Source organism: Tachypleus tridentatus, chromosome 6 (assembly GCF_004210375.1).
Source record: "Tachypleus tridentatus isolate NWPU-2018 chromosome 6, ASM421037v1, whole genome shotgun sequence".
In the NCBI taxonomy this organism is placed as follows: Eukaryota; Metazoa; Arthropoda; class Merostomata; order Xiphosura; family Limulidae; genus Tachypleus; species Tachypleus tridentatus.
The window spans coordinates 57284436-57515383 of NC_134830.1; the positions used below are offsets into that span (position 1 = coordinate 57284436).

Here is a 230948-nt window from a genome sequence, read left to right on the forward strand (position 1 = left end):
AAGCAACGCTAAAACATTCTGAACACGCCTGAAGCAAATATAGTAATGCGTTGGGATGTTTCCTTCGTGTATTCTTAGGTAAATCGAATCCCTAAATTTATGAGCAGCAATAGGATCTCTAATCTGAGAGAATTGAAGAAGGTGGAGTGGGTGTACTTTAAAACAATGTGGAAGGGTCAATATTTATATATATATAGCAACAACTATGCACCACTCTATACAGATAACAAATGTAAGGACATTTAACAGTACTACATTTCTAAATGAAGAGAGCTCTAAATTGCAGAAAATCTGAAATTGTGAGCTAGACTAAGAGAAATAATCACTATAAATAAGTTCAACTCACCTAGAGTGCCCTTTCACTTAGCCATTCTAATGTAAAAAATAGAGAAATCAAATGCTTCAGATATTTCTAAAACTTTGTATAACTGATATTACTAATAAATTAATAGTAATATATTAAAATAGTTATTCAGATACAACTTCCATGGGAAAGTTCAGAAATACCAAAGGAGAATGGCCTATGATAATGTGTGACAAGTGAAATAAGGTCGTTACATCCATAGCTGGATTATCAGCATATGAAGTTCTACACATACACAGACACTTTTGGTGAAGAAAACTGCACCTTCCTAACCTTTCCTTTTTTTGGTGAATATTTAATATTGCAGAATAGTAGATGCACAAAGTAGATACAGGAGCCATGAATATTCAACTAGTGATGTTAATAATAACACTTATTTGCAGGAGTAAAAAGAAGGTGAAACCTCCTGCTAGGCAAAAGTAAGAGTGTATGGAAACAACAGAAGTTTTCCAAAGCTAAAATGGTCAGGCAGCTGTTCTTAGAGATCATGATTTTCTTCACAGAATGTGAACCTTCTTGGGTTCCTGAATCATTAAGGCTCTTAAAATCGGTTAATTCTTGAAGATATTTAAACTGTTTACTTCTTAATTCTTCTATATAAAAAGTAGGATCTTATAAAATTACAGTAAAGATTTCATCAAATCAAACTTAAAATGCTTAGATCAATGTGCTTATTATTATTTTTTATAAAAATGTAACAAATAAAGTTTAATAAATGATGACTGACCAGCAAAGAGAGAGGGGAGGACATGTTATGGCAGAGCTGTCACTGATTAAGCTAGGAGAAAAATAATCATGCTTGCACTCTGAGTGTTTGACTATGAAAAACACTTATTTTCAAATGTAAACTGAATACATTATTTTTTATATACACATATTTTTAGTTATTAAAGTTTCACAGCTCAGGTCCAGCAGTGGCATTTTGGCAGCACTGCACCACTAACGAGGACAGTGATTTCTCAGCATCCAAATACAACAGTTTAATCCACACAGAAATCCATAGGTTCTGCATCAAGTGACTTGATTGGTATGTCTTGGTATGGAATAGCATAAATTCCCCAAACGCTTGAGGTAGCACAGCAGTTAAAGTGATTACTTATGGAATCACTGATGTACTAGTGTATATTGTTACTTTTAGAGACAGAGTTCTTTTTTGGTTATGTTGCTTGAGGCATATGGAAAGCTTTTTCCAGTGCACTTTGTGTTTATAAATTTTCAACTGTTACAAGATATGGCACATTTATTACCATGATTGTAATAAGATTTTTGAAGATCTCTTTACGGACAGTCTTGGTGTCTAAAATTGATCCGTAATCCCTCATTTTCAAATCCTGTTTGTTACAAGGGGTATCTCAGCATTGAAAATGCTAAATCCACAATTTGAACATATATTTATGATCCAACTGTGTAAATATTTTGCAGGAAAGACTGTTAGATACCTTTACCAAAAGCAATCAGTTTTCAGTGACATCACTCCACCTATGAAATGCCAAACAATATCAAAATGTATTTTTCACACATTCCCTTCCACCATGAATTTATATCTGCTGTTTGCCAAATGACCTACTGATTTGAATATTCAAAATTATTTCAATATAATATACTCAGTTCTCTGTATAATGCTTAAAATTTCTTACTTCTTTTGTTTGGTTTTTTCTTAGACTGATATTAATAAACTGTAGATTGATGAAGACAGTCCAAGAAAATCATGGTGGTAATTGTTAATATCAGCAGTGAATGGTCGCCATTCATTTTATATAATATTATAATAGCAATAGCTTGTTGATTTGCCAGCTTTTCAGAATTATGAGTAAAGTTAGTTCAAGTAAACATTAATAACACTAGTAAATAGCTTATGTTGAAATAAATAGAAAATATTGTACAATTAAACCTTATCCTAATTTCTATCTATAACTCATGAATAACTGATAAAAACAACACTTCACCAACTTCATGTGTTTCACATCTCAGCATTTGTTGTTCATGTAAAATTGTAGTGTAAATAGGGTATTATCAGTACTGTATGTCATATTCCAGCCAGCCTGGATATCTTATCAAAAGTTAGTTTCCAAAATGCCAGTCCTTTAATGAAGAAAGACACATGGAATGAATAATAACAGAAGTAGAATCTGGCCAGGGCTTGTATACTGTTAAATTTTTATTGATTCTACCAAGTTAACTTTGCTGCTAGCTCCCTCTTACCTGAAAATTCCAAACAAGATTTTGACCAGCACATAACAGTAATCATATTTATGCTGTGGACAAGCAAGCCAGAAGGCAGGTGCAATGGTAGATGGAGATCTGTTAGTGTCACAAAGGAAAATATAGGGACAGTAATTATGCAAATAAACCTGTAGTTTATAACTCAAAATGTGTACATGCTTAAGTTTCCTCAGTAAGTACAAAACAGTGTTGGGAGCTTTTCTAACGTATGAATAGAAAAAGTGTGGGTGATACCAGAGTTCACTCTTAGAAATACAAGTTTCAAAACTAGATTCTTCTGTAGGTTATGATTAATTAAACTTTATGAACAAGTTTCAAAAATATAATGTTTTTATGTGTTTACTCATTGCTTTCTAAATGAAAAATGGCATTATTGATTTTGTTCCTAAAATTCTATTAATTGAATTCTATTAATCTTGATTTCGATTAGCTTTGAAAAAAAAAAAAAGTGTAGAAATTAGAATATTCATTACCAAAATTGTAATAAAAAAGTTTTCTACCCAATAAATGATGATTTTATAATTTTTTAAAATTATTACTCCAGCATTCATCTCTGAATTTTAAACATAAAATAAGGGCTATGCTTATGTCAAGTACAACTCTCATATAGTGGTATCAATGACTGAATTCCAAGGAGAATGTATACACTTCTTTCTTCTGGATAACACATTAGGCTTTATTGCAGACTTTACAGCAAGATGTCCTGAATCTACCTCAACCAGCTGAGAGCCACGACTCAAGCCATTTGTGAAATATCAAATGGGGGTCAGAGCCACCATCTATCTTACTGTTCATTTCCAATGATTATCACAGGTACATCAAAAATTTATGGTAAATATGTAAAAAGTATTACAGATTGCAAGATTGGTCATGTTAATTTCACAGCGTTTAAGAATGATTTTAAAATTCATTATTAGTTTTTTACTACTTTGCAAGTAACAGTTAAGTAATACAAATATATACATCTCAACATAATCATAGTATTGTGTGTGCCAGATATTTGTTCCCAGTTTTTAGGGAAAAAAGACAACAATTAGCAAACATGTCTAACCTCCTGTTTAAAATTGTTAGAGACATAGCATTATAAATACAAAACAATGCTATTCTTCCAAGGGTGCATGCACCACCAAGATGACTGTTGGTCATTCCTATTACAAAATAGTGGAGGTTATTTCAGGATCTACCCAGTAATAAATATTACTGTATATTTCTACATGGTATGCTACACTTTACAGAAACCTTTCTCATGGTAGTCATGTGACACCCGACTAGAATGACACAGTTAAGAAGGTAACTAGAGAGCGAACTTAGTTGTTCCTTTGATACACATTCTATATTAAAAATTAAAACTGCATATCAAGTATGAACAGAAATTATGAAAGTATTACATTAAATAATACAATAAGAAATGTGGTAGCACATTAGTACTCAGATAGTTTGAAAGACACTCAATATTTGTATTTAATCTGAATATTACCATGTAAATATAAAATAATGTTGAACCATTTTTATTTTTTATTACATAACTTGCAGTATTAGTACAAATGCTGTTACTTCAATTGTTGATTTCTGATAAATATATACATCAACACTAGTTAACATTAACTTAAAATGTATTTACCTTTAAAGGATAAACTACACTTTTATATTGTTTAGGCATCAAATGTCATTTGACTGCATTATTTGTCTATCTAGAGTCAATGTTACAAATACACTGTTGTATTTTTCAGGTGATAATACAAGCACAGTACTCTCTGTGAATGATGTGTATGTGTCTATCTGAGTCAATGTTACAAATTCATTGTTGTATTCTTCAGGTGATAATATAAGCACAGTACTCTCTGTGAATGATGTGTATTTGTCTATCTAGAGTCAATGTTATAAATGTACTGTTGTGTTCTTCAGGTGATAATATAAGCACATTACTTTCAGTGAATGATGTGTATTGGTCTTCAGGTGATAATATAAGCACAGTACTCTCTGTGAATGATGGTTATTGGTCTTCAGGTGATAATATAAGCAAATTACTCTCTGTGAATGATGTGTATTGGTCTATCTAGAGTCAATGTTACAAATGCATTGTTGTATCCTCCAGGTGATAATATAAGCACAGTACTTTCTGTGAATGACGTGTATTTGTCTATCTAGAATCAATGTTACAAATGCACTATTGTATTCTTCAGGTGATAATATAAGCACAGTACTCTCTGTGAATGATGTGTATTTATCTTCAGGTAATATTATAAGCAAATTACTCTATGTGAATGATGTGTATTGGTCTATCTAGAGTCAATGTTACAAATGCATTGTTGTATCCTCCAGGTGATAATATAAGCACAGTACTCTCTGTATAGGTCTATATAGAGTCAATGTTACAAATGCACTGCTGTATCCTTCAGGTGCTAATATAAGCACAGTACTTTCTGTGAATGACGTATATTTGTCTATCCAGAATCAATGTTACAAATGCACTATTGTATTCTTCAGGTGATAATATAAGCACAGTACTCTCTGTGAATGATGTGCTTTTGTCTATCTAGAGTCAATGTTACAAATGCACTGTTGTATTCTTCAGGTGATAAAATAAGCACAGTACTCTCTGTGAATGATGTGTATTTGTCTATCTAAAGGCAATGTTACAAATGCACTGTTGTATTCTTCAGGTGATAATATAAGCACAGTACTCTCTGTAAATGATGTGTATTTGTCTATCTGGAGTCAATGTTACAAATGCACTGTTGTATCCTTCAGATGATAATATAAGCACAGTACTCTCTGTGAATGATGTGTATTGGTCTTCAGGTGATAATATAAGCACAGTAGTTTCTGTGAATGATGTGTATTCGTCTTCAGGTGATAATATAAGCAAATTACTCTCTGTATATGATGTGTATTTATCTTCAGGTAATATTATAAGCAAATTACTCTCTGTGAATGATGTGTATTGGTCTATCTAGAGTCAATGTTACAAATGCTTTGTTGTATCCTCCAGGTGATAATATAAGCACAGTACTCTCTGTATAGGTCTATCCAGAATCAATGTTACAAATGCACTATTGTGTTCTTCAGGTGATAATATAAGCACAGTACTCTCTGTGAATGATGTGTATTGGTCTTCAGGTAATAATATAAGCACAGTACTCTTTGTCAATGATGTGCATTTGTCTATCTAGAGTCAATGTTACAAATGCACTGTTGTATTCTTGAGGTGATAAAATAAGCACAGTACTCTCTGTGAATGATGTGTATTCGTCTTCAGGTGATAATATAAGCCCAGTACTCTCTGTGAATGATGTGTATTTGTCTACCTAGAGGCAATGTTACAAATGCACTGTTGTATCCTTCAGGTGATAATATAAGCACAGTACTCTCTGTGAATGATGTGTATTTGTCTATCTGGAGTCAATGTTACAAATGCACTGTTGTATCCTTCAGATGATAATATAAGCACAGTACTCTCTGTGAATGATGTGTATTGGTATATCTAGAGTCAATGTTACAAATGCATTTTTGTATCCTCCAGGTGATAATATAAGCACAGTAATCTCTGTGAATGACGTGTATTGGTCTATCTAGAGTCAATGTTACAAATGCATTGTTGTATTCTTCAGGTGATAATATAAGCACAGTACTATCTGTGAATGATGTGTATTTGTCTATCTAGAGTCAATGTTATAAATGCACTGTTGTGTTCTTCAGGTGATAATATAAGCACATTACTTTCTGTGAATGATGTGTATTGGTCTTCAGGTGATAATATAAGCACAGTACTCTCTATGAATGATGTGTGTTGGTCTTCAGGTGATAATATAAGCACAGTACTTTCTGTGAATGACGTGTATTGGTCTATCTAGGGTCAATGTTATAAATGCACTGTTGTGTTCTTCAGGTGATAATATAAGCACAGTACTTTCTGTGAATGATGTGTATTCGTCTTCAGGTGATAATATAAGCAAATTACTCTCTGTATATGATGTGGATTCATCTTCAGGTGATAATATAAGGAAATTACTCTCTGTATATGATGTGTATTTGTCTTCAGGTAATATTATAAGCAAATTACTCTCTGTGAATGATGTGTATTGGTCTATCTAGAGTCAATGTTACAAATGCACTGTTGTATCCTTCAGGTGATAATATAAGCACAGTACTTTCTGTGAATGACGTGTATTTGTCTATCTAGAATCAATGTTACAAATGCACTATTGTATTCTTCAGGTGATAATATAAGCACAGTACTCTCTGTGAATGATGTGTATTTGTCCATCTAGAGTCAATGTTACAAATGCACTGTTGTATTCTTCAGGTGATAATACAAGCGCAGTACTCTCTGTGAATGATGTGTATTTGTCTATCTGGAGTCAATGTTACAAATGCACTGTTGTATCCTTCAGATGATAATATAAGCACAGTACTCTCTGTGAATGATGTGTATTGGTCTATCTAGAGTCAATGTTACAAATGCAGTGTTGTATCCTTCAGGTGATAATATAAGCACAGTACTCTCTATGAATGATGTGTGTTGGTCTTCAGGTGATAATATAAGCACAGTACTTTCTGTGAATGATGTGTATTCGTCTTCAGGTGATAATATAAGCAAATTACTCTCTGTGAATGATGTGTATTTGTCCATCTAGAGTCAATGTTACAAATGCACTGTTGTATTCTTCAGGTGATAATACAAGCGCAGTACTCTCTGTGAATGATGTGTATTTGTCTATCTGGAGTCAATGTTACAAATGCATTTTTGTATCCTCCAGGTGATAATATAAGCACAGTACTCTCTGTGAATGATGTGTATTGGTCTATCTAGAGTCAATGTTACAAATGCATTGTTGTATTCTTCAGGTGATAATATAAGCACAGTACTCTCTGTGAATGATGTGTATTTGTCTATCTGGAGTCAATGTTATAAATGCACTGTTGTATCCTTCAGATGATAATATAAGCACAGTACTCTCTGTGAATGATGTGTATTGATCTATCTAGAGTCAATGTTAGAAATGCTCTGTTGTATCCTTCAGGTGATAATATAAGCACAGTACTTTCTGTCAATGATGTGTATTCGTCTTCAGGTGATAATATAAGGAAATTAGTCTCTGTATATGATGTGTATTTGTCTTCATGTGATAATATAAGCAAATTACTCTCTGTGAATGATGTGTATTGATATATCTAGAGTCAATGTTACAAATGCATTTTTGTATCCTCCAGGTGATAATATAAGCACAGTACTCTCTGTGAATGATGTGTATTGGTCTATCTAGAGTCAATGTTACAAATGCATTGTTGTATTCTTCAGGTGATAATATAAGCACAGTACTCTCTGTGAATGATGTGTATTTGTCTATCTAGTGTCAATGTTATAAATGCACTGTTGTGTTCTTCAGGTGATAATATAAGCACAGTACTTTCTGTATATGATGTGTATTTCTCTGCAGGTGATAATATAAGGAAATTACTCTCTGTATATGTCGTGTATTTGTCTTCAGGTAATATTATAAGCAAATTACTCTCTGTGAATGATGTGTATTGGTCTATCTAGAGTCAATGTTACATATGCATTGTTGTATCCTCCAGGTGATAATATAAGCACAGTACTCTCTGTATAGGTCTATCTAGAGTCAATGTTATAAATGCACTGTTATATCCTTCAGGTGATAATATAAGCACAGTACTTTCTGTGAATGACGTGTATTTGTCTATCTAGAATCAATGTTACAAATGCATTTTTGTATCCTCCAGGTGATAATATAAGCACAGTACTTTCTGTGAATGATGTGCATTAGTCTTCAGGTGATAGTGATAATATAAGCACAGCTCTCTGTGTATGATGTGTATTTGTCTTCAGGTGATAATATAAGCACAGCACTCTCTGTGAATGATGTATATTGGTCTATCTAGAGTCAATGTTACAAATGCACTGTTGTATTCTTCAGTTTATAATATAAGCACATTACTCTCTGTGAATGATGTGTATTGGTGTATCTAGAGTCAATGTTACAAATGCACTGTTGTATTCTTCAGTTTATAATATAAGCACATTACTCTGTGTGAATGCTGTGTATTGGTCTATCTAGAGTCAATGTTACAAATGCACTGTTGTATTCTTCCGGTGATAATATAAGCACATTACTCTCTGTGAATGATGTGTATTGGTCTTCAGGTGATAATGTAAGCACATTACTCTGTGTATAACTATTCAATTTTACATTCCTTAATTAAATTCTCTAATAAGTTTGCAAAATTTTAGTTAAACTTATTTCTACTAGATGATGCTTATACCATTTGTTTGACAAATGTAAATGAATGTCACCTGTGATAGCCATTCCTAACATTAAAAGTGATAGGCAAAAGTCAACACCATCCATCAATTTCACTTTGGCTATTGCTGTCAGACTAAACAGTGGAATTTGATGAACACCCTTAAAAATGCACTCAACGTGCAGAATACAATTTCTTTTATGGTAATAACACACAAACCACAGATTCAAAGTCAAGCGTTAACCACTAGGATGTTCTGGGCCATGACTATATCAACTCTTGTAAATAATAGTTATCTAAAACTTATTTCCATTACTTCAAAAGTATTGGTCAAAAAATACTGTCCAAATAATTTTAGTCACCAACTACCATCTGTTTTATTAAATGTTTGAGCAGCTTCATAAAATGTACACATTCTTAAAAACAATTCTTTGACACATTTATTGCAACTTGGTAAAAAATACATACATCAAACAATTTTTCAATTATATGTCGTTTCAAGAATTCCAGTTCCTTTCTATTAATGATGGCTTACGAGAGCACTAGAGAAAATACACTGTTGTTTGTGATTTTCCTGTGCCATGTATTTTTTGAGGTAAGAAATATTTCAATTTATATATAATGTTATTAATTTTTAATACAAAGTACTTTTTAATTTGAGTATTACATTATATATAACTTTATAGTGTTATTTCTGGCTTTGGGTTTAACTTATTTCTGTAGATCTTACACACAGGGTATCTATAATTCATAACAACATAAGACTGAGCATATACATCTTTCAATCCCTTTTTACACCACCATTGGTGCTCTACATAATAGGCATTGTACTAATCTGCAGCTTAATTTTCATTCCAGGAAACTTGCATAATACACTAAGATCAATATTCTCTCTCTGCTTTTTACACACTTTAAAAAGTCCATCAAACATGTGTGGACAACTTATAAGCATCGATTTGAGTAATCCAACTGACCAGAAGTTCGTAGGAAATATTTGTAATGGAATTGCAAATTAATATTCATATTTACACATTGAAGAATAACTAGAATATTCACTTGAACATGCGACTGTATGCTTTGTTTAGATGGAACTGTCTTATTGATATCCAAGCCTTACAAGAATTGCATACCATCATGGTATAATGGATTTAAGGTTTAGGTTGATGGTGAGCAAATTTTGCTTTGAATTTTCTAGATTTTACACATGTTCAGCTAAACACTACAACTGTAATTTTCAACCACAATAAATCCCTTGGGAAAACCTTTTTTTGACAAGCTATATACAATTTTTTAAAATGCTACACCATAGCATAATGACAATAAATTGCACAAATTTTTTATATATGTGAGTAAGTGCTCCATTCAATGTGATGGCATTTCCATTTATCACCTCCTACATACTGCTCTCGACAGTTATTTTATTTAACTTTGGACTCTTGTAAATTTTGCAGACATTTATCACCTGCACCATACTGCTCTTGACAGTTATTTAACTTTGGACTCTTGTGTAAATATTACAGACACCAATACATGTAAAATTATATTGTTTGAAGTTCCAAGGGAGGTTTCAATTTTAGCTGCAGTAAACTGCTGTATTTGAAGGCTCTTTCTGTTTACGTTTCACTTTTTTCACTACACCTGGCATGTTACTGGTAGCCAGTCATAAATTATTGTCTTTTCCCAATTGAAATTACACTTTCCTTTGATTTATTAATACAGTTCAACACTAAAGACATTTCCTTCTTTGAAATATCAATCTCTCTGTCTTGCATGTTGTTATCACAATAGGTTAGGGAAATATAGCATCAAACAATCATGATATTTAATCTCCCAATCACCACACTTAAATTGCAACAAGAAGGTCAGGGGTTATAATCAGTGTAGTTCCAGACAATAGGCATAGTTACTGGATATACATGCACAGCATGTAATATGATTTCAAGATTCTGAAAAATCTTTCTCTCAGTCCTACCTAAACAATTCTATACTTTCAGGTATTTATGATGTCACTGAAGATGACATTTTTTTGTACAATTTCTATATCCATTCCCAAGGAAAGAAAGTCTACCAGCTAAGAAACCTTCAGGTTCTTTGTACTATGATTTATCTATATTCTAATGTTACAGGACTTACTGGCATTTTGAATAACCAGAATATATGTGCACATAAAACAAATGCATTACAATTTCACATAAAACTATAAGCAGTACAATACAGTTATAAGCATGAGGAAGAAATAAATGAATTTTATTACATACAATATCAGGAACAAATCATTTAATACACAAACACTACCAATTTGTGATCTTGCATACATATTATGTTGTTAGCTCTAGTTAATGGCTTATTCTGCTATTTTTAATTTTAAATAATTAAGTCCTTTTTATTTTTCACACAATTCTTTTGTTTGGTACAAGTATCTTCTATCCAACTTTGTTGTCTTCTCCTACATCAGAAATTACTGTAACATCTAACATACACCACAAAAAAACTTAAACACACAGTATAGCCTAACTAGGGATAGTAAACATCAGTGCAAGTTTGTCTTATTATAATCTCACTGTTTTAAAAACAATCTTATCCCAATGAGAGTGAAAGCTGACAAGTTGATGCTAAATTTGCTTTCATTACTTTGAAGACTACATTTTTGGAAATGACATGTTCAGTGTATGTCATGTAAATTTAAAAGTAGCTCTCATACATTGGTTTTAATAAAATGTTATTTTTTGAAAGTTAATGATGAATGAAGTATTAATCTAAAAATCATAACCATATTTGTTTTATATTCAAATATTCCAACAGCATAGTTTTTGTAATCTTTATTCTCACTATTTTGCACACTCAAGAATACTTCATGATACAAATTGTGTGAATTATCATAAAACATGCTGTCTATACATATCACACTGTGACGTTTCTTAAGTTTAATTATAATTAATTCCTCTATGCTTATTCACTGACAACAGATAAAAATATAAAAAGTATAAGATAAAACCTGTTGCAAGAGAGGAGGTCAGAGAATACGGTTGGAAGAGTTGCAACATAGCCTTATGTAGCTTATGCACTCCTTGGTTCTGGTTTTATAGCTACTTGCACATTTGAGTAGTGTATGAATTTCCACAAGTTAATCTGATTTTCCATCCTTAGTTTTCTTTCTTCAAAAAGCATAGGTGGTTTGAGATTCCAGAGTTTCTGATAAGACAGCATCTTTGGATGTAGACATCCAGTGATACATACAGGCTATAATTTTAAGTCATCTCACTATAAAGATGGTTTACATCATGCACATCTGTGTGTTGGCACCCACCACAAAAAGTTGACTGGTATATAAATGGAAACTGTACAATGATCTACAATGACTATTTGTTTTAGAAATTTTGCCAAAGAAGGGAGAAAAAAAAAGTATATGAAATAGAAAACATTTCCATTTATGTTTATAGACTCCTGGCCTGCATTACAAACTATAGACTGGCTTGATCACAGCAATTTTGGTATGGTAACTGGAAATTATTCAGTGTTGAAAGCTGCAAATTTACTCAAACTGGTGTACTATATATAGGTGACTGGAGATAAGCCTCATACAGTGGTACCAACATATGCATTTTAAAGGTTTTTAATAATATCTCATTTTTCATCTCTGTAGCTGTCTTCCATGTAGTAAAATCTAACAACTTGTAACAAGCAGAACTTGAATTTTCTATGTAAGAGTATTTTTTGGCTAATTGAATTATCAGTTATTAATTAAATCATTGTACCTTTAAGTGTTTTTTCTAAATGTTTAAATACATTTATGTTGACAGAAAGATACACAAAAACACACTTTGGTATTTATTACATGAACACTATTTAGGTATTAAAATATCAATATATTAATTTTAAAAAATCCTTAAATGAAGGTCTGTTTTTTTATCATTACTAAAATAGATCTACAAGTCAGAAACTATAAAAAATGTCTTCCTTTATGTTTTTGGGTAAATTAACAGATACTGTAAACACATAGTAATACATTTTTTTTTACAACACTTGAACTGCTGTACTCATGTTTAATGAAGATAATGCAGAAATTAAGAGTACATTAGAGAATATGTTCATATTTCAATCTTTAATAGTCCAAATTCCTGAGAAGATAGGCAATTACAACTTTACCTTCATGAAAGTATGACTAAAAACTCCAAGTGTTGATGTTATGCATTTTGTAATTCAGTTTCATGGCACAAACACTCAACTTATGGAAGAATGAACCAGTTAATTACATATCACTGCCAAACACAAAGTACAAAACTGTTACAGCCACAAACTGTTGTTAATTTCTTTGTCATAGATTTGTCAGTTACTTAAACTTTTATAAGAGAACAATGATTTCAGTTACACTGTACATGACTTATTTTTTAATTCTTGTCATTTAGGTCAAAGTAGAATAGTTATATTACATTTTTCACCCATGTTTTTATCAAAGCATTTATAACCAGATCAAGGAATTGATGTTAAACTAGTAGATATATAAAGATTATGATATTAATCCTGTATTACTAAATAACAGAACTGAATTCACTTTTTTTTAAATATAATGATGTTAATATCAACAACTGAAGAACACAAACTAAAGGCAGGTGAAGAAAACTCTCGACAGCAAATAAGAATAGATAAAAATCACTGAGAGTGCAAATCAGGATTTCATGTCACACTTATCATCATAAAAACAATGAAGTGAAATAAACTATGTCCACACATTCTGCTTAAAAAAATTAAGGACCCACTAAAGGCCAACACCAAATTTAGTAGTGGTACATTGTACAGTATATAATTAACTGGAATATAGAATTTTATTAATATTGAATTTTTAATATACATTGTGTTTGAATAATTTACTAAATATTTATACAACTTTTAATTTTAATGTATGTTATCAAATATTACTTCCTTTTGATAATACTTTGTTTGATTTGAGGCACACAGAAAATCAACAGAATATCAGGGCATTAATTTCATGAAAAAACCAAAAAAACCTCTTTTCTGTATAATTTTGAAAGAAAAAAGGTGTGTAAATTATAAAATTTGACAATGATTTTTTGTTACATTTTTGTCTGAATTTGTGCCATACTGTTGTAGTACATGATTACTGAACAAAGTAGACCAGATCTTTGCTTTTAGCCTTTGAAAAGATTGCCTGAATACTGGCAAACACAACATCAGGTTTCAATGTAGCATCAATTTTTGAGTGAAGACCTTGCTGTTGGTAATACTGAACTAAAGGCTGTGTCTGTTGATAATAAGACTCCAATCTCTTCTTCAGAGCCTCTGGTTTGTCATCTGATCTCCGTATTAAAGGCTCTCCAGTAATCTATATGGAAAATAAGTTTATATGATAAGTTAACCATAACACAAGTTATAAAAAAAAATTACTAAATGCTTATTAATATTCTCAGTTCTCAATATTTTAAGTTTGAATAATGAATTTAAAAGTATTTCACAATTAAAATTAATTGTATTAACAGGCTGGCTGGTTGTTTGACATTTAATGGCACAAAGCAACTAGGATCTCTGTACCAAATACAACCGGTAAAAAATTAAAAAGTAAAATTATTAAAATATGCAAAAAGGAATCACATTAAATTGACACAAAGTTCAATTCATGATTTAAAAAACTTGGAGTTAAAAAAGACCAATGGCACTTAAACATTTAAACATTTAAAAACACAACTGAGGTGGACTGTGTCACGATAACCAATGACACTGTCCAACATTAAGGTTGAACCCATGGTAAAATCATGTTTAAAGGAGTGCTATCGCTCCCAGTTGTAACGATGGCATGACAATAAAATGTGGGTTATTGTGACTTGAGTGTCACACAGACCATACATTGGTGGATCAGTCCCAGATAAAAGAAAATGATGAGTTAAAAACTGTGACCACTGTGTAGCCTAGCCAAAGAGCAACAGAAAGTTTGGTCTGAAAAAAAGATTGTTATCACATTGCTCACCCAAAGTCAACTACCAACTAGCACAGAGCCAAGCCTTAAATACAAAACTGTAATCCATGTATGGGACAGGCATGGCCATGGAAGCAGTAGAGCAAACAGTAGTGTTTGCTGTAGTGTTAGCGAGCTCATTCCTGCAACTACCAACATGGCCCAGTTTTCAGAAGAACTAGACAGAAATAGATGTAAAGCAGAAATGGACCAGTTGGTTTTGAATATCAATGAGAACAGGGTAACAACTAACATGAAGGGACTTCAGGGCCAGCAGAGAGCTATGTGAATTTGTATAAAAGTACAGTTCATGTACTGTATAGCTTCTATGTGATCTAGGGCAAGAGAAATGGCATAAAGTTTGACAGTGAACACAGAAACTGTAGATGGGGTTCTGAGTGCAATTATCAAACTAAAAAAAGTTTGATCCATGGAAGAGCCCACAGAGTCACCTGAGTTTGAATTATCCATACAAATGGGAATTGAAGGATGGTTCAAAAGATGTTCGACAAATAAAAGTTGGTACTTTTAATCAGAAGTATCCACCTTCTTCAGATGATTCAAAGAATAGTCACATTTGAGGATGGTAATAAGCCATGGTGGAATGGGCTGATCAGTGAAGACAGCAATGTTATCTACAAAAAGACCTAATGAATTCAGCCAACTGTGCCTCGATACAAAGGCCAAAAGGGACAATGGCAGACCATCTATTCTGAAAAAGCATGGCCCACTGGCATACAGGAAAGACAGTTGCAAAGGGCAGCTGTCTGGAGGAGGTTCAATGAGTCACAGTGTACAAACTCTGGAATGTAAAAGTGCAGGAAGCCCCTGTGCAGAGCCATAGTCCAGTTTTGATTGAATGAGGGCATGGTAGATTTTTAGCATAGAACATCAATCCAGTCCCCAAGAGGTTGAAAAGAGGACACAGAGGATATTCAGTGCCTTTGTACACTTGACAGGAAGATGCCTGATGTGTGGAATAAAGGTCAGCTTACAGCCAAAGACAAACCCCAAGAACTTTGCCTCAGGAACCAAAGAAAGAATGGGAAAGTGTTGAACCCACATGGACTTGGAATCACTGGTCCATTAAAAAAATGTTAAATAAAAATGGGCAAATGGCCACACAACCTGTATGAGTGGCGATCTTGCAGGATGCCATGCTTCTACATAATATCATAAGCTTTCTCAATGTCAAAAAGCACAGAAAATAAATGTTGTTGCTTTAGAAAGGCTTCCCTGGTTGATGTTTGAAGTCGAATCAGGTGGAGCACTGTTGTCAGAATCTACACTGGGTTAGCAAGAGGAGGTTGTTTTATTCGAGGAACCTAACAAGATGAGCATTAGCCACCCGCTCCAAGATCTTACAGAGACAGCTCGTCAAAGCAATTGGATCGTAGTTTGAAGGAATCTTGGGATCCTTCCCAGGCTTAGAAAAAGGGAGGACAATAGCATGGTGCCAAGCATCAGGAAAAGCATTCTCCAGCCAGAACCAGTTAAAGATAACCAGAAAAATAGCAAAATAGAAAGGAGAGAGAGATTGTGCAGCATCTCGTAGTGAATATCATCAGGTCTGACTGATGTTCAGTCAGATTGATGAAGAGAAAGCTTGCTTTCCACCAATGTAAAGGGGTGATTATACTCATAGAGACAATCTGCAAGAAATTAAATATGTGATAGCTATGTCTTGATGGCTAAGAAGGTGGGGGAATGAGGCAGAAGTCCTTGATGTACAAGAAAAGCTATTGCTGAGAGTATCAGTGATAATCTGGATATCAGCAACTTCCTGGTCATTGAAGAGGAGGACTGAAAGGGTGGCAGAAGTATAATGACCACAAACATTCTACATCTTGTCCCATGTGATTTTGGAACTGGTGGTAGAAGAGATGCTAGTTATGAACTTAATTCAAGATTCTTTCTGGCTTTGACATCTTACCTGCTGAAAAGTGATTGCAATTTGAAAGTATGGGATACCATGTGGCAGGCATGATTACACCATGAATGACGATACTGGGGAAAACGTGTTGAGGTTTCAGGAACAGACTGAGCAGCTGCTTGGACAATACAGTGAGTTAATGCTGCCACAAAGTTGCTCATCAATGCCTTACAAATGACAGAAGGATCAAGTTCTGAGAAAGCAGTGAAAGAGGGCCAATTGGCCAGGTCTAGCTTCCACTGTGGCATACGGGTCGGGTGGCATTGACCACAGCCAGTCTCCCTCAAAATGACAGGAAGATGATCACTGCCCCTTGGGTCACTGTCAATCTCGTAAGAGAAATAAGAGAAAAGTGAAGGGGAGCAGAAAGAGAGATCAATAGCTGTAAAAGACTGACTAGGTGCATAAAAATAGGTATAAGTACCAGTACTGAAGAGAGAAAGATTATGATCTGAGAACATATGCTCTACAGAACAATCTCTCCAATCAATATCAGTACCATCCCAGAGGGGATTATGTCCATTGAAGTCCCCAAGATTAAAAAGGGAGATAGCAACTGTTCAATGAGAGCATTAAGGTGTGATTGATCATAGGTCTTTCCAGGAGACAGGTAGAAAGAACAAACAGTGATGGTACAACCCAAGGAAATACAGATGGCTATGGCCTCCAAGGGTGTAGCAAACAGCAAAGACAGGGAAGGTACAGGCTGATCAACCAGCAGTGCAACCCCTCCATGCACTTGTCCATCACACAACTTACTGACTAGAAAATTAAGTTCTTTACAAAAAAAACTGCTAAAAGGTGAATGTATTGACAGGTTTCAAAAATGTTTCCTGTAAGAAAAGACATACAGGATGATAAGAATCAACCAGCACTTTGATGTCATCTAAATTAGAATGCAAACCTTGACTCTTCCATTATTTTAAAGGGGATATTTTTACTTATGTGAAGGAGAATTGGACAGAGAACCCTTCCATTTCCTACCACATTGTTTCTCTTTATTAGAAGGTCTAATGACCTCCATGGAACTTACCCTGCATCAAATTGGCAGGTCTCTATTGGTATATGAAGATTCCAGCAGCTGAGGATGTGAATGAATAATCACTCGGCATCTCGGAGCTGAAGAAGATGGATCCGAGAAGTTGAAGCCAAAAAAATGGGTCCAGGGAGCCATTGGAAGGAATGGTGGGGATATAGATAGGTGTTGACTTGTGAACTGTCTTAACCCCAAAGGGCAAAAGATTCTTCACATGATTTGAAAACAACTCTTAATTGCTCTTAATAAGTCAAATTTACGAAGAGACTGCAAAATCAAGAACTAGAATATAAATTATGTTTCTGTTGTATTTTTGGCTAAACACCCAGAAGCTGAAAGAACCAGAGTCAGTGAAGACACATTCTTTTGTGTCCGACCCTGTAAATGATATTTTTCTAATATTAAATGAACTTATTTTAAGTGGTTAATAATTAATATATGCTACAGTGTCAATAGTTTCTATGACCTTTACTTTTTGTTTGATAATTTGTCTAGTAAACTAAGATTTACTGACAACAAACAAAAAACATTTATAATTTGGCCTATTTTCACATCAAAAAGTCGATTTTTTACTTTTAGTTTCACACAACAAGAGACAAAACTTCAGGTCTTAGACTAAAATTGATAGCTTATAAAACATTTACAGCTAATTCTTATATATATATATATTAATTTATTTACATCATCTTTCATGTGCTTCTTAGGTGGGTTGAACTCTTCATGGTATGTTCGTCCACTAGAAGGGTGCAAAAGTCTTCCCGTTATTCGACGTACCAGTTGTGACTCGTTTATTCCAAACTCAATAACTGCATCAAGTTTCTTTTTACGTTTATCTAGAAGCTCATCAAGCTGTAAAAGAAATCAGAATTTTAGAGAAATATAGTTTAAAAAAAACAACAGATCCCTGTGACAAATTGTGCCACATGTTAAAGAGAAAATGAATATTTAAATAATCCTATTAATAATATGATGAACATCTATACAGGAACAAGATAATAGAAAGACGATGGACAACTCTATAGAGACAAGATGAAAGTTATAAAGTGGACATTCTAATAGTAAGTTCTATTTATATAAAACAAATTTACTGGAAGACAAAGATTAACTGGTAGCTAGAAAGTGGAAAGCCCGTTATCTTCTGATCCAACCACCTGTGATTCACAAGAATGCAGATTGAAGAACATGAGAAATAACAGTTTTTTTCCATACCTAATACAACTATCCAAACTTAAACAGCAGTCAACACACAGAAACAGTTCTACTTCAGATGTCTCTTTTACAAGACCACCACCAACTAAAAATGCAAATTACCGAGTTACATCTTCCACTTCCGGACAAGCCAACACTTCTATTAATTTCTCTTTTGCACCTTTCAGGATCACACATAAACACACCCTTATTTCAGAAATGCACTTCAGTATATCGGACAGTCAAAACTTTCCTACATTGTTCTAAAACACCTTGCACCGGCAGATGAAACAATTCATCCCCCTCTCCAGTCTCAAACAGATAAATGAAATCTGTTAATTTTTAAGATTAATTAAAACACTCCACCACACCAAAATGCTCAAGCATCTGATGTCTTTAATAAAATTATGGATACCACTTTAATTACAAAATACAACAATAAAAAGATTGTACAGACATGAAAAGAGGAATGACAGAAAAATATCTCAGCAATCACAGCAAATGCATACATAGACACACATACACACACTGATATTTTGAAAAACAAAAATAAGAGATTGGGTGAATGGAGTAAAGTTAGCTATACCTTCTGTGCCTGTATTACAGTACGAGGAAATCCATCCAGTAAAAATCCATTTTTACATTCAGGTTTCTCAAGATTTTGTCAATTAAATCAACAACCAAGTTGTCACCAACAAGTTTGCCTTGATCCATTGTTTTCTTGAGTGTATGACCTAGCTCTGAGCCTGAGGCTACTTCTGCACGCAGCATGTCTCCTATGGGATAAGCAAAACAGCAAATTACAACCACCACTGAAATTTCATGTTTTGCAAGTCTTTAGCATTTCTAGTATATAATATTAAAAACTCTGTCATTATCAAACACAATGGTAAAGAAGAATGTTTAATACTCAAAGATGCTAACATTTCATATTGACAATACAGAATAGAAGAAAAACAAGACAACTGTATCATTTATTCACAACTATGGTTTTACAAGTAAAGATACCATTTGCTGAATCATGGTCTTGAATAAATTATGTATTTGTGAAATATACAATCATCTTTGTTTTTCCTCAATTCTGTAATTATAAAGTTTCCCTATGTATTGATGGTTTCAGATATAATATGTAAAATTAATCTTTATTTAAGAATGAAAATTGAATAAAGAAAACAGTTGATTGTAACAAATTAAAATTGTGAAACCAAAGTGTGAAGTGTAGTTAAAGTTTCCAAACTGTGTTACAGCATGAAAGCATCTAAATAAAAGGAAAAACAAGAAAGCAGTTGTACTAATTATCTGAAAGTCTTAAAAACAATGTCATAAGCCTCACCTGAGTCAATATTGAATGCCATGTGAAAAGTGAGGACTTGCAAATAAAAAAAAAAAACAGACAATGGAAAACACTCACAGCACAAATATATCACAAAATATAAGCAAGTTGAGATTATAATGCACAATTGCAAAGGATTTGAGCAAATAAGGTAGTAAGGCAATAAATCAACTTATCTGTTGAAAATACTTGTGGTTAGAACTGATAAATGTTATCCCCATAAAAGATTTTTGACAAGTGACTAATTATGTAAAGGTGTTACAGCAAAGAAATGAGACAGGTCACGGAAATTCAAACACTAAAGAACATAAGAAAGTAGAAAGGTCATTAAAAGAAACAGAACACATGCATCTTAACTATTAGCCAAAATAGTATGAAAAAAGTTATGGTAAAACTAAAATGTTGGACATAAAACAATCTGTAGATGAAGCAAGAAAAACTACCTGTTGAAAGGTGGCATACAGAGTACTTCTCTTTCAGCATTGGAGCCTGGAAGGAAATTTACCATTTTATTTGTGTTTTCTTTACATGTATGTTTGTTCTTAGAAGTTGTAGTATTTGCATACGTGTACACAAAACATGATAAACATAGGTTTACATTTTGTTTAACCTCTACGAAGCACAATAAATAAAGAACCAATCAGTGTAAGAAATGTTACACTATGAATCGACTTACAAACTGTTAAAAGATCTTTCACTTGACAAGACTCAACTGAATTTAACTTAATTACATAAATGTAAAGCATGTTTAACTTCCTTTTCTAGTCTTACTATTATAATTATTGAACTTTCTTGAATCTCATTGTGGTTACTAATTGGTTACTACCAAATATTTTACTCTAATATTTCCTATTGTCTATTACTCATTTTAGTAACAGCTATTTGTTAAACTCAGAGAGATAATTGAGTCAGACACAACTCATAGTATATTTTATTTTGCTTGTTATCACACTTCATACAGGTAATATTTAATTAGAGTGCCAATGTCCCAGCTATATATATTGTAGGAGTTATTTACTTTCTTACTTATTATTTTGTATCTTCAAAGACATTAGTTAGAGATTTACTATTAGCACTGTCTTGCTATCTGACTTTGCATTTACAGTAAAAAAAGAAAAAAGAAAAAATGCTCCCTGTACATATATTTATCTCAAATGTCAGCTTCATTTTAAATTACAATGTATGAACCCTTTATTGGTCAAACAGATATTAGGGATAAAAATGGAAAATTCTGCTTATACACAGTCACATGAATTATGGTAACATTATATCTACATTTTTAAGGCTAATAACCAGTTTGTGTGTTTGTACTTTATTCTTTAAATATATTTCCCTTAGTACTACAAACGAAATAAAACCAGATATATTACTTTTAATACCATTATAAAAATTTTATTGCAAAGCTTATTTAGCATTTTTAGCTTAAGAAAATTAGTAACCTACGTTTCTTACGCCAACCAAACCTTACGATATATTTTTGGAATCACTGTTGAAAACATTGTTAACACTAATAAGCTGATGAAACAATGCATTCTCATCCTATGTGAATTCATGGTGTGAACTTTGTTTTTTCTCTTTGCCCACAAACTACTCCCACAGCTGAACTAACGGGTCCAAACTTTACAAGCAGATTAAGTGTCCTTATCTACATTGCATAACCTTCCTACCACGTAAAGCTAAAATATACCCAGAAGAACACCCATTCATGATGTATGTTTAGAAATTCATTGACGGGTTTATATATTTTCAAACATTTAATTTAAAGTCACTGCAGCCCTATCAGACATCGAGCTTATTTCAGTCACTGCACTAAAGAGTAGATATAGTACTAATCAGTACGAGCTCGACTGAGGCATTATGATTGAACCAGCTGTAAATCGTGTGAAGGTCACCATCAGTATTGTAGTTTGTATGTCAGTCTTGATAATCAAGAACGTAAGGAATGTATATTTAGTTAAATATACTTATAATTGGGTTAATACTTCATATATTTATTTAACTCTTACAAGTTAAATTGTTAACTTGTTCTGGTCGTAACGGAAATTAATACGAATAATCACAGCGACACTTACTTGAGTGCCTTTTCCCGCGCCCGGTGGTCCCAAAAGAATTGCATTAATTCCATTTCCAGCTTCATCTTGTGAAGAACTGAAACTGGAAGATTTAACATGTTTTCCTTCCGCTAATTTCAATGAGGTTTCGGAATCTTCTTTAACTTTAACAGCTGGAACTGGACCCATGACTAATCATCTAATCTGTGCACCAAAGAACGTGTTCATCTGCTGCCAGCGACGCTACGTGATTAGAAGTAATCAATTGAAGTATTAAATTAAATAAATATTTGAAAAGTTATTAAAACATTAAAACAAAAAGTTCTAAGTACTAGTGCACGTTTATAAAAATACCCCAATAATTCCTTAACATTATAACGAGATACAAAAAAGATAATGCCTGAATACAAAATAAGTTCAAACATGCATTAAGTACAAATAAACAGCCCAGTGGCGGCTCCAAGGGGTGGCTTGAGCCCCCCCCCACACACACACAAATGAGCCAAGCCCCCCTCAGCCTTCCCAATATTGTTACCTACATATATATTCATAAAATATGGAAAACACAATCGTCGTTGTTGTTTAACAATTAACATCTAAGAGACATAGATCTGTAGAACTCAACGTCTTCATTAAGACGGAAGTATGTGCCATTCTTCCCATAGCAACGTACTGAATGCACTGAAACTCATGCACTGTATTGCCACTCTCTGTGTAATGCCATTCTATCTTGAGCTTTGACGAAGATTAGACAACCATGTTGATTTCAAGTTACAACAGGTCATCAGGGATTTTACTTGATAAACCAAATGTTTCACAGGTATTTACCCAATAATTTTATTTATCTTTCATTGAAAAGTAAAGCATAGCATGCATGTATAAGTGTATTGTGTGTAAGTCAAAACTATAAAGCATTTAGCCGGTGTTGTGTCCTCTGTGAGATCATTTTGCTTGTGTATCAGCTATCCAAAATTTGCTACCAATCACCAGAACAGGTGCATTGTTTTGAAGTAATATTGACTGTAAACACAACATGACGAAAGATAGTTAGCCTGATAGTGACCTTACTTTTCCTCAGAGTGTATTAAATTCACATGGGATAATTCGTTTCTGCTATGTAAGCTATGTCTTTATGTTATATTTCTTCTGATTTGTAGCTTTACTCTTAATGGTATATTAAATGTTCAATCTAAGCTAATCTTGATTTACTTTATTATTATGTATTACCTTGGTTGGAATTGAGGTGAGCTCCTCTTTTTACATATACGCATATTTTCATAAACAGATTATTTCTAATTTGTAATAATGAATTATTAATCAGAGTATGAGTTTCCAATGAAAACTGCATTGAAAACGCAGTTCAAAATAGCACACCTTTCTAAAATGTACCTTGGTATTTACATTATTATAATTTACCATCTATACTTCATATTGATGGAATTTTGGAAAGGTCCTCCACAGTTTACCTCAGCTCCCCCCAACGAAAATATCCTGGCGCACCACTGAAACATCCCTAACCAAATTTCTTCCTACAGAATTCTACAATATTTACTTTCACTTATTTGTATATTATCATGTCAGTTCTGATATTGTCATAACAACTATGACACTAATGTTTTCTTTGCATTAAGTTAGTTTATAAGTTAATATTTAAAATGTTGTGATTTCCATACTTTCTTTTAGTTCCTGTCAGACGCCAGAGCTGCTTAAGTAAATAATTCAGTTTTACTTTTTCTACTAAATGGTAATCAACAGCGTGTTTTCACAGAAAATATAATTCACAGTGTTTTAAGGTATACAGTTATCTTTTCTGTCAGCGAAGCCTATAATGGCTAGAAGCTGCCATGGTCTTGTGCTCGAATTGCAGTAGATGAAGATCACGTATGCAAACTTAACTTTTGTTTCTAAAGTCAGATTTGCTTCTTAAAAGTTCCTTTTTTGTAGACTTTGCTTTTTTGTTTGATGGTAATTTTTTTGTAAAATTTGCCGTAATAAACTGTTAGTAGGTAGGTACTTTAGACCCGCGACTTTCAGATAGCGAGTTTAGTGTCATAACCCCCAGGCCATGCAATGCATCTGAATGAGTTAAAACAATTTATCTAGTAACCTTAAATTGAGTGATCCTAGCTTTCAATTTTTAACCCAACAGGAAATTTTTACTTCTTGCAATACCAGAGAAGCAATTTGATATACATTTTTGTGATGTATGTTTGTTTTGGAATTTCGCACAAAGCTACTCGAGGGCTATCTGTGCTAGCCGTCCCTAATTTAGCAGTGTAAGACTAGAGGGAAGGCAGCTAGTCATCACCACCCACCGCCAACTCTTGGGCTACTCTTTTACCAACGAATAGTGGGATTGACCATCACATTATACGCCCCCACGGCTGGGAGGGCGAGCATGTTTAGCGCGACGCGGGCGCGAACCCACGACCCTCGGATTACGAGTCGCACGCCTTTCGCGCCTGGCCATGCCAGGCCCTGTGATGTATGACCGTTTTACTCTGATATTAATATGATTTTTAATTTAATTAATGATAAGTTCGTAACTTTACATAGTTCAAAAATAACTTTTAAAAGATAGTTTACTTTTCTCGTATACTTAAATCATGATTCCTAGATTTTTGTGTAAAGTTATCGGTTTAGTGCATTATACAAAGCTTTAGAAGTAACAAATTAACAACCTTGAGGTTGGCAAAGATTATTATTTTTCTTCTTCTAGTGTGTATGTGTGTTTTCTTACAGCAAAGCCACGTCGGGTTATCTACTGTGTTCATAGAGGTGAATCAAACCACCGATTTTAGCATTGTAAATCCAAAGACTTACCGCTGTCCCAGCAGAGGACTTTCTTCTTCTTCAGTGAATTAAAAAAAAAACACATTAGTCTATGTGGATAATTCTGCTTCAGAATTAGAAAGTAATTTATGATTATTAAAATTTGAAGGCCTTATAGAGGGATACAAAATGGCTAGTGCACTGTTAGAATCCCCAGCTTTTAAGTTATTTCAGTTCTTCTATTTGAAGTCTATCAGAAAAAGATACAATTGACATTCATCTTGGAAAAAGTGGATATGACTGATAAACCAATGATGAAAACAAGCAGGTATTAACTATGCACATCATTGTTTCATATATATACATGTATATGTATGGGTAGTTGCTTCTGTAGTATATGAACTGGAGCTATCTGCTTAATAGAGAGAAACAGCCAAACCCAGCGAAACATTATTATTTCCTCATATCTCACTTTGTGGTTGGATAGAAAGTACAAGAAGTTTCTTTTGTTTATCTTTGAAATGGTTTCACTTAACAGGGATATAATTTGGCACTTTAGATGGTGAACTTATATATGTGAAATTGGATGTTTCACCACCTTCTACTTTATTTCTTTTTAAAAGGTTTGTAAATGTGGTTATAATTAAATTTCTATTTTACCTCTTTATATTTATTCGGCCCAGCATGGCCAGGTGGGTTAAAGCATCTAACTTGTAATCCGAGGATCGCAGGTTCTAATTCCGGTCACACCAAACGTGCTCGTCCTTTCAGCCATGGGTCAATCCCACTATTCGTTGGTAAAAGAGTAGCCCAAAAGTTGGCGGTGGGTGGTGATGACTAGCCGCATTCCCTCTAGTCTTACACTGCTAAATTAGGGACGGCTAGCGCAGGTAGTCCTCGAGTAGCTTTGCGCGAAATTCAAAACAAACCAAAACTGTATTTATTATACATTATTGTTTATATAGTTTTTTGTTCTAGTTTTTAAAAAATCGGCTGACTCCAATTTGACCTTTACAGTTTCCATAATAGAACTATATTTTATGTATCTTCACGAAATTTCGCAAGCTTTCAGTGAACATAACGAATAATTTGTAAACAAAAAGTCAAAATTTTTAATAAAATATTTTAAACGTGAACTTCTTCATAATAATATAGAGTCAAACCGTTGACTTCTCCAAGAGCAAATTGATTTTTATCGTAATATTAAATTACCTTTCTTCGTCTGAAAAATCTCAAATTTCAGTTGCGAAATCTCTGAAACGTATTAAGTAAATTTCAAGTGTTTTTCTGTAATACTTTATATATATTATCTTTTGTTTTATTTACTATAACTCTATATGAGATTGATCAGTTTGACCCAACTCGTAACCACAAAAAACTAAATTATTCTTTTTATTTCTAGAATGACTTCAGATTGCAACATGAAACTACATTTGTTTATCTTAAATAGCTTTATATTCGTAATACTATACATCTGTTTCTACTTATACTATATTGTTTTATTGCTCTTTAAACTATATCTAACTAATATTCCCGCCACACAAGTTGTAAATAACTTAGCAAATGTAAAAGTCATAAGATTACATAACGCGCTGGCTACTTGCGAACGTACCTCGTGAAAAATTATAATTATTATTTATTTTGCTTAATCTAATCTAAACCTTTTTACTTTTATAATAATAAATATAGAATACATGTGAAAGACAAAAATATAGTACTTACCTGGGTCATTTTATTGTTGTTTTTTGCTGTCGACTGTCAACGGTGTAAAATATACTAATATTAATTGTACTTGTCAGGTGATTTTCATAAACGGGTAGAAAGAGGAGGGTGTGTTAGGCTAAAAGAGAGTGAACTACGAGAGACTGTCAAATGACAAGAAGAACGAGAAAGAGAAGGGTGTAGGCAAAGGAGAGAAGAAGAAAGGTAGTGAGAGGTTTGTTTGTTTGTTTTGGAATTTTGCACAAAGCTACTCGAGGGCTATCTGTGCTAGCCGTCCCTAATTTAGCAGTGTAAGACTAGAGGGAAGGCAGCTAGTCATCACCACCCACCGCCAACTCTTGGGCTACTCTTTTACCAACGAAAAGTGGGATTGACCGTAACATTATAACGCCCCCACAGCTGGGAGGGCGAGCATGTTTGGCGCGACTCGGGCGCGAACCCGCGACCCTCAGATTACGAAGCGCACGCCTTAACGCGCTAGGCCAGGTAGTGAGAGGAAAGCGAAGAAAAAAAGAAAGGAAGAGAAAAGAAAACGAGAAAAAGAAATGACTAGAAATAGAAAGAAAGAATAAGAGCACAAACTGAGACTGCAAAGCTCACCCAACCTAAGGAAGGACCCCAAGAATGATGATGGAGTCAGAGACAGACGATCTAAGCTGTTCAAATTTGATTAATAAAAAAATGACATGAATGTTTTACAGAAAAATATATCAAAGATTTGTCCAAAGTCGAAACTTGGACGAAGGTGACTAAGCAGCTTGTCTCAACCCATTTCTCACAGGAAAAGGCCTGTAAGTATATGCATGCCTGACGTCAGAAGATGCCACGGACTATGACAAAATGAAAGTAGTTTTACTGAAATTATATGAAATTAGTGAAGAAGATCTTTGTCAGAAGTTCAGAAAAGTCAAACCTGACACTTAAGAAACTATATTTCTGTTTATGGCGCGTCTATTGAACAAGTACTTTGAGAGGAAGAAGACTTAATAGATAAAGCTGTTGAGGTACAGATGAAAATGAAGGTGTAGGTGTCATAGAAGCAGAATCTAAAGATGCTGCTTTCGTGATAGAAGATAAGGAATTACTAGACATAAGCGTATTGAGTGATGAGGAGACGTTCAAAGACGTCAGCATAGTGAAGAACTGTCTGATAATAATAAGAAATTATAACAGAATCTACTGCGTTAGATAGATAGGAAAGATAAACCCCAGGCAACACAAAAACAAGGTGAAGATAAAGGATCCTGTCAAGGAGAAGTCGTATTGGAGGTCCTATGCTAGGAAAAATAGACAAAGGACCCCCTTGAAGAGTGTAGGTATCATTAGTTTATTTAGTTGGTTGGTGAATATTTCATGATTGTTTAGTGTGTTTTTCATAACAAGAGAGTTAAAAACATTTATTTTAAAGGCGGTAGTCACGACAAGTTTGATTACTTAACGCTGTAAGAATCGTACGTGGTGTTTATGATTCATTGATGTCGAAGATATAAGAATTTCTAGATGGCCTACGTGTTAGACGTAAAATATCGGTAAGCAGACTAAAAAAAGAACATAAGAGAGTAAAGTCTCGGGAAGGAGAATTTCCGTGGGAGAAAAGTTAATCGTCGTACGAGTGAAAGGCCTAAGAGTTGATATATTGGAGATTAACAATTTCGTGAGGGGTAATAAGAATAAGTTGTTTCATCAAAGGGTATTATAAAGTAATTTAACCAGCCCGAGTGGACTTTGACAAAAGCAGACGATTATTGGAAGTACGAAAAAGATGCATACAATTATTTAAGTATAGGATATAATCGCGGTAGCGCAACGACAACGTAGGTAAATTGTTAATTAATAATACCTACACTAAATAGTATTTTATATCCGATAGTACTAATGCACTGAATCATTTAATATAATTAATTGATGCACCAAATAACACAAAATTATAACACGAGAAAAGCGAACAATTTCCTTCAACTATCAGAAATTTATTCTGGCTTTCTAACTATTCGACAAGAGCTGTTAAAAATTCATCTAAGTGCTTCGTTGTGTTTCCGGTGAGAATAAAGTTTGAACTGGAAGCAAAATAAACAATTTTCCCCAAAAAAGAACAAAGCAATATAGTATTCGTTTGATAGATTAAAACTTCGGATTTCTCTTGGTTATTAAACATGAGAGAGAACTAGTAGCGATTTGTGTAAGAGAGGACGTGACAGATGGGCGTGGTAAGAGGCGTCTGATTTTCTAGTTTATGGCTCTGCAACAAATAAGATTAGTCTATAAAATTATGCTCTGCCTGACGATGACAATATTATAATAAGTAATTTACGTTAAATTTTGTTCTTCTCGGAGGTGTGTTAAATAATTTAGATAATAAAAGATACTTTGAGAGCAAATGTCACAATTCTCATTCCAGGGAAAACTGAGTTTTTTAATTTTTTTTTATAAAAGTAAAAACTTAAAACTTATATAATATTCAAAATTGGCATATTAACTATGTCTTATTCCTATAAAATGATAATAAAGTTATTTAATTAGGTGTTAGATGTAAGTCACTAAAACCACATAATATGCGTAGAAGAGGAATTGAACATTTTTTCCATTGTGTTGTGTTATTGCTATACTTCAATTATTTTTACCTTTTTATTTTTAATAATGTAGTCGCATGTCAGGTGATATATCAAAATACATTGTTGCTATTTTAAATTACATAAACTGTTTTCTTCTATTACGACTAAGCATGTACTCAGTGCGGAGTCTATCTCTTGATGAAGCCTTAATGTGAAACGCTGATGAAAAACAAATTTAATGGGCATTGTATCTTTTCCTTAAACATATTTTAAACTCCAGCATACGGTAACCTACCTGAGTTCTTGTGGAGCTTTCTATTACGTATACTTGTCATAAAACAATCAGACATGTTTTTAACTTATTACTACGTTATTATTTTCCTTAGAATACATGTTAATGACCTAAATTGGGCTTATGGTAAGAAATATCCAGCTTTCCTGGTAAGTTAATTTTAAATTGTTTAAAACCCCCTATGTTAAAATGGGCGTCCGATGCATTTTATTTACACAACAAATCAGGTGCTGTAGAAATATATTGAAATCTTGATAGAGGTTTTGGTTTGGTTTGTTTTGAATTTCGCGCAAAGTTACACGAGGGCTATCCGCGTTAGCCGTCCCAAATTTAGCAGTGTAGGGCGAGAGGGAAGGCAGCTAGTCGACACCACCCACCGACAACTTTTGGGCTACTCTTTTACCAACAAATAGTGGGATTGACCATAACATTATAATTGCCCTACGGCTGAAAGAGCGAGCATGTTTGGTGTGACAGGATTCAAACCCGCGGCCCTCAGATTACGAGTCGAGCGTCTTAACCATGCCGGGCCTGATTTTATAGTACCGTTGTTTGTTTGTTTGTTTTTCATTTTCATGGAGGTAAAGAAGTACTGTTTTCAAGACGACAGTTTGTAATGAAGCTTTTTTTGGAATATGGAGTTATCTGAAAACAGCAGATATTTCTGACTTTGTTCTCAAACGTGCTATTCTACAGGCTCTAAGAAAAAAATGAGTAAATAACTACTGTTCTATCCAGTTCATGGCGGTATGAAAAGAAGCAAACATAATTTAAATAATTTGTTGGTTTTTAGTATATAGAGAAGATGAGCTCTGTGTAATTTTTCCAGTTATCGTTTTACTTTTCAACTTTAGATTTGATAGTGGGATGAAGGTGATTATAGTTGGTGGAAAATGAGAGCCCGGCATGGCCTGGTGGTTAAGGTGTTTTTATTGCCTTGCAATCTGACGGTTGCGATTTCCAATCATCGTCCAACCAGCAGCGGGAATGTTAGAACGTGACGGTCAATCCCACTGTTTGTTTGTAAAAGAATAGCCAAAGAGTTGACAATGGATGGTCATGATGAGCTGTCTTCCCTTTAGTCCTACACTCCTAAATTAGGGGCGGCTAGTGCAGATAGCCCTATTGTAGCTTTGCGCAAAATTAAGAAAACAGTTCTGCGCGAAATCCTAAACAAACTAACAAACTACTTCTTAACGGGCCAGTAAGTAAATAAAGTATTAAAATTTAATATATATATATGTATATTTACTTAAATCAATATTTCAATAATGTGGAGAAACATTCTGCTAACCATTTAGCTAATATGAATTTTATAGACCCCAAGGTATAATTATAGTCTAAAATACAGTCTCATTTTCGTGTTTAAGATAAACCGGGCCCTGCATGGCCAGGTGGTTAAGGCGCTCGACTCGTAATCCGAGGGTCGTGAGTTCAAATCCCCGTCACACCAAATATGATAGCCCTTTCAGCCGTTGGCGTCTTATAATGTGACGGTCAATCCCACTATTCGTTGGTAAAAGAGTAGCCTAAAAATTGGCGGTGGGTGTTGATGACTAGCTGCCTTTGGTCTTACACTACTAAATTAGGGACGGCTAGCGCAGATAGCCTTCGTGTAGCTTTGCGCGAACTTATAAAAAACAGAGCAGAACAAGATAGGTTAAGGAAATACACGTTTTAAGTTCTTTAACGAGTTTGGGTAACAAGCAAGAACTCTGATGATCTGTTGAAGTAAGACATTTTTTTGATTAAGGTTTGAGTCTTTGTTTATCACAGGTTCTTCTCATTTTCTTTCCTGTACATTTTTGTGAAAGATAACTACTTATTTGTTTTCTAAGATAAAGTGTGTGTTTTTCTTATAGCAAAACCACAAAGAGCTATCTACTCAGCCCACCGAGGGAATCGAACCCCTGATTTTAGCGTTGTAAATCCGGAGACATACCGCTGTACTAGCGGGGGGCCTAAGATAAAGATTTCGTTCGTTTCTTCTAACTTAAAGCTTATTACAACAATTCCATTCCAAGGTCACGCCAAACTAAACAGCTTTCTGACCGCACGAGCCAAAGTTCCGGGATAAAGTAGACATAGTTTGCTAGTTTTACTCAGCAGAAGATAACGCGAATATGTTGAGACTGATTGTGTAACTTACAAACTTCTGATTATTCTTTCCATCTGGTGTGTATTTGAACCAACCGCATTTGTTACATAGGCTCATTTTGTTAACGACTCTTTAACGTAACTAATTGAACTTGAGAAGACGAACGTTTATTTTATAGTTAAAATTTGGTCGTTATCTGTTAAAAACGGGTCAGTCATGGAAACACAATCACGCTCACTTTAGTGATGCTTATTACCTTGATCATGACTGTGGTTCTATTTCAATTAATAATAACCGCAATAGCAGAAAACCCCAAAGTGGCGCAGCCGGATGTCTGCGGACTCACTCTGCTACAAACGAGGTTTCGATATACGCCGTGGGTAGAGCACAGATATACCATTGTGTAGCTTTGTGCTCAATTCTAAAACAGAAACACAAGAAATGTGGTTTAAATATAAATTCCCGATTCCGAAAAAATGGGAAGGGGGAATCCAACACATAATCTTTATTAAAATCGAAACGATAAACCACAGAAGACTGAGCTATAATCAGAAAATACATCACTCTTTGAGTGGAGAAAGCTCTCACCAGATAAACCAAATGAAAGTTTAAAAAATACCGAGAATGTAAAACGGAAAAAAAAAAACAGTGGCGTTATTCCTCCCGAACTCCATGTTTCTGATGTCATTGGTCATTCAACCAGCAAATATTAGGTTGTTGTTGTTTTTGAATTTCGCGCAAAGCTACTCGAGGGCTATCTCCGCTAGCCGTCCCTAATTTAGCAGTGTAAGACTGGGGGGAAGGCAGCTGGTCATCACCAACCACCGCCAACTCTTGGGCTACTCCTTTACCAACGAATAGTGGGATTGACCGAAACATTATAGCGCCAACACGGCTGGGAGGGCGAGCATGTTTGGTGCGACCGGGATTCGAACCAAATACCATTGCTGTTTGTTTTCTCTACCTGTGATCAATCATACCATGATGCTCTCATTGAGCAGTTTCCGTCTCCCTTTTAAATCCTGGGGGACTATAATGGACATCATCCCCTCTGGTGAAGTGCTGGTGTTGATAGGAGGGGTCGCTCCATGGAGCATGTGATCTCTGATCACAACCTTTCTCTCTTCAATACTGGTTCTTATACTTATTTTCATGCACCTTATCAGTCCTTTCTTGCTATTGACCTCTCAGTTGGCTCCTCTTTACTATTCTCCCGTTTTTCTTGGAGGGTTGACAATAATCCACGAGGCAATGATTATTTTCCTATAATTTTGAGAGAGATTGGCCGTGATCAATGCCACCAAACCCACGTGCCCCAGTGGAAGCTGGATCAAACAAACTGTCCATCGTTCACTGCTCTAGCAGAACTTGATCCTGTCATTGTCTGTCAGCCATCAGTAGACTACCGTGTGGCAGCACTAACTGATTGTACTATCCAAGCAGCTGTTCAGTGCATTCCTGAAACCTCGACACGTTTTCTACTATATCCTCGTCCGTGGTGGAATTCTGCCTGCCACATGGCACGTAAGGCTCAAAAACGGGCCTGGGATACTTTTCGTAGGTATCCCACACTCTTGCATCGCATTGCTTTCCAGCAGGGTCGTGTACATTCTCGGTAGATAAGACGTCAAAGCCAGAAGGAATCTTGGATTAAGTTCACAACCAGCATATCTTTTACCACGAGTTCCAAATTCATATGGGACGAGATTCGAAAGGTCAGGCGCAGATAGCCCTTGAGTAGCTTTGCGCGAAATTCAAAACAAATAACCAATCGAAAGGGCAGCGGGCAGTAAAATTTCGTCCTCCACTCGATCTTGCTCTCTGATGGCCAGGAAGTAGCTGATACTCTAGGTGAAAGCTTTGCCGAGTATCTAGCACTTCTGCTTCTTCCTCCACCTTAGCCATCAACTCAGGCAGAGCAAACACCTTTATCCTTTCGAGCTGATTGTCTCTTTGACTATAATCGTCCCTTTACACTGGTGGAACTCAAACTGGTTCTTCATCTGTCTGGCAGTACATCGATTGGACCTGATGATGTACACTATGAAATGCTGCGCCATCTATCTTCTGCTTCACTTATTATTTATCTGCTTGTTTTCAACTGGATCTGGCAGAAGAATGATTTTCCTGATGCGTGGCCCCAGGCTATTGTCCTGCCTTTCTCTAAGCCTGGGAAGAATCCCAAGATTCCTTCAAACTACCGTTCAATTGCTTTGACGAGCTGTCTCTGTAAGACCTTAGAGAGGATGGTTAATGCTCGTTACATTTGGTTCCTCGAATCAAACAACCTCCTTTCATCCACCCAGTGTGAGTTCCGACGACAGTGCTCCACCATAGACCACCAGATTCGACTTGAAACGTCCAGCATTCCATATACATGGGTTACGTGGCCATTTACTCATTTTTATTTAAAAAAAATTGTTAATGAACATGAGATTCCAAAGTAGTGTGGGTTCGACACTTTCTCGTTGTTTTCTACATGAACTTGGAGTCCCTCAAGGCTGTGTTGTCACACTTTTCAGTATAAAATTTATTGCCATCACTGAACAACTGCCTCTTATTGTTGCAAATGGGCTCTATGTCGACGACTTTCATATCTCATGTCAGTTGTCGAACATGAGGTACACTGAGTGGCAGCTACAGACTGCCCTCAGTTGTTTACTGTAGTGGAACACAGCAAATGGCTTAAACTTCTCTTTCTCTAAAACCGTTTGCCGCACTTTTGTCACGAACAGGGTATTCACCCTGATCCTGAACTCCGTATCGGTGAAGTTGTGCTGCCTGTGGTCCCTGAGACAAAGTTCTTGGGACTTTTCTCTGACCGTAAGTTGATCTTTATACCACACATCAAGCAGCTACAGGTCAAATGTACAAGAGCACTGAACATCCTCCGTGTTCTCTCTTCCACCACTTGGGGAGTGGATCGATGTACTGTGCTAAAGATATATTGTGCTCTTATTCGATAAAAACTAGACTATGGATCATTGGTCTATGGCTCTACCAGAACCTCGGCCTTAAAGATGCTGGAACACGTTTATCATCAAGGACTTTGGTTCTGCACTGGGGCTTTCTGCACTTCTTCAATTTCAGAGCTTATACAGTCTCATGAACCTTCTTTGCACCTCCACCATTTATAACTGTCTTTACTATATGCTTCGAAACTTCGTTCCTTTCCAAAGCATTCCACCTGGGTTTGTGTTTTCCTTTTGCAGTGGCCATATTTTAATAGAACAGACGATCCTTCCATTGCTCCTTTCGGCCTTTGTATCCAAGCACAGTTGGATGAATTGGGTCTGCCCTTGGATAACATTGCTGTATCCACTGGTCAGCCCATCGAACCATGGCTTATTACAGCCCCCAATTGTGACCTATTTGTAAGTCTTCTGAGAAAAGCAGACACTCCAGATTGGAAATACTGTCTGTTATTTGCTGAACATCTTTTGAACCATTCTTCCATTCCTATTTATACAGATGGTTCGAAACCAGGTGAATGTGTGGGCTCTGCCATGGTTTGTTGTGGTTTGGTGGTTGCACGCAGAATCCCCTCTACAGTTTCTGTGTTCACTGCTGAAATGTATGCCATTTCTCTTGCCGTGGATCACATAGAAGCTAAGCAGTACTCAAACTGCACTAATTATACTGACTCGCTTAGTTCTCTGTTGGCCCTGGAATCGCTTCACATTAGTTTACACCCTGTTTTCGCCGATATTCAAAACCGACTGGCCCGTTTCATTTTATCATCTACTTCTATCGAGTTTTTCTGGATAGCGGGCCACGTTGGTATTCGCGGGATCGAGCTCGCCGACACCGCAACTAAATCTATTTGCTCTGGCACTATCACTGCTGTGCCTGTTCTGTACGTGGATTATGACCCTGCATTCAAGGCTCGGCAACGTGCCAGCTGGCAGTCGACTTGGAATGAGCAACACGAAAATAAGCTTTTCCAAATAAAACCCTATATTGAACTTTGGCCGTCTTGCTTCGTAGGGATCGGAAAGAGGAAGTTGTTCTAACTAGACTACGCATTGGTCACAGTTTTTTTAACTCATCGTTTTCTTTTACCTGGGACTAATGCACCAGTGTGTAGTCTGTGTAACACTCAGGTCACAATAAGCCACATTTTACTTTTTTTCACAGTCCATCTAGTTAGATTTGAAATTAGAAAATGGCCGTAACGTCAAATAACTCAACCAGAACTGGAGAGGCCAACTTCAGGTGACTGACACTGCTGTTTGAACTACCCGTTAGTCATCCTTGTGAGTTATTATTAAAATTTTGCTACAAGTCTTTTAAAACTTTCATTAATTTACTTACTGAAAATGGCCATAACGTCAAATAACTTGGAACCAGGACTGGAAAGTCCAACTTCAGGTGACAAATGGTGGTTTTTGTACTTACCTGTTAGTTTTCCTGGTGAGTTATGATAATTACAATTATGTTACAGAAAGTCCTTTATAACTTGTATTGCTGTAGTTTTTCTCTTACTGTTGTAGTCTAGATGTAAACATTGGTTTAATGCTATTTATGTTTTTTTTTAAACCTTTGTTTTACCTTAATTTCCTTTTATGAATTTTACTAAATTTACTTTAATTTTAACTTTTTTACCAGATGTTTAGCATAGATAGCCTAGCTGCTTTGTGCCATGAAACACCAAATCAACCTAAGATATATAAATATCTATTTCCACATTTGTTTATCTTACCTCCTACAGAATATTAGAACTCCTTTATTTTCTGTTTTATATCGTCTTTCCATGGAAAATCTTGAATGAGGAGTTTTATAATTGTTTCTAGTTCCTGGGTGTTAGCTGTAAGATTGAGGACTTATAACGCTTAAAACTGGGTTTCGATACCAGCGACGATAAGAGCCCAGTTATATAATTATGCAGCTTTATGCAGGCAAAACACTTTCTTTGTAATTACACATCTCTGGTAAAGATATGTGCTATGGAGCTAAGATTTCTTCTTCATGCACTATACCCTCTTTTCAAGGAAAATGTTTAATTTTCTTTACTGAATTTATCAAAATTACATATATTTGGCTAAATTATGTGCTCTTGTACTATCGTCTAGAATGCTTAAATCAGTTTTATATTACTTAAATAATTAACAGTTGTGACTACAGATCATCAGCGAACATTCTTCTTGAGTTATTAATTTTAAGAAAAGAGACAGACATTTCTCGTACCATTTAGAATTAAGTAATATGGGTATAATAGTCCATAGTATTTCAGGCTGTTGCACGTATGCTGTGTTTATCCTTTTTCTATTCTTAGAGACGAGATATGAGAGTAACTAACATACATTTGGAGTTAAGATTTTAGAATCATCAGTGAGAACCAGAACTATATTTTCCTCGAAAGGGAAGCCAAATGCTGTCTGGAGAGGTACTCAGTTTTGTCCACTCTCATCGCTATACAGTAGTGTGTTGTCTGTCAGTAAGTCAGAAGACACAAGAATGATGTCACATAAGGTAAGCCTAACATCGCAATTTGTACTGTCGCGACCTCAGTGAAAACTTGCAGATAGTCAAAAATCATATTCAACTGATGTCTAGAAAGTCGTAGATAAATTATTACAAGTAATTGTCATGCAAGTAAGAATTATAAAAAAAATTGTATAACAAAATCAAAAGGTATTCAGATAATCCATGAAAACAATTTCTTCGCTCCGGATATTAATCCACAAACAAACCACATGTTTAATATTCTATCCAGTGTCAGTTGAATAGTTAGCCGATATAACATTGAAACAGGTGGTCAAAGGGAGCCTGGAGGGATTACTTGTTTTGTTTGTTTGTTTTTGAATTTCGCACAAAGCTACCCGAGGGCTATCTGTGCTAGCCGTCCCTAATTTAGCAGTGTAAGACTAGAGGGAAGGCAGCTAGTCATCACCACCCACCGCCAACTCTTGGGCTACTCTTTTACCAACGAATAGTGGGACTGATTGTCACATTATAACGCCCCCACGGCTGAAAAGGCGAGCATGTTTGGCGCGACCGGGATGCGAACCCGCGACCCTCAGATTACGAGTCGCACGCCTTAACACGCTTGGCCATGCCGGGTCCCACTTGTTTTAATCACTCACTTCACTTCAGTAGTTTGTTGACATTCAGCCAGTAGAGACTAAAATGATGTTGCGTTAGGGAAGCTTGATGTTGCAATTTATACTGTCGTGACGTCAGTTGTACGTGCTCGTGCCATTAATGATAAGAATAATTACGCATTTTGTAGGCTGCAACTCAGCATGACATATAAACTTCAAAAGCAAGAAATAAGAATTTTCTTACTCTTAATTTTTGTTACTCTTGAAACGGAACACTTTTCGGGACTCTTTGGAAGTACTCTAAAATTAAAATTACATCCATATGGGATGTATATTGGAGAGATAAAACCCTCCAGAAAATGATACAATGAGAGAACGGTACAAAGAGCGCAATAGCGAAATATCTACTGTGTGGCTGAGCATATCTATTCCACTAGTCAGCGCATCATATGTGAAGTTACTCAAGTGTTGGTACAAAACTACTTATCGAAATAGAGGAACCAAAAAATCGGATTAATTCGAAGCGGATGGAAGTGTTCACAAAGACGGCAATAGTGGAATTTGAGTATAATATATTGATTTTGTCAATTCTGTTTCTTTATAGCAAAGCCACATTTGATAATCTGCTGTGTACACTGACGGGAATCGAACCCCCTATTTTATCATTGTAACTCCGTTGTCTGAAAGATGTATGAAACATTAATAATGTTTTATTTATATTTTAACTTTTCTCTCTAAATTTTCAATTGACTTTTGCTGTTATTGTAGACCTTTCTAAATGTCGTTCTATTTCGTTTCGTTCACGTCGAGTATTGTTCTAACAACAATGATTATTACACTATTTATTGTTTGGTTGTCTGTTATTTAGAAGATAGAGATGCTGACTGAAAGCTTGAGTATGAAAACATATCTTACTACATAGCTAAAACAACATGAAGAAAAAATGTATGATGACGGCGTCTACCTTCTAAAACGGTGTACATTTAATACAATGACAGGTTCTACCTTGTAAAACTGTGTACATTTAATACAGTGACAGGTTCTACCTTGTAAAACTGTGTACATTTAATACAGTGACAGGTTCTACCTTGTAAAACTGTGTACATTTAATACAATGACAGGTTCTACCTTGTAAAACTGTGTACATTTAATACAGTGACAGGTTCTACCTTGTAAAACTGTGTACATTTATTACAGTGACAGGTTGTACCTTCTAAAACGGTGTACATTTAATACAATGACAGGTTCTACCTTGTAAAACTGTGTACATTTAATACAGTGACAGGTTCTACCTTGTAAAACTGTGTACATTTAATACAGTGACAGGTTCTACCTTGTAAAACTGTGTACATTTAATACAATGACAGGTTCTACCTTGTAAAACTGTGTACATTTAATACAATGACAGGTTCTACCTTGTAAAACTGTGTACATTTAATACAGTGACAGGTTCTACCTTGTAAAACTGTGTACATTTAATACAGTGACAGGTTGTACCTTCTAAAACTGTGTACATTTAATACAGTGACAGGTTGTACCTTGTAAAACTGCATACATTTAAAACCATGACAGGTTGTATCTACAAAAACTTCAAATATTGAAATTATCAAGAGGGTGGAAATTGGGGAACATCAGGGTGCAAGTGATTAGCCCCCCGCTAGTACAGCGGTATGTCTCTGGATTTACAACGCTAAAATCAGGGGTTCGATTCCCCTCGGTGGGCTGAGCAGACAGCCCTTTGTGGCTTTGCTATACGAAAAACACATACACACACACGCAAGTGATCATTACTTTATTATGGGTGATGTTTTGCTGCATATGGAGGTAAGAAGTAGTGATATTTTGTTTACAGATATCAAAAAAGTAAATTTTGAATGGATTGAACAAAAATTATCTGTTGTGAATTGGACAGCTGAGATGTTTGGAGACACTGATCAAATAATTTAAAGATAAACTTTTAAACATTCAAGGGAAATGTATTATTTGTAGAAAGAAAAGGGTAGCTGCAAGAACAAAAATAGGTTAGCTCACAAATAGTTTAAAATATAAAATTAAAGAGAAGCATAATAATTTTGAGAAATTTATATTAACTGGTATGACAAGAAAATTAAAAGTTAGAGAAGACAGAGAAACGTGATGAAACAAGAACCCAGGACATCAAGAAGGATGTATGACAAAAGGTTGGCTGAAAATGTAAAAATGTAGGATTTCTTTAAATACATAAAGGTTAAACAAAATATTAGGATGGGGGTATGCACTTTGAGGGATGATAAAGAAAGGCCAGCATCTGATGATTGTGAGATGGACGTGTTATTCAATTTTGCTTTTCTTTGGTTTTTACTAATAAAGATTTAAGCAGTATTTCACATCTTGAACAGTTGATAAATGGAAATGAGATCAAGAGAACTACTGAGCTAGTTAAAAAAAAAAAAAATAGGGAAGTGTGAAAAATAGTGAGTCCTCTGAGCCTGATGATATTTGCCCAAGGGATTTGAAAGAGGGTAAAGATTGAATATGTGAGCCGCTTACTACTATTTTTGTCAGTACCTGAATAGCTGGCAGGTACCAGAGGATTGGAAGTTAGCTAAGGTAACTCCTCTTTTCATTGGAGGTAATAAAAATTGTCCCAATAATTAGAGACCATTTAGTCTTGCATCAGTTGTGGGAAACATTCTGAAAAGTCTGTTGAAGGATGTTTTGCAAAGTCATTTAAAAAGTTTTGAATTTTATTGGACAGTCAACATGGTTTTATTAAGGGAAATCTTGTCTAACAAATCTTTTGACATTTTTTGAAAATGTTACTGCATATGTAGATGAGGGTAAATGTTTAGATTTGGTGTATTTGGGTTTTCAGGAAGCAGATGACAAGGTACCACATAAAAGGCTTGTGAAAAGATATCTCTGTAGTAGGTGTGGGGATAATGTAGCAAATTGAACAGAAAAGTGGGTGGATGGAAGAAAGCAGAAGGTTGTTACAAATGGAGTTGTATCAAACAGGATTAATGTCACAAGTTGGGTACCTCGGGGCTCAGTTTTTAGAACATTTGATATTTTTCATTAACATCAGTGACGTAGATGAAGGAATAGTCAAGAAGTTACATTTGCAGCTGATATTAAGGCTTTGATGTAGCTGGCTATGATGAAGATGCTGCTTATTTACAAAAGGATTTAGATCATTTATTGAGTTTGGCAAATAAATGGCAGGTGGATATTAATTATTATAAATGGAGTGAGTTATCATAATTTTAATTATAAATTGGATGGGAATAACTATAAGAGTCTCATGAAGGAAGGGGATCTTGAATTCATAAGACAAATAGGTATTTAGGTTGTATCTACAGAAATACAAAATACATGTTATAATTCCATTGTACAGGCAACTAGTTAGGCCACATTTGGAATATTGTGTTTAGTCTTGGGCTTCTTACCTTAGGAAAGGTATTCAGTTGTTGGAAAGGGTTCAGAGAAGGGTTACAATAATGATACCATAGATGGAACAGTTATCGTACAAGGAGAGGCCAAAATCTCTCAAATTGTTTTCTCTTGAAAAAGAAAAGAAGGGATCTGATGGAAAGGTTTAAAATTATAAAGGGAATTGATAGTGTTGATGCATCATATTTTTTCATATTTAACAGTGAGAACAGTAGGACTAGGGAACACAAATGTAAATTTTGGCAGGGTAGGAGTCATCTTTAGCTAGGACAGTTTTATTTTTCTAACAGTGTGTTTGGAATGGGTTACTTTCAGATGGTGTAGAGACAGTAAATTTAAGTGAGCTTAAGAAAAAGGTTGAGGAGTATATGAATGAAAAGGGCTGGTTTTAAGGTTAAGAAAAAATTACTTTAGAGGATGGAACAGCCAAGATGGACCACTAGGTCCCATGTTGCCCTAAAACGTTATATTGTTAAACTGAGTACGTATAGTATGGTAATAACTTGTATCATCTAAAACCATGTGCATGTAGTGGTATAAGAACTCGTGCCTTTTGAAACATGGAATTTAAATAGTGTTTCCGCATATAAGATCCTTTTATTACCTGCAAGACACAACGCTTTAAGATAGCATTTGTAGCTTCAGTTCTGTTTTGTAAGATTATGTCAAAACTGAAACCTGCTCATAACCACACGTTTTATTGTTATAGGGTGTGCGAAATATGGCCCCGCAAAGTCCATTTCAGATGGATGTGTATTGCTTTTCTTTCAAGTTTGCGTGGCTCCCAGATGACACAGAATCTACGTTCAACCGGAATAAAATTAATGTAATTCAATTTTTCAGATCACTCCTAAACGAAAAATAGAAATAATCGACTGACCTCTGAGGCAAGTGCAAAAAAAAAAAAAAAAATCACCGTCAAGAATTGAGATAATGTTTATTTAATACAGTTTGAGGTCGAAATAATTGTTAAACATTTTCCCATTGTACAATAAACAGGCTAATTTCCAGATCTACCTTCATTACCGCCCCTGTTTCGCATCCATGATCTAAAAAAATTTGTCACTTTTTATGTTTGAATTTACTTCTGAATTGTTTTATGTTTTATAAAAAACAACAACAAAAAACATGAACTCTAAACATAGTAACAAACAAATTTTGTTTGTTAGAAAAAGAAATCTAAGAGAAATTTATAATTCGGTTCATACCAACTAAAATGTAGCCTGGGTCTGAAAATATTCGGTTTATAAATTATATATCAGCGTACCAAATCTTTATTTCGAACACAGTTAAATTATCTACTCTTTTAATCCGAGCAAAACAAGTGACTCTTTCTGGTCTCCCGCTAGTACGTTGAAGATAGTGTCTAATAATGGGTTTTCATGATGGGCGTGGTCCTACGGTTAGCGTTCCCTCGCAGTAAATCCAAGAGTTCGTGGTTCACGTCAGGCAGATACTTGAAGACAGGTACTAATGACTAACCTCTTTCCCTGTAGGATATAAGCTCAAAAGTAGGATGGGCTACGTGCTGCTAGCCCATTGTGTAGTGTTGTACAAAATTTCCAGAAACAAGGGAACAAATATTGTCTTCTTTCTTGCATAGAATGGAACAAATTATGTAAAAAAACACGTTTTATCTCTTAGAATCACAATTGGCCACCTAACTTGCGTCTTTGTCTTAAAATATTTCTGTGGGAGCATATCCAAACATTTCGCCAGCACATAACCTTTTAATGGAATGAAATATTTATCTTATTGTGGTGCTTGGTCGTAACTGTTAGTGTACCTACACTAGACACATTTATTATTTTACAGAATTAAGATCAAATACCTATCTTACCTTGGTGTTTGGTCCCAACTCTTGCTGTTTTATAGAATTAGTAACAAAGATGGGTTCAATGAGTCTACGTACCAACATATACAGCTATATTGTTATACAAGCTCATATTAATGGTTACCGTGCTGTAAAGTGGATCCGAGGGTTCATGGCTCGTGTCCGTTGGCTGCAAGACAAAGAATGTGTTTTCACACTTTGGGTATGGGAATGTGTTATCAAAAGTGACAGTTAAATCTTATTTGATGAGAGTGGATGATAGGTTCCATTGATTAGCTATCTTTTTTCGTTTCTATAGGGATGGCTACAAAACAGAAAACCCTTATGTAACTTTGTGCAAGTATTCGGAAGTAAAACAATACCAGAAAGTGCCCGATACACCGAAAAACTACACACTTTTAATTATAGTATGAACCAAATTGGTGAAGCAATGAAACCAACAGGCTTAATATTCATGATAAAAAATTCGTGGTCCTGTCATGACCTGGTTTTTAACTCGACTCGTAATCTGAGGGTCGTGGGTTTGAATCACTGTCGCTGAACATACTCATCGTGTGGACGTTATAATGTTTGGTGAATCATACTATTTGTTGGCAAAATAGTAGCCCAAAAGTTGACGGTGGGTGGTGTTGACTAGCTGCTTTCCCTCTGGTCTTATACTGCGTCGGTGGGCGACGCTAATTACCTTCCTTAATACGCGTCTGTCATTTCAAAATTAAAGAACGGCTCGCGCAGGTGACCCTTGAGTAGCTTTTCATAAAATTAACCCTACAAGCTAAACTTGTTTTCTAAGTTTTATTACACGAGAATATTGTTGGGAAAACGACGTTATCTTTTGAAAAGTGAACCAAATGAAGAGTTGAATCTTTAAATGTTATAACAGAGGAAAATCGTACGGAGATTGACGTATTGGGACATTGTCCTACGTATCACGTGAGACTTCCTGCTGAGCACCGATTATTGTAAATCAATACGTAATAATGGCGCAGAGGAACGTAGACAATACATAATTCATGTAAGTTTTCTTCACCCTTCTTGTAATGGTATGTTAATATAGATACCACGTTCTATCTCTAGCAGCAATATGATTTAATAATAATGAAATAAAGGCAACATTTTGTACAGGGAGCCTCAAAATTAATATACCGAAAATAATCTTGGATACATGTAGAATTTTAATAATTAGTGAAAATAAAAGTTACAGTTCTTCAGGTGATATTTGAAGGTTTGAATTTTGTTGTTATCTCATATTATACAAATGTTATTCAACTTTCTTTTTGATATATGCACTTTGGGACACCCTGTACCTCAGAGTACAAAGTGAAACTCTGTATGAAATGTTAGGTTGACTTTCATTACTTTGTTGATACGCTTCTTAGTAACGATATTCCAGGAGAAAGCTTGTTCCTTTGAAGTAACTAAACTTAATACTTATAGCACAAGTAAATCAACTAGGCCTTGCATGGCCAAATGGTTTGGACGCTTGACTCGTTATTTGAGGGTCGCAGTTTCGAATCCTCGTCACATTAAATATGTTTGGCCTTTCAGACGTTGGAGCGGTATAAAGAATGATCAATCCCACTATTCTATTTTTTAGTAAAAGAGTAGTCCAAGAATTGGCGGCGGGTGGTAATGACGAACTGCCTTTCCTCTGGTCTTAAACGTACTAAATTAGGGACGGCTAGAAATTTGAAACAAACTAAATTAATTAAGGTGTCACTCGTAACTAGTACCTAGGACCTCTCTTTCCATTCTTTATGACATATTTATATTATCGTATAAAAGCATATCAAAGAAGCCGATAATAAACTAATATTATCAACAAACTCGAAATCTAGCTTTCTGTGTGTATGTGTCTCGAAATAATATTTAAATTTTTTAAATCTATTGCCAGTTTCTTTTCTTTTTATACCGGTTCTTGGTATAATACGTTATGACATGAAACACAATCAATATTATAATTATTGTTAGTCATGAATAATTTTAAATTTAATTAGAGAAATAAATTCTCCTTTTCAAATTTCTATGAACCTTTTAAGCGATATCCCATAACGCGCACGCACTTAGTGTCATTCTGTTATTTTAAAGTTTGTAAGTTTTAACTGCGGAAACACAAAGTTAGTATTAACCATTCATCTTAGCGTAAGTTTAGTTTCATTTCACCAGTTTTCAAGATTCCATTTAAGAAGATCAAAACATACGAAGTCTTTGTAGTAACGTCAACTGTATTGAGTGGTAAATAAATATATGAACAGAAGTGTTATGTTTTCCTTTCCTTCAGATATCTTTCCCATTAAAAACAAAACAAAAGTTGCTGGAATTGTGTGAAGTTTTGGTTTGTCGGTAATAATGAACCGCCACCTAGTGGTACAGCGGCATATCTGTAGACCTCCAACGCTAAAAACCGTAGTGGGCAGAGTGTTGATAGCTATTTGCATAACTAGCTTTACGCTTAGTTACAAACTAATTAATGAAACTGACATCTATTATAAAAATACTCATTTTTGTGTGTGCTAAAAATGCGCATGCGCGCGCACTTCGTTTCAACGGATTTAAACCAAGAAGAAATGTAAATATATTTTGTAAACGTTGTGTACAACAGTATATTTTAAAAACTTGTGAAAAGGTTTTAAAAAGGTCTGACGTTAGGCAATAGAATGACATTGTAACTTTATTTATGGATAACAGTATTTATGGTAAAGTTTAGCCATAACTAAACCAAAGCGAAAAACATACACAACTTGCAATGTTGATTTATCTTTTTTTCCCTTTGTTTATCGAATATAGGCCGTACTTAATAAAGACTTAGCTAATGCTAGGCCTAAAAGAAGTGGCCTTACAAGTTTCAATGCCTGCGATTAGAATTAATTTGTATTTAAAAAAAGTATTGTGGTAATAAATATACTAATTTGACCGCAGGTATTTTGGAAGTCTCTGTTAGTCCTTGTTTATTATACTGTTAATGATATCAGGGGATATGCCTAGCTTGATTCTATATAACGTTTTGGGTTGGAAGGTTCTCTTTAGTGATCCATACCTTCATTTTGCTGATTTAAATGCAGCTGTAGGTTGAGTGGCGGCGCGATTTCGAAATTTCTTGATGTCGCAAACAAATTTCTCTACAAGTTTTCCGATTTCATGAAGAAATGGGATTTTTCTTTTTAACTCGGGGGGTTTAACGTTAAGTTTACTGAGCTGCAACGCTGAAATCCAGGGTTTGATTCTATACAATTGTTTTCTTCTGAAACACACGAACAATCAGTTATTGAAATTTTGTGCCCTTTGGCTTTGTTTTGTTTATCAATGTCGGTATACGAGTCTATTTCCTGTGAACGGACTGTGACAAATTTATCCAGGTATAAGTTCACCATGGCGGAATTGCATTTTAAAAGGTTGGGAATTCGTCACGTGCTAAGTATTTCTCTGGTGGCAGCACCACCCATGTTCGCGATAATATGCTACTACATTGGTATATAAAAATGATCACCAAAGGGTAATTTTTTTTCTGTATGTTTGTGTAACCTAGGATACAAATCCAAAGCTCTTGCTTAGTATTCTTCTACTTGCATTTTTATTTGTTATTTCCAATTTCTACATCTCTCGATTTTATCTAACACGTAATATATTACTTTTTGTCTGTTCTATAATTTGCTCTCTATTCTCTTTCCACCTCTCCTTGGTCCAATTTGTTATATTTCCTGCTTATCGTTTTAATTCGCTCATCACAGACTTACAACGGTTGAAATCGGGTTTCGATACTCATGGTGGACAGAGCACAGATAGCCGTTTGTGTGGCTTCGGGCTTAACGTTAAAACAAACAAGTATCTCATGTAGTTTAGTTTTCAGTATATCATATTTGTTTAAACGCTCTCTGATTTCGTTTTCGTTTTTTCATTTCTCCCTGCCTACTTTTTTTTTTATCTTAATCACGTGACGCATATTTTATCTATCTCCGCCTCTGTTTGGGTAACTGTTTTATTACAAATCTTGCCATATTTGGACGTTAACAAATGGCGCAAAAATGCTGATTTTTAAATTACACTACGACGAGTCAGGATGTCCATACTGATTTGTCCCCCAGTGGATCAGAGGTAGATTTACGGACTTGCAAAATTAAAATTCAGGATTTATGTTTGTTTGTATGTTTTTGAATTTCGCGCAAAGCTACTCGAGGGCGATCTGCTCTAGTCATCCCTAATTTAGCAGTGTAAGACTAGAGGAAAGGTAGCTAGTCATCACCACCCACCGCCAACTCTTGGGCTACTCTTTTACCAACGAATAGTGGGATTGATTGTTACATTATAACGCCCCAACGGCTGAAAGGACGAGCATGTTTGGTGCGACCGGGATTCGAAACCGCGACCCTCGGATTACGAGTCGAACGCTTTAACACGCTTGGCTATGCCGGGCCCAAGATTTATGATGGGCACAGCACGGGTATCCCCTGGTGTATTTTTTCACTTGAACAAATAAATCGTATTTATTTTTAGGTCAGTTTGTGGTCAGTTTTAAAGGTTTAATATAGCAACGTTAGAGAAATTCTAAAGTGCAGCGAGAGCAACAAGTGTTTATTTATATTTTCTCGAATAATGAAAAAACAACAGCTTTGTAATAACTTCGTTTCGTGAATATTGGTTCGGCGCTGTTTGAAATTGTTATTCGATTTCTTTCTCTGAATGTAATGGATGCTTCCTATAAATATTTTGTCTCCACGGTGCAGAATTCTCTTCCGAAAATGTCTCGATCATTTTTGCCCAAATTTCTTCTAATCGTGTGTTTCTTTGCTTTTGAATTGAGCACAGCTACACAATGGGCTTTCTGTGCTATGCCCAACACAAGTGTCGAAACCCGGTTTTTAGCGTTGTAAGTCAGTAGACATACCGACTTTCTCAAAGCAAATAATCAAGTCGTTTATTTTTAAGTTCCTTGTTTTTATTTTTCTTACACACCCCTAAGATAATGAATCAGTTTTAATTTTAATATTCTCCCCATGATGTTATGTTTACTTCGTTTGTTTGTAAGAGCCAGTCTGTTACTTGCTCTTTCGAAGAAATACTGTCGATAAGGTACGACAAAATATTCTTTATTTTGCAACTACCAAATATCGAAACTTAATACCATATTGTGGATGTGAAAAGCGATTTTTTTAAAAATCTTAATATCTGTTTTTTTTTGTACCAGTTCCCGTTATTTCAAAAAACACATTGTTTAAACTTTAAAGTGGTAGGACTACGTCATATAAATTGAAGAAAATATATTATTTTAGTAAAAAGAAAGTATTGAAAATTACAACCTACGTTTTATATTGAATTACGAATATTTTATTTTGTACTTTTCAGTACATGAGAGGGTACTAGAATTGTCCACAAATACATGTATAAATTGATTGAATTCCTTTATGAAACTGAATAATTTTATAAACTAGAAACAGGCTATTCAGTGGAAATAGAAGGCATATAACGCTAAAATTCGGGGCTCAGTCTCTGCATCTGGCACAGCATTATCGCCCATTGTACTTAACAACAAACAAACAAAAGACAGGCAAAGAAAACTATTGATAATTCGTGGAGTACTGCGTCGAGATCTTGCTGTCTGTTATCACAGTGTATTGTTGACATAAGATGCAGGCTGTAGCAATGCGAAGCTAACAATAACATCCGTTATTTCGTACCTCAAAGCGATTATCGTTGTTTCGAAGCGTATCCTTTTCACGGTGTGTGATAGTGAGAACAGTGACGTTCTAAGTGCACCAGTATGTGCTTATATTTAAGAAACTGCTGGAAAAACAAACAAGCCAGACAATAGACAGATGCTATTTTTGTACAAAACAGAGAAGAGAATTGAAAGAAAAGCTATTTCATCTCTCACATCTGTGTAGCCGTGTTTTTTCATTATAACAAAACTCAATATCCTATTATAATCAGGAGACCACTTGCTATTATATTTTCAAATAAGGATGTAGAAATAACGTGTTGAAATACTGAATAGTCAAATCATTGTAGACCGTTTTAACCTTATTCGCCGTGTTTCGGTGTAGTTTTTAATTGTCACTCGAAGGCTCAGTGGCAGGCCCGACAAGTGGAGAGGTCGGGAGGACTAGAACCCTGGGGCCTGGGTGTCTAGGGGGCTCGAGAAGAGAGTCTATGTATAATGCTTTTCCACTTGGTGTTGAGGGACCCAAATGCTTGCTGCCCTGGGGCCCGTAATGGCTCTCAACGGCCGTGCTCAATGGTAAGCTTAAGGGGTTATAACGATAAAATTCGGTTTGATGCGGGTAGACCATGGTACAGCTCTGACTTTATATATGAACAAAAACTTTTGCTAGGTCTAAATATGTACCTAAATTCTTTTCGATGCACCAGATGCTTAGCAGTCTGTCTACATGTTTAAGATAGAATGAAACAAATTTTGCGCGGGAGCTTTGAGCGACTCATCCAACTCGGTCCCCCGCTGGTAAGTCTACGGATTTACAACGATTCCCTTCGGTAGACACAGCAGATAGCCCGATGTGGCTTTGCTGTAAGAAAATACACACATTCATTCTCTTCGTGCTCGTATTATCCAAGGAAAGGGAGGGTATATCCTTCTCTTGAAGTTAAGGACTTTCCCTTTGCAACGTCGTACGAATCACTGAGTCTTAGTTGTTCTTTCTTTTCGAAGCCTTATTTTGAGTTAAAGCGTGGGTATCAGCAAACACACGCTGAGAAGAAACTGATATTTACACTTCATTATGCTATTCATCATAGTAACCATTGCCGGAATAATTGGCGTTTAACTAGATATCGTACATGTGTGTGCATCTACTGTATACGATACTAAATGCACACGTTTTAGTTCATAACTATTGTACTGAAATTTTCAAAGAAGCGTTATGTTTCGAGGCGAACGCATAAAAGAGTAGTTTGGTTTTTTTTTCACTAAATTTAATTGCCTCGAATGTTGAATAGAAAGTCGAGATACCTCCTGTTTGCCTTAACACCACTACCATGCGTGGGGCGCGCGACCTGTTAACTGTCTGTTTGAATTACTTTAACACCACGGTATGTTGTTTCGGCCTAATTCCAGATATATACAATTCATCCGTTTTCTTGGTAGTCACGTGCCATTTGTATCATAGACAACGTTGAATCTACGTAAGATTTCCTTCATTTGTGTTCGCTGAAGTCATTATAAGTATCATATGCATTTTGTTTATGATATTTTGAAGACTTGCTGCACTTAACGTATCAGAATCACTAAAAAAAATTAATCAGAATCTTCCCCAATCTCTCAAATAGAAGACTCGACGACAGACTGTAATTTAAATGTGAACTGTATATGTTAAGATTATTTTTAAAATATAAAGCTTACTTTGATGATTCCTTTAAAATAAGTGTTTCTGATATGGCCATTAAGTAACATTATTTTTGTCACTTTCACTAACAGTATTGGTTAGTATGTTTAATATATCTATTTATATCATCACTAATTTTTGTATATTTTCAGTGTAAACATTATATTTTGCTTTATTAGCTTACTATATCAACTTAAATTTAATTTAAGTCTCTAAATATGCCGAATCTTGAGAGATACTGATGGGATTACGACCGAAAAAGTTTCTTACAGTGAAGGTATTTAACAGATAAAATACTGCACTCTAATTTTTACAAATAATAATAATAACAATAATAAATAAATATCATAAGAACAGTAGATGAAGTTACATAAATGCTTTACGAGGATGATTTTAAGTTCTGATCGACAAAGATAGTTTGCTTTGATTAAATAATAGATAATATTGGCTGACTTTTGATATTTGGATTTCATTCGCCTTGTAAACTGTGTTAATTTTGCAATTGAGTAATGGCAGTAACTCCTACTGATACCAACAATTTAGTTTGGACTCGTATACATACATCCAGTCACTCAACTAATTCATTGTTATGGAACAAAATGTTATATCTCTGGAAGAGTTACGATACCATTGTCTTAAGGATCTAACATAATTCATTATATGTTAAGGTGCATGTACTAACATGATTCATTATATGTTCTGTGACAAGAGAAGCGATAAATAAGGGACGAGTTTACTACATTACCTTTAGTAACTAAACGAGTACACATCACACCTTTAGTAACTAAACACACACATCAACACGGATGAGTTTACCACATTACCTTTAGTAACTGAACACACACGTCAACAAGGACGAGTTTACCACATTACCTTTAGTAACTGAACACACACGTCAACAAGGACAAGTTTCCCACATTACCTTTAGTAAGTAAACACACACGTCAACAAGGACGACTTTACCACATTACCTTTAGTAACTAAACACACTTCAACAAGGACGAGTTTACCACATTACCTTCAGTAATTAAACATTTCTTTGTAACATATCGACAAAGGAGAATTTTATTATCTTAACGATAGAACATCACTTTAGTAACCTATATTAACCATACTTTATAAAATATGCCATTATATTCTACGATACGACTACCTTAGTAACCTATATTTACCAGACTTTACTAAATATTTCATTACATTTTCGATACTATACCAGTTTAAATGCCCTATATTTACCAGACTTTACTAAATGGGTCATTACATTTTACCATACTACACCAGTTTAAATGCCGTATATTTACCAGATTTCACTAAATATTTCATTACATTTTACGATACTATACCAGTTTAAATGCCCTATATTTACCAGACTTTATTAAGTAGATCATTACATTTTACGATATGATAATCGATTTAAATAATTACCAGACTTTAAGATTACAAAGAAATACTTGTGATTTACAAAAACAACCGTAACTGAACTTAGATGAATTTGTGCATTGCTTAGCTGCAAGATTAATAAAGGGGAAAAACACAATAAATTGTTAGTGTTTATTTTGTAACAACTGATGTATTACTTTGGATATCTTAAAGTAATTATAACACTTGCGAAAATTTTGGTTTATTTACTTATAATAATGACATTGATTATGGGACTAAATAATAATTTAATATTTTTCTAGATGTTTATTCTTAAGAAGATTATTTTGCTTTATTAACCTAATGCATTTATTTTAGGCCTAAATCTCATAGGTGGCCGAATTTTCTTTTAGTTACATCCGCTAATAACCAGGGTATCCAACTAATGATCCAATACACTTTAAGCTATACAGGTTTTGGTTTTCTTATGAACAGGTTTATGATAATGTACGCAGATTTAATTACTTTTTAATTAAGTTTATTATAATTATATATAGTTAATGCCAGGTAGTTCAAGCAGTTGGGCAAGAATGAAGCTTAAAGTGAAACATTTTGTCAAAAGAACCAGTAATTAAGACAACTGTAAAGGTGTAAAATAATCAATAACCAAGAAATTATAAGGGTTTAATTGAAGGTAAGGAATGACACCTAACGATATTGAGGCTAGACATGCAATACCATTAGATTACATCAAAAGTGGGTAAAACCACCATAAAATGTTGAGTATGCACTATACGATACTGAAGGTGGGGAATACCACATTACCATATTGAAGTTAGACATGCAATACTATTAGATGACATTAAAAGTGAATATCTCTACCATACAATGCTGTGAGTATGGGTAATTTTAGCATACAGTATCGAAGATGATTAAGACAACCGCGTTGCTTGTTAGGTATACAGTGACACTAAAAGATTTTAAAACAAACTTAAATATGATTCCAAAACTTGTGCATAAAAGTAAACCATAGTAACCGGACTCATAAAATATCTCCAGAAACTTATGACCGCCTTTATCTAAAAAAAAAAAAAAACAGTTTATATCGCAAGATTATCAAAAGAGAAAACATTTCGAACATCTGTGCTTTATTTGACCAAAGTCTGTGTGTGTATTTGCCTAAAATTGGAAAGAGACATAGGGTTTAATATTCGGACCTGACCCTTCTATGTTATCCCCATGACTTCCTTGCGTTGTGTCCACTTATAACTGGAAAGGTGATTGTCATTAAACCGTTTGTATATTTTTAAGACCCGCGAAGAGTGACACTGGGAAAGGAGAGGGTCAGTGTTTGAACCTACCCCCTGTGTCATTCCTAGGGACAACTGTGTGCTCCCCTTGCGTTGAAACAGTACGTTAGCTAGCAAGTCTCTATGGAAGCTGACAAACTCTCACAGAAAAGCGTTTAAGACAGAAACGGGCTCTGAAACCACAACCCAAGTCAGCCAGGGCTGAAACGTTCATCCGAAGAATGAAGATTGTTAACTTTCCATCGCCTTAAAATCCAGAAGGTGGCAAAGTTCAACAAACTTACGACACCTTGAAATCAGTAACGTTTTTGTAAGAAAAATGTCTGAAAATATTGAAATCCCATTGTTCGCCCGTCATCTCTCTTATCCTGACCCAAGACAAACTTTAACCAGTGCGTAGAAAGTCGTGCAAGAATAAGGAGGAGAAGAGGAGGGGGCTAATCCACAGCTAGAGTGAAGTGCGTTAAATCTGGAAGCATTTTAACACTGGGACTTTCTACCTGAAACCTGAAATTTTATCACAGTGAACACCAGTCTTTTATTTGAACCACAAAACACTCCGCACAAATCCTTATGAAATGTTTACCTTCCTTCCTCAGAATATTGAAGGGGGTAGAAGAAATGTATATCTCTCTAAAGCGTTCTCGTTGTTGGAATTCTTGTTGTGTGGTTTGTCGGAATTCTTTTAAGTTTGCGAAATTTTTTGTTAATATTATAAAACCAACATATTCTGTTTACTGCTTTCGAAATATGATAAAAACAAACAAGGCCAACAAAATCAACAGTTCCATTTCATATAAATTGATGTCTAAGCAGAAGTTCGTGTTAAAAACGGCACGGTCAGCTAGTACTTTTCAAAACACAAATTCCATGCCTTTATAAGAAGTTGTTTCTAGCTTTTTTGCTTGTTTTAGGCTAGAGTTGCCAGAAAAACATCCATAACTTGTTCGAATCCGGTCCATTTCTAGACCACAGTTGCCAAGGAGACATGAAGATATTATTATTGGAATCCGATATGGTTCAGCCCAGAATTACTAAAGAAACGTGCAGTAATTGTTACTGGAATCCGGTACGGTTTATCTCACTGTTGCTGAGGGAATTCGCAAATATTGTTATTGGAATCCAGAGTTGCTAAAGGAACATGCACATATCATTCGGATAGAGTATATTAAGAGTTTTAATGTACTTATTTTCTGTTTTTCACAAGAAGAACAAGTATCGACAAATCGTGAACAACTTGTTTTACTGAAAAATCGTTCCCTGATGGGAGATAAAACTGTGATTTGATTGGTCGTGATGGAAATAGCGGATGACGCTCAGTATGTAGTTTTACATTCAAACATAAAAATAACGACGAGTAAACTTTTAAGACTTGAAAAATCCCTAAATAAAGAACTAGTTGAGTTAATAGCACTGTTTTCAGATACATGGATATTCTTACAGTATTTTCCTGCAAATTGTCTGTGAAACAACAGTTAGATTCCGAGTTGATTGTATTGTTTGTAGATACGAATATATTACTGTACTTTTTACTAGCTGTCACCACGAGCAGTCTCCAGTGATAGTTACGATTCTGCAATGTCTGTACCCAGAAAAATAAATATTGATAAAGACGAATTATTTTTCTCCTTTGAAAAACAAAAGAATATTACAACAAACGTTACGTATTTGTATTTTGTATTTTATTACAAAACTATCAGTTCTGTATACCACCGCCATTAATTTCGAACTGTTAAGGCCCGCAGTGCGGTTTAGCACCGCTAAAAACCAGGTTTTGATACCCGTGGTGGGCAGAGCACAGATAGCCCATTGTGTAGCTTTGTGCTTAATTCCAAACAAACAAAAACAAGATCGAACTGGTAAAAGGGAAGGCAGCCAGTTTTTATGTTTTATGACAACACTTAATGCCATCTGCAGCCGCCTTTAATTTTCAACTGACAACACTGATGAAGTAGAGGAAACATTTTAGCCCAGTATTTTTGGAAAAGTTGGCAGTGGGTGTTAAGTTGAATAGTTGTCTTTTATTTAACTTACTCGTACAATAAGGCCCGGCATGGCCAGGTTGGGTTAAGGCGTGGGACTCGTAATCCGAGGGTCGCGGGTTCGCATCCTCGTCGCACCAAACATCCTCGCTCTTTCAGCCGTGGGGTGTTATAATGTTACGGTCAATCTCACTATTCGTTGGTAAAAGAGTAGCCCAAGAGTTGGCGGTGGGTGGTGATGGCTAGCTGCCTTTCCTCCAGTTTTACACTCCAAAATTAGGGACGGCAGCCCAGATAGCCCGTGCGCAAAATTCAAAAACAAATTAACCTACAACATTGTAAATTAGGAACGTTTAGCACATGTAGCTCTCGTATAGCTCTGTGCAAAATTCAACAAACAAACGAAACCTGTGGAAAAATGATGAGCCAAAACGTCGGGAGAAAAAAAAGTAATTCGTCTTGAAATTGGTTTCCATCTCCAGTCACCACTTACAATGTTAAAAATAATTAATTTATTACGTTCCGGAACGAAAGCGATGCACAAGGTTTAGGTTTTTATTGGTTAATAATGTTTTTGTTTCGTTCTCCTTCAGCTTCTCATCTTTACTTATTTTCATTGTTTTCAAATATGCAGTAACTTGAAAAACAAATACTTTTTCGTGAGTTATATTGTCTATTTAATTAAACAACTTTATTGTAATTTTATGTAAATAAACCTGGCTTTAATCGTAGCTTATAATTTAAGAGGCCCGGCATGGCCAGGTGGTTAAAGCACTCTACTAAGGGTCGCGAGTTCGAACCCCCGTCACACCAAACATGCTCGGTCCTGAAGCAGTGGCGGTGCCAGGATATTTTCGTTGGGGAGGAACCTGAGGTAAACTGTGGAGGGGCTTCCCAAAATGCCATCAATATGAAGTACAGATGGTAAATTATAATAATGTGAATACCAAGGTACATTTCAGAAAGGTGTGCTATTTGGAACTGCGTTTTCAATGCAGTTTTCATTGGAAACTCATACTCTGATTAATAATTCATTATTACAAATTAGAAATAATCTGTTTATGAAAATGTGCGTATATGTAAAAGAGGAAGCTCACCTAAACTCCACCCAAGGTAATGCATGATAATAAAGAAAATCAAATTAGCTTAGATTGAACATCTAATATATCATTAAGAGTAAAGCTACACAATCAAGATTAGCTTAGATTGAACGTCTAATATACCATTAAGAGTAAAACTACAAATTTAAAAGAAATATGATATAAAGACATAGTTTACATAGCAGAAACGAATTATCCAATGTGAAGTTAATACACTCTGAGGTAAGTACACCCTTGTGCAAATTAATTGAAACAAGATGGAAAACTACGATTTTTTTTATTTTGCGTTTTATTTCTGAGAATCCAAAAATTACTCACAAATTAATACATGATATGACCGCCTTTATTTTTCAAAAGATCATTAATATTTGGCATGGAGTCCACGAGTTGAATGCAATCTTTACTAATTTTTAGATCGCGGTACCGTACTTCAATTATGACCTCAATTAGCTTATCTTTTGTAGTACAGTCTTTTCCCTGAAGTCTTTCTTCACAAATCGCCCAAAGAGTTTCAATTGGATTTAAGTCCGGAGAGCTTCCAAGCCAGTCCAGTACTTTTATTCGCGTTGTAGTCATAAAATTCTTCACAAGTTTCGATGTGTAGCACGGAGCCAGATCTTGCTGAAAAATGTCAGATCCATCTGGAAATCTGTTTTTCAATTCTGGAACGACTCTTCTCTGCAAAACTTCGATGTACTGTGGTCCTCGCATCATACCTTCTGCGATATGTAAGCCTCCGACGCCACAGTAGCTGAAAAAACCCAAAACATCTTCAAGGGATGTTTTACGAACTGATTGATGTGAGATTTTCGAAGTTTCTCACCTCGAGATCTACGAACATGCAGACTTCTTTGACCCTGTATGAAGAAATGAGTCTCGTCACTGAATAACACCTTCCTCCATTGTTCTTGTGTCCATTTCTTGTATTTCAGACCCCATTGATACCGTTTTTTCTTCTTTGAGTTGGTAAGAAGTTGTTTTTTAACTGGTCTCCTTGCCCTTCTAACGCAATTTCGAATGACGTAATATTCCTCAAAATTCGCCATATATCCCAAAACTAGATCGAACATACAAAGCTAATGTCACCGTCTGTGTGAAAAAATGACTATTAAAGGAAATCAGCGGGTCCAGAGAGCCGAAACCAGTCGCCATGCTGAAAATATTGTAAAATGACCATTTGTTTCAATTAATTTGCACAAGGGTGTAGGGTCACTATCAGGCTAACTATTTCTCATCATGTTGTGTTGAAAGTCAATATTACTTCAAAACAATGCGCCTGTTCTGGTTATTGGCAGCAAATGTGTCTATAACAGTATCAATATCGAGTTGTTTTGCTCTCCTGGCGTTTACTGACATGACAGCAAGATTGCTGGTGCGGTTCTTACCACTACTGTTGGACAAGTATGTTTTGAGAAGCTTCAGACATGAGAAATTTCTCTCACAGGCAGCTGAAGTGACATGCAGGGTCACAGCGATACATGCAAATTTGTGGAGATCCCTGAAGGCATTCTTGTATGGCTCCAGCATGGTTGCAAACTCCCAATGGTGTGGATACTTCCTGCCCTTTGTCTTTCTTCCTGGCAATTAGCCTGTTCAAGTGGTGGACCTCGACTGCGAGGTCATCCTCTGCCACACCATAGTTTGCTGCCATTCCTAAGAGTGCTTGCTCGTCCAGAAATGTGGAGTGTTTGGGGTTCAATACAGTTGCACCTATCAGAACACTGCATGCATCAGAGGAGAATCTTTTATTCAGCTCGTTGAGCATCCTGTCAATGATGGCAAAGCAAGTACGTCTCCTGGCATCTGCTGTTGGTTCATCTCTTTGGCAAATACTAGATGTGATTATGAATTTGTCCAGGTGTCTGGGGCAGATCGCTGTCCCCCTTGATGCACCGTCTCAGTGCGTATTTCCACATACGGTCATGTGAAAAAGTTAGGACACCCTATGAAAGCCTGTGTATTTTTGTAACATTTTTGGATATATAGATATTTAATCTCAATTTTAACAATACTGAGAGAGTATAGGAATATAACTAAACAATTAAAACTGAAGAAAAGACTTTTCAGATCTTCTGTAAATGTCATACTAGAAAAATGCATATTCAAACTGAGGAAAAAGTTAGAACACCCCCACATTTATTCACACTTAAAATGGGTTAACTCACACACAGGTGTATCACACCAGGTGCACATGATTAGAAGATCGTTACTCAGTATTTTGAATGAGGCTCGCCCTATTTAAACCTCAGATATTTAGTTTGGTGTGCTCCTAACTGTCGAAGTGAGAGTGAGCACCATGGTGAGAGCAAAAGAGCTGTCTGAGGCCTTCAGAAAGAAAATTGTAGCAGCTTATGAGTCTGGTAAGGGATTTAAAAGATCCCAAAAGATTTTGAAATCAGCCATTCCACTGCCCAGAAAATAGTCAACAAGTGGAGGGCTTTCAAAACAACTGCCAACATGCCCAGGTCTGGTCGTCCAAGCAAGTTCATCCAGAGAGCAGACTGCAAGATGCTAAAAGAGATCTCCAAACATGTCATCACGGGACCTACAGCAGGCTCTGACTACTGTTGATGTGAAAGTGCATGCCTCTACAATCTGAAAGAGACTGCACAAGTTTAACTTGCATGGGAGGTGTGCAAGGAGGAAACCTTTGCTCTCTAAGAGAAACATCAAGGCCAGACTAAAGTTTGCCAGAGAGAATGTAGACAAAGACGAGGACTTCTGGAATAATTTTCTTTGGACAGATGAATACAAAATTGAATTATTTGGACACCAGAACAGAAGACGTGTTTGGTCTAAACCAAATACAGCATTCCAGGAAAAGAACCTCATACAAACTGTGAAGCATTGAGATGGAAGTGTCATGGTTTGGGGCTACTTTGCTGCAGCAGGACCTGGACAGTTCACAGTCATAGAATCCACCATGAATTCTACTGTGTATCAGTGTGTGCTTGAGGATCATCTGTACGAAAATTAAAGCTGAAGCGGAACTGGACCCTGCAACACAACAGTGACCCAAAACAAAGCAGTAAATCCACCAAGGACTGGCTGAAAAACTAAGAAATGGAGAGTCCTGGAATGGCCGAGTCAAAGCCCAGATCTTAATCCCATTGAGATGCTATGGGATAATTTGAAACGGGCTGTAATGCAAGAAACCCCTCAAATATCTCACAGCTCACAGAATTATGTTTTGAGGAGTAGGGCAAACTTTCTTCACACCGATGTCAGAGACTAGTAGATGGCTACAAGAAGTGTTTCACTGCAGTTATTTCACCCAAAGGAGGTAACACTAGCTATTAGGGGGTAGGGTGTTCTAACTATGCATTTTTGTAGAATTACATTTACAGAAGATCTTGAAAAGTTCTTTCTTCAGTTTTAATAGTTTAGTTGTATTCCTATAATCTCTTAGTATTGTTAAATTGGGATTAAATATCTATATATCCAAAAATGTTACAAAAATACACAGGCTTTCATAGGGTGTCCTAACATTTTTACATGACTGTATATCATCAGCAGACTCTTCCAAGTCTTTCCATGCTGCTTCATTTCTTATTTCTGAGAGACCAGAGATGACAGATTGTACTAGGTGCTCTTCAGAGGCCAGCTGCAGGTCAGGTGAGTGGAGGTGGTCTGATAGCTGTTTTGTCATCAGCAGTAGTTTTCTATGGCCACTGGACTGGTTACGAACTGCTGATCTAAGAGGATGTACAGGCCTTTTGATTCAGTGGCTCTGTGGACATTGTCCCCCTCCACAAGACGCTTTAGGGTTGTCACAATGGCAGGGAGGGTTCTTTTCACAGCCAGACAAGTTGCATGTTGGCAGGCTCATCTTGTGTAATGACAGTCGCTTCAACTCTATGTGCTGGTTCACGGGTTCAAACTTCTTCTGTACCTTCAGACATTCTTCATGCACAACCAATGTAGAGAAGAATTTGTACAGCTTCTGAATTGTCACAAAGAACTCTGCTGCAGACTGGACGTTGTGCACACAATCAACTTGCACAAGGTTAAGCCTGTGTGCATAGCAGTGGGCATACACAGCCTAAGACACCTCTCTCCTGAACTTTTTCTATACGCTACTGATGTGCCCTGACATGACCGCAGCTCCGTCATAGCATTGGCCAATGCAGGCATTATGGTCAATATCACATTTAGCCAGAGTCTCCATGATTTTCTTGAGCAATGAATCTGCATCCAGACCCTCAACACCTGTGAAGTCCAGAAACTCCTCGTGAAGGCTCTGTTGGTGGAGGTACCTTACCAGAATGGACAGCTATTCTTGTTTGCTCACATCCTTTGTTTCATCCACCATTAGAGCAAAATGCTCAGCTTCCATGACCTCTTTGCTGATATCCTTCCTGATTATTTCAGCTCTAATGTCAAGCAGTTCGTTTTGGATATCATGGTGCGTGTACTTGGCATTGCCAGGACCACTCAGCTTCTTCTTCACGATGTCATCATACCTGGAAATCATGTCAAGAAGTTCCAAATAAATTGCCCCTGTTATCTGACTAACTACCTTCCCTATGACCTCTTTGGGCTTCATTCTGGCAGGCTGTGTAGAGCAATGCATCTATCACTGCTCTTATGTAATGTCGGTTTTCCTTCACAGTTTTAGCATGGCTTGGATCGAGAGCATGTTGGATCCTTGCACCCTTTGTTTTCTGCAATTTAAACTCTGCTCAAGCTTGCATGGCAAATTTGTGTCTTGCAGAGTTATCATGGGACTTCAGTGATGTGGTCGCCTACTTCTAGTTCTGGAAGCCTTCATGGGTGATGGACTTTTCAGTTTTACTGAAGTGTGTGTGACTGAAAAGACGACATGCGAAACAGAATGCAGCATCTTGAGTCACAGAGTACTCCACCTATGAGTGCTGATCACGCCAATTCTTGTTGAATGACCTTGACTGGCCGCTGTATTCTGTGGTCTGGATAGGTAGGACCACTATCTGGAAGCTGGCTCAGGTCCTTGGGTCCTGGTGATAGTTTTTCACCCTGGGTGTGAGTGGTGCCCTCTTGCGGTTGGGGTCCTTCACTAGTCGTGTCCGCATTCTCACCATCACGATCACTACTGTCCTCCTCACTTGCACCACATGTGTTTGTAGGACCATCTACTCGCTGCCTCATCTTGGGTAGCAGGTAGTGTTGCATAATCAACCCTATGTATAGTATGACTGGTTTATGTTTTGGTGGGTGATATCTGACTCTTGTCTTGTGTGTTGGTGTCCTTGTTTGAAAACGAGTCGCTTATTTTGACTTCCCTTTATCAATCCAAACTGAGTGTTTGTTCCAGTGTGAGGCCGAGTACCAGAGTGAGCGAGAGCCGCGTAAACAAACATAACTCCCTTTTATACAGAGCGCGCGAACGTCAAAGTGACCCCCGAGCCGGCTGACTGCTAGTACCACTTCTCACTTCCAAGTTGTGTTAGTTTATATGAAACGAATGGGAATTTCTCTCCTTATATTGGCATTAGGGCTTACAAAGGATATTCATTTTAAACATCGAAATCTTAAGAAAAAGATATATCATACATACTATTGGATCATTTCATGAATAATAACAACTAAACATAGTTCAACATTACGAAAAACTGCTCTGCAGCATTGAAATCACCAAATTATATTAATAGCACATGAAAATCCAGAACATATCCGTAATATACTGTTAAAGAAAGTGTTTATTTTTAACCATATAGAATAAGTACTTAATTAGAGGGTATTGATAATGTGAAATTACAGGGCTAATTAGGGAACCCAAACACAGCTTTGATAGGGCATGTTGTAAAACTGCGAACAGCTAATGGGAGTGAGTGGGGGGGGGGGGTGGCGTGCGGCTGGCATCTGGATTTCGATCGGGGTGAGCCGATCGTTAGCTGTAAGCATAGCGTACACCATGGTCGGCGGCTCGGTGATCATACGCTTAAGGGGTTCGAGGCAGGAATCGTGCGCTCGAACAAAGCGAACCCGCGACCTGGATACTGAATGGTCATAGTGGCACCAAAACAAAATGTCTAAATTGCAGTTGACCTTCACAGAAAGGCTGGTTTCTTCATAAGTTCACATTATTCATACATGCCAAACTGTGTTTGTGATGTTGTTCTTATTATCATAAGTGTGACAAGCACTACATTACATTAAATTAGGCACTTCTAAATAGCCCAATGACAATTTCAAAATTCATTGTAGAATTGTTTAGAAATATTATTTGGTCAGTTAACATGTAAGGTTATTACCTAATCATAAGTATAACATTAATTGGATTGTAAGTCACAATTTTAAGTGTATGCCACAATCATCAGTACAATTTTGGATGGCTGATACACAATACAAAATGATCTTACAGAGGACACAACACTGGCTAAATGCTTCATAGTTTTGACCTATACACAATACACTTATTCATGCATGCTATGTTTTACTTTTCAATAAAAGATAAATGAAATTAATGGGTAAATACCTGTGAAACCTTTGGTTCATCAAGTGAAATCCCTGATGATCTGTTGTAAATTGAAATCAACGTGGTTGTCTAATCTTCGTCAAAGCTCAAGACAGAATGGCATTACACAGAGAGCGGCAATACATCGCATGAGTTTCAGTGTATTCAGTACATTGTTATGGGACGCATGACACATACTTCCGTCTTAGTGAAGAAGTTGAGTTCTACAGATCTATGTCCCTTTGGTGTTAATTGTTAAGCAACAACGACGATTGTGTTTTCCATATTTTATGAATATATGTAGGTAACAATATTGGGGGCTGAGGGGGGTTTGGCTCGTTTGGGGGGAGCTCAAGCCCCCCTTGGCGCTGCCACTGTGTGGAGGCATTATAATGTAACGGTCAATCCCACTCTTCGTTGGTAAAAGAGTAGCCCAAGAGTAGGCGGTGGGTGGTGATGACTAGCTGCCTTCCCTCTAGTCTTATACTGCTAAATTAGTGACTGCTAGCGCAAATAGCCCTCGTGTAGCTTTGCACGAAATTCAAAAAGCAAAAAAAACTTTCAACTTCTCAATTTGAAATGAAAATATTTAAATAAATTCTCAGTCTTTACTCGTCTTTGACACGACGTTCTATGTTTTGTGTTGCACGTTGTAGGTTTTGTCTTCCTTTACACGAGTTTTAGAATGCTCAACGCGTAAGAACATCAACTACATATTTTTACAAGCAAGAATTTACATTAAGAAAGTTCATCGGTTTTAACTTTTTAAAATAAATATGTTATAGCCTCAACAAAAGCGTCTCCAAATCTGCATGTTTTTGAAACTACTTATTTACTCGCACTGACTTGTCAGCGGTATATACTTAAAATCAGTAGAAAGGCCATATTGGTAACTACGTAATTATGATGTTTTTATTTTTAATCAATTTCGGTAAAATGCTGGCCGAAGTAGATTTTATTGGGGATTAACTGAAGTTGTTACTTTGGTAAATAATATATACTCTTCAAAAAAATGAAACGCAAAAGGCAAAATATCAGACAAATTGTTAACAAGTTTATTCCGGGTAGTTCTGTATGACATGTATGAAACTTTGCACATTCACTGCTGAACATCCAAAGTCTGCAAAGGCGAAGTCCACGCTCACTAGGTGAAGTTTAACGTCACTCAACGTCAATAACGAGTATGCCCTCCCCGTGAGTATCAATAACTGCTTGGAATCTCCTGCCCATGGAAGCGATGAGATGACGAATCACATCCTGTGGAATGGCTGTCCACTCAGCCTGCAAAGCTGCTGCAAGTTGAGGTAGAGTTTGCGGTTGAGGTTGTCGCCGTCGCAGACGTCGGTCCAACTCGTCCCAAAGATGTTCGATGTGGTTTAAATCTGGTGATCTGGAGGGCCAGGGAAGAATGTTGATGTTGTGGTGTCTCAAGAAGACAGTGGTGAGTCGGGCTGTGTGAGGACGGGCGTTGTCATGTTGAAAAACGTCGTTGACGTTCACCATGATGGGTTGCACATGGGGCCTGAGAATTTCGTCGACTTATCGTTGAGCCGTAAGATTCCCTCGAATGTGCAAAAGGTCTGTTCTGGCATTGTAGGCGATGGCAACCCACATCATGATGCTGCCACCACCAAATCTGTCAACATCCTGCACACAGTTTGCTGCAAAACGTTCACCTCAGCGATGGTAAACACGGGTCCTTCCATTCTGCCTATGAAGCATGAAACGAGATTCATCGCTGAACCAAACATGCCTCCTTCGTCGATGAGGCCATACCCGATGTGCCCGAGTCCATTGCAGCCGTGCTTCACGATGTTGCTGGGTGAGGATGACGCCTCTGACTGGACGTCGAGGTCGGATTCCTGCATCTCGTAGACGGTTGCGTACGATCTAATCGGAAATCCTACGCAGCCCTGGTATGGTTGAGGCAGTAGACGTCGCAGTGGCGGTCCTATCCCGAAGGTGACGTAACCGGATGTTGCGATCTTGTGCGGGCGTGTTCACACGAGGTCTGCCAGATCATGGACGGTAACGAGTTGATCCATGTTGTTGATGACGATTCCATAGCCTTGTGATGGTGCTTGGGTGGACATTCACAGCTCTGGCAACATCTGATTGAGATTTGCCTCTTCCAAGCGACCAATGGCGTTGTTGCGTTGTGCTTCTATCAGTCTTGGCGTAACTGTATTGCGTGTCGGTGGCTTAACACTGAGCTATGGAAACCGAGAACCCGTCACTTTTATAGGGATTTTGCACATGTTGCACTTGCAGAACATGCAGATCTCTCAAACAAATTTATTGGACACGCATGCGTTTTGACGAAAAATCCGATGTTTTCCTCCGTTTTCAAAGTGCACAACTTTTATTGTCATTTTGGTCTGACAGTCAGTGCCTTAACACGTGTAACATCACATACTCTGAGCTTGTAACGTTATTACATATATTTTTCTTTAAACTAACAAAAATATCCCTTTTGCGTTTCTTGTTTTGAAGAGTATATTTATTTTAGTTATTTATAGATTTTTTGAAAAGTTAGAAAACGAAGGGATTTTTAATAGTTTTGGGGTATTCTGTTTTACTGTTTGAATTATGTTTTGTGTTTTAGAATTCGTATTAGAAAGCTACATGAACTGGTTTTTTTAGAAACAATCTAGTTAGAAAACAAAATGGAAACGAAAATAGGTCACTCCAGTTCAAAGCTGCTTCATTGTTTAAAGTAGGTGATGAATGTCTGTTTTTATTATGCATTGTTTTAATATGGTTCTTTAGTTAATGGTTTTTATTTTTTTTCATTTATGTGGTTAAAATAATTCAATGGTCAATTCACATGACGAGAACAAATTATTTCCTCCTTTAATGTTTCCGCTGTCTTAAACACGTGAACACACTCGTAACTTGTAGGCCTACGTTAAAATGACATTTAAACCTCTTACTCAACACTAGGATATTTAGTTTGTTTTGAATTTCGAGCAAACCTACACGAGAACTATTTCCAGTGTAAGACTAGAGGGAAGGCAGCTAGTCATCACCATCCACCACTAATGAGTGTTGGGATTGACTATATCATTATAACGCCCCCACGGCTTAAAGGGTGAGCATGATTAGAGTGACGGGAATTCGAACCCGAGACTCTCAGATTATGATTCGAGCGCCCTAACCACCTGGTTATGCTAAGCCCACAGTACTAGGATTAATGAAAACAAACACGCAAGTTACAACGTTAAAAATATAATTATAATAGTATACTTTTTATTTATAGTTGTGTATTTTTCAAACAGTAACTGAAACGTAAAAAATATTACTCGATTAGATAATAAAAATAGATAAAATATCACTGCTAAGTATACACATTAACTGCTTGTACTTTATATGTAATTTAATACTTTGTTTACTATGTGTGTAACTTGTATTTTTTTCGTTCTGAAACTCAGTAAAATTGCAATTTGGATTTAGGAGTTAGTTAAATGTCAACATGTATCAAATTTATTATATTTGACAAAATGATTGATACAGCTTTCTTAACATAAATAGATTTTAATACATAAAAAGTAATATAATTTTAATAACGATTATTACAAATAGTTAATACAACTAATAATTTATATACAAAACTTTTATAAACAATATTGAGTTTCTATTTGATACGAAACTTCCTTGATGTCCTGTCGAAGGTTCACGATGAGCGAATTGATTTCGAGTTCATTTAGGCACAATGCATCTAACGAGGAGCTGATCACGTGAGTTAAAGTTGTATAATGCTTTGGAAATAATACTAACGTCCGATGGTAATCTGTTGAAATTGAACGGTGTTTAATGCTTGAAATTGATAAATGTTCCTGGTCAATATTTAAAGTTCCCGATTAATAACCGTTGATTAGTTATAGCTTCTAAGATTTATAGTATATTAACTGTAGCAAACCAACAATATATACTGTCATTTCCCGTTGCGTTGTTACCTTTTATAAGATTGAGAACAGAGTTTTTCAGAAATATCAGCTCGGGCAACAACGGTAATCGCTAGTATTTATGTACACACATAGTACATTGTTGAATCTTTTGCTCGAGAATCTTCTACAATTTTAGTGAATAGTCGATAATTTCACAGTGCAGATTAACAATACAATTTAAATACATTTATAAATACATATTTAACTGAAACAAATATCGATATTAACATAAATATATAACGGTAAATCCGTTACAAGTTGAAATGAGGAGTCTCGATTCCATTGGTGTACATCTAAAAATTCCATTTTTATTCCTGTTTTTTATTCGCAACTTGTGCACCTTAATACTAACGTGAGTAAAATACTTATAATTCATTTTCACTAATTTACAAAATGAAAGCATAGTAAAGTTGCACTTGTCAACACGATACATTCTTTGAATGCCTGATAGTAATGATAAATATTGCTGACGTGTGATTTTAGTTCTTGGAGAGCATTTTTGTTGAAGGATATTTTCCGTGAAAACTGAGAAGTTTCGTTCCTTTTAAGTTGTAAACTAGAACCAGGACAAATGAAACTACAGCAGAGAAAATGAACAAAACAACAAACTTATTAAACCGATTGTTGTAATTTTTGTTGAATAATGCAAAACAGATAGTGCTGTTTCTATAGGTTGGATTTACGTGGATTGTTTGGAGCAAATAGTCATACTGCTTGTTTTTGGAGTCAAACTGTCTTGTTTACAGTATTTAGTGCTTTTTGTGCAATGTTATTCTTGAAAGTAGAGACATGAACATCAGTGTAGTACTACTTGATTAGAAAACAAGAACTGAACCGGTATTAACTGGGATTTCATTTTGTTCGAACCGAAACAGAATAAAATAAGATTTTCAAACCTTTTGAAACAGGAATTGGAATTTTGGATTCTTCTCAGAGACAAACCGGAACGGCAAAAAATTCGGTTTCAATTACTGCTTGTGGCAACTAATCAAACACAGACACACAATTGATAAATGGCGTAAAAGGAAAGGATATAAATGGTGGCTGTAAAACATTAGACGTAATATGGATATTAATAAAGATATTACACGTTTCTATTGTGTATGTTCGTTTTTGCAAAGTAACATTTATTTCGTAAGCAGAATCTTTTTATTCTGATATAATCCTGACCGTAAAGCTAGAAGACTTAAGGATTATGATAATTTCTATCAGATCTTTTCATGTTTATAACTTATTGAATTATGTTGATTACATTCAGTGTTAATATTTTCATGGAAAAATGAATGATGTGTTCCCTTTTCGTGGAGATCATGCATTATCGATTTTTCTATTAAGGAAGTTTACCGATAGGTGTCGCGTTTATCGGTGTGACGAAAGAGAAGAATCTTTCAGTTGGAAAAGAAAGCAGTTAACAACCGACGTGAATGGAGAAGAGCAGGTAGTTTGTGGTGAGGGAAGTGGGAACAGAATATTGAGTTTCTAAAGTCAAAATAGAAGTTAGCACTTGCAGATAGGAAATATAGTCGTGCCTGTTAGGGTGAAGAAGTGAAATTGTTATGAGAAGCTGGGTATCTGTAGGAATAACGAAACATTTAAAAGCTTACAAATTAAACAAATATACCAGGTTTTGAATATTCCCTTCTCTACCCCACAGTGTAACACCACTGTGAACCGTAGACTACAACACTTATTATAAAAACTCGAATTATTTCCATTGACAGTTTTATGGGTCTCATTATATACAAGCTATTTTAAAACAAATGGTTAGAAAGGAAAACAATACATTTCAAAAGTAATGTTTATTTGTACACATTCTAGCACCAGAGATTCATAACAGTCAATGTCACTGCAAAACCAGATGTTCTGAAATTCGGTTAAGCCTAATCATCGGAGCGACAACATAGGCATGGACGTACTGGGGCAAGCACGACGATCCTCATTTTCAACACAAGTAAGACGAGAAGTTAGCCTAGACTCTCAAGGACCTGGGTCAGGTAAAGATAGTCTTTTTTTTTGTCGTTTTATTTCCTAACGAACTCGGCTAGGGTCATCACATCTGTCCTGTATTATGTGAAATTTTGAACGATCTAAAGCTAGAGATGTCGTTTGACTTAACTTTTAAATGTTGGCTAAAGCCAGATAGATAGTTTTTCAACTTAAACGGAATCTTCGCGGAGAAAACAGGTTTTCAGGCGTTTGACAAACAACGGCATACAGTAGAGCTCCCTAGATGCACAGCGGAAATGTCTGTGGACTCACACCGCCAGAAACCGGGTTTCGATACCCGTGGTGTGCAGAGGACAGACAGCCCGTTGTGTAGCTTTGTGCTTAATTACAAACAAACTTATAAAGCACAGTTTGAGAAATGAAACTAAACTCCACGCGTGATTTGTATATGGTGTATTTTCGTATCAGTACATATCACCTTATTATGTCATAAATATAGTATGTTAGAAGTACTGTTTATTGACACTACTTTAAAGTTTCTGTAACACATGCTTATAAAATTTAACATTGTTTACATAATGTTTAAATATAATTTCCTTATATTTCATTTTCCCGTGTATCCGAGTTAAATCTATGACTTACACAGTGGAAATATTAATCACGTAATTCTTTCGACAGAATCAGGTGTATTGATGTTGTTTATTCTGATTTTATTTTTCAACCATATATGTGGGACCATATTTCGTTTCATATGTTAATCTTATTGTTGGTTGTTTACAGTTTACTGTCTAACATTCTTTAACACCTTATGAAGCCGATCGTTCCCGTATCTGGTGTTTTACTACTGATTACGTAAGCCTGATAGTGTGTGTTTGTACGTTATGCACCAGTTTTTATTCCCTATGGTACAAAATGTGACGAAGTGTTCAATCAGATATCCGTTACAATGTCATGTCATGACAAATAAGTGGTACTGTGTGAAAGTAACGTAACTGTTTTGGTACCAAATATTTAAATAAACAAGTGACGAACTTACTAAAATAAACATCACGTTTGAGGCTTCCCTCAAATTAATACTCTGTATTAATCACTTTTTATACTTTTAAAGGTAATGAAACCCAGGTTCGTTTGTATCAATTTAAGCTAGAATACTAATGAACTTTTTAACACAGCTTTGAATGCGGTATTTATATATACAATACAATATTCAATACGTAGTTTCAAGAGGTACTATTATTTTTTGTAATGCATTTTAACTGGTTTGATGTGTAAAATATGCAGTTAAAGTTTAGTAGAGATCCAACTACGCTAGTAGTGTTAGGTATATGGACAGATTGAATCGGGGAGAACCTAAGAACCTATAAAAGCTAAGTAAGTGAAGCTGAAAGATGACCGAGAGGACTGTTAGTGAATGGTGGATACAGAATCATCAGAGAAACTATCGGAAAACAGAGATTCAGGAAGTTCATATTCCATTCGTGAAGCCATTCGATCTTTCCAAATCACAGCGAATATATCAACAGAACTATTCTCTAGGCGAAGAGGTTTTTTAATATTTTATTGACAGTATCTATCGTCCATCAAAATAAACGTTTCGTTTGGACTTCTCACGTCTCATGATTATTTTTGTTTCACACATACAAACCCAAGCTGGAAAAACTACAAGTATCATTTCTTGACTGTAAGGACCAACTTGAAGACACACACACACAAAAAAAAAAATACTAGGTCGTGTAGTTTTTGTATTTACGCTATTTTGATCGTCACTGTTGCAAAATAATCGTTTTTCTCGCAAATGAATAAATGAAGACATAAATAGAAGTTCGTATTTTAATTATTCGTGTGTTCGTTTTTCGAATGTGTCACGAATCATTTCGAAACGATAGATCGCGATTGTAACCGGAAAACTTCCTAACAATAATTAGCTTATTGGATATGCAAAGGAATGTGATTGGCTGCGTTATGACGTCATTCCGTTTTGCGGGAGATTTCCCTAGGTATGATGGCGATAGCGATGATTGAAAATGGCGGGAAAAAAACGAAAGGTACGACGGCGTTTGAGAAATTACTACGCTCTCTCATCGAAACGGTGTATAAAAGTTTGTTTGTTTGTTTTTGGAATTTCGCACAAAGCTACTCGAGGGCTATCTGTGCTAGCCGTCCCTAATTTAGCAGTGTAAGACTAGAGGGAAGGTAGCTAGTCATCACCACCCACCGCCAACTCTTGGGCTACTCTTTTACTAACGAATAGTGGGATTGATCGTCACATTATACACCCCCACGGCTGGGAGGGCGAGCATGTTTAGCGCGACGCGGGCGCGAACTCGCGACCCTCGGATTACGAGTCGCACGCCTTACGCGCTTGGCCATGCCAAGCCGTGTATAAAAGAAAAAAGACTCTGAGAAGACGATTGTAGTGTACGTTTTGTCAGTGAATGCGTCGATATTTTCTGAAACACACAAATGAAAGAAGTTGGTATAATTCGATTTACTTTATACAAATAAACGTTGTGTGACCACGCCGAGATAATGTGAATTTTAAAGTTGATATATAGTTCATTACTTTGATGGCTGACTTTGTGGAAGTCAGTGGAGATTTAGCCCATTTCAGAAAAATCCTAAAAGCAACACTGTATACACTATTTCGATCTCACAGTGTGTACTTTTTAAAGTTGTCGCTGTGTGGCTGTTACACATTACACTTAGAAAATCGTATTCTTTCTATTGTTTCGAAAATATCTTTTTGTTGTTCGTGTGGTCAGTTTTATGTTTTACACAATCAGATTGTTGCGTGTTGGAAGTATAGATTCTGGTTTTGGTTTCCCTAAATAAATTGGACAGAATCCTCAGAAAGGTTATAATTAAGAAACCTTAACAGATCAAAACTGACGAACTTTAGGAGAATTCTACCGAATTTTGATTTGTATAATTTCAACTGATCTTCCCCCTCCATTTTTATGTACAATTCTAGGAACTTATGAGTGAAAATAAGAAAGAATGCATTACAAAACGTTACCTGCACAACATCTGCAATATCCAGTGCCGACGAGGTCATTCGGAAAATTCCGTGGCTCATCCGGTCGGTTGGGATACGATAGACATGATGGTGAACTAGGTTAAATAAGTGACTTGTAATTAATATTAATTTTACAAGTCACTTGTAAGTCAGATTGTTAGGATAAATGTGATCATTTTAATACCTGTTATTTATTTTTAATTGACCTGGTTTTACTTTCGTTGAGAAGAATCAACCAACCAAGAAATTAGGTTGGTCACTCCGGTGAAGCGACATCCTGTGTACATTGTCCCAGCGTTGTTCTGCTGGTGTGTGAAGTGACTTGATGATGTAATATCGCTTGCTGGGTAAAATTCACCGTTATTGAGTAAACGAATATAATATAGTTAAATGATGTAGTTATACATTTATAATAAATGATTATATGACTTTGACATTCACCACCTTTTCGACACAATATATATCACTCATTCCATTTTCGTGATGTTGCTACCAGTTCTTGATATTGGATCTATCCTGCTTGGCAGTGTCTCCCTATGACTTCCAGGTGTCTGTGTGATAACTCACGAGTGTTTATTATTGATTACCTTATCTTGTGTTTCTTGGTCTGTCTTGTATTCCATTAAGATTTCTCCAGCTGAAACTCTCCTTTTCAGTGTTACGCGCTTGAGTATAAAACGCCTTTCTAACCGTAGCTCTGGTAGTTTGGATTCGTAGCATCATATAGCAAAATATAATTTAAAATGCCATTGGGATAATGAACATAAGCTCTTCAAATACGTTTTATAATGCGGAGATAGAATCACGGTTTGATGTTATGTGGTGATATTACGTTTTTTTAATACATTTCTTCTAGTGTGCTTCGTAAAATGCACAGTTAATGAAAGTTTAGTAGAGATCCATGTACCCTAGTAGTGTTAGATATAAAAGATGAATGAGGAAAATCTATAGGAAAAAAGTAAGAAATGTACATCAAAGTAGATGAGGGTGAAAGGTGATCAAGAGGACTGTTGGTGAATAGTGAGCATGGAGGAAAATCCGCGGAAAAAAGTAGTTCATAACACAGCGAGTATAACGACAGAACTATTTTGTGGACGAACCAGTTTTGTAATATTCCACCGACCTTATTTATCATTTCGTTTGGACGTTTTACGCATTTATTATTTATTTCACATGTATAACCCCATGTTGGAAACAATAGAAGTATTATTTCTTAAATTCAGTAGCTGAGTTAAAGACAAAAGTACACCATTTCATTGTTGATAGCCTATACACGTGATAGAGTTTTCGTTGTTTGTCCGTCGACGTTTTGTCAGAATCTTAGCCCTTTACATTTTTACGGATTTTATTTCTTTGTTTTGTTGGGTCGATTTCAAACAACAATGTATGTTCTTAATAATGACTTTTATTGACGTGGAGATGTTTGTCACAAGTGGTCTGGTCCGGCATAACCAGGTGGTTAAGGCACTCGCCTCGTAATCCGGGAGTCGCGGGTTCGAATCCCGTCACACCAAATATGCTCGCTCTTTCAGCTGTAGAGCGTTATAGTGTGACGGACAATTCCACTATTCGTTGGTAAAAGAGTAACTCAAGAGTTGGCGGTGGGTAGTGATGACTAGTTGCCCCCCCTCTAGCCTGACACTGCTAAATTAGAGACGGCTAGCTCAGATAGCTCTAATGTAGCTTGCGCGAAATTGAAAAAAAAAAAGCAAACCAAGTCGCTCGTGGTCTGCTGTTAGCACAAGGATCACGTTCGTCAGGAGTCACGAATATTTTACTTACAAACCGACTGTAGATGGTAAATGGAAGGATATTTTACGTTTTAGGAACAGTAACTTAAATTTCAATCCTAATTATATGTTTCGTTTTAACGTTGAAGTTCTGATAAGATAATGATACGTCGTTTTGGAGACGTTACAAAATATTGCTAGTCGATTGTTACCTGAAAAACGTTTAGAAAACATACGCATACGGTTAGAATTACACATTTCTCTTATTGACCTTTATGGCCAGATGTGAGCGTTACTTAGCGCGCTTGGACTGCAAATATGGGAGTTTATGGTTCGTGTCCCGTGGCTTAGGAATGCAGCCCGCAAACTAAGGCAAATGGATTAGTAAAATAGTTGGCGATTAGTGCTACTTGAATGCTACCATCTTTTCAGTCTGTCATTTCAAAATCTGAGAATACTAAGGGCATGTATTTATTTACCTTTTCGTTAAAATTATAAACATTACAACCACTACTCTTACTAATTATTGATCTAGTTACTAGAAAAGGAACCGTTTGAGAGCGTTTTCTTATAGTATGGTTGTATCATTATAAATTGGTTTTAATCAAAGTGAGTGTAAAATATAAACTTCACACACGTAAGTAATGCCAGACAGTGCAAGGAAGCTTTGCCACAAGACTCCGTAGAGTACCAAAATGTTATAATATTTTAATATAAAAACATTACCCCTCTAAATGTAAAATAATTTATTAATTACAGTGTAAAATTGTTGTTTAGCCGATAACCCGGTTATAATGTCGTTTATATGATCCGTTCCAACGAGTTTAAGTCTAAGATGAATCAGAAACCTATTGTTAAATTTTATTACTAAATTAACAAACCAGAACTTTTATTGTGGCGCTGAAGTAATTCCCTAGTGTTTTTGGGTGCTCGACCTGCAATCTGCGGGTTCCAGGTTCGAATTCCCGTCACCAAACATTCTCGCCCTTTTAGCCGTGAAGGTGGTTATAATGCTCCAGTCATCCCGCTATTAGTTCGTAAAAGAGTAATCTAAGAGTTTTTTTACAGTGGGTGGCATTGACTAGCCGCCTTCCCTTTAATATATCACTGTTAATTAGGGACAGCCAGCACAGATAGCCCTGGAGTAGCTTTGTGCACAGTTCCAAAGAAATTTAAAGTAATGACGTACTGTTGAACTCGTGCTAGATTAAACGAAACACCTTATTACAGAAATATGGAAAATCTTTGCTTGTTTGTGTGTTGTTAGGTATAAAGCTATACAGTGGGCTATCTGTGCTGTGCCCACTCGAATATTTTCCCATACTTGTCGCTGAGCAATTGAGAGCCACATCGAAAAGTAAAAGACGATAAAACTCGTCTCATTCACTGAATGATATTTGTTTATAGAACTCTTCAATAATTGAGCCGCGTTTAAGAGCCTTAAAACGTGATAGAACCCATGTTATTAGAACGAGAAGGTTCACTTGTTTTTACTTACGTAATAAAAGTGAATAAAACCACATTCTTTGTCATGGTGAGTTTCAAGCAATCGTAATCATGTTTCTAGATTTACCTATTTAGTTTAATTAAAAGTTATTTTTTGGAAGATCAATTCTACTATTTCGTAAGTAGAAAGATTATTTTTAATTACTCGTGACGCCAGCGTATTAAATCCGCTTGTGACGTATTCATGACGTCATACTGCACCCTGAGAATGAAGAAAAACAAAATTATCCGCGACGGGAAACGGAGGCGAAACTGGAAAATCGTGACCCCTATTGCAAATATACATGCACACAGGATAAACATTTCGTGAAGTTGGGGACTGAACATCGCGTAATAATAAAGTTTTTTCAGTATCATGTAATCAGAAGTTCGATTATAGTATGATGTTAGCCAATCACGGTTTCTCAATCTCATTTGTCACGGTGTGATGTAACTGTCTATAGCACAGCCTTGAAAGTTTTAGTCTGGTGGTTAAACACATAATAAAGAGCCTTTTATATATTTTATGACTTTGAAGGCTTTGAAAAAGAAAGTTGAAAGTGTTTTGAAGATTATGTCTGTGGATTTGTTAAGAAACTACATTCAGCGCGAAGAACAAGCAACTTTAACGGCTCTTCTCTCGCTAGGGACGAGATTTTGATAATGACCAGATGGAATACTTTGTTGCTTCTAAAAATGACATTAACAGTTTTTGTTTTTTCTGTTTCTTGGCGCAAGGCTTAATTAGGAAAGGTAGTTAAGAGACAGGAAAACTTTTCCTGTTTCTGAGAGGTCGCTCAGCTCATAAGCATGTTTTATTTTATATATATCTTGCCCTTTCTACTCGCTATATATTTTGATGTAACTAATATGTTGAGAAATGAACGTGTATTCTTATGATAAATAATTTGATATTTGTAACTCTGGATAATTTTGTTTAATATACATCTGTTATACGGATACATTTATTCATTTAAGAAAAAGGTTTCAGGTTATATCGTTTTAAATCCTTTAATCAGCTTATTTCGGAAACATTTAACTATGATTGAAAATCTTGCAATGAGTATTTTAAACTCTATTTTTCGAAACAACAACAGCTGTATTGACTTGCTTTAAAATCATTGCTAGTGAAAATATGTATGGGTATAGTTGAACTAATCTGTGTAAACCTTACATAAACAAACCACACGTTCTTTAGTTTTGTAATGCTCTTTGTTGTTGGAAAGGAATTGTTCAACTAATCTATGTAAACCTTGCATAAACAAATCACATGTTCTTTAGTTTTGTAATGCTATTTGTTGTTGGAAAGGAATTGTTCAAGTAATCTGTGTAAACCTTACATAAACAAATCACATGTTCTTTAGTTTCATATTTTTGCCTCACCTCTCCTGTAATGAGTTAGTATTCTACTTTACATGTACTGATCGTATCTAACATGCTCTGTTTTTGGTGTTACCTTCGTATACTAATATCTAAAAAAAATCTAATGCCACTGATTGAGTATAGCCCTAATTGGCTGGTTGTTGTTAACACAAAGCTACACAATGGGCTGTCTATTCTTTGCCCACCATAAGTATAGAAAGCGTTGTAAACCTGTCAACTTACCGCTGATCCGCTGCATAACCCTAATGACTGGAAATATGTCGCTTTTAAAGCTGTATTTTTGTTGTCAACGTCTTGTAGAGAGGGTTTAACGTTCAAGAATTAGCTTTCCTCTAAAGCTTACTGGAACATTTGTTTATATGCAGCATACAAATTATTATGACAGTGTCCTAGTTCGTAAGGTAAAGAACAGTAGTGATGAACGTAATTAAATTTTTGGTGGAATTGGGAGGCAAAAGTTGGCCATTAACGTCAAAAATGTTTTTCTTCTTCTCTTCCTTGTCTTGTAAACGGAAGTAGCTAAACCTGGTGGTTCCGAGTCTTCTTGATCAGGGTACAGTCATCAATTCTTGGATGTATAATGTTACGTAGGACGGTACGCTTTTGAAAATTTGTTATTGATTGCATTTCTGTATGGAAATGTGAATCCTTACTTTGTCGTTAGGTGACGCTGCGATTTTCTTACGCCTTAATGGTTTGTTTGTTTTAAAGCAAAGCTTTACAATGGACTATTTACGTCATGTTCCCAGCGGAGAATTTAACCCTAGATATTAGCGTTGTAAGTCTACAAAATTATTGCTTACCCATGAGGGGGGGGGGCGGCGGTGGATCACCTAAATGGAGTGACGAACCTCTTGCGGATAATGATTTGCTAGATAAGTGGAAATCTATGTGTATAATTACTACTTAGTTATGCACTTTTACCTAATTAATATTAAACAGGGTAAAATAAAAACGCACGATAAATCGCTATGAAACTAACATTAAAACTGTTGGATATACTTCAGCGAGGATTTTCTGCCTCCACGTGTATGCTTGTATCGGTGCATCATGTGTATTTCTACGCTACCTGGCTGGGTTCACAACGCCTCAGGGATGAAACCGCACCATTAAATTAAATAAATAAATACACAGATATATATACAAGTTCTGGTAGTTCTTCTGCACATTAGATAGACGTTTTATATGTTCAGTTTCGTACATGAAACTAGAAAAATAAAACCGTAAATTTTGATTTTGTTGGTTGAACAGAAACTTGAGTGATTTTATATTTCCTGAGTAAAATATACTGCTTAAACTCTCCACCCCACCAAGTACGAACTTCAAAATAATTATGAACAAAATAGTGCCGATAATTTGAGCCTTCATACTTGTCTTACAATAAGTCCGTGGTCTCACAATACTAAAAATTGAGTTTCGATACTCACAGTTAACAGAGCCTATTATGTAGCTTTGCGGTTAACAACAAAGAGATTTAACCACTGGTAATTTTTCTTATTTAATATATAACACAGATATTATTATTTGTCATAATATCATTATAGCATATACTATTTAATGCTGATACATGATATTAATGTATGGATATATCACATGTCTTGTTTCATATACGAGAATTAGAAAGCCAGAAATACGACCCTGGTAAATTTCTCTTGTCCTTTAAAAAAAAAAATCCCAATAAACACACTAGTTAAATTAATTTATTGGGTGTAATTAATAGAAGAATACGGGAGATATGAATGGCTGATAGTCTGTGTATAATAGTAGAATAAACAATATTAAGTAATTTGAATTAGCTTGAGCACTTGGTGTTAAACAAAACGTAAAAAAAATGCAAATATTCACAAACGAATAGAATACGTTCTCATTGTCAAGATCATAAGATCGTAAGAATACACTAGTTTTCAAGGAAGAATAGTACAGGAGTCAGGGGAAGGACTATGTAATGTAACACATACTTCAGACTGATAGATATTAAACATAGTATCAATTGTGAACATCTGTGAGAAATGTATTGGGGAATATTAATTGTGACCTTGTGATATATAATAGTCTGTTTTGCATGCAGGTCAGAGGGAAGGAAGCTAGTCATCACTACCCGCCGCCAACTCTTGGCATGCTCTCTTACCAACGAATAGGGGGTTTATCGCATATTATAAGGTCTTCACGGCTGAAAAGGAGAGCATGTTTGGTGGGACCTGGATTCGAACCCGCGACACTCACATTGCCAGTCGAGCGCCGGGCTTAATAGCATTCGTATCATGGTTTACTCAATCATTCAACTACAATGCAGAATATAACTGTCGTGAACGTGAATTCATTTTATTTCACCCTTCTTCAGAAGGCTGAGCACATTACGTTACAGTCTGCGTCGCATTCATTACTAGAAAAGCCTCCGTCGTACGATTGTCATGTCCAGAGCACACCCCTCCTCCTTGCTTGCTTTCTGTATTCCGTCTAGCATCTGAAGACTAAAGTTTCCTAGCAGGCCTGAAAATTGAAGAGTAGCGTACAGTTATTATAATTGATGAAAAGTAAAGGAAGGAAACATGAGAAATACATCTCTTTCTATCTCCAGGAGCACACAATATTTATAAAAATATTCAAGTTTATATGAGTAACTGGATTGTGTGGCAATTACGTCAGAGGAATTTCAGAGAAAGGCAAGGAGTGAAGACAACGCTATATTGTTTAACATCCGTTTAAGGTGACATAATTGATATCACAAAGCTGTATCTTGGTGAACCTTCTGTATAAATATTAATTCGTTTTATTTATCGAACGGGATATTGTACACCCATGTAGAGGTATTTATGAATCATTGAGAAATGTCTACTATATGAAAAACAATCGTATTTGGCTTAACTTTATTAGATTTGATGCACATCCAAAAGAGTTGTTACACAATTCTGCTCTCATATGTCATACGCGCCAATAAAACGTTTCGCTGTTTCATAATACTCGCCTGTTTAAATTGTATCAAGAATAACATGCGAGATATAGGCTCTTCTATTTGCAATACTACAGGACCTGACTTAAAAACTTTTAACGATTACAGTATCTAAAGCGTGTCAGAGTATCTATGTCTTACATTTTCCTAAACAAGTCTTCCTTGCTGCGCCATCTGGATGTAATCATAATTTTCATCAGCTAAAAATAAACATTTTTTTTATTTAAAAGCATTCTGAAATCTTTATTTCCTTAGTACTTAAAATGTTAAATTACTAGCTAAAACTATGTAAATTCATAGTCGATGAAATGTTATCATAGGACATGAAAAATTGCTTCCCTTATACGTAATTCAAAAAAAAAAAGTCCATTAAAACTGCAAAACAAAAATGTACCTCCGCGTGAACCAAAAACCTTCATGCCTGATTTGGTGAAGGTCCATGAAGAGGGGGCGATCTAGTGGAAGAAAAAAATATGCAAAAACATATAAGAAAACTGAAAATATGGATGTGCTTTTATCATGGGCCTATTGAATCTTCCTATCGATTTTGGTGACAATCTATTTAAACCCTGCGAGGTAGTTTCATGGACAACAGACAGTACTGTTATATTTATATAATTTCTGTGTAGAACGCCACACTAAAAACAAAAGGGCTGTTTCTGCCCGGCACTGAACTATTTATATGTTTTGCCAGTTCCGTCCAAAATGTAGAAACCACAAAGACATGGACAACATCAACAACAGATCTTACCTTGATCCGGATTGCCTCCCAAGTGGCACAGTAGTATGTCTGCGAACTTGCAACGTTGAAAAATGGGTTTCGATACCAGTGGTGGGCAGAGTATGGGATATAGTCCATTGTGTAACTTTGTGCTTAATTCAAAACAACAACATGATCCGAATTGTGAAAGGAGAGTAACAGTGGAGAAAATTAAACGTTATTTCAACATATTTCATGTTGCAGAACAATGCTGGATTTTTTTCTGTATTGTTGCAACTAAAGCACTAAATTTTATTTCATTCAACAATTGTGAAAATTATTATTATTTGATCAATCATTTAAATTGTGATACCTCCCAATAGAAACTCGCCAAGGAATGGATGGACCAGTGACATTAAAGATATTTAGCAACAAAAGCTTCAATGTGTCAAAGTACTCTCGACATGTATGTTTCTCCAGATGGTAAGCCCGGAATGGCCAGGTGGGTTAAGGCGTTCGACTGGTAATCTAAGGGTCGCAGGTTCGAATCCCTGTCGCACCAAACATGCTCGCCCTTTCAGCAGTGGGGGTGTTATAATGTAACGGTCAATCCCACTATTTGTTGGTGAATGAGTAGCCTTTGTGTAGCTTTGCGCCAAATTTAAAACAAACAAATAAGCTTTATTAATTTATAATATCATGTTTAATTAATAATGTGACTGTAATGAACAAACAGGATTCGTGTAACAAAGATTCGTATTTCTAATGTAACTTCAGCTGAATATATTATAATGTTAAGTGATCGTAACGTAACGTAACAGCTTGCCCTAACAACCTGTTATTTGTTGTTAAATATTTGACCTAGAGTGAGAAATATATTTTGGAGGGTCGCGGGTTCAAAACCCCATCACACCAAACATGCTCGTTGGTAAAAAGAGTACCCCAAGAGTTGGTGATGGGTGGTGATGACTAGCTGCCTTCCCTCTAGTCTTACACTATTAAATCAGTGACGGCTAGCGCAGATAGCCCTCGTGTGGCTTTGCGCGAAATTCAAAAACAAACAAACAAATTCTCCAGATGGCACAGCGAGTTGGTCAATGACATCTCTACTCATTGATTTTTTTACGCAAAACTACACAAAGGGCTGAATTTATAGACTAAAGGGAATACAGCTAGTCAGTAGTGCCAGCCACAAACACTCGTGCTATTCTAATTCAATAGTTGGTTTTTAACGTTACTTTTATGACTCATCCATAGTCCCAGAGTATGGGTCGCGAGTTAATTGGAAAGGAACACAAATCTTATAATTTATTATTTTTCTGTCGATTTTTGTACGTCAAAATAAACACATCTAATCTTCTTCTTTTACGCTATAAGTGTAAGTTACTTATAGCTTCTTCCATCCTATCAAAAACACACAATGATTGCTAAGCTCAAAGAATCGTGTGTTTATGACTGTGCTTTCGCAAACAGCGAATTTATTATACATCTGAGCTTCGTGAAATCACTTGTACAGAAAGGAGCCATTCTCCTCACAAAATTGACAAGAATGAACGAGATATACGTAACTTATTTCCCACGCTCACTACATGTGCCTTAGTCATAAATCGTGACATAACTTACCTCCATACTGAACTCCATGTGCTCAAGTATCGAATCAAGTATTCTGAAAGGGGATATCTTTTTCAAAAGCTAACAAGGATAAACCAGATAATCGTAATTTACCTCATCTTGACTCCACGTGTCCACGTAATTTACCACATCTTGACTCGTTGTACCCCTATATCTTACTCCATGGTGATTCCGTGGGCCAAATAATAGTAATTTACTTCATGCTGACTCCATGTGCCCTAGTGACCAGTAACTTATTCCATGCTGACCCCATGTGCCCTTGTGACCAGTAACTTATTTGATACTGACTCCATACGCTCACGTAACATAATCCATATAGACTATGTTCCCATATAACTTATCTCATGCAGACCTCAAGTGCCTATATGACTTACCCTATGCAGACTCCGTGTGCCCCAGTAACCAGTAACTTATTCCACACGCTTCAGTAAAATATTATTCATAAACCAACAGCTTTCGTCTAGGCTTGATGTCACAGTCATTAGACAAACAGATTAGTATATTTTTTTTACCTTAAAATTTGTTTTCGTAAGCGAAATAAAATAATCAAATACAGTTTTGCACATTGAAGATTGCTAGCGAAAAAGTTTACTTCCCAAGAGATAAAAGGTGCTAAATCACGAGGCATAAATATATGGTTCTTGCTCAAGTACAATGTTTGATTTCTCTTTATCTGCAGTTTTCTCGTTCATTCTATATTAACATAGTTCATTTCTACACACGAATGTATTGTTTTAGACGTCGGTTGTGTTAGTTTTTATTCCACTAAGCCTTTATGACACGTTTAAAAACATGACAAATTTAACGGTGTCATTTTAATTCTTCAATTTTTGAGGTCCTCATGAAAGCGTCCAAAACATCTCTATAACAAATTCTAACATAATAGTCAGTCTCGACGACAATACATATCTGAGCTCGGTTCAGAGTCATTTCATGTAACGAAATTTACTAAATATTTTTATCGCGTCTCGCTCGTTAATACACGGATTTAGCTTCAAAATAATTAAAGAAAACTTCCTGCTAGTATAAATGAAAAAAAGTAGACTTTAATTTCTGTTGTTTTTTTATTTTGTTCTCAACTGACAACCCTGACGACGAACTAAACAATTTTTATTTCTCCTCGTGAACCCTTGTCTACTACTAGTTAACTAGATGTTTTGGTTACACTAAGTTCTAGTACCAATTATGCTACTTTTCTGATCATTATTTACGTTTAATTATCGTTTTTATGATAAGTTTATAATTTTATTGCTTGTTCTTGCTTCCAACTCTTTCGTATAATCTTAAGCCTATTTCAGTTATACTTAGCGGAAATATCGATATTTGCGTTGACATCTTTCATGCTCAGCAACTACACGTTTTTATTTATACCGTTTCATCTAAAGAAGCTTATCTTATTGCCTGTTGAACAGTTGTGTTTGACAGTGAAGCCTGACAAAGAGCGTTGCCTGAAGACGAAGCAGGAAATAAATGTCTGTGTTAATACAGACGTCTGATATTTTCTCACCCTTTTTGGATTATGTACACCACTTTAAAATAGATCCAGGTCTGACGAGTGACATGAAATGGAAACTTTTTGAAGGTAGTTCTGGTTTGTTATCGAGCTTCCAGCAATTAAAAAACCCAAGAGACGATAAGAGTGCATTGTGTAAAAAAAACACCAAAAAAGAAGCATCGTTACTTTGAGAAGTCGCATAAAATTGCTGTCGAGTGAAACAATTGCGGAAGTAGCTGCATAGTTCTGCAATTAAACTAGCATGATCTCTGTCAACTACTTACTACCTGTGAACCTTAGTCAGAGCTCATACATTCCCAACTAGAACGTACAACGCTTCACTTAACAACAACATAGGAATAAAGTGTTGTATTTAACACAGCCACATGTCCTGGAGCTACATTAACCTCATATTTAGCGACATTCTACTACACTTGAAACGTTTCTAGGACCACGAAATTAATAAAACCAAATTCAGTTCTCTTACAAAACAAATGGTGACCGTACCGGAAAGAAGTTAAGCCTAACTTTTAATTACTTCCCAACAAGATCGATGGAGTGAATTATATATGCATATCGAGATGTCCACCTTGCTGCCCATTACGACGTCACTCAGGAAGCTAGAATTAGTAATAGTTATCACTGTCTGCTGTTTGTTTTGAAAGAACTTGTCGGAAATCATCTTTAGGATTTTACTAAAATTGTTGGCCTGGCATGGCCAAGCGTGTTAAGGCGTGCGATTCGTAATCTGAGGGTCCCGGGTTCGCATCCCCGTCGCACCAAACATGCTCGCCCTCCCAGCCGTAGGGGCGTTATAATGTGGTGACGGTCAATTCCACTATTCGTTGGTAAAAGAGTAGCCCAAGAGTTGGCTGTGGGTGGTGATGACTAGCTGCCTTCTCTGTAGTCTTACAATGCTAAATTAGGGACGGCTAGCACAGATAGCCCTCGAGTAGCTTTGTGCGAAATTCAAAAACAAACAAACTAAAATTGTTTGTTTATGAATTTCGAGCAAAGTTATACGAGGGCTATTAGCGCTAGTCCGTCCCTAATTTAGCAGTGGAGGGAAGGCAGAGCTAGTCATCACCACCAGCCACCAAATCTTGGGCTACTCTTTTATTTACGAATAATGAGATTGACCGTAATTTTATAAAGCCCTCATGGCTGAAAGGGCGAGCACGTTTGGAAGGTAGAGGATTCAAACCTGCGTCCATACTTCGGATTGCGAAACGAACGCGTTAACCACCTGGTCATGCCGGCGCCCTTCTAAAACAGATTAAACTTTCTTAGAACTGTGTTAGATGTGAAACCGTTATTTGATTATTGTACTTCGGAATATTGGGAACAAAGTCACGAGTATTTGTATTTAGTAATTGATGGTATTGCGCATGACAGACTGAAATAAAGTAAAATTATCACTTTCTAGTTTTAATTGTAGAATAAAACTCATCGTGGTTATCAAGAGAGAAATTAGAACATTGACTTAAGAGAACAAAAAGTCTTCAGGTAATGAGTCTTACAAGAGAACCGGTATAAGACTCTCCTTAACCTGTTTAGTACATATCAAATTTATAGTTGACTTCATACTCAACGAGCGAAGTGCAACGTTTCTTCTTTTCTTTACGTTTATAGAATTGCAGTGCGCTCATCTTCTGGTGACATCCAGTTTTTTCAGTTTAATGACAAGACATTTTCTCATTCTATGGTGTAATTCTTCACTGGAATGGAGGATTACACGAAAGAAACTAAAATCAGACGCGGCATCACAGTTGTTTAGAAAGTGGATGGTTGTTGTGGGTTTTAGTATTGCTAGCTCCAGATCTGGGAGACGATTTATCCAGAAGCTAATTTAAAATAGTTTAAGTAAGAACTACCCTTCAAGTATAATAAAAACAAAAACATCTGTGGAGAACTTCACCAGTGGCATTCAATGAGTTCTCCAGGGATATACTGGATAGTATTCAGAAAACTGTGCACTAAAAAAAAACCACCAAAAAACTAAGACTAAATCCTACAACACGAGTAGTATTACTAACAACTGTGTAAACCTAAAACACCAGTAATATTACCACCCATTGTCTAACCCTACGACACCTGTTGTACTCCCGACCATTGTATAAACCTACAATATCACTAACCATTGTCTAACCTTACAACATCAGTTGTATTACTAACCATTTTCTAACCTTACGGGCCCGACATGGCTAGGTGGTTAATGCGCTCGACTCGTAATCCGAGGGTCGCGGGTTTGAATCCCCATTACACCAAATATGTTCGTCCTTTCAGTCGTTGGTAAAATAGTATCCCAAGAGTTGGCGGTGGGTGGTAATAGCTAGTTTCATTCCCCCTAGTCTTACACTGCTAAATTAGGGACCGCTAGCGCAGATAGCCCTAGTATAGCTTTGCGCGACATTTAAAAACAAACCAACTAACCCTATAACACCAGTTGTATTACTAATAGTTGTCTGAACGAATGTGATGTTGCGCCTACCTTCCGCGTTCTCCTCCATTCTCGAGAAGAATTTCACCTTAGAATACTAGAATGTCTTGCATTTGAACTGAGGAAACCAGTTCTTAACCAGAAGATGAAAGCACTTCTACTATATCTAATAGTGTGAAAACGTACAGAAAAGTATATAATATGAAATTCGGTCGTTATTAAATACTACGAAGCTCGTTTTTAGCCAAATAACAGAATTTATTATTACTATTATAATGCATTTAATTTCGAAAATCTAAACCTTTGGACCTTTCTATCCGCAGCGGTGCATATTAACAGTTGGGTCACACCCTGTTCAAATAATTTATAGGAAAAGTGTCATAACGACTGTAACAACAAATCACAAGTGTTCAGCTACTTATTTCTGTATGCCTGGTATACAATTACAAACAGTTAGTTTTTCTGTTGAACTTTCATGTAAAACTAGTCGACGGCTTTACGCGCGAGTCATTCCTAAATATTGTAGTGATAGACTAAACGAACGCCGCCAGTTAATATTAACCACAGCTAATTCTTGGGTTACCTTTCTGTTTTAACATATAGTGGGAGTGCCTGTGTACTTAGGAAATAGATGTTTGTTTGATTGGTTCTTACAATGGGTATTGTAACCGGTAAAATAATAATTCGGTTATTTGATGAATCAAAGAAAAATCGTCTTCATTTCTCTTTGTGCTACCAAGGTAACAGTTTAAATGCCAGAACTAGCTATAAACGATGTAAAATTATTTCAGACTATCGATTAGATGCGTTGTTGCATTTAACCACTTATTTCTGTGATAGTTATGTTAGAATAGGGCGAAAATTGGGGTTGAGCTGCACGTATGTTTCCTGTAACTCTGATTTGTCTACTGTGTCTTGGAGGTATGCTTGTTTGTAATTTGTCTGTTAATAATCCCACTTGGTATTTATAATGAAGTTAAGATAAATGAGACAAAATATTTCATTAATTTTCATGGTACTCGGAGGTACCATTAGTTTTAACAAGAAAGGAAAAACTGTAATGATTACCGAAAATTATTCAGTCATTGTTAGAGCAGCAACTACTTGAAAGTAATTATTTTTACTTAACAAACGTTTTGTGTATCAGAGTAACAGAACGTTCGTTCCGTACATGATTCTGTCTTGCCAAAAATGTTTAACATTCTGTTACACCGAACCTTTTCTTTAATGTCGTAAAGGTAACTATAACATCGTGAAAAAAACTTTTAAAGCGCTTAAATCCTGATAGTAATGTGAAAAAACACATTTAACGTCCTTTATCGTTGAAGCTACTTTCATAAGAATTATCTAACACGTTATAGTATTGACACTGGTTTCATTAGAAATGTCCAATACGTTGTAACATTGTAGCTACTTTTGTAAGAAATGCTCAACATGTAACACTGACAGTAATTTTGTTAAGTAGCACTGATTATGATTCTGTGAATTCTTGTGTAACTATTAACCTCATGTAATAAATTAACTTATAACGATGAAGCTGTGTGAATAACGGCCCACATGTCGAAAAGTTTTGTTCGCTTTTTCAAGTTCATCGTTACTTCAGTATTAAATAGCACTTTTTGTTCAAGTAATCTTGTTTGATAAAGTATGATAAGTAACTGTCTTAAGTTGAAAGTTTCTCACATGTGTGTTTAACTACAGATTGTTTTAAACTTTTTTGCACAAAGCTACACACGAGAGCTATCTGTGTATAACTGTGTGTAATTTTGAAATGATAGACCAGAAGGAAGTCATTCAACAGCACCCACCGCTGTCTCTTGGGCTAATTTTGTCTGACCAAATAGTTGGATTTTTCCGTCAATCTTATAACGCACCAATGGCCTCAAAGCACAGACCACGTTTGGGAAGCATTGGTACACGACTCGCGAATCTACAGTTTGACAGTTCAGACACGCTAATTATTGGCCTACGCAAATTCCATTCAACTAGGTCCCTGTTTTATCAAAATAATCAACAAGATATCTCGGAAGAAGATATTCAAAAGTGAAACTTTCTGATAACGAAAACACGTGATCACGATTTGAATAACTTTGGTAAGTTTGTTTAGCACCTAAGTTAAACAACCTAGCTATTAAAATTCAGGAAGTCACAGCTTAGTGAGTGTGTATAAAAACACTCTTGCTCTAGGAATGTCAGTTAAACAATCATTCACTATACATGAAAACTGAGATAGCAAATCAGTGGTGTTCATGAAAAGGTAAACGATCTTATAATATTCCAAATTTTGAAGATGTTTTTGTAACTTTTTTTCTGTCGTGTTTCCATAAACGAAGTTTATAATTTGAATTACAGAATTAAAAACCGACATTTATTTAGAGAATTTTGCAGAATAGGAAAAAGGTTCAGAAAGACACGCACACTAAAGATATATCAACAAGGTTACAGTAGGGCTCGTCAGATAAGTATCTTAAAGTGAAAATATAATTGCACAAAAGTAAACAGATAAGTTTAAGGTTTTAGACATTACTTCCTCAAGCTACAAATCCCTATTTTGAGTCCATGTCTGAAAACTTTTGTTTTTTTCCACGTGTCGAATGCAAATACAAACATTGACTCTTCAGTAAGATAGAAAGCACAAATAAAAGAAATGAACGTGTTTTGAGTATTTCTTGGGTTATTTCTTTTGGGGGGATCCTAAACACAAATATTTTTCTGTTTCCAAGATGAGGAACATTCTGATAAATAATATTTAAACACATTATGGATCATAATAATTTCTTATTGACTTTGGGGCTCCCTCTCTCTTTTTTTTCACTTAAGATTAATATATGGAATAACGTTGAATGTAACCATAATGATCATAGTGCTCTACACATATTTTAAATCAAGCTAAATTGTTGAAATGAACAAGTTAAGTGACAAGCTTTACGATATTTGTTTGAAAGTCGAGATAATAAAAGGAAGTTCGAATCTTTTGCTCAGAGGTCAGATTGTGTTTCGTTTATTTGTCTGATTGGATGTTGCGGCCTGAGTCAAAGCACGATTGATAATATCAATACTTTATACAACTTGTTAAGAGAGATCTTACTTAGTTGTGTGATTGTATATTCGAGAAAAGTCACGTGATACATCAATAGATAGACTGAAATAGACTCGCGAACAACAACATTGGTCCTTCAGTACACACTGCATCAAAACATAGGATTATGTTTGGATAGTTTATCACTATCTATCTGTAGTATGAAGTAGTATGCGATATATGTATGTTCAATGTTTTCCACTTGTCGTGTGTTTATCAGTCTCACTATGACTACAGTTCATGGACTGAACAGGTCGCTAATCTTGTTTTGATTACTGTAGAACAGGCGTAACAATTCTATATCCGGAACCGGATACAGTAGAATTGTAGAGATAAAGCGTAAACAATGGTAAGAGTAGAAGGAAAAGTGCGGAGGGGAGCAGCAGGGGGCGTAAGATAGGAAAGCGGATACAAACATAGCAAACGGCGAGACAAAACAAAAACAAACCGAGAACAGAAAACAATGGGATAGACTATAGAGAATGAAAGACAGTTTACAGTTAGCGGGACTCGATCATAGCTACCGTATATCACATAAAGCTAGATATAAAATCCTTACAACTATTAAATTAACAACTCTGAATCCTAGATACAGTTTGTTTCCATACAAGTGTAAGTAGCTAAAGAGTGCATAAGTAGATGCATTATAGAGTTGCATTGCTAGTGTTTTCGTTAGTGCACAAGTGGGTGTGTTATAAGAGTTGTATTGTTAGTGATTTTGTAGTGTAAAAGGAGTGATTGTCCATAAATATTTCTCTGAGATTTGTAAAGAAAAACACGTGTTACAATTTCTACGTTAGGAAACATACTTTTTTGAAACTGCTAAACAGAATGTTAAATATTGTTAAGATTAACCCCTATGTCCGAGTAACCCCAGCAGAGGGCGTCATCGTTCAGGACAACGACCAATGTACTCCTCCGAGTTAGGTTTATAACACCTATAGAAATAATCCTGCACCAAACAGCCGAGTTGGGAAAAGTACAGAAACAACATAAATGTTTGTTTTAATTTGTTTGATGATTATGCACATGTCATTAATAAAAATCCTGTTAAGATGATGCCTCGCACAGCATTTATGTAGGTGTAATTTTGGTATTCTTCGATCTTGTATTTTCAGATTTTAACGCAATAAAATTAGTAAAAAAAAAAGCGACCTTTAGTTTCTAGGTAATGAAAGAAAACTTTAGTTTCGGACAACGTTTTTCGATGGCAGTCTAATTAGTTCTAATATCGCAAGATGTTACTGTACTGCTAGTCCAAATGAAACAGGACTGGTATGTATTAATATGTGCAATAACAAATTGTGCTTTATTTCTAGTTTCACGAACACCAAAAATATTTTCTTGCAGTTTTTAAGAATTTGTAGTATATATTGGAATACTTTAGACACTTTGGCAAACATTAAGTGAAAAAGCATTAAGTTACACAGACGCTATAAATGCTTAATATGTTGTCAAACAAATCTCCAATGCAATCTCCAGCTGCAACTTACCATTTTACATCTCGAACTAATGTTATCAAATAGTCAGTAGCTACAGTAAATCATAACGGATCGTACCGGCTAGCTGTTAGCTTTGTTGATTATCATTATTATGTATAAAGTTAGCTATCATATCAATTAATCCTTTGCTCATAGTTCAGCATAAAAAAGCCAGCAAATAAGATAAATAAAAAGTTGGGAATTTAAAAATCTTCAAAAATAGGATCGTAAAAAAGTAAGGAAACAAAACTGAAGGTACCGTAAACATTATTTATTCAGTTTACCAATTCCACCTAGTGTAATTTTGGGTAATAGCACGAAGCTAAATAGGGGTTTGTAGTTTAAGTAACTAATGTCTACAGTACCTCCAGCCTTGTTTCTTTACCTTTTTTTACGATCTCTATTTACAGGCTATAAAATTCTCCGTTTTTTATTTATCTTTTAACATGTTATTCACGCTAATCTAGTCTTTGGTAGAATTAAATGAATAGTTAGCTCATAATTTGGAAATTCTGGTAATGAATGTAGATCGGGAATTTTTTTTCGTGGGTGAAGTATACTCGACTGTCGTAGCTTTTAGCCTATTCTAGCTCAAAGATGATGTAAGATTTAAAAAGTGCACGATGAAAACTATTACCATGGTGGAAGTTTGAACGTGATTGTTGAGGAGTCTCTTTGGAGGTTTAGTTGTGTGCTGAAATGTACAAGAGCTAAGAGAAGGTTCACGATGAAAACCGTTGCCATGGTGAAAACGTCAACGCGATTGGTGACTAGGGAAACTGACATTTTTGCCATTGTAAGCAGCTAGATTTCATACAAATATCGTTGTGTATCACACACAGGGTTTAGGGTATGGTACCAGTTTTTAAGTGACACTAAAGAAGACGATGAAGGACAAGGACAAAAATAAAATAGATTCGTGTACCACACACACACACGTGTATTTCCTTTGACTTAACGTGTGTCTAACTGGAGTTTTTTATCTGAATAGAGCAAACAAAATAATTTTACAATAATGAGAAATTTTGTGATCCGATGTGGTAGTTTAAATTTTCTGTGACGATATTAGCGTGTTTTATGTTCAGTTGAGTTTACTAAACATTACTGTTAATTAGAATGTACATTGCACTATTCCATAAGGTTAAAATTAAGCCTGACTTCTAAACGGTTTCTAAACGTGCGAATCAGATGTGTTTAAGAGTTTGAATAACTACAACCAATAACGAATCTGTAACTAAATGGAGGAAGAAGCTAACCAAACACAAAAACAGTTGCACTGTAGACTAAACAGGTTTAATATTTAATAGAGCAGACTGATTAGAATTATTTGCGAAAGTGTAGATTAACGCTGGAAATATGGTTAACGTAGATATATACTAACTAAATGTATATTGTTAATAAAGATGTTAGCTTGGTGTATCTTAATATAATGGACGTGTATGTCAGTATCTATGTATGTGACCAAAATTCCTGCACCGTCTACTGAATGAAACTGCAAACAAAAATCCATTAAAAGCATTCGTACTTTGAGTTTGGTTTGATTTGTTTTGAATTTTGCGCAAAGCTATACGATGGCTATCTGCGCTAGCCGTCCCTAATTTGGCAGTGTAAGACGAGAGGGAAGGCAGCTAGTCATCACCACCTACCGCCAACTCTTGGGCTACTCTTTTTACCAACGAGTAGTGGGATTGACCGTCATATTATAACGCCCCCACGGCTGAAAGGGCGAGCATGTTTGGTGCGACGAGGATTAGAACCCGCGACCCTCGGATTACGAGTCGAATGTCTTGATCACCTGGCCATGCCGGGCCCGTACTTTGGGTATTCAAGAATCAGACAATAGGAAAATAACTATAATATCGGCAAGAACCATTTCTTTATAATATAACATAATTAAAATTTTAATTAAAAGTTATTTCCCCACAGCAAGAATACCACTTTTACTAGGACTGTACGTAAGGGTTTAATTATATCTTTATTGGTGTATTTTTTAAATGTAGTGTCGAGAAACTGGAGTTATTAAAAAAACTTAATTTTTCAATAACTGGTATCACTTTCAATATCTAAAAACACTACAATTTATATCAATACAATTTATTAAAATTTTGAGCTCTTTATATTGAATAATTTTGATGCTATGATTTTTGTGTAGAACACAATTCACTTTTCCTGTGCAGTACTTTCCAGAAAAAAAAAATCTCTTTTTTTCTTCAGAAAATGTTCACTTTTTCAGTGAAGTATGAATACCACAATTGGTAATCACTCACACAAACAGCCGCCTATAGAACGGCATTTCTACTGGTTTTGTTAATGCAGATATGGTTAATAAAGATATTGTTAGGTATTTAAAATTTCTCGGGAACGAGTCCTCGATTTATTGTGTTATGTACGATATGCATTATAATTTCAACCAGGCAAATTTTTTAACTTTAATTTAGAAGTTAATTAAGTGTTAATATGTATCAAATGTATATTTGCCAACAAGATTGATACATTATTTTCTTTCTTAACACAAATATATTTTAATATACAAATAATAATGGTTATTACAAATATCTTTTTATATATAAACAGTTTTACAAATTCACAAAAAGTATTCAGTCTTCTATCTGATCTGGAATTGAATATTTTATCGATTGTCCATATCCATGAGGCGTAAATTACTTATATCTTGATACACGGATACACTTCACCTGACGTGGATGCTTGCTAGGTAGCTCTCTTCTTCATATCGGGTTTGTTTGTTTTTCTGCTGAAGTTACGCGATGTCTTCGGAGAAATACTAACGTCCGAAGTTAGTTCTCTGAAGTTGAACGGTTCGTGATGTTCGAAATCTATAAACGTTTCTGTTCAAATATTTGTAGTTTTCCGATTAATAAGCGGTAATCATGATTGCAGCTTCCGAAGTTCGCATTATACTGACTGTAGCGACAAAACAATATTCTATTACTGTCTCTGTCTCTTGCGATAGCTAGCTTTTATATTCAGGCGAGGTTCTCGAATGTTCAACAATATTCGAAGATGCGCTAGTGTTTTTGTAAATACATATATTTTTGATTCTCACTCTCGAGAATCTTCTATAAATTTAGAGGACAGGCGACACTTCCGTAATATACATCGAACAATATACATCACCATGCATCAAACTGAAATAAACGCAGATATTAAAATAACTATATGACAGTAAACCCGTTACGGTATAAACTAACTGAATGTTGTTAATGAGTACGTAAATTAGCCATGTTTGTTTAAATATTAAACAAAAAGACTTGGACTGTATAATCAAATCCTAATATATTCAGTTATGCTTATCCAAACTATGAAACATCCACATCACTTTCTTTGAGGTGTAGACTAATCAGATACGGTTATTTAAATTGAAGACATCTGTTTAAAAGACTCATCTTAATTAAATATGTTTATTCAAGGAAGGTATAGCTAATTACATCGGTTTATCCAAGGAAGGTATAACTGATTACATCGGTTTATTCAAGGAAGGTATAGCTAATTACATCGGTTTATTCAAGGAAGGTATAGCAATGACCTCGCTTTATTCAAGGAAAGTATAGCTAATGATATTGGTTTATTCAAGGGATGCATACTTAATTAGATCTGTTTATTAAATGTATGTATAGTGTAACGAAATCTGTTTATTCAAGGGATGTACAGTTTAATCAGATATGTTTATTAATGGAAAGCATAGTCTAATCAAGTGTATCATATCAAACTGTGAATCAAGTACAATTGTTGTGTAAGTTAACCACAGACTAATTTGTTTTTATAATCTAGCTATGAACTTCCTACGCCCACAAACTCAATGTATTACTTAATCAGATATGTTGTTTTGAGCCACAGATTAGTCTGTTCTCTAGAATGCTGCTAACACCTTTCGAGACCCACAAATTTAATGTGTCACCTAATCAGATACCTTAAATTGAGCGATACATTTGTGAATCAGCTTTATGTAATGAATATGTCTGTCAAAAATATCAGTACATTCAGTCAGTATACCAACCATAAACCACATCAGGGAGTTTCTTTCAAAAATTGTTCTCGAAGAAGTACACTGAAAAAGTTATTTTTTTTTTTTTATAATTCTGTTTTTGACTAAACCTATCATTTGTTAGAATACATTTGTGGGCCAATAGATTCTGATTTGAACCAACGTTGTACATGTAATCAGTTAGCACAGGTAATGTTATTTTGTTTTTCGTATTGCCTGTTTATAGTTTTCAAGGTTTGGTGAATATCTTATTAAAAATACTCATATTGTTTTTTTTTATCTGTCATATACTTAACCGTTCGTAATAACAGCATTGTATTTAACCAATAAGGAGACGCGTGTGAAATATGACGTAAAAAGGGGTTAATTATCATCGCGTTCGTGTGCGCTTGCTCGAAAATGTTGTTTCGGCCAGCAGCAACAGAATAACCTTTTTTTAATGTGACAAGTTCGTTGCAGAGGAGAGTGTAAACAGTTATATAAAGTTAGTTTAAGATGTGCTTACAGCTAGCTGATCTCTGGTTTGATTAACTTGGGAGTTTCTGTTGAAATACGTGTAATTTTAAGTCGTGGAGTATAAATATGTATTTTTATCTATATTTTGGCTTACTAGTATTGTCGTTTTGGATACGAAGGAACAGTTAAAGGAACGGAAACATCGGTATGTTCTGTTTTCTGTCTTTGTTTTAATAATATAAACACGACTTAATTGTATTTTGTTATACTTTTATGATCTCGATTGTTAGAAAGTTACCACATTTTTAGGGTCTCTATGAACAAAAGAACTACTTGTGATCGGTGTTAGAAATAAAGGTAAAACACTTTAAATGCTATTAACAATTAATTGAAATGTGTTTTTCTGACTCGTAGACAGTAGGTAATGGTAACTAGTCATTTCAGTAGCAAAGCTCCCTCGGTGGTATAACGCCAAGATTCAAGATACTATTCCTGAGGTTTGCACATTATACACAGCCAATGTGCAGCATTTTTTATCCATAAATAAGCAAGTACACAACTACCACAAGACACGAAAATGTTTGCAAATAGTATTCATTTTAAATGACGAGAGGTCAGATATGTAATATACAATCGGCGCCCCACCAATGAACATGCTCTCCCTTTCAGCAGTGAGGGCGTTACAACGAAACGATCGATCCCAATATTCGTTGGTAAAGACTAGCCCAGGGAAATAGGGTAGGTGGCGCTCACTTCCCTAGCTGCCTTCCCTGTAATCTATCATTTCTAAAATAGAGACGGCAAGCGCAGGTAGGCCTTGAGTAGCTTTACTGGAAATTCAATAAACTGACAAACAAATTCAATCAGTGCTAGTCGTTTCTCTCTTGAAGTCAGATTACAAAGAATATCATTCTAAACAATGCTACCTGGACTTTCAGACGTGTAACATGTAGCCAGTCACTGTTATGGTATTTAAGTGTCAAGCCTACTTCGGATAGAAGTAGTATTACTGAATGCATGCGACTTAATAAATAGTTTAAGACTCACAACAATAAATATAATGAAACTATGATTTAATATTTCCGAAGACAGATAGAAAGAGAGAGAGAATACAAGAGATTTAGAAACTGAAATATTTACCCACGTGTAATGTAAATATTTTTACCTGTCTTCAAAGTTTGGTTATAAAGAGGCAGAAGACAAATATTTAATATTGTAACATTATTTATAAACACATTTATATTTATAAGTGCTGCCTATTTTAACTAGTAATTTTTATTTTCCTAAATTTAACAGTTGTTTAGAAGGGTCATTACGGGGCTGCCGAGAGCTATACCGAGCCCGCCCGGGGTTATTCATGTCCGTATGGCTTATAATATTAGTTAATTATAAGATGCAACTCTCCGAGCCTTTTTCACAGCAAGGCTTTTAATGCACTCTGAAAAGACAATTTAATGAGCTTTTTTCGGATCCCCTAGTGACCCAAAACTTGGAAGGTAATCCTCCGTTACCGCCTTCTCTTATTTGCGGTCTTGAACAATTCTTTTAAAATTAGTAGTTAATCTCAAGTGAAATGTGGAATTTTTAAACGTATTGAAACATAGGGATTGTTGATAAATCAACAAGAGCTTATAAATCAAATAGACACGACAAAAAGAACACGTAAAACGATAAAAATTAACTAAGAAACACTATCCATTTGGTCCCTAAATCTTGAATCTGTACTTAGTGAGAAACGTTGTTTACACCTTTTGACGTGTGAATGTGGATAAATACAAATAAAAATAGTTATAGCTCCGTGTAAATGTGGAGCATTACAAGAAATATTGGTTAACGTGTGAATTTGTAGTGCTATATAAAGTACGGGTTATTTGTGATGACGAGAAACCCACTCGAAGTAAAACTGTATCTCAAGACAACTGGTTTGGGTATTAACACTTTTACTGAAATAAAACAGATTTTTTGTTAACCCGAAGATGACCGAAGAAGGTCGAAACGTTACTTACTCTCTGCTTTATTTCGATAAAAGTGTTAATACTCATACCAGTTGTTCTGAGATACAACGTACGGGTTAACAGTATGCTTGAGCGTAGTGTAACATGTGCGTAACAAATATTTAACACTTTTATGTGAATTTAGGGTTACAAATACAGTGTGTGGTAACGATAAATGTAAAATAAAATAAATCACCCAGTGGTTTATTGGTAACCTTGAAAGTTTATATTGATGGAATGTGTTGCTCGATTTATACTGTAGACACAGAGCGTTTACTCCATTATGTAGATGTGCTCTAGAGTGAACAAATAACTCGTGTATAAACGTGTGGATCTGTTTATTATGAATTGAAAATAACACTAAAAATTTTGCGAGAATTTGAACAGAAACGAATGACACAAACTTCGAATCAAATCATGAAATTTAGCGTCAAAAAAGAAAATCAGTTATGTTAGTGTAATTTATGTATAACTACAGAAATACAATGAAGGTTCATCGAATATAATATAATGAATACTTGTACTATCTAATATTCTATCGGAACCGAAAGGAAAACTCTTAACTGATTCTGATAATTTGATCAGTATTACATCACAATATTTAGTCAACGATACACTATGTAAACGTAGATTTAGTTAACAGTAAATCTTGTAAACGTAGTTTAGTTAACAGTAAATCCTGTAAACGTAGTTTAGTTAACAATAAATCGTGTAAATGTAGATTTAGTTAACAGTAAGTCGTGTAAATATAGATTTAGTTAACAGTAAATTAAGTAACTGCAGGTTTGGTTAACAGTAAATTATGTGAATGCAGATATATTTAGTTATGCAAGTGTAGATTTATAGTAGTACAAGTTATAGTACTTTATATAAATGCACATTTACTTAACAATAAATTAGGTAAATATAGATATAATTAACAATTAGTTATGCATATGTAGATTTAGTTATAGTAAATTATGTGAATATAAATTTAGCTTCCTTTCTAAAGCAGTTATGATTAAGTGTCGTATAAGTTTCTGATAGTATAATTTATGTATAGCCAAAGAAATCCAATGAAAGTTAATCGAAGATAATATAATGAATACTTGTATTATCTAATATTCTGATAGTTCGAGAATATCTGTTAGTAGGTCAGCAGTAAATTTATGAATTTCCAAAACTAAAATCAGGGGTTCGATTCTCTAAGGTGTACATAGTACTGAGAGTCCATTGTGTAACTTTATACTAACAATTTCAGGAGATACATATTTTGTACATATTTGAACTAGATGTACAGAAAGTGTATATTAGCCTTGTGTGTGTGTCTGTCTGTATACAGGGTGGCCCGTAAGCCCCTACACATCCATATGTTATCATGTTATATTCAATTACGCATGTGTTATAATTTTTTTTTTTTTGTCAGAGAAATATGGCCGATTTAAGCCCATTTACACTTGAAAATGTCTCACAGAACATGGCGTCGCATAATATTATGCAGCGGGAATGAGGGACAGCACACAGATACACTGGATACATAAGATATATGGATGGGTAGGGACTTACGAGCCACCCTGTATATAGTCGAACAAGTAGGCCTTTACTGTGTTTTCATCTTGAGACTTCTCGGTGCGTTTAAAGTTGAATACAATTTTCTAGTATTTCTCTCGTCGTCAGAAAATGGATCGACTATGATCGTAAAACTTGGTAATTAAACAGAAAATTGAAAATACTCCAGTGTACTACAAAACATAATAATACTTTGTGCTGAAGTGTGTTTGTGTTTTCAAGTAAGTTCAAGAGGAGACTTGGCTCTGAACTCATTTGTTGTTTCGCAAGAAATATTCCAGAACCTTTTCGATATCAGAACCGTTACCAAACCAGTTTTTTTTTTGCTTGTATGCACAATTTTCAAAATAAAGAAACAAGTTACGAAGTGAAATATTGCGTAAAGAGATAATAAAAGTGAAGCATTAATGGGGGACACACTTCATATATCTTAACTTTTATATATTTTTACTGTTGCTAAGAGATCTAAGAATCGATACCATTTCATTCAACCTAATAGCCTGAACGAAGAAAGTTTACTTTCTGTCTATCATGTCACAATAACCGAGAAGTTTTGTCAAACTATATATGTTTACTTTTGGTGTGTTTGTTGGAAGTTTCATAGAAAAAAACAAACAAGCAAAAATTCATTTTTTTTTCTAATTTCTAGTCCATAAATATTTAAACGATATAGTACGCTATTCAATACTGAAGAAGAGATATATTTTTATTTCTTAGGGAATACTTTAAATGTGTATTAGGCGGAAAATTAAACGATGTGAAATATATTTGGTACGATATTTTTAAAGCACATGCAGTATGATACTGCTTTAACTGAGTAAAAAAACAAAACTTACACTTCTTTCAAAGAACATTTAGTGTAGATATTGTGAATTTCGTATGTAGCACGTGAGATCTTTTGGGGGAATGGTTCTTGAAACCAACTTGATTTGTTAACTTTTGAGGCGTGGTAAAATCCATGGATGGTTGAACTGACAGAGAGATGGTTTTATGGTATATATTTGTGATGACTTAAGGAAGTTTCTCTGCGGCAATCAACACCCAATGATAATGGCAGTTGATATATGTTGATATTACAGGTTGTCATGATGGATTTGCATACGCTTTGCACGCAATCCACAGCGAGAACTGTTCACACGTGGATCTCGGAAAGACCTAAATATTTTTTATCTCACTGAATCATGCAGAGATAATACGTATTATTCTTAGCTCCTGATTTTACAGTTTTTAAGTTATTTCAGTAATTTTATAGTTCATTTTAAGTTATTTAATTAGGTTAAGTTTCTGGAAAATAGTATAGGATATTAAATATTGAAACTGAATTTATTTTCAATTATGTAAATTAACTTTAGCATAAGTGAACTGAACTTGTTGACATTACAAAGCCTAAAAGATTGATTAATACATACGTAGAATAGCAAGCGAAACAAGTCGAAAACACATATACAAGTATATCTAAAAGAAGACGAAACGTTGAAAAATAAAATACAACGAATCAAGAAACGGTTGTGACAGTTACAGATGTAGATTCTGATAATAATTCAGAAGAAGATGGATGGTAAGTATTTGGAAAAACAACACACACCTGAAACCTGAACTTTAAAGGATGCCAGTCAAGAATTTCAGGCAAGTTAAAAATAAAAATGAAGAAAATACTAAGAACAGAAAACTTTTACACCCGATTATTGTGGGAAAATGTGCCAAGTGTTTATAATGACATTCACGTTTGCTAGGAATATTTCCAATGTCAAAAGACTGAGAAATATAAATGACTTTATGAAGACAGAACACTTTTTTGTGTGGAAAATTGTTGTAAAGTTGGTCAAGTGAAATGTTTAATATAAAATTTATAGTTCGGTCACCATATGATCTACAGAATTAGAAAGCTGTCGTACTTAAAGGAGTTAACCGTTTTATCAACCCGGAAGATATTGTAATGGAATTAAACAAACAAGGTTTTTGATTTGTTTGTAATTTCGTGAAAAACTACACGAGGACTATCTGCAAGTGAAAGACTGGAGGGAAGGCAGCTAGTCATCACCACCTATTGCCAACTCTTGGGCTACTCTTTCACCAACGAATAATGAGATTGACCATTATATAATAACGCCGGCATAGCTGAAAAAGCCAGTATATTTGATGAAAAAGGGATTAGATCTTACGCGTCGAGCGCCCTACCACGTGTCATTTCCAGGCCCAGAGAAACAAGCAGTCGAAACTAATAACGTAGAGAGAATTATAAGTCGTAGGACAAACGAACCTTCTACAACTACAACTAATAACGTAGAGAGAATTATAAGTCGTAGGACAAACGAACCTTCTACAACTACAACTAATAACGTAGAGAGAATTATAAGTCATAGGACAAACGAACCTTCTACAACTACAATTTTTTTTTTCAAATGAAGATGATGCAAAGAATTAATAGAATAAGGGTTTTAGGTTGAATATTTATATTTTAAAATTGAGATATATAGAAGATTGTGTTCCGGGTTATAGACGTTAAAAGTACGGTCATATGGCTGGCACCTGCAAAAATTGTGTTAAATTTGCAGGAGACCATAAAGCAAAACTTTTGCTGTTTCGGGAACAAACTAAATGTGCAAATTGTGACGAAGAGCAATATAAGAGTTCAAAAATGTGTAAAGTATGTAAAGAAGAAATCGAGGCCTTTAACACAGCAAAAAGTAGCAAGAAAATCTTATTCCAAAGTTCTTAAAGAATCAAGTACAAATTTACCAAAATGTAAGATTGAAGAAGTTTTGAAAGACATGAGAGTCGATTTAACGTATAGAATGTCTTTATTAACGTCTCGGCTATAATTAAAGTTGAAATATCTGAAGAAACGTTGGAGTTGTATGGTTAAACATGTTTATGAATCAACTAATAACTATACTAATTTAAAGTTGGATCTAAAACTAGTCTATCAAAAGGTAGTATCAGCTTTAAATTTTAAGCAAGAGTATAGATCAAAAGTCGATGACACTTAACTGTTAAAAAGTATGAAGTTTTAACTGTTAATACTCAAAAACAACAATAATAATAATATTCTTATAATAGGTATTTTTGAAACAAATTTAACAATTAACATTTTTAATCCAAAAGATTATAAACTCTATCGAAGTGAAAGAAATATGAACAAACATACATTAAGGGTTGGCAATTTTAGTTAATAAAGAGATTAAATCAGAATTAGTGTCATCTATTAATCCTAATTGCAATGAAATTATACTAATAGATGTATGGCTTAATAGTATTAAAGTTACAATTGTATCGCCAAAAAATTCCTAAATATGATATTCCTGGTAATTTAATTAAATACAGCGGAAATATACTGATCAAGGGCGATTTTAACAGTAGCTTTTGACTGCAAAGAAACGAATAAAATGGAAATTATATGTTAAATATCATTAGTATATATAATCATTATAACTGATAATCAGTTTACTCATACAAATAATGTAACTAGCAAATCAGATGTATTAGATGTTTTAATGACTGCTAAATTTTATATTCGTACTGGCAGCTTTGATACTGTGATCATTTACCTGTAAGTATTTTTATTGTGGAAGCTATAAATTTTGAGAAGTAATTGTAAAGTAGATGTTAGACGTAACTTCAGAAAAAAACGTTTGGTAGAAATTTAATGAAGTACGTAAAAGTAATCTAGATAAATATTATTTTGAATCAGTAGAAAATCTGGACCATTTTGTTTGTTTTTGAATTTCGCACAAAGCTGCTCGAGGGCTATCTGTGCTAGCCGTCCCTAATTTAGCAGTGTAAGACTAGAGGGAAGGCCGCTAGTCATCACCACCCACCGCCAACTCTTGGGCTACTCTTTTACCAACGAATAGTGGGATTGACCGTCACATTATAACGCTCCCACGGCTGAAAGGGCGAGCATGTTTGGCGCGACGGGGATGCGAACCCGCGACTCTCAGATTACGAGTCGCACGCCTTAACGCGCTTGGCCATGCCGGGCCAAAATGTAGACCAGCTAGAAGAATATAGTGATGTTATTTGTAATGGTTTAAAGAAAACAGCTAATCTTAATATATCAAAATATTATCCTAAAAAATATAAATTGAAATTTACAGACTGAATTGGTAGTTAAAGAAAAAAAAAGAAGTATTAGACGAATTATGGTTAGAAATCATAATTCATATTTTAAAACATTTTACACGTTAAAAAACAAATACAAAATATAAAAATATGGTAAAAATTAAATTAATAAACCAAAAGTAAAACTATTTTGATTTTTTGTATGGATTTAGATAAAGAAAAGTATATTAGTGAGTTTTGGAAAAAGTTTAAAAATTATTTTAATGATAATTCTGATCAATTTCTTTTGATATTAATTGGAAAGCTAGAAATGTAAAAAGTGAAAAAAAAACTTTTCAAGACATAATGGCTGAAATAAGAAAGGATAATCAATATCCAAATTTTAATAGTTAGTTGTATGAATATGTGAATAATAGAATCAATAATGAGAAAAAAATTGAAAATTGTGTTTTCTATTAAAACTAATTGTTTGTTCGTTTGGAATTTCGCACAAAGCTACTCGAGGGCTATCTGTACTAGCCGTCCCTAATTTAGCAGTGTAAGACTAGAGGGAAGGCAGCTAGTCATCACCACCCACCGCCAACTCTTGGGCTACTCTTTACCAACGAATAGTGGGATTGACCGTCATATTATAACGCCCCCACGGCTGGGAGGGCGAGCATGTTTGGCGCGACGCGGATGCGAACCCGCGACCCTCAGATTACGAGTCACACGCCTTGACGCGCTTGGCCATGCCGGGCCATTAAAACTAATAATCAATTTCAAAATAATGAAGTGAATAATCTGCATTTTAGTGATAAAACTATTACATCTGATGAAGTAATTACTGTTTTAAAATGTATTAAAAAAATAAACTCCTGAATGTGGCAGTATGGAATATGAAATGTTAAAGAATTATGATAGTTATATGATAAAATTTCCAATTTATTAATTAATATTATTATAACATACATAAATGTATTACTATATTCCAAAAATGTGGATATGAGGTGTAATTATAATGATTTTATAACGTAACAAAATGTGAAGTTCTCCATACAGCTATAGACCCAGTATTTTAACAACTTGTTTATTTAAAATAATTGAGAAAATTTTAAACAATAGACTACTAAACCAAATACACGCCAGTTTATTCTAAGAAAAACCTCAAACTTCTGACTATTTGATAAGTCCTACTGAGTTGGTAATTGAAGTGTTTAAGAAAATTGTTCCCTAGTGTTTTCATAATTAGACATAGAAAAGGCTATTGAGAAGATATGGCACAATGGATTAATTTATAAGCTAATGCATGATCTAACTTTGAAGTAAGAGTTACACAAGAAACTGTATTAAATCCCTTGTTATTCTATTTTTATACTAATGATATACTCTGTCCAGCTGTAGATAAAGGAATTATTAATTTTGCACAGTATGTGGATAACATATTAAATTAAACATCATTTTGTGCTAGTTATTATAAGAAATATTCAGTTGGTGTTAATCGACATAAAATTGTGGTGTAAGTTAAGGAGAATAATAGTTAATTCTGATAAAACTAACTTTATTATTTTTTATATGAGAAATAATATATCGAAACAAAATATTGAATTCATTAAAGATGCTCAAGTTGAATTACATAATGTAAATATTACACCAGTTGAACAAATGGAGTATCTGGGCATAAATTTTGGCAGAAAATTAAATTGGCAATAACATGTTAATTCTCTTGTGAAAACAGACTGGCATACATTTAACTTTTAAATGCAATAATAACAGTTTATAAAGTCTTGATAAGATCATTTAATAAATATGCTGCTAATAAGTGGTCGAGTATTAATATGCAAAAATTTGAAATTTTTACAGACTTTACAAAATATAGTGTTAGTTTAGTGACAGCCCCTTGCTAGTACAGCGGTATGTCTCCGGATTTATAACGCTAAAATCAGGGGGTCGATTCCCCTCGGTGGGCTGAGCAGTTAGCACTTTGTGGCTTTGCTATAAGAAAACACACACAGTTTGGTGATAAATCTACCTATTAATACATCCGTTGTTTTTGAACAAACAATTTTCGATTCCAACTTTAAATCAAAGGTTAAATTTTTTAACTGTTAAATATTATTAAGAATAAAAACTCTTAATTGTGAGAAATTAAAAATATAACAAATTATAGGAGAATCAATAAATATAATTTACTCTTAAGTTTATATTGCTAGGCTTCCGCTAGCCATTAGCCACATCGCCATTGGCGAAAAGAAACAGCCTGTAGCTGAAAAATCTAGTGTTGGTTTCGCCACAGTGGCGAAAGATAATTTTTCGGTCTTGGATGGTTTTCCTTTATTTATTCTGCTCAAGTTTCGGTCTTAACAACATTCGTGGTTTTTATCGCCATTCACGCCATTAATGATGACAAATGACCAGAGGCGCCCCCCAGCGAGTTGAAGAAACAAGAAACGTCTTTAAAAACTACCCCTTACTGTAATATATATTTTCTTTACATATGTATTTTTTATGATTTCAGGGATATGACAACTAACAAATTAAATTTAAAAAAAATTATTACTCAGCTGTGCTAATGATTTCTTTTATTTTCATTTCTTATGCTATATGTTTGATTCTGCCCGTGGTACACAAACAGTAATCAGAGAAAACCAGACTTTCGTCAAACCAACATATGGTCTGTATCAAAGTGGAAATCCCAAGTTTCATTTGACATGTGTTTGAATTGAGATCATGACAACTCTTAGATCATATAAAAAGACGTCTAAACAGTTAGATATATCAAGTTTTTTTCAAAAGAAGGTCGAAGCAACATCAACTGATGGTGGGAAATCCACTTCCAAAAGAAAAGACAGCTCTGAAGAAACTGAAGCTTGCAGCAATGATCAGACTGTCGGTGTGAAAAAATATATACCCGTGATTTTCACAGAATTGTTAAAGAAACTTGGTTTTCACAGTTTCCTTGGCTGGAACATGTTTTCCAACAAAATACATTTCATTGCAAATTATATAGGGACAACAAGAAGACAAATATTTATGCTACCAGTGAGAAAACTGCCAGTAAGCTTAAAAAAGACGACTTGGTGAAGCATGCACGGTCAAAAGATCATTGTAGTGCAGTAGCATCACAAGTTTTGAAGAAGGACATGTCAACTGCTGCTGTGAATGTGTATGTGGAGTGTAAAAGTGGCATTCAGGCACAGATGACCACATTATTTGTACAAACATAGGAAGCCATCCCAACTGTGAAGTTTCATTCCCTCCTTTCTCTACAAGTATTCAATGTAAGAATATTCTTCATTCTAGTATTAATAAGATACTTTCTGTTTTCTACTGTATTTTCTTAAAACAAAAGGCAATTTGACAATTTTCTAAAAGTGAAACATTTTGAAAATATCTATCAAAAATTAAGTAGCCAGCCAACTCTCCCAAATATCTTTGTTTATTACTTTAATTGGTGGTCTTATTTCAAAACACAAGTTCTTGTATATTTTTTAACAGGGAGTGACCTCTCTAAAGAAACTACAGACTTAGTCACAAAGTGGAACAGAGAGCTTCATATACACCCACAGCCAGTCTCTGGATGAAATGTAGGCAGACTTTCGGGCATCGCCTTCCCCATTTCTTGCTCTTGAAGCAGATGAAGCAACTGATGTAGGAAACACCTCTATACTGGTAAATTTCGCCTGGTGTCTTTCATCATTAGGTGATGTTACAAGTCGATTCCTTGCTGTGCGTGAGCTGACCAACACTGGGGCTGATTCTGTCTACAACACAATGCACTCAGTCATGGCAGATCGAGGATTGTTTGATGTTAACTTGGTTGAACTTGCAACTGATGGTCCAAATGTCATGGTGGGAATAAAAACAGGTGTTGCTACAAAATTTAAGGAGGAATTCACCTGGATAATAACAAGTCATTGTTTGGTACACAGATTACAGTTGGCAGCTGAAAAGGCAGCAAACCAGGTGCCATACCTTGTGAAGTACATGTCAGTTTTGAATCAGTTTGCAGAAAGCTTGAAATATTCTCCCAAGTTGTGTCGGGTTCTGGAAGAGAGCAAAGCAACAAAATCAAGCAAGTGTTCTTCACACGATGGATCTCTTTTAATGATTCCGTCCAAGCACTAGTCAACTGTATTGCATCTGTGATAAGCTGTGTGCAGGTCGTAGTAATGGAACGTGGTACTCCAGGCCCAGCCTTGCTACATGGTCTAGTCCAGCAAGTGTCATGTTACAGCTTTGTCATGATAGCACATTTTGTGGCTGACGCTATTGGCCTTCTTGGACTTTTGTCAAGATCTCTACAGAGAGCTGATTTATCTTATGATCTTGCTAAAGCAATTATTGATGGGTGAATTCTGTCAATTCAGTCGCTAGTACACATCCCTAGTCCTTACACATAGACTGTACTGAAGGAACTCCCACAAGCTCCTGATGCCAATAGTTACCATTCTTACAGAGGTCATGACATCAAAGATATTGATAAACAACGTGAAAAGTACAGATTAGCTGCTGAGTCATTTGTTGAAGAGGTGGTCTCAAGAGTACAAGTAGCATTCCCAGACACTAACATCATGTCATTTTTTCAATATTTAGCCCATGTCACAGCAGAGGATGAGGATGATCTGAAGAAACTCATCCAGCACTTCTCTCCTTTTGTCAATGAGGATGAGACACTGACTGAATGGCTGCTACTAAGGAACATAATGGAACAGGATGCTCACAAAAACAGAAACATGAAGAGCTTCTACAAGAAATGCATCCATCAGACCCGTCAAACTTTTCCAAATCTGTCTCAGCTTGCAGCAATTGAATTAATAATTCCAGTTACATCTGTTGACTGTGAGCGGGGAATTATCAGGTACAACAGCATCAAAACAGATGTCAGGAGTAGTCTGTCTGTGGCCAAGGCAGAAATGTTACTGAACTTATTCATGGAGTCCAAACCTTTAGATCATTTTAACTTCGACTCTGCATTCGCATACTGGGTCGCTCACAAAGACATATGTGGGTATCATTCCCTGTTGAAGAAATGTGCTTCAGAACCTCAGGTGTCAACTTTTACCACATCTTCTGTTGAGAATGATTTGGGTGAAGAGCTGCCATTGGATTTATCTACTTACTAGTCATGCTACCGTATTCTAGATTTAAGTCTTTTTTTTTGTTTCCGTGTTATTTTGAGAAATGTATCTTTATTTTCCTCTTTATCATGTTTATTTTGTTTTGGTTTTTTTGACGGGGAAGATTGCTGGGGAATAAAAAATAGTACAAAACTTAATGTCTTGTAAATTTTCACATAATTACAACTATTTTTTACTGGATGGAATTGATGCATATTAAAAGTCACGCACCACACAGTTTTCGGCGACCTAAAATTGTGGCTAAACAAATGCCACTATGGCAAAATATTGGCTAAACTACATGCAATAAATAATTATACCTAAATAATGGTTGTTTTTTACAGATTTGTAACGATTTTGCACACAGAAAAAGAGAAATGTTATTTTTTAAGTTCACGAGTTTTTGTGTTTGTTTGATTCATAGAATGTGCAATTTAGATGATAAAAAAGATTGGCTGAAAATGTTTGAAATACAAATAAAACGTTATATTAACTTGCATTGGATTACATATTTGTTTATTTCTGTCAAGTATTCAACAACTAATCTTTACATAAACTCAGAATTGTACCCAGTGGGTTAAGTACTTTATGTTAAAACAATCTTTATAATGTGAGTTAACAAGTCACGTAACAACTGCAAATTACTAAAAGTCGTCGTGAAATGGGCTGTATAAAACTATTTTAATATTGTTCGTTTCATAGTTAGTGCTCCGTCACACTATACATGTTCGCCCCTTTAGCCTTGGGGGCGTTATAATGTTATGGTCAATCCTGCTATTCGTTAGTAAAAAGTAGCCCAACAGTTGGCGGTGGGTGGTGATGACTAGTTGCCTTCACTCTAGTCTTACACTGCTAAATTAGGGACGGCTAGCGCAGATAGCCCTCGTGTAGGTTTGCGCGAAATTCAAAACAAATTAAACCAATCATAGTTAATGTGATTTTTCCGAAAATTGATCGTTTTGGGAAAGAATATAGATAAGTATGTGTTCATATCGAGGATTTTTAAATTATGAGACGGAGATATCCCTTGTACTTAGTGACATTTATAAAACAAAGGAATATGGATTAACTTGGGTACCAGGATTTTCTACAAATGTCTTTCAATAAGTCGTACCCCAACCGTGATAACCAAAGTGTTGTGTGTGTGTTTCAGACAAAGATAATAAATAAGAATATCTGTAAAAAAGCTCTATATATTATTTTCTATTCTATTCTATATAGAGATTATATTTGTTGAGACAACTCTTAGGAAACGGTTGTTATCGTACACTAGATGGATTGTGAAAGATATGCAAGGAGGGATGATGAGTTTTGAATGTATAACAACCTTATGACATATATTTTTTTTTCCTGTGTACAGTGTGTTACAGAGCTATTGTCATGATGTACAGCCTTCAGGTAGAGTATGAATGGACGTGTCATATATATCGTCGTCGTGGCGATCTCTTGAGGTCGAGGATGATGGTCCTCGAAATTCGTACATGGAGCTGGAGATGGCTAAGGAATCAATTCTTGCGGCACAGGTCTTCTGACAGTAAGGACAGGTCAGTTCAGAGGGTAGGAGAAGTTTCAGTTGTAGCTGGCGTTGTTTATTCTTGTCTCGCTTCTCTTAAAAGAATTTTGCTTCCTGATGGATAGGGATTTCCAGGTGGTTCGGTCGTGAGCAAGAATTTCCCACTTATTAACATCGATGTTGCAGCTCTTGAGGATTGTCTTCAGGCCATCTTTGAACCGCTTCTTCTGTCCTCCTCTCATTCATTTCCCATTTTCAGTTGACCATACAGGAGTTGTTTAAGAAGTTGGTTGTCATCCATTTGGAACATGTGGCCTGTCCATCGGAGGCGGCTCTTGATGATGGTGGCTTCAATGCTGCTGATCTTGGCTTCTTTAAGGACACTGAGGTTGGTTATGTATTCCTCCCATTTGATTTTCAATGTACTCTGGAGGTACCTTTGGTGGAAGTATTCCAGTTTGTTCAAGTGTCGACGATAAGTGACCTATATTTTAGATCCATACAGGATTTTGGGGATAACAACTGCCTTGTATACGAGCATCATGGTGACTGTCCTAATGTCTCTATCCTAAAAATGCTCGTGTTCGGAGACGTCCAAAGGCAGCTCCTACACATTTTAGACGATACTGGATTTTGCAGTTGATGTCTGCAGAGGATGAGAAATGGTTTCCCAGATAGCAAAAACTGCTGACGTTTTCTAGGAGCTGGTCTTGTAACTTGACAGCAGGCGGTACAGGATTGACTGTTGCAGGTGCTGGTTGATGGAGAATCTTGGTTTTGGTCAAGTTTATGGAGAGTCCCATTTCTTGGAAGGTAAAGTCAAAAGTGTTAAGGAAGTCCTGAAGCCCCTGTTCGCTGAGAGATGATACCTGGTTGTCGTCAGCATACTGCAGGCTGATCACAGAAGTTAGTGATGTTCAGTTCTTGGCTTTGAGGCGGCTATTCCTCAAGAGCTTTCCGTCTGTCCAGTATTCGATCACGATGTCTGGTGGTAGTCTTGGCTCTATGAGATACATGCTGGCAGAGATGAAAATAATGAAGAGGTTTGGTGCGATAACTCAGCCTTGCTTCATTCCAGAGTTGACAGGAATATATTTTGTTTGGCCTCCATTCATTTGAACTATTGCCATCTTTCCGTCGTGGAGAAGGCGCAGGATAATGATGAACTTTGCAGAGCATCCACTGGCAGCAAGGATCTTCCACAATAATCCACGAGACACGCTGTCAAAGGCCTTGGTGAGATCGATAAAGGCCGTGTAAAGGGGCTTCTGCTATTCTTTGCATTTCGCCTGGAGTTGAGAGGCAGTGAAACTCGTATCTGTTGTCCTTTTTGATGGTCGAAAACAAATCTGGGTTTCTGGCATGATCTTCTCAGCCAGAGGCTTCAGTTGATCATTGATTATCTTTGCCAATATTTTACCAGCAATGGATAGAAACGAGATGTCTTTGTAGTTTTCATGGTCCGATCTATCCCCTTCTTCGTGTAGATGGAGACTACCAGAGCATCTCTCAGGTCTGAAGAAATTGTCTTGGTTTCCCAAATCTTGTTGATTAGCAGGCGGAGCTGTCGTTCGATCAGAGGTCTCCCTTCCTTGAAGATTTCAGCTGGGATGTTGTCGATTTCTGCAGCTTTGTTGTTCTTCATCTTCATAATAGTGCTTTTCACTCTTTTTATAGTCGGGATTTTGCTGAAGATGTCTTCAACAGGCAGGTGTGGGGTTTTCTGGAGCACAGCATCTTTATCGACATTTGGGTGGCGATTGAGGATCTCTTCAAAATGCTCCCTCTATCATCGGTTGATCTCCTTATCAGTCTTAAAGAGAGTGTTCCCATCTCGACCATGCAATGGAACTCTATTATTGGTTGTTGTTCCATAGATAACTTTGGTGGCAGTAAAGAAACCCTTGATGTTGCTGGTGTTTGCAAGTTGCTGGATTCCTCGGGCTTTGTTTCTCCCTGCATTTCTGGTGCCTTGCGTGCTTCTCCGCTGAGTTGGGATCAGCTTGTAGAGCTCTGAAGGCTTGGTACTTATCGCCGATGAGTTGTTGAAGTTCCTCATAAATTTCATCAAACCAGTTTTGATGCTTCTTGGAGAGGTGGCCGAATTGTTTGGGTGCAAGTTGATATTATAGCGTTCTTCATTAATTTTCGGTTATCTTCATTCTTCTTTGGTTAGTCCTTTGGAAACTCTTCTTTGAGCCGTAATTGAAATTCTGTTTTCTTCTTAGTGTTCTTCCGGACTGCAACGTTGAATCTTGTTGCCAGTTTCCTTCAGAGTAGTCGTTTTGGTCTGATGTGAATTCTCATGGTGGAGCAGATGAGGTGATGGTTGGTCCAACTGTCGTCAGCACCAGTCATTGCTCTGGTCTGAAGAACATCCTTTTGGTCTCTGGTCCAGTATTTGGAACGAGGATGTTGCCACGAGACCTTGCTCTTGTTCTTTTGTCAGAACAGACTATTGGTGATGGCAAGATTATGTTCTGCACATTTGGACAGAAGGAGAGTTCCATTGGAATTAACATTACCATTGTCTTTCCTTCTAATGGTGCCTTTCCAATGGTCGTATTCTTTCCCTACTCTAGCACTGAAGTCTCAGAGGAGGATAATCTTGTCCTCTTTTGGTATGCTGGAGAGGATAAGAGTCAAGGTGGGCACAGAAAGCCTCTTTCATGTCGTCGGCATCGAGGGTGGGGGACCATAGGCACTGATACCTGTTGCCTTTTGGCTCTTGGCAAGATGGAACTGTAGGGTCACTAATCGTTCATTGATACCAACAGGTAGTTCCGTCAGCTTGGAAAGAAGAGTGTTCTTGATGGCAGAATCTACCCCATGAATCGAAACTCCTCAGGAAGACGACCTTTTCTGAAGAAAGTGTGTCCTCCATTTTCCTCCTTCAGCTGCCCCTCTCCAAATCTCCTGGTCTCACTGAGAGCTATGATGTCGAGACTGAATTTCCCAGTTTCGCGAGAAACTCACACTCTGCGTTTCCATGTCCATAAGCTTTCATTCATTCCAGGTTCCGAATTTTAGCATTTGTGTGTTTCGACTGCAAGATGGTGATCCTCTCAGACGCGGTTATCCAAGGCAGATGAAACGAAGCAGACTATGTTTAGGGCACCTTTTCCAGCCTGTTCCCCCTGTGGGGTGAGCAGAGTGGATTCTAAAAAGGGCTGCTCAATCGTGGATGTCACTGCCGAAGAGCTCCCCTGCTTCTGTCCAAGAGCTTAACGACTGAATCAGACATCCATCACTTTGTTGTCGAGTCTGAACTAGAAGCTTCCAAATTTACGATTCTGCCCCCGTCACTTATAGCCGATTGCTGCAAGACTTGACTTGTTCCTCATGCTCAGAAACCTTGTAAAACTTGGAAGACGCCTGTACGTGAGTTGATTTAACGTGTGAATGATGTTGCACACCAGCAGACACACTGTCCTTGACAGTCAACAAGTTGAATCTAGTGGCAAGGAAACCAAGACGATTGGAACTTGATGAACTGCTGCAGCTCTCCTGCCATTGAGGATGCCATGTATGGCCCTTCTTCCTTCAGGATTGGCCGTTGGGGACTTGAGGTTGGATCGTTCTTTGTTAGGAACTTCACCCTTGACATTGCCGTCATGGGTGGCCCTACCAGGAGCACAAAGCTCCAGACGGCATCGCTCTCATATATATATATATAAAATCATAAATATGCAGCGTATTTTATTTATGGCTTAAAAATCTATGGTTATAATATAATTAATCAGAGGTTGGGATTTGCTGTTTTTAGCACAGCCCTTCCTCATGATTTTGTTCACTTATATAACTTCATTTTAATGCAGTTATTTAATTTGACTGAAAGACGGTGTATCCCCACCACAAGGTAAGTCCTATTTCCACAGTCACCTCCAAAACCTAGGATAATTTCATAGTCTCACAGTATAGCTTGCATTCTAGGATCTTTTACAAAATATGCAGCGTGTTTTGTTTATGACTCAAGTTTATGGATATAACATAATTAATCGGAGGTTCGGATTTGCTTTTTTTAATGCAGTCCTTCCTCATGATTTTGTGTAGTTATTTAACTTCGTTAAAATTACATATTATTCGAAAATGTAATTATTCGAAATAATTACATTAAAAATATGTATGTATGTGTGTGTGTGTTTATATATATATATAAACACAATTTATAGGAAGACAAATGAAGGTTTAGAATGAAAAGTATTTATATTGTTCATAAAAGCACTGAAACAACCAGGTCTATTATCGCAGTCGTTGTTCTTTAAGAAAAAAGAGACATTATTGGGTTGGGTATATTTTATTTCTGTTTGTTTTTGATAAAACATTGTTATGAAAGTTAGAAGAGGTGTACACGATTTGACAATTATTTTTATGCAGAAAGTGTTCCTTGTTTTAGAGCGAAATCACATTGAATTATATGCTGAGTTTACCACGGTGAATTGAACCCCATGATGTTAGCGTTTTAAGTCCGTAAAGTGAAAATCGCGGATTAATAAAAATGTGGAGTGACTTGCCTTTTTTTTTACGAGATTTTTTTGAATCCTGCATGGCTCGGTGGTTATGACGCTAGACTCGCAATATGCGAGTCATGAGTTTGAATATCTTCACCAAACCTGTTTGCCCTTTTAGTCGGAGGGGCGTTATAAGGTGAAAGTCAATCCCACTTTTTGTTGGTAAAAATGTAGCTCGAGAATTAATGTTGGGTGGTGTTGACTAATCGCTTCCAATCTTTTCTAGCACTTCTAAATTAGAGTCTGTTAGCGCAGATAGCTCTCGAATAGCTTTACTGAAGCTTTTAGGAAATTTCATTGAAAACTAGAGACTTCTTCTAAAAGGAAGTGCTATAAAGGCAGTAGCTTTGCGATCTAAATTAGTTTGAATCACTTCAGAAAGTTATTTTATTGATATGTTTTAATTTTATTTTACAGTTTACTCCTTGGGAAATTCCAGGCTAACTCTATGTTCCAGCACGCCGTTGTCTTTCAAATCGGCTTCATTTGACCTTGTGGATGAAAGTATTCAAGTGGACCTGTCAGCAGACATTATTATCTATGATTCAGATGATAACATGGTGAAAAAGAAGGTTACTCTTCTCCGCAACAAAAAAGGTCATCCTATTTATTCCAGAGAGGACATCAGGGAGCAGTATTGCATTACCCAGAAAGAACTAGAAGTGTTAGAGAATGCTAAAGGAAATCGACTTTTTAGTTGTTTGGCAAGGCAGTCAAATATGTTTTGTGACAGCACTTCGATTTTTTCTTGCATTGCTAGGAATAGAGCCTCTAGTGAAGAGAAACTCAACAAATCGCTACCTTCTTTTAGGCCCAGTGCATGGTCGAATCATCATCTTGAAAACAGTTCTGGACTCTGTAACCCCAAAGAGGAAAAGTCTCTCAGTGGTGCTGTAAACTCTGATGAAGATGATGAATTTCACGAAACTAGTTTTCGTCGAAGACCTAAATCTGTCTGTCTTTCAGACTCCAAATTTCGGTTGGCATTGCTAGTTGGCGAGTATGAAAGGACAAATAGTCAGATAAGTAGTCCACATTTCGAAAGCTCGGGAAGTCTAGAGAGTTCTAGTCATTGTAGTGCAAATAGTAAACCCGTTAATAGAGGGCTAGATTTTACCAAAACTTGCCAGCTACAGCTGGGACGCAAAGAGAAATCTAGTTTCACACCATGTCAAAGTGTGGACGCACTGAGTGAAGAACTTCAGAAAAAACAAAATGAGCATGGACCTCAGGTCGAAGAAAGGACCTCTAAAACTCTCGATTTATCTGTGGATGAACGTAAACAGAAACATGTCAGTTTTGACTCGTCTTCTTTGGTCCGCAACAACACAAATGGTGAAGTAGAAATTGTGGAGAAGGAAGCCGTTTCTGTTACTTCCGCAGTAAATGCTCAAAACGTTACTTCACTCCATTCAGAACAAAATAGGTCAGATGAGCGTTTGTTAGATACTCCGTTGAAATTTTCGTTTGATGTGGGAGATGAGAGATTTCTAAGTAACCAGTCATCACAGGTTAATTCCAAAAACAACATTTTGGGGAGGCGGAAAAAAGCCCCCATGAGGGCGCAAGCAACACAAACCGATTCCTCTGTTAATATTAGTTTCACAATTCCTGCATATTTAACTCTATCTCCTCGAGCAGCTGCTCCGACTGGAAGATGGCGTCACGAAAGCCATTATAAAAGCGCTAGTGTACTGAATAAACCTCATTCATCTTGTGATAAGTTGGACAAAAACGACAGTGAAGAAGAATTATTAGAGGCGGATCTAGCAACTAAACAACATCGGTTTCTAAGGGTCTTTAAACAGAAGTTTGCTCAGGAAGAGAGAACCGTTGATGCAGAAAGTGAGGTAGAAATAATGGTGTCTTTCAAACCGTACTCTCCTTCTGAACATAACAAAGGAGATAAAGATACGTGTAGTGTCCAAGGTGTTAAGCAACATCATAAAACGCTCTGTCGCAATTTATCTCTTGAAAGCGCGAAGAGCGATTACCTGAAAAAGTTGTACGATCTCTATGGAAACTCAGTTGATCAATCTGTTCACAGGGAGTTTCGTGATTCTCTCGTAAACTATTTTAGAAAACAGTCTGTAGACCAAGAAACGTTTAGAGCTAGTGGTAAAAAGAAAAACGAAAGCGACCAGGAGTTAATCGGACAAAAGGAATTGGGCATGAAAGCGCTTCCAATTGTCTCTGCCAAAGAAAATGTCGATTTTATATCTGTTACTTCGGAAACAACTGTCTTCCCTGACAATAAACAGGCAGACTACGTTCAGGACAGCTTCAAAGAAACTACCACGAGGACTGATCCGAAACCTCTCAATCAAGGCGCTCGTGCGAAATACACTTTAGAAGAAGGTCAGGAGTCAATATGTGTGAGGGCAGATGCTACTTTTCTACAACGTGAAAATTTTCTACGGACATCTGACAGCGCATCTACATGTTCACTGTGTAAGAATAACATGCCTGAAACTGATAGCACAGGGTGTAGGACAAACAGTGAACTTTCTTATTCTAGAGACAGTATTGTTTCACCTGATAGCGATTCGTCTAGCAGCCATTTTACCGAACAAGAAACATCACGCAGCGACATGTCTACCAGCAGTTCTAACTTTGCCATCCGGAGCGAACTCTCTAACAGAAGTGGAACAGATTGTGAAGAAATCAGTGCAAGTTCTGAGTATATTACAGCGAATGAACATTCGAATAAAGAAAGGGAGAATCGTAATGCAAAACTCTCCATTATGAGTAATAATAACAGTTCATCATCCCCAAGGTGTAGTAAAACTGTATCTCCATTATTTTCTAGCAGTCGTGGTTTCCGTAGAAGAAAAAAACCTAAACCGTTCTGTGGAGTGATATCAGAACACGTCATCACGTATGTCACGGTAACCAAAAATACAACTGAAAAACTTTCTAGTAATCATTCGACAGATCATCTGGACTCGTCAGAAGAATCGACAAAGAAAGATTTTTCCAGTTCTGATTCAGAACTTGGAGAAATTCCAGAAATACCAATCTACGAAGCTGCTATTATAGAAGACGAATGTGGTCATACTGATGACGTAACTCCTGTACCAGAACCTTCCCCAGAGCCCTCTAGTATGCAAGATGCAACGACTGTAATTGAAAACAGAAGTGACGGGACTTCAGGGGACTTGGTAGGATCGTTACACGATTCTCTAGGATGTCCATTGGAAAGCATGACTGACTCTGATTCACAAGAGCTTGAACCAAACCAAGTGTCAGAAGAGGAATCGAATATAGATATTGATAACATGACCCAAAAGAGAGCTAAATTTTCTGAAGAAGTCGTATCACATACAGACTTAACAGAAAAGCCCTCCCAAGATGATGACAGATCCTCTGGCCAAATTAATCAAGACGATTACATCGTTCCTACTAGGAATGATGAAGTATCAGATAAGCTTCCCTCTCAAAATGTGGAGAAAGTTTCCACTTCGCCCAGTCTTGATAGTAGCACATCTGAAAGTTTCGTATTGGACAACGGCGTTCATCGTAAGGCAGAAGGGGATGCACACCAGTTTGACGAAATGAAAGAACTCGACGATAACTTTGAAGGTTTTATATTAGATAAATATCCTTCGAAACTCGACCAAATAAAACCAATATTTAGCGTTTCGCCGACGAAAAGTTCCGAAAGTATCGATACAGATAAAGATACGTCTTCAGAGGTGACGTCAAGGAAGACCGATTCACCAGCTCCAGCGGGTAACCAGATATCTTACTCCTCTTGTACTACTCACTGTCGTGAGAACGAAGGTGCCATACCAAAACAAACTTCTGTGTACCATGAGATGACGAGATTTCGACGGAGGGACAGAGAAAAGCCACTACGAGCTGTAGTAACATCAGGGGACTCTTGCACTCATCATTGTCTAATAGTGGAAAAATCACAGAACAGTTGCTCTGCGTTAAATACGCCATCATACGTTGAAAAAGCTGGCTCTAGGGGTGATTTTCGTAGCTGCATGTGCAACTATTGTGGTGATGAGATCTCTCAGCAGGACCACATTGCAGCGCCCTCTGTTGGTTCTGAAAGACACTTCCGAGAATCTTTTTCGATTCACGATGTTCAACGCATAATTCGAAAAGCGCGAAATAGAGAAACTTCAAAATATGCAGTTGGTGAGCAGTATGGAAGGCAAGGACATAGGTACATTTGTCAGCCACAGTGGGACAACGCAATCTCAAGTGTAGAAGTTGGGGTTCATGAAGACGAAGAAGAGGATAGTGGTAAAGTATTAAAATAGACACATTTGCAATAATTTGTAGCATAAATTACAGAAAACAAATAATTTCACAAATTAATTTACTTTTCTAATTAAACACTCACCTCTTCTGTAAAAAAAATCAACGTGGAAATACATAGGAGAGAGAAAACATGAATAGTAACGAACAATTTAAATTATCTGAACTCTCAATAATTTGTACAAAGCAAAATAACCAGATGACTGCTTAAGCTTTCTGAAGAACTTGAACCTAACGTTATTGAATGCCATGGTTATTAGGCAACTTTCTGTGTATGGAAAGCTTAAATGTTCATTGTTAATAAAATACACTACGATTATGGCGTTAAAAATATAAAACAGTTGCTGTCTTTCAGAGTGCTGCAACAACAGTAAGCTTGATCGTATCAAATAATGCAAATATTAACTTTTATACTGTTGATATAGAAAAAGCGACAATAATATACTTCTTGATACAAAGCATATCCATCCTCCCTGTTTATTTTCCATAAGCTATCTAATGTTGTAGGGCGATGGTTTTCCAGCTCCCGTTTCACCAGTTCAGTCTCGGAGAAATTTATTTGAGCGACTTGCCTGTGTAGAATAGCATGAATGCCTTTCATTATCCAATAACTTGAGGTTTGCGACAGTTGAATGGACACATCGTGGAAGAGGTTTGTGCACACGTAATTTGTATCGCTTTTATATTTTCAAGAGGGAGATTCTTCTGGATTATGTTGCAGACTATATCTTTTTATAGGCCTCTTTTTTTATGGTCCTGGGTTCCCAAATTGATCCATTATTCAATTTTTTTCAACCTATTAAACACATTTTTATGGTCCTCGTTTTTTGAAATATTCTGCACCAGAAAGAGTTTATACTTTCTTTACAAATGCGACCACGTTTTGATGCCCTCACACTATATACAACATGTCAAACAATGTTGGAAAGTAGTTCTGATACAATCTATTCCACTGCGAGCCCGGCATGGCCAGGTGGTTAAGGCACTCGACTAGCAATCTGAGGGCTGTGGGTTCGAATCCACGTCGCACCAAACATGCTTGCCCTTTCAGCCGTGTGGGCGCTACAATGTAACGGTCAATCCACTATTCAGTGGTAAAAAGTAGCCCAAAAGTGGGCGGTGAGTAGTGATATTTAGCTGCCTTCCCTCTTGTTTTACATTGCTAAATTAAGGACGAATAGCGCAGATAGCCCTCGTGTAGCATTGCACGAAATAAAAAAACGCATTTTAAACGACTTATATTGACGTGTGTATGTGTATTCATTCGAGTGGTAGAAAAATGTTGTTAGGAGACGTCGTCTGAGTTGGTTTAATGTAAACTTTGCTTTATCTACTTGTTCGTAAATCTTGAAAAACCATTTCGAACAAATTTATTACAGTGCATAATGTTCCACATGTTCATAACGATGAATCGAGACTACTGTAGGATTTTAAATGCACTGAACCATCGAAGATGTGGCTAAGCAATAAAAAAATTAAACAACTAGAAACAGCCAACAATAAAAGTAAATCTGAAATAATGTTTTTTGTAGTTTACGTGAATAGCATGCACAATATTTAATGATATGTGAGTACTTCAAGATTTCAAGAATCAAAGCTTCCCATAAATAAACGTTACAATAGTGTATTTGGTAATTAGGTTTGGAAAATTAAAATTTACTGGACAGAAACATAATGTCACATGAACGTGCTCCAGATTAAGGTACAACGATTGAGGCATCGAAACAAACTTTTAAAAGTTCCTTTCCACTTGAGTATTGTATTAATCAACTCGTGCTTGTAATAAGCTAAATATGACGCTAGCACTAATTACCGCGAGAAAATGAAACATTTTGAGATGTGTATCTGTTTTAATATTTATTTTCCTATGTGGGTCTTTTCTAATAATATTGTTGCATAATACATCCAGGACTTTACCTGGATAGCTATTGCTCCAATTTTTGGATCTACATCGGACCAACAGAAGAACTAGCTGTTTGGAACAAGTTGCTCCAGAAGAACCGTGAGTTTTTAACTACATAAACTGTTTTAGATTAGTTCATACTGTGGTGATGTTTATTGGTTGTAGTTTGGTTAGTCAATGTTGCTGTGATTGTGTTCACTGGTCGTAGTTTGGGTAGTCAATGTTGTGATTGTGTTCACTGGTCATAGTTTGGGTAGTCAATGTTGTGATGTTTGTGTTCACTGGTCGTAGTTTTGGTAGTCAACGTTGTGATGATTGTGTTCACTGGTCGTAGTTTGGGTAGTCAATGTTGTGATGTTTGTGTTCACTGGTCGTAGTTTGGGTAGTCAACTTTGTGATGATTGTGTTCACTGGTTGCAGTTTGGATAATTAACGTTGTGATGATTGTGTTCACTGGTCGTAGTTTGGGTAGTCAACATTGTGATGATTGTGTTCACTGGTTGTAGTTTGGGTAGTTAACGTTGTGATGATTGTGTTCACTGGTTGAAGTTTGGGTAGTCAATGTCGTGATGATTGTGTTCACTGGTTGTAGTTTGGGTAGTCAACTTTGTGATGATTGTGTTCACTGGTTGCAGTTTGGGTAGTTAACGTTGTGATGATTGTGTTCACTGGTTGTAGTTTGGGTAGTTAACGTTGTGATGATTGTGTTCACTGGTTGAAGTTTGGGTAGTCAATGTCGTGATGATTGTGTTCACTGGTTGTAGTTTGGGTAGTCAGTTCTGTGATGACTGTTTTCACTGATTGTAGTTTGGAGAACTAATGTGATAATTGTGTTCACTGGTTGTAGTTAGGTAGTCAACGTTGTGATCCCCTCGGTGTGGATTCCTGTACGTGGTGAGGGGACCTCTCAGGGAAGGTTCTGTTCTTTCAGTTTACCTTCTATGGGATCTAAACATCAACCCACGTGTTTGCCATGCGTGGCGACCCGTGGTGGGGAGGAGAGGATCCTGGTGGTTGAGGGGTCCAACCCTAACACACCACTTTGGCCTTGAAGTCCTGTAGTCGGGCAGCCTTGTGGTAGCCTCCTTGGTTCAATCGACTGGCCCACTTGGGCTAGGGTCAATCAAGTACCAGTGTTGGATGTTCTCAACAGGTGTTGTGGACATTGTAGCTGATGCTATTGTTTGGGTATGGTGCTCACGAAACCCTGGCATTGCTGCAGTGTCCTTGTTTGGCATTGTAGTGCGTCCCCTTGTAGGGCTCTATGGTGTGTAGGGTCAAGGGGCACCGAAATATACTTTTTTATTATGGATCCTCTAAATAAAAACTTAACTAAAACAGTGAAAAACAGCCCATAGGTAAACTAACACGTCTTGAAGATTCTGAGGAGCAATCTTCAACATCTGTAACACCTGTTGTACCTCATTTTCTTATCCTACATTCTCTTTCAGGCAAACCTTTAGGGCAAATGTCTCCCTTTTTTATTTAGAAGGGACTAAAGGGACTTGCTAGCTCTCCAAAGTCAATAAATAAGCTTCAATCTGGTGATATATTGGTGGAAACATCCACATCTCGGCACAGTGAACTCCTCTTGCATTCAAAGGCGATTGTGGATGTACCTATTGAGGTTACACGTCATGCTACTTTGAATTCATCACGAGGAGTTATTGTTGAGAGGAATTTGAAGAACATCCCCGAGTCAGAGATTCTCGCTGGTTTCTCCAACCAAAGAGTTTCTGAGTGAGGTGTATCTCCATTCACAAAGATGGAATTACCTCATTCTTACATTTATATCACCACGTCCATCTGCCACCATCGAGACAGGTTATCTTAATTGCAACCTACGACCATACATTCCAAACCTTCTCTGATGTTTCCAGTGTCAGCGGTTCGGTCACTCAAAGACATCATGTCGTGGCTCCCTGACGTGTCCTTGTTGTGGTGGCAAGGACCTTAATGCCTATGAGTGTGAAACAGACCCTCATTGCGCCAATTGCAATGTCTCTCACCCGTCCTACTTTCGTTCATGTCCTAAATGGTTGAAAAAAAGAGGTGCAGCATTTGAAAAATATCCAAAGCATTACTTATGTTTAGACTCGCAAGTTGCTGTCCACCACTTCATCTCAGATATACACTGCTGCACTCTATTCCACAACTACAGTGGGAGTGCAGACGGATCTCTTTGTGCCTCCAAAAGAATCACTCTCTAAACAAATGAAAGTCCTTTGACCTCCATAATTAAAAAGTTGATGAATCAACTCAACACCCATCTCTGCCCATCACATACATTCCAGTAAATTCAAAGATCCACATCCTTTATTTCCAGGTACAGGCATTTCCTTGGGTACACCTTCTCCCACAACAAGATGGAAAATGGTTATTCGTTCACGTCCTTAGTCACTGGAATCCTCTTTCAACAACAAAGACCTGCCCAATCGACCCAGGACAGGATCCATAGAGATCGATAGACCCCCATGAATAAAGACAGTAAAGAAAAAACAGGTGGTCGAAAACAGAAGGGTTCTCCACCCAGTTTACTTACACGTAAATAAAAATGGCCACCTTGATACAATGGAACTGTTGAAGTTTACGTTCTAATTTGGATGACATCAAAACACTGATTGCTTCCTACCATCCTGTATGTCTTTCCTTACAGAAAACGTCTCTAAAACCTGCTGATACAGTGACATTTCGGCAGTTTTCTTTGTGCAGAAAAGACAGATAACGAGTGCATGGAGGAGTGACACTATTGGTTGATCAGCATGTTCCCATCCTGTCTTTGCCACTCGACACACCCTTGGAGGTCGTAACCATGCATGTTTCCTTCAGTCATACCTTCACTGTTTGTTCTCTCTACCTGTTGCCTGGAGAGACATATGATCAATTAGACCTTGATGCTCTCATTGAAAAGTTGTCATCTTCCTTTTTAATCCTGGGGGACTTTAATGGACATCATCGCCTCTGGGGAAATGCTGATATTGATAGGAGGGGTTGTTCTGTAGAGCGTATGCTCTCCGATCACAACCTTTTTATTTTCAATAGCAGTTCTTCTACATATTTCATTGCACCTAGTGAGTCCTTTACTGCTATTGACCTCTCAGTTGGCCCCTCTTCACTATTCTCCCGTTTTTCTTGGAGGATTGAAGTAATCAATGAGTCAATGAACATTTTACTATAATTTTGAGATACTGGCCATGGTCGATGCCCCCGACCCGCGTGCTCCAGTGGAAGCTGGATCACGCAAACTGGCCCTCTTTCATTGCTCTCACAGAACTTGATCCTGCCATCATCTGTAAGTCATCAATAGACGACTGTGTGGCAGCAGTAACTGACTGTATTATACAAGCAGCTGCTCAATGTATCCCTAAAACCTCGATACGTTTTCTACTATATCCTCGTCCGTAGTGCAATCCTGCCCCACATGGCACGGAAGACTCAAAAACAGGCCTGGGATACTTTCCGTAGATATCCCACACTCTCGAACAGCATCGCTTTCCAGTAGGCCCATGCACATGTCTGGTGGGTAAGGCATCAAAGCTAGAAAGAATCTTGGATTAAGTTCACAACCAACATATTTTCTACCACCAGTTCCAAAGTCATATGGGACAAGATTCGAAAGGTCAGTGGGCAGTATAATTCTGTTCCCCTCTCTATTTTGCTCTCTGATGGACAAGAAGTAGCTGATACTCTAGGTATCTAGCACTTCTGCTTATTCCTCCACCTTCTTGGCCATCTAGACTCTGTAATAATTTAGAGAGCACTGTTAATGCTCGTCTTGTTTGGTTCATCAAATGAAATAACCTCCTCTTGCCCACCCAGTGTGGGTTCCGACGACAGTGCTCCACCATGGAACACCTGATTCGACTTAAAACGTCAATCAGAGAAACCTTTCTCAAATGACAAATGCCACACCTCCAATTATATGGGTTTACATGGCCATTTGCCCATTTTTATTAATGGACAGGAGATTCCAAGTTCATGTGGGTCCGACAGTTTCCCGTTTTTCAATATAAAAATTAATGCCATCACTGAACAACTCCCTCTCACTGTTGCAAACTGGTTCTATGTGGACGACTTCCACATCTCATGTGAGTTGTCGAACATGAGGTATATTGAGTGACAGCTACAGACTACCCTCAATCGTTTATTGAAGTGGATCATGGCAAACGGCTTTCTCTTCTGTCTCTCTAGAACTGTTTGCATGCACTTTTGCCACAAACTGGGTATTAACCCTGATCCTGAACTTCGTATTGGTGAAGTTGTGTTGCCTGTGGTTTCTGAGACAAAGTTCTTGGGTCTTATCTTTGACTGTAAGCTGACCTTTATACCACACATCAAGCAGCTATGAGTCAAATGTACAAGAACCGTCAACATCCTCCGTGTCGTCTCTTCCACCACTTGGGGAGTTGATCGATGTTCTACACTTAAGATATATCGTGCTCTTATTCGATCGAAACTCAACTATGAATCACTGGTCTATGGCTTTGCCAGACCCTTGGCCTTAAAGATGCTGGACCCCATTCATCATCAAGGACTTCGGCTCTGCACTGGGGCTTTTCGCATTTCCTCATTTCAGAGCTTATATATAGTCTCATGGACCTTCTTTGCACCTGCGCCGTTTGCAACTGTCTTTACAATATGCTTCGAAACTTCGTTCCTTACCAAAACATCTCACCTGGAGTTGTGTTTTCCTTCCTCGGTGGGCCAATTTTTTTTAGAACAGACGATCTGCCATTGCTCCTTTTGGCCTTCGTATCCAGGTTCAGTTGGATGAATTAGGTCTGTTCTTGGATAACATTACTGTATCTACTGGTCAGTCCAATCCACCATGACTTCTTACAGCCCCCAAATGTGTCCTATCTGTAAGTCTTTTGAGAAAAGCAGACACTCCCGATTAGAAATACTGTCTGTTATTTGCTGAACATCTTTCGAACCATCCTTCCATTCCTATTTATATAGATGGTTCGAAATCAGGTGACTGTGTGAGCTCTACCATGGTTTGTTATGGTTTAGTGGTTGTGCTCAGAATTTACTCTACAGCTTTTGTGTTCACTGCTGAACTGTATGCCATTTCTATTGCCCTGGATCACATGGAAGCTAAGCAGTATTCAAACTGCACTAATTATACTGACTCGCTTAGTTCTGGTCCTGGAATCGCTTCACGTTAGTTCACACCATGGTTCTAGCCGATATTCAAAACCAACTGGCTCGTTTCTGTTTAACATATACTTCTATTCATTTTTTCTGGATACTGGGCCACGTTGGTATTCGCGGGAACGAGCTCGCCGACACCGCAGCTAAATCTATCAGCTCTGGCACTATCACTGCTGTGCCTCTTTCGTACGTGGACTATGACCCTGTATTCAAGGCTCGGCTCCGTGCCACCTGGCAGTCGACTTGGAGTGAGCAACGCGAAAACAAGCTTTTCCAAATAAAACCCTGTATTGGGCTTTGGCCGTCTTGCTTCCGTAAGGATCGGAAAGAGGAAGTTGTTCTAACTAGACTACGCATTGGTCACAGTTTTTTAACTCATCGTTTTCTTTTATCTGGGACTAATGCACCAATGTGTAGTTTGTGTAACACTCAGGTCACAATAAGCCACATTTTATTGCCGTCGTTACGACTTTCAACGACGGCACCATTTTAAACATGTTTTGTCCCGAAGTTTGCCCATAACGTTAGACAGTGTTATTGGTGATGGTGACACTGTCCACCTTGGTGATTTTTTTTAGTTTTTAAAGGCCATTAATGATTTTAATGTCATTTAAGTTTTTTAAATTTATGCATTAAACCTTTTTTAATGTGATTCCCTTTTAAGAAACAAGTCCATCTAGTTTGATTTGAAATTAGAAAATGTCCATAGCTTCAAAAAATCGAAAACAGGACTGGAAAGGCTAACTTCAGCTGACTAACGCTGCTGCTTGAACTACTCGTTAGTCAAACTGGCGAGTTATAATTAAAATTTTGCTACAAGTCTTTTAACACTTTTATTACTTTCTGAAAATGGTCATAACGTCAAATAACTCGTAACCAGGACTTGAAAGGCCAACTTCAGGTGACTAACTATGGTTTTGGTAGTTACCTGTTAGTCTTCCTGGCAAGTTATGGTAATTACAATTGTGCTACAGAAAGTCCTTTACAACTTGTATTACTGTAGTTTTTCTCTTAACGTTGTAGACTAGATGTAAACATTGGTTTTAATGCTATTTATGTTTTTAAACTTTGTTTTGTTTTATCTTATTTTTCTTTTATGAATTTTACTAAATTTACTTTAATTTTAACTTTTTACCGGATGTTTGGCACAGATAGCCTAGCTGTTTTGTGCCATAAAACACCAAATCAACGAACCAACGTTATAATGATTGTGTTCACTGGTTATTGTTTGAGGAATCTGTGTTGTGATAAATGTGTTCACTGGTTGTAGTTTGCGTAGTCAGTGTTGTGATGATTGTGTCTATTTGTTGTAAATTTTGTAAGCATTGTTGCAATGACGTATTTATTGTCTGTAGATTGAATACTCTTGTGATAATTGTGTCCATGTATTGTAAATTGGGTAAACAAATTTGTGATGATGTGTTTATTGTCGGTAGAGTAAGTATTGTTATGATGATTGTGTCCATTTTTTGTAAATTGGGTAAACATATTTGTGACGATGTGTTTATTGTCGGTAGAGTAAGTATTGTTGTGATGATTGTATCCATTTGTTGGAAATTGGGTAAACATTATTGCGATGATGTATGTATTATCTGTGGAGTGAATATTGTTGTGATGATTGTGTCCATTTGTTATAGAATGTGTAATGTTGGAACTAAGTACAATTACTTTTGTTGATTACATACTTATATATTAGGAAAGTTTTGCGTGTATTGGGTTGTAGATAGAGTAATGTTGTGAAGATTGTGTTTATTAGCTATAGCTTAGGTAATTTTGTGGTGATTATATAAGTAGGTTAGGTGACTAGATGTTTGTTTGTTAGGAAAATGCAGATTTAAAATCTTTATGAATATCCTTTCTCTGTAGAGAATGATTTGTCACCGTTACTTAAATCGTCTGATAACCCATCTCTACAGCGTTCTGAATCCATCGAATCCACGTTGTCTGAGCGAGAGTTCCGAAGACAGTATAAAGCTGTTACTCATCGCTTGGTTCACCGGAAGTCCAGCATGGAGCTTTACAGTCGGTTGGCAATTCGGAAATTAGGTTAGATTTTTCTTTTGTAAATAAATATTGTTTTACTTGTTCGTTGGAAGTAATTGCTGAGTGGAAATTAAACTTTATTTTTAAAAAATTGCCATTAAATTTTTAGTCGAAGAAGGAGTTTCTACGTCAATCGGAAGGCAAACCTTAAATGTGCCCTTATGGGAAACGAGTAGTAATGAATTTTGGATTTTATTTTGAAAATAAACCAAAACACAAATTGCCCTACGTTTTGCAATTATTTATAAAATATTAATAAAAATTACATGACGAAATTAAAAAGTTATTGTATCGTTCACAACTGACTCTGAATACGAAACGCTGTCGTCAGGACACAACAGTCATACAATGACATTTATTAGATATTATTCAGTAACAAAGACCAGAACCATTTTGATCTAATATTTTTATTTAAGACGTTAAGAATAAATTGGAAAACCTTACGAAGTTTTCTCTATTTTGTTCATACTTAAGTTATCTGACAATCTCTTCTGGGATGCTTCATGATCCTAAATAATCAAGTGTATAACAAGATTTTCTCTGAGGTGTAAAGACATCAGTACATTGTTTTATACTGAAAACACATTTAGAAATGTGGAAAATGTCGATTAAGTATGCTGTCGAATCATCTACAGTGAGGTAGACATTTCAGGTTTAATGTCATAAGGTATGTTGTCGAATCATCTTCAGTGAGGTAGACATTTCAGGTTTAATGTCATAGAGTACGCTGTTGAATCCCTCGCAGTCTCTTGTAAAGTAGATTGTTGAGTCTGTGTTAAAAAGTACTGTTAAGCCTTTCTTTTAAGGTAGGGTGGTGAGATTTTGTGTTGTACCATATGCTATTGTTCTCTCTGTTGTACTGACTGTTGAATTACTTCGTCTGAAGTTGATTGTTGAATTTTTCCAGCTTACAGTTGACAGGAACACTTGCTTTTATAGCAGTCCATTAAACAACTGTCACTTGGTGACTATTTTGATTTTTGTAATTCCTATCCTTACTAACACTGCAGTTTCCAAATACATATTAATTAACTAATTATAACAGTTTGTCAACGTTGACAGACAAGAACACTAAGATTATTTTAAAAACTTCTGTCAACTTTTATCACTTTGATTAATTCACAGAAGTTGACAAACAAGTGACAATCCAGAGAAAAGACGGAGAATTTGGATTTCGTATCCATGGAAGTCGTCCCGTTGTTGTGTCTGCTATTGAGCCAGGTGAGAAATGTTATATTACATGTAGTAACATTAGTACTAATTTCTTTAGTTTTATTAAAGAGCGCAGTGATCCAATTTTAAACTTGGAAGGTCAATAAGTTCCTGTTACTTTCGGTAATCCATTAGATTATTTTAATGTAACTTTATTCTTCTTAACGATGAGTTGGAGATGTTTTAATATAACAAATAACTAATCAGTTAAAATGGATTTAAAAATAAAATGGTCTATCAAGTTAAGGTGTAACATAATAAATGACTGATCAATTTAATGCAATGTGATTTATTAAGGAAACATAATATTACCAGCGTATGGATACGTTGTTGACATATATTTATTTAACCATTTACTTGTATCGACAAAATACAAACATAATTTAACTTACTTGTAGAGAGTCCCGTCACCGATCTTGCTTGTCATTGGGGGTATTAACAACAACTGAAGATGACCTAGGAAGGTCGAAACGTTGTTCTCTGCTTATCATTAAAAGTGCTGATACCCGTACCAACCATTCTGAGACACAATCTCACTGTCCGTTGGTAAAAGAATAGCCAAAGATTCGGCTGTGGATGGTGTTGACTTAACTATCTTACCCTCTAATCTGTCACTTCTAAAGTTGGAACGGATGGTGCAGAAAACCTTTGAGTAGCTTTGCTCGAAATTTCAAAAAAAATTCAAACAAATGAACTTGTAGAGAAATGTGTGATAAGTAACGTTTCGACCGAAAGTTTCACTCTTTTCACATTCTACTTCTCACACTTCTATAAATATTTCAAGTTTTATTTGACATTCTGAAGCCCGAACAGGAAGCTGGTTGAGCTAATACTTCCACATAGTTACATAATGGCCACTAAATTCTGTAGATCCATTCAAAATAACACTTCTAAGCTCAACCAATAAAATCACCCTTGCACCTTAAACAAAACTGAAATGTAAAGTAATATCGTGTAAGAATTGGTTTTTCCTGAAAAAATAAACACTTCCAATGCGTAGCAAGAGTCAGTAAAAATAACTAATGATAAATAATATGTAAGGTCATAGTAATTATATCAGTATTAATCTCTCAAACTTGAACACGTATATTTAAAAAGATAGAACAATTTTATCAGACAGGTGGCAGCACTGTATGTAGGAATGGCTCCGATTGGTCATCGAAATGGTATTTTAAATGTCTTCTTATTAGGTCACCAGAACTTTACAACACTATACAGTATTTTATTTTATTTCGCGCAAAACTACACAGGGCCATCTGTATTAGATGTCCCTAAATTAGCAGTGTAAGACTGAAGAGAAGGCCAACTAGTCATCACCATCCACCGGCAACTATTTGGTTACTCTTTTACGAACGAGTAGTGGGATGAATTGAAACATTATAACGTCCCTACGGTTGAAAAGGCGATTATTTTCAGCGTGATGTAACTGAAATAAGTGTTCCCCTAAAATATTAATTTTCGGTGACATCACACTATCTATAGCACCAAAGAACTTCAGATCTAATTCGTAAATAATACTAATATCCAATCAGAGTAAAGTACCCACTTAGGGCAGATCCAAAAAATCAACTTGGTAAAAACACAGCTAATTAAATATACTTTTCTGGCGCCCTCTTTTACAAAGATTATAATGCATTGTTTCCTCAGTTTAGGTACTTTCATGTTAAAGGTCGAGCATGTTTGGTGTGACAGAGACGGGTGAAAATGCTACGTTGTACCCTTGTTTGTTTTTTTTGCTGGAAAAATTGTAGGAAGCTGCTGAGCAATCCGTTTTAATCTGGTACTACACCACAGTCAGAAAAGTGTTAGAATTAATATAGTTTAGGGAAAAAGAGAAAAACATAGAAAAAAAACATTTCTGAAATCCTAATTAATTATACGAAGCATGTTTTTAAGGGGTGTAAACTAAAAGTAGAAAAAAGAAAAGGGAAACAAGCGTATTGGATGATGAACAAATCACAACTAGTAAGATTTGTTTGTTGTAAAACATAAAGCTGCATAACGGACTTTTTATGTTATGCCGACCACGGGTATCGAAATCCGGTTTTCAGTATTAGAAGTCATAAGAATTACTGCTGAGAATGGAGGACAGTAAATTTGGAATTATTTCAATGATTCAAGTTGAAGTTGACAATGATGCTTTGTGTCAAGACATGTTGTCCACTGGTGGAACGAGGTAAGTACAAGAACTTACAGCACTAAAATTCTAGGTTCGATTCCCGTGGTGGGCAAACTAGACAACCTAATGGGGTTGTGCTTTAAGAGAAACAAAATATATTATTTTAATTACCAAGTCAACTTTATTTTCCCATGTTTACAGTGCTACTCAAATAGAAAAAGTAACAGGATATCTTTGCTCTTAAGACACAAAAAATGTAAACATAAATTTTTAGTACACTGATTGCTCCGATAAGTAACAACATATATTTGCTTCTAAGAATCAAAAACCGTAAACATAAATGTTTACTTGCAGTTAGTGTTTTTAATTTTCTAACACATATAACATAATACCAAATAAAATTCAATAAGCAATACGTTTCACGATTCTTGTGATGAGCAAAAGCATTTATCATCTCTTCCATTTTGTTCTCACTCACAAAAATTGTTATTTTCCGTTCAATATTCAAAATGGCAACATAAGAAAGTCTTTTTTTGTCCAATGTTAGAACGTAAGTAAGTTTTGATTTGACGTAAAACAGAGAATGAATGATCTTTCAGCAGAACAGGATGTGACTGGAACAATGCTGAAATTTGTGCCAACTGTTGACAAATCGGATTGAGCTGAGAGATGCCATTCTCATAAATTCATTTTGACAAATTATATACTGAAGACAAATGGGGATTTTGTTTTCTTGATAGAGAAGACCAACCACAATCATTATTTCTGAAGATAATTGATTCTCATTCAGTCCGTAAAAGTCACAAAGTAATGAGACATCATTTGTAGTGTCTTCTTTTGCTGGCTGCATTCTGACAGGAGAGAGACCGTAAACAATATTTTGATCATTTTTTTCGAATCGAGATTGAATTTGCTCTTTAAGTATGTACAGTGAGAAAGAAAATGGCGTCTCTTGCATAAGAGTTTGGACTATCAAAATCTGCAGTAGCAGATGCAAATCCAGCTTCTAAGGCACGTTCTATCGCTATTCGTTGACGAGGACGAGGAATGGTCAGTTCTTTGAAACTGATATCTTGTCCTTCCTTAATTATTTCTTTTATCAGATTTGTGGGTTTGACCCATAGCTTCGAAAAATTCTTGTTTGTCTCTAATGATTTAAAGTTGTTGATTGTCGTATCAGCAAATTTTCTTGCCAAAAATACATCCATTTTTTCTGATTAAAGGTAAGTTGACAAAGAAAGTTTCACTTAAAGTTTTTTCCAAGACAAGGAAAGTGAAGATGAACTCTAAGTCACAGATTGAAACTCGGCCGAAGTGCTGGGATCGTTTGAAACAATTTTAAGAAAGGCGAGAATTGTACCTTCAATGCGTTTCTTCAAGTCCACCGCTGGGTTTCTTCAAGTCTTAAGACCCAGGGGGTCTCACTCTGAGACTGAAGAAAAATGACTTTCTCTCCGCGACTTTTTTAAATTTCCTGAAAATTTTGGTGACACTTGTAACTTCCCTCAACAAAGGAATAAATTGATTATATTATTCCTAGAGTGTTTCTCAGTGATTGAGTTTTCTTTAGGGTTTCTTGAACGGCAAGATTAAGCAAGTGATCAAAACAATGGACATAAATTGGTTTTGTGGCTACAGTTTTGATTAGGTTTTGAAGCCCAGTATGTTCAGTTTTCATGTTACTGACATCGTTGTATCCTTGGTCAACTATCAAAGAAAGACCGAGATCCTATTGCACTAAAGTTTCTGTAATCAATTCAAAAGGACTTGGGCTTTCGTTGATTTCGCCAAGAAGAAGCCTAAAGTCTTTTCTTTAATAACATATGCTGAAACGTAGTGAAGACAGAGAGAAAGTTGCTAATCGCAACTGACACCCATGGTCAACTGGATTTTATTTCATCGGTTATTACTTTTCTCACGTTCATTGCAATCAGATTCCAAAATTTCACCTTGAATATCTTAACTCAGCCATTGCTTATGTTGACCAACAAGCTCTGTGAACTTTGCCTTAAAGATCCTTACTCCGCAGGTGCAAAAGTTCAAAATTTTCCTCTATTTAAATCAGAAGAATCACATACATTAAGACGATCTTTATGGTCACCCTAATGGCAATGTTTTGCTCAGCAAGAAAAACGAGTGTTTCTGTAACTTTTGAAAGATAAAATCTGTTCAGTTGTACTTCATTTTCCCTTTGTTTTTTGGCTTGAACTAGTACAAAGCTCTGATGAATTTCTGTTGCATTCAAACAGATCCATGCTGTCATTGAATTTTGATGGCTTACACTTTCATGTATTTTTTCAGTCTTCCTGATTTTGACCATTTAGTAAATGAAAATGTCTTACAATATTTTGGAACAAACTTCTCACAATGGTAACAAGTTGCAGAATCAGAATCTTAATGATATCTCAGGGAATTCTTTATACCACTCAGCTGGAAATGATCGGCTAATCCCGTAGATAATCCGAGATGGAAAGTTGTCGTCGTTGTGCTCCAGCAAATTCTAAACCACTACCTTTTTCTGCCAACTGCTTTTCCGAATAGTTTCATTTTGATCATAATCTGAATTGTCACTGTACGAATCAGAATTTATTACGAGAGGTTCCACCTCTTCCAAAAGAGTTTCTTTCTAAAAAACCGTGTTTCTCTTGAAACGGTGCTTTCGACTTTTGTCAAAACTGGGTCAGTCAAACTGATTTCTTGAGAGTTTGAATCAGTCTCTACTTCTACCGACTCTTCATTAGTTTTGATTTCCATCGCAAGCGATAATGAAGATAGAGCGGAACAAACAACTTTATCTTCTTTTGCGATTCTGGTACGATTTCAGAGAACTTTGGACTTCTACCGGCCTTCAACATATCACCGTGACAGCTTTGAATATGTCTGTTTCTATAGTCATTGTTCATGACTTTTTCACATTCTAAGCATGACTTGTATGTCTTTTTCATAGCAACTTTGTACTTATTACGATAAAGAACTAGAACAGAAAGAGGTAAAAAACGTATTAGTCCAAAAATGAGTAAAATCAATGAAATGAAAAAGACTAGTGTAATCTTAAAAAAAAATCTATGTATTCATTATTCAAATGACCCCTTTGAACTTCCATGCCCCATAGGCATAGACCTGACCCTTTATCTTTTGTAGGCAAGGTATGGCTAATTAAAAAAAAACAAAATGCAATGAATTCCTGATTCTTTTAACTGTGAGCGTATCAGTTCTTCTTCTTTGTTTATAACAAATCACTCGTTTTATCAGTTTCGTACTACCGACGTCTTAATCGCCATAACTTGTTTTATGAATGACCTTTGACCTATTCCAGGCACCCCAGCTGATATGTGTGGGCTGGAGATTGGTGACATTATTATCAGCGTCAACGGTATGCGGGTTCTGGAGGCGACACATTCTGACGTCGTTAAAGCAGCGCACGCAGGTATTGTAACTTACTGAAAAGTGTACATTAAAAATAATCTTAACTTGGCCTAAAGCCACAGCCCGGATTCCTGTTATAAGCTTTAGAATAAAATAGGTCGTTAGAATATCAAGGTTAAAATTTGCACTTTATTACACCTCCCGTAAATTGTTTTGTTTGTTTGTTTAGAGCAAAGTCACATTGGGCTGTCTTTGTTTATCAAAGAGAATCGAATCCCGGACTTTATATCAGTAGAGGGCGTATATAATAATGATACAACATCACTATAAAAGCTCCAGGAGCACGGATGTAACAATGATACGACGTCACTACAAAAGCTCTAGGGGCACGGATGTAACAATGATACGACGTCACTACAAAAGCTCCAGGAGAACGGATGTAACAATGATACGACGTCACTACAAAAGCTCCAGGAGAACGGATGTAATAATGATACGACGTCACAACAAAAGCTCCAGGAGCACAGATGTAATAATGATACGACATTTACTACAAAAGCTTCAGGGGGACGGATATAGTAATGATACGACGTCTATACAAAGGCTTCAGGGGAACGGATATAATAATGAAATGACGTCACTGCAAATATTGTACGTTTTATTGATGTAGGCGCTCTTAACATTTTTATTAACACTTTCATGTGTTGTCTTCACCCCGGTGATTTATAATTACGCACAAAGACTTATAACGCTCAATTTCTGTGTTCGAACTCTGCAGTGTACACAGCACAGATAGCACATTGTGCAGATTTGTGCTGAAGAAGGAATAAACATTTTATTTTTTGAAACATAATTCTTTCTTTGTATAACTGACACGATGGAATAATATTAATCGTAACATTCTCTTCTTTGCAGGCTCGGATACTCTATGTTTGGAATTAGCTCGCACGTGCCATTTATTAACACCCGATGAACGACAGCCTTCTCAGCACGCTCTACTTTCAGGTTTTCTCCAAAGACTGAGTATAGGTGGCGACACCAGGCGGTGGTGTAGACGGTGGTTTGTCCTCAAAACCGATAACTGTTTGTACTGGTACAAGACACCCAAGGTACTTGCGTAATTTTGGATAGTTAAAAAAAATTAATCGTAATTTTCTATGTATTGAAGGGTGATATTTCTTTAATACACGACTAAAGGAGTTGAAACGACCACTTTATTGAAGAAATAATAATTTCAAAATTCCTACATACGAAGGAAATTGGCATTGTAATGGCACTAAATCACCTAGTTAAAGGACAGCTGGAGTTTGTAATATTTAACCTAAGGATGTGCAAAACCACTGTTATAAAATTATCCGAATTTTTCATTCAGTTTTAAATAAGTCGATGTTTTTATTTCTTCGTTTAAGTTGCGTATGATATTTTAAGATTAAACTGATTTTTGTTAAGAGTACGAGAGAATCCGGAAGAGAAACAAACAAGTAATCTGCTGTCTACAGTTTATTGGCTGCTCTTTGTTCTGTGGTATTTCATACGAGTGAAACATACAGATGTGACTTATCCATCACTGATGAACAATCTCGAACAATTTAAACTGTTACTTACTTCAAAGTGACCATTGATTACAAGAGCAGTATATATAGCAGAATTCAATGACCAATCAGTTGCACCTCAGATCATGTGATTGGTTATCGGATGCCTGATTTCCATTAAAATTAAAAAAAAGGAACTCATGACGTATGTGTTGGATGTAAATATTTTCTAATAGAGGTTTTTGTCCTGTCATAGCCACAATGCTGTATATTATTGTAAGTATTCTGAATAATGTAGTTTCAACATTCTTGTTAATGTGTTGTTTTAGCTCATTGCATTTTGAAAAAAAAATCACAAACTCTTCATAATTAAATAAATGCTTTCAGATTTCAGAGTTAGCAGGAGTTCTGGTGATACACAATCATGTCATTGCTCGGGTTCCGGGTTCGGGGTCTTCGAACACATTTCGGGTTTCGAGACACGGACTCCCTCATTTGTACTTTGCTGCTGATGACGAGGAAACTGCAAACAGGTAAGAAAAAACGCAACGGACGTTATTACCTACCTGAGAAGTTATAAACTGTTTTATGCCTACATAATTTATTAGCCGTCGTTTTTGTTACTTTTACTAAAGAAAATTTCACATACCCTTTGTCAACTAAAGTTGAATAAGAAATTGAATTCTTAAATCGTTTTCTTTTCTGAGCGCAAGTCGAGCCCGGGTTCGAATCTCGGTGATACCACAAAATCTTCCCTTTAGTTTAAAGTTTCGATGACCGTTAACCCCTCCGTATTGGTAATGGGTAGAAAGGTGCTTCTGATTGGCAGTTTTTCCTCTGATCAGTAACTTAAAAATGGCGGCTTTAGAATATTTGTCGTAAAAACAAAATATTTTTTTTCCTTTTTTATTTCGAGCATTAATGTTGTTACTTTTACAGTATATGAAAAGCATTGATCCTTGTTAAAAATAGTTTACTTTTCTATGCAGCTGCTTAAAGAATAAAACAATAAAAAGTAGTTTCGGGGAGAAATTTTGAATGACGTCATAACCTTTTTATTAGGCTTAGATTAACAAAGCATAATATAGTTAATATCTCTTAATGATTTTTGGGGAAAGAATTAAAAAAAAAACATACAAAATTTTAAGTTTATTAAAGTGAATGTATGGATGATTCCAGTGACGATTTTCGTGTATTTATTTCTGTACAGGTGGATAAGTTTCTTAAGTGATGCAGCCAGCAACGTCTGCCACGTAAGTTGCCAAGCTGGTTACCATTTTAATTAGTTATGTATATTTAACAGCTCGTATTATGAGTCAGTATTTACAAAGTGCCACAGTGGGATCGTTTAATCTCCGACCTTTTTCTCTCTCTCTCCCCCTATATATATATCAGAACCATATGTTTGTCTATCTAGCGTCACTTTTGAGAACCTGGTTGAACCACGTTCGAACAAATTTCACAGAGTAACTTAGTCCTACTCTTAAAGTTTCGAGCTAAAATGGATGAGCAATTGGATTGGCACCTTTGGACCAGACAAACGGATCGTGTGCTAAGGCCCTAATATAACGAAAGGGATAGTCCATGCCCGAATGTTTTGCATTGAAACCACCACTGCGGGTACTTATTGTATATACATCAGTTGAAAAAGCACCAAAACTCAATTAAACGCCACAAGGGTTAGAAACGGTCATAGATTATCTGTGGCATATATATATATATATATAATTGTCTCTTTTAACCATACGACTAATAGAACGTAATTGTTTTTATGAGCAATATTCTTTTGTAAATGTGTTGTCGAACGGAATGTCGTATTAATTTAAATAATTCATAACTTCAAAATAAGCTGGACAAATTTTTTAAAGGATGTTAACCATATTCGCTTCCTTTTACGTCACTAATTAAGTGTAATCACTTCAGACCAGTGTTTAATTAAAATATCAGAATGTTTTAAAATGGAAGACACTCTTACTGTACAAAATCCTTATCCCATGAAATCTAGAAATCAAACAATCTGAACCTTTTGTTGGATTAAAATTTGAAATACGCTTTCATTGTGTATGTTTTAGAGAAGTAAAAACACTAAGTATTAAAAAGTCTGATTCCAGTAATTTTCAGTAGAAGTTTGCAAATCTTCACGATTGACGCACTTCGTTAAATGATTTCACAAATTTTCTTTTTTTCTTCTCCAAAAATTTAAAAAAAAATTGATATATTTTTAAAATGTCTCTTCAGTATCAGTCTCGATGGCCTGGTGATTTATGGCGCTCGACCTGCGGGCCCTGAGTTCGAATTCCATTACCGAACGTGTTCGTCCTTTCAGCCTTGGGACATCGTAATGTGATGATCAGTTCCACTCTTTGTTGATGAATGAGCATCCCAATAATTGACGGTGTGTAGTGTAGTGATGACTAGCTGTCTGTTACTGCTAAATTAGGGACGGTTAGGGCAGATAGTTTTCGTGTAGCTTTGCGCGAAAATCAAAACAAATCAAGCCAAACCTTAATTCTCGAAAAACTCTTAAGTATTCCTCTCATACGTTTTTTAAACTGCTGTTATTGAGTTAGTAATAGTAGAATTATGCCAGTTGTAACTGATATTATCAGTTTATATCCTCTTCAAGAAACTGTCAATACAGAGGGTTTTACGTCACTCTCAAGAAGGTACGAAACTAAAACAGACATCAGGCACGACTTGTCTGTTTGCCACTGTTAGCCTAACTCCATTTTGTAAATTACTTGGTAATTTTACCACAACTTGGTCTGACAGAGAGGTACTTTCTAATGACATAATCGATTAACGGCAATGTCATTGCAATTAGTTCCTTAATTAAGAAAGTTTCAGTTCAAAGCGATTTATATTGCAGCCACGTAAAACAGTTGGAATAATAATAAATAAAAATTTTAAGTGCACTGTCAACGAGATTAAAAGGGTCCAACATCAAGAGGGTTGCTAGGCTTGTCGATAACTGTGAATAGAACGTAAAACCTGTTATATCTTGCAAGTATATCCTTTCAGATGTGTGAACAACAGGCCTATGTTTATTCTCGGGGAAAATACTGGTGCAAAGTTTCTTTATGTACACTATTCGTTGTTAGAAAAGTAGCCCAAGAGTTGGCGGTGGGTGGTGATAACCAGCTGTCTTCCCTCTCCTCTTACACCACTAAATTAGGGACGGTTAGAGCAGATAATTAAAAAACAAACAAATTCTCTAAGTAAGGCATGGTAGTGAACAATAAGGTTACATTACATGGAGTATGACTATATAATTTTATAATCTGCATCAAATATCGGACAATAAAGTTATATGACACGGAGTATGACCGGGACAGTGTGACTTTATCATTTAAATCAAGTATCGGAACATAAAGTTATATGACACGGAGTATGACCGGGACAGTGTGACTTTATCATTTAAATCAAGTATCGGAACATAAAGTTATATGACACGGAGTATGACCGGGACAGTGTGACTTTATCATTTAAATCAAGTATCGGACAATAAAGTTATATGACACGGAGTATGACCGGGACAGTGTGACTTTATCAATTAAAAAACAAACAAATTCTCTAAGTAAGGCATGGTAGTGAACAATAAGGTTACATTACATGGAGTATGACTGGTACAATATAATTTTATAATCTGCATCAAATATCGGACAATAAAGTTATATGACACGGAGTATGACCGGGACAGTGTGACTTTATCATTTAAATCAAGTATCGGAACATAAAGTTATATGACACGGAGTATGACCGGGACAGTGTGACTTTATCATTTAAATCAAGTATCGGAACATAAAGTTATATGACACGGAGTATGACCGGGACAGTGTGACTTTATCATTTAAATCAAGTATCGGACAATAAAGTTATATGACACGGAGTATGACCGGGACAGTGTGACTTTATCATTTAAATCAAGTATCGGAACATAAAGTTATATGACACGGAGTATGACCGGGACAGTGTGACTTTATCATTTAAATCAAGTATCGGAACATAAAGTTATATGACACGGAGTATGACCGGGACAGTGTGACTTTATCATTTAAATCAAGTATCGGAACATAAAGTTATATGACACGGAGTATGACCGGGACAGTGTGACTTTATCATTTAAATCAAGTATCGGACAATAAGGTTACAGTACATAAAGCGGGTATGACCGGGACAGCGGTATGTCTTTGGACTTAGAACGCTAGAAACGGGGTTTCGATACCAGTGGTGGGCAGGTTACAGATAGCCTATTGTGTAGCTTTGTTCTTAATTACAAACAAAATTACCAGAACAACATAGTTTTATCATCTAGATCAAATGTCAAATACGGACAAAAAAAACGTTGCACAGAGTAAGAATGGGTCAAACCAACCCCATGTACAAAATCAAGCACTTGCCAACAAAAGCACATTACCATAGCCAATCATAGATATGATACGATAATCAATAAATGGATTATTTATGATACTAAATGTCTTTTTCCCTATGATACTAGATGTTTTAGTTCCTTCTGGTCCCACCGGGGACGGGAGTGAATTTACAAACTTGTAACGTTAAAATCTGGTCTTTAATTCCCCGCAGTGGACACGGGAGATAGTCAAATGTGGCTTTGCTCAAAAACAACTACAACAACAGTTTCCTATGATATCAGATGTTTTATTTCCCAGTTATACTACATCTCTCATTTCTATCGTATCAGATATCATAATTTCCCATGACAGTCGATGTGTCGGAGTTCTCTATCATACTTGACTGCTGAATTCCGTATGATGTTAGCTGTCTTATTTCCTTTTGATTATTAAGTGTCTTATATTAGTTCCGTGTAACACTGAATGGTTCTGTTTATTATGGTAGTAGATATCTCAGTCCATATAATACTAGATGTCTTAATTCATTATGATATTAGACGATTCCATTGTGATATTAAACTTTTAGGTCTCTGTCATACTAGGTATTTTAGTTATCTATGAATTTAAATCTCTTAGTTCACTATGATACACGATCGCTTGCATCCATATAATACGAGGAACGTTTTCATGTTAACTATGAACATTTGATATTTTCAGAACTATTCATAGATTAAATTTTTCCTCGCTTTTAAGTTATTGACGTCTTACTGAATTCTCAATCAATATCCCAGAGGTACTCGAACGAAAGACGAAAGAGAAAAGACGATGAAACCTTATTTAACTTAGAAAGTTATTGTGATTAGTTTTGACATAAAAACAGAAGTTTTTGTTGTTTATACGATGGAGGCGTACGCTCACGTGATGAAACTTTGGAATGGCGTATTGTCCGTTTATATATCGAACTATGAATCTGGCCATCAATAAACTTCCCTGTTTGCTCGTTTATATATTTTTTTATTTTCCAATCTATTGCGCTAGAACGAAAAACTACCTCGTCTCTAAAGACGTTAACTTATTATAAGGAAGACGGCTTCTGCAGATATGGTGATAAACTTAGGATGTTACGTATGGGAAGTTGAAGCTTCCCTAGAAATGATATTAGACTTAAGGAAAACATGTGAAAGTATTTTTGTTATTTTCACTCTTACCAGTTTTAGGCTAATTTATTTATGACGTATATATGCAGTCTACATGGATATGTAAATATTGTCGCTGTTTGTCCATCTTTAAAGGTATACCAATTATGGAATGCGACAGATTTATTATACATTCGTACTGGATCACTAGTATAAAATAACTAAGCATAACAATCTTGTTTCTCCTCCAAATCTAGAAGACGATAACGGTATAAATGTGAACTGTCGGTAACTGCTGTAAACATTATCATCGTTTGTTAGTTTCGTAATAACATATAATTGTCTGTAAACATTTGCAACAATGATTACATACGAATACGTTACGAGGACTTTTTCGTCGTATGTATTACATATTCACAAATGTGAGCAAATGTCAAAAATACATACTGTATTTTAGCTTAAGATAATGTATTTCGTATTGGTCAAGCTTATTGGTCTTAAAATAAAAAATGTATCTTAAAATACAAAAGTATATCTTGTACTCATACTGACATTATAAAATGACATTTGAACATAGCTTACAATGTTGTTTTTTTAATTAAATAACCATGTTGGTCTTATAACCGATCTTGTATTTTTGCTTAAAATATTTTTTGTAATAAAGAATTATTATCTTATAGTACATCCTGTGTTTTATATTAATATAATTATTATCTTATAGTACATCCTGTGTTTTATATTAATATAATTATTATCTTATAGTACATCCTGTGTTTTATATTAATATAATTATTATCTTATAGTACATCCTGTGTTTTATATTAATATAATTATTATCTTATAGTACATCCTGTGTTTTATATTAATATAATTATTATCTTATAGTACATCCTGTGTTTTATATTAATATAATTGTTTTGGTCTCGTAATAGTTTCTATATTTTCATTTAAATCGCTAATTTTTGTTTTTAACAATTTATAATGTTAAAAATCAGGGTTTTGATACTTGTGGTGAGCAGAGCACAGGTAGCCTATTTACAGAAGAAGTAAACAAACAGTGGTTAACAATCATGTTGTTATTGTAATCGACTCTGTTTCAATTCCAAATGCTATTGTTTCGTAGTTGTCAATCATGTTGGTATTGTAACCGACTTTCTATTTCAGCTCAAAATGTTATTGTTTTGTAGTTAACAATCATATTGGTGCAATAGGTGACTGGAGTGAATTCTGTAGTGTGTATTAGCAGTTTCAAAAGATTTTAATACTTATATACTAATCCTGTAAAATAAATAAGGAATTGCTGGTATTAGAGAACAAATATAATTAACTAATTAAAGGAACTTCCATGGACGGTAAGATAAATGAAGAATATTTTCATTTTACACGATTCTTTATGGTTGGCAGAGCTAAACTTATGTGAACTGAACGTATTATGTTTGTGTTTCTACTGACGACCGACACTGCTGTACAGAGTGAGAAAACGGAATTTTGCAGCAAAGCCCTGCTGTTATTACAGCTTATTTGGCACTGATTGTACTTATATCTACGTATAAATATATAGATTTATGCGTATTTATTATTATTATTCTTCTCGTGCTCAATGTTTTATAAATTCAAATATGTATATGTATTATATTTCTCCTTCGTGGAACGTCAGTGAAGCGAGTCTGTGAGGAAAATCTTCCCCGAGTGTGAATTGAGCGCCATCTATTATTTACTTTATTTTTTTTTTTTTATGTGATTCTCTAAATCAATGTTGTAAAATTTTATCATGTTAATACCACGCTTTATGGTGACAGTAATTAATATCTCGAGGCGCACATTCGACTATTCTACGAATCAAAACGAAGAAGGAAATCACCTATAACTATTGAATACTAAACTGTATTACCGGCCATTATGAAGCTGCATTTGTTGTATTTCATTGGAAATAAATTAGTAACATATAAAAATAGCCTAACAGTGCTATGTTATTAACATAACTTGTTGATCAAACAGCATACATTTCAAATATTTTTTTCTGTTTGTTCTACTGCTGAGTTTGTGAATAAAAACAACCTGAGATACGAACCGTAAGAAAAGGTTAACGTGGTATTAAATAATTGAATTAAATGTATAGATGGTGTGTTTTCACCTGAGTATGAGATTATTTATGTAATAATCCTGCTCATAGAGCATTTTGTAATAATAATTTTGTAGAGTGAGTCTGTAGTGATATTTATGTTTCGTAACGTGTTCCTTATAGCTACCTGACAGGCCATGCCAGTTATAATTATGTCCAGGATCATGGTTCGAAAATAGTCATGTCAATTATCCCTTCCACCAGACACTTAAGAATAATTTAAGCTGGATATGGTAGCGCAGATAGCCCTCGAGTAGCTGCGCGCGAAATTCAAAAGAAACAAATAGATGTTTCAGGAACACAAAATATGGAACATTGGGAGACGTTTTCCCGAGAAGGTTAAAAATATAATGATATAACCAAAATACACACAAGTTTCCAAATACTAAAACAATCCTCGAATTATTCTGTTTTGTATTTTGTTAGCTTTATTATTCTATGCCGGTTTCGTGGCTTCAAAGGTTATTATTCAGAATATAAATTTACAAACAATTTGTAATAAAAACATTCGAATACCACTTTACAACTAAATATAAATAAACCGAACTAAATACGCATGTTCCACTTATATTTAAAACTTTAATTATTTATCAATTGTTTCTAGGTGGACCGTTATCTTGAACGCTGCCTCACCAATGTCCATTCACCGGCGTTGACATTTCAAAAACCAGATTGTGAAGGATATCTCAGAAGACTCGGGAACAGATGGAAACGAAGATATTTCCTTTTAAAAGACGCCTCCCTCTATCTCTATCTAGACCGAAGTTCTTCCGCAGCAACAGGTTGGTTTAGGTTGAAGGTTCAATATTCGTTTAACTTAGAATGCTTTCTTTTTAAGGGGGGTCACCGCTGTCTTCGTATGATTGTTGAGCAGTCAATAAATGTAATCCGTTCTTGTTCTATTTAACTAACAAAATTCGCAAAAGGAGAATTTTTGCACTGTATTCTACTGACTTATTTATTACCTACAGCTAGGCACAAACCATTTAGTATGAAGTCATAGAGATGATACCAATATCAAGTGTGAATACTAAGACATGGATATTTTTAAAATGTCCTGTTTTAACACAGCAACTCGACTATCTTATATTAATTCAGTTTGTTGCTTTGTATATACGTCTAGTTAACTACCCCCTGCCCACAGTTCTACGGCTAGCTGGAACAAACCTGTTAGGTGGACCAAGGGATCATCTTATCTATACTGACTGGTCAGTTTATTAGAACTTATACCTAATAACGGTTTGCACCGCCTTTTGCTCGAACAATTGTTATGATGTGACATTGCGTAGAATTCTCAAGATGGCTAAATGTGTTTTAAGGAATTTTATACCCAATAAGTCACTAATATTTTACGCATTTCATGGAGTGTGGGGTAAGATGAGAACCGTGAGGATGAATGTATCTTTCATGTTTATCCAACAGATGCTTAATTGAATTCAATGTTCACCATGGGAGATGCTTGAAGTCTCCACAGTGTTCCTTAAATTACTATTTAAGTATGGCGGATGGAAACATTGTCATCTTGGAATTAATTATCCCCATCAGGATTCACGTGATCAGAAATTATTAAATGAGATTTAAAATTTCATTCTTACTTTTAAAGGGCTTAAGATATACAAGAACAAAACATGAAACATCCTCTAAGCCATGACTCCACCACCATAGGTGGGGCCACACAAGAAGGATAAGTTATTCATGTGACTTTTTCCCAATAGGTATTTTCTTGTATATATATATAAAAAAAGACAAAACATGATTTCTTGGGATACATCATCATTCTCCAGCTATTATTACTTCAATGTCTGCACTTTGTACAGTACACCACTCAAGGAGTTTTTGTTTTGTTTTTTGTCATTAACCGAGTCCATTGTTGCAGTGTATTTAGTGCAAAGTGTGGCTGAAAATGGTGGTATGTTCTCTTGCATTGAATATCTACAGTTTGAATGGTTGGACCCTACCATCTTGTTTGACCGCCTTTCTACTCTTTCTCTCATTATATGCTTTTGTCCAGAATTTTTTTCTGATAGAAGACATTTTATTCGTTTTTAGCTTTTGCTGATAAACTTGGATGATCAATGCTTTGAAGCAGCCTATCAAATAAATTGTGTTGGTCACTGTAGCACCTGCTAGAGATTCACCCACTATCTTGCTAAACTAACTTATAATGCGCTTATCCTAATTATTTGTAGTGCTTCAAAGATCACCTGACATCATGTAATCAACTTATTGCATCAGTAGTTCAGGTCAGGCACGAGTCTAAAAGGGTACATAGATCCTAACAATGTTGTCAATCAAGGTACATGACATAGCTCCCATTATTCGCTTCCCAAAGGTCACTCTGGCATGATGGAGACGTAAGAGATGATTTTTAGGATCGTTGAACCCGAATCAGGTTTTGGATTTTGTGTTTCTTCCCCCTCCTCGAAATCCCTCGGCCGCCATGTCTGAAATAGTATTCATGCTCCTACTCACAACCTGGCGAGAATACACGTGGTGCACGCGCTTAAATACCTGGTGGTTGTCCTCACGGGTTGTTTTCTATTCAGGTATACTTCTATCGTTGAGATAACTCTAGTTCACCAAAAAGGAGCTCAAACGAGTCCCGAGGACTCTCTAAACAATGTGGTCTAGGAGAAGGTTGCTAAAGTCAAACCTAACACAGTATGTCTTGGCCCTCTCGAGATCATGAGGGTACCTTTTTTTAAAAAAAACTGTGTTCATACTAATAAGCTATCAGGATCAAACTTGGCTCATATAATCATATTCCATGGGTAAGGCTCTGAAGTGAGATTTTATATATGGACCCCACTCATTCCTTGGTACAGATGTACGAGTAATGACTGATAATAGCCGAGCTTTATTGGTGGTACATTTGAAGACCGTAGCACTATTAACGAAATTTACATTAAATGAATGTGGAAATGGCATTTTACATACAATATACATAAAACTAACACTAAATCCCCTGTCCTATAATATAAAAGACTAATCTTGTTTCTCTGTAGTTTTCAGAGCTTTAGTTGTAGAAACTGGTAACTAATGGCAATGTGTGAGGAAATAGTTATCCAATTATGTGTTGTGTGTGAAAAGGTTATATTTCTAGAACCTTAAAACTACTATTGGTTAATTACATAAAGTGCTATTTGAAAGACCTGTTAACTATTTGTGTGAAATTTGTAAGACCTGCAGCTGACGGTTATGTCCGAAAAAGTGAACTTTGTAAGTCCTGTAATTAAGGGTTATGTGCGAAATAGTGTTATCTTGAAAACCTTAAAACTATGATTGCGTTACAGAAAAATGGTGTTTGTAAATCTTTTGTGTAAAAATATGTTTCTAGAATCATATAACTAATGATTTTGTATCAGAATGTTCTGTTTGTATAAAACTGATAATCAATGATCACGTGTGTAAGCGATGTTAGTAGGACCTGAACTAATGTTTTTGTGTCAGAATGTTATGTTTGTAGAAGCTGGTACCTAATGAATATATGGGTGTAAAGGGTTGTTTGCAGAATTTGATGGTATGTAGTATTTATACGTCTGAAAGTTATGCTTGTGAAAAGAAAAACAATATATATGGTAATTAGCAAATTTCAGGATTATTTGTAAGATGGCCATCATTTAACCACCTTGTCGAATTTCAGCCATGTTTCTTCTTCATGGATACAAGTTTCAAAGTTGTAGCATCACGGGCAAGAAGAACACATTCGAAGCCACCCCTTCTGTAGCCACTCAAAAACATTTCTACTTCCTTGCTGACTCTGAAATAGACAAGAAAAGGTATTCGGTTCTTTAATTGCTCTAATAATAGCGACCAAGAAATAGTAATACACAGAGTGATTAAACAAACATATTCTGTTTTTATCTTGGACATAAAAATAAATACACTTATGGGTAACACTTACACAAATATAGAATATAAAAACACATACAGGTAATATTTAGTTAAGATGGCAGAATACTTACATAAGATACTAGAATAAAAACACTTGCAGATAATGTTTGCATAACATACCAAAAGAGGCACTATTGTGAATAATATTACATGGAAGAACTTTACGAAGGTTTAACGCGTGAGTGAAATGACGATATAATTAAAAAACGTCTCGAAAATGATAGTATTTAAATCATAAAATAAAATTATAATAAACATTTAGAGAAGTACAACAATAAGCAGGTATCATATTTAGTTTATTACTTTTATTAAAGCATAATTAATCAAAATATTCCGAAAAGATTCTTTTATCTAGAACAGTGTCGGCGAACATACCGACGATCAGTAAATAACGATGTTTAGTAACGGAAATGAATCATTATGAGTGAAATAAATAAACAATTATTTTCATTAATTTTTGTCAGTTTTTTTCCTGTTGTTTTTCTCCACTAGGTGGCTTGCAGCACTGGAATACTCAGTTGGCCGTTGGATTAAAATTGGATGAAGTAAAAATAGGATACGAAAATGTGTATAAAACGTAAAAATTTTTAGGACAAGAACAAGTTTTTTCCCAAAAATACCGAAACTTTATATTTTAAGGATAACCAAGAAATATCTCGTCGATTTTGGGCAGAATTTTACCAAAAGATTTTAATGTTTGATGTTTGACATCTAGTGTTTGTTGTTTATATATGTATATATATAGTTTGAGTTTTACCTAAATTTGAAATAAATTAAAGTCTGTAGAAATATATACATGAAGTATTTGTATTTATCATTTAAAAAAGTATAAATACAAAATCAGATGAACTTTTTGTTGAGCTTGAGACAAACAATACACACTTGTCTTCCATTCCCAGGCCTTCTCTAGAACAGACCCGGTCTGGCCAGGTGGGTAAAGGCGTTCGACTCGTAATCTGAGGGTCGCGGCTTCAAATCCCCCTCGCACCAAACATGCTCGCCTTTTCAGCCGTGGGGCCGTTATAATGTAACGGTCAATCCCACTATTCGCTAGTAAAAGAGTAGTCCAAGTCTATTTTATGACATTCAGTTCGAATCACTAAATATGGCAAACTTTTCTTAAAGTACGTCACAGTATTAGAGACAGGGATCTTTTATTTAGATATGCTGTACACGTTGTTGGAGAGACTTCTCAACATTTATGTATCGTGACGAGTGAGTCAAGGTGCTGGCTGCGGATCGGAGAGTCTAGTGTTTCTATTGTTTGCATGTTAAAAAAGTGACTATTAATCCCGTTATTCGGTTTAAAAAGCCCGATAAAGCGTTTTGTTTAGCGGTGGATGCTACTGTTTGCTGCTCTCTCTCTGGTTATTCGTTCAAAATTATATACCTCGTCGTTTAGCCCATGCGCGCATAATGTGTTCCGTACATATTTTTTTTAAAAAATATGTTTACTCACCTATTTGTTTTGAGAAGTTTCAATTCTTTTTCCCAGAAATAAACTTAAAATAAAAAGACGCTAATTTAATCTGTAATACATTCAGTTTCAGGGTAAAATAATATAAGACGTTAATCTCTTGTTTGAGAACGTGCATGATTTTCAAACCTCTAATTCCACTCTCAAGTGTATTTAAGACTTCCACGGATAAATAAAAAGTCATCCTTTGAACAATGTTTGTTTGGACTATCTGTATTCTGCTTACCAGTGATATCGAAACTCAGTTTCAGGCGTTGTACGTCCGTAGAAATAACGCTGTGCTCACTATAGGTGTTTGTGTTGTTTTTTTTTATGAGAAAGAAAGAAAAATATTAGAGTTAACAAAATTAACATATCTTAATGAATCGTTAACGATACGTATGTTTATTTTACTATAGTATAAGAATTTCGAAAAAACTTAATTTAAAGTTATAACTACTACATCGTACAATTTGTATCTGTTAAAAAGTAAAAAACAAAACAAAACAGAGAACATGGGGTCACATGACTCTATGGTCCAGGGCCGAATTTAGATCCTTTGAGGCTCCCACGTAATACTGTGATACGGAAGGCCACATTCCTAGGTGTATTCAGAACTAAAGCCCTCTTCTTTGGGTTTCGAAGTCCCCATGTAATTGCATGGGAGGCCCGGCATGACCAGGTGGGTTAAGGCGTTCGACTCATAATCCGAGGGTCGCAGGTTCGAATCTCGGTCGCACCAAACATGCTCGTCCTTTCATCCCTGGGGACATTATAATGTTACGGTCAATCCCACTATTCGTTGGTAAAATAGTAGCCCAAGAGTTGGCGGTGAGTATCACTAGTCATCACCGACTAGCTGCCTTCCTCTCGTCTTAGACTGATAAATTAGGGACGGATAGCACAGATAGCCCTCGTGTAGCTTTGCGCAAAATTCAAAAAACAAAACAAACTGTTGTGTGGGTTGCATCTCATCTAAATTCAGCACTGTTTTGATCCAAGCATTAAAGAGGGTGTCCAGAAGTGGGCAGAAAATGATTTAAGATATATTTCTAAATGTGTTGAAACTTCTGTCGAGCCTTTGTCGTAATACCACGATATTTAGTGAATGTTACGATGTACTTCACTTGAACTAATGGTATTCCAGTAGCCATGGTAGCAGAAATTAAATACCCCTGACTATGAAACACGACTTAAACACGCTGTTAAACACAATTTCCAGTCCCCCTGTTTATGGTTTAAACAGGTTTTCCTCCAATGATAATATTACCATTTAATATTGAACCTAACTCCCAGTGCCACAGAGGTATGTGTGCGGACCGAGGCTCGATACTTGTGGTGGGCAAAGCAGAGATAGCCCATTGTATAGTTTTATGCTTAAGTACAAACACTATAGAACCAGCGTAAATAATTAAAAAAATAACTTTCTTTTCGGTTGGCATTCGTTATATAATATATGCGCGGTTTTAATTTTCTATTTGTTGTTTTTTCCATGCATTGATATGAACCAATGATCAAAAAATATTACTTCTTTAAGATGTAATTTCTATATGGTAACCCAGAATACACTTTTATATACGTGCTTTTTCCAAGTTCGTGAAGAGTTAATAGCAGAGCAATTGATGAGATGTTTAATTAATAATGTGACCTCAATGAACAAACAGGATTTATATAACAAAGATTCATATTCCTAATGTAATCATAAAAATAGTGTACCTTCAACTGACCATATAATGTTAAGAGATTGTGACAGCTTGCCCTAACAAGCTATGATTTGTTGTTAAATATTCGACCTAGAGATGAGAAATATATTTTGGAATTGGCCCGGCATAGCCAGGTGGGTTAAAGCGTTCGACTTGTAATCTGAGGGTCGCGGGTCTAATCCCCGTCGCACCAAAAATGCTTGCTCTTTAGCTGTGGGGGCATTATAGTGTTACGATCAATTCCACTATTCGTTGGTAAAAGAGTAGCCCAAGAGTTGGTGGTGGGTGATGATGACTAGCTGCCTTCCCTCTTGTCTTACACTGCTAATTTAGGAACGGCTAGCTCAGATAGACCTCGTGTAGCTTTGAGCGAAAAAAAAAATATATATATATATATATAAGAATCTTTCACACTTCGCAGGCGCATCGAAAAATTTTTGTTATGTAGTTTTCATTTTGAAATTTTCTGTTGAAAGTAAAGTCTTAGTGTCAAAGGTAGCAACGCCAAGTTATGATAATAATAATAATACAAAAAGTTCATTGAAGGCATGTTGATAAATAATTTTCCACAAAAGAAAACTCTCTTGATTTATAAGAATATTTCTTCTAACATCTTCATTATACTTAAATGCATTACACATTTTTCGCTGATTTGTGAGCACTTTTTGGTTTATAATTTATACTGTTTGATTGTTGATGTGACTCAGCATGGCCAGGTGGTTAGGGCTCTCGACTCGTAATCTACGAGTCGCAGGTACGAATCTTCGTCACACCAAGCATGCTCGTTCTTTTAGCCGTGGGGTGTTATAACGTTATGGTCAATCCCACTATTCGTTGGTGAAAGAGTAGCCAATGTGTAGCTTTACGTGAAATTTAAAACAAACACACAAGCTTAATGATTTATGATATAGGATATAAGAGTATCTTCAAATTCAAAGTGACCATTGTTAGGTTCTGATTGGATAAACATATTAGAAATTCTTAATCTGGCAAAAATAAATAACTTGGGATGAGTTGGTGAAGAATGTTGTGAGGGATCTTGTCCTATTTCTCTGGCAGTGCAAACCCAGTTCTCTGGTGTTGCATGCTGGGGTTAGGGTGTTGACGTAGACAGTTTTAAAGGCGGTTTTAAAAGAATTCATTGATTTACATCAGGACTTTTGTGATCTCTGTGATTTTTTGCGCCTCCAAACTATTTCGTTATAATTGTTTGTTTGTTTGTTTTTTGAATTTCGCACAAAACTACTCGAGGGCTATCTGTGCTAGCCGTCCCTAATTTAGCAGTGTAAGACTAGAGGGAAGGCAGCTAGTCATCACCACCCACCGCCAACTCTTGGGCTACTCTTTTACCAACGAATAATGGGATTGACAGTCACATTATAACGCCCCCACAGCTGAAAGGGCAAGCATCTTTGGTGCGAGGAGGATTTGAATCCGCGACCCTCAGATTACAAGTCGAAGATAATTTGGTGAAATCACGATATTTAAAAAAGTGCACTGGGTAGGGGGATACATTGTACTCCTGCTGGCTACTGGAATGGATATGAACATTAAATTAATATTTGGACTTTACTGGACCCACCACCTGGCCATATTGAATTAGCAATCACAGCCCTTCTAGCATTAAGCAAACAGATAATCGCCATAAATTAACTCAACAAAAAAATATCAGAAACAAAACTTCATTGAAAACGTGACACTTCTAATATCTTTTATCTTAGAGAGATCATATACAGCAAAACTTGTCACGATAAGAGTCTCTCCCTGTTTCTCTCCCAATTTGAATCTAAAAAAAAAATACAATTTTACAACAGTTGGATAACGACAAGAACAAGGCCTTGTTCTCAGTTTAAGAAGTAAAAATGCCATAAATTTATTGTATCTAAGTGATAATTCATGCTATTTACGTTCGAAAGATATTTTACATAGAAGTAAATAACACAGCTCCGGCTCTCAAATACGTATATACCCATTACTTTAGGATCAGCTTTTAATGAAACTATCTCTTAGGGTGCTAAACAGACTGAAACCCAATTGCATTTCTTCGAAAATGGATACTGCTTCATTAACTTTAGGCCCGACATTGCTACGTGGTTAGGGCACTCGACTCGTAATCTGAGGGTTGCGGATGCGAATCCCCGTCACACCAACATGCTCGCCCTTTCAGCATAGGGGCCCTATAATATGACTGCTAATTACACTATCCGTTGGTAAAAAATTAACCTGAGAGTTGGCGGCGGGTGTTGATGACTAGTCGGTTTTTCTCTAGTCTTACAAACTATCCATCGTGTAACGTAGCGCGAAATTCAGACAAAAAGTTCTTTACAATTTTTACTAGTAAACACTGAATCATATAAAACAAGCATTTTTTTTCGTGTATGAGTTTAGTTTATCTTTAAAAATCACGTTATACTTTAGGACTTCGTTTATATTTGTACAATGCTTTACTTATTAATTTAAAGACAATAAATACAAAGATATAGCGACATTCCTACGATTTCAAAGGGTTGTAATAGTAGATGGCCGTGTAAGAAGAGTCTATTTATTTATTTCTCTATTTGAATGAGAGCAAATCCACATTGAATTATCTGTTGTTTTTTTCATCACAGGTAATCAAACCTCGAATTTTAGTGTTATATGCCCATGAACTTGCCACTGGCTCGCCAGCGGAGAGAATATTTATTGAACACTATTTTTTGTTTTTGTTTTTAGTAATTGTTCAAGGACTGTATCATCAAAGTCCATCAATAAGGCAGTAGATAAAACTGAGGCTAGTAATGGCTGGTGACAGACACAGGTAAAGGGTTATTAAATAGGCTTGTAAAATGCAATTGACCGTTTTTCCTACTCCAAATGACTAATTAATTCAACAATGTTCAAGTAAAAGAATGTTTGCCTGTCTTCGGGTTTTTATGCCAAGTTATACCCCACTAATTTTGATGTTTTAGATTAGAGGGATAGAAGTTAGCGAATAACATCCACTACCAACTATTGGGTTGTTTTAGTCTCGCCGAATAACGGAATTTTACGTCCACAGTTATGATGCACCTACAGACACAAAATTCAGCGCGAAGCATTTATTTGATAGTAATGGGACACCAACAACGACATTTACATTTATTGTCCGATACGGAAACAACCAGGCTATTCTCAGACTCTGTGTAAAGTATTTTATTAAAAAATGTCACGTGGAGACTGACAACTCGTTCGAAGATTGATTATACACGGGTTCAATCATATTTAGAATGCAAAGTGTATCCAATAACAATGACTGGAATTGTGTCATAATATACATTTGTTTTTGTCTGCTTTTATGTTTCGATAATGCATGAGCTAAAAGTGCGTGGCCTTGTAATTAGTGTGACAGTTCGTCCAGAGAAACATTTAGATACGTGAAACTCGATTAAAAAATAGAGTAGATAAAGGTAGAGTCGAAGAAAAAATGAATTAACTATTTGAACTTTAACATAATTTAGATTTCGTTAAAATTACCATAAGAATATTTATAATAACACAAACCATCTGACCACTGTAAATTGCATATGTATCATCATTAAGATTGACTCGAAATTTGTGGGTCGCAGGTTTAAATTCCCGCCAAAAAACATGCTTGCCCTTTCAACCGTGTGGGCTTTATAATATGATGGTCAATCTCACTATTCGTGATTAAAAGAGTAGTCCACGAGTTGGCGGTTAGTGGTGTCTTCCCTCTGATATATAACTACTAAATTAGAGACGGCTAGCGTAGATAACCTTGGTACAACTTTGTACGAAATTCGAAACAAGTCAAGCCAAAACATCAAGGTATGGGATACAGTGACCAGGTTTTTAAGGAATATAGAGTACTGGGTAATTTGTAAGATGGTTATAATACGTCTGTGACATCAGTAACCCAACAAAAGAGGTACTGCCATATTTAAATTAAAACGAATGAAAGTAATACAGTTACTTATAACCACGTGAGTGATATCGAGAAACCTTCGTCGAATAAGGCAGAGCCCTGTCAACAAAAACAAGTTTGTAATTTTTTTAATCTGGTCCTGAAGCTAAAAACAAAGTCAAGAAAAAAACTTTAGACTGTTTGTTTATTTTGAATTTAATACAAAGCTGTACAAGTTAGTCATCAAACCCCACTGCCAACTCTTTTACCAACGAATTGTTGGAGTGAATGTTATATTATAATGCACCCACTGCTGAAAGAGCTAGCTTGTTTGGTGGGAAGGAAGCCAGACGTAAGATCCAGGTCAGAACCCTGGGAACTGGATTAATGGAATAACCAATATATTAAAACCACCAGATTCAGACATTCGAGCGCATCCTGACCAAAGTGGTCAAAGCATTCCAGGATAGAAATTGGCAGGTGTTAGCTCATTATCAAGAAGTTTGAAGATGTGCATTAGTGTGTATGTGTATATACATAACACACTAAGCGTAATAAGCATAGTCCAACGAGAAAGTAAATATGGCGGATGAACATCACCGATATCTGATTCGAGTACCTGAATTAGAAAGGGGATTTAAAAGTAGAAATTATAACGTAGCAGTAACTGGGTAGAGCAACAGTTAACTTAAGACAATAAACTATTTCTGAAAATTTTCCAACAAACTCAATCAACACTCTTAACATGTTCGTTTGATACCAGATGGAAACCTTAGCACTTTGAAAAGTCGAGTAATTGTTTGTTTTTGGATTGCGCGCAAAGCTATACGAGAACTATCTGCGCTAGCCGTCCCTAATTTAACAGTGTAAGACTAGAGAGAAGGCAGCTGGTCATCATCACCCACTGCTAACTCCTGGGCTGCTCATTTACGAAAAAATAGTGGTATTGTCCGTAACATTATAACGTCTCCACAGTTGAAAGGGCAAGCATGTTTGGTTGTGCGAGATTCGAACCCGCGACCATCGGATTACGGGTCGAATGCCTTAACCACCTGGCCAAAGTCGAATAAGATGGGCCACCTAACTGATCTAGTACGTTTCTCTGCAAGATGTTTAGTCTGTGTGTGTATCATTTGACTTTTACTTCAATACAGATTGTATGTCGAAGATATGATCAAATGCGAATTTCATCACAATTGTTGGACCCCATGAGTTTTTTTATTATCCAGTATTAGATGTTTTACGCCAGAATATGATATAATATGGTGAGAAAAGTGGATCGAATTTTATTTAGGCCGGCATGGTTAGGTGGTTAAGGCGTTCGACTCATAATCTGAGGGTCGCGGATTCGAATCCCCCTCGCACCAACCATCTCGCCGTTTCAGCCGTGGGTGCGTTATAATGTGACGGTCAATCTCACTATTTGTTAGTAAAAGAGTAACCAAAGAGTTGGCGGTGAGTGGTGATAACTAGCTGTCTTCTCTCGAGTCTTACACTACTAAATTAGGGACGGCTTGCACAGATAGCCCTCGAGTAGCTTTGCGCGAAATTAAAAAAAAACAAACAACGAATTTTGTTTATTTTTATATTATGGTTATTCTCCCCTTCCCAATATTCAGTGGTTAACAAATAAATTTTCAGGCTTACGACACTAAACATCGGGTTTAGATACCTGTGGTGAACGGAGCACAGATAGCTTTATATTTGACAATAACAATCAACCAACCATATTATGGTTGAGGGGAAAACTTAGCTTATTTCTAAAAGAATATGCAAGTTATTTGAAATTGTAATAAGAGTTCAAGATTTTATTGAATTCAAAGTGAAAGTAAAATTGAAACTCGGTAAGTGGTGTTTAGCATGTTTTAACATTTCTAAAAAAAAAATAACTTGGAAAATTTTCACTGTAGGTATTCGATGACAATTGAAAAAATCTAAGCTGATCACTGATTTTATGACGTAAAGGAAGAGGGTTCAGCTTATGAAATGTATACTCAAATATTTTTCAGTTTTATACGTCGAAATTTAAAAGCTAGAATTGGCAAATATTTATAAATATGAAATATATGATAAAAATGTTTTTTTTTAGAAATGTTTATGCTAAGTATTGTAAGGATAGAGGTTTAAGAGTTTATCTGAGATTAAGTGTATGAGTTGCACAATAAGACTAATTTTAAATTTCTCATATAGAATTTATAGGGCCCGGCATGGCTAAGCGTGTTAAGACGTGCGACTCGTAATCTGAGGGTCGCGGGTTCGCATCCCCGTCGCGCCACACATGCTCGCCCTTTCAGCCGTGGGAGCGTTCTAATGTGACGGTCAATCCCACTATTCGTTGGTAAAAGAGTAGCCCAAGAGTTGGCTGTGGGTTGTGATGACCAGCTGCCTTCCCTCTAGTCTTACACTGCTACATTAGGGACGGCTAGCACAGATAGCCCTCGAATAGCTTTGTGCGAAATTCAAAAACAAACAAACAAACAAACAAGGATATATATTAATTATTATATTTAAAATGACCCAGTATCATGATTTCTTTGACTTTGCTAGAGTTTTCTATGAGTACCAACAACAAGAAAGAGACAACTAATACAATCTGTTTGCATGTTGCTAAGTAAAAGCTACAAATTAGGTACCTGTGCTCTTCTCCTTGTTGGTATCGATCTTTTAACATTATAAGTTCTCAAACTTACTGTTGAACCATCGTGGTGGGTGCAACCAGCGTTTCCAAGGATCGCGAGTTAAACAAGTGGTACCGCCATTCGAAATAAGCCTAAAACGAACAGCATTGAATTTCAAAATTGCTATTTTAGATTTACCTTCAAAATGGCAAGTTGCGTGACTTTGTGAGAATATAGAATATATCACGATGGCGTGGCTAAAAGTTCACAATTGTGGGTGTGTATTTTAAGTTGCATTAGGGATAGGATGATTCTAAAATTATAATATATGAGATATTCGTTCACCCAGTCAATCACCGAAACCATTCCTACAAACATTTTCCTCTGTGTTGAAGTCAGCTATCATAATAAATGTCCAAATAAACGGGTTCAGAATAAAACAAGTTCAAAAATCTGCATCCTGCAATTCTCAAACGTTTAAAGTGACTTAAAAAATTAAACAAGATGAATTTCGTTTATTAAAAGTGGATTCATAACTTTGGTGGTAACACAAGCAGAGCGGTGGATTCATCGGAATAATTTAACTGTATTAAAGACAAAATGCTACTAGAGTGCGCTGCTATTTCAGTACATGACCGAAAAGCAAGAAAAAGGATAACGAGAAGAGTGTTGGGATGCAATCGAATAAGGTTGTGTTGAAGAGGAGAAGGCGGTTGCGTTGTTATGAATGCATTCAGTTCTATTTTAAGTAAGTATATTCACTTTAAACCTAAAGCATATAGTTTATTTAGCATTTAGGTATAGTATCTGATGCTAGTATTTTAGTTAGAACAGAGGTGTTTTACTTTTTGTAACAAAATTGTAAGAAGGCAATATTGCCAACACTATTCTATAAATTGTAACTAACTAATTCTATTGTACTGGTTCTTTTATTTCTCATATTTATTTTAATTGTTGTTAAATATACGGTTCTTAAATTGCTATCTTCTATTGTTTGAGATGCAAAGGTATTACAGAAAAATGTTTGCTGTATCTAACAAAAACATGACAGCTTGTCTTTATATAAAATTTATTATTATCACTATATTATGTACTGTTTTACTTTTAGCGTATGGGTATATAAAGTTTACAAGGTAGTTAACACTGACTATTATGAATTATTTAATTCAAATTCACTTATCCATTTCTTTCTGATGTGTAGGTACATTAATATGCATGTTTATGTATGTGTGTTTCAATGTAAGTAAGACTGGTTCAAGCACCCTTGTTAGTCATGGTATAATGTTTTTATTTTGCGACACTTAAATACTTGGTATAAAAATGAGTAGCGGAAATAATCCCAAAAAATATATATATTCATATTGTAAGAGAGACAGTACTGTAATATGTGTTGTGCTTAATTTTATGAAGTATTTTCGTTGTTATTTATTAAATTGTCAGTTTATAACATCATATATTTTGGAATTTCGTGATTTTGTATTTTTATTATACCAGGAATTCCAAGTTTTTTTCAGATATGGAATAATAATATGTATGTAAATTTCCCTGTCTTTAAATGATTCAAGCATTTAATTTGTGTGTGTGTTTATATATGTATATATATTTTTAAGCCAAAACAAAGTACATTAAAATTAAAAAAAAAATATGCTGCATTTAAAAAAAAAAAAGAGATCCTAGGGTACAAACTACAATATGAGATAATAAAATGTATCCTAGGATTTGGAGGTGACTGAAGAAGTAGGACCCATATTGTGGTGGGGATACACTGTCTATCAGTCTTAACCTTCAATTTGCTAGTTTCATACAAGAAATAGACACAATTAGACTAGAAATGAGGAGAGCAAGATGTAGATGCTCAAGCCCACAACATCCCACATCTATATCACCTTTCACTGCCTGCAGACAGTTGTGGGAAGGTGACTGCTCTCCCAATTTAAAATAAGAATAATACGAAAAAGATAAAAATAAGGTACTACCATTTTCGGCTAAGTGAGATAAAACTTGCCTCTTGAATGAAGTTAGCATTTCTGCCCTCTTGTGGTAGAGGCACTATGTGTGTGTGTATATCACATTTTTTTTGCCTTTGTAGACAAGATTTATTCTATTAGGAAGTCATTTCCTTGGCTGAAAATAAAATATTTTGCAACCACTTATGAACACTGGTATCAAGATGGTTATATTAACTTCTGTGGAACATAATTGAAAGAAGCCACTTTTTTTTTAACATTACACAGCAACATACATTTGTGTAGTTACATGGTAAACTATACAGTTTGTTTCTTTGTATTTTTTATTTAGTTAATTGTGATGGGAATTTTAGATTGTGAGAAAAACTGTTTTGGGTTTATTGTCTTTCAGTTTTTATATGTTATGCTAGGTTATTTCTGGTAACCAAATTGTTTGAGTCTTAGCTTAGTTTGGCTCATCTATTACTGCATATGGTAATGATGGTTTGTAACCTAGGGAGTTATCTTTTAAGTTATTCACTTTTGGACATCTCATTGTTAGAGTTTTTAGCTTAGCAATTCTTGGTAAAAGTTTCCTTAAATATTGTGATCATTTTTGTAAAATAACTGTATTTTTCTGTGCTGAATTTTTGTTTTTTGTGATTTTTTAGCCATTTGTATCTTAAGTCGTAATAAATACTTTTCTGTTTTTTTGCATTCCAACTTTATTTGAATAGCATTTGCTAATGATCTGGTATGATAGTTAATTGACTTACAGTTTAGAAACTAGTGTTTATAGTTTCCCTTTTTTGATGTTTTATATGGGGGTGGGTAGGAGATTTAACTTGCTTTGATGGTAGTATTTTTCATCATAGACACATCATTACAGTCTGTCATCATTCCACAAAGAGATATTTGTTATTTATAGAAGTGATACAACCACTATTTTTCCATTCATATAAAATCTTGAAACTTAGATGGCAGTTTATTGATCTTGGAAATCTGCCCCAAGTTATGCCCCAAGGGTCATGATTTCAAGGTTCAGTCAGTAGAATATTGACACCCAAGCTTGTTATAATGTACTGTTGCAAGTACAGTACAACCATTATCATTTTTAGTAACATATGTAATTACCTAAGTTTAATTATAAATTAGTCATTGCTTTATAACTAGGTACTAATTACTTATTACCTTTTGTCCTAAATATTTGCTGTTAACTTCATGTTAGTGCTGAGAAGGATTGTGATTTTGGTGGAAACTGATGAAATCCAATCCTGGGCCTTAGACTAAATTCCAGCTACCACTTTATAGGACTTCCCTTAAGATAGAAGCAGATTGATAGTCAAAACATATGATCAGATTTGTTTAATAACTTGTATATAATTAAGTTTGAAATATTAGCTATTATACTTAGTGACCATATAGGTTGCTAACCATGGAAACAATATTTGATTATCATAACAGTACTGTAAATACTTGAGGTGCATTATATATATAAAACAATTTAATTAACCAACAGTTTTCCATGTTTACTCATGGATGTGTTTCTGTCCATTTTTTATTATCTGTTGTTTTTTGAAGAAAACCTTTGTGTCTTAAGACGTTTAGTTTAGGTTTAATTTAGTTGCACTTTATGTATCGTTTCTTAGAGTTAAGTGTTCATTTTGCTGACCATTGCTTTGAACTTACCTTTAAGAATGATGTCCATTTCTGATGAAGGTTCTTAAATATTCCGTTCTTCCAAACTTTGATCTGTGAAGCTTCTTTTCTTTTGTTTTCATGTTGTTTTTTATGCTTTCTGTCCTGTAATGTTGAACTGTGTCAACTGTGGGTCCAACCCTTAGGACTAACTTTTTAGGGCTCTTCTTGTGTTTATGCAAATTTGATCAGGTGAACTGAGTGCAAATATTCCATACATTTTCTTACTGGTTGGTCAAAATGTTAATTCTGTGTACACAGGTGGGGTTCAAAGTGTGTAACCATGACATTTTAGTGTGGTATTGTTTGTTGTCAATTATCGACTGTTTATTTTGTCCTGTATTTCTGATTTAATGACACTTCATGGTAGGAGAGAATAAGTAATAGATACAATACACAGGGATACTGAAAGAAACTGTAGGTATGCATTTTGGAGGTTATGCAGATATGATATGCAAACAAATATTCTTCACATGAACATTTCTTCAACTCTGACTTCTAACACTTTAGGTCAGACTGACATAGTTAATTTACAGATGTATCTTAAGCATAGATTCCTTTTATTTACACTCATAATTTTTATGTACAACATATTTGAAAGTTTTACTAAAAGCTTGCTATGTTTTGTGTATATATACACATAATAACTTCAGAATTGTAGTATTACTTCTACAGTACCAGGTTGGTACAGTGGGCTGAGCCTGCTTGTGTTTGGTTCAAGGAATTTCTCTCCAACAATTGTGGTTATTGTTTTTACTATGAATTTAGAGCATGTCATGTGTTATGCTGATCCTTTCATTTACTAGAATTCACTATCAGTGGAGCTTGATTACTCATGCATACACCATTATTAGTTTACAAGTTTGACGTCTGGTATACTGCCTGAGATAATGACATTTTAACAGTTGCCAAAATAATGTTTATTGTGAGAAACACAAATTACTTAAAGATCATACTGTTTTCAAGAAATCTTAATTGTTCAGTTTCTTTTCTTTCATTACAAACTCATAAGCTTCACTTGAGAACTACAACATTCATGTAGGCTTAACTCTCTACAACCTTCACAGGAAATATTTTTTCTCACCTCCATTTCCTTTGTCAACCAACAAATGACAAATTATTGGTCAAGTCATGCTTGAATAGCAACACCCTCATAAGTTTGTGCAATTGGACCAAGTCCTAACCACTTGCTTGAAGATATAATTTTAACTAAATCTATCACAGTGCTAACCTGGTAAGTTGGTTACAAGATTGGCATTCAAGCTGTCTGTTTTTCTTGATATAGGCTGCCCTCATACCTTATGTATTTCACTCTTTGGGCCAGCATATATGGCTAGAACTTTGATTGTTAGAGTTCTCTTAATGACATTAATCACCCACACTTACAGAATTAATTTGTATATAATTATTTTTAGTTTATAAAAAGTGTTGGTCTTTCATGGCATTAACTTTACACAGACCATAGTTCTCTTATTTAAACATGTCCAGTCTCTCACTTTAAATTTTATATCTGTCTTTAATGTTTAGATTTTACTCTGTTTTAAGCAACTACAGTACAAACCCTAACTGACACAGAAGTAACTGTAAAATGGTCGATGCTTTTTTTAAATTTGTACTAGATTAATGCATCAAATATTTTCTATTATAGAATATTACTCCTCTAGTTTTAGGAGCATGCTCTCATGGCCTTTTGAAACTATAGAGTACTAACTGCATGACAGAAGAAAATCTTGAAGGAAGATTTCATCAGTAGCACTCTTGTACACCCTCTTTAATAGCTTATCACTGAATTAGGGAGTTTATAAAGATAAAAACAAATAATTCACCGTTTTTGTACATTTTTTTACTATTTAGGCTTTCAGTCAGCTTTCTCAGTAGAGTTATAATGATGTACCATTACTATCTTTAGAATGGCGTGATTAATTATATCGGAAAATAAAATGATAGAATATTTTATCTGTATTTATTCAGAGTTATCTCTTATTCTTCCCATCTACTACAGTAGATAATTCTTCAAGGTTCTATGAAGTGTTTTGAATTAGGTACATAATCTTATAGTAATAGTCTGGTTGTTTTAGAAAAGAAAACTAAATATTTTAGTTGTGGCATAGTGACAATTTTTAAGACTTTTTGGTTTATCTTAATGCTTTAAAGTTCATGTTTGTTTTCCTTGTTTTGTTTTTTAAAATAATTTGTTGGAATATGAGATCAAAACCTTGCTGCTTTGTGTATTGTCTGTTGTTTTCAGTACTGAGTGATGGAACATATAAATATTACACATTAAAATGAAAGGTTACTTAAATTTTATATGTTGTGTTGTATATGTTTAGTTTTCTCATAAGGCTGATGTGCATTTAAGTGTCACAAAAGTATGTCTGTGGACTTACTAGAAAGTGGGTTTTGATACCTGTGGTGGGTAGAGCACAGATAGCCCATTGTGTAGCTTTGTATGTAACTACAAACAGACTGATATACCAACTTAGTTTAAATACATATAAAGCATAAACTGTGTATTAAGTAGGTTGGAAACATATTCCATATTCACTTGGACATTTGAAATACAGTGTAGTTTTGATTTCCTTCTCTAAGAAAGGATATTTCTTTAATGGAGGGTGTTTTAAGGAAGATTACATGAACTAAGATGATTCTTGGGATACATTGATATCTTGTGTTTTCTTAAGAGAAAATACAAGATAAGAGGCAATTTTACTGAAGTTTACAAGGTTGTCTGTGGAGAACTGACTATGATTTATTTGTGCTGTATTCTGAAGGTAGTATATACAAGAGAACACAAGATCATTGGTATCAGTGGGATTGAGGGCATGAAAATTCCTCTTGGTCTGATATGGTTCCTATCATATACTGGAGTTCTGCTTTTGTTTGAAGATCTTCAGCAAACCTATAACAAATATCATTCCAATGCTAATGAGGACATAAGGTCCAAAACATACTTACCTCTGATGCCACTTTTTCTCTAAAGTTGAAACCCTGGTAGTTTAGTAATAGCTGTTAGTATTGATGAAAGTAAGTATTATTGACTTTTTTTCAATTTAGAAAAATGTTAACTTCCAAAACATAATTAACTCCACTGCCACTTATAGCTCTTACTCAACTGCCAGAATTTCAACTTTGGTAAGAAAAGTTTCAGCAGAAGTAAGTACCATTTGAAATACATCTTAAATTTAGGAAAATATTAACATTAAGACTTGGACAAAATAGGCTAAACTTCAGTTAAGACATTTTTTTTTTTTAACAAGATTATTGATTTATTAAATGAATTGCTGTGAGTGATATTGAAGACTGGTATTTTATGAGTATTTAAGAAGGGGAGTCAATGATTCATGGAAAACTAAATGGTAGTTTTAATTTTATATTTGAAGGCAGACTTGAAGGACCAAATGTCATTTATTGTCCATATGTTGTACTGAATTTAAAATGAAGTAAATTTAGGAGTTTTGAGAAATGGTTAAAGATAACTAAGAAAGGAATGTTTTTTTTTATGTTTAGCATGTTATATATGTATGGTGCTAAATAACATTTATAATACCAGACATTTTTTTTTGAACTCCTGTTTAATATATTTTCCTTTTTTTTTTTTCTGTCAGCTTTGGATGCACTGGCTGAATAAGTGCACAATTTAGAATTATTTTATTCAGCAAACTTGACATGGCAGCTACAGCACAGACCCATGTAACAAGTGACCTTTGTGGACATCACTTGTCCTTTCCGCAGAGTCTACATTCAAGTGGTAGCCACCATGAAGACTTCAAGGAGTTTTTCTGCGGGTGGGGTGCAGCATTCATTAACATCTCTCTCACATTTCCAATCAACAAAATCATCTTCAGGCAGATGCTCGATGGAGTTCACACGTATGCAGCCGTACAGCAGCTAAAACTGGACGGTCTGTATTACTTGTACCGGGGATGTCTTCCTCCTCTCATTCAGAAAACAGTTTCGGTCTCCATCATGTTTGGAACATACAACGAGTACAGTCGGTACATCAGGAATAATGTGCCCTCTGTTTCTCCCTTTGTTTGTTTAAGTATTTCAGCTGTACTGGCTGGTACAACAGAAGCTCTGCTGATGCCATTCGAAAGGATCCAAACACTGCTTCAAGACCGCCAGTATCACAATCGCTTTCATAACACCTTCCATGCTTTGTGGGAAATCAAGAAGTTTGGGGTGAAGGAGTATTTTCGAGGGTTAACCCCTATTCTGATAAGAAATGGAATTAGCAATATGTTATTTTTTGAATTTAGGGGGAAAATTAAAGAAAACTGCCACCGAGTCAGACATGTTTTGGACGCATCTTGAAAGATTTTATTAGTGGAGCTGTAGTTGGAGCATTAATCAGTACAATCTTTTATCCCGTTAATGTCATCAAAGCTAAGATGCAGGTTCAGTGTGGGACCCGATTTCTGAGTTTCAGTGAGGCTTTTGCTCTAACCTATTATGAAAGAGACTGCAGTTTAAGAAAGTTATTTTATGGTGTGCATGTAAATTACACACGTGCTTTTGTCTCGTGGGGAATTATAAATGCTTCCTATGAATTTTGGAAAAAACTCGTGTATTGAAAAATTTCTAGTATTTTTTGCAACCTTGTTTAAGTTGTAATATGAATACAGGAATTATATTAAACAATTTTGTTTTGTATCATAGCACCAGAATTATTGTTTATTGGATGGTTAATTTTATGATCTTGTTACTGTTACTCTAATTATGAACATATGTCTGTGTAATGTATAGTTGTAGTTACTAGGTTGTTTCATATTTAGTTATTAGTTGAATGTATGAACTCCAGAATTTGGACTTCTTAGCTGAACTATAAAAGTATGAAGCTCAGCTATGTATTGATACTATTGATGAAGCCCTTGTTTTGTGATTATGTACTCTTAACATATTTTTAAATGTTTTCAATGTTGATTAAGAGTTTGGTACTTATGAATTTGTATATAACAACTTTGTTATGGCCATCAAATACATTTTGTACTTATGCCTGTATTTGTAACTAAACCCTAATAATTAAACTATTGGTAATTTATTTCAATCCATAATCGTTTTCAGATGGTTAACATAACATGCTACTGTCGCAGCGTGTCGAACCAATGTTTTATGTGGTTGCATAACAGGCCAGAAAGTTGAGTAGAAACTCAAACATGATATATCTATAACATGTTAAACTAGAATGTAGACTACCTGTTAAGTACTTGAGTAATCTTCCAGTCCATGCTCACTTTATTGTTAAAGTGTGCAGTTAAGAATATACCACAGGTTAAAAACAGATAAAGCAGGTGTTGAGACATTACTTACAGAATGTGACAATTTGAAGTGAATTAGTAATATGTCTGATAGCTGTCAACTGTATATGTGTAGGCCCAGTTTTGACATTTTCTGGAAACTTGTTACCTTGCATTTGTGTATCACTGAAGTATTCTTTTTATGAACCATTATGCAACCAACCCATAGATAGAACTAAATGTTAGAAAACGTTTAGCATGTTTAAAATATTGCTGGTTTTTCACTTTTCATTATAGCATTATTTATATGTTATATAATGCAGTAATGCTTTCAGAAGATAATAACACTTGTAAATCATTATTACTGCACTTAATATTGCATCAAATGAGATTTATGCATAGCACATCTAGATTATTTGTGATTGGTCCAGTATTCATGTAATTCTGGAATTTTAATCACTACAAAGATGAAAACATTAAACAGGTTCCAACAAAGTGATTATGAAAGTTCCATGTGACCATTTGGAAGCAATCTGCTTATCAGTGCCTTCCATATACATAAATATGCTATTTAATAATATGTTTCAATGTAAAAGTATCCTGAATAATTATCATGTACTAAGAAATGGAAATTTGATACTTACAGTTACTGTGTGTTGTAGATATCAGATTCTATATTTAAAAATGTTTATTGTGTTGATAAAAATGTGTGCTGTGTAAAATAAATACATAGAGACCACTAAGTTATCTAATACCAGATGGAATAAAGAACTTTTCTAAATAAGAATGTTTTAATTCTCACATCTGTTGTGTTTTTTCTGTTAATGGCTCCTGTAACCATAAGTTTTGGGGTTTTGTAGATATGTTTAGAAGCATATTTAATTATACGTTTTTTCATATATTTGTACATTTTAAAAATGTTTTCCTTTCCAGAAATTTAGTTTACTTCATTATCATGTAGTAGAAAAATGTTTAGAGGGAAACATGTAAATACACATACCTTTTGTAATTTATGTACATACACGTGTTAAGCTATATTATGTAAGTACATTTTTCTTCTTTTTTTTTAGCTGTAATCGATTATTAAATAGGTATTGTGAAACAGTTCGACTTTAACATTCTGAGATGCTCTTGTTTTTTGTTGTTTTTTCATTAAAATATGTTTATATTGAAATAGTCACTTTGTTGTTGGATGAACTGATATATATGAACGTCTGAATTTAAGTTCTATTTACCAGTTGCTTTTGCACAGATCTACTTGTTAGGAAAACAAATATTAATTAAAGAATTTCATACTAGTCTTAAACTGTAATTGTGTCTTTAAACACTGTGTGTGTAAATAGATATTTTGTTTATCTGAAAGCCTTTTCTTTGTTTTGGTTGATGACAAAACTTAAATAAACTAAAAAAAAACAAACTAATTCTTTTGTAAATAGTGCATTCTTATGTGTACTTGAAAACACTGTATAATAACAACTAGACAGGAACAAAGTACATCGTTTTATATGAACATCCTATATAACAGAGAAAAATAACTTCAGTGAAAATGATTCCACACCAAATTTTCCAGGTACTTTTTTCCCTGAAGTGGGAAGCCACATTCCATACAACTATCAAACAATACTTTCATGTTGGAATAGCCTGGTTCCATGTGTGTGGTCTTTCACACTTTGTAGTTCGTACTGGAGGAATGTAAATATTTTGTTAAAAATTTAAAAAACAAACCTTTACACTCCAGATAAACATAAAATATATATACTTCATTTAAACCAACGTTTCGCCCTTGTGGCTTTATCAGGGTTAATATATATAACTACCTGTCATAAGCTAGTACTGGTGCAGCTGTTGTAATATTTAAGTAATTTGTAGCTTTCATTTCTTGGTGAAAGGAAATGGTCACAGGAAAGAAAAGGTCACAATTTTGGCTAGGAAAAAAAAAGTCATATTTATATACCATAAATGAAGTAATAAAACTGCCAAATCAGTCATTAACTAATAATACATGACTTCTACACATTACGTGTGATGGCATCACGTGCACACTAGTGTGCAAAAAAATGGAACATTTAAACAAAACGTATTTTTAAAAATAATGATTTCTGTGAATAATATTGAAGTTATTTTATCACCATAACATTGTAGATCTAATTTATAAATTCTAGGTGTGTAAAAATAAAATCACTAAAGGAACATAAATTAATTTTAAGTATAATCATATTTTCACGAAATTACCCGCCTTTTTTTAATATACCTGTGATTTTTTTCTAGGAGTCTAACTGGTAAAAACAGTGGAGCATCTACAGATAACATACTAAAAATCTATAAAACATATATTAAACCTGTAATAGATTATGCAGCTCCAGCATGGATAACTGTAAGCAATAAAATAATTAAAACCAAACTACAAACAATCCAAAACACACTCCTCACAACTGCATACAGAGTTCCAAGAACTATATCATCTCAGTTCATTCACAAATACTCGAACATACCAACCATACCAGATAGACTCCTACATATTACAATAATGTACTTTAATAAGAATTGGATGAAAAACGAATTACTATGCGAACTAGACAGGTACCTCATACATGATGAAGCTAGTCCTAAATATCTCTCCCCAGTTTACTTATATTTTAAATATAATAATAAATAAAAAAGAAAATATATATATATATAAACTTGAAATAATAAAAAAATAAATATTAATAATAATAAAAAATATCTTTCTACTATATATATATGTATTAAACAATTAAAAAAAAATACCACCAACAAACTTGATATTTCTGCTGAAAGAATAAAAAAAATCACAGTATACGAGCCAAAATACATGGACATTGCCCTGAAAAGGACCAAAATAATATTCAGTACCACAGTTATAAAATTCGTCAAGAACATAAGTACGGGGAGGAGAAAGAGGTCACAGAGAACCTGACCCTCCAGGGTATGAACTTTTATTACCCAAATATATATGCAAAAACGGCTCGTTTGGGTTGAGAAAATATTTTACATAGAAGAGCGAACAACGTTTCTCTACAAGTGGGTTTTCTCGACATCACTATTTATTACTCAAACACCGACGACATTCATTCCCGGATTCAATTACTTTAAACCTTGTGTATTGTTACACTTACTATTATGTTATGTTTTAACCTTGTACACGTTGTAGTTGCTACATTGAATTATGACTTGGATACAGTTTATAGCTTTGTTATAACCGAAAAGAGCCCTCTGCTAGTACAGCGGATTTACAACGCTAAAATCAGGGGTTCGATTCCCCTCGGTGGACTTAGCAGATAACCCGTTGTGCTTTTGCTATAAGAAAAACACACATAACTAACTAGTTTTTCTTCCACTTAACCCTGTGTATTATTGTAGTTGCTGAACTATCCATCATAAACTTCATTATGAAATATGTTAGGTTATCGTGTCTACTGACAAAGGCATAAAATCTGTATTTAGAATGAGATTGTTTAGGTTATTAATTTGTATTAATTAATAACATATTTTTCCTGACAGTGAAAACTTGAAGAGACGACACTTTCATCTTGGCGTTACATTTTATTCACGGGAAGTGAAATGAACCTGTTTGGGTTACGAAAGTTTGTTTATGACGTATTTAATAATCTTGCTGGAAATGACGTACGATATTTTTTTAGTCGACTTAAACAGTTCCCTTGAAACAAATTGAAAAAAACAGTCATTTTGCTGTATATCTGTTTCGTTGTGTTGCGCGCGTCTTGGGAGAGTCAGGTGATACAACTAGACCGCTTCACCCCCTCTCTCTCTCCCTATATCTTGATGTTAGTATTTAATTTTCAGTGTTATAAAATTATTGTTCATGAGATCGTGGAGGAGTTATACTAATCTTATTATCCTGGTCAGGGTCATGTCTGTGAATGAAAGCATTTTGTGATTTTTTACTATTTATCTTGGTTTTCCCAGTATGTCTACACGCTTTTCTAACATTTTAATAGTTGCGGTACTAAACAGTTCGTAGAATTGAAAGTATCTGTACTGAAACGAAGACCCCTGTTTTCCAATCCAAGGATTCAAAACATAAAGACCTTGAACCGGTTTGATAGGTTACATCATCGCCTGCGCAGTGGCTTGCGATAGGAAACAATCTGTTCTCCACACAGCTGTTAGTACCGTGTACACATGCAGCCAAGGTTAATATATTAACTTAATAAAACTAGTAATTTGACACTGCAGTTAAACTGGATACCATTCAAATTATATCAACTTCAAAAAACGACTTTATATTGTTACAGTTTTAGATAAGAAAAACAACAACAAAACTTCAGATGTAAATTTAGAACCACAAGCGAATCATTAAATGAAGTTAAACATGTATATTTCCAGCCACTTTAGCTTTCTTAACATGTTGGCAACGATTTTAAAATGTAGCTACAAACCATGTATGAAAGGAAGAAGTCAACAGTTAGATATCTGTGGGTGAATGATGAAAACGAAAGTTTCAAAACAAGTTAAACCTTCTTTATTGTAGTTTTTTAACTAACTTAGGATAAAACTGATATTATAGTAGTGGGTTTATTTGTAATGATGACGTGACGTGAAATATAGAAGATTTCCCCTGATTGGGCTGAACTACGTGTTAAATTTCGTTGAGCAATGACGTTAGTTGTTGGGTTTATTTATTTAATGAAGAGATTCTTCAAGTTGTTTCTGTATGCTGCTGTTTAGGTTTAGTGGTCTGGTAATGGTTAACTGAATAAAGAACGATGTTCCCTGATACACTTGGAACTACGTATTCCATTATTTGATGTGGTTGTACAGCATTCAAGTTTCCAACTGTAACAGATGGAGAAGTCAGTCTTACATCATAGGTCTTGACTACCCACAGACCTCCTACATGGCCGTCGACTTCTAAGGTCATGTCAAATAAGGACACAATGTTCACAGAAACTTTGTTGTGCAGATTTCAGCTTTTAGGTCTACTTTCGTATAAAAATAATTATAATTTGAAGTATGGCTGGAAGCTTTTGAAAATGTAGTTCGTGAGACTTCATGAATTTCAAATCCCTGTTTACTATTTTGTTGAAGGTATCAGTAGATATGCTAATCTTTATTGCAAATGACTTGTTGGGTCAAAAGGTTCTCTTTTATAACCATGTTCTTAACTTTGCGAATGGAAAAATTGTTCCCGATTGAGCTAGTTACGGTGTTAGTGCCTATTGAAAGAGTGTGTGTGTGTGTGTTTTTCGTCTAGCAAAGCCACAAAGAGCTATCTGTTCAGCCCACCTATTGAAAGAACTATACTGTGTTAGTTTTCCCTCTTCTATAGTGAATATTAAAGATTCTCCTCTTTGAAAGTTTTTTTAAACCTCTTTGCCATTTAATTATTACGCGTATGAATATACAGCACTGTATCGTCGAATGCTCTTGAATTATCTGGTAATCTAGGTGCTACAGATGTCGTTTTGTCGACAAGCTACTGTAATAGTATATACAAATCGTTCATTTGAAGTAGTCCATTGTATTTAATGATAATAAAAGCATGCTGTGTTTATTGTTTTCGTATACATAAAAACAAAGTCCAAAGATAACTAACTTGTATTTGAAGTAAAGATATTTGGAATCAGCGGTACAGCATCAGAACTGTATCTTCCCCGAAAGGGGACATGTTTGTTAGCCATTCGCACAACTATACAGTAGAGTGCTGTCTGTCAATCAATCAGTAAACACTAAAATGACGGCACATAAGGAACGCTTTAACGTTGCAATTGGCACTGTTATGACGTCAATAAAACGTGCGCCTCCCATGGATCACGAGAAAATGATGCACACTGTAGGCTACAATGCAGTATGGCATGAACTTCAACAGCAAGAAATAAAAATATTACTGTTAATTTTGATGTTACTGACTCTCCAAACAAAACACATTCGGGGTCCCTGCAGAAGTACATAAAGCTGTTACATTCATGCACATATTTCTTCTGGAAGTGCCTTCAGTAAGCTTAAATCTATTTTTACAAAAAAAGGGTTAATTTAATTTTATTACGTATCATTGTGCAGGTATATTACATATAAAGTTTTTTCTTGCCAATATGAACGCACGCGTATTGGCTCCGTGGCAAATTTCTGGATTTCGGTGGTAAATCGCCGGGTTTGGACCCGTGCATTACTACAGAATATTTCCCCACTGTGGGTAGTGAGGTGGCGCTCTGTTCAGTAGTTCAATATTGGTTTGCTGCTTTATGGTACAAAGCAACTAGGCTGTCTGCGCAGTTCAATATTAGGGACGGTGGCAAACAGCAAATATTAAACTTTTAAAATAAACTCGGCCAGTTTTAATCCGTAATATGAGTGTCGCGGGTTCGAAACCCCATCGCGCCAAACGTGCTCGCCCTTTCAGCCGTGGGGGCGTTATAATATTACGGTTATCCCACTATTCGTTGGTAAAAGAGTAGCCCAAGAGTTGGTAGTGGGTGATGATGACTAGCTGGCTTCCCTCTAGTCTTACACTGCTAAATTGGGGACGGCTAGCGCAGATAGACCTCGTGTAGCTTTGCGCGAAATCCAAAACAAACAAACAAACAAACATTTTCAATCAGTGATGGTTATACGTATAGATATGGCACTGAGCTTATTGGGCGAATTCAGTTGAATTGGTATTAAACTCTGTTAATTATAGACACTATAATTACCAACAACAACAACAACACGAAATTAAAGGCTGTATGCTTGTGTAACAGTTGGATGCACTTTGTAAAACACATGGACGATACTTGTGTTTACCTAGCCCTACAATTGTTGATACACCAGGGATTATTTTAAAAAAACAGGTAAGCTTGGGCATGAATTTTGTGATACACTGTTATATAGCTATAAAAACAATTCACACTTTACAAGTATAAGCAGTGTACATTTCTTGAGTTTCGGTTAACCCATTGCCTAATATTTTCGTCGAATCTGTTTCAAGAGTTCTTCCTAATTAATTTGGGTATGTATTAGCCATTATTCAAGATAGTACAAATAGGGGATACGGACAATGTCTCACCTACATATTTTTTGTATGCTCTACCTTTTTATTTATTTTTTATTAGTACCTTTTTTTGAAGTTTGTTTGTCTCCAAGTAAAAATCAAATTATGTAGGTAAATTTGGTAATTATTGCTTGTATTTTTTCAAGATGAAAAACTGCACTTTCTTGTAAAAAAAAATTCCGCACTTTGCTACATAAAATTACTGTCTCATTAGAAAGAAATGGTTCTATTTAAATAAAATTGTTAAACACACTTTTAGTCGAATACAAGAGACTAAAAATATTCAAAAAATGACTGAAAAATACAAAAGACACGAAAAAAAACAGTTGTCTGAACACAAATAAAAAAAAGATGACATGTAAAGAAAAACTTTTGAAACAATTGAAATTAAAATTTGCCCACAATTGAAACATCGTTCAAAAACTTCTTGAATATTTATAAAAATTACAGAAATTTTTGTGATTTGCTTTATTTGATTACAACATTCAGTTCTTGTAGTTGTTTCACAAAGTATGCATCTTATGTTTATCAAAGTAAAGCCAAATTTTTGGAACAAAACTGTATTTACGAATAGGAATGCAACATCGAAAGTTTGTTTGTTCCAAATCGAGAATGTGTTTGTGTTTTCTAATTGTAAAGCCACATCGGGCTATCTGCTGAGCCCAACGAGAGGAATCGAAAGCCTCATTTTAGCGTTATAAATCCCTAAACTTATCGCTGTACAAGCGGGGATAATGAATGATCACGGGGATGAGTCTTTATCCTGGATCCTACAAATATAGATAAATAATTACGTGATAACAAACAGAAACTAAAAAGAGTTAACAACACAACACAGTAATAAACAAATTAATATAAGTTAAATATGAAAACCAAGGCAACAAAAACAAGCGATCTGTAGAAGAGCGTCACCTAGAATAATCGTTAGTCACAGAGTAAATATTTAATTGTGATAATTTGAATCGGTAAGGATTTGCCTTATTTATTGATTTGTCGTTTGTTTTATCCAGGTCATATTCTTTCCGTAATTGCTGTAAATCCTTTGACGTAACTTGTGTAACAATATCAAACGTGTATGTAGCATCTCTGAAGAAGGTAAGCTGGTATAACGTTAAAATTCGGGGTATTTCTTATAAATTAAAAGTCTGTTTTCTTGAACCATAAACATAACTGTACACATAATAATCCTTCACGTCTTCAGATTTAGTGGAGATTTATTAAACCTAAAAAATATTCACAGAAGTTAATATTTATTTATATTTTCTACAAATAGAGACTTAAAAATTTAGGTGATTTTGGAGCAGAGAATTCCTGTTGTAACACAATGTATTGAAGCCGTAGTTGAGGTAGTTCCAAGAGACACAAACACCTCACTGAAGTATCATTCTAAAACTTACTTGCGAGTTGTATATATGCATATTATGAGTTGCACCATGGTGACGATGAAAGTATTAATACAATTTGTGATAACATTCGTGTAGGTGATTTAATAAAAGCATATATATATATATATATACATATAGTTTTTTCCTTTTTCTAAATAAGTAAGTACAGTCAGTCCTCCAGTATCATATACGAGAGAGGTATTATGTATCTGTATTATATGGCAGAAAAATATCCATAGAGAGAGCGGCTTGGAAGAAAAATTTGTCAGAAACGATAGGAATCGTGTTTTTTGTTGTTGTTTTTTTTCAGCTGTACAACTGATATTCAGTTATACGGAGAATGTACGCTAAGGAATGCACGTTCGCAGTAACTTACCTGACTGGTCACTGACGATATGAACAAGTTTCTACGACACGTGCGATATGGTTGAATGGCACGGAAATGTAGCGTGAAACTACTTAACGTCATTGTAGTCGAATCTGGGTTACATTGGTGCAGGAAAAGTCGGATAAATCTAGGTTAATCGTTTTCAAAGAATTATTTTCCAGAAAGTGTGACGAACGTGCTTGTGCGCACTTAGAAACATGGGAATGAGTCAAAACAGGTGTAGAAACACGTCATTACTCGAACAATCCGATGAATTAAACAGGTATTAAGGTAAAAATTTAAATTTTATCGTGAAATAGACAGACATCCAAGAGTGTTATTTCAGAGACTCTAAACGTTTGACTAAACATAGAGAATGAAAACTTGATAATTTATTCGAAACGTCATGTAAACACAACAACAGCAACAGAAACGCGACTGTAACGATTCCTGTGTTTAAGTTCAACGATTCGATAGAAATTCTTGCCGAATTTGAACTTTTCCTAGTAACCGTTTTCATCCAACAATATTCATGATTTGTACCTTCTATTACATTATATTATTACTCTTATAATCGTATTGGTGTACAATCATCTAAAATCTTACTACAAGTTTATTTCCTTCACTATCACGCTGGTTGATTCACCTAAAATCTTACTACAAGTTTATTTTCTTCACTATCACGATGGTTGATTCACCTACAATCTTGCTACAAGTTTATTTCTTTCAGTATCGCACTGGTTGATTCACCTACAATCTTACTACAAGCTTATTTCTTGTTTGTTTTTTTGAATTTCGCACAAAGCTACTCGAGGGCTATCTGTGCTAGCCGTCCCTAATTTAGCAGTGTAAGACTAGAGGGAAGGCAACTAGTCATTACTACCCACCGCCAACTCTTGGGCTACTTTTTTATCAACAAATAGTGGGATTGACCGTCACATTATAACGCCCCCACGGCTGAAATGGCGAGCATGTTTGGTGCGACGGGGATGCGAACCCGAGACTCTCAGATTACGAGTCGCACGCCTTAACACGCTTGGCCATGCCGGGTCAGCTTATTTCTTTCACTCACACGCTGTTTAATTCACCTACACTCTTACTACAAGTTTATTTCTTTCACTCTCACGCTGTTTGATTCACCTACAATCTTACTAGAAGTTTATTTCCTTCATTGTCACGCTGGTTGATTCACCTACAATCTTATTACAAGTTTATTTCTTACTCTATCACCCTGGTTGATTCACCTATAATCTTGCTACAAGTTTATTTCTTTCACTATCGCGCTGGTTGATTCACCTACAATCTTGCTACAAGCTTATTTCCTTCACTATCGCGCTGGTTGATTCACCTACAATCTTGCTACAAGCTTATTTCCTTCACTATCACGCTGGTTGATTCACCTATAATCATTTGGCTTGCATGATTAAGCACATCCTTTCACCACTGTTTGACCGTACCAAACGTCAAGGTTAAATCCTTCCCTTACCAAAATAGCACATACGATCCAGTGGTGAATATAGCTCACTTAACTGACACAAACAAATGAAAATGATGATGCATTCTTCTGGGAAGGGATGGTAAGTATAACCTTCACGTAACAGCTGGGTAGACTGAAACTATTCGGATAAGGGTAACAATAGCACGTCGTGAGTCAGCCTCAAACTCGCCAACCATGGGAATAGAACTCAAAAGCGCGAACTCAACCTTCACGTCAAATAAACAAATTGTCATGTCATTACATAAATGATAAAGTATGAAATACTTAGACATGTTTATAAAACAGTTAATCTCTGTAAAAACAAAATAACCATATAAAAAACAGTCTAAATTTGACACAACAGAATCCATATGAACTTCATATAATAGTAGGTTTACCATACATCCCAGTTTGATGGGTCTGGTGTCCCGTCTGGTTTACTAATTTGTCCTGGTTGACACTGAATTACCTCAGAATGTCCCGGTTTTTGATGAAAAATCACAAACCCTGAAAAGGATACACGGAAAATATTAAAATCTGCATAGAGTCCTAACTTTGTGTTGACAAAAATATATATCTTTTCATTTTATTAATTAGTTGATGGTTAGGGGGAGCCATAGTGCTGTAGCATGCAATTTATATGCAAAAACGGCTCGTTTGGGCTGAGAAAACACTTTACATAGAAGAGCGAACAACGTTTCGACCTTCTTCGGTCATCGTCAGGTTCACAAAGAAAGAGGTAACTGACCGGAAGCTGACCACATGTTTGAAAGGGGTTGTGTAACTGTGTGTCGAAATGTAGAGGGCGGTATTAGATGTTTGAATATATAATTTTATTTATTATATTAATATAGGTATAAAGGCGTTCCTTTATATTGGTTTATTCGAACACTGCAAGTCAAATAAACACAACATAACCATAGAAAACACTCAAATACTAAATAAAGAAACAAACATAAACAAACGTAAAATTAAAGAAGCCTTACTTATACAACAACTTAAACCCAAAATAAACCAATATAAAGGAACGCCTTTATACCTATATTAATATAATAAATAAAATTATATATTCAAACATCTAATACCGCCCTCTACATTTCGACACACAGTTACACAACCCCTTTCAAACATGTGGTCAGCTTCCGGTCAGTTACCTCTTTCTTTGTGAACCTGACGATGACCGAAGAAGGTCGAAACGTTGTTCGCTCTTCTATGTAAAGTGTTTTCTCAGCCCAAACGAGCCGTTTTTGCATATAAATTTCTCAACAAGTGGGTTTCTCGTCATCACTGATTATTGTTTCATCGCGGCGACTGTACGAGAAGTGTAAGTTTTTGTGTTTTCTCAGTGTATTTGTACTTACCTGTTACCATTATGTCTGAACTAGCATACCGTACACCACTATTAACAGTACACGCTCACACGATCGTTAAGAAACTAAGGAATTTAAACCAACGAATTATTAATAGAAGAAATGACATTTATTTTATTCAACAATGTAGAAAAGAACAACTAACCCCTAATTTTGTAAAGGTAAAACTTTCAAAAAGTTTAATACATACACAAACATTATTCAAAATTTACAGAAAAACTACTGAAAGCCATGTTGAACACAAAATATAAAGAACTACATGACTTACAAAAAACAAAAAATGAATCTAGACCATCAACTGGCATGCTGCATTAAACCAGAGATTTACGGACTTATACAACGAAACATAAACCAAATCAATACTAAAACGACAGAGACAAAAAAGATCTGCCACAACAAAAACTAGAAAAACTAAGATGCAAACAACAGAAAAGACACCAAAACGACAAACCGTTGACTAACCTCATAATTAACAGATCCGACCGTCAATTAAACACAGACGAGATACATCTACTTAACAAAGGACTCAACTTCGCTATAGCACCTAGGCACATTCCAACCATAGAAATCAAAACATGTTTAGAAGACCTAGCCAGGAGACTTGTGATACTTTCTACAGAGGAACAAAACAAGGAAACAACCAAAACAACCAACAGAAAGAAGACAACTTAGATAATTTTATTGACATCCAACAGCCAACCTTCCCAGGTAAAATTACAAATTTATATTTTCCAGAAACACCTAAAACAACATCTTAAACGATTTTTTCAAAGAATTTTCTCACAAAACCATCAACATAATTTCACAAAACAGAAAACTGAAAAACAACCTTACAAAAATAGACATTAATTGCATAAAAAACCTAAAACAAGACAAAAACATAAAAATTCTAAAAGCAGATAAAGGTAACGCAATAGTCATAATGAACACGAATGAATACATCCAAAAAATGAATAACATCCTATCAGACACGAACAAATTTAAACCTATACACACAAATCCAACAAAGACACACGAGACGCAACTGAACAAGTTACTACTACAAATGAAAAAAGCCAACACAATTTCACAAACACTTTATTCCTACCTACGTAAAACCGACTCACGCACACCACAAATATACGGCATCCCCAAACCTCATAAACCAGATTGTCCATTACGACCAATAATGTCCACATATGAATCGTTTAATTACAACCTTGGTAAATACATAGCATGGGCATTCTCCAAATATGTAACATCAGCCAGCTCATTTATCAAAGACTCTTTTAATTTCAAGTCTAATCTAAATCAACTTAATCATAAAGCCTTAATGGCCAGTTTCGATGTTATATCCCTCTTTACAGAAGTTCCAACCACTGAAGCCTGCAAGATAGCCTTAGAACTCTATATCCGAGACCCTAACCCAACTATAGAAATTCCCAGTAACCAGTTAGCAACCCTCATAGAATTCACCACGATAAAGACAAACTTCATGTTCAACAACCAAAACTATATACAAACAAACGGCCTAAGCATGGGCAACCCAGTATCACCAGTTCTAGCCAATATTTTTATGACACAAGTTGAAACACAAGCAATTAACACAGCATTACATCCACCACTATACTGGTATAGATATGTAGATGACACGGTTGCGGGATTCAAATCTACAGAACACATACTTAATTTTTTCAATCACATTAACTCTATACATCCCAACATCAACTTCACATGTGAACAGGAAGAAAACAATCAAATATCATTTCTTAACCTCAAAATTACAAGAACTGACACACAATTTCAAACAGAAATCCACCGAAAAATCACCCATACTGGACTATACATTCCTTGGGACTCAGCACATGAAACAAAACAAAAACTCAACATACTAAGAAACCAAATAAACACAGCCATAAAACTATGCACACCAGATAAAATTAACGATGAATTAGACAAAATAAAACAATACTTCACCAACATCAATAAGTTTCCTCCACAAACCGTAGAAAACATTATACGCACACACCTAGACAGAAAGCAAAATCAACCAACTAAAGTAAATACAGCTCACGAATCAAAAAACCACGAAACCATATACTGCTGTATACCATATATTCCCGACATCAGCAAACAAATAACCAACATTTGGCAAAAATTAGTAACAAAATATGACATTCCAATTAATACCAAATTTATTCAAAAACCCGGCACAAAACTGAGGTCTATACTATGTAAAAACTACACTGACAAACACCACACCAACATTATTTATAAAATACAATGTGATAACTGCCACGACTTCTATATTGGAGAAACAAGTAGAAAATGGAAACCAGATTCAAAGAACATAAAAGTCACCTTCACACGTTTTCGAACACTGCAAGTCAAATAAACACAACATAACCATAGAAAACACTCAAATACTAAATAAAGAAACAAACATAAACAAACGTAAAATTAAAGAAGCCTTACTTATACAACAACTTAAACCCAAAATAAACCAATATAAAGGAACGCCTTTATACCTATATTAATATAATAAATAAAATTATATATTCAAACATCTAATACCGCCCTCTACATTTCGACACACAGTTACACAACCCCTTTCAAACATGTGGTCAGCTTCCGGTCAGTTACCTCTTTCTTTGTGAACCTGACGATGACCGAAGAAGGTCGAAACGTTGTTCGCTCTTCTATGTAAAGTGTTTTCTCAGCCCAAACGAGCCGTTTTTGCATATAAATTTCTCAACAAGTGGGTTTCTCGTCATCACTGATTATTGTTTCATCGCGGCGACTGTACGAGAAGTGTAAGTTTTTGTGTTTTTCTCAGTGTATTTGTACTTACCTGTTACCATTATGTCTGAACTAGCATACCGTACACCACTATTAACAGTACACGCTCACACGATCGTTAAGAAACTAAGGAATTTAAACCAACGAATTATTAATAGAAGAAATGACATTTATTTTATTCAACAATGTAGAAAAGAACAACTAACCCTAATTTTGTAAAGGTAAAACTTTCAAAAAATTTTAATACATACACAAACATTATTCAAAATTTACAGAAAAAACTACTGAAAGCCATGTTGAACACAAAATATAAAGAACTACATGACTTACAAAAACAAAAAATGAATCTAGACCATCAACTGGCATGCTGCATTAAACCAGAGATTTACGGACTTATACAACGAAACATAAACCAAATCAATACTAAAACGACAGAGACAAAAAGATCTGCCACAACAAAAAACTAGAAAAACTAAGATGCAAACAACAGAAAAGACACCAAAACGACAAACCGTTGACTAACCTCATAATTAACAGATCCGACCGTCAATTAAACACAGACGAGATACATCTACTTAACAAAGGACTCAACTTCGCTATAGCACCTAGGCACATTCCAACCATAGAAATCAAAACATGTTTAGAAGACCTAGCCAGGAGACTTGTGATACTTTCTACAGAGAACAAAACAAGGAAACAACCAAAACAACCAACAGAAAGAAGACAACTTAGATAATTTTATTGACATCCAACAGCCAACCTTCCCAGGTAAAATTACAAATTTATATTTTCCAGAAACACCTAAAACAACATCTTAAACGATTTTTCAAAGAATTTTCTCACAAAACCATCAACATAATTTCACAAAACAGAAAACTGAAAAACAACCTTACAAAAATAGACATTAATTGCATAAAAACCTAAAACAAGACAAAAACATAAAATTCTAAAAGCAGATAAAGGTAACGCAATAGTCATAATGAACACGAATGAATACATCCAAAAATGAATAACATCCTATCAGACACGAACAAATTTAAACCTATACACACAAATCCAACAAAGACACACGAGACGCAACTGAACAAGTTACTACTACAAATGAAAAAAGCCAACACAATTTCACAAACACTTTATTCCTACCTACGTAAAACCGACTCACGCACACCACAAATATACGGCATCCCCAAACCTCATAAACCAGATTGTCCATTACGACCAATAATGTCCACATATGAATCGTTTAATTACAACCTTGGTAAATACATAGCATGGGCATTCTCCAAATATGTAACATCAGCCAGCTCATTTATCAAAGACTCTTTTAATTTCAAGTCTAATCTAAATCAACTTAATCATAAAGCCTTAATGGCCAGTTTCGATGTTATATCCCTCTTTACAGAAGTTCCAACCACTGAAGCCTGCAAGATAGCCTTAGAACTCTATATCCGAGACCCTAACCCAACTATAGAAATTCCCAGTAACCAGTTAGCAACCCTCATAGAATTCACCACGATAAAGACAAACTTCATGTTCAACAACCAAAACTATATACAAACAAACGGCCTAAGCATGGGCAACCCAGTATCACCAGTTCTAGCCAATATTTTTATGACACAAGTTGAAACACAAGCAATTAACACAGCATTACATCCACCACTATACTGGTATAGATATGTAGATGACACGGTTGCGGGATTCAAATCTACAGAACACATACTTAATTTTTTCAATCACATTAACTCTATACATCCCAACATCAACTTCACATGTGAACAGGAAGAAAACAATCAAATATCATTTCTTAACCTCAAAATTACAAGAACTGACACACAATTTCAAACAGAAATCCACCGAAAAATCACCCATACTGGACTATACATTCCTTGGGACTCAGCACATGAAACAAAACAAAACTCAACATACTAAGAAACCAAATAAACACAGCCATAAAACTATGCACACCAGATAAAATTAACGATGAATTAGACAAAATAAAACAATACTTCACCAACATCAATAAGTTTCCTCCACAAACCGTAGAAAACATTATACGCACACACCTAGACAGAAAGCAAAATCAACCAACTAAAGTAAATACAGCTCACGAATCAAAAAAACCACGAAACCATATACTGCTGTATACCATATATTCCCGACATCAGCAAACAAATAACCAACATTTGGCAAAATTAGTAACAAAATATGACATTCCAATTAATACCAAATTTATTCAAAACCCGGCACAAAACTGAGGTCTATACTATGTAAAACTACACTGACAAACACCACACCAACATTATTTATAAAATACAATGTGATAACTGCCACGACTTCTATATTGGAGAAACAAGTAGAAAAATGGAAACCAGATTCAAAGAACATAAAAGTCACCTTCACACGTTTTCGAACACTGCAAGTCAAATAAACACAACATAACCATAGAAAACACTCAAATACTAAATAAAGAAACAAACATAAACAAACGTAAAATTAAAGAAGCCTTACTTATACAACAACTTAAACCCAAAATAAACCAATATAAAGGAACGCCTTTATACCTATATTAATATAATAAATAAAATTATATATTCAAACATCTAATACCGCCCTCTACATTTCGACACACAGTTACACAACCCCTTTCAAACATGTGGTCAGCTTCCGGTCAGTTACCTCTTTCTTTGTGAACCTGACGATGACCGAAGAAGGTCGAAACGTTGTTCGCTCTTCTATGTAAAGTGTTTTCTCAGCCCAAACGAGCCGTTTTTGCATATAAATTTCTCAACAAGTGGGTTTCTCGTCATCACTGATTATTGTAGCATGCAAGTTTTCAAAGGTATTGCATCAGACGAAATTTACAGACAGCTGATACGGTACCTGTACAAGTATAATGATTCATCACTGGGCTGCTATTGGGGGTACGCGTGTAACGGCAGCTGCATAAGCGGCGAGTATGCAAAGTTTTCTTTGAGGAAGTGTTTGTGATTGTTTTATTAATTATATCAGTCATATGGCACATGCTGAATTATTTTCGTTCTTTTATTTTAGAAATTAATCCTAGTCATAATGTTCAAAGCTGGTAAAAGAAAGTGCACATTCAACAGTGAATTGCATAAAGAATATCCATTCTTGAAAAAAACTTGTGGCAAGATGGGCAGAGTGAAATGTTAGCAGTGTTCATCTGAGTTCTCTGTTTCACATGGTGGCCACTCAAACATAAAAGATTATTTAAAAAGTGTTAAATAAGTAGCTAGTCTTTCAGTAGCCTCTCAAAGTTCAAGGGTTGATGTGTTATTCAAATAAACTGTGCCTGTAGAGAGTGACTTGATAATAGCTGCCAAAGAAGCGACTTTTGTTATCACAGTGCTGTCCATAACATAAGCTTTAAAACAACTGATTGCTCTTCCAAACTGATAGCAAAGTTATTTGAACCAAAGTTCAGTTCTGCCAGAATGAAGCCATTATTTTAAATGCTATATATTTAAAAACGGCTAGTATGAGTAGAGAAAGCACTGATAGAGGAGCGAACAACGTTTCGACCTTCTTCAGTGAACCTGACGATGACCCAAGAAAGTCGAAACGTTGTTCGCTCCTCTATCGAGCCGTTTTTACATATATATTTCTCTACAAGTGGGTTTTCTCGACATCACTGATTATCAAAAAACTTGTTGCTTATTGTGGTGACAACTGCAATATAAATTTTGGAGATGTAAAGAGAATGGGGAAAAACAATGTATATAGTCGATTAAAGGAGGAACTTGGCAGAAATATTGTGGGTGTTGGTTGTGGTGCTCATATTGTACATAACTGTCATAGCAGTTGATGTCCTTCCTATTAAAGTGGATAGCTTGGTGGTCAAAATTTACAAATATTTCTATATTTATACTGTGTGTGTTACACACCTAAAATAATTCTGTGAGTTTGAAGAAATTGAGTATAACAAGGTACTTCAACATGGAAATATGTATTTCTGTCTTTGTTACCAGCTGTTGAGAGAATTCTCCAGATTTATGAATGACTGAAGTCATATTTTTGTTCATAAGAACAGTGCCCACTGTTCATAAAAATAATTTTTTGAGAGTAAATGTAGAGAAATGTATCTATGGTTTGTTCATGGACAACTAGGCTTGTTCAATAAAGTGATTTTAGCTACAGATAAAACAAAAACATCTGCAAGTGATACTGTTGCAGAACTTAAGTTGAAAACCAACCTGAAAGAAAGACAAGATAATAACTTTATTCCCCTTGGTACAAAAGATACTCACTGTGCTAGAGGAAGAGAGAGGATACCAGGTAGACTTGGTTAGGAAGAAATTTACCAGTTTTTATGGTTGCTGCCTGTCTTATATTGAGCTGTGGGAAAACAGTTTTGGTGGTGGGGATACTTTGTTTGTATAAAAAACAGTGTTTTCGTGTAGCCTGACATAGAAGCAGTTGCTGAAAAAATTAATGAAATGCTTGGAAATGCTGCAATCAATGATAATGATCTGTTTGATGAAGTTGTTCTTGGTTATCCCTTCTGATCATCAAAATGTCATGAGCTGAAAGCAAAAGAAATAGGTTGTGAAGAAAAATGGGTAGAACTTTTCAACCGCTTTATTTCTGTACCTAATCTCAGGCAAGTTATGGAGTACATTTTTTGTCTACCAGGCACTTCTGCCTCTTTTGAAAGAGTATTTTCAGTGATGAATAGCATTTGGTCCCAAGAAAGAGGTCTAATGAATGAATCAACAGTAAAAAAAAAAAAATTGTTGCACTGTAAACTCAATATTGACTTGAGCTGCAGTGAGTTCTTTGAAAAAATAAAAACTAAAAGATTTTTTGAAAAAAGTTCATTCAAGTGAAAAATATGAATAGTCACAAAAAAAGTGTTCAATGAAAAATTAATGAAATTTTGATGTTCCTTACCTTGCTGAATTTAAATAAATGTTAGGTATACAAACTACCAGTATTCTTTTTTTTTTGTGTGGCAGCATTAAAGCTTAAGAGGAGTTAGATTATGAAAGCACTTCTTTATTATACCAGTGCCAGTACCTACAATAAAAATTGAAAACTGCCCCGGTTTGAGGCTTGGAAATTATGGTAAGCCTATATAATAGTATATCGTCATAATTCGTTTGACACAATAGAATCCATCTGGACCCCCATACAATGATACTTTGTCATAGTTTATACTTGACAGACTGCGGACAGATCGAGGGGGGGGGGTGGACTCACGGAAAGAGCCCACGTGGACCTTATGACATTCCGTTATAACCAGAATTGCTAACGTAATCAGATGAATTCGATCACTCTATGTACTATTTTAGCAAAGGGTATTTCTTGTTGTTGTAACGTGAAGTAAATCTCAACTTATAAAAAATAGTCAAAAAAATCAGTCACGAACTTGCGAGATGTGACAGCTCCGATAACTCAGACCATGTTTTATTGATATCAGCTATATAAAAACACTATTGAAGCAATATATTTCATAAAAAGTAATCAACCAAATACCATTCATTGAATGATATTTTAAATGATTTAGAATTATTTATGTTTTACCTTCACACACAATAATAAATATTACGTAATGTTTTGCACCAATTCTATTGTCGTAACGTTATTAAAAATACACCCAATAGCTCGCGTACACACGTGTACGGGGTAATGACCTCGGTCTGTTTGCGTGGGGCTCATTCAGAGATATCTGTTGAATCTGTAGGAAATTACAGAAACTCTGCGGCCGAGATAAGTATGTTGGGGTAAAAGTCAAGAGGCAGTTAAACCTTTTTCTTTTATACAAATCTCGCATTGCTTTACGTTGAAAACAAAACCAATACTAATAGTAATAAAGGTACAAGCAAATTTAGCCCGTCCGTAAAACCAAAAATTTACTAACCTCTTTTAAAATAAAAATACAAAATGCACTAGAGAAGACACCAAATGTCAGTTCTAGGTGATCGAACACACTAAGAGAATACACAGCTCTACGCTATTCTACCGGGGGGACCGGAATATACAGAACTGGTATGGTTCTGCATCGTGCTAAGTCACTGTAAAGTAAACAAGAGGCTATAAATTAGTTTCATACCAACACAATGGTGAGGGCAAAGACTATCTGTTTGCAACGTTTATAAACAATTGAAGGGATTATCAATCAGGAATCCAATGACAGTTGTTGACGAATGATAAGACAGTGAAACTGTCCTGGAAAGTTATCTGGTATTGTGGAAATCAATAAAACCGGGAAGGTTCGAACATTAATGTAGGTTTTAAATTTTAAAGCCATGAAAACAATTTTAAAATATTACCATATTTGTTTGTTTTTACGATGTATTCGTTTATTTTTTGTCATTAATTCATGTATCCCTCATACAGCAGAGCCACCTATGTATGGGAAGAGGAAGTTGAAGTGATAAATATTAAATTAACAAAACATAAATTTCCGTATTACGGAAAAGTTTTCTGCGAGGTTATTTGTGAAAAGGCCCGGCTTTATTTGGTCTGTATTATTAAATAACCCATAGCTTTGGAGAAGAAATATGAAACTTTGTATTTAAATCTAATTATAGACGCAAACCCGAGAATTAAGATTGTGAATAACGTATATTCATTAAGCCTAGCTCCCCGCTAGTACAGCGGTATGTCTCCGGATTTACAATGCTAAAATCAGGGGTTCGATGCCCCTCGGTGGGCTGAGCAGATAGCCCTTTGTGGCTTTGCCATACGACAAACACACACACACATTAAGCCTAATCCTTTCAAAATTTATTCTATACCCATGATGAGCACAACACAGATAGCCTATTGTTAACAACAAAACTGTTCAGATTACTAGGATGAAAACCGTTCTAACTTATCTTGATTATAGGGAGATCAATGTTCTACCTAATACATTTATTTATTTTACTTGTTAATGATTTTCTTGATAATCATAGAAAACAGAGTTTAAATAAACCTGAAAATGCGTCCAGCTTCAGAAATCGTTTGGCCGAAATACCGTGTTTCTCCGATAATAAGACCTAGTGTGATTTTTGGGGATAGTTTTAATATAAGCCCTACCCTTAAAATAAGCCCTAGTTAAGAGTGGCAGGAAGAGGAAAGAAATAAAAAAAATTAATTTATTAATTAGTTTAATAGTTAGTTAATTAGTTTATTTAAGTATTAATCAGTTAGTTTAATAGTTTAATAATAGTTTATTTTAAATGGTTAGTTTAATAGTTTTACTTTGTAACTTCATTTTTATAATATATCAAAATAAGACATCCCCCGAAAATAAGCCCTAGTGTCATATTTTGGGTGAAAATTAATATAAGCCCTGTCTTATTTTCGGAGAAACACGGTAGTTCCCATATTTTCTTTGCCTTGCTTTTCTTTGTTTGTAGTTAAGGTCGTGGCTACTGTTCCGCATGATCAGGTGGTTAGGGCGCTCGACTCATAATCTGAAGATCACGGGTTCGACTCACCGTCAAGCCAAATATGCTCGCCCTTTCAGCCGTGGGGATGTTCTAATGTGACGATCAATCCCACTATTCGTTGTTAAAAAAAGTAACCGAATAGTTGGTAGTGGGTGGCGATGACTATCGCTTGTCTTATATTACTCAATTAAGGGCAGCTAACATAAAGCTACACATTGGGCTATCTCTGCTCTGCTTACCAGGGGTATAAAAAAAACCGGTTTCTTGCGTTGTAATGATGTAGACATACCGATGTGCCACTGGGACCTTTGTCTTGCATCTTTTAAAATTATTTCGTATTTAAACATGTTTTTAATTTATAACTTGTTTAATATCAGGTAAAAAAAGTAGCCCAGCATGGCCAAGCGCGTTAAGGCGTGTACTTCATCGTCCGAGGGTCACGGGTTCGCGCCCGAGTCGCGCCAAACATGCTCGCCCTCACAGCAGTGGGGCGTTATAATGTGACGGTCAATCCCACTATTCGTTGGTAAAAGAGTAGCCCAAGAGTTGGCGGTGGGTGGTGATGACTAGCTACATTCCCTCTAGTCTTACACTGCTAAATTAGGGACGGCTAGCACAGATAGCCCTCGAGTAGCTTTGTGCGGAATTCAAAAACAAAGAAAGTAAAATGTCTTCTACTGAAATAATGCTTTATACTGAATCCGAAAAATGAAGGTTTACATTTCGTATTCAACAGAAGGATGTTTAGTTAAGAAGAAACAACAGCACAAGGATTGTACACATGATATCATACAGCTGTAGATTAATTACATTATTCTACACCGAACTTTCCCAACAGAAAAAACACAATTTTATTCACTGACTTAGTTTCAAAACAAAATTTATGAACAACAGTTTCTGTCTTATTATTGACAAAAAATTAGTTACACCAAAACACTATGGTCTTCTTAATAAATGTGCTGAAATGAAACATGATAAAAAAAAAAAAACACGTGGGATTTACCGAATCACAACTGGTGAACTATTTGACTGCTTAACCTGTCAAAACAGTTTTTGAACCGTGTAAAATCTAGCGAATTTGAATATCGTTGTATTGGCAAAATTCTTAGAAAAATTCTTTAATTTTAAAATATCCAAAATACGTAAAATCTCCGTTTTTTTGTAAATATTGTTCACTAAATGTTTCTAAGTTTTAAATTTTCTAGAAGGAAGAACTAAACTGTAAGTGCTGACATCTGTCGAATGCTACACAAGTTAAACTCTATTGGTAGTTATCAAAGAAATATATAAAGTTTAAAATTTCTTCAGCTAGGAATAAAAATACAATTTATAATTTTAAAGACCCAAATTTCAGTCAATACGTATTTAGTCTAAGCCTGTCTGTTAATATTCATATATCATGGATCTACAATATCCTCAATATTTGACTGGATGTAATTTGTTCTCTCTTTTTTCTTCTTTGTGTAATGATGTTTGCTTTCAGATTACGCCAGAAATTAAAATAACTTCAACATACTTCATTTTGGCATTTCTTTTAAAACTTAAAATTAAATGGTTTCAGATAAACACAGTTGAGAACGCATATGCAATTTTAGATACAAAGCTGAATTCAACTACCACGTACACCAAAGGGTAAATTACCGGGTGTGACTAATGTTCAGCTGTTTAGAGTATGATTACATGAATTCTGGATTCGCGGAAGACATCTGCAAAAGCGTGATATACACTCTGTGATCGTGTGTGTGTTTGCGCTATACAAATGGTGGTCAGATCATACTTATTGTCCCCGATGGGTAAACGGTAAGACTACGGTTTTAAAATGCTAACATCTAGAGTTTGATTCCGTATGATCGAGAGAGCGCAGGTGGCCCTTTGTGTATCTTTTCACTAAACTTATTCAATAGCTCAAATGTTGGTGGTAAGTGCTGTTGAATAGCTGCTTTCCATCGGTCTAGTCTGTCAGTTCAAAATTAGGGAAGGCAGATAGTCCTTTGTGTAGCTTTGCGCGAAATTACTTAAATAAACAAGTTACAAATGAAGAACACAAAAAACATTTTTTAATCTAACAACAATGCTGTTGAACCTACACATACATATATATATATTAGATGTATGCCCGCCCGCAGGTTTCCTGAAAGTGTTCTGTTTCAGAAGTAAATAAAACTAAAATTAAGAGTAACAAATACTTTTATTTATTTCTTTTGAAGTTCTTGTCATGCTGTGCTGTAGCCTAAAGAGTACATAATTCTTCTCGTGATTCATGACATACGCAAATTTGACTGACGTCACGACAAGACACATTCCAACATTAAGTGGCATCATATTAGTGTTTATGATTGACTGACAGACAACACACCGCTGTACAGTGGTGTAAATGTTTAAGACAGGTAACCTTACCAGGCGGCATTCGGCCAACTTCGGGGAAATAATGAAGTAATATTTTATATATAGAGTTTTTCTTTACTGCATCCAGCCGATAAGTCGACTTATTTTAAGTTCCTAAATACAGAGATGCCAACTATTTCAAATGACTGAGCATAATGATTGTAGCCAGAGCCCTTTATCATTTGCGGCTACTAGGCCTGACCAATGTGTCTAAGCTGTTTATTATTATATTATTTTATAACTATTATTATTTATTACTGCTATAGATTGCTCATTTATGACTGTGTTTTGTGTATTTAATAAATAAATTTAAAAAATTATTTTGAAATTATGTCTTTTATTTAGTTCAGAGTAACAAACATACCTGTAAAATAACATTGCACATGCACAAACAGTAAGCAGAAAAAGCCTTTGTGTAAGGACTAGTTTATATCATGTTTATGACACTTATTGTAATAGTTCTGGAGCTGTTGCAGCCTTTGCTTTCATGACAATGTCTCTGGATGGTTGGGAGTTATAACAACATTGTCCATTTGATTGTATACACATCTTATGTGTTATAATACTGCTCAAAACTGAGGTGCTCAAGTTTGGTCTGAACTTGCATTTGTTTTTAGTCACTAAACTAAATATCCTTTCACTGTCAGCATTAAAATGGAAGATTGTAAGAATTCCAAGCATAACCCTACACAGAATGTCATACTTCTGGTTGTTATTTCCATCCTTAACTGTAGACAGCTGAACCCAAAACTTGTCAACATTCAACTGAAGGACACTTTCTGAGAGAGTATCAATTTGATAGTTCAAATATTGCCCTTCCAACTTGTCAATAGTGTCGTGCTCATGTGTATTGACAAGGACAGGATACCTGTCTGTGAAGAAGCGTAGAGAAGAGAAATCTTTGCTGACTTCCAGTTTTGGATCAGCAACCTCTGCGTAAATCAGAAGTTCATCATTTAGAGGGAAATGTTTCATCATGTAATTTGTAGGTTCAATATAGTATTTCTTGACACTGGTATAGAACCTGATCAGGTCCAGGTCCTTTTCATATTTAACAATGTATTCCTTGGCAGCATTTCTAATAGAAACTGCCTCATCAGATTTGTGTAAGGATTCATTGTTGTAGTCAATTTCAGTGATGTTGCTTTCAAGATATTCTGGCCTGATGTATCTGACAAGTATATTTTTAACTTGTGTAATCAGAGTTCTATGCATAATGTGTATGCAAGGTTCTTCTCTTTGCAATATCAAATTGGCTTGCTCAAATAGAGGAATTGTAGACTGAAGAAAAAGACAAAATAACAAGTTCATTTTGTTGTCCAAGAAAACTGTTAACTTATCTAACTTGCTCTGCGCATAACTTTTCTTGGTTACTTCCTTGCTAGCTTTCGTTTTATTCATCATTTTTCATTGATTGTCTCTTCTTTAGTTCAAGGTCAGACTGCCTAAACATATATTGAGTTATATCAAATGTTTCTTTGTCTGCTTTTCGAGACTGTTGTCTTGTGTCCCTGTGTGGCTGAGAGGATGTCTTGACTGTGTCCCTTTGTGGTTGGGAGGGTGTCTTGACTGTGTCCCTGTATGGCTGAGAGATATCCTGACTGTTAAAGTCTTGATGCCTGACTGAGCTGCACGTTTAGATCCTTCTGAATCTAGTTTTTCCTTTTCACAGTAAAAATACTTCTTCAATGGCTTCCACATGTGCAATATTCTGCTAAGGCACACCCCAAGTGATAGTCATCTTGTGTTAACAAGTTGTAGAATTTTTCTTGTTTCTTTGTCATACAATCCTTGAAACTCTTTGAAACGTTGTTTTCTGCTAGCACTTTTGTCTAGAATGTAGTAGATATCTATCAATATATCAGAAACTGAGCAGGGCAGTTCTCTGGAAGCTTTCTGGGCAGCAATATTCATGAGGTGACAGGCACAGCCCATAAAGTAAATGCTAGGCTGTCGTCTTGAGATGTGTCTAATCACGTCTTTACCTATACCAGACATAACTGAGGCATTGTCTGAAGAAAAACTTAGATAGTTTTCCCATGGAATTTTCCTTTTTGTCAGTTCGTGGTCCAAAAGCTTGAAAATATTCTCTCTCGTTAAAGCTTCTTTCCATTCCACCATTGTCAAAAGAGAACAAACAATTTTTTCAAGCAAAGAGTCAAGATATCGTACAACCACTAAATACAGTTTTGAGTCATTCATGTCTGTGGATCCATCTGTGGCTAAACTGTAAACACTGTTAGTAAATATGCTTGAAATCATTTTGTCATCTTCCCAACCCAACACTTGTACAATGGCTGTAGTTTTGGTTCTAGCACAGCCATATGTTTTCGCTATATCAGAGTCTGGGAACATTTTTCTGAAAAAATGACCTGCATGATCGGCTATAGCTGGGGGTAAATTATGAGCAATGACGAATTGCGTGAACATCACTTCTGCATTTATGGTTTCATGTTCTGAATTTTTACTCATAAATGTCGTTACCTGCATCGTTTTTGTCTTCGCCTCAGCCTTTTGTTGGTGAGATGCCGATTTTGTATGTCTGGAATAATCGTTTATCCCGCCATGCGCCACAGAAAAATCGATGTGACAAACTGTACAAAACACATGACTGTCACTGACTTTTGATGCAATGACCAGATAATTTGCACTATACTCTTTCCTAAATTTTTGATTCACAGTTTTAGTCCTTTTAGATTTGCCAGAAACAAGACAATCTGGTGAACGAGGCCTCTTTTTTTTCCATCTTGTGAACGATCGCATTGGTGTTCCTATGCCGCTTAAAAACGAGAAATACCCATCTACGCGAGCGCTGATTGGCTGACAAGCACTGATGACGTAACTATGGGTTCCCCCACGTACCTGTATGGAGAAGCACCGCACTCAAACTATTGGTAGACGTCGGAGATACAAATATTTTTTATTATTTCAAGCACAAACATGATTATCACAAGTAGTCATTTGGGCTGTCTTTCATTTATTATTAAAATTTATTTGTATATCACTAGAAATTTTCTTTTTACCCCTTTCAAGACCTGAGGGAACAATTTATCACTTTATTGTATAGGCCTATATAATATATAATAATTTGGGAGTTGCACCAAGTCGTAATATTTGTCTGTATGAGCGTATAGTCGTATTGTATACACCAAAATCGTAATGGTTGGCATCTCTATAAATATACAAATTTTGCCAATTCAACTATTTGAAAAAACACACAATAAAATCCATGAAAACGGTGAACATTTTTTCAAGTAATAACAAAGTTGAAAACAAAATCTGTGTGTGTTTGTTTTTCTTATAGCAAAGCCACATCGGGCTATCTGCTGAGCCCACCGAGGGGAATCGAACCCCTCATTTTAGCGTTATAAATCCGGAGACATACCGCTGTACTAGCGGGGGCCCAAAACAAAATCTTAACTTCTAGTACAGACATTAATTTTTATTAGAATTGTAGTTTTAAAGTAATTACTTAGTTGACAAAATGATGCACCTCAGGTGAGTAGATGAAGTATAAATATCAAGGGTATTTATCTACAAGTGTAACGTGGTCCCAACACACGAACATAAAACAGATTTTATTGTGGAAAATACCTACAACACTTTCTTCCATGTCCGTGACGTATAACTCTACAAAACATGAAACCAAACATGAAATTGTCTAGAACTGATTGGTCTATTTCTGCTTGTTTTGTATTACAGACTGATATCATCAATGTCAAGACTGCTTGTTTTAGTATTACAGGTTGATATAATCAAGTCAACTCTGTAGAAAGACTGCTTGTTTTAGTATTACAGGTTGATATAATCAAGTCAACTCTGTAGGAAAACTGCTTGTTTTAGTATTACAGGTTGATATAATCAAATCAACTCTGTAGAAAGACTGCTTGTTTTAGTATTGCAGGTTGATATAATCAAGTCAACTCTGTAGAAAGACTGCTTGTTTTAGTATTACAAGTTGATATAATCAAGTCAACTCTGTTGAAAGACTGCTTGTTTTAGTATTACAGGTTGATATAATCTAGTCAACTCTTTAGAAAGACTGCTTGTTTTAGTATTACAGATTGATATAATCAAGTCACCTCTGTAAGAATATTGCTTGTTTTAGTATTACAGGTTGATATAATCAAGTCAACTCTGTAGAAAGACTGCTTGGTTTGTGTTACAGATTGATATAATCAAGTCAACTCTGTAGAAAGACTGCTTGGTTTGTGTTACAGATTGATATAATCAAGTCAACTCTGTAAGAATATTGCTTGTTTTAGTATTACAGGTTGATATAATCAAGTCAACTCTGTAGAAAGACTGCTTGGTTTGTGTTACAGATTGATATAATCAAGTCAACTCTGTAAGAATATTGCTTGTTTTAGTATTACAGGTTGATATAATCAAGTCAACTCTGTAGAAAGACTGCTTGTTTTAGTATTACAGGTTGATATAATCAAGTCAACTCTGTAAGAATATTGCTTGTTTTAGTATTACAGATCGATATAATAAATCTCAACTCTTTTGGAAGCCCCCTAGTGTTGTGTTACACATTGATTTCACCAATGTCAATTCTATGGGAAGACTACTTGTTATAGTACTATGGGCTCCTTCAGACAGAGACCTATGGGCTGAATTAAACAAATGATGTTAATTGTACCGTGGCGCCTTCCAACGTCTCAACGGTAAGAATGAAGGTTTCAATGCTGTGATGGTCAAAGCACAGATAGACCATTATATAGCTTTTCGCTTAACAAGAACCAAATCATGGGTCATTGCCCTGTAAAATTGGATGTATTTGTTTATGATAAAATTTTAATATATTGCGCCAGTAAAGTTTTACGTCTAAACCTGATAAATTAACACAAAAGAGTCTGTTTTATGTTTATTTGTATGTGCGCAACGTATTGGCCAACATTGCACTAGTGGTGGGCCATATAGTATTTTTGAGTGTTATTGCAGTGCTCGGATACCTGTTATTAGTATTAAGAAAAAGTAATACAGTGGAATGTAAGAACCATTAAACAAACAAGTTTCAAATTCAAAGGAGCTAAAACTAAACTTCGTGTTTACTTTCATTTATTTAATTTCCCTGATGGATGACGGGCTAGTTGAAACTGTCTTGAGTACATCACAGCTGAACAAACTTGCTTATATGTAACATAAGTAATGATTGACAGTCTTATCTGTTTTTCAATTTCGCGGAAAGCTACACGAGAGCTATCTGCGCTAACCATCCCTAATTTAGCAGTGTAAGACAAGAGGGAGGGCAGCTGGTCATCTTCATCTACCGGGTTAATCTTTTACTAACGAATAGTGGGATTGACCGTCACATTAAATTTCCCCCACGGACGAAAGGGCGACCATGTTTGGTGTGATGGGGATTTGAAGCCACGACTCAGATTAGGGGTCGAGTGCCCTAACCACCTGGCCATGCCTGGCCTCTGTCAGTCCTAACATACACTTAACTTATATTTTAACTGTATGAAGTTACTCTGTATTATTATTTGTATAAATTAACAGTATGATGAAACTGAATATTGACAGTTTTATAAAACTAGTTTTATCCTTTTTAACTGGATGTAGCACATTCTTGGTGCTTGGTGCTTAAACTACAAAAAAACAAACAGTACTACTGATAAATATTTCCCTCAGTAGCTCAGCGGTTTGGCTTTATAACGTTAAAAAACGACTTTTGATGTTCATGATGGACAGAGCACAGATGGCACATCGTGTTGTTTTGCTCTTAACAACAAACAAATGAAGACGTAAAAACACGCAAAGGTATCAAAAAAGCCTAAAAATATTACACAATTAATTAATTCGTTATTATTGAAGTTAAGGCTGCTGAGAACTCACGGCAGAACTTATTTATTAACATTAAACTTAATCATCAATATTTACTCAGTCACAAAAATAATTGATTTTTATTGGTTATCATTATAATTAAAATAAATAATTACGTTTTGGAATAAATACAAATTAATTAACAATTTTTATAGCGGTTCTTGCTACAGAATCTGTTAATAACTTAGAAATTTATGCCGGTGAACTAAAGTTTTATATATATACATATATCTAAGTTAAAACTGTTAGAGCAGTATATATATATTTTAGCTGACAACAACCATGTATTTTTCATCCATGGTTGCTGTCCCTGTAACTTGCAGGTGTCTTCGTGTTCCGAGGGCGACTTCAAACGTCAACAAACAAGTTCACGTCCTTGTTTTGCTTTAAAGACAAAATATAAAACAGTTATCTAAAACCTTTTATTAAAGCTCCAGGTTTCAACTGTTATATATAGAGAATGTACCCTACGTGAAGTAAGCACCAATAGCTAATTCATAGAGAAATATTCAGAGTTATACGTCATCCTAAATGTTCCTTCTCAACCTATAGCCCCCCCCCGCTAGTAGAGCGGTATGTCTACAGATTTACAACGCTAAAATCATGAGTTCGATTCCCCTCGGTTGGCTCCGCAGATAGCCTAATGTGGCTTTGCCAGAAGAAAACACTGACACACTCAGCCAATATCTAAACAAGTATTTAAGGCTATTTTAATTCATTTTACACGTAATTTCTATGATATTAGGCTTCGTGTTCCATTTTTAAATGATTGTTAAGCCCAATGGACTATAGATTTATCAGAGTAACAATAATTTTCATGGAAAACACAGTAACAGTTTCTCTCTGGTGTTGCTTCAATTGTAACCTGACGAGAAAATAGAATTACCACTTTCATTTCATTCTACGTTCTGATTTTTTACTCGAATGGTAAAACTTACTTTCGATGAGTTTCAAAACAGAGTTAACTTTCTGCTGGTAGATTTATTTACAACCAATTTAAAACTCTGATAATCTTCCTATGGGTCTTTTACAAGATATTATTACAGTTACTATTTTCAGAATTATTAGCTCAGCACTGAAATATAAATATTTTTTCAATACTAAGATGAAAGTTTTTGATGTCCGTATTTTCAAAGGTATATTGTGTTCAAAAAACACCATATGTGCAAGTAAAGCTTGCAAAACGAACTGTTACGACCATTAGAAACATACCACAGAAAAAAAAACAAAAATGTTACATCTCAGTAAAATAGGAAAATTAAAAACAAATAGTGATTTCACGTTTTGAGTATTTTCAATGTTCAAGGTCAGCAAATTAAGTTGAACACGTTTTATCGAGAAGTAAAACAGACTTGGAGGTTTATAACATTCGAAAATTGTTCTTAAATACTTTTAGTGTTCGCACATGACTAGTAATCGTAATATTACAATTTGATTACAATATAATAAAGAAGATCATCACAATATATTTATTTTTGATGTTTAAGCGTCCGAAGAAAAAAATATTTATAACCTATACAGAAATATATTCAGTGATTTTTCTCTTACTTTAACTTACGAGCTAAGTCATGCTAACCAAGATAATAAAAAACTGTGTACATCTAGAGGACAGAAAAGTTAACTTTTAATAGCCCCCCCCCAGTGGCTCAGCGGTATGTCTGCGGACTTACAACGCTACAATCCGGATTTCGATACCCGTGGTAGGCAGAGCACAGATAGCCCATTGTATAGCTTTATGCTTAATTCAAAACAACAACAACTTTTAATAAGGTGGGAATTTAAAAAAAAAAAACATTTGAAAGCTTAGAAACGGCCAACTATGTAGAGTTTTGTGTAATACTTCAGCATTTAACGCATACGTATAAAATAACAATGATTTTTGTCTAATTTGTTTCAATACGTTACAAGCTTCAATAAACAGTATCTGTATGGATCTAGTAATCTATACTGATGGACGGCCAACATACGTCTTTAAAACAAAAATAGATGAGTGCTAGGCTAAATACTGGAAGACTTGTATCAAATATCTAGGAGAAATAAGTATATTGTTCATCGTTCATTAGAGCTGATAAAGTTAATGAAGTCTTACACTATCAAATAGTCGCTTCATCATTATATAAATCTGAAAATATATAATAAGTAAAAACGTACATGGGAATAAACGTCACTTCGATAGCTCTTTGGCTAGGGCCAGAAGGAAGATTACCTTGAGGATGAACTAAGAACTGACATTCACAGCTACAGTAATCTGGAGGTATAATGACTTTATTACATAACTAAGAACTGGCCTTCACAGCTACAGTAATCTGGAGGTATAATGACTTTATTACATAACTAAGAACTGGCCTTCATAGCTACAGTCATCTGGAGATATAATGACTTTATTACATAACTAAGAACTGGCCTTAACAGCTACAGTAATCTGGAGGTATAATGACTTTATTACATAACTAAGAACTGGCCTTCACAGCTACAGTCATCTGGAGGTATAATGACTTTATTACATAACTAAGAACTGGCCTTCACAGCTACAGTCATCTGGAGATATAATGACTTTATTACATAACTAAGAACTGGCCTTCACAGCTACAGTAATCTGGAGATATAATGACTTTATTACATAACTAAGAACTGACCTTCACAGCTACAGTAATCTGGAGATATAATGACTTTATTACATAACTAAGAACTGGCCTTCACAGCTACAGTAATCTGGAGGTATAATGACTTTATTACATAACTAAGAACTGGCCTTCACAGCTACAGTCATCTGGAGATATACTGACTTTATTACATAACTAAGAACTGGCCTTCACAGCTACAGTCATCTGGAGGTATAATGACTTTATTACATAACTAAGAACTGGCCTTCACAGCTACAGTCATCTGGAGATATAATGACTTTATTACATAACTAAGAACTGGCCTTCACAGCCACAGTCATCTGGAGATATACTGACTTTATTACATAACTAAGAACTGGCCTTCACAGCTACAGTCATCTGGAGATATAATGACTTTATTACATAACTAAGAACTGGCCTTCACAGCTACAGTAATCTGGAGGTATAATGACTTTATTACATAACTAAGAACTGGCCTTCACAGCTACAGTAATCTGGAGGTATAATGACTTTATTACATAACTAAGAACTGGCCTTCACAGCTACAGTAATCTGGAGGTATAATGACTTTATTACATAACTAAGAACTGGCCTTCACAGCTACAGTAATCTGGAGGTATAATGACTTTATTACATAACTAAGAACTGGCCTTCATAGCTACAGTCATCTGGAGATATAATGACTTTATTACATAACTAAGAACTGGCCTTCACAGCTGCAGTCATCTGGAGATATACTGACTTTATTACATAACTAAGAACTGGCCTTCACAGCTACAGTCATCTGGAGGTATAATGACTTTATTACATAACTAAGAACTGGCCTTCACAGCTACAGTAATCTGGAGATATAATGACTTTATTACATAACTAAGAACTGGCCTTCATAGCTACAGTCATCTGGAGGTATAATGACTTTATTACATAACTAAGAACTGGCCTTCATAGCTACAGTAATCTGGAGGTATAATGACTTTATTACATAACTAAGAACTGGCCTTCACAGCTACAGTCATCTGGAGGTATAATGACTTTATTACATAACTAGGAACTGGCCTTCACAGCTACAGTAATCTGGAGATATAATGACTTTATTACATAACTAAGAACTGGCCTTCACAGCTACAGTAATCTGGAGGTATAATGACTTTATTACATAACTAAGAACTGGCCTTCACAGCTACAGTAATCTGGAGATATAATGACTTTATTACATAACTAAGAACTGGCCTTCACAGCTACAGTCATCTGGAGATATAATGACTTTATTACATAACTAAGAACTGACCTTCACAGCTACAGTAATCTGGAGGTATAATGACTTTATTACATAACTAAGAACTGGCCTTCACAGCTACAGTCATCTGGAGATATAATGACTTTATTACATAACTAAGAACTGGCCTTCACAGCTACAGTAATCTGGAGATATAATGACTTTATTACATAACTAAGAACTGGCCTTCATAGCTACAGTAATCTGGAGATATAATGAATTGATTATGCAAATAAGTACATGAAAAGGACAATCATTAAAATATTCACTGAAACACTTTACAAAAATATATCCTACATCTGTTCGACTCATCTGACAAGAAGAAAAAACCTAACTAAGCTTATGAATGCCACGCGAAAGTGATAATAAGTGAAAACACATATCAGAGACAGACTTCATAATTCATGTTTTTTTAAATATATATTTTATGTGAACTAGAGAAAATATCTTAAGTATGAAGAGAAGATTGTATGTGGTGTTGCTGTATTTATGTTGCCCTGATGAGACACAATAGGAATTGTTTTGTACGAGAAACATATAATGATTAAAGACTTTTATGGCTCAACGATAAAGTTTTGATACTCGCAATGGGCTGAGACAGATATGTAGATATGCACTTAACAATAAACAATGTTTCTTTTTTAGAGTAAGATATACGTCATTATTTGAATGTATACACATATTTTAGCCGTAGAAGATAAGACAAACAGAGTTAAAGTATAGCAGTTACCATGGGAAACAGTCCAGCCTACGGACGCTTCAGTTTTATTGATGATTTGTGTCCACATCGTACCGGTCTCTCTACAGGTTACCCAACCTAAGTAAATCACCCCTCTGGGTGCATTATGAAACGAGGTTGGTCAACTTGGATTTTAAATTTGATGGCCTGCATAAGCGAAAAATTCAAAATCATATATGAGCGACTGAAGCCACAGGTTAATATTCCTTAAGTGTTACGAAACAAAAAATGGAAGATGTGCGAGTCTTCCACACGAAATCGCAACTACATTTTGTTTTGTACAAAATACATGAAATGTTATATGAAATCAAAATAAAAGCAACGTTCATAAGATATATAAAAGATGTTTAGACTACTACACCTGAAAACTACATTTCATATCTTTTGGTTTACGAGAAAACAACGCGACTGATCAAATATTGGGGATATAAATTATACACGGAAGTGAAAACAACTCATGGTGCAAATGATATATTGACTTAGAAAATTTATAATACATTTAAAGCCTTACATGTTGCGAATCGTCCTGGTGGAATATTCGAAGGTTTCCATCAATGGTGGCGTACTGAGTGAGGTTCATTGTCATCTCGTAATAAACTTTGTACGAACGTTCGATCACATATAGCGAACAATTGGAAGTAAAAACAGAATCAAATACAGTCATGTGAAAAAGTTAGGACACCCTGTGAAAGCCTGTGTATTTTTGTAACACTTTTGGATATATAGATATTTAAATCTGAATTTTAACAATACTGAGAGATTATAGGAATATAACTAAACAATTAAAACTGAAGAAAAGACTTTTCAAGATCTTTTGTAAATGTCATGCCAGAAAAATGCATATTCTAACTGAGGAAAAAGTTAGGACACCTCCACATTTATTCACACTTAAAATGGGTTAACTCACACACAGGTGTATCACACCAGGTGCACATAATTAGAAGATCGTTACTCAGCATTTTGAATGAGACTTACCCTATTTAAACCTCAGACATTTAGTTTGGTGTGCTCCTGACTGTCGAAGTGAGAGTGAGCACCATGGTGAGAGAAAAAGAGCTGTCTGAGGCCTTCAGAAAGAAAATTGTAGCAGCTTATGAGTCTGGTAAGGGATTTAAAAAGATCCCAAAAGATTTTCAAATCAGCCATTCCACTGTCCGGAAAATAGTCAACAAGTGGAGGGATTTCAAAACAACTGCCAACATGCCCAGGTCTGGTCGTCCAAGCAAGTTCACCCCGAGAGCAGACCGCAAGATGCTAAAAGAGGTCTCCAAACACCCTAACATGTCATCACGGGACTTACAGCAGTCTCTGGCTACTGTTGATGTGAAAATGCATGCTTCTACAATCAGAAAGAGACTGCACAAGTTTAACTTGCATGGGAGGTGTAAGGAGGAAACCTTTGCTCTCTAAGAGAAACATCAAGACCAGACTGAAGTTTGCCAGAGAGAATGTAGACAAAGACCAGGACTTCTGGAATAATGTTCTTTGGACAGATGAGTACAAAACTGAATTATTTGGACACCAGAACAGAGGACATTTGGCGTAAACTAAATACAGCATTCCAGGAAAAGAACCTCATACCAACTGTGAAGCATTGAGGTGGAAATGTCATGGTTTGGGGCTGCTTTGCTGCAGCAGGACCTGGACAGCTCACAATCATAGAATCCACCATGAATTCTACTGTGTATCAGAGGGTGCTTGAGGATCATGTGAGACCATCTGTACGAAAATTAAAGCTGAAGCGGAACTGGACCCTGCAACACGACAATGACCCAAAACATACCAGTAAATCCACCAAGGACTGGCTGAAAACTAAGAAATGGAAAGTCCTGGAATGACCGAGTCAAAGCCCAGATCTTAATCCCATTTAGATGCTGTGGGGTGACTTGAAACGGGCTGTACATGCAAGAAAACCCTCAAACATCTCACAGCTGACAGAATTCTGCATTGAGGAGTGGGACAAACTTTCTTCAGACCGATGTCAGAGACTGGTAGATGGCTACAAGACGCGTCTCACTGCAGTTATTTCAGCCAAAGAGGGTAACACTAGCTATGAAGGGGTAGGGTGCCCTAACATTTTCCTCAGATAGAATATGCATTTTTGTAGAATTACATTCACGGAAGATCTTGAAAAGTTTTTTCTTCAGTTTTAATTGTTTAGTTATATTCCTATAATCTCTCAGTATTGTTAACATTGAGATAAAATATCTATATATTCAGAAATGTTACACAAATAGACAGGCTTTCATAGGGTGTCCTAATTTTTTCACATGACTGTATGTCTATGCGGATACCAATTGTATCTACGTATTCACAAAAATTTATTGCTTCAAAAGCATAAATAGAATTTTATACATTAAATGTTTCAAAGCAATACTTAGGTTTTATATACATTTTGATTCGTGTACTCTCGTTCTCAAGCTAAAAGCACATTAAAATAACCGGTAAAAATAGATAAAAAATTTAGATTTTTACTGTTTGAAGCAAAACGAATCCAAGATAGTATTACAAATTTCTTATGTTTTTTAACGAAGGTAAAGTTGAATATATAATTAGTAACGTGCAGACCTAATGGTAGGCCTGGCATGGTCAGGTGGTTAGAGCGTTTGACTTGTAATCTGAGGGTCGTGGGTTTAATCTCCGTCTCACCAAACATGCTCACCTTTTCAGCTGTGGGGGCATAATAATGTGACGGTCAATTCCACTATTCGTTGGTAAAAGGATAGCACAAGAGTTGGCGGTGGGTCGTGATGATCAGCTGCCTTCCCTCTAGTCTTACACTGCTAAATTAGGGATGGCTAGGACAGGTAACCATCGTATAGCTTTGCGTAGAAATTCAAAACAAACAAAGAGGCCTAATACATTATTTGTTTGCCCACACCCTCTACTGCAGACTCCACATTCGCCCATTCACGGCTCATTAACACAGGAAAACACAGACATACATTATGCTGAAGTGTATATCATATTAAGTACTTTAACAGCTATACATTTTTACGTTTCCACTCAACAGCTTATACGTCAAAATATAGAGTAGAATGGAAACTCAATAGGCATAATATTTATGATAAAAATGCTTTTATTTTTATACATTTAAATTAATTTGTCTATTGCAAATTAAAATCATTCTTTAGTAATTAATTATATTAATTAATGACATTAGCCCAGTGTTTTAGTGACAGGCGATGGCTTTAACCACTTTGTTTTATCAAACCTTAATCTCTTTCCCTAATTTCCGTTCCTTAACACATTAACTCCATAATACTACACCTCCGCTCTGAGTAGTTGAAATAATACTTTCCAAATGTTACAGCAGTTATCGATTCTTAAACTGCCATGTTTATAAATAACTATAACTCAGTCAATCTGTTTTAAACTTATATAAATAAACGTCAATATGGTGGTGTGTGCATCAATCAGCACCAAACTTAACACACTGATACAGGGTGACATGAGAAAGGCCATATAATTTCATAGTGACAAAATTTTGAAACTACATGTCTTTCTTGTTGAATTTAATACAGAATAATGTTTGTTAGTGTTTATTTTAAATTTCGTACAAAGCTACACGAGGGCTACCTGCGCTAACCGTCCCTAACTTAGCAGTGTAAGACTGGAGGGAAGGCAGCTAGTAATCACCACCCACCGCCAACTCTTGGGTTACTCTTTTACCATCGAATTGTGGGATTAACCGTCATATTATAACGCACCCACGGGCCTTAACCACCTGGTCATGCTAGGCCAGGCATTGAAAGAGTTGTAATTATTCTTTTAAACTTTTAACCTTCCGTTAAGAATATTAGTAAGGTACTTTAGACAGTATCATCGAAATGCGTTGTAGTACTTAATGTGCTTTTTATTTCACAATAATTACATACACACATTCATCTGGAGCGATTCTGAATTGAAACCTTGTTGTTCTGTCGTCTGGAGCTTGGTTCAGCTACTTCTAAAGGTTTCGGAACCTCCAGAGATATAGGAATGGATACACGTAAAGTGTTCCTTAGTCGAAAACTGCTCGTGTTGCTTTCTTCCACCTAATAAAATAATTCACTCTACGAAACTCAGAATTGAAATAAATAAATGTTTAATTTACATCTATATTTTAATTATTAAAAAATGACTGGAAAAGAAGAAGGCTTATTAGCTCCACCTACGGTTTAGATTGTCAAACAAACTCCGTTACCATTACCTTCAGTGAAACCGGCAATTAGTTTGTTTGTTTGTTTTTGAATTTCGCACAAAGCTACTCGAGGACTATCTCTGCTAGCCGTCCCTAATTTAGCAGTGTAAGACTAGAGGGAAGGCAGCTAGTCCTCACCACCCACCGCCAACTCTTGGACTACTTTTTTACTAACGAATAGTGGGATTGACCGTCACATTATAACGCCCCCACAGCTGAAAGGGCGAGCATGTTTGGCGCGACGGGGATGCGGACCCGCGACCCTCAGATTACGAGTCGCACGCCTTAACACGCTTGGCCATGCCGGGCCCATTTTATGATGGGTTCCACTCAGACCCCGGAAGAGTGACTATGGAACATTTCTACGGAAGACTCACCAGGGTTAACTGTCAGTAATATGTAGTAGTTTGTTAAGGTAAAACGTTTAGAAACTATATATGTTTCAGGTCATATTTTCTAATTCTTCAGCCTTGCTTTATGTTCTTAGCATAAAACTAATCAACGACTCATCTTCGTTGTTTCCTTTAGGGCGATCGAACCCTAGTATTTTCCGACTAAAATAAGACGTGTTATTATAATAGGTGTAAAATGGCAACATTTTTCCTTTTGTTTTAGTTCATCAATAGGGCAACAAACCAAAGCAAACCGTTATCACTATCTATTGAACATACGATATATGTCAAATAATCCATGTAGCATTATTTCATGTACAATATATCGGTACTAAATTAGTTAAAACAGTGTTTACTATGAACAAAACAACAATCATCCTTTAATTACGTATAGTTAAATAACTTTTTAAACCTGAACCACATCAACTCTAGTTATATATGATAATGTTGACAAATGACGTTTTAGGCTTAAAAAATAAAATCATAATATCATTATAATAATAATATTCTTTGTCAAAAAGTACGGCCACATTTAATTATAATAAATAATCTATTAAACTCTAGTTTGGCTTGTCTTGAATTTCGCGAAATGCTAATCTAAAGCTATCTGCATAAGTCGCTAATAATTTAGCAGCATTAGACTAGGGGAATGACAGCCAGCTAGTCGACACCATCCACCGCCAACCATTAGGTTACTCGTCTATCAACGAATAGGGGATTTAGTGGTACACTATAACGCTCCCACGGCTGAAAGGACGAACGTCTTCGATCACTGTAAAAAAAAAAAATTGGAGTAAAATATCAGATTATATCTCTGCATAATTTAATATTTCTTTTGATCATAATTTGGAAGTAATAGGATCGCAATCGATTCAATGATACGCTGATTAGCTACCATAGTTCGAGTAGTATTTTAACTATAATCTAAAACATTGGACACTGTTGGATATAACATGGCGAAGGTTCTATCTAGGAGAAACAAACTCTGCGGCAATCTTGAGCTCGAAAGGCGGTACGTCAATAAATTCCGGACACATCAATTACGAATTGTAAGCCTAAAGCATAAGGTAAAATATAAAGACGTCACCCTTAATTTCGATTCAGTGATTTAGTGTAAATTCTTTTATCTTACGTCACGGTTTGAAGTGTTAACCACGAAAAATATAATCACGAAGCTATTACGAAGTTCACAATGAATATCAGAAACAGTGGGGTACTTACAAGATTTAATTACGAATGTATTACATAATAAATAACGCCAGGTAGTTAAGGCACACGACTCGTAAACCAAGGGTCACAGGTTCAAATTCCTGTCACATGTTCGCACTTTCAGCCGTGGGGGCGTTATAATGTGACGGTCAATCCCACTATTCGTTTGTAAAAGAGTAGCCCAAGAGTTGGCTGTGGTTGTTATGACCAGCTGCCTTCCCTCTAGTCAGCACAGATAGCCCTCGAGTAGCTTTGTGCGAAACTCAAAAAACAAACAATCCCTCTAGTCTTACACTGTTAAATTAGGGACGACTGGCACAGATTGCTCTCGCGTAGCTTTGCGCGAAATTCGTAACAAACATTTCTTAGAAAATGGCAGTTTTTGAAACAACGAACTGTTCGTTAAACAACACATCCTTTAAAACTACAATAATACATGTTTATATCACTTGAACTTAGTTAATACTTGTACCTCAGTAGTAATGTAACATTACAAATGTTCAAAGTGTTCACACACTTTAGCACCTAAATATACACCTATCACAAACTGAAGTCGAGTGCTCTTTCTGAGAAATAGTTTTTATTCACATGCCTAATTGTACTTTAAAAGTTTTTATGCATTATGGTTTGGTTTAAATTATGCGTAAAGCTACACGAGGGCTAACTCAACATAACTTAGAAGCCTAGAAACCTGGTTTCCATAACTATGGTGGGCTTAGTACAGATATAGCCCATCGCGTAGCTTTGTGCTAAACTTGAAAGAAACAAAATCGAACCCTCTGCGAATGATATACAAGAAGTTTTGTTTGTTTGTTTAATTTAGCACAAAGCTATACGAGGGCTATCTGCGCTAGCCGTCTCTAACTGAGCAGTGTAAGATTAGAGGGAAGGCAGCTAGTCATCACTATCCACCGCCAACTCTTGGGCTACTCTTTTACCAACGAATAGTGAGATCACCGTCACATTATAACGCCTCTACTGTTGAAAGAGCGGAGCATGTCTGGTATGACGAGGATTCGAACCCGCGAGCCTCAGATTACGAGTAAAGTGCCTTAATCACCTGGCCATGCCAAGCCTATACAAGAAGTAATTCCATCTGAAAAGACAGAAATATCCAAAAAAGTTTGATATTACATCTTTACTAACACTCTTGTTGAAATAATTGTCGTTTAAATACACGAAGAAATGGTTAATGACACGTGTGGATTACAAATAACTTAAAAGTGAATTTTCAACAAATTTAATAATTGCCTGAGAAACTGGCCCGGCATGACCAAGCGTGTTAAGGCGTGCGACTCGTAATCTGAGGGTCGCGAGTTCGCATCCCCGTCGCGCCAAACATGCTCGCCCTTTCAGCTGTGGGGGCGTTATAATGTTACGGTCAATCCCACTATTCGTTGGTAAAAAGAGTAGTCCATAAGTTGGCGGTGGGTGGTGATGATTAGCTGTCTTCCCTCTAGCCTTACACTGCTAAATTAGGGACGGCTAGCACAGATAGCCCTCGAGTAGCTTTGTGCGAAATTAAAAACAAACAAACAAAACCTTGAAACTGTACTTTGGTTAAATATAATTCCTGTGTGGTTGTCATATTTTTAAACACTTTAGTTTTTGAGTAAAAAATGGAACAAAATATGCGGATCCCCGAATTCAAGTTCCTCTCGGTCGTTCGGCTGTTTCCGTGACGTTTTACAACTATGACGTAATAGTTGCCAAACACACTTCCTTGCGCTCTGACCATTTTGTTCCTTTCAGTGCTGGTGTTTTATGTAAATCTATCGGTGCTTTTTTCGGATTACACACTTTATGAGACTATTTTTTGTCTTGATATTGCTACTTTACGTTTGTTTTATGATAACATGGTTTACTGCGTTGCTTATGTTTGTAAAAACAGTTCGACATCGGGCAAAAGCTTCTTTTCGTTTCCGTGCAAGGAGAAGAAACCGGCAAGGTGGTGACGTGGGTACGGAAGGTCAATAGGAAGAACTGAACTCTTTCATACCATGCAAAGCTTTGCCAAGATCACTTTGAACGCTCATGTTTTGTGTCGGATCCCACTGTTTTGGATTCCGTGGGTTTCAAGCCAGGCAGATTGAGACTGAAAAAACCATCGGCAGTAGACAGGATCGTCCCCACCATCTTTCCTCGTGTAGTGCTGAGGACTGATCTCAGCCTGCAGGGTATAGGTTCCATCCCTCTGAGGCTATCCCTTGCCATCACAAAAAGAACAAACTTAAAAGATATGTGTGCAGTATAAAGCGATAAACCATAACTAGTATAATATAATAACATAAAAAGTACAAGTTTTTGAAGAATGTAACTAGACATACACATTTCACACTCATGAGCGTGTTTTGCATTTCTGGCACCTGAAAGTCAGTGAAACCTTGATTTCCTAGTCTAGACAGTGAACAAATCTATCCCAAATAGAGTATATTCCAAGTTTAAAAGCTGATAGATCATTCTGTAGATATTTTTGTATCATTTTTACATATGGAAAAGTTTGAAAAATACCATTTTTCAAATTTAACATTTCAAGATAAATTGAAATAAGACTATGTCTTGAACATGTGAAGTAATCAAGTACATGTTATGTATTTATATATAAAAAAAACATTGTAGACTTGTAAACAATCAAATATAAACTCCATAACATATTTCCATAACTCATCATAATAAAATTAATCTCAACACATTTCTTTGACATTGTCATATTAAATGTAAATCTCATAAACCTCATAAAGTACGTTGTTTTAATATATAATCTTATTCCTTCAGTATCACTCACAGTTCCGCTATTTTCGCTCGTGGAACTGTCCTCATCACTAGAACTTGTCAGATCTGTATCAAAAGTAACTGTTCTAGGTTCGTTTAGAGTAGGTTTGAATTGATATGGCGCTACTCGACACTGTTCAGAACACAAAGTCAAAACAAACTCCGCCTCTGTTTCTCCGTGTGTACTGGCCATGTTTATTTACATTCAACGCGCTGGCGTTGGCGGTTTGTTTGGCAACTATTACGTCACAATACTTTTCCTAGTTGCAAACGTAAAAACTAAAACGTTCGGATTGCCGCTTGGAAAGAGCTTTTTCTGCACCAAGTTCTATGTTTCATTTATTAGCACATATGTTTTATAAAAAATGTGAACCTGCAAAATTAATCAGTATGAGTAGTTCCTTTGACTAAAAAGTTTTCTTTTTTCTGTAAAATTCACCTTTAAGAACTTGTACACTCAAAGAAATGTACATAATTTATCAACGCTACCTAGGTTCGCAAACCAAACCTGATTCTCTAGAGTAAAAATGAAACATTTACATGAGATTAAATACACAATTACTAACTGTGAACCAACCCCTGTTTACTTCGATAGCACTATGGCTTTTAACAACTCAATACGTTATTCAAGTATCTAGAGTAAACTGGAGGCATAATGTTAGTTTTTGACTACTGTAGCAAGACAGAGTGAATGAACCAACTTGGGCATTCATTGTCATGAAACCCACTACGCTACTCTGTATTTGGGGAACGTTCGTTGAAGCTGTTGATACAGTGATGGAAATTGTCTCCAATGTCTCTCCTTGGATTGTCTGCAAAAAAACACAATAATACGATCTCGAAAATAAACAAAACAAGAGCATGCACGATCCTTGTATATGTATAAGTATAAACGACGAGTAACTAGGTTTCGTTATAGAGTCGATAAATAAACGTGATATAAAACCGTAATAAGTTAGAGGAATATAAACACGTGAAATATCCTTAAAACCTGAACCATAAACATAACATCAGATCAATAATATCAGATACCAAAGGAAAAAACATTTTTTTTTATTTCGCGTAAAGCTACACAAGGGCTATTTGCGCTAGCCGTCCCTAATTTAGAAGTGTAAGACTAGAGAGAAGGCAAATAGTCATCACCACCCACCCTTTGGTTATTCTTTTACCAACGAATAGTGGGATTGATCGTCACATTATAGCGCCCCCACGGCTGAAAGGGCGAGCATGTTTGGTGCGACGGGGATTCGAACCCGCGACCCTCATATTACAAGTCGAATGCCTCAACCAACCTGGCCATGCCGGGCCTAAAACAAAAATAGCATGGTTATATGATGAGCAAACCTCACGTGGAGACGGGGAGTGTTAAAATAACTAACCACTTAATAGCAGGAGTGGAGATAAGGAAGGGGACGAAATTTCACTTTATGTTAAATCCTTTTTAATCACCAATAAAATAACCTAAAATAATTCATGTGTTTCAATAATAAGACTTATGTCTATATCGTTATTCGCACTTCATATTGAACCAATTATATGTGTTACGGATTTATTTTCTTTCTATACGCCAAAGATTCTCTTTCCAGTTTTACATGCGCGTGTATGTTCGATGACAGGGATTCTAACACGCGATCCTCAGCTTGCGAGTCGAACGCCTAAGCCAACAGGCCGAGCCAGGTCCCGTCAGTTTTACCCTTCGTGAGAAAGAAATTTGTGATACGTATATAATAAATAAGTTTCAGTTGGTTTTATCATAAGCATATTTCCTCTTCATTTCATAATAAGGTACAATTTATTGGAGATTACATTAATTGTGGTCAATCCGATGGCATAATAATGAGATCTCTTGAGGGTTACTACATAATTAATGTTGTATACATTACTACTTGAAAGTTCAGCTGTATCTATACTTAAGAAAATATATAACTAGCATGCCGTTAAAGCAAAAGAACATTTAATACAGAATTGGCAAGACCAAGAAAGAAACTTGGATTTTTTCCCACCAATAATCTTTCAACTTTTAATTCATTTATATAAAGTATTCTAGGGAGTGAAAGTGATGAAGGTTACAAAATTAAGGGTAAATTTGGTCCATCTATTTTGAAAATAATAAAAACTGAAAGTTGAGATAATGCATGTTTCACTGTGTTGATTTTATTATTTGTACAGGTCGTCTTCGAAAAATAAAGTAATATTTTCTTTCCTAAGAAAACTGAAACCTTCTATACGTACCAGATGTCCAAGTTCAACAGTAACGACATTTTCGACAAGATGAACGGATTTTCTCTTACTACGAGTCTTACAAACTATGACGTACAGTGTCCAGGTTTGGTAGGATCCTAAGGAAAAGTGGTTCCTGGACTGGCTCAAGGTGATCAGTGAAACAGTCCCAGTCAACATCGATGGCTCAAAAATAAGTATATACAATATACTATCAGTCGTTATGGTGTGTAAGCCTTTTACAAGCCCGTGTGGAAAGATTAAAATTATACTTATCATAACATATTAGTCCTAGGCCCATCACATTTCGAAACATTACATTCTTTATCTAGTACGTTAGAGATTTTTCACGATATACAAGATTCTATAGTAATGCTGAAGAAAGTTGTGATTTGTATATAAGATACTGTATCACAAGAGTATTACAGACACTTACATAGTTCTCCAACACATAATAAACTTTTAATCATCGTACCACCTAATGAAAAGTGTGATTTGTATATAAGATACTGTATCACCAGAGTATTACAGACACTTATATAGTTCTCCAACACATTATAAACTTTTAATCATCGTACCATCTAATGAAAAGTGTGATTTGTATATAAGATACTGTATCACCAGAGTATTACAGACACTTATATAGTTCTCCAACACATTATAAACTTTTAATCATCGTACCATCTAATGAAAAGTGTGATTTGTATATAAGATACTGTATCACCAGAGTATTACAGACACTTATATAGTTCTCCAACACATTATAAACTTTTAATCATCCCTAGCAAAATATATACTATAATGTGTTGATAAATCTTTCACTTTTAACTTTTCAGTCAGAATTATTGTTTTGAAATATAGCAGAACAACTTTTTAATTTGTGATGTATTCATCAATCTTATTTTCTTCGTTATACAAGAGCCTGTTAACAGGGGACCGAACCTACAGTAAAATATTAACTACAATGAAAAACAAAAGCTGCTACACGGTATACAAAATTAATATTATGTCAAACCAGCAATAAAATGTTAATTACTTGAAAACTAGCTGCATACCATAGAAAAGCACAAACTTCGAGTTAAAAAACAAAACTCATTTTCTAACGTCCAAAGGTCATCGACAAGTTTTAGTAATAATTATCCTTACTAGTTCTTGAATAAATGAGAAAACCTAGTTTTTCGAAGAACCCACGAATCAAAGCAAAGAACAATTTGTTATAGTCATTACGTCACGTTACGAATTTGCTCGTTCTCCCAATCAGGTCGACCGGGAAAAGTATAGCTCAAGAGTTAGCGGTGATGACTAGCTGCCTTCTCTCTAGTCTTACACTGCTAAATTAGAGACGGCTAGTGCAGATAGCTCTCGTGTAGTTTTGCGCGAAATTCATAAACAAACAAACTTTGATATAAATACATCATACAACGTCTCAAAAAAGACTACACTTAGGTTTTACGAATTAACCCTAAACTTGAAACCCCATCTGATTTTCCTATATATTTTCACAACGAAACGTCATCACACACAGTTTCCTCTGGAAAACGTTTCAATTCTAACTTATGGATGTAGTGATCAGAAACTGTTAATATAAGAACAAAAATCCACAACCTCTATAGAAGTAAACTCTTTACCCTTTGCTTTATTCAAATATCCATCTCTCTTTGTTGAAAGTGAATATTTTATCATTTCCTGACAGAACAGGTCTGATATGACCATGTGGTTAGGGAGCTCGACTCGCAATGTGCGAGTTCGAATCACCGTCCCACCACACATGCTGGGCTTTCAGACGCGGCGGTGTTCGAAAACATTAAACAAAAATGTTTACCTATCACGAGTAATAAGAATCTGTTATAATTTGGAAAATTTTATCAAAAAAATTAAAATACTAACAAGTAAACCTCTGAGAAGGTGTTTTTTCTTTCAACAGACTAAAGATGTCTTTTTTATAATTTTGTGGTAATCACAGTTTATATGGAATTAAAATATATAGTATTGACAATTCCGCCATGTTTTATACAAAATACAGTAAAGATATTAGAAAAAATAATGTTATAAATTAACATAATACCTCTCTACCTGAGGCCGGATTAAGGGTTTTATTGATCCTAGGCTTTTCAACTTACAGAGACCCCTTTGAGGCAGAACCTCTACGTCCAATACATTTATAGTCATAGCTTGAGGCCCCCTAACTAGTGTGAGGTCCTGGGCTCGATAAGCCCATGCCTTAATCTGGGATTGTCGGTAGCATGCATAGTTGCGTTATCCTTGTCTTACATGATCCAACTCAAACATCAACATGCTAGTCTTCAGAGCTATCGTTTTATTAAACTGTAACAGGCCCGTCATGGCCAAGTGGTTAGGGCGCGAGTTCGAATCCCCATCACCTCAAACGTGCTCGCCCTTTCAGCCGTGGGGGCGTTATAATGTACGGTCAATCCCACTATTCGTTGGAAAAAGAGTAGCCCAAAAGTTGGCGGTGGGTGGTGATGACTAGCTGCCTTCCCTCTAGTCTTACACTGCTAAATTTGGGACAGTTAGCGCAGGTAGCCCTCGTGTAGCTTTGTGCGAAATTCAAAAACGAAGAAACAACACAAACAGTTGTAACATAAGGAACACTTGGTCAATCGTTTACCAGAGTGTGGCCATTGACTTAATACATAGATGATCGCATAATTTAGTCGCTACACGATACAAAAATTTAACTCAACCTCAGCTTTGCATGAAATTCAAACCAAATCAGTACATTAGTTTAGTATTTTGGATATTGTTAGAGTGAAGGCTCAGTATACAACATAAGGGATACACAACTAGATTTAGAGATCCCCACGTCAGGGCATAATTGTCTATAATTTAGAACTGCCAGTTAGCTGCACCTACGCCAGCCAGCATGGCTACTCATAACTCAATAGCGGAACTCACTGCCGCGGATATAAAGCTCCAAATTTGGACCCTACGATCCACAGCTAAGCAATTTAACCACTATATGTTAGAGAAATCAATGAATATTAATTGTGTCGTGAAACTCAGCATTTCCTAGGGTCGCTCTAAACACAAAAAAAAACGTGTTTTATTTAACTAAACAGTTGTCAAAAAACACACATGCGAAATTTAGATTATTTTTATAAACTCACCAAAGCTGGACCACTTTCCACTCCCTATTTCATCTCTGCCAAAATAAAGGAAAAATATTATTAATTTGTTGCAAAATATAAAACATTTAGAAGGACTGAGTTGTGTATGCATTTATCATAGCATAAAAGTAAAGAATTATATTTTATTTACCACGTGTTATTAGGCTTAATATCGTACAGAATTTACAGAAGGAAGAAACAATTCATTATGACGTCAAATTTGATGCTAAACAACTGAAAATAGATATCCTTAGTGAACATGTGTGTTTGTGTTTTATAGTAAAGCCATATTGGGCCACCTGCTGTGTCCACTGGGGAAGAATCAATCCACAGATTTTAGCATTGCAATTCCCTAGACTTAACCGCTGTTCCAACGGAAGGACCCCCCGTTAACATACACGTAGATAACTTTTCCTATATATATAAACACATACGCACACACACACACATGCCTCTGTATAATAAAGCAGAAAAAGACGAGAGAAAAAATATTTTAGTAACAGTATTCAATAGTCGTGTTTTTACTTATATTATATTATTATGTACACTAAGCACTTAACTTGAAATGGAAATTTCTGGATAAATGCATAGTGTACATAATAATATAATATAAGTAAAAACACGACTATTGAATACTGTTACTAAAATATTGGCCAGTATAAATGTCCAATTTATATATCTTTTGTCTCGCATTAGCGTAAAACAAGATCAAGAGAAGATATTTAGGTGTAATGCGCGATGTTTTTTATCTTTAAATGTTTCAAACTCTAAGTTATTTTCTTTGATTTATCAACTACCCCAGCCAACTTCGATAAAAACCTCAGTTTTTCTAGGTAATTCATATGAAACAGAGGTGGAGCAGGCAAAGTAAAAAGTTGGGGGTGTGAAGGTTTTATTTGACCGAACAGATGCACTTAGTACAACCGACCCGACAGTTGCGGGTGTCAAGTTTTATTTGACCGAACAGATGCACTCAGTACAACCGACCCGACGTGGCCAGGTGGTTAGAGCGTTCGACTCGTCATCCGAAAGTCACAGGTTCGAATCCCTGTTGCACCAAACATGCTCGCCCTTTCAGCCGTGGGGGCGTTATAGTGCGACGGTCAATCCCACTATTCGTTGGTAAAGGAGTAGCCCAAGAATTGGCAGTGGGTTGTGATGACTAGCTGCCTTCCCTGTAGTCTTACACTGCTAAATTAGGGACGGTTAGCGCAGATAGCCCTTTGCGTGAAATTCAACAACAAACTTTTAATTATTGTAGGGGTTTTTTTTTCTAACGAGAAACTTACAACCAATGGACTGTGATCTTTGAAAGCTGACTGGCATAATCAGTTATCCTTCTTGTGATGACAACTACAGACTACAACCAACTAATTGTTAGCTTTATAAGCCGATCAGAAAATCTTAAGAACTTGGATAAATTCCGTCCTTAAAACGACTAAAGCAACAAAAGTCGTTTGGTTGGCTAGTTGAAGAGCTTTGGTGAAATAAGTCCTTAATAACCAGCAAAACAAGAACAGTCGTTTGGTTGGTTTGTTGGAGAGCTTTCTGTTCATCTCTGACAAAAGATATTTCAGTTTAATTTCGTTTCAGACACATTGTGTTACAATACTAAGAGTACAAATACCCCAAAACCCGAAGTATTTTGGTAGAATAAAAAGTAAAATATTTATTATTACTTATACCCGACTAGTTTGGGTAACACAGTTACAATCATCAGAGCTAATATCTAGAGCGGGTCTTCAGTGGAACAAGGAGCAGCATATGGAAAGACAGTAATTAGGATTCATGAAGTTAACATGTAAAAAGTAGGATTAATTTCAAGTTATCTTTTGATATTCAGAGGTTAAGAGTGAGTAGCAACGAATTTTATCTTAGCGTGCATCAAGTTCCAGGAAAGCACATGAATTATAAATATGTTATTACGCTTAGAGTCTAAATGCAGTTTTATGGGCTTTAAGAGATACTTTTTTCCAGTGTATTTATGTATTGAATAATGTCATGCTCTATGTTAGGAAAATCTGACACTCTTGTACACACGTACGTTTAAAATCTGTGTCATAAGGAGAACCTCGGGTTCGAATCCCATCTCCATGATTCTTCTGAAAGTTTGTAACTGCACAGGACGGTGTGTCATCCGTCATTCTTTAAAGTTTAACTTTAAATGTAAATTCTTCTGATTAACAATACGCACGAAGTCCCATGTAATGTGTAATGTTGTTCAAATAACTATCTTCCCTCCCACAAAGAAATTAGTTACTCATACTGTTATATCAACACGTAACCACTACGTGCACCATTCATGTAGACTTTAAATATTAGAGTCGTAACCCCATGTAAAGGAACCTTTTTATAACGTGTATTAAATATCCAAAACGATGTTATATTTCGTGGTACTATGTGCAGACATCCCAGTGTGTAATGTTATTGGAACGAAAGATAGTAGGTACATAAACAGTCCACTAAAATAAAGGACAAACACATTAATTTAAGTTAACACACGTATTCAGCTGTAAAACATTTAATTACTGTACTTACCCAGTTGATAAAAGAGTATTCCCCATAAAACATGACACCTCTACATTCTTAGCTACTCAAATAATTGGTAAGTGATAACAATTGAAAGTTGGTGGAAGAGACAATAGGAAGTTCACCTTGAGAGATACAGTACGCCGCATTTAAGGTACATTAAATTCGACATCAAAGGTTTGAATAATCAGTTAATAAATTAAAAATAGGAGATACATCTTACAAGTTGGTTTCTGTTGCAGTATGTTTAGGTGAAACTAAGTTAACTTTACTGAACTCTAAATTCGTGAGAATGGATGAAACAGATTGGCCACAATGTAATTTACAAATAAACAATCTTTATTGTAACAGGACATGTTTGTTTTTATATACACGCAAAGATAGCTTGTACTGAATCAAGTAATTTCTTTTCAAGAGATAACCTACCAAAATGTTTGAATTCCACGTTTTTCACATCGCAGGTAACGTCAGTTTTACCCAGAGTGACTAACACTGGCCATTTTTGTGACTAGCCATTCTCATTCAAGCATAACATACACCGTAACCTTGTGACACAACCTAATATATCATCCAAGGACACTGTATTATGCCCTCACTTCCATCCGTGGACAGAGAAAGTGTGGCCTCAGTAGAATGATATGAAAAAAACAAACTAGAAAGCCATCAATTTAACGACTTTCTTTACCACGTGTTATGTGAAAGATCAGCATGCTTAGAAATAACTTATAAATTGAGAATAACATAATATTAACATGAAGACAGAAACATGAGATATATGGTTATAATGCCTCATTGTCATATTATTAATGGATCATAACAACAATAGTTTACCGTCAAATGCGTACATGGTAAGCATGCATTTGTAGCTCGTTGCTCGGCATCAGGTTTTCACGTCGTTGAGGACCTTGGAAGGTCAGTACATTTTCGACCTGTTCCTCCCACCTTTAAGAACTGTCAAATGCTGTTGATTGTATTCTAACACAAAACACTGATACAACTTCCTCGTCTTTTTAGGATCGTGTCCTTGAATATAACGTAATTTTAAAATTTTTACTTTACTTGGTTACAATCACTTGAAAACAGTTCGTGTTGTAGTATACGTATATATAGTATACAAACTGTATCAGTTGTGTAAGATCAGAAGCATTTCCAAAATCAGATTACATATGTTCACAAGTGATATTCATCAGCGCGTAGTTATACATAAAATTCTCTTTTTAAAAAACACAAAGATATCTAACTCTTGGTATAATAATTTTAATGGCTAGTTCAAGTGGCCTTATTACTAACTTAGAAACTTAATGGTGGGTGAAAGGAACTGAATCCTATCAACATCTGGTATGATATAGCGACCTATTTCTGTATAGATTTTTATTAAAGTAGCGGAACGAGCAATCCACCAGTTCGTATTTTACAGGAAACAGGTTTACCTAATTATGTAAAAATCCAGGGTTACGGATCTTGGTACTCTGAAAGCTGTGGTGAGAACTGAACTTAATATTTTTTACAATTATCTAAGATTTGTGGATTGTTCTGTGTCTATTACTAGTCTAATACAGTGTTTGTACATTTTAGTAATGTTTTCTGTGGATAGATCTGTGTCTATTACTAGTCTAATACAGTGTTTGTACATTTTAGTAATGTTTTCTGTGGATAGATCTGTGTCTATTACTAGTCTAATAATGTTCTGTATTCCTCTTGTGTTTATTACTGGTCTGATATACTGTTTATAAATGTTAATAATGTTCTATAGTTTATCTGTGTCTATTACAGGTCTGATATACTGTTTATAAATTTTAATCATGTTCTGTAGTTGCTCCTGTGTTTATTATTAGTCTAATATACTGTTAGTAAATTTTAATATTGTTCTGCAATAACTTCTGTGTCTATTACTGGTCTCATACATTGTTTATAAATTTTAATAATGTTCTGTAGTTGCTCCTGTGTTTATTACTAGTCTCATATACTGTTTATAAATTTTAATAATGTTCTGTAGTTGCTCTGTGTCTATTACTGGCCTGATATACTGTTTATAAACTATAATAATCAGATTTCTCCTGAAGAAGAACGGTCCACCTTTCGAAAGCACTCGGGTTATAAGGGTTTCTATTTCAGTTTTATCAAGACGTTTTTGGACCTACGTGTTTTTAGCACACCATAAATGTGTTCTATTTGAAGGGGTATGGAGAGTGTCATTCTAAAGTATTTAAAATTATAGTATGGAAGGGATATTTGTAATTTTAGAATATATTTGTTTTATTACATAACTAAATATATTAGTTAGTAATATTATAGGACAAGTACTTTACAAACCTTAGGAAGGAAATTCTTAATTATATAATTGTTGGTCAACTGGTATTATTTTTGAAAATTTGTACGAGTTTGCCAACATAGAATTGAATTAATGCATATTTCCAGAAATGTGATCGTCACAAGGGCCGAGTACGGCTTATTTTAGTTAGTCTGCCGGACTGCCATTTAAGGGTCTGCACAAAACCAAGCACGGCCCATTACTTATGCTACTGAATGACGAATTTAAAGGTTTGTGGTTTGCGTCAATTTTCTACAAAAAGGCACTCTGCATCTTTTTCTTTCTCATTCTTATGAGTTCTTTCACAAGCAATCTTCCCTTTTTTTTATTGAAATAGCTAATTACATTTACTGGATATATAAATAAAGACATAGAATGAGCTTCTGGCTCTGTCCTTCACAAAGACAGCTGCATCTATTGGAAGCGATGAGCTTTATTGAATGTCAATCAATAATGTCTTTGATCCTATGTCTTTTCCTTTTCTTGATTCTAATATAGAATAAATACACGTCTTGTACCATTTTAATTGGTCTGGCATGGTCAGATGGATAAGGCAGTCGACTCGTAATTTGAGGGTCGCGGGTTCGAATTCCCGTCACACCAAACATGCTCGCTCTTTCAGTGTTATAATGTGACGCTCAATCCCACTATTCGTTGGTAAAAGAGTAGCCCAAGAGTGGGTGGTGATGACTAGTTGCCTTCCCTCTAGTCTTACTCTACCAAATTAGGGACGGCTAGCGCAGATAGCTCTCGTGTAGTTTTGCGCGAAATTCAAAACAAAAAAACCATAAGAAGTAAAAATGTCCAAACATTGTTTTAAACAATTGACCGATACCATTCAGTGGCATAAAATCGCTAATGATATTTTATATGCCAAGAACAGGCATCATATTCTGGGCTTACATATCGTGAGGTTTTTCTAATGCCCAAACTTCTTCACGAGAAAATTATGAACTTATTTTCTATTTATGTATAGATTTCCATATACGTTTGAAGAGGTTTCGTAGTTTGCTTATTTGAGGAAGTTATGTTGTTTTTGGCAATTTTTATTTATTGTCCACGGATTATTACACATTAATTACTAATTCAATTATTATACGTTAAAAATCGCATAAACAACTCGCTTCCTCGGTGGCCTAACGATAAATCCGAAAACTTGTAACGCTAAATATCAGATTTTATGGACACAGCATAGATAACCCATTGTGTAGCGTTAGGTAGGGTTAACAACAAATAAACAAACATAGTCGACCCCATAATGACTTTGAAAATAGCTGTCGTCCTTTATTTGGTGTATTTTCTCAGAGTCCTTTTCTCCATTGGCTCAGCGGTAAGTCGTGAAGATTATATTATTAACATTGAAAAGCGGATTTCAATACCCACGATGGTCACAGCACAAATGGTTGACTGGTGGCTTTTCCAAAACTCGATCCCCAAACCAACGTAATGAGTGGGCTGTGGTAATTATTAATCTCACACCAAGAAATGTATCACGTGTAAATGTACTTTTATGGGTTTTACAAGTCACCAGGAAACTCGCCATATTTAACATCAACAAATGGATAAATAGTTAGAAATAATCATGACAATAAAAACCAGGATAAAAAAATTATTAATACACAGCGGTTTGGTTTCCATCTTTCTCAATATTAAGAACACAGGTGACCTCTGAGAAGATTTGTTTGTTTTTGTTTTTATTTCGCGCAAAACTATACGAAAGCATTTTCTACGCTAGCCGTTCTTAATTTCGTATTGTAAGACTACAGGGAAGGCAGCTAGTCATCTCCATCCACCGTCAACTCTTGGGCTACTCTTTTACCAACGAATAGTCGGGTTGACCGTCACATTATAACGCCACACGGCTGAAAGGGCGAGCACGTTTGGTGTGACGGGGATTCAGATACGCGATACTAAGACTACGTGTCCAGTGCACCTAGACATGCCGGGCCCTCGAGAAAGGCGAAAGCGGGAAATCCAATCTGAGAAATTAAACACTAATAATAAATAAAACGTTCTATTAAGCGAAAAGTTATTTACTTCAGACTATACTCAACAAACATGTGAAAATAAAAAATCTAAAGTTAATTATGATTTCTGTTTTTAATGTACATTTTATTTAGAACACAACTTACCCAATTCGTTAGGCGACGGTAGAAAAGTAATGAGATTTTCAGAGGAAGGGACAATCCACTGGTACTTAATAGGAATATCACACTCATTGATAACCTGTAGAGAGTGACAATCCACTGGTACTTAATAGGAACATCACACTCATTGATAACCTGTAGAGAGTTCACTGGTACTTAATAGGAACATCACACTCATTGATAACCTGTAGAGAGTGACAATTCACTGGTACTTAATAGGAACATCACACTCATTGATAACCTGTAGAGAGGGACAATTCACTGGTACTTAATAGGAACATCACACTCATTGATAACCTGTAGAGAATAAAAAACGGACTCGCAAGAAGTACAGTTCATCAAAATATCGAAAACTGGCTTCGGTGACAAACAAATGGGGCTCTAATACAATATTGGACAGCTGTAAGATCCTCACCTAACCAGAAATATTTCCATAAATATTACACGCAGAGGACTGTGAGAATTGACCTTTCATGTTTAAATATGTTTTTCAAAGTAAAAATAATTAGTACAAAAGTTACAACACCTACTTTACCGAAATCTTTAGATAAGGACTAATGACTTCATTGTTTCTAATGAGAGGACTTCACAACAACAACAAAAAATATTATGAAACTCCCTATTATTAACCATAAAATCTACTGCAAGTACTATGGACCTGCTGTAAAACAAGCACTAATAACCACCTTGTTCTTAATCAGAATATTCTACTGCCAAATAGATATTATGAATCTCTTTGTTCTTAACCATAAAAGCCCACTATAACTTCTAGCTAGGTACTATGAACTACCTCGTTCCCAACCAGAAGATTCTGCAATGATTTTTATTTATACAGGCAATGAACATTCTAAACCAGAAAACTATATTGTAATTATTATCTAAGCACTTTGAATGTCATTATTTCTATCAGAAGGATGTACTTCACTAACTATCCACCCCCCCGCTAGTACAGCGGTATGTCTACAGATTTACAATGCTAAAATCAGGGTTTCGATTCCCCTCGGTGGGCTCAGCAGATAGCCCGTTGTGGCTCTGCTATAAGAAAACACATACACTCACTGACTATCCAATAACACTATACAACAAAGAGTTTGCTTCTTGAACACTGTTGGATATTCCTTATAGATTTGTGGCTGCTGATCACGAAAATCACATCCAAATTTGCCCATCACGTACCGTTTCATCGAAATCTTGATTTCACAAGGACATTGCTACAATGGAAAAACGATACCAGTGGAACTGGAATCCGTCAATGCATGCTGACTACTGTTGGACACTGCAACGTGATGCACCGGACATTGAATACAAACGAAAATCAGGAGCAAAACACTTTTAAGTACGTTGAACTTAATAGCGTATTAGAAACATAAACCCAATTAAATACGTTATTGCTGGTAAACAGTTAACTGTCTATTTTTCAGAGTTCCTACGCGATAAAGCAAAACCAAAATTATATTTGTGCATACCCACCAGGTAACTGTCACAATCAGTAAAAACTTTTGAGGAAGCAAAACTTTTCAAAAAAATTGTTGTGCAGTGTAACCTTCAATACGTCGGACATACTTCACCCAACAATGGAAGAACCTTTATAAGCACATCAATATATCTTCTGATTCTAAATCAAACAACCACATAATACAAGAAAAACTTCTAGAGGAATAAAAAATGGAGAAGTTACGGATGCACTTAAAACTGAATATAGTAGCTATGAAAGTCTGGAAACCTTACCATAAATTGCATCTTGCTAAGTATAATATTTATGAAAACTTCCAAATGTTTACGTTTGTGAACCTGTTTACAAACAGACGTAATGTCTTCACATCATTGCACGTTCAACAATGATCATTTAGTCCCTACTCACCGCTTTTCTGTTCATGTTGCACGTGATTGGTAGACGAGGCACTGCTGAAGTATATATAACATCAACTGGTTGCAGAGACGACTGGATTTGTTCCGTCACCTTTCCACACCGAAAAATTAAAACGTGACATTTAGTTTTCACAGGTATGACATCATTATATCTACATCATGGTCAAGTTTAAGTTTATACGATGGTAACCCTCGAAGTACTTGATATCAAACCAAAATTACGTCAAATAAGATAACGATTTAGCATCATATTACGTAAAAATACATAAGTATTTGATTTACCATTGAAAAGGTGCTGCAACAGGAATATAAGGCAAAATCTCAACTGACACATCAGTTGAATAATTTAACTTCGTAAGAAATGTTTTTTTCTACTAAAAAAAGCCTCTGAAAATGACATAAAGAATGCACCCAAAATATATAACAATATTTGAAACTAAAATTCCAAAAAGAACTACCTTGAAATTACCAAGGAATAACTCACTCCAAGTTTCTGGTTTAAAATATATTGTCTATTTAATATTTTTGAAATAATTGTGATTTAGTTTTTTTTCTTCTCAAATATTCTTCTAGCTTTAAGTGGTTTTTATTTTTTGTTTAAGGTTTAACCGTGTACATATTACAGACAACTCTCCAACCTAGTGTTTGTTTAACGTTTCTAATAATACTAATTGCATTATTCATAATTAAATTATGATGTGAGATTTGAATGTTTATGTCATATCTGCAAAGCTAAATCAAAGCTTATTGTAACATGTTTCTATCTCTCTTGTAGATATATAACTAAGAACACATGTATCGCTTATTAATTACCTATGAATTCGGATACATGATTCTTGTGTCTTATATTAAAGCAATCAACACATGATTGGGTGAACTTCCCATCTCAGTTTTCTCTCATATGATTTTTATAGTTAATACAAAACAAATTTCAATATTAGATTTTTGTAATACCCTCTCTTTTTCAGATTATTATTAGCTCTATCAACTTCTATTAATTTTGCACATAGGAAAATTGTTTTTGTTTTGAATTTCCCACAAAGCAACACGAAAGCTATCTGCGCTACCCATCCCTAATTTAGCAATGTAAGACTAGAGAGAAGGTAGTTAGCCATCACTACTCACCAACAACTCTTGGGCTACTCTTTTTACCAAAGAGTAGTAAGATTTACCGTCACATTATAACGCACCCACGGTTGATAGGGTGAGCATATTTAGTGTGAGGGGGATTCCAACCCACGACCCTCAGATTATGAGTCAAGCGCCCTAACCATCTAGCCACCCCGAGCCCATAGGAGGGGGATAGAGTTTTGGCTTTTACATTGAAGCGTTCTTCAGGTCCTGAGGAATGTCTCAGGATTGATGTTGAAACGTTGTCTCTTTTCCTTTCAACATCAGGTGCAGTCCATCACAATTTCGCAGCTATGTCTATTCTTCCCAAAGTTTTACTGAAACATACACATTTCAAAACAATTACCTGCTTCTACTCCTTATTTTATATGTTTAACTATAAATTCTTACTCACTTAGTTTTCAGTTCTTCCATTATTTACGGTAATCAAAGTCTCAAATCAAATTGGTATCATGGTATACTGTTTAAAAATCGTCCGAGGAGAAAACGGCGAACAGGTGCAAGAACTTAATAACAGTAACCTCAGACTGAAACACAGCTAGAAATAAGTCTTTAGCTACAATGTAACTTATCCCAGGTTGTATTCACCCTAAGACGAGACTATGTAATGTACGAGGTCTGTTCAAAAAATACGCGGACTGTTTGAATTGCGCGGCTCCAGTTGGTTCCAGGGGAATCCGCTTGGTGTCGCTAGGTTCGCACAGATCAGCTGATTACGACGCCATTTCCCGATTGAAGATATCTTCATTTGTGTATTAGCTACTCGGTTGTAAGTGAAGTGCGATTTTTTCGTTTGGCGGATTTCAGAATGAATGACCTGAAGGAGCAACGACTTGCTGTGAAATTTTGTGTTAAGCTTGGAAAATCTGCGACTGAAACTTTTGGTATGCTTAACACGGCTTACAGTGATGTTGCTATGAAGCGTACAGCATGTTTCAAGTGGCATGAACGTTTTAAGGATGGTTGACAGTCCATTGAAGATGATGAGCGTCCTGGACGTCCTTCCACGTCAATTGACGACCCACACGTCGACAAAATCAACACCCTGGTGCGGGCAAATCGACGTCTGACTGTCAGAGAGCTTGCTGAAGAGTGTAGGATATCAGTTGGATCTTGTTACGAGATTTTGACCGAAAAATTGAAGATGCACCGAGTTGCTGCGAAATTTGTGCCTCAGAACTCGTGAGTTATTGGCCAAACACTCGATCACTGTTCTTTCCCACCCCTCCTACTCACCTGACCTTGCTCCTTGCGATTGTTTCTTGTTCCCAAACTCAAAAGACCCTTGAAAGGAAGAAGATTTGAGACGATTCCCGAGATTAAGGCAAATGCGACGAAGGAGCTGGAAGACATTACAAAAGAAGCGTACCAGGACTGTTTCAACAAGTGGAAACACCGTTGGGATAAGTGTGTGCGTTGGGGAGGAGAGTACTTTGAAGGAATCCCAGACCTGTAACTTCTAAATAAAGTACATTTTGTTTTATGACGTCAGTCCGCGTATTTTTTGAACAGCCCTCGTACAACTAGTGTGTGAGAACCAACTTCTTTTTGGCGATCAATACCTTATGAACAGCAAACAAAACTTCTAAAAGATCAGACTGAAACAGATTTGATAACAGTAGTTTTCTTATGCCATTTCTTATATTTTTGAAACGTAATGAAAATTAAAGTGACAACAAAGAAAGTAAAAAAACGTTTTGCACAAATTCGCCTCAGTTTAAAAGAATGATATATATATAATATATACATTCTGATGACTATCACGTGGTTTAAAAAATACAGTAAATGTCATACATTTAATCAGTCTTCCTACTTCGTGTGAGTGGTAAAAAGATGGTGTAGTAGTGGAATGGAACATTAGTAAATTATAAAATATTAGTCTCTGGAATTCAAAGAATCCACGTTCTCGTTAAATAAGTTCATTATGTTACTAATTACTACAGAGAACATCTGTAACTTTAAAGTACACTCGGTTTTATTTTACAGTTTTGTCTCTGTGATTCAGTTAAACTAATTTTAAGCTACGGATAACCAAAGGCCGCTTATAACCAGCAAACTGCTAGGCTGATTGTCGGGCCTGGCATGTGCAGGTAGTTAAGGCACTTGACTCCTAATCCGAGGGTCACAAAGCTATACGAGGGCTATCTGCGCTTACCCTCCTTAATTTAGCAGTGTAAGACTAGAGGGACGGCATCTAGTCATCACCACCCAACGCAAACTCTTGGGCTGCCACTGCTAAATTAAGGAGGGTAAACGCAGATAGCCCTCGTATAGCTTTGCGTGAAATTCAAAAACAAACAATCGGCTTTCTATGATAAGCAAAAACATAAGTACTAGTATTTAAGTAGGTTTTGAAACACGGTTCAACTACAATAAAGGGGAATTATCTTTGGAATGTCTTCAGCGATTCTGTGTTATGAATTAAAATGCAACATTATGTTTTCCTGCTGAATAGTTGCGTGGTTTGTATTTGATTTAGTGTTGGCTCACACTGATACTACATGATTGTTGTTATAAGTCTATCTTTTCTTACAAAGTCTGTTGATTTCACGAGGTTTATCAAAACATAGTCGTCAATAATTTTCAACTGATACATTAGAGGAAAGGAGCCAATCAAACACACATCACTAATTCTTGGTCTTCTATTATTATAAGTAATAGTGGGGTTTCACCATCACTGTTAGCGCACACGACCTCAAAAGTACATAGCGCTTTGATGAAATAGATCACAAACCATAAGATGCAAGGTTCTAGACGCGCTATATAGTGATCCACACCCGCCAAGCTTTTATAAAATTTCACTTTGAAATTACAAAACTGAGTAGTGTAAGTAAATAATATTAATATTTGAATATTTTTAATCACTCATGTGAAAGACTGGTATGAAATGTTACTTATTTCTAAACTGTTTTGTTTAGCATTACATTTCATTATTGTTGGTTTCTAACCCTCTTCGAAATCGTATAAAGAGAAGATACTTACACCTCCCTCAGAAAGGGGGATGTGTCTTGCAATCGGGTTTATATGTGTGTATCTGTGTTTCCGCGATAGTATCTCTAAAACTAATTAACTGCTGTACATGGTAGTTTTACAGACGATAAGAAGTCAGTATGGGACAGTCTTTTTTAACTCCGGTCCGGACCAAAATCAAGATTCCGATTCTGGATCGCATTAAACCATTTTTTATAATGAAGAGGATAGGTCACTTTTTGCAATTTTGGATTAATAACTCTGTAGAGTGTGATCGTATTTGTACCAAATTTCACGGACATATACAGGTCGATATTTCTCACGACACTACAAAAGATGATCCAGATAGTTGATCATTCCGGATCTGAGAAAGATTTGACGTTATCTAATATAAATGCACACAATATCATAAAGGAGTAGCAAAGTGAGGGTATGTAAACTCTCCTATTGCTCCTGTTATTTAAAGCTCTCAGCTAATTTACTGCATTTTGATAGTTCACAGATAAGTCTCATAGATATCGTAATTATACTGTGGAGTAACTCACTTGATAGTGGAATATATAGAAATGCCAATTCTCGTCTTCGTTATATATGACAACAAATTTCTTTTTTTTAGATGTTTTCTTTTCTTTAGACATTTGAACATTAATATTAAAAACGTAATATTTATTTATATGCAAGTGAGACATGCAGACATCACATGTTTTCTACTTGCTATGGTGATATAAGAATTTTTAAAATTTTTCTTTACTGGATTTCTAGCTTAACCACGCAATTCAGAAAGTCGTTGATATTGCCTTGTTCTAGTTGCTCTGTTTCTTTGTAGTAGATCAGGTCTGTTCTGTCCAAGAGGTTATTGAAGTAATATATAGCATCTAGATTTAAACAAATAGTAACTGTAATAGCTTTTGCTGGCCGAGTTGACGTTGTCTGCATTTCGCAGCCGAGCAACGCTGTAAGAATACAGATCCATATTTTTTGTAAGGTATTTAATAAATAGATTGTTTAAGCGACCATTCTGTCTCGTAACAGCAGATCCTTTGCTCCTCAATTATTTTATTTATAGTTTTTTGGAAAAGATTTGATCACGATAGTAATCTCCTAGTCGCAGGATCCTGTGGAAAGCTACATCATTATTTGTAGCCTCGATAATCAGCTTTTTTATCATTCGTAGTCGCGAGATTATTTTGATAGTTATATAAGTATTAATTCACAATTAGATAGTCAATTGTCCTGTTTCTCATGGTTATAGTTTCTTTTCGAATGTACATCATTTCCAGTTTTTCCTTTTTCCGTTGCGTTTTGTGCACGTTCTCTTAACATGTAATTTTTAATTTTACTCCAGAAATGTCTCGGTAGATCACAGAAGTCTTCACTCGAAAAAATAAACAGTTATGTTCTTTTTACTAACTAAACACGACTAATTCTCCATTTGAATGAAGTATTCTTCCCCCTCAAAGATCAAGTGTTTAGGTTTGCTTTGGTTTGAATTTCGCGCAAAGCTACACGAGGGCATTCTGCGCTAGCTGTCCCTAATTTAGCAGTGTAAGACTAAAGGGAAGACAACTAGTCATCACCACTCACTGTCAACCCTTAGGTTACAGTTCTCAAAATGAATAGTAGGGCTGACCGTCACATTATAACGTCACCACGCTGAAAGGGTGAGCATGCTTGGTGTGATGGGGATTCGAACCCGCGAATTACGATTCGAGCATCATAACCATCTGGATATGTCGAGCCCATGACATATCCAACTGACAAACGTATATAAGAAACAAGTTGTTTATAAAAGCATGAAAATAATTAAATAATTCAAAAACACATTTTCTACAATTCTACGGGAAAGAGCAGGTTGTCAGTTTTGAACTATTTGCTGCTTAGCCTCATAATTATGAAATTAACAGATGAAAAAAAGTGGAATGATACCTATAATTTTCTAAATGGTAATCCTAGTGGTAGAAGAAAAAACAAGTTAAGTTTGAAATGTTATTAGACTGTAGAAGAACCACTGGAAGTTTTAGTAAAGAAGCCTGAAGAACATTGACAAAAGCGACAGATTGAAACATATTACAATAGTTTAAGGAGGAATTATTCGAGAAATCAACCATTGCAAATACAAGCAAACCAGAATACTTTGTAAATAGTGCTTCCGATATTTTTATAGTTTGTTTGGTAATAAACTAATAACACAAAGGTAAGCAAAAGTCTACATCTTTGACATTACGTTTTATAAATAACGTTAGACAGGCGCCTATATATTAGATAATTAGGTATGGTTGTCATAAAATACTAAACGAAACACAATGACGTATCTTCTCGATATTCAATATTCAGATGGTAAACAACATCAATTTAGATATGTTTGTATGTTTGTTATTAAGCACAAAACTACACAAAGGATTATCTGCACGCTGGCAACCACATATATTGAAACCTGGTTTATAAAGGTATAAATTTGCCACTGGCGGTGTGGGGAGCGTCAATTTCGACTAACGATAGAACGGTGAGTCGTTGGAAAGCATGTTCTCAGTTAAGAAAGGATAAATTAGATAAAAATAAAAAAAAGTTTTTATGGTTAGAATTTCACTTGTTTTAAATACAAAGCTTACATTTTTTATCTTTAGTAATTTGATTTTAATTATTTTCTGTTAAACTTTCATTCCAGTCTTTTAAAAACTAAAAACAGTTTATAATTTTTTCCAAATTTTAAGCTAATGAAACTCGATATTATTTCTACTTCTTGTAATTATCTAGAGATTTTCTGTAAAAATTATAAAAGCATAAATATTGCTCATTTAGCATAAGCAAAAGTACACCCAGTGTAAGTCCCACCTAGATTAATAGTACAGGTAATGAGTTCCAATAATACATTCAAAACCTACAAGGGTTAAAATAATAATTTATATAACATCAATAAATATTATAAATAATTTTTAGAATAGCCTGTAAATTTGCCAAGTTGCACAAAAACTCTTACCTTAGATTATATAGATTCACAAGTTTAGAGGCATGTTTAGTCGAGAGGATGGACTGAACCAGTCGTTTTCCAGTCGTCAACTGCAAACCTGAAGACTGCATTGTTTGCACTGATGCCTTCACCTAACAGTAATACACCACTACATAGTGTGGTTCAGACTGTATTGTTTGCCATGATGCCTTCACCTAATGGTAATACACCACTACATAGTGTGGTTCAGACTGTATTGTTTGCCATGATGCCTTCACCTAATGGTAATACACCACTATAGTATTCAGACTGGCTGATGCCTTCACATAAAACAGAAAGTATACATAAAACAGTTATAAAACTACTTTATAGCTAAGAGGCATGGTTATTGTAGTGGGCAAGGTTTGTTTGTTTGTTTGAAGTTAAGAACAAAGCTGTACAATTGGCTATCTGTGCTCTGCCCATTATAGTATCGAAATCCGGTTTCTAGTGATGTCAGTCTACAGACATTTCGCGTTGCCACTAGGATAAGTGGACAAGACAACAGAGTACACGATCACACATCGTGTAAAAATCATCGCTTCATCGGTTCCTTATTATTTAACAGCTCAAAACACATTCAATAATTTTCTCCTTGGATACTGTTTTTCGTTTGTCTTAGTGTAAAGGTACTACATAATGGACGGAAAATCGACTCCAATACTTCAGCATTATAAGTTCGTAAACTTACCTATAACTCACTGGAGGGACATACACTGCTGGCCAAAATCTTAAGGCCAATGAACATAAAGAAAAAATATGCATTTTGCGTTATTAGACTCAACCACTTATTTGAGTAGAGCTTCGAAAGATGAAAATAAGAAAAGGGAAAATAAAAATAAAAAACGTTTTTAGCATTTAATAGGGAAAATGTGAACACTATGAAATTAGCATAAATACTAACTGGTCAAAAGTTTAAGACCATACTGAAACAAAGCGCTAATCGGTAAACGAAATTTTGTCATTTGTGTTCAAGCATTAGCGTTGTCAACATCTCTCACTGACATCTCATGTGTTACGTTGAGTAAAAACATGGCAAAGGCTAAAAAGTTGACAGAGTTTGAACGTGGCAGAATTGTCGAGCTGCAAAAGCAGGGTCTTTCTCAACGTGCCATCGCTGGTGAGATTGGGCGAAGCAAAATTGCTGTTGTAAATTTCTTAAAAGACCCTGAAGGATACGGAACGAGAATTTAAAGTGGTCGGCCCAAGAAAATTTCGCCGGCGTTGAGCAGGAAGATTCGACGGGTTGTCCGGCAAGACACAAGCCGATCGACGAACCAGATTAAGGCCCTTACGAACGCAGAATGCAGCTCAAGAACAATAAGACGGTATCTACAAGAGAAAGGCTTTAAAAATCTTAAACGTCTTGAAAGGCCACGCCTCCTTCCACAACACGAAACAGCTCGATTAAACTTTGCTGAGAAGCACCAAACATGAGACGTAGAAAAGTGGACAAAGTTTTTGTTCTCTGATGAGACAAAATTTTACCTAGATGGTCCAGATGGCTTCCAACGTAACTGGCACAATAAGGATATCCCACCGGAGACATTTTCTACACGACACAGTGGAGGAGGTTCCATCATGATCTGGAGTGCTTTCTCCTTCCATGGAACAATAGAGCTTCATGTTATACAGGGGCGTCAAATAGCAGCTAGCAACATTGGCATATTGGAGAGAGTATCCTTATTGACTGAAGGCCCTCACTTGTGTGGAAA

At 35.6% G+C, this 230948-nt stretch overlaps 2 protein-coding genes, 1 long non-coding RNA gene and 1 pseudogene across 7 annotated transcripts; 2 read left to right on the forward strand and 2 right to left on the reverse strand.

Moving 5' to 3' along the window:
- Positions 1-11074: 11074 nt before the first annotated feature.
- Ak2 (Adenylate kinase 2) lies at positions 11075-22602 on the reverse strand. The gene is given in 6 exon segments (XM_076504931.1): positions 11075-14192; positions 18470-18637; positions 19563-19636; positions 19639-19752; positions 20753-20798; positions 22382-22602. Coding segments are annotated over 6 exon segments (795 nt in total). The 5' UTR covers positions 22550-22602; the 3' UTR covers positions 11075-13967.
- A 45387-nt stretch (positions 22603-67989) lies between these two features.
- LOC143252591 (uncharacterized) lies at positions 67990-147854 on the forward strand. 4 transcript variants are annotated; one of them, XM_076504955.1, is made up of 13 exons: positions 94310-94576; positions 104590-105235; positions 113516-117355; positions 119280-119372; positions 126294-126473; positions 127596-127691; positions 133118-133228; positions 134083-134276; positions 135087-135232; positions 135910-135952; positions 142914-143091; positions 145953-146088; positions 146696-147852. In XM_076504955.1, the coding sequence occupies exons 3-13, from the start codon at positions 113656-113658 to the stop codon at positions 146745-146747; spliced, it is 4929 nt and encodes a 1642-aa protein (XP_076361070.1). In that variant the 5' UTR covers positions 94310-94576; positions 104590-105235; positions 113516-113655; the 3' UTR covers positions 146748-147852. The 4 variants fall into 4 exon arrangements, with proteins under 4 accessions (XP_076361067.1, XP_076361068.1, XP_076361070.1 ...); XM_076504952.1 differs by lacking the exons at positions 94310-94576; positions 104590-105235 and adding an exon at positions 67990-68568 and having other exon boundaries at positions 146696-147853; XM_076504954.1 differs by lacking the exon at positions 104590-105235.
- Positions 147855-156477: 8623 nt separating this feature from the next.
- Positions 156478-164227, forward strand: LOC143252592 (mitochondrial nicotinamide adenine dinucleotide transporter SLC25A51-like; annotated as a pseudogene). The gene is made up of 2 exons (XR_013029055.1): positions 156478-156608; positions 163110-164227. The product of XR_013029055.1 is annotated as a mitochondrial nicotinamide adenine dinucleotide transporter SLC25A51-like (transcript).
- Positions 164228-166232: 2005 nt separating this feature from the next.
- LOC143254553 (uncharacterized) lies at positions 166233-185206 on the reverse strand. The gene is made up of 3 exons (XR_013030251.1): positions 185012-185206; positions 175381-175489; positions 166233-166423 (listed from the first exon to the last, which is right to left on the reverse strand). It is a non-coding gene; the product is annotated as an uncharacterized LOC143254553 (long non-coding RNA).
- Positions 185207-230948: the final 45742 nt, after the last annotated feature.

Coding starts and splice junctions, on each gene's coding strand:
- LOC143252591 (XM_076504952.1), top strand. CDS start 68,481: ATGGACGTACTGGGGCAAGCACGACGATCCTCATTTTCAACACAAGTA. Junction 127,692..133,117: donor TGTGTCTGCTATTGAGCCAG/GTGAGAAATGTT, acceptor GACCTATTCCAG/GCACCCCAGCTGATATGTGT. Junction 135,953..142,913: donor CAGCCAGCAACGTCTGCCAC/GTAAGTTGCCAA, acceptor AATTGTTTCTAG/GTGGACCGTTATCTTGAACG.